The sequence below is a fragment of the Ambystoma mexicanum genome, chromosome 10 (assembly GCF_040938575.1).
Source record: "Ambystoma mexicanum isolate Mex_15411 chromosome 10, UKY_AmexF1_1, whole genome shotgun sequence".
In the NCBI taxonomy this organism is placed as follows: Eukaryota; Metazoa; Chordata; class Amphibia; order Caudata; family Ambystomatidae; genus Ambystoma; species Ambystoma mexicanum.
In genome coordinates this window covers 1,505,698,508-1,505,986,865 of record NC_090932.1, presented here as the reverse complement: position 1 = coordinate 1,505,986,865, position 288,358 = coordinate 1,505,698,508, and the positions used below count along the sequence as shown (strand labels likewise).

Sequence of the window (288,358 nt, the reverse complement as noted above, 5' to 3'; positions counted from 1 at the left end):
CCCAGACACAGTGGATGCAAGGATAACTAGGCTGCATCAGTGATTCTGAACATTGTCACAGACATGTGTCATGCATCCATGGCATTCACAAGTCACAGACACGCAGGTCAGACACACAGACATGGACACCATACATATACATGGCATCAGCATCCATCCCTGACCCCCACCCATGTCCAGGAACAGAGACTGGCATGCTCTCATGTGTCCATTCCGCATAGGGCTCCCCATGTTGCATTTAAACACATACACCAACCGTGTGCTTCACACATTACTGGTCTCACATGCATGACCATGATGTCCCTGCACACACACACGCGTACATGGCCTATGTCACACATACAGGCAAATATCAGACAACCAGCACACTGCAACATGCCCTTGGCCACTTACGGCTCGACTCCAGACGGGTCTGCCTCTCAAGGATCTGGGCATGGAGCGCTGGGCGTATGCGTTCCAGGACCCTCAGCTGGATGGTACTCATGCTGCCCCGGCCCCCGTCCACGAGGCGCTGGGCCTTTATGAGGGTCCTGGACCTCAAGTCCTCCCAGCGCTTCTTGACTTGCTTGATGTTGCGGGTGGCCACCCCCTCCGCGTTGATGGCAACCACAAAGTCGTCCCAGATCCTGTCCCGTCCTTCCTTGTCGGCGCGTGATGATCCGAAGAGGGCATCATAATGCCCCAGGACAAGCTCCACCAGGACACCAACTTCCTTCTGACTGAAGCTGGTGGCCCTCTGCCCCTCTGTCTGGGGGTCGCCAGTGGTCTCGGATGGTGTTTGCCCGACATGGCGACCCCCGAGGCAGGTGTGGGTGGGCAACTGGGTCCTGGGGCTGGGCTGTGGAGCGATGGTATCCCAGTCAGGAGTCTTCTGTTCCAGCAGGGGTGGACACAGCAACTGGACCCCTGCAGATGGCTGATGTGCAGGCACCAAATGGCAGGGCATGGTGGCAGCAGGCAGGCAGGCAGCAGCAGATGGCTCGTGGGAGGCTGCTCGGGGCTCTGGGGGGCAGTAATTCGGCCTTTTGGGCAGGAGCGTGGTCTTCCGTGTGCTTACGCGTGGCCAGCTTGATATGGAGTGATTTGGCACGTGAAAATTCGCGATTCCATTGGACCAAAGGCCCTTAGCGCGTAAGCACGTCTGTGACGTATCGCGCACGGGCGTTGCCCTGGCAGGGCTTGAAGATCCCACGTGGATTTCCATTGCTCTGTACGTGCTTTTCGTGGGGTGCGGTGCGTGTGTTTTGCAGGCGTTGGGGTTCACACGCTATTACTTCACAGCGGGTGGGTGTTGGCTACGCATTCTTCTACACCCAAGGCAGACGATGAGTGGTACCCTGCTCCCCCAGGCCCGATCGCATGTGAAACCACCCGCGAGCCCATGAAATACACGTACCCCGCTCCCCCAGGCCCGATCGCGTGTGAAACCACCCGCGAGCCCATGAAATACACGTACCCCGCTCCCCCAGGCCCGATCGCGTGTGAAAACACCTGCGCACCCCTGAAATACACGTAGCCCCCTCCCCCAGGCCCGATCGCGTGTAATACCACCCACGAGCCCCTGAAATACATGTACCAGCTCCCCCAGGCCCAATCGCATGTAATACCACCCGCGAGCCCCTGAAATACACATACCCGCTCCCCCAGGCCAATCGCGTGTAAAACTTCCTGCGCACCCCTGAAATACACGTACCCAGGCCAATCCTGTGTAAAACTTCTCGCGCACCTCTGAAATACACGTACCCAGGCCAATCGCGTGTAAAACTTCTCACGCACCCCTGAAATACACGTACCCAGGCCAATCGCATGTAAAACTTCTTGCGCACCCCTGAAATACACGTACCCAGGCCAATCGCATGTAAAACTTCTCACGCACCCCTGAAATACACGTACCCAGGCCCGATCGCGTGTAAAACTTCCCGCGCACCCACGAAATACAGGCACACGCTATTATTCACACAGCGGGTGTCCGTGTTTGTCGCATACCCCTTTGCACGTCATTTGTCCTAGAGGGCCAGAGGATGGGACTTTCATCAGAGCTGTGTATACGTGCTTTTTGTTAGCGCACATTTTGGCGCACATTTTTTTCATGCGCAGGGACGCTACCGCCTGCTTTCGTGTGGCGGACGTTTATGGGCATGTGCACGTCTTTGCCCGTGTGCTGGTTTGCCCTATTCGATTCCATGAATACGTGTTGTAGGCAAGCGTGTGGGCGTTCCGCGCACTTGCCTCCTGTACTTCCCCCGTGACGCCCATATTTTCACGAGTTGTTCCCCATTCCGCGTGTCACGCCCCGTGTTCCGCCTACTTTTGTTATGTGCGCCGCGCTATGTGCGATTTCGCTGTGGCCGTGGCGCACACCACTAGATGACCTGTGCGCCGGCGTGCGCCGCACACTTTTTCAGCGAACATCCAATATTTTTCTCGCGCACGGACTTCCATGAATCGATGTGCGCTAGTTTCCCTGCGATTTTCGCACTTGCACTGCGATTTTCGCTCTTTCACTGCGAATCGCACGTTTTCGCACGCTTGCGCCAACATTTTCGGCGCACATTAATTCCATGAATCGGCCTGTTAGTAACCTTTGGTTGATTCTGCTCTTGTGCATAGTGGAAGTATACTTATATAAAGTGCTCCTTTTGAGGTAGATATGTATAGGTGGCACTTGCCGCAATCTATTTTACTACTAAGCATAGCAAGCCGCACGATTTCTTTAGCTTTCTTGCGGTTCCAAGCATATGTTCATGTGTAAACTGGCTGCATATCTTCATCACGCTTATGGCATAAGCTTCTTACATTTGACATCACTAATTTCACTTTAAACTCAGGATGTCACTTATCCATGTTGTTTCATCTCTTTACGTCATTCGCAGGTCATCATATCTTCTATATGTGAGTCAGTCCGGGTTCTTGTGACGTCACCATTCGTCTTCCTTTAGTACTTTCTTGGCTTCTTCAGGCATTGGGCCTCAGTACGACCCAGGCGGAGGACCATGGTGCTATTAGCACCATGGTCCATGCCGGTGTCCGCCATGGCGGAATGGGGAATTAACACCCCATTCCGAGGTTGGCGGGGCGGTAATTCCTCATGCCGCCATGGCCCTTCCCCATTCCCATTTTTGCCTCATAGGGCTCAATGGGAATGGGGAAGGCGCTAAGTACGGTGCCGCAAATTGCGGCAAAGTACTTAGCACCAGGGTCCCTTTGCGGGTCCCTACTTTAACGGCTGGTAAAACCAGCCGTTAAGGTAGGGTCCCGCAAAGGGACCTCGTAATTAGGCGCTAATAGGTTAGCGGCGCCGCAGCCTTTTACGGCGCCGTTAACCCATTAGCGCCTGGGTCGTAATGAGGCCCATTGTGTTTTGGCAATCGTCAGTTTGTCTCACTTGTCGATATGGTTTTTTCAATGGATACCTTACTGTCCAGGTTTTCTTATGTACAGGTATTTCAATAGGTGCTGTCAGTCTGATAGGTACTGGGCAGAGCCCCACTGCGGCTCTCTGCTGGTTTATTTGCTCATCATACGTAACATATTTTGGCGTGAAAGTTCCTAGTACTTCAAAATGAACAATTTGAGTGCAGGTCGTGCTTGGGACCTCCTCTACACTCCCCCCTCTAGGCGAGTCATCGACCACTTTCACTTCTTCTTTTGTATCCATCTTTCCTACATCCTCTGTATTCATTTTCACTTCATCTTCTGGGTCCACTTTTACTTCATCTTCTGGGTCCACACATGAAGGTCTGAAGAAATGTCTCTTTGGGGTCCATATTTTTGTGACTCCCTTCAATCTTCCTGCTGTTCTCACGTGTAGGTCTTTGTTCCATGTCATTAGTTGACATTGTCCATTTGTACTGCAATAGATTCATCTTCCCACATAGTTTCTGTGTTTCCTTGGATACAGAAACTTGGTTTCTTCTGGCACATGAATGCTAGCCTTCACAAACATCAATCATGATCTTCATCCCTATGGCCATTTTCGCAGTTTTCTGGCACTGAGAGATTATTATCTTGATAACACTGAATCCGAGTAGTATCATCACTAGCAGGGCTCCTAGGAATTTGAATGCATCTGCCATCCATTGTGGAACCCATGAGAATAATGCTCCAAACCAACTGTCATCGTCCACTTTGTCAGTTTCATCAATCATTTGATTCTGTAGTTTTGTCAGCATACCTATGGCCTCTGTCAATGTTCCGTTTCCTTCGTCGTGAGAAGGTGTAAATGTGCAACATGATTCTCCAATTTCTGCACAAACACCTCCATCCATAGCTATGATCATGTCAAGGACATATCTGTTCTGGAGAGTTATTAGTCGGATTGCCCTTAACTCTTCTTTGATCGCGTTGAATCCTTTTATGGTCGTGTTGATGGTTTGCAGTAATTGCCATCTAGTTATCTGCACTTGTGGCATAACAATTGTTGTGAACACTGATGAGGTCAGGCTGAACAGTCTGTGTTCATATGGGATTGCATGAAAAGCTTCTTCTGATTTAGCTGAAAAGTAATTCTCTCTCCTTATTCTATTTGTCAGTTCTACAGATCTCCTCTTCCCCAGGTGAGCATCTGCTTTTGGGAAGCTGTCAATGTTCAAGTCACTTTTTGGAATCACCAATGCTGGAACATGGACATTCACTATTGTGCATATTCCTCCCCAGTTTCTCGGCAGTCTGATATACGCTTTGGATCCACACGCTCAATAATGATCCATGATCACTGCTGTACCATGTACCATTCCTGGAGCATCAAAAACTCATCCACAGCTTTGATTTTCTCTGATTTTTCTTGTGCCATTATTCCTGAAGCAGAATTTTGGGCTTTCCAATGGCACTATCTGTAAGGGTGCACCCCTGTCTTCGACCCATGTCAGCAGTTTAGCAGGTTTTGGTCATAATGGCTTGCATCCATTTCGCACTATGTTGATGGTGGGCTCGAAGTGACCGAAGACCATCCATGCTCTGCAGATCACTACTCCTTTCTTCCATCCGTCTGGTGAAAACACTGTTCCCCCAAATTTACATTTGGCCTCTGTCCTTCCATTTTCTGGCTTCTTCTGGGGTTTTTCCTTGGACATTTAGTTTTTGATTTGCCTCTCTTCTGATCTCTGCTCCTTTAACTCCAGGCTTCTTGTATCTGATCACAAGGTGCTTTGTCTTTCCATTGTTCCTTGTCTTTATGTCCTGGACATAATCTTCTTCATTTGGATCAGTTGCTTCAGTTGCCCATTTAAGTGAGGCATCACTTCTGTCAGGAATGGCACTCTGTCAAGAGTGGCACAGGGTACCCAGGTAGGGTTTGGGTGGCTGTGCTGAAGTAAGGTAGCAGATAAGCACACACAGCAGGAAGTTCAAGAAGAAAGAAGAGTAGGAAACTGTAGCTGTGAGCCAAAAGGGGCAAAAGATACAAAGGTACAAACAAATAGGATTCCCTCTTGGAGTGTATGCTGAAATGGGAAAGAGTGTTCCACGAGCCTTAGGAAACTCCAGCCTTCTGCACAGATTGCTATAACAGAGGCCCAGGCTGTATGCTCATGGCTGGGAACAACAGCAGTGGGTGTCTGTAACACTGAAAACGCAACAAGGGAAGGGGCAGAGGTTGCCTGCCAGAAACCAACGGGTAAGCTCTGTACAAAGGGATTACATAAGACACATGAGAAGACAAGAACAGAAATATCCAGCGAAAAGGAAGTCAATGAGCAATCTAGCAGAAGGAAATGAAGGAAAGGCAGTTAGACTGAAATAGATAACCTAAGGTGGAGTACAGCGGACTCAAGGAAGAGAACAAGGAGCAGCAGTCAGGAAAACAGAAGGCTGCAAAGTAGGAAGCAGATCTGCAGTCAAGAGTGGCACTAGGTGCAGGCAAACTGCAGAGGACTGTAGTAGGCTGTAAGGCAGGGAGTCCAGAAGAACAGGACAGAGAGAGATTAGTAGTAGGCGACAGAGAGAGAGCCCAAAAGAATAGGGCCGCGAGGTAGGGAGCCCAGAGGAGCAGTGCTGTAGGCGGCTAAGTGTAAAACAGGCTGTAAGGCAGAGAGGATTGTAGCAAGCCGCAAGGCAGGGAGCCCAGAGGACAAGGGTTGTAGGCAGCGGAGGGAGACAGGCTGCAAGGAAGGAGCCCAGAGGACACGGGCTGAAGGCAGCGGAGGGAGCAGGCTGCAAGGAAGGAGCCCAGAGGACAAGGGCTGTAGGCATCGAAGAGGTGCAGGCTGCAGGGCAGGGAGCCCAGAGGACAAGGACTGTAGGCAGCCGGAGTGAGGCAGGCTGCAGGGCAGGGAGCCCAGAAGACAAGGACTGTAGGCAGCCGGAGTGAGGCACCTGCAGGGCAGGGACCCCAGAGGACAAGGACTGTAGGCAGCCGGAGTGAGGCAGGCTGCAGGGCAGGGAGCCCAGAGGACAAGGACTGTAGGCAGCAGGAGTGAGGCAGGCTACAGGGCAGGGAGCCCAGAGGACAAGGACTGTAGGCAGCCGGAGTGAGGCAGGTTGCAAGGCAAGGAGACCAGAAGAGCAGGGCAGCAAGAAGTGAGCCCAGAGGAGCAGGGCCGCTGACTGTAGAGGGCTGCAGAGGACTGTAGTAGGCTGCAAGGCAGGAAGCCCAGAGTACAAGGGCTGTTGGTAGAAGGCAGCGGAGCGTGATCGGCTGCAAGGCAGGGAGCCCGGAAAAGGGCACTGGGTCAAAACAGGATAATGCAGCAACAGGAACAGCATAAAAAGTAGAGGGTCAAGGCAAACAGGAGCGGGGAGATCTCAAGATGCAAGACACTGTGCTCCCGCAGGCAGCTGCTTATATACAGCCGTGCCCTGTTCTGAGGGAGGCTAATTGACAACACCTGGAGCAGCACACCTGAAGACAATCTGCCTCCTCCCTCTCTGGTCCTGAGCAGGTGGAAGCAGCACTGGCCGCTAGGGCTTCTGGGGATTGTGGTCCCAATAACGATGAATGAGAATAGCCAGGAATTGAGGACTGTTGCCAGGTGCATTATGGTAAATGTAGTTAATTGAATAAAATAAGAAAGGACCAAAGTTGATCAAATGGAAATAAAAGACCAAGGCGTGCAAAGGAGTTGTTCAAGGAGTATTAGGAGGATAAATGAGTACCAAGTAGTCCATGATGGTTGCCAATGCGTGCGCCAGCGGCGCGGGCATGGCAGTATGCCCCTCTCCATGCCCCTCTCCAGGCCCCCTGAAGTCTGACCAACAAGAAGAGCACGTCCAAGGCCTGTCACACCGCGAGAGTCTTATACCAAAAAGGCACATCATGAAGCACCAAAAACTGTTTAATGATACAAGGTGAGAGTCTTGAAGGGAGGAGACATTACCAATGTTTCGAACATTTGAGGTAGAATTCAGAAAAGACAACCTCTTAGGGACCAAAAACCCAACAGTGCGTTCATGAACTGAGGAACTGTGGAGATGTGCTGCAGGCTCCATGGAATATATTGCTTTGAAAGAAGTGGTCTTCCTTAGGACTGGCAACGATACAGTGCTGAAAGGTGGAACCAGAGATTCAGCTGAATTGGTTGCTCTAGGACGGTCATCCAAATAGTCAGAAGCAGCAATGGCAACATGAAGATTTGCAACAGAGACTTCAGGAGTAACAAATGTTGCAGGAACTCCATGAGTTGCAGGAAGATCAGGAATGGCAGTAGGAAGTTCAGATGGTGTAACAGCTGGAAGTATAGGTGTCACAGGAGCACCAGCGGACAGGGACGCAACTGAGACTGATGGCGTCGTGACTGGTAGTTTAGGTGCTACAGAGGCACCAACAGGATCTACCAGAGCTGTAGCCGTAATAGGAGAACCTTTAACTGGCTTTGCAACAGGTACTGTCCTTGCAGGCAGAGCGGAAGGGGGTGCTTCTACTGCAGTAGGAGTGATTTGAGATGCAGCATCAGTAGCAGATTCAGGAGTACTAGCAGGGGGAGCAGCAGAGATTGGGCTTGCAGATCTTGTAACAAGTAGCAAGGTGGATGTAGGACCAGGAAAGGGTAAGCCTTCCGAAGGCTGGCCTGCAAAGTCTTGTGTGCCCAAGTTGATACATGGATCTGGGGTACTGACAGTAGGCAAAGTTGGATTCCAGACAGGTACTGGGTATGTTTCAGGATCTGACTCATGGTCAGGAGTGCCAATGTTCATAGAAGCAGAGTACATCTCAGATCTGGTCACTTCAGTAGAGGCTGTAAGTGGGAGTAAAGGACTGACATCAAGGGCAAGAATGGAACAATCCTTTGACTCAGCGGAATGTCCAGTCAGATGATTACACTTGATCTTTGGTGTAATGGCCGTGTGAGCGATCTGGCCCACTGGAGGAGTCCATTCTTCACTATCTGAATGACAGCCTGTGTTACTATGGCTAGTAAGTGAATGAGCGGTGTCAAGCTTTAACTGGTATGTATATGCCAAGTTCAGGTCTTCCAACTGCTCTGTATAAGTCTGTATCCTCTCCTGTGTTACCAGTACAGGCCTTAATCTGTTACACTCTAAAGACAGAATGTCGGGTGTTGGACAAAGTGTCAGATGGTCTGGTAAATTGTGTCCCTTTGCTAGATTCTTATAATGCAGATAGACAAATTCATCATAGAGGTCTTGGGTTTGTCTTTTAAGGCGCAAGAGCTGTTCTTAAAACTGGTATGTTCCATTAGCCAGTTCTACAACTTCGGAATCTGGTGTAGCAGAAAAGCCAGGCGTTACAATCTGAAGACTGACCTTAGAGTTATCGTGGTTAGTAGTTACAGGGGAAGCATTAAGACAAACGATGGTCAGTATTGGTCCTTTGTACCCAGGACCAGCTGCTCTAACTTCAGGATACTGAATGTCTTGTCCTGTTAAATGAGTGGTATCGGTAGTCTGGGGAGGTTGTGTAGCTTGCCAAGCTGATCTTGAGGATGTCACTTTGGCAATAACGTACTCTGGTTGAGAGTTTGCCACAATGAGTGCAACATCTTTGGTTGAAGCAGTGTCAAAAGTAATGCCAGAACGCGCATGAGTGTTATTCACTGGTTGGGCTAACAAAATCTGCAAGAATTTGTTATCTTGCTGTAGTTCTTCTACAGATAGAGACTGCGGATCATAGTTGCAAATGTCATAGTAGTTATACATAGAAGGGTCAGAGAGCCTGTGAGTGTAGTACTGTGCTTGTAAACCTTTGTTTACTAGGGCGAGTCTGTCTTTTAAACTAGGGTTTTTGTTTGCTGTCCTTAGGAAAACTTTAGATTTTTGTAGAGGTTTCTTGAACCGAAAAGAAAGCATCTTTGGTCTGTGTGTGCCCTTCCTGCCTATGGAACAAGAATCTTTTTGGTCTTGCATTCTGTCAGGAATGGCACTCTGTCAAGAGTGGCACAGGGTACCCAGGTAGGGTTTGGGTGGCTGTGCTGAAATAAGGTAGCAGATAAGCACACACAGCAGGAAGTTCAAGAAGAAAGAAGAGTAGGAAACTGTAGCTGTGAGCCAAAAGGGGCAAAAGATACAAAGGTACAAACAAACTGGATTCCCTCTTGGGGTGTATGCTGAAATGGGAAAGAGTGTTCCACGAACCTTAGGAAACTCCATCCTTCTGCACAGATTGCTATAACAGAGGCCCACGCTGTATGCTCATGGCTGGGAACAACAGCATTGGGTGTCTGTAACACTGAAAACGCGACAAGGGAAGGGGCAGAGGTTGCCTGCCGGAAACCAACAGGCAAGATCTGTACAAAGGGATTACATAAGACACATGAGAAGACAAGAACAGAAATATCCAGCGAAAAGGAAGTCAATGAGCAATCTAGCAGAAGGAAATGAAGGAAAGGCAGTTAGACTGAAATAGATAACCTAAGGTGGAGTACAGAGGACTCAAGGAAGAGAACAAGGAGCAGCAGTCAGGAAAACAGAAGGCTGCAAAGTAGGAAGCAGGTCTGCAGTCAAGAGTGGCACTAGGTGCAGGCAAACTGTAGTGGACTGCAGAGGACTGTAGTAGGCTGTAAGGCAGGGAGTCCAGAAGAACAGGACAGAGAGAGATTAGTAGTAGGCGACAGACAGAGAGCCCAAAAGAATAGGGCCGCGAGGTAGGGAGCCCAGAAGAGCAGGGCTGTAGGCAGCTAAGTGTAAAACAGGCTGTAAGGCAGAGGAGTGTAGCAAGCCACAAGGCAGGGAGCCCAGAGGACAAGGGTTGTAGGCAGCGGAGGGAGACAGGCTGCAAGGAAGGAGCCCAGAGGACACAGGCTGAAGGCAGCGGAAGGAGCAGGCTGCAAGGAAGGAGCCTAGAGGACAAGGGCTGTAGGCAGAGAAGAGGTGCAGGCTGCAGGGCAGGGAGCCCAGAGGACAAGGACTGTAGGCAGCCAGAGTGAGGCAGGCTGCATGGCAGGGAGCCCAGAAGACAAGGACTGTAGGCAGCCGGAGTGAGGCAGGCTGCAGGTCAGGGAGCCCAGAGGACAAGGACTGTAGGCAGCAGGAGTGAGGTAGGTTGCAGGGCAGGGAGCCCAGAGGACAAGGACTGTAGGCAGCCGGAGTGAGGCAGGCTGCAAGGCAAGGAGACCAGAAGAGCAGGGCAGCAAGAAGTGAGCCCAGAGGAGCAGGGCTGCTGACTGTAGAGGGCTGCAGAGGACTGTAGTAGGCTGCAAGGCAGGAAGCCCAGAGTACGAGGGCTGTTGGTAGAAGGCAGCGGAGCGTGATCGGCTGCAAGGCAGGGAGCCCGGAAAGGGCACTGGGTCAAAACAGGATAATGCAGCAACAGGAACAGCATACAAAGTAGAGGGTCAAGGCAAACAGGAGCGGGGAGATCTCAAGATGCAAGACACTGTGCTCCTGCAGGCAGCTGCTTATATACAGCCCTGCCCTGTTCTGAGGCAGGCTAATTGACAGCACCTCGAGCAGCACACCTGAAGACAATCTGCCTCCTCCCTCTCTGGTCCTGAGCAGGTGGAAGCAGCACTGGCCGCTAGAGCTTCTGGGGATTGTGGTCCCAATAACGATGAATGAGGATAGCCAGGAATTGAGGACTGTTGCCAGGTGCATTATGGTAAATGTAGTTAATTGAATAAAATAAGAAAGAACCAAAGTTGAGCAAATGGAAATAAAAGACCAAGGCATGCAAAGGAGTTGTTCAAGGAGTATTAGGAGGATAAATGAGTACCAAGTAGTCCATGATGGTTGCCAATGCGTGCGCCAGCGGCGCGGGCATGACAACTTCCCATGAACTGGCCTCTGGTCTTGCACATTGCTACGTGTGATAGACAGTGCGCTGTCTGCACATCAGTTTCTACAGCTACAAAGATCCTTGACTTCCCCATGCTGTAAGGTAGGAGTGCACAAACAAAGCATTCCTCCTCTGAATTTCGTCTTCCAACTTCTTTCATATGCTGGTACCATATGTTATTTCCCAAGTGTGCTATGCTGTCCAAGTAGTCGATTAGTTCATTATCATCTCCTTTTATGCTTCTCTTGATTCTCAAGGTTTTAATGTAGTTTGTTATCATCACATATTTAATAGCATCCATGTAGCTTCTTCTCATTAGAGGATTCTCAGGTACCTCAATCCATGGTGCGGGCCTCTTCATCTGCACCAATTGAGGAGGCAAAAGTCTGCCAATTCTTTCTTTTTCCTCTTGCCTTTTCCTGACTCTGGCTATGGACGGCCATATTGATTCTGCTATCATCTGTGCTTGTGAGATTTTGGCTTGGCTTGCACTTGCCCTTTTTAGTGCTGTATCAGGGGTGCTTATCAATGCTGTCTCAGTTGGCTTCTTCTCCAACTCCTTCTGCTTCTTTAACAGTTCAGCTTTCTCCATTTGTCTTTTCACTTTACTTGTAGGAGAGCTTCTCATTGTTGGTTGTCCAACCTTATCCCCTTCGTTGGCCTGTGGTTCTGCAATTATTGACACAAGACCTGATGTGTGTGCATTCTTCGTTTGCATGCGTGTGGTTGTCAGTCAACTTCTTTCATTCTTACTCTGCCAGCCCTGTCTCCTACTTTTCAACTTGTCTGTCACTGCATGTGTGTCATTGCTAATCACATCCATTTCAAGTTCACTCACTCCTTTGTTAGACCTTTTAGGAACTGGGATCACTATAAAGGGTCTGGGTGCTTTTGTGGGTGTCATGCGTACATCATTAGTCGGGTGCACTGGAATCGTAACACTTTGTACACCTATGAAAAATGCAGTTCAAATCAGCAGTGACAATAAAACAACAATGAATACAATGCATAAATACATTATGCCCCTGTAGGTTAGGCGGCAGCACTTAGTTCTGGAACAATAAGTACATCTCTCCTCTTGAGGGATGACGATGCTGCTGTTTTGATTTCCCATCTCTATCGTCTAAGGAAAAAGACTAACGTTAATATATTTTATGCAACAATATCTCTGGATTCTGATGTCTCTGCTTGTCGGTTGCAGGTACTGAAACAATTGTCCTCCTTTGTCTAGGCACTGGATTGTCTTATTGTCTCTGGATACAGTTCTCTTTTCTATATTCGAAAAATGTCAATTAAGGCAATAAGTTCAGCAAGTCCTTTTTTACTGTATGTGTTCAAAATACACAAGCTCCCAGTCTATTCCGCTTATCTGTTTTACTCCAGAAGACATGTTGTGTCTTTGATAGTATAAACAAGAGTGAAGTCTCTGGTAACACTTTCTCGATCTGTCCCTCGGCGAAAAGTCATCATTCTGATGATGATTAGAAAGTTCAACCGGCATCACAATACCATGCAAGAGCATGCTCATCTGTGTAGAGTTTGCTGGCTCTCTGATGAAAGTGAGGACGTCAACACTGGCAGGGCCTCCCCACAAGTTCTGCAAAGTCCTCAATTAGGTGAAAGAAAACATTACCCGCCAATCTGCTGTCTTCTGGTGACAGGGACATTTGTCTTGCCATTTCTGAATTCTGGAACTGCTTGGTACTCACTGTGAGCAGTTTCTGTGATCTCGATGGGTGTGAAGAACAACCTGAATTATGATTCCGTTCAGGATTACACTCAAGCCTTCTGTGTTTGCAGGATCTCGAAGAAATGTCAAGACGTCAGTGCGTCTCCCCACAAGATCTGGGCAGTCTTCAATTAAACGAAAGAATAGCACGCTGACAAGCCTATTAGCTTCTTCTTCTGTTTGGGACATTTGTTTTTTCCTCTCTGTATTCCGGAAGCAGGAGGAACTGCTCGACGATCACAGTGAGCAGCCTCCTTATTGTGTTTTCGTTTTCAGGGTCTTGAAGAAATTCAGTGATGCTAGTGAGCCTTCGCACTAGTGACGGGTATGACCTTAACATTAGGTCCAAATAGTTCAGAACGTCTTTAGTGATGTTGCTGCTGTGTGACACCATATGTTAGTCCTTCCTCTTTGCCTCTCTCTTCCTAAATATCTTTCTTCTCGAGCTCTTCGCTCATCCGCCTCCAACTCCCTCAGTGTCAGTCGCTTCTCCAAGCAACGAGTTGGTGGCAGATTACTCTCTTCGGCTGGGGCCTCTCTCTGGAACAGCCTTCCTGCCTCCCTGAAACTCGAGGAGAACCATCTCCGGTTCTGGAAGCACCTCAAAACCTTCCTCTTTGCCTCTGCTTTCTCTCCCCCTCTCCCCTGCTGATATCCTGACTGTAACTGCTCGGGTTACCTGGCCACCCTCTCTGATCTCTGGCCCAGGCCCCATCTATTGCCCACTTGCACTGCCTCCCTGGAAACCCCTTCACCTGGGGACCGCTGTTCTGTATCCCTACAGTCCCCCTACCAGCACTTTGATCTGCACTTCCTTGCACTTGCCACCGGCTGGCCGTTTATTTATTTTCTTATTTATTCCACTTTTCCCATTACTGCACTTTCCCCGCGCACTTTTCCTTTTCCCCCTTCCCATGTACTTGCGCAATCTGAATGACACTTGGCCTAGTAGGATCGTGTCTGTCCTCCCCTTGTTTCCCTCCCTTGCCTCGTTGCACCTTGAAACACTTGTGTATAAGCGCGTTATAAATGCCATATCATATCATATCATATCAATTAATGCTTCTGTTTGGAACGAGTCTGGATACTGTATTTTATTCCAGTTTGTGTCCTCGATCAAAATTTGGCATATCCTTTCTTATCAAGGCTTTAGTGTGCCTCAGTCCAAAGTTCAAAGTTAATAACCTATGTTGTGGCTTATATATGCAATTCTCCTCTTCACCCTGCAACGGGGATGCACAGAGTGTCCGTTTGTTATGTCCTTATCCCCTTTTTTTGCATAGAGGGAATGTCCAAAGTTAAGCCACAGCCTTGCACAAACATTCTTTGCCTTTGCTTTGCTAGTCATGAGTCCTTCTTCCTCCTCATGGATCTCGTCTGCACGTGCTGCAGTTCTTTCCCGTTGTTTGTAGTCTCTACGTGTTGGGGTGCGGGCAGGGGGCCTTCTCCGATGTATGGCTTGATGTCACCCAGGAAGATCCAAGCTCTTCTTCCTTCTAGCTTGACTGCAGAGGGAGTGGCGTCTTCCACTGTGAAGGGTCCGTTGAACCTTGGCTCGTCCCCCTTCTTTCTCGTGTGATTCTTTACCAGGACCGTGTCTCCAGGGAAGATTGATGGTACACATAAACTCTGAATTGAGTTTGCAGTAGTATCTCCTTCTGTGTTCTGTGCTGCCCGCACCCTTTTTGTCGTCGCTGCAGCTGTCCTGAAATTACAGTAAAACACGATGTCATGCAATTCAAGTAATTTTGCATTTCACACCCTAAGATTTCTATTGTTGGCTGGGCATCACATCTAGCTCTATCTCGGGTTGTCAGAGGAGTGTGCATCCTTCTGCCTGTTGCTATTTCGTGCGGCGTAAGATGATGGTCAGAACCAGGCTGGTTTCTGAGTGCATACAGTGCCAATGGAAGGCAGTGTAGCCATCCCTTCTTTAGGGTAAGCTTCAACTTGGCTGTCCTTTCCTTTAACAAGTCGTTGAGCTTCTCAGATACCCCAATACCTTGCGGGTGATACACCGACGAGAACTTGTGCTTTATACCAAGCAGCAAGCTGATCTGCTTAAATACTGCATTAACAAAGTGAGGCCCATTATCTGCCCTCATGACCTCACATACTCCCCACCTGGGAAATACCTCTCTCATCTGAAATTTGGCTGCACAGGTAGAGTCTGGGTGTGTACATGGACCTGCTTCTATCCATCTAGAGAATGGACACACCACAACAATTAGATACCTGTACCCGTTACATACTTGAATCATGTCGACATGCAAGTGCTGAAAAGGTCCATTGGGCCTTGGGATGACTCCTCTAATTACTCTTAGTGTATTCCCAGCCGTGAACTGTTGGCAGATTATACAGTTCACCATAAAAAATGCAACGTGCTCCGCTAAGTTTGGTATAAACCAGTCTTCAGCGATCGTTGCTGCTAGATTCTCTTTTGACATGTGCGCTGGATAATGCAATTATTCCAATGTTAATTTTAACAGGGCTATAGGCAGTACTGGTTTACCAGTGCTGTCTTGTCACCACAAGCTTTCAGAGGAATTTAAAGAACACCTTTGCTGCTTCCAGAGGTTCTTTTCCTCCTGTGGTACTTCTCCTTAGAGTTCCATTAACTGGGTTTGCCCCATGTTACTATAACCCTCAGGTTCACTTCGTGCAAGAATAATTTTTTCATTTACATCAGTTATTTCCACATTCATTGTGGTTTTGCCCTTGGATGCCATATGCTTGGCCTCTGAGTCTGCAGCTTGATTTCCTCGTGAGATAAAATCTGTCCCCTTTATGTGGACCGCGCATTTCACGACCGATATGCGCACTTGGAGCTGTAGTGCCTTAATGAGCCTATCCAATAAGGCTGCGTGCAGCACTGGCGTGCCATCCACTCGGATGTAGCCCCTCCTTTTCCAGCGCGCTAGGCCTCTGTGCACTGTCGATGTCACAAAGGCGAAGTCGCTGTACACAGTTACTTCCTGGTCTGTGTGATGCTCGATAGCGAGTATTACCGCCAATATTTCTGCAGCCTGTGCTGAATAGTGATATGGTAATCGTGCACTTATAAGTACTCGAAATTCTCCATTTGCTGTGTGCGTTACCACAGCAGTGCCTGTGTATCTTTGCCCATCATGTTGATCGATTCTTGAGGAACCGTCAACGAAGACAATTTCTCCTTCTGCCAATGCATTTTCTTTTACTCTGGGAATTTCACCATAGAATTCTTCATAGTACGCACCGTCATGGATCGGCTCTCCTTCAGTGACTGGCTCTGCTATGAACATAGCTGGGTTCACTATTTTGCATCAAATTATCTTAATCAATGGATTTGATATGATCACTTCATAAGCAGAAGCTCTCTGGGATGTCAGTGTGCCTTTTGGTTTCTCTAGAATGGCAAATAATGCATGCTCGACGAACAACATCATGGAGAATCCCATAACAATGGTTGTAGCTTTCTCTATGGCGAACACTGCAGCAGCTAAACTTTGTTCGCAAGGGAAGTGGCCTCTCATCACTGGGTCCAAATTCCCACTGTAGTATGCCAGGGGCTTGTACCCCAATGTGGTTCTCTGTGTGAGTACTGCTGTCATAACGCTGCCATTAGTGTGTGAAAACAAGTAGAATTCCTCTGCATAATTGGGAATCCCTAAAACTGGTGCTGTGCAAATGGCTCTCTTGAGTTCAGTAAACTCTTCTTCCATGGTCTCACGTCACCTGTGCCTTCTTTACGGCCTGTAACAAAGGCTTCGTATATGAGCTGTAGTCAAAGACCCATGCCCTGACATAATTTCAAAGACCTAGAAAATTCTGCATCTGATATTGTCTGTGCCCAACTTGTGTAACTCGTCTCATCTTCCTTGTTCCTATTTAGTGTCAACCTATCAAGGGACAGCTCTCTATTTCTACTACTTCGAGAGGCATCCTCAGTATCGTAAAGCTGAGTGCTCTCAATATGCTCGTCCTTTCCTTTCCCTTGGGGTACTTGTTGTAGCCCCATTTCCTCATATATTCTATTGATCGTCTCTCCAATGCTTCTGGTGTCGAAGTCATCCTCGATATTTGCTCTAGACGTGCCTGGTACTGAATCGTTCTCAGGAAAGAATTCTTCTATGTCTTCCCAATCTACTACTGGATCGGGTTTTTTAACCTCTCTTTCCAGGATCGCGCGTTCTCTGTCTTCGCTTACGTTCTATGTCGTCATCGAATTCTCTGCGCTTCCCCGCTTCCTCTCTGACCCTATCTTCTTCCCGTTTCTTTGCATCTCTATGTTCATTTGCCCATCGTATTTCCTCATCCCTTCATCTTTTTATTCTCTTCTCCTTTATCTTTTGTTCTTCTTCTTCTATTCTCCGCTGCTCCTGCCTATTCTGATCGTTAGCTGCTCTCTGCTTATGATTGTGTTTCCTTTCTTGCTCCTCGCAATACAGCTGTTCTCCTATCTGTCTATCTTTTTTCCTTATCCTTTCGTCTCTCAATCCTTTTTCCTTTTCCTTCTCTTTTCTTTGTAAATTGTCTGACTCTCCCTTTTGTTTCACGTCTTCAATGCCTTTACCATTGAGTTTCAACAGAATCTGACCTCCCATCCATGTGTTCTGTGTCAATGCTATCTCATCAGTTCTATACTCATCTCCTTTCCATCTTTTGCCCTCTCTCTCGGTATCTAGAGATGTACTTGCTTGTGCCTGGTCTCCTTTCACTTTCTCGCGCCTCTCCTTGTCCCTCAGGACTTCGGAGGTGATATCTCTATCTCTGTCTTTGTCTGGGTTTTCATCATTATTTTGCGTAGATGACTCATATGCCGGGTTGCTATATCCCGTGGCTGCTTTAAGTTTCCTTAGCGTGTATAATCCTTCATCTTTACTGACTTCGATTTTTGTTTCAGATGGGGCGGGTGGTGCAGGAGGCATCTCACCCACCTCAGTTCATACATTAAGAATCCTATCTAAGGGCGGCTCCTCCTCCTTATCCTCTTGGTACATCTTCCAAAGGTCTAAACTAGCTAGGCGTTTGTCTAACTTTTTGCCAGTGTACTTGGCGTGCAAATATGTCATCATGTGTTGCAGGACGGTTTTAGACAGCGATCCACCCTGGGGGCCAAGGCATAAACATTTTGTTGGCAGTTCCCTTGACCCATTCCGCACTGTACTTTTTCAGCTTAGGTGCATGTTTCGGCAAATGTTTGCACAAGTGTATTAACGCTGTAATAGCTTCCATACTTAAAATTATTTCTCTTCTCCTACGTTTTACGTTACTTAAACAAAATCAACACTATGAGCGAGCACCAATCATCGCAAGCTCCAATCCCATTTTTTCACAAAAATTATTTTGTTTCTTTTTCACCCAACAACCATCAATTCATATTATACAGTGTCTTAGTTAAACAATCGCATAATTTTCATGCAAATTCCTCTAAAAATGTCTGATTTTTTATGACGTCAGAAAAAAAAAGGGAAAGAAAAAACATAAGACAGATGAGACAGACTAGACAGACTTCAGCCGGCTACAGAAATCTCCTGTCCCCTATGATTTACCCCGACATGGAGTGTAAGCCCATTCCTTTCAAAAACGTCTTTAACCATTTTGGTCTCCTATATTGTCCTATTTTATTCAGGACCTTGAATGCAGGCTTCTTCTAACCGCTAATTAAAGCGTAGGTTTTTGAGCGTATCCTCTCTCTACTCAGGTATCCTCCTCTATGCTCTGGTATCCTCCTGGTATCCTCTACGTATTGCTCGGTCACCCTTGAGTCTTTATTTCCTTCCATATATATATATATATATAATATATATATATATATATATATATGTTTTATATATATATATATATATATATATATATATATATATATATATATATATATATATATATATATATATATATATATATATACACATTCTACTCTAACTTTATTTTTTGTCCCGCCTCCCACCGTTAACTTCCCTGACTTGTTCTAAGGCCTGCAACTTTTTGCCAAAGCGTTCAGTCTTTTTCACAAACTGTTCGCATGTTTTCCTCTCTGGATCCTCGGGATCACCGCCTTTGTCACCGCCTCTCCTGCTGTTTGCTCGATCGGCTGCTCGTAGAAGTGGGAAGGGGTTCATGGGTGAAACACAGGTTCCTTCAGACCTCAAACTGCAGGTTTTACAATTTAATCTAGCCACTATCTACGGGGAGCTTCTCGGTCTACTTACCCGGATGGCAAAAGACTTGTGATATATTCGAGGACCTAGAGTTACTTATGGCGATGGCCAATGGGTGTCTTATCTAATCGATAATCGATAAACCATCCTATCTCTGCTACCAAGTGTGCACTTGGACCCCAACCGGCCCATAAAGCTGGGGGTTGCTCAATAGCACTTTAAGATGAGTAGCAGCACCCGTGAGATGGATGGGGATGCAGATTAATACTCTTGCATCAAATCAATAATGACAACTCAATGGTTTGGCAAAGGGAGTCTGTTTAATGACAAGTACAAAAAACAGGGAGTTCATGAACATCAACTATTGCTTGATCTTCCTTCTCGCTTCAACAACTACAACGAACTTCATAAAACACATATCCTTTATACTAAAAACCCATCATCACTGACGTGTAATGCTTAAAATGTTGCACGCAATTCTATTGGTTATAAACAAAAACATGTCTGGCAGGATAGTGAACCAGACTTGATAAGACATTTGTGAAGTGGAGGAAGAACAGAGGAAAGGAACTTCCCTCCTGATATTTGGGAACTGTGTTTTCTTGCCAAGAATTGGACATTAAGAATTGAACATTTGAGTTGGAGTCCAGAACGAGAGAAGCCTCCTTCTGGATCAAGAAGACCCCAGTTTTGCTTAGTTAATGGTTCTGCTTGGGGGTTGCTATTTTTGACCAGTCAGATTTGACAGGGTATTTTTCTTTGATGAGAGTGGCAAGTGCGATAATATTAGCAGTAATAGCATCACCTTCCGCCAGTGTGTCAGGCCAATGTAGTTTGCCCATAATTTGTTTGTATAGAGTGTCTTTCAGCAGCACAGCTCGTAGGAGTTGTTTAAGGTATCCAATGGTGGGGTCATAACAGGCAATCACTGTGTTCAAATGTTCCATGAAAGCAGTGGGGTTGTCAGGCAACGTGGAGAATTGTTGTGCCATATGGTATAAGTCAGTGGAGCTCCAGGGAGTGTGGATTCTAATAGGTTCAGCCTCGGTATTGGCCTCAGGGTAGGTGCGCATCTGCATAGGGGTGGTGGCAGCAGTGGTGGATGATTAGTCATCCATAGTGTGCAGTGCCGGCTGTGTAGACATGGAGGCATGTGACAATTGGAGGTCTTGTCTAGTTAGTTTTTGCAATGCATTGTAGAGTGGCGAGCCAGGGTCTGCTGCCGTGAGCAATTTTTGTAAATAGTCAGTGGTCCACCTGTGCTCCAGGCTGTTATGGCCCCAGGCTGTTATGGCGGTTATGTTGGGTGGGAGCAATGGGGGGTGGAGGAAGCTAGAGGTTTAGCTTTGGTGCTGAACGTGAAAAGTGAAGTGGTGATTGGGGTGCATGGGGTAGCATGGGAGCCAGAGGAGGGATCTAAGGGGTGGATGTGGAAGGCTGGGGTGCCATGGCAGCTCACTGTGGCATGGGGGTGGTGGGTCCATTTGATGTTGAGTAGGTGGTGTGTGGGCAATCAGGAGAGGCGAGTGTAGTGCTAGTTTGTCTAAAAGGTGGCGCTGCAGGTGCTTCTGAAAGTGAGTTTTTAACGGTGTCTGCAGAAACACTTGGGTACAGCCTGTTTTGCAAGTGTTTACTGTTTGGCTGGCAACCTTGGAGGGATGCTTGTATTGTTCCAATTCCTTCTCTTGCTTAGCCTGAGAGATCCTAAGTGATCTAGTCTGACTGTCACACAATCTGTCTGTAGATTCTTTGTACCAGGCGAAATAGGCTGACCAATGACTATCAGACGCCTTAGACTTTCTTTGTTCCAAAGCCCTGCGCAAGACAACAAGACGATCCACATGCCCAGCAATAACATTCGGCACTTAACTCCTGAATGGCCGAGTTCCATCAGCATCAACTCTTTAGTTGAAACAAGAAGACAGATATAGACAGCAAGGCTTGTAGTAGATCACGCAATGAAGGTGGGCCAATCACGAAAATGTTGTTATGATTAAATGTTGTTGCTTTTCCAATCAAAGCCGCCCTGAGCATGTTAGTAAAGCATGTAGATATGCCTGTGCACTAATTTGTCTATAGCATGGAAAGGGTGCTGGTGAACAGTAGCACAACATCTTGACAATGCCTCAATAAATCAAGAAATAAAACACAAAGTCAATTCATCAACCAAAAATCACAATGACAAGTAACCCCAAGGAAATATGGAAATCCTGTAAACAAGGCTGGCCTGCAGGCAGCAATTTAAAGACGGCTGGAGTAGGCCAAGGATATGTGTGGTAATGGCGTACCACAGTGACCTTTTGATTGAGTGGCAAAGGCAAGCGACGCTGTGGAGAAAGTAAAAAATAACACTGCAGCAGAGGACAACCACAAGGCAACACAATCAGCTGCAACCATAAAAACAGCAGCTCTAGGAATGTATAACACTCTTACAATAACGGCACGCTTAGAAAGAAATCTTAATAGACAACAAGGGACAAATGCATCGTAACCTGCAACCAATCCCAGGGGCCATGCAACAACACACCTGGACCCGCAATCTGTACACCCACCCAGGTCACAAAACATGGTTATGTGGCGGCACACATTACCGACGGGTGCAGAGACTCTGAAACTCACTCAATCAGGAGTCATTAGCATGTCCCATTTGTTTGCAAACACCAGAAATAGACTGTGACGTCACACGGGGGCCGCAGGCCTGAATCACAACAAACGCAATGAGAATCAAAACCTTGTCTTCAACCAGTGTGAGTAGCAAAACAAACAGCAACAAAAACGGTTAAACCTAATATGACAAACAAAAAAACAAAAAATAGCAATCAAAACAGAACAGGCAAAAGTCCGATAAAAAAATTTACATCAGCAGCAGCAGAAGCCGTTTTAACAGAACACGACAAATAGACAGTAACAACACGTATAAAGAATGAACATCAGCAGCAGCAGAAGCTGTTTCAACAGAACACGACAAATAGACAGTAACAACACGTACAAGCTGTTTACAAGAATGGCCCTCTAAAATGTCCAGATCTTCATTGAGGGAAGAATGGGAGTCAGTGAACTACGATACCCAGATTAAAACTACTGAATAAAACTACAGAAGGACTGCAATCTGCAGTTCAGTGCTTACCTTTATCTTTGTTTTATTTTTGGCAAAAATATTGGTTTTGATGTGGGCTGTGGCAAGCACCCTGCCAGTGCTTCAGCATCTGCAGAGTGCTGCTGTGATAACATACCATTGGTGGGAAATCTGTTTTAACTTGTCTGCCAAGATCGCTGTACTCGCTATTTGTAACCTTATTGATCTCTCAGCAATGGCATCAGAAATAACTATGCCCAGGAAAAGTCAGAGGCACTAATTCACTCACGGGGACTCAATTTTAGCTCTAGACTGGAGCCAACAAAGCCGTACCTATGACAATAACCACTAGAAGCTGAAACAAACAGAGGAAAGCAAATATAATTTTATATATATATATATATATATATATATATATATATATATATATATATATATATATATATATATATATATATATATATATATATATATATATATATATCCAAGAAGGTCCCTGTACCAAAGTACAAAGAAAGTGGATGGCACTCCAGGAAGAAGTTTGGATTTAGCAGTCTTTTTTCAAAACACAGAGTCAGGAAGCCAGGGTGTTTCAGGCACAAAATGGCTTTAATTAGTGTAATGTCCAGAACAGAGAGAGCAACACGAAAAACAACGACGCGTTTCGCGGCAACAAACCGTTTGTTCACATATATATACACACACATTACATGGCCACGGTAGTAGCCATGTAGTTATGGTGAAGTTGCTGTTTCCATAGGAAGAGCACTTTTTGGGCGGCTTATAACTCTGCTCCCCGTGGACGAATCCTCACCAAACTTTGCAAAAATAGTATATGGCCCACTCTGAATTTTTTTTGTACAGTTTGGTGAGAAATCGTCCAGGGGGAGGGGAGTTATAGGGGGGGTCCCAACACGTCTTTTTTTCCCATAGACTGAATGGGGGAAAACCTTGCGCACGGCTACAGGTGAAACCGCTGGACGGATTTTGACGAAATCTGCGGCAGGTACAGGGGCTTGGTCCAGAAAGCGTCCTTTTGTAAATTCTGTCACCAGACATGCAGTATGTTCATTTATAATTAAGAAAAAGTAGGTCAGAAATAATGAGTAATATCTATGTTCGCTCCGCGGTCACACTTCCCTGTTCGGTCGACGAACAAGAAACCGATTGGCTAAGGGGCTACCGTCATGCGACGTCTCTGTCCATTGGCTGCTGCGAGACGTCTTCTGCGTCAGATGGTTTGAATGCGCCCGACATCTTGGATCCGCGGAAAGCGGAGTAATAAACAGCGTATACATGCTTTTTCAATTACCCTATTTTGCTGTGGCACAGAGCATTGGGAAAGGTTCACACAGTAAGAAATGGGTGATCTATGCATTTGTTCCTCGGCCGTCATGATGTAATTTCTATGCACACCTTGTACGTACAGTAAATGTGGGGGATAATAACAATAGCACTTCAGTCCATATAGCGAGCAGGACATTTGTAACACTTGACTGCATGTAGTGGTTAGGAAATTTGTAACTCTTGAAAGCACATGGGTATAGGTAGGCAACATTGAAATTGACAACACGGCGTGTCCGTATTATTTTTCGTAATGCCTATTATTACAATCATTAGTACGCCGCCATGGGTGGCACATGCCACGGTGGTAGTGGCCAGGGGCTACAGTCTTCACATATGCGTGATTAATGCACTTGTTCTGGGGGTCGGGCGTCATGATCTAAAGTATATGGACATCTTGTACGCACAGTACACTTACGTCTACTTAATGACGTATGTTCTATGGCCTCCTTGTACGCACAGAAAAGGAGGGGTGCAATAAGGGCAGTATTTGAGGCTGTGTATTGCAGGGGGGAGTTGTTACATTTGTACGGACACCTCTGATGGTAGGGAACATTGAAGTTGCCTACATGCTGGGAATACAGTACTGTTTCCAATGCCTTTTATTATATTCATTGCTACGCTGCCATGGTTGGCACATGCTACGGTGGTTGTGGCCAGGGCCTAGAGTCTCGGATGCATGGCCGTCGGCCGAAGGCCTTACTTCCAAGACTCTAGGCCCTGGCCACAACCACCGTAGCATGTGCCAAACATGCATACACCCCTTGTGTTGCATTTTCATTGGCAAGTTGTGGAGAGTGCGTGCAGTGTTGGGTGCATGGCCAAAGGCCATGCACCCAAAAACAAAGAGGTGGTTGTGCGAACATCCTGCTCTCTTGGGTGCATGGCAGAAGGCCATGCACCCAATAATACAGTTATACATACTTTACGACGTATGTTCTGTGGCCTCCTTGTACGCACAGAAAATGAGGAGTCCAATAGGGCCACTATTTTTATTTGAGGCCGTGTATTGCATGGGGGAGCTGTTACATTTGTACGGACACGTCTGGTGTTAGGGAACATTGAAGTTGCCTACATGCTGTGAATACAGTACTGTTTCCAATGCCTATTATTATATTCATTAGTACGCTGCCATGGTTGGCACATGCTACGGTGGTTGTGGCCAGGGCCTAGAGTCTTGGATGCATGGCCGTCGGCCGAAGGCCGAAGGCCCTACTTCCAAGACTCTAGGTCCTGGCCACAACCACCACCGCATGTGCCAACCATGCATACACCCCTTGTGTTGCATTTTCATTGGCAAGTTGTGGGGAGTGTGTGCAGTGTTGGGTCCATGGACGAAGGCCATGCCCCCAACAAAAAAGTGGTAAGTACTACACTTGGAAGACACTGCACACCAATCCCATGTAAAATCTACAGACATACACCTAGGAGGGAAACCTCTGGGCAGAGGTACAGCAGGATAACACACCTATAGAATAACTCCCACTGCCACACATCACCGAGGTGGTTGTGGGGAGACCCAGCAGTCTTGGGTGCATGGCTAAAGCCCATGCATGCAATACAGAAGTCATAAGCAGTGGAGTTACAAGTTAATATGGGTATGGTGGATTCTGGTCGTTCTTTTGATGCCCTCGTTTCTTCACTTCATGGCTGCAGACGATGGTCCAAAAAGTAACTTTATAGGCAGCTAATTTACAAGGACCATGTTTCACATATGCAGTGATGATTGTGGATAGAACCTGTACTCCTTGCAACTTGTTTGTAAGGCGTAGGTGGTAGGTTATTCACCATAGACGAAAGGCCAGCCTACAGGCACTGCAGCATATTACTACCACACATTAGGCATGTACATTAGACATTCTTGTGGATCTTCTTGTGAGTTCATAGTGAATCTCACCATTCCAGTACAGTCATCCAATTGTTGCCTTACTCCATAAACACTGTATGTGTTGTCAGGATTGGTTGTTGCATTTCTATGCAGTACTAACATTTGCAAACACAATTGGTCTGTGCTGTGCAGGTAAATATTGTTAACAATTGGTGGCAATCGAAATAAAATATTCATTGTTACATTTGCATAGCAACTTACCCCACTTTCATTTGTAAACTTGAATGGGCCAGCAAGTTCTGTACCTGAGTGCATTTTTCGGTTTTTCTGTTGTTTGTTTGCCGACGTGCCTGGTTTACATTCCCTAATAGGTTGTTCTATGTTTGTTGCAATTGATGACACTTTAGTTTCTTTTCTTTTTTTTTCCAGAATTTCCTGTTGCATTTCTGTTTCATTTACTTTTATTTTACCACTTTTCACTTCATCTGAAACAGGGTATTGTTTCAGATGAGGGGTGTACAGTGAACGCAATCTATTGTATTCTAGAATGCAAGGAATATCAGCTTTGACTTTACTTGAATCAAAGTTCATTAACAAAATACCATCAAGTGCACGTAAGCGTGATAATGCTACGTAGCTCATGCCTTCCTTAAACACTGTCTTTCCTATATCTATCAATGCTTTATCTAGGGTCAGATCTTGGGATTTATGAATGGTAACTGCATATGCAAGAGCTAGAGAAAATTGTTCTCTACATACATACATGTCTTTGAAGAGAAGGAATCGAGCCATTGAGCGCCCTATCCTTTTTACTTCTGAAACTTTATAAAAGCGAATATTTACAAACTGAATGCTGTTATCACGTGGGTATGATTGAAATCCAACAACTGTGCCCAGTGCTCCATTAACTAGCCCTTCCTCTACATCAAGGTTACGTTTAAGCATTACTCTACAATTTAATGATAATTTCAATACTTTTTCCAATCCAGCTGCGTTGGAGATTGAATGTTCTAAACTATTTAGTCTTGTTGTCGCTTGCTCACACATGGGTACTGTCAAACCATGTACGTCTAGTTCGTCTGTGGCGCTAATTTCTACTATTGCTTGCCTTTCTTTCTTTAGCATTGTTTCATTGAATTTGAAACAGCTTGCAAGAGTTGGCATTAAGGCCATACAATTGACATTTTTGTGCGCTCTTTGTTCCATAATACCAGTTGTGCATGCATTATCGCCATAAAGTGCATCTATATGCCGCTTTTTCAATACAGTTTGTGCTTCTTGCGATAATACACCAACTCTAATACTTTTTAAGATGTTGGCATAAGTGAGATCTGCAGATTGCCGCATGTTCTCAGTTAATTCTCTGTATTGGAAATGTTGCCAAAGGTTAACATTACCTATGCTACCAACAGTTTTCTGGCAGAGTTTGTGGCCTAAGGTTTTAAAAATCGGTTCACCTTTTACTGGTGTCAATTGTAGAAGATCTCTGAAAACGATAATGTGTTTCCCAGCAAAGAGTTCTTCCTTATTACTTTAAAGTCCTTCTTGCAATCTGAGATGAATCAAAGCCAACATTAGATTGGAGACCATGCTGACTTCATCTATTAGTAGCATTTTCATTTACTTCAATACTCTCCGTAATTCCATTGCAGCTTCTGCAGAAAGTTTGTAGCAGTCTAATTTATTTTGATGCTCTACTGGAAGCAGTAGTAATCGGTGTAAAGTCACACCACCTATGTTGTAGGCAGCTAAACCTGTGGGGGCTGTTACAACAGCTGACAGCTTGTTGTTTGTCATTTGCTGATCCAGCTTCACCACTGACATACAGCAGTATAGGTTTGTAATTTTGGCAGGCACATTCTTTATTTTCGTGCTGTACGCCATGCACAATTTGTTTTGTTACCTCTTCAAATATGGTGCGCTGATCGTTGTTAAGTTTTCCTTGTTACACAGTTAAGTCCTCTGCATCTTCTTGATACTGATACATGGTGTTTTCTACTTCTGCCATAGCAAATTCAGTCTCATTTGCTATCAGTGGTTGTCCTAATGGCTCTTGACTTCCTGTTACAGAAGGTTGACTACTGTCGGAAGAGTCTTTATCTAGTTGGGCCTGAATTTCTTCTTCTTGTTGCTGCTCATTGTGTAACATTGTTTTGTACTGCGTAAAGTTAACATCGGTGATAGTGTTTTGATTTGCTTTGAAAGCATCTTCATAGCACTCATAATTACCTAGTATGTCTTTCTCTTTTCTCCATGGTTTAAAAAAGTTGCAAAAGAGACATGTAATATAGTTCTTTCTGTTGAGGAGTTTTTAATGACACCTTCACATGATTAATTAAGCTTAGTTTGTTAAGTTTCACTAAGCTCCCTTCACAATCGGTCACTCTATATCTACGTTTACTTTCATCGGGTTTTATATTATTTTTGTATGCTATATCATACAGACACATGCTTTCCAGAGTGGTACTCCTGTTCGGATAGTATGTGTCCAGTAAATTGTTTTTCAGAATGTCTTGGCTGTTGGGATCATTTCTGGCAAATTTTCTATGTCCTCATATGATTTTAGCACTCTTTTTCTAGATTTTGCAAGACCAAGACTGAGCCATACTATGTTGTCTGATTTTCCGTACAAAGCAGTGCCGGTTAAACGATCTGCTGCTTCATAGGCCCCACATTCTCTATGAGAGAGCATTTTTATGCCTAGGCTGTACAATTTCTGTGATAATGTTTTGTCTGATGCTAGGTCATCCCAGAGGTCTTGAAGCTCTGTTTTTTCTGCTTTTGTTAAGTAGGCTGTAACATATCGTGCAACAGCAGATGAATTGTCTGCAATGTACTGCATATCTATGTTTGCATTCCATAATAGGGCAATGATTGCGTTATAATCATTGATATATTTGGATTCTTCCCTTCGTTTTATGTAATATGTGTTTTTAGGTGATTTAACTTTAACACTATGTCGAACTGAAGACATGAAGTTGTTTACTTCACCTGTTTCTGTAACTGGTCTGGGGAAACCAAAGCAGCATTTGGTGTAATATTTATCTTTGTTTTTGTATTTATGGCGACAATATTTGCCACATTTGTGTCTTTGAAATTGTAAAATCTGCCCATGCAGTTCACTATGACTCTGTTGTGAAGGGATTTCACATGTGACATATTTTTGAATAAACTGCAAAACAGTGCTATCACTGTCATGCCTACATTTTGGAGCACCTTTGATCCATAACAGCATGTGAATATGTAGCACTCCTCTCGCTTGATATTCTTTTCTCCAAAAGAAGTGTTGCACTTCTCCAAGGGGAGGAACACTTTTATTGCAAATAAAGTGTAGCATTGCAATGAAACAATGATGGAAATATCGTCAGACATTAACTGGATCCAGAGAGCAAAGCTCTCCAGGTGTTAATATATCTATGTTGTTTTTGTTACTGTTTGCTATATGTAGAAATTCATGCAAATCTTACAATGCGTATTCTGCACAACTTAGCATAACAAACCAAGTTGGTGGTCCAAGGTTTCTGATCATGCAACGTACGTCTCCGTGCCGTCTAAACCAGTATTCCTTTGTACCACGCATGTTTGCAAACAAATTTGTTATACTTGATTGTAAAACCTCATCTTTTCCTTTTACTTTTTGTATTAACTGCATAGCTGAAATATTTTGAAAGTGCGTTCTATATTTAAGAATGTGTGCAACTTCATAACATAGTGTTGCTAATTCACTTTCGTAGACTAGGTGGAATATGTATTCCACATTTTGTCTAAATCTGGGATCTTGGGAATACATTCTTAATGAGCGGTATTCTTATGCCCCAATCTGAGTGGGTCTAATATCGTACCTCCCACCTTTGCCAGTAGGAAATAGCAGTGGAAAAGCATGTGCTTCTATACTTTTTTCCCAAATACTCATTGGTGACCCTTTGGTTTGTCACATTTGGTATGTTTCTAGTGCATCATCTATACTTTCATTTGAATGCAATGGATGAATTGTGTAATGGTCTAAGAGAGTGGATACTGTAGCTGGATCCAGAAGTTTGAATTGTGCAGTTTCTGATGGCGTTTGAATTATTTCTGTTGTTTGTCTTAAGCTTTCATCAATATTTATTTCCTTGTAGTACTCATTGTTGTCTTTCAGATTTTGCAATGCTTGTGTAACTTTGTGTAAGTCTACTAATTGTTGCCACATTAGTTTGTCCTTTGTTGGTACTCCATTTACCAAGACTATTAAAGAATGCTCTATTGAACGTTCCACTCCTAGAGTGTGCACATTTTCCATTAGATCTAATGGCAAGTACACAACTTTGCCACGAATGCCTTTCACCAATTCAGAGGGAGGTTAATTTGCTAAGGCGAATAATTGCTTGAAATGGGTGAACTGTTTGAATTATTATGCTCTCATACAAATTGAGCTGTTGCAGGATTTTTGGTAATGGAAAAAATTCCAAATTATTTGTAATTGCACGTGAAGGAGTGTGGTTGTTGTCTAATTTTGCAGAACAGTAAGTGCAACATATCACACGTTCAGTTACTTCATATTTGCTTTCAGCTAAAAGGTACAAAGCTAATTCAAACCATTTAGAGTCTTCATTGTTTTCTATTTGGTATGCTATGTCCACATTTTTTGTGTTCCTTTTGTAAAATGTTCTGCGGCAACATACACACACATGGTTTGCTACTTCAGCCAAAGACCTTTTACATTTTAGTATTTCTTTTCTGTATGTGTGTAATAGAAGGTTGCTATGTGCAGAATTGTCGCTACTATGCTCTAAAACTTTTACATTTTCTACGTGGCTCTCACTTCCAAAATACTTTTTCTGAATACGGTCCATTTCTTCTTGTAAGTATTTGGGTATACCATGCAGAAGAGTGGTATTTAAGTTGCCTAATTCTGAAGCTGGACTTTTTGCAGAATATATTTTATACACTAAAATTTCTTACTTTAGAATGATGTACTGATATTCTTTTGATATCATGGAAGGTACTTTTGCAAATAGGCCCAGAAATGCAGGCTAGTGAATGTCCTTTTAGACCTGTGTGTTTTCGCACTACACAAATATCCATATTTTGCAGCATTTTGATTTTACTTTTGTCTTTACCTTTTACATATTGATTGAGGAACACACGTAAAGATTTGAAAGCTTTATTTGGAATGGGATACATTGATGTGCACAGCCATTTGTATACTGGACGATGTGGTTCTGCTGAATCGAGAGGTAATTCTGAGTTTTCAGAAGTTAGTTCTGTAAGCAGTGTTTCTTATTCCATAATGGTAGTATTGATTTTCTCATACCCACGTCCACTGCTATGGATGGCAATTGTGTTTGTTTGATTTTGTTTGTATGCTTCGTCATTGAAATATGGCTCTGTGGTTGTTGTGTGACTCCATTCACCACCACAAACATGTAAAAAATTATTTTTGTTCACATTCCGTTTATTGCTAAGTTTCATTTGTAGTTTGATACTTACTTTTGTTAGCGCTTTCATCCTTTTTAACACTAATATGAACAACTTCCTTTTGAGAAGGATTGCACTGTCCACGAGTGCTTGCACAATTAACTTTCTATGGTACGTTTTAAGGGGTGAGGATGACTTTGGTCCTCTTCTTAGTAGATTCTAGCGAAACATGTTTGCTAAAATAATTTTTTTTACTATGGGTTCTTCTTACACTATCAGGATTATTAGGAACATTGTTAACTGTACTGGCAGCTGTTTCTTTGACATCATTTCTGTGTTTTGAGATACTTTTTGATGGAGGACGTACAGTTTCGGCAGTTGAGACTTCTTTTATTATGTTCCCCAATAGCATTAGGCAGTTTGTACCAAGAATCTCCCCTAACTCTACAACAGGTGGATGCTTACATTGGGTACCTTTATTTTTATTTGTTCTAATTCTGTGTTCCTTCCTACGGAGCTGCTTTTTGGTAGGCATTCTTTGGTGTCTGTTGAGAAAAAAAAATATTCTTTGGTCTGTTGTTCAATGTATGTGTGCTGTGTGCATGTGTGCACAAGTGTGATGGGGAAACTGGGGGCGTGGCTTGGCGGCCATGCGAGAGTGAGCGAGTCACCGAGAGCTCCCGGGTGATCCGCTACACGATCCTTATAAACAGCTGAAAACGGCAGGAGACCCTGAACAAAACGAAGGAACGGCAGCCGGAGGGTCCAGGGCACGCACGGGCGAAAGCCCAAAAAAAATCGGAGGTTGGAAAGACCAGAAACGAGGTGAAGCGGAGGCGCAGGGCCACCACACAAAATGGCGGCCGCGGCCCACTGAGGACCCGCCTGCGCTCCGAAGGGCAGTGGAAGCTGAGTATGCAGACGGCTGGGCGCGGGGGCACGGTCGGCTGCCCACCGGATACCCACACACCACCTGCGGAAGATCGAGAGAGGCGCCAAACCCAACCGCCCTCCCTAACAGGGACAGGGAACGAGGCGCACACCACCACGCCGCGTGAAGGTGAAGCACGCAACCGAGGATAGTGGCAGAGGAGAGCGGTGGGCCGAGACACAGGAAGAACACAGCGCCTGCGGCCGGAGCACCGACAGGGCACCCCTGAGCGCACAGAAGTCCTACCGGAGTGCGCCCACACAGCGGCAGCCCGGAGGGGGAAACCCTGACCCTGTTCCGGCCCTCGACAGCAGAAGGCAAGCGGGCTACCGGCCCGGGGCTGCGGCGGCGCTTCGGGCAGCAGCAACCAGCAGAGATGCAACCGGAGCCCACGGTAAGGACGAGACAGCGGAGGCAGGAAATCGTAACGGCCCTGGCGAGGCTGCAGCTGGACAGAGTGGCCACAAAGAGGCTTTAGCTGCTGCGCGCCGGGCCCAGGGAGGTGCTGGAGAGCGGCAGGGCCCACGCTTGGGATAACCCGCGGGGAAGGGAGAACACAGACTACAAAGTGGTGGCCGCCCAGGGGCACAATGCCCCCATCCAAGCACAGACACACAAGATCACAAACATCAGCATACCTGAGAAACAGAAAGGCAGCAGAGGGAGGCAAAAAAGCATGGAGACATTTGCCCGCAAGAGCAAGGACTCACAACCTGGGACGGCGGCGGCGGACACAGCCACATCATACGTTATGCAAGGGGAGCTCAAACAAGTGGAAGGCAGTATCCTAGAGGCCATAGAGGGGCTAAAGGCCTCAATAGAGGGCAAGCTGGATGCAGTGATCGTGGACGTGGGGCTCCTCAGGCAGGACACGAGGAACCTAGCAGAGAGTGTGACAAAGGTGGAACAACAGGTGCAGAGCAATACAGCAAACGTGACCACCTCTCAGTCACAAATGTCGGATTCACTGGAGCGGATTAAGACACTAGAACGCAGGGCCGAAGATGCGGAAGGCCGGGCCAGGCGCAACAATGTACGCATTGTAGGGCTGCCGGAGGGGGTGGAAGGCAGAGATCCCACAGACTACGTAGAGAACTTACTGCTCCAGGAAGTAGGTGCAGGGACCCTGTCCCAGGACTTTGTGGTGGAAAGGGCGCACAGAGCACTAACCAGGAAACCCCGCCCGGGCGCGCCACCAAGACCCATGATCGCGAAGATCTTGAACTTTAAAGACAGGGAGAAAATCCTGACATTCTCGAGTGAAGGCGGGGAGATAACACGCAACGGAGCCAGGATAACCATCTACCCTGACTATACGGCACGTGTGCAAAGACAGCTGGCCCAGTTCTGGCCGACCAAAGAGCACCTTTCGGCAGCGGGGGTGAAATTCATGTTATTTTACCCGTCCAAGCTCAAAATCCAGCACAACGGGAGGACACAGATCTTTGAGACCACGGCAGACGCCCAGGAGTGGATGGGCCAGCAGGGGATCCCTGTCACGACCCTTGCCCAAAACCCCCTCTAGCGAACCCATTGGCCAGGTGGAGTCAGGACTCGGGCCTCTAGAGCCTGGCATCCTCTTCAAAAGCCCTCATGGGGCCAGTCCTGACGCCTATGGCGCCAGGCTCATACACCATGAAAAACAATGTGCTTGGGAACTACTTTATTGTATTGTCAGCCAACATGGAGGCATCCACATAGCTTGGTTCCAAAGAGCCAAGCTATGCGGTCTAGTGTTTTGGGTGTGGTAGCCTAGGGACTACTTTACCTGGACAATTTTGTTGGGGCTATTTAAACCACACACGAGCAAGACAACACGCTTCGCGTTACTTTGCAGCTTGCAACGTGACGGTCACCGTGTCCAGCTATTCCCTCGAACCTCGGAGAAGCAGAACCTGCAAGGAGACAAAAGGAACATCATTAGCAGCAGCATCTTACCTGCAGTCTTCATCTTTAAACACTCGCAGCTACTGAGAACAGCTTCCTCGAATCTGCACGCCTCCCGGACAGAACAACCTGAAATAGAGGCAACATTAAAGACAGCAGTAGAGACATTTACAAATTACGAACTGCTCAAAAGGCTTACCTGGCTGGTTGCCTCTCGGCTGGCACCACTCCGGACATTCCACTCGTGCTGAAGAACACTGCGACCTACAAGGAAGGAAAACACAGGTTAGCAAAGGCAAGACTTTGCAGCGCTGCGCATAGCGCTTACTTACCGCATCATAGCGCTCTTAATGCGCCATCATTTACCAGCGGGGCTCAACATAGCCAGTTCGCCGCGCTGAAGCTCCGCATACCTAAGGGAGAAAAAAGAGATATTTTAAACAAAGAAAGGCATGCAGGATACCAACAAAACTAAAGAACAGCAATAAGACCTACCTGAACAATATCAAACGGGCCAGCGTCAGTGAAGTAACTGGACCGCACTCGCCCATGAAAGACAACGCACCCCTGCAAAGAAGGCAGGACGGAGAGCAAGCCTAATTCTACCACAACGTGAGGAGAGGGCACCAGAGGGACTGAAATCATACGCGGGTGGAGGGAGGAAACTTATCCCAGTCGGTCAGTCTTGAACACAGTCCCCCTGTATTTTCAGGCAGAACCTTCCCCGCAGACCACATCAGGGCAAAGCTGAGAAGTATACCAGCGAGTAACCCGGCTGGGTGACATCCCTGTGGATACCAGGTGAGCATAACAGAATGCAAATCCTACCATAACAAATCCACCTGGGCGCCATGGAGACATCAGAAATTGACCAATCGGCCCAATTACCAGGAGAGCTTCGTGCTGAGGTTCATTCTGCCCGACAAGAGACTAATGCCCTCCGGAGAGACCTACTAGTGACCAAAGAACGCACTGAAGAGATTAGCAGGCAATACTTGCAACCACAGGCAGGACAGACGCCTCTACCTGGAAGCAATCCAATGATGCAAAACCCCGCTATACCACCCACTCCGGTACAGATCACGTTACCTGGAACAGTGCCCCTGGCACCACCAGAAAGGTTCGCAGGCGACCCACGGAAGTATGCAGCATTCATCAATCAGTGCCGCCTTCATTTTCTTTGTAGGCCTGGAGCATTTCAAAACGGCCAAGCTCGAGTAGCTTTTGTTTTATCATACCTGAGTGGTAGTGCAGCAGATTGGTCTGTGCCGTTGGTAACCCATGACGATCCTCTATTACATGACTTTGGGGGGTTCCAGAGAGAAATGGAAAAACATTTTGCTCGCCATACCCAGGAACAAGCAGTAGACAATGAACTCTTGTCCCTCCGACAGGGGAATCAGGACTTGTTAACGTACATTGCTTCCTTCAACAGACTTGTTGCCGAAGCTAAGTGGCCAGAAAACAAAAGAACCACGTTATTCCATCGAGGCTTACAAGGCGAATTAAAGGACGTCTTAGCCCAGGTGGTTGATCCACCCAGAGACTGTGCCGAATTCATAAATCTGGTTGTGCAGCTGGACCACCGGTTGCAGGACTGAAAGGCAGACCGGTCTAAGACGGACCCTCGGACCGTGTATGTGTCATGATGCCTACCCCCGGAGCACCAGACCAGGCCCAGCACCCCCAGGAGCAGGCATCATGCCCCCGGGTAAAAGCCCAGCGGCCCCTTATAGGGGCTCTTTGGACTCTGTCCTGGTGCCTTTGGCGCCAGGGTCATGTTGGACATCAGTCCTGGCGCCATAGGCGCCAGGCTCATAAAGGAAAGTGTTTGGTGCACTTACCTGATGCAGACCATGCTGCATACTCACCTGATGCAGACCATGCTGCATGAAGACCCAAGCCAAATGAGGCTTAGGAGGGACTATTTTACTGAAGGGACTATTTTGTTACTTGGGTGGGGCTGTGGAAGAATACTTACCTGGGACTTCTTCCAAAGCTATTTAAGCCACGCCCGGACAGCCACACGTGCTTCGCGTTGTTCTGCATCCCAGCAGCTGAACGCTCACCGTGTCTGCTCCTGCACCTGGACTCCAGCCACGCTCGCCTCAAACCTGGAACACCTGTAAGGAAGGAAGAGAAGAGAAAGGTGAAAACCAAGAACTTATTCAAACTTCTTACCTGCATCCGGAATCTTCACGCCAGCATTCTTGAAGAAAGACTTCCATTTAAAAGCATTGCGTTGCTCGCTGCAGCGCCGCGCTTCACTCACCTGTCCTCGAGACATCTCCCGCCTCCATCGCGGCTGTCAGCACCGGTCGCCACATCTCTGCACCTAGGGGAGAGAAGAAGAGACAAAAGGTGAGCAGAGGGAACACAGGAGGAAAGCCGAATTTTCAGCCATAATACTTACCAGCTTTTCTTGGTGAACCATTCCACATTTCGGGTCGGCGCCGCTTCGTTGGCAGGTACCGCACCCCGGCCCCTATGGGGAATGGACAAAAGACATTACTGGGGAATTATAAAGACATTTAGAGGGGTCGCCCTCATCACTAACTCACCTGATTTTACCATCAGCAATTTAACCCCTCAATGCATCGCCTTCGTTCTGCACCTGAAATAAAGGACAGATCACAGGTTAGGAAGACAACATAAAAAGAGGCTCACACTTGAACTTTTGAATCTTCGTACTTACGGCGTATCGCTCCGAAAAGTCAAGTGGATTTTGCCAGCGCCATTCTGAAAACCAGTGAAGTAACTGGACGAACGCGCGCCCCTGCACCAGAAGCAGGATGGAGAGTTCATCCTTCCAAACCATAAGGTGAGCTTAAACCGGGGGTTTTGGAGGAAGTCAGAGAAGAACGAAGGGGGAAAGAGGGTAGCAAGCACACTATTCTGCAGACAGTTAATCCCCTTTCTCATCTGCAGAAGGATATTCCTACGGGCCAGACAAGCAAGATTTGGGGGTCCTGTTCAATCGGTGGTCCGAGTTCTGCGCATCACGCTTGAAGAGGCTACAGCAACCCAGACTAGACCAGCACCTCCGTGGGAGCCAGGTGAGCGTAACAGTATGTTTGACCAAGGGAAAACACACCCCGTGTTCCATGAAAATGCTGTAGAACCCATGCAGATTGGAGGGATTCGGCCTCCATTAACAAAACAAGAGCGGGACAAAAGAAGACAACAACAGCTTTGTTTGTATTGTGGGAAACCAGGACATTTCCTGAAGGACTGTCCAGTAAAACCTCCAAGAAGAACAGTCGGGGCCACAGAGAAGGATGAAGCTAAGGAATCGGAAAACTACCAAGCTCGACAAACGTAGAGGTCAGTTTGTCGAGTGAGAAGAAAGAATTGCTGACCTTGCACTTTGCAATACCAGTGATCTTAATTAACCACCAACAGTCGTCAAGAATGCATGCCGTTGAAGCATACATCGATAGCGGAGCAGTTGGAAATTATATTGACAAGAACTGGCAGTAGAGATGGGGCTTCCTTTGTGTTCTAAGCCAACTATGGACAAGGTAACCACCGTGGATAGGACAGAAATCGCTTCCGGACCAGTAACCCAGTGCACAGCCAGGGTAACCTTGCTGTGCCAGGACGGACATCGGGAGTCTATTTCATTCGATCTCATCAAGGCACCTCAGTTCAGGCTAATACTAGGGATGCCATGGTTGGTTGCTCACAACCCTTTGATAGACTGGCGGGCACGAAAATTAACCTTCCCCGGTGACTGCTCCCCTGCCTGCTATTACCAAGAGGAGAAACCCGACGTCTGTATCCCCATGAATCCCGGAGCGACAGTATCAACCCTGGGAGCAACTAATACCTTGCCAAGTGAATACCATGATATCCAGGATGTTTTCCGAAAGGACCAAGCCAATACATTGCCGCCGCACAGGCCCTATGACTGTCAGATCGACCTTGTTCCTGGTGCACAAATCCCTTGCGGCAGGATCTACGCTCTCACAGAACCAGAAAACCTTCGTTTGAAATCCTATTTAGACCAGTACCTTGCAAACGGATTTATCTGTCCTTCGAAGTCCCCCGCAGCCAGTCCTTTGTTCTTCGTACCGAAAAAGGAAGGGGACTTGAGAACCTGTATTGACTACCGTACATTGAACCAGATCACCATGGAGAACCGCTACCCCTTGCCACTTATCCCTGAGATGCTAGACCAAGTTGAAGATGCCCAGATTTATACCAAATTGGACCTTCGAGGAGCGTACCACCTGGTCCGAGTCAGAAAAGGAGATGAATGGAAAACTGCCTTCTGTACTAACTATGGCTTGTTTGAATATCAAGTCATTCCCTTCGGGTTATGCAACGCTCCTGCGGCATTCCAATATTTCATGAATTATGTCTTAAGGGAGTTAATTGATGTGTGCGCCTTAGTGTACATAGACGACATCTTAGTATACTCAGCCTCAGAACAAGACCATGTCAGGCACGTTCGTTCAGTCCTCACCAAGCTCCGTCAACATCGCTTGTTTGCAAAGCTTGAAAAATGTTTTTTTCACATCACTGAAGTAGAATTTCTTGGTTTTATCCTTACTCCAGGAGGCATCAGAATGGACGTGCACAAGGTAGATGCCATTCTGAAATGGCTGTCACCGACGTCTCTGAAAGGGGTACAAAGCTTCTACCGCCGGTTCATCCCAGACTTCTCTCAGGTTGTGCACCCAATCACAGTACTATTACCAAAAAACAATAAAAAGTTTGCTTGAGCAGAAGAAGCAGAAAAAGTCTTTCAGGAACTTAAACAAAGGTTTACCTCCGCTCCTCTCCTGCAACATCCTCGTCCAGACCTCCCTTATGTCGTTGAAACTGATGCGTCCAGTCTCGCAATGGGGGCTGTCCTTTCACAGAGAGACCCGGAAACCGGCCAGCTACATCCTGTGGCCTTCTGGTTGAAAAAGTTCTCATCTCCAGAGATTAATTATGCCATCACGGACAAGGAACTCCTGGCTATCATATCCGCCCTATAAAGCCTGGAGGCACTACCTTCTGGGGGCCAGACACACCATTACAGTCATCACAGACCACCGAAACCTGCAATATCTCAAAACATCCAAGGCCCAGTCCTCGCGCCAATTACGGTGGGCCCTTTCCTTCGCCGAATATGATTATGTAATTACATTTCGACCAGGAGTCAGAAACGGAAAGGTGGATGCCTTATCTCGCATGGGCATAGATGAAATAGTATATACAACTCCAGACCCAGTACCTATTATACCTGAAGACAAACTCTTGGGTATCACGACAGCCTTAACACAAGCAGAACTACGAAAAGAAATCCAACGGACAATGAATCCTGATGCCTACCTCGCATGGCAAACTCAAGGAGAACAATATACCATCAAGGACCATCTAGGGATCGCCTATATGTACCCAAGAAGGAATTACAACAGCATATTATTTCAAACTATCATGATTCACTGATCAAAGGGCATCCTGGGATCGCCAAAGCCCTAGCTAAGGTGAAAGAGAACTTTTGGTGGCCTACCTGGCGTAAGGACATCATTCAGTATATTCAGTCCTGCGGTGCCTGCGCACAAAATAAATCACAGAAACAAAAACCATCTGGTCTCCTACAACCATTGGACATTCCTCCAGTTCCATGGCACACTCTTTCCCTTGACTTCATCACTGATCTACCTCCAAACCAAGGGTTCAACACCATCCTTGTAGTTGTGGACTTATTCTCGAAGATGGCCCATTTTATTCCTCTCAAAGGCCTCCCCGACGCAGCCACTTTAGCAAAAGTGTTCCTGGAGGGCATGGTTAAGCTACATGGCTTCCTTTCGGTTCTAGTCTCTGATCGAGGCAGCCAGTTTGTTTCAAACTTCTGGAAAAAATGTTGTGCAATGGTGCAGATCGACGTTCGGCTATCTACCAGTCACCATCCCCAAACGGACGGCCAAACCGAGAGAACCAATCAGACACTCGAGCAACATTTACGGTGCATGCTGCACCACGAACAAAGGAATTGGAAAGACCTACTATGGATAGCCGAATATGCATATAACAATTCTTTGCATTCAAGCACGGGACAAATGCCCTTCTATACCCTTTATGGCAGACATCCACGTACCTCTGAACTAGACCTTCCAGCCAGCTTGGAAATGCCAGCGACTCTACACACAACCATTACTCAGGCTTTCAAAAGGGCAAAGGAACACCTTATTCATGCCAAAGAAAAACAAAAGAGATTTGCCGACCAACACCAGAAAAAGGCCCCTGATTATCAAGTAGGAGACAAAGTTTGGTTAGCCGCTAAATTCGTACCCATCAAGGGAACCCGGGCCTTTCATCCCACATTCTTAGGACCCTATACCATTAAGGCAATTATCAACCCAGCAGTCGTGTAACTGGATTTACCACCTAATCTACACATCCACCCGGTATTCCATGTGTGCCTCCTGAAACCAATGCACCCCGTCACACGGATTAGGACACCACCTAAGCCCATACTTGTTGACAGAGAACCAGAATTCGAAGTCAAAGATATCTTGGACTCTAAATACTCTAGGACCAAGCTATATTATCTTGTCGATTGGAAAGGATTTGGACCACAAAATAGATCCTGGGAGCCCAGTGAGAATATCCACGCACTACGTCTAATCAGGAAATTCCATCGGAACTTCCCAACCAAACCTGGGCCAGACAGAACACCATGGGAGGGGCCTTAGGGGGGAGTGCTGTCACGACCCTCGCCCAAAACCCCCTCTGGCAAACCCATTGGCCAGGTGGAGTCAGGACTCGGGCCTCTAGAGCCTGTCATCCTCTTCAAAAGCCCTCATGGGGCCAGTCCTGGCGTCGATGGCGCCAGGCTCATACACCATGAAAAACAATGTGCTTGGGAACTACTTTATTGTATTGTCAGCCAACATGGAGGCATCCACATAGCTTGGTTCCAAAGAACCAAGCTATGCGGCCTAGTGTTTTGGGTGTGGTAGCCTAGGGACTACTTTGCCTGGACTATTTTGTTGGGGCTATTTAAACCACACACGAGCAAGACAACACGCTTCACGTTACTTTGCAGCTTGCAACGTGACGCTCACCGTGTCCGGCTATTCCTTCGAACCTCGGAGAAGCAGAACCTGCAAGGAGACAAAAGGAACATCATTAGCAGCAGCATTTTACCTGCAGTCTTCATCTTTAAACACTCGCAACTACTGAGAACAGCTTCCTCGAATCTGCACGCCTCCCGGACAGAACGACCTGAAAGAGGAAGATAGAGGCAACATTAAAGACAGCAGTAGAGACATTTACAAATTACAAACTGCTCAAAAGGCTTACCTGGCTGGTTGCCTCTCGGCTGACACCACTCCGGACATTCCACTCGTGCTGACGAACACCGTGACCTACAAGGAAGCAAAACACAGGTTAGCAAAGGAAAGACTTTGCAGCGCTGCGCATAGCGCTTACTTACCGCATCATAGCGCTCTTAATGCGCCATCATTTACCAGCGGGGCTCAACATAGCCAGTTTGCCGCGCTGAAGCTCCGCATACCTAAGGGAGAAAAAAGAGACATTTTAAACAAAGAAAGGCATGCAGGATAGCAACAAAACTAAAGAACAGCGATAAGACCTACCTGAACAATATCAAACGGGCCAGCGTCAGTGAAGTAACTGGACCGCACTCGCCCATGAAAGACAACGCGCCCCTGCAAAGAAGGCAGCACGGAGAGCACGCCTTATTCTATCACAAGGTGAGGAGAGGGCGCCAGAGGGACTGAAATCATACGGGGGTGGAGGGAGGAAACTTACCCCAGTCGGTCAGTCTTGAACACAGCCCCCCTGTATTTTCAGGCAGAACCTTCCCCGCAGACCACATCAGGGCAAAGCTGAGAAGCATACCAGCGAGTAACCCGGCTGGGTGGCGTCCCTGTGGATACCAGGTGAGCGTAACAATCCCACAACTAAGAGAGGGGGCCAAGAGGAGTCGTGAGGCACCCCGGCGAGGAAGGGAATGAGGGTGCGGACAAAACACTGAGAACCGAACACATAAATTAATGGATCAACCCGGTAGCTTGAGGACTCTGGCACTGGACCGCCGAGACCCACAGAGGGGACCCCAAGTAGCGACAAGTTAGCAGTGTCAGTTTTTAAGACACTACGCCGCGACGAGTGCGCCCGCGGATCGAGGGCGGCACCTGGAATGCGGCGGGGCCCGAACAGGGGGGGGAGGCTGGGCATTGCTTTAGTTGTAGTAGTGTGGTTAAATTTGCTAAAAGAAGGCACGAGAGGAGGCAAACATAATGAACGAGGAGGTCACAGGCACGGCAAAGACAACGCAAGGGCGCAAGTGAGGCTGCACTCAAATGCGGGAATCCGGCTCGGAACACCAAAGAGTGGAGGTGGAGAGAAGCGGACACGGGTGGCAGGGCGGTCCGCCAGGACAGGGGAAGTAAAGAGGGAAAGCGGACCCGCAAGCTACCAGGGGAATAATTGGGAGAAGATGATGGACGGACCTCCCAGGCCAGCAGGCCAGAAAGGGAAAACTAAACAGGCCGATGGGAACGAGCGGGCCACAGGAAACTGTAAAACACAGGAACCGAGATGAACTAAAAGTGGTGACTTGGAACGTCAGGGGGCTAAACGCCTACGTGAAGAGACTGAGGGTCTACGCATGGCTAAACAAAACGAAAGTCCACATCGCAATGCTGCAGGAGACCCACCTGACGGCGGAAAAGCAAGCAAAGATGGCCAAGAAATTGGGCGGCCAGACATACAGCTCCACATACTCTAACTACGCGAGAGGGGTAGCGACCTGGATTGCCCCGGGTATCCCATTCCAACTCATCAAACAGGAGAGAGACGCCAAAGGCAGGGTCCTCATCATACACGGAATGCTGGAGAACCGGGAAGTGTGTCTGGTGAACACCTATGCCTCAAACCACGATGCAACAGATTTCTTTAAACCACTCACACCCCGGCTGGCCCCGTACCAGAACGCCACGACCATCTGGGCCGGAGGTCTGAACTGCACACTGGATCCCAGGCTGGACCGGTCGGACGACAAACACAAAAGGGCCACACCACCAGCGCGGGTGTTGCAGAAGACACTGGACCAGCTCGAGCTAGAGGACATCTGGAGGAAGGTACATGGGGGTGAAAGGGGATACACGCACTATAGCGCCCCACACGGGACATTCACCCACATTGACTATTTATTCACGGGCAAAGAGACACTAGGTGAATTCACTGGGGCACACATTCACGCACAAACCCTATCTGACCATGCCCCACTGGAAGCAACATAGGCACATACATACAGGAAAGCCCCCATACCCACGTGGAGACTTAGGGCTTCAATACTTCAATAGACGACTACTTCGAGCACAACACGGGTAGTGTAGACAGTACGGGTATGACATGGGAGGCCTTTAAGGTGGTGATCAGGGGGGCGGCAATTGGGAAAACGGGAGGCCTTAGGAGAGAAACCCTGGCTGAACTGGATGAGATAGAAGGGAAGATAGAGAGGGCGGAAGCACAGGCAGGGCGAGAGGGGGGGGACAGGTGACCTCACCACTCTGAGACAACAGTGTATGGCGGCCTGGGAGAGATTAGGGCGGTTAGACTTTGGGAAGTACATACAAAGGCTGCACACAGAAGGGGATAAACCTGGTAGACTTCTCGCCTGGCTGACCAAACAGGAGACCAAGCGAGAACCGATAAACGCAATTCGAAATAGTCAGGGGGCGACTGAAAGGTCCCAGGAGGGTATAAAAACGATGTTCTCGCAATTCTATGAGGGACTATATACCAGAGTACAGGAAGCAGAAGAGGGAGACCTTGAGGACGCATTTGCCGAAATCAAACTCCCACGACTGTCAGAAGAGCAGGCCCAGATGTTGGACGCCCCACTTACTGTGGAGGAACTGACGGAGGTTATTGACCAGTTGCCGACAGGGAATTCCCCGGGGCCCGACGGGTTGCCAGGGGAATTCTATAAAAGATACAAAGATAGCTTGGCTCCGAGATTACTAGAGACACTGGAGGAGGCGTACGAGTGCGGACGACTCCCGAGCAGTATGTCAGAATCTGTAATAGTCCTGATACTTAAAGCGGGGAAGCCGCCCCTCGAGTGTGGGTCCTACAGGCCAATCTCTCTGATAAATCAGGATTCCAAGATACTGGCAGCGGCATTGGCCAGTCGGCTAAAAGGGGTGATACCCACACTGGTAAACATAGACCAGACGGGGTATGTACCAGTAAGCAAAACACGGCATGGAATCTCCGGAGACTCCATCACGTCATTGATAGGACGAACCAAGAGGAGGGAGAATACGCAGTGGCGTCATTAAATGCAATTAAAGCGGTCGATTCAGTGAACTGGGACTGGCTACTGGGGGCGCTCGCCCACTTCGGGATAGGCGGGGGGTTCCTACGTTGGATAAAGCTGCTGTATAACGGCCTGAGGGCCAGAGTTAAGATGGGGAGGCATGTCTCAGGGGAGTGGAGCATAGGGCGAGGTATGAACCAGGGAAGTCCGCTGTCCCCAATGCTATATATATTGGCGCTGGAACTGTTTGCGGCCTTCTTAAGGAGTACGGAGACACCGGCATAGTGATAGATGGGGAAACACACCAGATTTCAATATATGCAGATGACATGCTGCTTTACGTCCAGGACCCACGAACCCACTTACCAGACCTATTGGAGGCACTGGGAGCGTTTGGCAGGCTATCAGGAATCACCATCAACAAGGGGAAGCCCTCACTGTTCCCCCTGGCGCGCCTGAGGGCGACGACGTCAGACCAGCTGCCACATCTGGGCCTGACATGGACCCCAATCACCTTCAGATATTTAGGGGTGGACATATATCACGACACAGCAGAAACACACATGGCCAACACGCAGGCAGCCCTGGACAAAATAGAGAACGCCATGCAGTTCTGGAAAACACTACCGCTGGGGATGGTAGGCCGGGCGGCCCTAATGAAGATGATAGTTTTACCCCGACTCCTATATTATTTCACCAATATTCCCTATAACATCCCAGATCCTTTTTCAGACGATTACACTCCATAACACAGACCTTTCTATGGTGGGGGGGGAGAAACAGGGTAGCACTGAGCACACTACAAAGGGGTTACGAATGGGGAGGGATCACACTCCCGGACTTTGAGCATTACTACTTGGCCGCACAACTTCAATTCGTGGTCCGATAGCTGGGGGAAGACACCTTCATAGATGCAATACTGTTTCGACCATCGCTCCAGCGATACTGTTTGAAAGAACTACTGTGGATAAACGAGAACCAAGCAAATACCCTTCCCAGAATAGTCCAACTAGGCTGAGCACTGTGGAAGAGAGCATGGAAAGTGCAGAACATAAGAGACCCCTGTTCAAGGCACATTCCCCTGGCGGGACTGGTAGACACCTGTATAGTAAGCATGGCAACGTTTAGAACACAGTGGGAAGGCAAAGGAGTGGCCCAAGTAGGTGACCTGTGGCAAGAAGGACATTGGGTAGACTTTCAGACCCTGGCGGAGGAGCAGGACATACACAGTGGCCAATTCATACTGTATAATAGCATGGTCCAAGGAATAAGGAAGAGGTGGGAGACCCTGCCGGAAGAGGAAGACATAGATGGGCCGCTGGACGTCTGGTTCGATGTATCTGAAGGGGGACACTCCGTGTCCAGACTTTACGAACAATTGCTGGGCACCATCAATTCTAGGACACTGAACAGGATGGGAGGAGGAACTTAGCGACCCCTAAGGGACGAAGAATGGAACAGAGCCCTTCAGTACGCAAAGAAAGTTTCCAGAAGCGCAAGGTTCAGACAGCTGCAGTTCTACATAGTGCACAGGGTATATTTAACGCCTAAAAGAATGTCAAACATGAGGTACAGTCAAATACAGAGTTGTCCACGCTGCCAGGAAGAACAGGCAGATATGGTGCACATGTTTTGGACATGCCCGGGTGTGACAGCCTTCTGGAATACGATACAGGAAAGGGCCTTGAAGGCAGGAATCCATATGCAAGCTTGGTCGCCGGTGTCCTACATACTGGGCCTATTCCCGAGGGGCGACAAGCAAAGGATCCATATAGCTAAAATGATAGACCTGGTGTCAATTCTGGCGAAACGCCGCATCGCAATGACATGGAAAGCAAGCGCAGGACCATTGATAGAAGGCTGATGGGCGGACCTACAAAAATGGGCAATAGCAGAAACTACAGTCTGGACCAGAACCTCGCAGAGGGGAGAAAAGAACAGTGGGGCCAGGATACTAGCGTGGAATACCTTCGTACAAGACTTATTTGGGAGCAACGAGGAAAACAGCGCAACTGACTCGAGAGAGCCGGGAGGAGAGGAGACTTGACTTGCCCGCACCCGTGCGCAGCACGCAGACAGGAACAAGGACAACACGACGGAGGAGGAGGGTGCCTAGCCGTGTTCCGAGCGGATAACGTGCATTATGAACTTAAACCCGAAAGTGCCAGAGCAAATGTTGAGAGTTGTTGTTTATTTGTTTTGTGTTTGTTTGTTGTTAAATGAAAATAAAGAAAATTGTTTAAAAAAAAAAAAGTGTGATGGGGAAACTGTTTGGCACGGTGTGTAAACGCACAGTGACCTCTAACTATCATTTGGTAAGTCTACATTACTGTTTCAATAGTAGTACAATGTGCTTCAGATGAGAGTACACAGTGCCCTACTTGTGCCGAGAACCATTATTAATAACCAAAATGGCAAAAACTTGCTACCGCCACTTATTCTCACAATCTAGCCTTCTACGGATTTCCTATCTCATTTCAGTACCAACCACACAGCCATTTGTCAGCCATTCCACCTGTTAATCTTTGTCCTATAAATTGATATTTGTAGGCAGAATGGTTGATAAATGCCTGCTTCCTTTGCTGCCCAAAATAAACAAATAACCCACACAGCCTCTTTAAGGAGAAGTTACAATATGAAGGTTGTTCTGTACTTACGTTTTTGTGCAAAATGACAAGGTTTCTTCGGATTTGTCGTCTGCAGTGCAGATGTTGTTGGTTCTCAGGAGAGTAGTCTTCACTGTGAATTAAAAAAACAATATCAATTACTTTGTGTGTTAGCGGCCGTCATGATACTGCAGCCTTCACTTGTACTTATTTCGTCATACAAATCAACCTTCATGTTTCAACCCAATCCACGTGCACATTTCACTTCTCTCTGCGCACTCTTTCGATACTAATTTCAATATGGTACTTCAAAGTCCTTCAAAATAACTATCTTTTTTTAGGGGTTTGGAAATGCCTTGTTCTTTACAAAGTGTACTATGCATAGGAGATAGGTTTCTAACTGATAAGGCAACGTAGTAGATGGGCAAACATTTTGTAATTCTTAATGAAAAGCACTATGTCCAAAAATCGGGAGACCCTCCGAAGGACATGTCAGCACCACAATGAAGATTCCCCCTGCTAATAGCGCAGGGAGCTCTTGATTCTATTAAAGACAAGGAGGCGAGCATTAAGCTTTTATCTTCTTTATTCTCTACTCTCCAGCAGTTTCAACAAATATAACTTTGTAAACTTTCAATTTAAAATTTCTTTTCTTCAAATCCCATCAATCCTGTAGTCCCCTAGTCCTCTGTCCTTCCTCTTCTTTGACTGCTTGAACTGTCCTTTCTCTTTAACTGTGCACTCAACTGTTGAACTTGTGCTGAACTTCCTGCTTTGTACCGGCTCGATCTCTCACATACCAGCTTGCGAAGTTGTTCCAGGCGACCTGCTCTTATTAGGGCGTTCAGCTGTTCTTTTGCTCATCCCCTAAAGTCAATAAGAAACAAAATTGTGTATGTTAGGGCGGGAATACACACCCTATTCTGGAAGAAATAGCCATGTTAATTATCAACAGTACTTCACAACATGTATTTCATCCTTGCATTCATTGTGTATTCGGGATGGGAATTTAATGCTCGCCTCCTTGTCTTTAATAGAATCAAGAGCTCCCTGCGCTATTAACAGGGGGAATCTTCATTCTATGTCAAGACGGAGGCGAGCATTAAGCTTGTTCAAAGCTTCTTACTACTACTCCTGCCATTGCATTAATAGGTCGGCAGTAAAACGTTCTGAATGTCGTATCACTAGCCCAGTCTGCGGCTTTCATGATGTCTTGTAATGTTGCGCCTAGTCCTAGTGCTTTCGAGGCCATCGCTCCTCTGACTGAGTGTGCCCCGAATCTTGTCATGTCGACGCCTCCTAAACTCATAATGTTTCTGACCCACCGTGCTATGATGGCTGTTGCTAATCCTCTGTGAGGCTTTCTGCGTGCAATTAATAATTGAGTCGTCCCTGCTGGTCTTAGTTCGGCTGTTTTATTTTCGTATTCCTTTATACATGCCGCTACGCACCATTTCGGGTGCTCCTGCATGTACGGGTATGTGATGGTACTAGAATCAGTTTTAGTTCTCCTGGCTAAGCTGAACGTCACGCCTTCCGGCCCGTACGTTCTCCTATTCACTTCTAAGACTCTCATGTCTGCTACTCTCCTGCATGACACCAAGCATAGTAGCATGGCTAGTTTTTCGGACAGCTGTCCTAGCGACAGATACTTGTTGTCGGGCCAGTCCGCAAATAGTTTCAATACTATTGCTACGTCCCATAAAGATTCATATCTCGGCTGCGGTGGTTTCCTGAATCTTATTCCTCTTAGTAGCCGTATTACTGCTACGTTCTCTCCCACCGGTACTCCTTCCACGGGTAGGTGACCTGCTGATATCGCAGATCTGTATACCCCTATTGTTCTGTATGCTTTGCCGTCCTGGAGGAGTTCCGCTAGGAAATTCAAGGTCTCAACTAGAGGGGCAGAAACGGGATGAATATTTCTCCTTCTGCACCATGTCGACCACTTGTTCCAAGCTGCGTCGTAGCTCCTTCAAGTTGATGGAGCCCATGACCCTGCGATGAGACATGCAGCTTGTGACGAAATGCCCGGGAGATTCCAGCGTCTCCTGCTATCCTGCACGCCATCAATGGCAGTGTCCCCTTCACTCTCAGAGGGTGAGATGACCCAGCTGGGTCCGTGAGGAGGCGTTCTCCTTAGGGCAATATTCTCGGATAATCTACCAATAGTTCCATGACTGCTGGGAACCATACTTGGGATTTCCAGATCGGAGCCACCACTATCAGGTCTGCTGTCTCTCTGCGTACCTTTGCTAGTACTCGGTTCATCATTATGAATGGGGGAAAAGCGTAAAGTGTGTGCTCCCTCCAATCTTGTAGGAAAGCGTCCACTCCGGCTGCCGCTGGGTCCAATCTCCAACTGAAGAACCACTCTTTCTGAGCGTTCAGCCTGGACGCAAACAGACCTGTGCTTATTGGGCCCCAGATCTTGTCCAGTTTCAGAAAAATAATCCGGTCCAGCATCCAGTCGCTGGAGTCTGAGAGATGTCTGGAGTTCCAGTCCGCTACTACATTCAACGAACCTGGTAAGTATTCGGCTACCACCGAGATCCCTGATTCTAGGCAGGAATGCCAGAAATCCTTGACTATTTCCGCCAGCAATTTGGACTTTGTTCCTCCTAAATGGTTGATGTATTTTACTGCCGAAATGTTGTCCATTTTTAGCAGAATACAGGAGTTCACTTTCCCTTTCGTAAATGCCCTGATCGCAAAGGATCCGGCTAGTAACTCTAGGCAGTTTATGTGTAATTGGAGTTCCGATGCGCTCCATCTCCCTCCTGTCTGGAGATCCCCGCACCGGGCTGCCCATCCTGCTCTGCTGGCATCTGATTCTATTATCAGGTCTGGGCGGTCGCCGAAGATGGCTCTGCCATTCCAGGCCTCCATGTTCGCTAACCACCATTCCAACTCTGTCCTGGACTCTTGATCTAAGAGTACCAGCTGGTGGTAGTGTAGGCCTTGTTGAAGATGCCGTATCTTCAGCCTCTGAAGGTCTCAGTAGTGTAATGGCCCTGGGAAGATTGCGTGTATTGATGCCGCTAGTAAGCCTACTACTCTCGCTATGGTGCAGAGTGATATACTCGTTTTGCTGAGACATGCTCTTATTTCTCTCTTTATGTCTCTGATCTTTTTGTTTGGGAGTTCCAATGTTGCTGACCTGGTGTTTATAACAAACCCCAGGAATTCTATCCTCCTCGCCGGAGCCATCTCCGACTTCTCCCAGTTCACTAGGAAACCTAGCGAGGTTAAGAAGTGTACTATCCAGTCGGTCTGGTAGACTAGGGTCTCTCTGCTGTCAGCCATCAGTAGGATGTCGTCTAGATATATAATCATGCAAATTCCTTTCCCTCTGATCGCTGCGGCTACCGGCTTCATCACTTTCGTGAATGCCCACGGTGCCGAGGAGAGCCCGAATGGCATCGTTGCGAACTGCCATAATTGCCCGTCCCAGTCAAATGCTAGGAATGGACGGAAATCCCTCTGTACAGGAATCGTTAGAGAGGCGTCTTTCAAGTCTATCCTCGCCAGCCAGTCGTTCTGTCTGAGCGTATCTCTGAGCTGGTGGATTCCTTCCATTTTGAAGTGGTTGTAGGCCACCCAGCTGTTCATGTGTCTTAGATTTATCACTGGTCTCACTTTGTCTTTTCGGTGAACCAGGAACATGTTGCTCACAAATCTTGGCGGTGCTATGCATGGTTCGATCGCCCGTTTGTCTGCTAGGCTTCGCAATTCTGTGTCTAGCAGCTCTTTCTCGGTCAGCGTCGTGACTACGGGGCGTGGCGCTTGATCCTGAACGGGGGTTTCTGTGAATTCTATACACATGCCTTTCACTGTTTGAAGGACCCAAGCATCGCTGGAAAGCGAGCGCCAGTTTTCCCAGAATATAGCTGTCCTCCCCCCTACTGGCGGATATGTAAAATGTCTCACCTGTGGGGAAGTTTTGTCCTCTTCCCTGTCCTGTGCCTCGTCTTTCTCTAGGGAAGCGGCCTCTTGGGGGAAAAAGGTATCAGGCTGCCTGGATTCCCAGTATTGGTTTCTGTTGTTCTGAGGCCGTCTGGGTGCTTGGTATCGACCGGTCGAGCGACCTCTGTAGCGACCGGTCTCGCCAAAAACTCTCCCTGGGAAAATTCTCTTCATCAAAGCCTGTGTTAGGGCCCTACGAACCTCTCCATCTCCTTACCAAAAGTCTCTCCGACCAATAGGCCCTGCGCTGCCTCGCCGGCTTCGTATGACGACAGATCTCCTAGTTTCCGGTCGATTTTCAAAAGGAGGCCTCTCCCGCACTCTGATGAAATCGCGCAGTTTGCGTTTCCTAGTATACATATGGCCCGTTGGGCCCAGTTCGCTAGCACTCCTGGGTCTACCTCCTCGCCTGTATCTCTGGCTCGTTCGGCTAGGTCCATTATTTTAGTTAGCGGATCTGCTAGGTCGAGGAGTTTTTCTTGGCAGTTTCTCCAGGAGCTGTCTATGCCGTTCCTCGGGTCTCTGTTCGATTTGGAGATGAACAACAACATTTTAGGGTCCAATTCCGGGGCTTCCGCGACTTTGCCCGGCAGGTCTAGTCTTGGACATTCAGCCCTCAGTCTTTTTCTGACCTCTTTTTCTAGAGCTTTCCTCAATCTCTGCATCATGTATTTCGCCACTCTCGGCGATGGTACCCACTCCGAGGATCTCGAATTTCTGATTTCTTCCGGTTGGAACATGTCCGCCGTTTCGTCCTCTTCTAGGTGGTGGAGTTTTCGTTGTCTTTTCTTAGGCGGAGGTTGGCTCCCCTCATCCCCTTCATTATCTGCATCCGCTTGAGTGGATGTGGGGGATATCGGCGGTTCCTCGTCTGGGAAGCCTTCTGGGGGTTCCTCCTCTGTACAACCCATATTGTCTTCCCCTGGGTAGGGGGTCCGGAGGCTCGGCACCTGGGAATCTTTCATGAACGCTTCCTTTTGTCTGAGGAACGCGTCCGTAGCCTCTGGGGCTCCTGTACTCGCCCCTGTCGGTTGGCCCGGGGGGTCAGAAGAGGCTTTGCTCTTCCGGGCCCTGTTAAACCCCTTAGGGTCGTTAAACGTTGCCCTTATGGACGTGCTTTCTTCCTGCTTGGTGCGTTCTTCCTTCTGGCTCAGGAATAGTTCTATGGTATCTAGCCTTTCTTGTAAAGGCCGCACTCCTCTGTCAGTGAATCTCCCAGCACGTCTTTGAAGCTATAGGCTCAGAGATGTTTTTATGGGAGAGCAAAAGAGGCACTTGCCCAGGGCCCCCACCTTGGAGGGGGGCCCCACAAGGGTGACTGATCTGTAGATGTAAGATTCCATTGTTCACCAGTCTTAAATAGCACACGTCAGGATATTTTATGGGGTGCTGCTGAGGCTCTAAACCCATTCTGTTTTGTCCACTATATTCTGCCTTGATCAATTCATCATGTATTGCTTTCTGGGTTCACTGTGGTATACATAGTTTGTGTGTTCCTTATGGCACAACTCTGTAGCATTCTTTCCTTCCTGTGGGAAATATGTTGATCATGTGCTATAGGCGACAGTGAAATGCATATTGATAAAATGAGTGCCACAATGGTTCAGAAGTTAGCTGAGTGTGTGAAACGTGAAGCACCCATTGCAGAGATGTGTTCATATGTAAAATTAGAATATCACATTCCAGCAACGCTGGCTGAGCCTTTCCTATGTCTGAATATGTACTTGGTTTTGCAGAACATCATCTGCTATTATCAGCAGTGTACCTGCACCAGATGGGGGTTGCTATAAAAAATGAACATATCATCCGTATGTATGGTGAAGGTCCAGAAATTGGTTTGTTCAGATGGGGTGTTGTAAAACCTAGGTAATCGCCTCCAACGATGGCATAAACTGTTAGCCCAAGAGGTGAATAAGTATCCAAATTCAAGACTATGGAACGAAAGCGTTCATGTCGGTATTCTGGATATGCCAGCAGATGATACAGTGATCCTGGTCAAATCATCTAATATAGCTTACATTACTGTGCTGTCTTCTGTGGCTTTTTCCTTCTTGCATGCTGCTGGTATCATTTAGCCCATTACTTGATCTTTCTTCTTATATAGGCCATTTGGGTGGAAGGGTTGGTAGACAGAAGAGAGCGGACCAGATGTTGCAGGCCTCAGACAAGCATATTTTAAAGTCTGCTTGTTTGACCCAAAAAACTGCTTGCGTTTTGGTAAAAGTCAAAGGTTTTTAAGCACGTTTATAAATGAAAATGTCACAAGCCAATTTCTTGAAGTATTTAAAGCTTTAAGCTACAAAAGACAAAGCCAGATTAAATGTGTTAAATCACATCGATTGGTATGCTGATACTTATATACTTTCCTAAATGATGAAGAGAATGAAGCTAGAACCATTCCCATTTTGCATAACACACTTATAATATTTTGTTTACAAATGGTCATGTTTAGGAAGTGATTTGTGTACTTCTGCATGTCCGTTTTTATACAATTAGATTGTTTTAGTTCATAGTAAGAACTGGAAAAGAAAGTGTTCAATTGCAGAGTTGGCACAAATCACAGCTTCACCCCTTCACCCCTTAACCAATGTGTGATCCTGGGCGTCTCATTTAATCTTGTATTGCCTAACCCCTCAATATTCCCAGTCCCTAAACTTTTCAAATTGTCAGTCCTTCAGAGTGATTTCCTTCTCATGGTATGATCTTCATAAAATACTTATTCATGGTTTCACTGTCTAGGGTTGCTTCGACTTTAACAGTGAGCATATTTATATCGCACACCTCAGGCATTTACTCCTTTGATATCTAATGGCAAATACTATTTGAAAACCATATCCCGCTTCTAATATCAGTCTGTCTAGATAAAGACACCTTCCTAGTAGCTTCTACTCCGCATCCACTATCCATGCTACGGTATGTGTAGCTTTCTCCTTCCTTCCAATTGGTCTCCTCTCTCCATGCATGAGCACTTTTGCATTCTGTGAGGCAGCCAATGTGAGTTATCTGTCTATTATGGGTTACATGTACCTTTTACATACAGTCCTGCATTAATACTACAGGCTGCATACCTTCCTGGATGTTATTGATAAAAATGATCCTGTACGTATTAGAACAGTAACCTCTTCGTAGACTACTAATGTTGGTCTTCAAATGCTACTTGTTTATCATTCTGATTAGAGCAAGAATGAAGAGGGTAAGGGGACTTAAAGGGTGTAAACATGCTCATTATGCTGCAAGACAGCATATCAACCTATAGGTTGTGAGCGCAACGGGTGTGGGGAGCGACCAGTATTCTTCATTCTTTAGTCCTTTGGTTTGGTAGACGGGGGCCCCAAAGATGTCCATGCCCAGGTCCCCAAAAGTGCCTAAGATGGCTCTGTATAGGCTAGGTCTTCTTGGTAGACTGCCTCCTGCTCCTCTTCGCTCCACTCGAAGTTCGACATTGTGCTGGCCGGTGCCTGAATCAATACCTGTCTAGGTGTAGTGGCGCGTCCACAGATTCACTTTGCTCGAGGCTGCACCTTCCTTATACAATATGTATGTTTGCAGGATATATCTTTCCGATTTGCCTGGTAATACTCTATAATCGTGCGTCTCCGCTTTCTAAAGCCACGCCCCAGCACAGGAGGTGTTCGCTATTGGCGCATTCGCTGCGCGTGGCTGCTTCTGCTCGGCTCGCGGGAAGTCTCCCGCCTGCGTAGAGCTCCGCCCTTCCAAGGGTTGGGGCTGCGAACTCGCGCTCTGCTAGGGGGTATGGCAGGCTCCTGAGGTGTCGTGCATTACGACACAGGGCCTCCGAATCCCTTTGAAACACTAAAACACTAACGCTCGCGCGCTCTACTGTACATGTTTATTCTATTATTGTCCACGGTGTACAATTCCATACACGTTAATGACATAAAACACGTTTTGTTAAGCGAATAGTACGGAGCTAAAATAAAGAGGTCTGTGGAGAGCAGGAAAAGAAGAGGAAGGACAGAGGAACAGGAAGGACTAGGTCACATGGCCAGAGACTAGGGGACTACAAGATTGATGGGATTTGAAGTTTGTTTGAAAAAATATATATATTTTTTTTAAATTGAAATTTTACAAAGTTATATTTGTTGAAACTGCTGGAGAGTAGAGAATAAAGAAGATGAAAGCTTAATGCTCGCCTCCGTCTTGACATAGAATCGGGAGCAATTACTATTCTCATACGATCACATTGCAAGTAGCATTACTGTTGGCAGTACAGAGGACAGAACTGGGACATTTTCAGATACAAAATTAAGGTCTTCCCTAAATTATACTTCTCAACTCACACGCTTTTGGCGGGTGTCACCCGCCTTCTAAAGGGCAAACTCACCCGCCAAGCCTCCTGCACGGCCATTCATTCAAATGGGTGTGTCACCCGCCAAAAACAAAATCGACTCATTTCACCCGCACTTCACACAAAAACGTTTGAGAGCTATGCCTAAATAGGCATGCTTGCAACGTATGTACAGGTTATGCAGAAGAAAATAAGCAGTCGTGCAATTTGTTAATGGCAAATCGGCAATCTTGCACTTCACAAGGGGGAGCGTTGTTACGTGCGTCCTATGGAAATTTACCAGCATTATTTTGTCTATTTTAAATTATAAGGCTTCCAAATGTACTCTGATTAGAATGAAGATACCTGTACTCTATACTGATGCATGTGGTCATGCATGGAGCTGTACGTAGACATTCGCAATCCTTGCACGGTAGTTTGTGAAGTAGGTGCTTTGCAATGGTATGCGCTTTCCATTAAGAATCATCGACAGTAATTTTGAAGTGCGCAATGTTGATGACGGAGTTACAATTGGCAAGGTTCAATGTGATTGGTGGCTGATTGTGCGCCCGCTTAGTTGTATCCAATGATGGACTTACTTTGGTAGTGCTGTAGAAAGGGTGGAAGGACTGGGTAAGAGTTACGTGCTGCATGTAGGCAACGCTTGTCCGCTGGTAGGGCGTGTCACATACGGTTTCTACAGCTAATCCTGAATGGAAACACGACTGTAGCCATCAATCAATCAGATGTTCACATTAGTCTTTTGTGCTGAAAAACGGTGCGCACACTGAAAATGGCAGAGGTGCAGAGGGTCAGGGTTTTGCTGCTCGGAGACATTTTTGTGCAAGGCTTACAACACTATGCCGAGAGTAGGCATGTGGCACACCATTTCGATGTGCGCGGAGTGGAGGTGGTCTGGAGCGCTGACACTGATGGCAATACTGCGACAATTCTGCAAGTTTGCAGAGATATGCGTACAATGACCACTCCTCATGTGGTAATTTTGTACTACGGTGCTTGCCACATGAGATACCTGACTTTGCGTACTTTGCTGGCTGATTTGGCACAGTTGGTTCAAGCAATCATGGCCATCTTCCCAACATCCAAAGTTATTTTTCTGCTTTACTCCCCAGGCGACAATGGACCAACACTTCTGTTTTCTGTCCAGATCAAAGCATCGGGAGGTGCATCATCAATCGCGGCATGCGTACATTCATGCTGCGAGTTGGTATGTTTTTTTGTAGCCACAATAACATTGCTCCCAGCAATGCGCATTACTTTGAAGGAGATGGCGTTGCACTATCCTCTTTGGGAAATGCAATGTTCTTTTGGAACATAAGGCTTGCTTTAGAGAACGTTCTGTAATGTTTGCAAGAGCAAAGCAAGGACAAAAACTACAAAAAAGGCATAAAATACCACATGTCTGTACGATATGTGGCCAAAAATAAAAAAGAAGGGCTCTTCTCAGAGCATACCTTAAAGGAGAAAAAGGGGACTAGTACTTTAATGTACCGTCGTCACGCTCTGCTCCTCTACATGTCCGTGAACATGGCGGTAGTTAACTGCCAGCACATATCACCACCGGGAATTGAAGGGTGGAGCCACATGTAAATGAGAATAAGTTGAGCTAGGTATTGGTCCACACAGTTCAGTAGGTGTATTCAGCCCAACGTACTTTGGTAAAACCGTTTTTTCCCTCACAGGAGAACACACAGGTTTGGGGATGGGTCACTAGGGAATGGAGAAGCAGGGCAGGTGCAGGTGGGTCAATGGTATCGAACTTTCGCTCTCACGATGTCCTCCACAAACTCCCGTAAACTTTGAAAATTGTCGTTCAAAACATCCATTTACGACTCTATCCTTTTTATTCTGTCTTCTACCTCTTCTGTTGCCCTTTCCTCTTCTTTTTCCTGGTCTGTTGAACAAAGAAAAACACCTCAAGTTAAATGCCTACAGAATACTGGTCACTATTCTCCATATGCAGACCAATATGTACCATTGTTGTCACTGTCTTCAGACATTTCCCCGTGCGGGAAATACTCCTCCAGCCACTCCAAAGTACTAGCCATTTCTGAGTCAAAACAACAGAAATAAATTATTATTTCTGCACCACATACCAAATAAAAGCATACCCACTTCAAAAATATGACCTGCACTCACTCTTTTGCTATAATCTCCCTTCGTCCAAATGCGTCCGTCCACTATCCTTCCAGGTTGCCGAGTTTCTGTGAAGTAATTACAGTGGTGCCATCCTTTCTTTTTTTTTGTACCATCCTCTTGATTCTGCATGGTTATTAAATGTGGCATTTCCATTTCCCACCTTCAGGTTTCCATATTTACTTATTAGTACTTACAATATCTTTATGCCCTTCTTCACTGTTTCCCACTTTTTGTGCAAGAGAATAGTACATTTTCAGATACCCCCCCCCCTGCCTTTTTGGGTCATGTTGATCCTGTCCGCCCCCGTCCGCAAACAGGCGCTCAGTCCGTCCCTTTCTAAAGTCAATAGGGAGGGGGTTCTGAATGTTCTATGTTAAATCTATGGCAATTACATGGCTTATACTACATATCTCTCAAAATCACATGATGACAGTGCATATTCTGCTGACCAACTTCATTGCCACAATTTCATGCTTGAGTTCCACCTTCCAAAAACCTAATCAATTCCCTACAATAAAAACCTTGTTACGGGGACATTACGGTTAAGTTGCCCTCCCAAAAACCAGTGAAATTGATTATATATATATATATATAATAATATATATGTCGGCCTTGCGGTTTTGGTCGAGGGTAGCCTACAGAAAACTCCTGCACATTTAGGCCCCAGAGACACAGGCACCATTCTGTGGTAGCCAAGGTTGGCTCTTTTCCAAGGGTCACCTAGGCATCAGCCTCACCTTGTAGCAATAAGGACCTGAGAGACCGGACTGATAGATAAAAAAAGCTTCTTGTATTAGATAGAAAATAAAAAGCAGACAGATAAAATTATCAGTGGAGAAGCAGGAAAATACAGAAGGACAAGTGGCGGGCAGTCGGCACTCGGAGCACAGATTATATAGCATATCATAAGCAAATCCCTAATATATTATAGCATTTTCACAGTGGGGGGTGTTACTTGGTATGACATTGCAGACATTTGGCAATAACTGTCATCATCTCACTTGTGACCCTCTGACAAAGTATTTTATGTAGATTGTTTTATAATATGGATATGCGGCATTCACAGAAACACTACTGGTATCTACCATATATGGTGCTGATGCTACACTTGTAGAGAGCAAATGGAAGAGAAGGTCTGACGTGCCCCTTTGCCTTGTTACGGGGTCTTGGTCTAATCGGCACCAAGCAGGGTTTGGGCCAGTCAGAGAAGCTGCATGCAGAGGGAGGCAGAGGAAGGCATCAGGCAAAAGAAAAAATTGAGGATCTGAGGCATAAATGTATAAGGGAGCAATATGTAGCTTACCATAGCATAGCATAACAATCCTGCCACATCAGTTCAAAATATGTAGGTTAGAGTTGTATGCATTGTAAGGGTGCAGAAGTAGGACTCAGACACAATGCTATTAGAACTTTGTATATTGACTTTTAATAATAATATGTGAGTTGGAAAATGTCTCTCTATCCCTCTCATTAAGAGGGGTTTTGTTACGCTCACCTGACTCCCACGGAGGCGCTGGCCTGGTTCGCGCTGCTGTGACCTCTTCTAAGGTGATGCGCAGGGTTCGGAAGACGGACTGGACTGGGCCCCCAAATCTGGCTTGTCTGGCTCGCAGAAGTATCCTTCTGTAGGCGAAAATAGGGGATTAACTGTCTGCGGAGTAATGCAATCGGCCTCCCACTTTCCCCTCTCACCCTCCTTGAAACCCTTCTGTGATTTCTCGTAGCGTCTCACCTTAGGGTCTGGAAGGACGAGCTCTCCATCCTGCTTCTGATGCAGGGGCGCGTTGGTATCCAGTTACTTCACTGGATTTTCGGATTGGTGAGAACCAAACTTGCTTGGCTTCCAGGTAAGTTTTTTGATAAGAGGTTCCCCTTGTGTCCATGCATTAATGTACTAATGCTAGAGTCTTTTTCCCCATAGAGGCCGGGGTACGGAATGCCGGGGAACAGGCACCGACCCAAGATGAGAGGTGAAATCCTTGTAGAAATCAGGTAAGTCTTTAATGAGCGTTTTTTGGTAATGTCTTTTCATTCGCTCATTAACGTTGATGTTTTTTTTTCCCCTTAGGGGCCGGGGTCCGGAAATGCCAGGATGCGGCGAGGACCCGAAATGAAGAGGGAATAAATCAACAGGTAAGTCTTAACATGGAGATTTAGCTTTCCTTATTCCCTTCTCTCTCTCACCTTTTGTTCTGGTGTTTTTCTCCCTAGGCGCTGGGGCGTGACCGCGAATCCGGATGATCGCTGCTGAACATGGAGGCGCCCTGTAAAGGTGAGTGTAATGCGGCGCTGCAGCGATCGACGCGATGAGCTTTTAAATTAGTCTTCCTTTTCAGGATTGTCAGTGAGATGTCTCCGGGATGCGGATTTAGCAGGTAAGGACTTTTCCTTCTTCTGTTCTCTTCTTCTCTTCCTTTGCAGGTGATCCAGGATGCTAGCAGGCGTGGCAGAAGTCAGGATGCAGGAGCAGACACGGTGAGCGTCCAGCTGCTAGATGCAGAACAACGCGAAGCACGTGTGGCTGTTCGGGTGGGGTTTAAATAGCCTTGGAAGAAGTTCCAGGTATGTATCCTTCCTCCAATCAGGTATGTATCCTTCCCCGACCACGCCCGGATGGTAAATTAGTCCCACAGGTAAAGTAGTTTCTTTCAGGCCTCAAGGAGGCCGGGATCCTGCAGCATGGTCTGCATCAGGTAAGTGCACCCAAGCATTCCCATAATGAGCCGGGCGCCTATGGCGCCAGGACTGATGTCTTTTATGAGCCTGGCACCATAGGCGCCAGTACACTGTCCAAAGGGCCCCTATATGGGGTTACTGGGTCCTTCCTTGGGGACTGGATGTCCACTTTCGGGGACGCCGGGCTTGAACCGGCTCCCCGGGAGCGGGGATCATGACAGCACTCCCCCCCAAGGCCCCTCCCAAGGTTGTTCCCTCCAGGGGTTTTGGTTTGTCTGGGAAGAGTCGGTGGAATTTCCTGACTAATCGAGGTGCATGCACATGGTCGCTGGGTTCCCACGACCTCTCCTGAGGTCCGTACCCCTTCCAATCAATTAGGTAGAACAGTTTTGACCTAAACATTTTTGATTCTAAAATGTTCTTCACTTCGAATTCGGGCTCCCCATCTATTAGAATAGGTTCTGGAGGTTTGAGTAGTCGGGTTCCGGGTACCACTGGTTTCAGAAGTGACACATGAAAAACAGGGTGAATTTGCATACCAGCTGGTAAATCAAGTTTAACAGCCACTGGGTTAATTATTGCCGTAATAGAATAAGGTCCCAGATATTTTGGGTTAAAAGTTCGAGGCCCTTTGAGTGGTAAATGTCTGGTAGCTAACCACACTTGATCCCCAATCTGATACGGAGGTGCTTCACTCCGATGTAGATCAGCATTCTCCTTGTATTATCTCTTGGCTTGTTGTAAATGCGTAGTTGCCTCTTTGAAGGCTTGGGTAATTGTAGAATGCAGATGTTCTACTGCAGGCATTCCGAGGTTCTGAGGTGAGTCAAGGTTTGAGGTTCGAGGGTGATGCCCAAACAAAGTATAAAAAGGACTGTGGCCAGTTCCAGAGTGTACCGAATTATTATATGCGTATTCGGCTATCCAAAGAATGTCTTTCCAATTGCTTTCAGATTGCTTTCACATACACCGTAAGTACTGTTCAAGGGTCTGATTTGTCCTCTCGGTCTGACCATCGGTCTGAGGGTGGTGACTGGTCAATAATCTTACGTCGATCTGCACCATTTGACAACATTTGCGCCAGAAGTGGGAAATGAATTGGCTTCCCCGGTCAGAGATTAGTATAGATGGGAATCCATGTAGCCGAACAATATTTTCGAGGAATTCTTTGGCTAGGACAGAAGCTGAAGGTAAACCTTTCAAAGGAATAAAGTGGGCCATTTTGGAAAAACAAATCCACAATTACCAGAATAGTATTGTACCCCGAACAAGGAGGCAGGTCCGTAATAAAATCCATTGATAGGGTGTGCCAGGGTGCTGGTGGTATGTCTAGAGGTTGAAGGAGACCGGCTGGTCTTTTCTTTTGACTTTTATTTTGGGCGCAAACACCACAGGACATCACAAAAGATTTAACATCTTTTCGCCAAGAGGGCCACCAAAATTGTTGTTTCACCTTTTCCTCTGTCTTGGCAATACCGGGGTGTCCCTCTATTAATGTATCATGATAACCGGAAATAACTAGTTCGTGTAATTCCTTATGTGGCAGGAATAAGCGTCCTTGGAAATACGGTAAACCATTATCTATGGTAAAGTCTGATCCCTTTTGTATCCATTCCTGTAAGGTTGTAGGGTCCAGGAGTTGTTTCACTCTGGCTTGAATGTCTTCAAGCGTCTGTAACGAAGTCATGCCTAGAATCCTCTGTTCGGGAATTATTGGTACTGGTTCTGAGTTTGTATCAGATTCTCCCATTCCAATTCGGGGATAAGGCGTCTGCTTTGCCATTCTTGCAGCCAGGTCGATAGGTAATCACGAAATCAAATTCAGCGAAAAACAAAGCCCATCGGAGCTGCCGTGATGACTGAGCCTTGGCGGTTTTCAAATTCTGTAAATTCCGGTGATCAGTGATCAGTGATCACTGTGATGGTATGTCGAGCGCCAAGCAGATAATGCTGCCAGGCTTTAAAAGCGGACTTAATGGCTAACAGTTCTTTGTTCGTGATTGCATAATTAACCTCGGGTGCCGAGAATTTTCTGGACCAAAATGCTACGGGATGCAGTTGGTTGGTTTCGGGATCTCTTTGGGACAGGACAGCTCCCATGGCTAGGCTGGATGCGTCAGTCTCGACGACATAAGGGAGATCTGGACGCGGGTGTTTCAATATAGGTGCGGAGGTAAACTTAGCTTTTAAATCCTGAAAGGCCTGCTCGGCTTCTTCAGACCATTCAAAACGTTTATTTTTCCTCAAGAGTGCAGTAATGGGTTATACCACGCGTGAAAATTCCGGGATAAACCTGCGATAGAAATTGGCAAAGCCGAGCATGCATTGAACCCCTTTTACAGAGCTAGGTGATGGCCATTTGAGGATGGCATCCACTTTTCTTGAGTCCATTCGGACTCCTTTGGGTGTCAGAATGAAACCTAGAAACTCGACTTCTGTGGTATGGAAAACACATTTCTCCAATTTAGCAAATAGTTTGTGTTGGCGCAGTTTTTCAAGTACTGCCCTGATGTGTTTTCTGTGATCAGATTCCGAAGAGGAGTACACCAGAATGTCATCGATATATACGACAACACAAACATCGATGAGTTCCCGAAGGACATCATTCATGAAGTATTGGAAGGCAGCCGGCGCGTTACACAATCCGAAAGGCATCACCTGGTACTCGAATAATCCGTATTTAGTACGGAAGGCAGTTTTCCATTCGTCGCCTTCTTTAACTCATACCAGATGATAAGCCCCCCGGAGATCTAACTTGGTGTATATGCAAGCGTCCTTCACCTGGTCAAGGAGTTCAGGGATCAGAGGCAGAGGATAACGGTTTTTAACCGTTATCTGGTTCAATGCGCGGTAATCGATACAAGTTCTAAGGTCGCCTTCTTTTTTGGGCAAGAAGAACAAAGTCGAGGATGCCGGGGACTTTGACGGGCGAATAAAACCATTAGCTAGGTATTGATCCAAATATTGTCTCAAATGCAGATTCTCAGGTTCGGTAAGGGCATAAATCTTGCTACAAGGGGGTTGTGCACTGGGCACCAGATCGATTTGGCAATCGTACGATCTGTGAGGAGGTAACGTGTTGGCCTGTTCCTTTTGGAAGACGTCCTGAAAGTCTTGGTATTCCGGAGGTAGTTGCATGGAGGCAGAGGTTACAGATGCTAGATTAATCTTCAGGTTTTCTGGGTAGCAGGTTTGTGTACAATCCGGGAAGGTTATTCTCTTAGCTCGCCAATCAATTTGAGGATTATGTGTCTCTAACCAAGGGATTCCAAGAATAACCTGAAACTGTGGAGCCTTGATTACATCAAACACAACACCCTCCCGATGGCCGTCGGGACCAATAAGAGTCATCTCAGTAGTGGAATGTGTTACCGGTCCAGAGGCAATTTCAGTTCCAACGACTGTGGTGATGACATCTTTGCTGGTTTTAGGACGGAGAGGGAGGTTAATCCTAGAGACCAATTCACGATCCACATAGTTTCCAATAGCCCCACTATCGATGTATGCCTTTATTGCATGCAACCGCTTAGGCTATTCTGGATCTACCAGAACCATTGGCACAATGAAATGCGAGGTCTGAGAGTTAGTTTTCAAGCTCGGCAAGCGGACCCCTACACTTGTCGGGCGGAGTCGTTTCCCGAACCAGAGTCTTCATGGTTTTTATCAGCGGCTCCTACCGCCTTTCGGGGCGGTTTTGCCGGGCAATCTCGTAGAAAGTGTCCAGAATTCCCACAATAAAGACATAATTTTAACTGCCGCCTCCCTCCTTTCACGTTCCTTTTGAGTTAAGGGTCCTTTAACCCCTCCAATTTGCATAGGCTTAGAGACATCAACTCCCTTGGGATTATCATGGGTCTTGACCAACACCCGGGTCTCAAACCTGGACCGATCTGCTTTTCTGTTTTGAAGTCTGTGATCCAATTGGACCACTAAGTCTATATACTCTGTGCATTCTTGGGGCGGATTTACAACTTGGGCCAAGACATCTTTAAGTTCTCCGCGAAGGCCTCGATAAAACAACGTGACTCTTTTATCCTCTGGCCATCCCGTTTCCACAATTAGTCTATTAAAGGTTGCAATATAGGATAGGAGGTCCTGATTGCCCTTTCGCATGGATAGAAGTTCGTCATCCAGAGCCTGCCCCTGAGAGTGTCGAGCAAATAACCTTTCCATGCTTGCTTGAAACCTTTGAAAATCACGGAGAATGGGGTCATCTTGAGTAACCAGTGGAACTGACCAATCGGCAGCGCAGCCGCTGAGATATGACAATACAAAGGCTACCTTGGTCTGATCATTAGGGAAGGCCCCAGGTCTGCATAGGAAGTGCAAACGACACTGATTCATGAATACGGCGAATCGTTTGGGGTCCCCAGCAAAGCGTTCGGGTGGGGCCAGCGGCATGTTTCCAGGTAGATTAATCTGCACAGGGTTACTGGAAACCACAGGAGCGGGTTCCCTCCGGAACCGGGTAGAGGAGTTTGCCCAGCTTGACCTTGCAAAAGCTGTCTGGCCAGGTCATCAGTTCTTTCCTTTGATATTATTAATTCCCTCCTGAGGGCATTAGTCTCTTGACGAGCGGCATGTACTTCGGCCCGTAATTCCCCCAGTAATTGGGCCAACTGATCAGTCTCAGAACTTTCCATAGCACCCGGGTGGGAATTTGTAGGAAGGCTTCGCGTTCTGTTACGCTCACCTGACTCCCACGGAGGCGCTGGCCTGGTTCGTGCTGCTGTGACCTCTTCTGAGGTGATGCGCAGGGTTCGAAAGACGGACTGGACCGGGCCCCCAAATCTGGCTTGTCTGGCTCGCAGAAGTATCCTTCTGTAGGCGAAAATAGGGGATTAACTGGCTGCGGGGTAATGCAATCGGCCTCCCACTTTCCCCTCTCACCCTCCTTGAAACCCTTCTGTGATTTCTCGTAGCGTCTCACCTTAGGGTCTGGAAGGACGAGCTCTCCATCCTGCTTCTGATGCAGGGGCGCGTTGGTATCCAGTTACTTCACTGGATTTTCGGATTGGTGAGAACCAAACTTTCTTGGCTTCCAGGTAAGTTTTTTGATAAGAGGTTCCCCTTGTGTCCATGCATTAATGTACTAATGCTAGTGTCTTTTTCCCCATAGAGGCCGGGGTACGGAATGCCGGGGAACAGGCACCGACCCGAGATGAGAGGTGAAATCCTTGTAGAAATCAGGTAAGTTTTTAATGAGCGTTTTTTGGTAATGTCTTTTCATTCGCTCATTAACGTTGATTTTTTTTTTTCCCCTTAGGGGCCGGGGTCCGGAAATGCCAGGATGCGGCGCGGACCCGAAATGAAGAGGGAATGAATCAACAGGTAAGTCTTAACATGGAGATTTAGCTTTCCTTATTCCCTTCTCTCTCTCACCTTTTGTTCTGGTGTTTTTCTCCCTAGGCGCTGGGGCGTGACTGCGAATCCGGATGATCGCTGCTGAACATGGAGGCGCCCTGTAAAGGTGAGTGGAATGCAGCGCTGCAGCGATCGACGCAATGAGCTTTTAAATTAAAGTCTTCCTTTTCAGGATTGTCGGCGAGATGTCTCCGGGATGCGGATTTAGCAGGTAAGGACTTTTCCTTCTTCTTTTCTCTTCTTCTCTTCTTTTGCAGGTGATCCAAGATGCTGGCAGGCGTGGCAGAAGTCAGGATGCAGGAGCAGACACGGTGAGCGTCCAGCTGCTAGATCCAGAACAACGCGAAGCACGTGTGGCTGTTCGGGTGGGGTTTAAATAGCCTTGGAAGAAGTTCCAGGTATGTATCCTTCCTCTAATCTGGTATGTATCCTTACCCGACCACGCCCGGATGGTAAATTAGTCCCACAGGTAAAGTAGTTCCTTTCAGGCCTCAAGGAGGCCGGGATCCCGCAGAATGGTCTGCATCAGGTAAGTGCACCCAAGCATTCCCATAATGAGCCTGGCGCCTATGGCGCCAGGACTGATGTCTTTTATGAGCCTGGCGCCATAGGCGCCAAGACACTGTCCAAAGGGCCCCTATATGGGGTTGCTGGGTCCTTCCTTGGGGACTGGATGTCCGCTTTCGGGGACGCCGGGCTTGAACCGGCTCCCCGGGAGCGGGCATCATGACAGGTTTCCTTACCTCAGAGGAAACTAATGACATTGTCAGAAAGTCTGTAACTAAAAAGTATGTTACTGTCATGTCCAAAAACGTTACTTATGTCCCTAACACTAACAGTCTAATATAAATATGCAGGGTTACTCTCCTCTCAAAGGAAAAAGTGTTCTTTGTGTTTTCAAACAACTGAAAGATTCCCAGCTTTGATGCCTGATAAAAAGATGTTACAAAAATAATGTTCCCAAAATGTAAAGTTTCAATCTTAGTGGTGTACTTCTTTCCACCAGCTTCTTCCTTATGTAAAGTCTCTGAATAATTGATGAGGAACTGTTGTCTGTTTTCACAGTTCATATTTCTTGCTAGCGTGGTATGCTCTGATCCTGAGTTGCAGTTTGCAATGTTAGGGCTCTGGTTCTTCCCCTAGATGTCTTTGATGATATGGGTCAGCAGAAACTGTTCATTGATTGTACAGTTCCCGTATCCTACCAGCTTGGCATGTTCTACTGCCAAGCTTAGGATTCCTATGGCTTTGATCTTGCTATTATCAATCTCTTATATTTTTGTGAGTCCCAGGCTTGCAATGCTTTGTGTGGTGTGATTGGTTTCCTTTTTAAACACGTGGTTATCTTTGGTGTTATCCCTCCAAGTCTCTGCCCCCCAAGCTCTAGACCTTGGTTTCACATGTGGGTGTGAGTCGCCAGACCCGCAATGTTGCATTGTTACTACTTGGTTCACTTCCCTATAAGTCTGCATTTCCTTCTCACTTACTTCTGGGTCCTAGACCTTTACAAATGTGTAATTTGGCTCTTGTTTATCTTAGGGCCCCAGACACTCTCATAACATAGATAATAGTCTCTATCATGTTCCAGACCCTCTTGCCTTTGAACTTAGGTGGTGGGTGCAAGTCCCACACTCACAATGCTGTGTTGCATCCACTTGGTTCACTCTCCTACTAAGTTTGCAACTTTCTCTCATTTATTTCACGGTCCCAGACCCTTGTGGTTTTGGGTGCGGGCTGCCGACTCGCACAGGTACGTTTTATTAGTTTGGTTCACTGTCCTGCCAAACATACTACTGTCTTTTATTTGGTGCCGAGCCCCAGAACCCTCTCACTTGTTTCAGGGTCCCAGACACTCGTGGTTTTGGGTGCACGTCCCAGACTCGCACGGGCGTGCTGTGTTGGTTTGGCTCACTCTCCTGTTAAACATCCAACTGTCTCTTATTTGATGTAGGGTCCCAGACCTTCCTTCTCTGGCTCTTTGGCTCCCCCCTGAGCTTCCCTGGACCTTTTACAACTCCTGGGCATCCCGCATACCTACTTGTCTCCTTTGTGGCGGTATCTGTGGTCTCCTGGCAGCTGTCTCCTTCCAGGAGGCTCCAGCAGTGTTCAAGCATCCATTGGGGTCTGCAGCCATGCCGCGCATTCGGTTTCTTCCACGCATTAGTCTCTCGTCCGGTTCAGCCTCCTGCTTGTACTCTTTGGGGGGCAGCTCTCCCTCTCTCATGTCTCTCAGCCGCTTTCGTTTGAGCTTGAGGAGCACCCTTGGAACTCCCGCGTTGGATTGATATGTTCCTTTAAGTCAATGGTGTGGGTATGGAAACTAGACCACTCATTTGGTTGTTCGCAAGTGATCTTTGTTCTCCTGGCGGGGGGCGTGGCTAAGCAGCCATGGAGTAGGACGTGTCCGAGAGCAGCTGCTCCTGTTGATCTGACGTCGATCTGAGGAAATGCGTGTAAAATAACTTAGATGTTCCAAAAATGCTGGTGCATATGTCGGAACATGAGTCCTACAAATGCTAAAGGAAACAAGCCCATTGAATGCAGCGTACAGCAGATATGGAACTGATCAGGCGGCTCTGGATATGCTAATGGTCCCAAAATGGCGGACAACAAAGCCCCGCCCATTATAATGATCGGACTTGATTGTGGACAATGAGCGGCCCCTCGTTGGGTGCCCACAGGCATTGGTGCGCTCCTCGAGGCTGCGCTTCATCAGCGGACGAATTGCCAGGCGGCGGAGCGGGACTGCAAGCCCGGTAACAGAGGATTAGGAAGCGAGGTGGTTGCATCCCGTGCGCTTCCACAGAAGACTGGCTGCACAGCGTGGATGCAGCCGTGTGCCCCGGAGCAGGAGGCCGCGGCATAAACTGTGGCGGAAGCAGCTGAAATGAAGAACCGGAGTGTGGAGACTGTGTGCGGCCCGCTGGGGCTAATAAGAGCCGCGTTTGTCTGGTATGGCTCGCGGCGCCGCCTGAAGCAGCAGCGCTCTGCATGAGGCCAGAGGACAGGGCCGCGAGCCGAGCTCTGGAGAGCGGGGAAGAAAGTAATTACCGAGGCATTTGTCTGACCCCGGCGGGATTCCGGAGCCCCGCGCGGTGCGGGCGAGGCCTGCGGGGGCTTCGGGGGGCGCCTCGAGCCGCTGCGCATGGTTTGAGGATGACCCGCGTTACATAAAGGAATGGCGCGGGTCCTGCCATACTTTAACAATTAATTATAACAAAGGCGCGGGAGCAACACGTAGCGGATACATTGTGGCACATAGTTGTCAATAGAGACTACATGGAAGAAGGACGGCGGATACACAAACGGAATGAACATATATTTGATGACGTGCACGCCCTGCTTCCTTGCTGCTGAGCTGGAGAACAGAGCATTGCGCTTCAGCAGAAGGGGCAGCTGATGTAAAGGGAGGCTGCTCACCATTAGCTTAAGCAGCCAGAACAGTGGAATCGAGCACTCAACAATAAACAGCTACCAGAGGACACCTTTATGTGCTGGTGGGCTGGCACTGATGGAGAAGGTCCCGTACTCTTAGGGGCAAAGGGGTGCGCAACACTGGGAGCTGGGGGCATGCTGGCAGATTATCCCGAAGATGCCACAAAGCCTGAAAGTATAAGACACCAAAGAGAAGCACGGCACATGGGGAGTATGTAAAATAGACTGCTGTAGATATATGCAACGGTGCACAGTGTGCACAGAGCCCAAAAGCCAGAGGATTAAGATAAAAGAAAAAGTGATCCCTACGATGCAATAGGTTAAGTTAATACGTGGGAGAGCACAACCCACTCTAGGAAATAGCCCGACAAACTCAAGCCTATACATTTTCCAGACAATTACCTAGGATCTGAAGTGCCGCACTGGGTTTGCATCAAAACAGCAGTGCATGGTCGATACGTTAGAGACCAAGCAACCCCAGACACATAACTGCGTCTACAAGAAGACAGGGCGAGGTGCCATAAGCAGGAATAAGAACAAACAATCCACAATGGAAGCCTTTGCTAAAACGCAGCTATCTCCTGCGACCACAGCGCCTAAGGGTGCGACAGCACCGGTGGAGAGCACCGTAGCGACGGAAAATCACCAGATTCTGGCGGCTATCACTGAACTGAAAGACTCATGGGGATTAGCGATGGCGCACTTCCCTGGAGGCCAAGATAGACGCAGTAGGCATCAACATCACCCTGCTGAGACAGGATGTTAGGGCGTTGGCAGAGAGGACATGCAGCCTGGTGAGTGCGGTGAAAACCAACACAGACACTAGTAGCAACAATGCAAAGGAGGTTCATATTCTGAAGCAACAGGTAGCTAACCTGGATAATCGTGCGGAGGAGGCGGAAGGGAGAGCAAGGAGGAACAACATCCGCATGGTCGGCCTTCCGGAGGGGGAGGAAGGCCAAGACCCTACAGAGTACATTGAGAATCTACTCTTACAGGAAATAGGGGCCGAAAAACTTTTGCAAGGATTTGCAGTGGAGCGGGTGCACAGAGCCCTTATGAGGAGGCCGAAGCCTGGGGCTCCCCCCAGGCGATAATCGCAAAAATACTTAACTATAAAGATCGTGAGAAGATATTGGAGTATTTTCGCAAGGGAGGAACAATTGAAAGGGCTTCATGTACTGTTACAGCGTATCCTGACTATAAAATGCTGGTCCAGAGGCAACGGTACAGTTATGTGGCAACCAAAAGGAGGCTACGCATGGCGGGTATGAAATACATGCTTCTGTAGCCTGCGAAATTGAAAGTGCAGCATAAGGGCAAGATGTACTTTTTTGACACCCCGGAAGAAGCAACGGCATGGCTGGACCTTCAGGGCTGTCCGGAACGAGATACGGAGCAGGCTCGAGAGGAACACGATAAGTGATGGGGACAATGCACGTATATTGAGGAGATGCAGGGTGAGTGTCCCAGCGGAGATAATGATAGTGTTTAAGATTAAGGGATGCGATTGAGTAAAGGTTACATTCTGCTGGGATACCTCCAACTGTGTCGAATTTAAGAGACTGGAATATAGTAGTGCGCATATATGCACGGATTGAATAGCAATGCGTGGTTGGACGGTTGCAAACAGGAGCGGCTGGGTCCCCCCCCCCTGAGTAATAATAGTTGTTAGTTGTTATAGCAGGTCAGCCACTAGGGCGACCTCACCCTGCGGAGCTTCGAGTACAGGCGCGAGCCTGAAAGAGCTATATGCGGTAGTGCCTGAGATCCAGGGATGGAGCTGGGCAACAGTTGAGGGGGGTGATGTTGGGGATGGGAGGGCAGATGGGAGGGGGGAGAATAGGGAGTTTGGGGAGTTGGGGAAGGGAAGGATGGCGGGAGGGAGAAAGGGAGGGTTGTGTGGGGTGTTTTTAGTTGGGGACAGTTTGAACTGGGGTATGAGCCTACACAGACAGAAAAGAAAGGAGGAACTGACCTGCACTGGCGGGAGGGGAACGGGAATTCTAACAAGCCATTGGGGACCTTAAAATTATTACATGGAATGTCAGGGGCCTTAATAGTTATTTAAAAAGGAACAAGGTGATGTTATACCTGCGCAGACAAGAAATAGATATCACACTGTTACAGGAGACTCACCTGACGCGGGATAAGTTGAGAACAGTGGGGAAAAAATGGAAAGGGGTAGTGGCGGGTTCGACATACTCTGCCTATGCCAGAGGAGTGCTTATCTGGGTGGCACCGCATGTCCCATTTCACAAGTTGCAGGAATCTGCGGAAGCAGACGGGAGAATGGTTATACTAAGGGGACTAGTGGAGAACAAGGAGGTATGCATTGTGAACACCTATGCCCCCAATCAAAATATGGTTACATATTTCAGAACCCTGAGTACTACTCTGAGCATGTGTATGGGGAGCGCGGTGATCTGGGGAGGTAATTTTAACTGTGTACTAAACCCTAAGACGGACAGATCAGATCGGAGGTTTGATAGACCTGCCCCAGCGGCAAAAGCGCTACAGGCGCTGCTAGACGACTTCGGTCTGGCGGATGTGTGGAGAATAAAACACCCCCATGAAAGGCAGTATTCGCATTACTCTGCCCCACAGCAGTTGCATACGAGGCTGGACTACGTCTTCGTCACGTCGGAGATAATGATGGAGATGGTGCAGGTGGAATATAAGGCGCGGGTCCTGTCGGACCACTCGCCTCTGGTAATAGGCTGGCAATACTGCCCCCCAAGAGCGAGGATTCCGACGTGGCGTCTCTGGGCAGAGGCACTTAAAGACCCCCTTTTCGGGGAAGACATAAGGGAGGAGATCATACAGTACTTTGAGGTAAATACGAGGAGCGTAGACTCAGCAAGCACGCTATGGAAAGCCTTTAAGGTGGTGTTGCGGGGCATAGCCATAGCGAAATCTAAAGGCCTACAAGGGGGAATCCTGGCTGATCTACAGGAGGCAGAAAGGGAACTGGAAAAGGCGCTGAAAGGAGGAGATGACACTGGAGTAGACATGGAGCTGATACTTAAATGGCAACCGACATGCGCAGAGCTATGGGATAGATTGTCTAACCTTAACTATAGGAAATATATAGAAAGACAGCATGCGGGAGGAGATAAAACAGGAAGGCTTCTGGCATGGTTGTACAAGAGCGAGATCCCCAGACCCACCATCAGAACAGTAACAAGAGAAGATGGCAGTGTAGCTGACACCCAAGAGGAAGTTAATCAGGAGTTTGCAAGTTACTACAGGGATCTATATGGGGATATGGGGAGAAGCAGTTGTGAAGAAATAAGAGAGACACTAGACGATATAGGTCTGCCCACAATAAGTGCCGAAGAAAGAGAAGAGTTAGATGCACCGATCACCAAAGAGGAGTTAGAAGAAGTGGTGAGGCAGCTACCTACTGGTAAGACCCCAGGGGCAGATGGGTTTCCAAGTGAGTTTTATAAGGTGTATAAGGCAGACGTGCTCCCCCCAATGTTACATATGCTAAATGAAGCGTTTAAGATAGGACGGCTGCCGGAATCACTTAGAGAAGCGATTATAATACCGCTTCCCAAACCTAATAAGCCTGAATACAACTGTGGCTCTTATAGACCGCTCTCAATGCTGAACCAGGATAGTAAGATATTGACAGCCGTCCTAGCAAGCAGACTGCGCAGAGTCATTGGTAAACTAATGCACCCGGACCAGACAGGCTATTTCCCAAATAGAAACATACCTCATAATCATAGGCGACTTCAGCGAGTTGTTGAATAGGGGTGCATAAATGATGGCGAAATGGCAATAGTGTCTTTGGACGCTGTGAAGGCCTTTGACTCAGTAAAGTGGCCATGGCTGCTGGCAGCCTTGGCGGGCTATGGTATGGGGCCTGGATACATAAGATGGGCAAAGATGCTATATCGTGAGCCGTTGGCCAGAGTCAAAACAGGAGCAGTGATTTCCGAGAGATGGCAACTAGGCAGAGGCACCAGACAAGGGTGCCCATGGTCCACTATGCTGTACATATTAGCTTTAGAGCCTTTGGTGATATACCTTAGACACCAGTATGATACCATAGGCATCGAAGTGGGTGGGGAGAGACATTTGATCTCCTTGTATGCAGATGATTTGCTGTTGTACCTGAAACACCCGGAGGAGAATCTCCAGTACGTCTTGGAAGTTATGGACAAGTATGCGGGGCTGTCTGGCATAGCGGTGAACCCTCAGAAATCTATCATTTTCCCGTAAGGAAGTTATAAGGGGATCCCCGCTGGGCGGTTGCCGGTGCTGCAAGCTCCTTGGGCTGTTGGTACTTTTCGGTACCTTGGGATAGATGTGTATCACACAGTGGAAGAAGAGCATATGCACAATACCGAGGTAGCCATAAGGAAAATCGAAAAGAGTATGAAGTTTTGGGCAAAGTTACCTCTAGCAATGATGGGGCGAAGTGCAATGCTTAAAATGGTGGTCTTGCCCAGGCTCCTGCATTATTTTGGAAACATCCCGTATTTTATACCCAAGAAGTTCTTCACCAGACTACACGGCATGTGCAGGGATTTTCTGTGGCAAGGTACCAGGAATAGGGTGGCACTATGGAAGCTGCAGAACCTTTATGAGAAAGGGGGAATAAAACTGCCGAACTATGAGGCCTATTATGTAGCGAGCCAACTGCAATACGTTGCCAAATGGCTCTCAGACGAAGCGACCCCTGAATCTAGGTTGTTTAGTACAGATAGTACTCCATTTTACTTAAAATAAATAATTTGGTTACCTGAGACAGAGATGAAAGCGCGTCCTAAGATGATGATGTTTGGGTGGAGGATCTGGCGTCGAGCATGCCGGATGATGGAAAACACAGCCCCATGCTCCCCACTGATACTGCTGGTTGCGTTGGCTAGGGGAGATGAACAGCTACGAAGGACAATTAGAAGCCACTGGAAATCGGTGGGGTTGGTAACTATGGGTGATGTCTGGCGGGAGGGGACTATTATGAACTTTGAAGAGTTAAGGGAGGAAGTGGGGTTACATGTGGGCCAATATATTGCATATTATAAAATGGTGCAGGAATTTAAAAAAAAACTTGGCCAGAAACAATACTGGAAGAAGAGCCTGATGGTACCCTAGACATGATATATGATATAACGGAAGGAGGGCACGAGATTTCTAGATTGTATGAAATGTTGATGTCCAGGGTTGGGAAAGAACTAACGCAACTGAGATCAGACTGGGAGGCGGAGGTGGGAGCCCCGATGGAGGATGGGATGTGGGAACGTGCCCTGGGGTACCACAAGAGGGTGTCAAGGAATGCCAGATTAAAACACATACAACTATATATCACGCACAGGGCATACATGACACCCCTGAGGATATCGAGGTTTCAAAATGCCAGTAGACAGGCATGCCCCAAATGCGACAAAGAAAAAGCTGATATGGTACATATGTCCTGCCCAGTGATTGAGCGCTTCTGGAGTGAAGTAGCGGGGAAACTAGCAGTAAAAGGGGTCACTATTGTCGTAGACTCAGCCTGGGCTTGCTTACTTGGAGGCTTCCCCAGATCGCAGAAACTTAAGCATGTCAATAAACTGAAAGATGTAGCATATGTGCTCGCAAAGAAGAGTATTGCCATGGGATGGAAGGCTTGTCATAGTCCACGAGTGGAGAGGTGGTGGAAAGAGTTGCAGAAGTGGGCGGAGGCAGAGACCATGGTATGGCAGGAAGCAAGTAATATAGGGGGGAGAGGAAGAGGTGGGAACCCTGATGGCATGGAAATCGCTAAAAGCGGAACTGTTTGGAACAATACAAAATCTGACGGAATCCACTGGAAACGAGACCCCACCACGCGGTGTGGATACAGAGTGAGTGGAACAATAGGCTCGTAGGGGAGGGTGGGACAAGGGGAGCAGTGACCAATACTGGAGAGGGACCAGCAAAAAGTACAATGTGTGTTGCCGAGGGGTGAGAGAGACACCAGGGTGTGAGGGGGCCACGAGAGGGTTGAGACACCTGCAGTTCCCTGTGCTTTGTGTCCACAGCCAGAGCTGTGGGACACAGAAGACTCCAGCTTGCCGCAGACCGCTGCAGAAAGGTTCAAAGGCAGCAAGCGCTGCTCACCAAGCTCCCAATACACACAAGGGGAGCGGAAGAAAGCCGGAGAAGAGAAAGAAGATGCCCGGAGGAGCAGCCACACACCAGTGAGTGAAAGAAAGGGAACACGCATGCCGGGGCACACCAGGAGCTTGAATTGGGCAGATGGATAGACGATCCAATGGAAACTTATAGCAATTGAGTTTAAATAATGAATAGAAGAATGCTGAATACGGAACAAGCTGCAAAGTACTTGAAAGTCTGGGCCTCATTACGAGAATGGAGGTAGCCATGGAGCTATTAGCTCCATGGCTGCCTCCGTTCCGGGCTCCATTAACGGGTTCCTGCAATGGGGACTTACCAGGTTACTCCGACATAGGAGGACCCGGTAAGTCCTCCTTGCAGGAACCCATCCCCATTCCCATTGAGCCCCGATAGGGCTCAATGGGAATGGGGAGGGAGGTAATAACGGGCAGATTACATCTGGCCCGTTATTGCCTCCCTCTTCCCCTCGCGAGACCCGGAAAGCACGCCTGGTTTTACCAGGCGTGCGATCCGGGTCCGGCGATGGGAAGCTCGTAATCGGCGGTCCCGTAATGAAGGGGGCCGGTCCCGTACAGGCCCCCTTCATTACGGGAGCGCCAGCCTTATAATGAGGCCTGAATACCGAACTAAAGAAAAGATATGAAAAGTATGTGAAAATACAGCGCAAGTGAAAAGAATGTGAAAGTAAGAACAAAGTGAAAGCCAGCAATGAGCACTTATGAACCAAGTGGAAAGCAAGTGATAAGCACTAATGGACAATGTGAAAGCAAGGTGGTGGAAAGAAATAAACACCACAGAGTGAGTTGTGTGAAATTAACATTGGGCATTGCCAAGAGGCTGCCAAGGAAAGCTTGAATTGAATGTGGACTAATAACACAGGTTCAGGGAGAAAACCTGTGTTGGCAAGGAAGTCCAAAGAGAACATATAAGTCTAACAAAGTGCCAAGGGTTATCGGTTGCGTGACCTTTCATGGGTGGACCGTGTGATTCGACAACTGCGCCTGTACCTAGATCGAGTAACCCCTACTTGCAAAGAATCAAGGAAAGTCAAGATACAGAATCTGTTTTTTGTAATAAGTGGTGACGTTATTGAAGAAAGGAACAATCTGTGTGAACTATAGAAAAGCCTGAATGGTTACAAAGTTGATCTGAAATTATTACTGAAAGCTGAGAGATTTGAACTGACTGTGGTTTTGAAGCTGGAAGCTCTGCCAGGCAAAAGCGAGGGAGAAACCAGACCAAGACTTTGTGAACTGTATTGAACTTGTGGATCGGACCCCCGAGGCCTTTTGAAATTGTTTAGAACTTGGGGAAGGGAACCCCGAGGCCTTTTTGGAACTGTTTGCAATTTGGGGAAAGGGGAAGTTGAAAAGCAAGCCAGGAGCTGGAAGAAGCTCTGAACTTTATGTTAGAACACTGTTACTTTTGTTACTAAGATCCCTACACATTGTATAGCTTTAGTTGTGAGGGCAAGTGTAGGTTTTGGACACGGACAGACTTTTGAGTTGAACTTAATAACACAGACTATCCTTAGTTTCTTTCGGTAGGGAAATCCCACCTTACCATAGGGCAAGGTAGGCCTTACTCCATCCTGACATTCAATAATAAACTCGTTTGTAGAAAGGTGAATCTGTTGTCTGTGTTGTACTTCATGGTGCCATCACACAGTGGCTAATCAGGTGTTTTGGCCAATAGCCCCCATGACCACTTACAATTGACTATGCTGTATAAGGCTGATGGTTGATGTAGTTCAAAACATCAGGGGAGGCAAAGGTAGCAGGCTACTGCAATAGGTGATGTGCAAACTCATTTGTTTGTGAAAAGTCTGTGTTGGCCCTGCCTATGCAGTAACTCTGAGGAAAGTTAATACTTTTGGGAACTTTGCAGTGCTGCTGCCTAGGCTGGCTGTTACTGTTACGAGTGCCTGTGCCTGTGATGGAACCCATGCTGTACCTGTTTGCTGTGTGTTAGTAGCTTGCAGTGTTTTTATCCATGATGAACCTGTCCAGTCTGTGTACCTATTAACAGGTGTGATGAAGGACAAGGACTGAAAGGAAAGCGAACTGTGCCTGAAGGAAAAGGACTGTAATGAAGCAGGCCTTTGATGAAGAACAAGCACTGTAATGAAGGGGGATGTGATGAAGGAAAAGGACTATAATGAAGGAGGACTATAATGAAGGACAAGGACTGTAATGAAGTAGGACTGTGACAAAAGTCAACAATGTGACAATGAAGGGGAAGGACTGTGGCAAAAGACTGTAATGATGTACTATCATCAATAAAGACTTTGTTGGAGAACTGTGATAAAGGAGAGGTAATGTGACGAAGAAGGACTGTGATGAAGGAGGACAGTGATGAAGGACTATTACAAAGCAGGAAGACTACAACCAAGGATTAGAAGAAAGAATGGCTATGATTTATTTCAAGTATAGGCTGGGAAGGGGCAGAAGCACCTGAGAGATTGCAGTAGCAGGAGCATTCAATTCACCCAATGCACCTTTCTTGTAAGGGCCATTCACAAACTGGATTGGATGAAAGCATTACAGGAAAGAAACAGAAATGTGAACACATTTGTTTCCGTGCACAAATCTAAAAAGCCCATACACATAGTAATATGTTGGCATAGCTGGGTTTGCCAGCTTTCAGCCAAAATTAAAAATTGGAACATATATAGCATAGGCAGAGCTAGGGCAAGTTGCACTCACAGACACAACTAGCACAGCATGGACAGTGCCAGTGTGATTTCATTTGCAAATAACAGGTGTAGCATGGTGCTAGCTTTATGCTCACTGCCAGCTCCCCTGCATACGGAGAGCTCTGCTTTCACATGACAATCTCCCCAATTAGAAGCTCTTACCAGTGACCATGTGCTGACTGGGAAGAGGGCAGGCAATCAAGGGGGCAAACTGCACAATTCCACATTGGGCCAGATGAGGAATATGGGGTGGTAAGCATAGCTGTTGTTGACCTGCAAGGATACACAGATAGGCACAGATAATAAGTACAAAGGGAATCCCAGGATGGGGCTGGTTAAGCTGTAATGCTATGTTCTTCAAAGGCTATTTTCATCCCTGCTTGAGCGAGTGGTCAAGACCACGAAAGCTTGTAAATAAATAACTTTGTTAGCCTAATTAAGGTATTGACTTGTTTTTTTTGTTTTCTTTTGGATCAACACCTCTTTCCCTCTCTCTTTTTATATATATATTTTTAAAGAAAACTTTAGTTCAGAGATTTATCTCAATAGAAATCCTTGAGATTTAGCGGTTGTGGGAACTGATGATCATTTTAACTTGACGTCTGACCCCTCACGTAGATGCCCCCCATGATGTCATTTTGAATGTCATTGTGCATCTCTTCTGCAACATCATGTGTGTGCTCATGGGCTTTGCAACAGGGGGCACAGACTAGATAGGTATAACTTCTGTGAGGGTTCAGAAATGCGAGATGGACACATAGGTATAGTTTTCTCACAAGTTGCCATTTTATTAAATTATAAGGGGTGAGACAAGCACCTATCGTTCCCTACCCTAATACGGATTTCCCTACCAAACAAACTAAGACTAAAGGGAAATGACCTGTCAAAAAGTATGTCCCTCACAATATTACATATGATAAAATTATACAGGAATTATCCACCTGTTTAAACTTCACAAAATAATATATGAATTCAAACACAAAGGCTATAAACATGAATCTTTGTGACCAGGCGTGTATCCCCTTCCCCTGGACCAATTCAGGATTTTCCTAACCAAAGTTCAATTTCAAGAATGTTATCTTCACTAGCCAAGTTCCACTGAATGTAGAATACAAAGTTCTTTCCATTCAATATTTCCTTCACCTAGCAAAGTGACTATCTAAGTTCGAAAGATTTGCTCACACTTCAAGACAATTGTTAAAGGATAGTTCCGGGACTTTTTTTTTATTGTCCCTACGGGTCGGCCATGTGTTTGTAAGCATAAATCGGTAGATCGTAGGAAACTTTCCTATGGACCTTACCCGACTTTTCGCCCATTATCGCACTCGAAATCAGCCTCCATTTTGTGATAATCCTATCATTCCGCCGCATCGACCTGGCTCACCTGCCTTTGCGGCACTAAATCAAATCCCCCGCCCCTGAGCCTGACATCAGCAGACGCGTACTGCCCATTTCAAGCACGTCTCGTGTCAACAATCGCTGCGCCTCAGCTATTGACGTGTTGCCATGGAAATGGCAGGACGCCTCTTTCCCCAATAAGTATAAACAGACCGTTTCACAACACACAGCAGCAGATTTTCGATTCCATTCCTCTCTCTGTGTTACTTTGAGTATTCTGTGACTCGTTTCAGTGCTCTGGTCAGCTACCTTCGCCGCTTGTAGCCCGTGTGAACACCTGTACCATCTCTGTAAATTATTTTACTATCTTTACCGCACAATGGCCACAATAATGCCGTATATGTACGAGCCCGAGTACACCGAGGAAGAACTACTGGAAAGTCAAGCACGCGAAAACGATGGGGATTCGGACGGCAGTTGGGAGGACCAGTCAACGGATGAAGAGCCTGGACCATGTCGCATGGACGGCGTCTCCACCTGGTGCACGTGCAATCGGTGCGAGCTAATGCCAACTGAGGAGGAGAACTGCTGCTGCCGTGAAAATTCCGGGTGCTTGGCCTACATTTCGGAAAGCGAGCAAAGTCTGCAGGAAGGCGAGCAAAGTCCGCAATGCATCACCGAGCTGCCAGAGTTCAGGGAAGCCTGCCTCTCACGGACCGTGTTGAGGATGATGATGGTGCTTATGCACGAACTTCGCGGCACTGTTCGTCCGCGTAATCCGAGTAACGAGTAAGTATACTCTGTTTGTGATGTCAGTGATGCCACCACTATTTCATGGTCGTCTCCCACATATAAAATTACATTTACATATCATTCGAACGCATGTAAATTTGTTCCATATAGTGCATTTTCTAGATATAATTTTTTTCTAAGAAAAATGACATGTGTTACCTGAATCGACATTGATAAGAAAGTTTGGTCAGTTTAATACAGTTTGCATCTTTTTTTTTCACAGGTGATACAGGCTGGTGGCCTATCGTTGCTTCACTTGGTGGCTTCACGGGAGGCTCGGACACCGCGTTCGGAGAGTAATACCTGCCTGTGCGGTACTTGCCATTAGACAACATTTCCCCAGTGACAGTGGACAATACCGCGGATTTTCCCTCGATGTGCTGCAACCTCAACTTTACAATGTGTAATGTTTATTATTTATGTTTAATTAAAATCTAAAATAAAGCCCAACATATATTTTAACAATGGTTGTTTTGATTTTTTAAATGAATCTAGTGTATATTCTCCTGGGAGGGTGAGGTATTTATAAACTCACCCCCCTGCATTCCATGTAGTAGATCCTGCAGCCATCCTCTTACATTCAGTTAGATGGCCTCTCCTTGGTGAGGCCCTGCGGCAAACGGGTCTTGTCTGCACGACCACCGCCCCGATCCACCCCCCGCCCTATCAAAGGCAGTTCGCACCGGGGTACTTGTGCTGGCAAGTGGAGCTGTCAGGGAGCGATAAAGGCCAAGAGGTGCCAAAGACCATGTACACTTCAAAGTGGTCTATAGAGCATGGGTTGTTGTTCCCATGTCTACCTCCAGACCCCGTGTCTCCTGCCAAGCATCCCCCCTCACGCTGGACGGCCCCCTGCAATCCACATAAGTGTGTCTCCATTCACGAGTCTTCCTGTGTCTTGTCTGCACGACCACCGCCCCGATCCACCCCCCCCGCCCTATCAAAGGCAGTTCGCACCGGGGTACTTGTGCTGGCAAGTGGAGCTGTCAGGGAGCGATAAAGGCCAAGAGGTGCCAAAGACCATGTACACTTCAAAGTGGTCTATAGAGCATGGGTTGTTGTTCCCATGTCTACCTCCAGACCCCGTGTCTCCTGCCAAGCATCCCCCCTCACGCTGGACGGCCCCCTGCAATCCACATAAGTGTGTCTCCATTCACGAGTCTTCCTGTGTCTTGTCTGCACGACCACCGCCCCGATCCACCCCCCCGCCCTATCAAAGGCAGTTCGCACCGGGGTACTTGTGCTGGCAAGTGGAGCTGTCAGGGAGCGATAAAGGCCAAGAGGTGCCAAAGACCATGTACACTTCAAAGTGGTCTATAGAGCATGGGTTGTTGTTCCCATGTCTACCTCCAGACCCCGTGTCTCCTGCCAAGCATCCCCCCTCACGCTGGACGGCCCCCTGCAGACCGCATAATGCCACGACATATACACGTCATTCATTCACAAACACACCCCTGTTTCGAATTCTTTATAACCCACTTCATATTTCTAATGAGAACTTCTTTGCGCTTTGCTAGTCAACCCGTGAAGGTGCTGGTTATCTGCTCTTCGTCTCTGTGAACTTCCGTGACCACTTTGAGCAAACTCGTCAGTTTGCAACCTGTGAACTGCTCCCTGTTCTACGACAAGAAACTACTCTGATCCCTGCATCTAACTGTTTGTTCGTCAAGGTAAGTCCATGTACCATAATCATTTTGCGTCCAATTTTTTAATTTATATCTATTTGCTAGTAGTCATCAAATTGCATCCATGTTTTCTTTTCGTTCACGACAGTACATGCAAGGAACTAGTCACATGTTCTGAGTTTAGTCAAATTACTTTTTCTATTTTTTGAAAGTTATTGAAATACTTATCCGCATGTGAATAACATGTATAGTTCCAAGAACCAAAACGGACCTTGCATTGAACCTTTTATGTGTCATTTAATGTTTTAACACATTGGTATTCATAGAGAATTGTTGATCTTTACTTTTCAGAACTTTCCATAATGCCTGCCTGTTCCATTGGCGGTTGCCCTTCGAAGACCCATAACAAATCTGAAGGTACTATAATGCATGTTTTCCCCAAGACAATAGATCAGATAAGAGAATGGGTCCGATATTGCGGATATCCAGCCTCTGAGATAGAAAGTAGAGTCCTAGAAGTCTTTGCGGACAAGAGGGGTGATCGATACCGCATCTGCAGCAGGCACTTTAGCCCAGACATGTACTCCACATCATTGCTAATAAGGACGAAAACACCGCGAGCGAGGCGAAAATTGCTCTCAACCGCTATTCCCACTCTATTCGTCCACATCCCTCCACTGGTGAGTCAAGTTTACGTATTTATCTCTCGGCATTGCGGTAGTGTGTAGCATTAGCTAACAATAATTTCCCCATTTATGTATCCACTCAATATGAAGGCTGAAGATTCTCCATCCGTGTCGTTATTGCAGTCATCAGCCACTTCAAGCGCCTATCGGGTAATCTTACTTAGCTATTCTGACACTGACTTGTTTTAGGCATGTAAATCAATAGTTTTAATTGATCGTGTAATTATTTTACCTAATGGTACACCACAGTACTCGTCCTCTAGTCTTTGTTTTCAGTTATAATTATTGTTATCCAAAATAATGCAAGTACTGTCTTTCAGGGAGATGCTGAGGAGTCCAACGCATTGACGACAACCGTAGATGTCACTCAGATGCTCGAGGTACGTTTCAGGACAGTTCCATCGATGGAGATCATCAGATCTTGCATTCTTGTAGCGTGATTGTTACACACAATGTTTCTTTCGTTTTTAGCCATTGATATGTCCTTCTGTCGTCGCCCTCGTATGTGTCTTCTTTTTTCAATATTGTGTTCATTACTAATGAAAGTCCTATGTTTCAGGGAGTCGATGGAGCATTAGTCCAAGAAGAAGGGGGAGCGTGCAGTTACGGGTCGGCGCAACAGCTTGCAGAAGTGTGCACCGCAGTTACAGCGTCCCTTGATGTTCTTATGCATTTCGAGGTATGGATACTGACAGATCGATCAAGCGAGATCAAATGACGTGATTACATCCGCTATACTTCCTTCTTTATTAACGCAAGTACTATGTTTCAGGGAGCTGACGGAGCTTCTTCAACAAGAACATCACCCCTAGTAGTTGATGCAGATCTCTGGGTGGTGACACTTCCAACGATGGAGCAAATCGAATCATATTTAGATATCCATTATTTATTTTAGACAACTGATCAAAGATTGTGCAGGTCTATTTAGATGAGCTGTTGACGCCTGCACAAAGTTTATGTTCTTTTTAACAAAATAGAAAACCATACTAATGCAATTACTGTGTTTCAGGGAGTTGCTGAAGCGTCATCTTCAATAATATCATCAATGGAAGTCTATGCGGAGCCCGAGGTATGGATCTTGACAGTTCAATCTAACTAGATCAACAATGCGTGAACTATTGTCGTTTGAATGTTCTACACAATGCGTTCATTCGTGTTTTGCTATTGAGATGTACGTATGGGTATTGGTCCCCAAGTACATTTTGTGTTTTCAATATTATTATACATACTAATGAAAGTTCTATGTTTCAGCGAGTCGATGGAGCCTCAGTGAGTGATGGATGTGCTTATCATGAAAGTATAGTCGTTGCAGCGCGAGAGGAAGTGGAGACATGCACACACGAGTCGGAGCAACAGCGTCCAGATGTTGAAGTTCGAGGAAAGAAAGTTTCAAAGAAAAGAAAGCAAAAGAAGGTTAGTGTCCTGTTCACTATATTATGTTGTCTTTCACTGTCAATAGTTCAATACTGTAAGTTGTGTTTAAACTGAACATCCCTTTTCTAATCTGTCCTCTAGTTGCGAGTGGGTGTAAGAACTAGATCTACACAGACAGTGAAGCGAACGAGAGATGTTGCTTGTCAAACCTTTTGGCAGGGACTTGAGACTGGAGATGCATCGTGCCAATGGGAAGAATATGAAGTGATTGACAACGGAGCTATACCACCACCAGCCATTGATAGTGAATGTCCTCCTGGTAGTTTGGATGCAGTCGTAGATCAATTCACAGAATCCACACCCGCAAAAAATAAGAGCACGCGAAAGTTGAAGACATTGTTTTTTTCTCCCATCTCCGGACAAGGAACAGATGTTGCAATGGAAGAGAATGAAGTGGACGACAATGAAACACCATCAATATCACTCAGCATAGCGGAAGACGATATCAGAGATTGTACCTTTCATGCGAGTGACATGTCCTCAACGTTACAGGCCGAACCAGCTGGGATGCAGAGTGACAGTATAAGGAAAGAGGCCAAATTCATTGTATTCGATAGCTGTTTGATGGATATTATTATGATGATGAAATGTGGGCATTGGGTTGGTGGGGAAGTATGTGGGGAGCCATTGATTAATGTGACTCGTGCAATTCGAGGCACTAACCTTAAAATACATGCCACCTGTACACAATATCATCCGTTCGCATGGTCTGCACAACCCATGCTGGGGCAACTGCCAGCAGGCAATCTACTTTGTGCAGCGGCCGCACTTTTTAGTGGTTCAAGTTTTAAAAAGTTACAGTATTTCTTTCAGTTTGTGGGAATCCATTTCATTGCGAAAAGTCAGTTCTACAAATACCAAACCGATTATCTATTTCCAGCCATCAGCGAAGCTTGGAGAATGGAAAAAATGTCAATGGAAAGTACATTCGCGGGCAAACGCTTCAGGCTAGCCGGTGATGGACAATGCGACAGTCCAGGATTTTCAGCCAAGTACTGCACCTACCACTTTCAGGACATGGAAAGTAAGAAAATTGTGAGTTCGGTGGTCGTGCAGGTGTCACAAAGTACATCCTCAGTGGCCATGGAGAAAGTTGGCTTTGTAGCATCATTGCAAGAACTACAATCGCGGGGAATGGTGATCGACCTGATAGCCACAGACAGACACGTTTCAATTGCCAAGACAATGAGAGAACAGTACAAAAATATAAATCACCAATTTGACGTATGGCATCTTGCAAAAACAATCAATAAAAAATTGTCGGCTGCAGGAAAAAAAAAAGATATGCAAGGTATTTCACAGTGGTCCAAGTCAATCAGCAACTATCTTTGGTGGAGCTCAAAAACATGTGAAGGGTCGTTGGAAATTCTACTGGAAAAATGGCGGTCAGTAATGTTGCACTGTAGCAACATACATCAATGGTCGACAAATGAGCATTTCCACAAATGTGAACATGGCCATTTGTCCACAGAGGAGGCACGGAAGAAGAAGTGGTTGATTCCTTCATCACCCACCCACAAGGCCATTGAAAAGATTGTATTTGATAAAACTATAACAAGAGATTTGAGGGGACTCACGGAATTCTGCCACACAGGAGATTTGGAGGTGTTCCACAATATGTGCCTAAAGTACAGGCCCAAAAGATTGCATTTTGGCATGGAAGGCATGATAAATCGGACTCTTCTAGCGGTCTTGGCACATAAACATAATGTTGGCCGTCAACAAAGTAGGACGACCGGAACTTTAGGGACGCTTCGCTACAATAAGGCCTTCACTAAAAGAAGTAAACAATGGGTGATCAAACCAGTGTTTGAGGATATGCAATATGAGTTTATTGAGAGACTTATCGTAGATGTCCTCGATAGGCACATACATGGAGTGGTGAACGAACCTATGCAGGGGACAACTGCATTGCCACCCAACATTGCCTCTGTTCCATGTCCACCTAAAGCAGAGCTCATTGAGAAATACACATCACGGTTTAAATGATTGTAATTCGATTGTCTGTTCTCTCGAGTCTCCTCATGTTGCAGGCCCATTGCAATTAAACCAAACAGTAATATAAATCATTTTTACAAAAATTATAGAATGTTTCCGTATTACAAACACATGGCCGACCCATAGGGACAATAAAAAAAAAGGCACGCAGACAAGATGCCCTTACACTAACTGGAGCTAACTAGAAATGTGTGCTCGCTCAAAGTGAAGGTCAGCTGCTTTGATGTTTTGCTCGGGTGGCGGAAAGGCCCACGACCCAATATAAGGTTCTATTGTGATTTGACCTTGACAGGCCGGGACCATCCTGAAAGACTAAGAAAAGATAATGAATAAAATTTCAGAAACGAAACGATGAGCCACGTTCATTAGAAGAAGTAACGTCGGCAAAGAAGGAGTGGTGTTTCGGGTCTGCCCTACACAGAGACACAATGGAAAATGCAAATATAATGTAAGTAACTTTTGATGAGTTTATACCGCAATTTCATTACTATACAGTGGCTTTAAAGACGGGTTCAGTTGTACTTGTTCGTTCTATGTGGCATAGTGTTTTCTACCGCGCACTATCTGGAGGAGAACCATCTTCTTTTACTGAAGCACCTCAAAACCTTCCTCTTTGCTTCTGCTTTCTCTCTCCCTCTCCCCTGCTACAACTGGTCCACTGTCTGCGACCTCGGTCCTGGGCCCTTCCACTCTCCACCTGCACTGCCTCCCTGTCAACCCCTGCACTGGGGGACTGTCTCAGTATCCTACAGCCCCCCCTTCCCAGCACTTGTTCTGCACTTACCTTGCACTTGCCACCAGCTGGCCCTATTTATTTATTATTTTATGCTACTTACCTTGTACTCCACTCCCCCCCCTCCATGCCTCGCCACGCCTTTAAACACTTGTGTACACCCAGTAGCGCTGTCCTCGCTATGAAATGAATAATTTTAATAAGGATCTGATGGTGAGACTAATTTCATTTTTTATGTTTTTAGGTACATCATTCACTACTGTCTGTGTCACGAGTACCAGACACCGGCGGACGGCTTCTACAGCCGCCAGTTGCTTCTCCGCGTGAACAACGTTACCACCCTGACCATTTTATGGGACGATCGCCAAGTACAAGTATGCCCTTACGCGGTACTAACGGTTAGATGCAACATACCTACCGTTGTGGTGGCCTAGTGCCTCGTTGTTGGAACAGCCATGCGATTATCAGTGCGACAGAAGAGCTTATTTTTATCGTAAACCAACACCCTGTGTACTGCACACGAACATCGCTTCCCTCAAGACGAACTAATTTGGATCGAGAGCAAAGAAAAATGCAAATCGCTGAATATTCTCTAAACATTTGATGTCCAATAAACGTACTTTGCCAAATGTACAATCTTGCCGTTTGCTTTTAAACCACGGTTTCACATTCCGAATTGTGGTGCTGTATTGTGAGATGCTCTAAGACCCTGTGTACAGCAAAGGACCATCGCGTTCCTCAATACGAACTTTTTGGAACATGAGCAAATAAAAATGCAAATCGCTGAATATTCTCTAAACATTTGATGTCAAATAAATGTACTTTACCACATTTACAATCTTGCGGTTTGATTTCAAAGTACAGTTTCATATTCCGAATTGTGGTGCGCTGTATTGTGAGCTGATCTGTGTTGATTTCCGGGGTCTGTGTGGAGTCGCGTAGAAGACGCCTGGGCGCGTTTGCCTACGCAGCTCAGTCACGTCACGGATAGAGGCGGGGAATATGAATGTTTTGATAAAGTCTGTTTCAGGGGCGGGGGATTTGATTTAGTGCCGCAAAGGCAGGTGAGCCAGGTCGATGCGGCGGAATGATAGGATTATCACAAAATGGAGGCTGATTTCGAGTGCGATAATGGGCGAAAAGTCGGGTAAGGTCCATAGGAAAGTTTCCTACGATCTACCGATTTATGCTTACAAACACATGGCCGACCCGTAGGGACAATAAAAAAAAAGTCCCGGAACTATCCTTTAAAGTTTCCACAACCTCCTGTTTGGCAAACCAAAAGACTTTCTCTTCACTCAGCATTTCAGAAGTCAAATGTAAGTGTTGTTTTCTCTAAAAACCCATCACTTGTTACCACATCATATTTCTCCTTTATAAGTAACCCCTCAGTCAGGATGGTTCATTCAAAAGACACACTTTAGTCAGGATGGTTATGCAACAGTACATCAAAACAAGGTAGTGGAATTGCTACTTCTCTTCCACAACAAATTTCTACCACATTCATAGTGCTTCAAGTTATCTTCTTCTTGGTACACTCGCCTGCCAGGACTAATTACAATTTGTGTGCAGTGTGTTTTTGGCTACATTTGGAATTTGGCAGGTTTGCTGTCAGTACGAGCCGACATTCGAGGAAGTATTTCTACAGTTGTTACTCTGCAACCACCAGGGGGAAGGCTCTTAACCCCTAGCACACGCGGAGCACCTAGTGTGCGCAATGTGTTTTTGGTGTTTGTGGTTGCGGGGGTGCAGCTACCATGCCTACGCCCGCTGTTGTTGCTTGTAGCACTAAGGTTGGGTGTCTCCCTTGCAGAAGTGAAACGGACACAGACTGCCGCTGCTGCAAAGTAGGGCTGCAGGTGTCTGTGACTACACGCAATTTGTTTCTTTCTTCAAACATGTGTTATTCTGCCTACGGGAAGTCCTTTCCTTCCTGCAAGACTGGTATTGGAGTTGCCCCACCTTTTCAACTATTTCCTGACAACGCAGCCTTGTGAAGAATCATTTTTTAGTGCCCGAGGCAGTTAACTTGTTTTGTGAAGGCGGAGGAGAGCCGCTGTGGCACGTGGCAAGCGGTACCCAGTGAGGAGGGAGGCAGCCATGCCTGGAAAGGCCCCATACAAACAGCGTGTTTACAACTTGCTTAACTCTAAAAACAAGCAAAAAAATAAACCTTGCTGGAATAAAAGAACAGTCTTGACGAGTACACCAACATCTGTTGATAGTCAGCAAAGCAATGCTGACGATTTGAGAAGAAGGGACCAGGTTGAGAGGGGGTTAAATACCCCACAGCCCATTAAGGGCCCGATTACTAAGTAGTTCCCTTCAAAAAGTGCCAAAACCACCAGAACTGTGACAGACCTACATAAAGATACCGCTAGACCTAATAGATCAGCAGGAGCAGATAGATTCCACTTTCGGAGAAATAGACAACAACTCTCTACCTTGGTTATGTTACCAGATGTGCTCTGATGGGGTGATTGGGGGTTCAGGTGAAACAGTACCAGCGAAGAGTTTGATTTCTACTGGTGATGGGGATTGGTTTGCCATTTTATCCCCCCAACACTCCTCCCACGGCCCTAACCCCAAGGGTTTTGCTCAAAGTGCCTTGGTTCCACTCTAGGATTGTCAGCTCTTCTTTCATAGTGCTGACAGAAGAAGCGGGGCAAATCTAGGGTGAAAGGCTGTCTACTACCCCATACTGTTCACATCTCCTAACCTGAAATTTTTGGAAAAGGTGGATGAGGAAGGGGATGCAGACTTAGACCCCCTGGATGTGAGGGACGTCGGAAACATGAGTGCGGACGCAATGCCGCAGATAACTCAGCTAGAAGCGGGAGTGTCATGGGACGTCTTAAACTTTGCAGTGAAAATACTGCTCAAACTGTGTGGAAGTACACACAATGAAGTTCTTAAACAAGCAGAGCAGATGCTGCTGCTACAGGCAGCGTTGGCTAAATGCATGGGGGTGATCCTGAGGTTGGAGGAGGCTAGTGTGGCTGGTTTCACCAAAGGAGACGGAAGGAGGCTCTGTCCAACGATGACCCGATATCAATCCCTTCACAAAGTCTGGACCACATTGAAGTACCCTTGGAGACCTCTGTCCAATCCCCCGAGAATGTTCTCACACATAAGCAGCTTCGCTGCCTGAACAAGAAAAAGAAAAAGAGAAATATGAAAGAGGGCACTAACAAGGCCTTGATCCCAAGTGAGACCTCTGTGGCAGATTTACAATAACCCTCGACACTAACTCCAGGGAATGGGCTGCGAAACTTGACCAAGCGTCGATATAAATGTGCAGCACGGCGCCTGAAGCGCACCTCTATGGGCGATGGCACTCTGTCTAGTTGGTTTATCAAAGAACAGGCAGAAGTGGAACTGCTTTCGCAATCAGTGGTCTCTCGAGTGCATCAAGACAGTACGTGCGACAACGAGCTACTTCAGTCTACAACTCTTCTCCGTGGCAGGAGGGAAAATGCACTATCAGGGAGGTGGAGGGTGTCGCAGCAGGGAGTGCATGAGCACGAGTTGGCTCTACCAAGAACTCCCACAGACTTGACGGTCCCATTGGATTTACGCAAAGTGTCTATTGTGAGAAACAGGAGTGCTCAGAAGCGACACCATATCAATAGAAGTGAGCTTCTAACAATATGTTGTAAAATCCCTGCCTTGCGAATACTTAGCTCTACAAATTTTGACTTTGTGGAGCCCTTAAAGGGGGGTTACTTGGGGACTCTCTTATCCACTGTTGCCTACCAGTAACTGACTCGCTGTTGCGTGCACAGGTCGACTCCCTGGTAGTTCTGGGCTATGTTCTGTATAGGCTGACAACCCAGGGTAGTGACGTGCCAGGTTGCTGCTGTAATAAGGACTCTAAAGCCCCTCCGAGGGATAGCACAGCAAATGTAAAGGATTCACTGGGGCCAATGTTTGATAATGCCCAGGGGTGGCGATGGTTGAAAGCCCCATGTTTGCAGGAACCGAAGATCGAATCCCAATGATCTCTGGCCATGGTTGTGTGGAACACCAGAGGCCATTCCCACTTTTTGAAAGCGTGACCCTCCTTACAGGTCTTGAAACAACATGAGGTGTTCATGCTTCAGGAAACCTGGCTGGTGGATCAATTCCTACTAGACAGTTTTCAGATACATCAAATTAAGGCCCCACAGGGTTTGATGATTGGGGTAAATAATGCCCTATCCTTCAGACAGATTACCCCAGTGGAGGAAGGTGGTAATGTGCTGATGGTTGAGGTGACGGTGGGAGGGCAGCCAGAGTTAAGGAAGGTACTTTTGGTTAACGTTTATGGCCCACGAGGAGGGCTGCTCACTGAGTCAATTTGTGTGTACATTGCTGAGATGTTAACTGAATGGGTGACAGGTAACGTGAACAAAGGTTTAATTCTGGGAGGGGATCTGAACGCTAGGCTTAGTGAGCATCCCATAGAGGGGAATGGCGAGGAGGGAACATCGGTCAATTGTATGGAATTAAAAACAGTGAATGCAAAAGGTAAAAAATGCCTGAAGTTCCTATGCGATTGGGACTTGGTGGTCCTCAATGGTGTATCCAAGTGAGGCATACCTGGACAACCAACTTGGCAGATGGGCAGTAGTCGTGCCACCTTGTGCTACGTTGCTTGTAACAACATGTTGGTCGAGAGAGTGCTGTCAATGTCTGTGTCCCCTCAAGTGGCTAGTGCCACCCTAATAGGGGAAAGGGGGTTTGAGTATAAGCGCTCAATAACAAAAGGGCCAGCGATCCTGGGGGTCTTGTTACCAGGACATCGTCTCAAATGATCAAACAGGAATGTGAGTAAGGCCTGCAAAATGTTAAGAAAGGAGTTCAGTGATCCCAGGCTAAACCTGTATGCATGGTCATCTAATAACATCGAAGTGCGGCTTACATTTCTATCTAACTGCACACGTAAAAGTAAATGCAAGACCCTGACTGTAACAGGGAAGGAACATAAACATGGTTATGACCCTGAGATCAAGAGGGCAAAAAGAGTGTTAAGGAGAAAATTACGTGCTGTCCGATTCTCTAATGTAACCCCTAGTATGGTAATAAATGCAAGATCTCGCCTGAAGACCCAGTTTTACAATTGTGTAAGAGGAAGAACCAGGGAAGGGAAGCGGGGGAACTGGGACCATTCGATTCAGACCCTGTTGACCTGTAAAGCAGGGTCCATGTGGAAGGTTTTGTCGAGTGCCAGGAAACCGACAGGCTCACAGATCCTGAACCCCATTGCGGAGGGGGTTTGAATTACCCATGTCGAGAGCAAAATGTTTACTGCCATAGATTCCCAAACCTTTGATTGAACATACTGAGCTCAGTTGGCCCATCAACTTCACCCGATATAATATTAGTAGCCATCTGCGTGCTCTAAAGAATTCTAGTGCGCCAGAGCCGAATGGCCTTGCTTCAGAAGAGTGATCCCACTTTATGGTCGAATGTTTTACAAACATTGTTCATAAAGGTATGCCAGGATAAAAGCATCCCCAGGCTGGGGATCGATTGGTACCCGACAATTACAGGCTACTGTCGCTACTCGACGTAACTGGTAAGGCGTTTGCAACTTATGTTTTGGAACATTTTCAAACCTGGGTTAATGAAGCCAATATTCTCGACCATGCCAGACTGGGTTTAGACCTGGATCCGGTACGGTCCATACTCTTCGAGTGTTGGACACGCGTATTACCCAAGCTAGATTTTCGGCTGGCCCCTCCTGGTATATTGCATTTGTCGATTTTCGATCGGCATTCGATCAGGTGGACTGCTGTAGTCTGTGGGGAAAGCTGCGGCAGTTGGAGTGCCCCAGCTGGCTCCTGGATGTCATCTGGGCTCTACATGAGGACAACACTGCCCGGATCAGATTGTGTGATCAGGGGATCCTGTCCGATGCAATACGCATTAATAAGGGAGGGAGGAAAGGGTGTATGCTGGCCCCACTACTTTTTAATATCTACGTGGCAAATTTATTGGGGAGGTTATTGGCAAGATCAGGCTGTCCCCCGAAGGATCCTGGAGGAACTGGCCACCTATGCTGAAGAATTTAAACTGTCAATTATCCTTGGTAACACCAAGGGGACATTAGTATCCTCCAAGAAAATCTGCAGGGTGAAGTTGTCAACCTCAATGGGGACCATTGAGTATGTTGATGGTTATATGTATCTGGGGCTAGAGATTTCTGGGACCCAGGGTATACTGACATCATAGCTGCTAAGGTTAGTAGGGTCATGCAAATAACTGGTGTTTGCAGGAAATTCATTAAGGATCACTCAGGCCTCACACTATCAGGGGTCCTAACGCTTTATAACACGGGCTTGACGTCTTAGCGATGAAAGACCTGAAATGGTTGAACGAGGTGGAGGCTAGATTTTGGAGATCTATATTAGACTTACCCAGATCAACTTCTGTTGAATATATCCGTTTAGAACTGGGACTTATATCTCTTAGAGCCCAGATGTTAATACGAAGAGGGTGTCTGATGTTGAAATCTAGAACCTCCCCCTCCTGTCCTGTTTTGAGCATTTTGGGAGCGAGTTACTAGCTCAAACGGGGTGATGGTAACAATTCCCCCCATGTCCTATTAGTCCACAAGCTCTGTGAGGAGGTGGGATGGCTCCCTGATTATGATCGCTGCACCTATTTTGAAACTTTAAAAGGTGCCCTTATGTGCAGGGTCAGAAACATGATTCGGTATGTAATTATAACCACCTCAGTACCCTGAAAAGTTACTTGAGTGTTGCGCCAGTGGTACATCGGTACATGAAGCCTGAGTGTTACCTTGAACTCTGTCCCAGGTCTGTGATTCTACTTGTGGCTCTCTATGAATCAATTGCCGGTGTTGTCTATCTGTGGTGCACGGAAAAAGATTCCTGGCAAGGCCAGATATTGTAGGATTTGTCAAATTGTTACCAATTATGAGACAGCAAAACATGTCCTGCTGGAATGCCCAAGACTTGGCTCTCTGTATATGGTTGTATTGAGACACCTTGTACATAATTTAGATGCCATTAAAAGTGACGGGTTTTGGGTGTTCTGTGTAAACACAACATCAATGTCAGCATTGTTGGCCCTCTACAGGGTCTGGAAGATTATAAAGCAATTGTTGGTCTAGTCCGCCTGGTGTAAGAAGTTAAATCAGAATAATTCTGGTCAGTGGCTTGCTCTGGTAAAAGCAAATAGTGGGGCTTCTATGCGGGTTATTGGGCAATTTCTGAATAATGATTTGGTTCTTCTTTTCCTTCTTTTAATGTGATGTTTTATTATTTTAAGTTGTACACATATTTTTTTTAATGTTGGAAAATGTATTATTTGAGATATTTGGGACAATTGGCCTCATTACGAGTCCGGCGGTAACCGAGCCGGAAAAACGGGCAGGTTACCGCTGGACTTGTATTACCATTCAGCTTCTGTGATTCCCGGAATTACCGGGGCATACGACCCCGGTGACCCGGGAATTCCGGAGGCGGAATTGTGTAAATCCCCATTCCCATGGAGTCCCATAGGACTCCATGGGGATGGGGACAATGGAAACACTGGTTCCGTCTATGACGGAGCCGGTGTTTCCATTTCCACCTGCAGGCGGGTGGTGTTTAACCCGCCAGGTGAGACCTGGCGGCAGTGACACCTCCCGCCTGCAGGACTCGGAATCATCCGGTCCGGAAAGAACGGTGGTGGCGGTTTTACCACCACTGTTCTTTCCGGACCGGCTGACTCATAAGGAGGCTAAATGGCCCTCATTACGAGTCCGGCGGTATCCGTGCTGGTAAAACCGGCAGGCTGTCGCAGGACCTGTGTGGATTTATCGGCTCTGGATTTGCCGGAATTACCGGAGCATTACAGCCCCGGTGATGCTGTAATTCCGGAGCCGGCATTCTGTAAATCCCCATTCCCGTGGAGTCCAATAGGACTCCACGGGAATGGGGAAGTGGAAACACTGGCACCATGTGGTAATGGTGCCGGTGTTTCCGCTTCAGTCTGCGGCCGGTGGCTTTATGCCCACTAGGTCAGACCTGGCGGGTGTAACACCACACGGCCACAGAACTTGTAGTTAGCCGGTCCGGAAAACGGTGCCGGTACGGTTTTACCAGCACCGTTATATCCAGACCGGCTAGCTTGTAATGAGGGCCAATATGTGTGATTTGGGTTAGGTTTTAGTAATTGTAAATATTGTAAAAGTTCTGTTTTCTTGAACTATTATACAATCAAATAAATAACATTCATTTATTTGTCCCTTCAAGGTTTACTCATCTGTCAGGATAAAACTCCCACTATTACAATTTGTACTCTCTGGTAAGGCTTGTTCCAAACTTTCCACACTTGAATCCTTAATGGGGAGAGTTGAACCAACAACTGGTTCTCGGGTTAGTCTTTTGACTTTTAACACAATTGGCTCACATCGACTTCCACAAGGATATTGCACAAAAGGACACTATTTCTCATATTGGTCTGTTTGCCTTAGGCAATGCGGGTTACAGTTCTCTCCCCTTGATCCCTTTTACAAGGAGGGATTTGGTCCTGCAGTCTTGATTTGTATCTACACAATATGTTGGCTGCTAGCATTGTGGTTTACAACGTTCTCCCTTGGGGTATCTTGTTCTGGGAGTGTCATATTTAACCCTGCTGAATTTAAAGGGTTTTGTTGCGATGAATCAGCTCACCTTATCTGTCTTAACTAATGTTTTTTCAGTGAATTTCAAGTGTTTTGTTATGCTATATTTTCTTCCGGGCCCCCAAGCCATTCCCTTTGGCCATGTCCTCGGTCCATCTTTCAATAATGACTTAAAAAATGTTAAGGCCACTGGCCTATAAACTCACCCCAACTCTCTCTTATCTAATGTTTTTCACTGAAATTCAAAGCTTTTGTTATAGTACAGTTTCCTCTACTCCCACTATCTATGTTGCCCAAATGATTTAAAAAGAGGGAAGGCTGAGGCCCCTAACCTGCTTGGGACCTCAGGATGCACTGCCCTTCGGCCATTTCCAGTAGGCCATTAGCTATAGCCAATGTTCTCAGGGTACATTGCCCACAACTGTGTCCGTGGTATTCCACTGGCAACAGCTGCCCATTGTACATGTGGCACAGATTCTTCACAAAGACCTGTTTCCACCTGCCTAGTAAATGTAGGTTTGAGCCGCTGTACCAGTGATTTGTTCCCCCCTCTTCCTATTCCCGTGGTAATGATTGCATAATATGCCAATTCACACGATAATGTATAGTATGCATGTTGCTATGGTAACAGTAAAACACTCTAAAATTAAAAAGTCTTCCCCATCCTTACTGGCACTAACCATGTGCCCCCCTCCTCTTTTCTTGATCCTGCCACTCACCTCCATTGCGTTTTGCCTTCCTGGCCATCTCCAATCAACCCTTCACTCTTCGGTTCGTGTGACACCCTTTTTTTCTGAGTGCGTCTTGCAACATTACCCCGGAAATCTCGCTAGATTCCCCAGGATTCCCCAGATAAATCAAAAATGTTAGACCCCAAACAGGCTCCCTAGCCCATCCCAAACTCTCCCACTTCACATGTTGTCCTCTTTCCCTCTCCCCACCTCTAGCCTGATGTCAAAACACTCCATTTTCTCCTCCAAATAGCATTTTGAGCACTTTTCATTTTCGGCTTCCCCTGGTTTTACCACGGAACCGCTTGCATCGAGCCCCAAGAAAATTCCACCTTTTCATTTCTGAAAAGTCTCTCAGCTGCAAAGCACCACTGGAGATACATTAAAATGTTTTGGAGAATTAGGGGGCACTCCATTCTCCTTTGAATATTTTTTAAACTACTAGGTACACATTTACCCCAAACCAGCAAAAGAAATAACTGCGATGCTTTGTGCCCAATTTGTTTAATAATTGGGGAAAATCTGTCCAGTGTTTTTCATGCTACGGTTTTAAATCGATGCACTTTTTCACTGTGGGAAAATGAATGGGACTAGGCTGAAAACACTTTTTTCTTTTAAATCTTTTGACACATTTCCCCAAAAATACCCATTTTGGGAGAGGCTGAGCCAAAATATATATTTTTTAAATGTCAACCATATCCGTCAAGTGAGCCAAAACGTATTAGCAAAAGAATTTTTCGAAAAGCTTATGTACGCAAGCTTCAGCCGCCCCAATATATATGTGTATCGAGAGAGTTATCTTGTCCAATGCAGGGGGCAGCAGGGTGATGTGATTTTGGTTTCAACAGGGGTCAAAACTCTGTTTGTCAAGTTGCATGTGCAAGGCTACTTTGGACTTTAGATTTTACATCTTTTTCACCTGCTATCCCCTCCAACAACCCCCACTCCTATTTTTCTTAGAGAGCCACACACAGTGAGGCCAAAACACATGACACAAGGGGTGCCTTACATTACAATCGAATACATTAAGGAACGTTGGTGCACTCAGTGCCGCTTTACATGTATTATTTATTCAATTGGATTTCAAAGAGCTTGTCTGCCTTGCAGATTGCGACATGGTAGAACGTTTGGGCCTCATGTTGATAAGTCACCCTGATCTTCTTATCCACATGTCAGCTTAATTTGGTGGGGAAAAGGGCAACCCACAGAATGTTTCTTCTATTGGCGGAGCTAAATCCCCCGAATAAAGGGGTGCTTCTTGCCCTCCGCATTTGTGGAGGAGAAAATTGAATAAAGCATACACTGTTATGTACTATAAAGGCACTATGCACCAGTATATTCTGTTCACCTCATGCCATTTTTGCACCACTGTCTTTAGGCCGCACAAAGCAAGATGGTACACTGCACTGCGCATGTCACATTTAGAGAAACGCTTCGCACACCTTGGAAGAATCCTCGCCTTTCAGTATTCACACCTCTGATGTATATCCCTTTTGGCATAGCTATGCGTGTTTTCTGCTCTCGCCTTCTCCCAAAAGGTGGCTTCGGCAGGCGGATATCATTATATTACTAGAACTCACACCTGCCTGAAACATTAGGGAGTATAATCACCTTGAAGAACTGTCTTACACTGTGCTGCATTTACTTATAACACTGACAAGCGCTGAAGAGTGAAGATGGCATGAAAAGACTGTACAATAAAGATTTGTCCGTCCAGCAATTAAAGTTGTAAGGTACGACCTTGCCAGGCTGAGACCATCCCCCTTCCATTGACACTCAGGCATTCCTGTGGGTTTAAGAGATCTGTTCTGCGGAGTGAAGGGGGTTCACTCGCTCCAAAATCTCGCGTTTGCAGTTGGTCATTTGTTTGCTTACTGCTTAACTATTAAAGTGTTCATCAATCCACCAGAACCATGAGTGGTCTTTATTTTCCACCACATTCTGGTGCTTGAGTCGTCAAATCCTGCTGGTTTGCGGCCAGATCTGGGCCCGTCAGGCACATTTCCCAGTGATCCCCCTTGGGCCCAAGGAAGAACGATTTTGTCGGAAGCAGAGCTGGCCGGAGCATTTGGAGACTCGAGGGGGGCAGACGCAGAAGAAAGAGCATATCAGAAAAACCTGGATTGATGAACAGAGGTAACTGCATCAATGTGTTCTGATGTCTTGTGTCATGTTGTCTGAAACTGGTCATAATATCTGTATTTAGAGTTAAAGTATAGAATCTGTCTGGAGTTATAGGAGCTGAAATAAAGCTGGTTACCTGAAGTAAAGCAAAGCGGTTGGCCACCGCAGTTTAAAAAGCAGCGCATCCACGCTGCCTACTGACTTAAGGAGACATGAGACCGCAAGGTAGTGCAGGACCGAATAGGGAAGAATGTGTTCTGTATGTGTGTGAAGCAAAAGGCGTGGATGAGAACCCTGTGATTGTCCTGTCTCGACCCAGACCATGTCACTTGAAACCCTCAATGTAAAACGCAGGTTGCGACCCTGCTTTACATTTCACACTCTCATATATCCTAGTATGAGAGTTGTAACAGGCTGTATTTCTACCGATTATGTGTCTTGTCTTTAACTTACCTACCCATGTCTTTGAAGAACTAAACACTGCTTTGCATTATGAGTTGCATAAAGGGAGAAATAAACTGTAAAACAGCAGTTATCTGAATCTGACCAACACCTGCAAGCGTCTCTGAAATTTCTGTAACAGGAGAGGAACGGGGCCCAGGTGACACCTGAGATGGCAGAGCAGTTAAGTTCATGAATCTTACCGACACCGCCAGCCACAGAACTCAATGGCGTCCCGGTGCAGATGGGGTTAGAAACAGACCTGGATCCGGAATAAGCCACACCATTAGAGTCCAGCCCACTTCATGCATACTCAATACTTCCCAAAAGCAGGCAAGTACCTGGAAAAATGGCACGAGTAGACACTGACCGAGTCAGCTAGATATTTTCCTCAGGAAGGCACATTTGATCTAGACAGAATAACAAACGTGCAAACAGCATTAGAGAAAATGGCTCCCGTGTGCACCAACACCAGCTACTTGATTGGTATACTGAAGCCCCAAACAAATAACCCAATCTAAGACCCGGGCACTAAAAGACTCTCTAATAAAGCTCCAGATGCAAGTCAAGTCCATGATGAATGAATGCACAAACCTGCAGGTCCCGACCCACAAAACTGGGTACAAACGATTATATCCTGTCCTCCAAGGGGAGTCACTGCCAAAAAAAAGCCCCAAAAGAAAGCCCCGAAGACATTCTGGACACTCACAACTCAGCTATTTTGAACAACCTGCCACATTAGTGAGCCGATAGCCCTGATTCCTCACACCGCCTACCTACCACCAATCCACAGCCAGACAACCAATGGAGGGCACATTCATTCCAGAAATGAGTGCTCAGGCTTCTCCCTGTCCTCAGGCATGTTCAAAGGCTTCCCAGAGTCTACCGCCAACTCCAGCACCTGTGTATTTCCACTCAGACAGCTCCCTGGAGGAGGTGACGCCATATTCAGGGTACATGCCCCTTGGAGCCACACAGACTTATTTAAAATGGTCCAGATATTCCTCAAGGTACGAGAAGTTCTTGTCAAATTCCAGGACGAACTCCAAGTAATAATAGTCTGATACCACCCCACTTGTGTAGACTCACATCAGCTACTGTAGGCATTGTTACCCCAGACAAATTTGCTCTGCTAAAAGCACATGCAACTTGCCCGACCGAATAACCCACTTCACCTAGAGATTAAAAGACCTTTACTGATAGAATGGTGCAAATCATTCTTGCTATTTGTCCCTGCAAACAACTTGTGCAAACAAGTCAAGGGAGAACACCCTGCAGAGTATCTTGAATGACTAAAACAATGTTTTTAGCAAATTTCAGGGATTATTGCACCTCAGGCGGTAGAGGCACAGTTTGTTATGAGGTTGTAACCCAAGGTATCCGAAGGAATTAAGGCTGTAATGATTAGATGGGAACTAAAATGGTTGGTTGAGGTTTTCTTTTCCACACAACATTTTCACGAGAAGAATAAAAGGCAGAAAGAAACTATGGAAGCCAAGTTTATGGTGCTACAAATACAGAGTTGGCAACCCTCTCAAGGAAGAGGCGGTTTCTGGGGATGGGGGCAGGGCGGGGACAGGGAAGGGGAGTTCTCCAGTCTTTTCAGGCAGGACAAGATGCTGAAGGGTATTATCCAAGCACGAATATCAACTTGTACAATTATTGCAAACAGACGGGGCACTGGAAAGCTCACTGCCCGAATCACCCTCAGCACGGCTGGCGGGGCAGACAGACGATCGCCCCCACAGTCATTACTTATGACCAAAGTATAAGATTGCCAAGGGGCCCACAAGTTTGTTGCACCACTTATATCAATTGACCCCACTGTCCCCTATGCTGAATGTAATTTCGGAGGCCAAATGTTTTCATGTTTAGCTGATACAGAGGCATCACGTTCCACCGTAAGAGTCTGCAAGTTTTCCCAGACCCCATTCAGAAGAAATAGTTTCTGCCTTGGGCACAGGCGGTATGCCAATGCCTCACCCCCACCCTGTGTCCACCCCTATGATGGGCACGTTAGGCCCTATTTCCAAACAGCGCGCATTTTTACTAAGCCCCGGTTCTTCTGTGAAATTGTTTGGGTTAGACTTGTTGTCTAAACTGAGTTGCACCATTCATTGTTCCCAAAATGGTGTGTATTTAGATATGCTATGAATCCTGTGGAGTCATCACTGATTCCCAGCGAAAGATCTCCTCCCATGTGGCCAGGGGAATGCAGCCGCTACCTGACCCTGGGTTCGTATTATGAGGGAGGGTCACATGGGAGGAGAAGGCTGTCGGAGAGAGGTGGTGACCCCATTAGGAGAGACACAGTATTCTTCCCTACCCAGAAATGAAGACCTCATAATTCCTGAATTCTTAATACCTTGTTGTAACTTTACAAATCCCTCTTCTTGTAAGATTTAAAAACCCCTTCCTGTAAAACAAGCTGAGAATACTACCATTCATACTTCACATACACATAATACTCACTTAACATCTCCCATTTCTGATGTTTTTGGTTCAAACAAAGATCCAAAACAATATAACTTTAAAAGGTTTAAAACTCCTATGAACTCCAACTCCCATGAAGCCTCAAGTACTGAGACGAATATGAGTAATAAGGAGTTAATGTGGATTGAAGGAAACAACAAGCTAAACGTGCAGACTAGTTGTCACAATGAAATCAGCTGCGTGGGACATTTAAACATGGTGAACACCTTCAATTCAGGAGAGGAGAAGAGCAAAGCAGAGCGGGCAAAGCAGGAATCAGAACCGAAAGCAGAAGCAGATGCAGGGAGACAGACCCTGCTGAGACAGACAGACTCTTCCAAGCAACTGCTTGCGAGCATACTTTACCGGAGAGGCGTGCGTTAAAGCTTCGCTGCAGCAAGGTCCCACGATTTGGAAACGCCACCAAACACCGGTGAGTCTGCCCATAGGTGTTGGGGACCCTGGTGTGTGCCGACAGGCATATTAACAATTGAAAGCGTATTCGGAATACCGACCAAGTAAATTAGAAAGACATCATTTACACAAATCCTCACATAAGAGAAGTCAATATGGGGAAAGTTGGAGTAAATATTGTTACCAGCAGATGAACATTAATGAAGAAGTTGAAAGGCAAAATCTGCACAAATCTCCATATATGAGGTATCAATCTGGGGAAATTGGGACAAGCATTGCCACAAGCAAATGAATACTAGTGAAGAAGTTAACAGACAGGACTTGAACAAGTATCCATATATGATGTGTAAATATGGGGGAAGTTGGAACAAGTAGTACCTGAAGCCAATGAAGTATAAACAGTGAAGGAGTACAACTATGTTTGACTGAAAGAGAACATTGTAGGAAGTCCTGGTGAAAGCAGCACATCCATTTAAAAAATTGAAAGAGAACATTGTAAGACATCCGGGTGAAAGAAGCGCTTCAGGCAGTGAGCCTTTGGGAGAAAGATACCTGGCAAGGGAATATAGCTGGGGTTCTGCAAAACCTAGAAGGATTCCTGGGGCAGGGGAGTATACCAGGAAACCATGCTTAAGAAAATGTTGTGTGAAAGTGGCATTTCTACTACTCTTGAGGAATCATTGTTCGAAAAGACACTTTGCCATCCTTAAGAACGTGTTATGTGGAATGGACATTTCTTCTACTCTAAAGAATCATTATTTGAAAAGGACTACTTTCGCTACTCTACCTGAAATAGTCCAGGGGAAGGGAACCACCTCCTGGATTCAAGGATTGTTTGTTGAATTTTAACATTTGATTTTTACACCCTTTTTGCTAAACCAAAACAGAAACACTTACCTTACACCTTTGATTGTTCATTTCTAGTGTGAGGGTCAGATACCTTTTGGACATAAGGACAGTGTGCATAATTTTGACGACGAGACACAGGCTGATCTTTAGTTTTAGTTTCGTAGACAGGGAAACTCTCTTTAGGATAGGGACAGATAGGTCTTTATCCAACCTTATTATTTTAATAAAGATGTCTGATGTTGAAAAGATTACAACTTTGTGTCTGACTCTCATTAATGACACCTCACAGATATCCCCGCACATCGAGAGCACAAGGTATTAGCTTTGTTACAGGAAGTAGCCCACTCAACACTTAAAGATCGGACCAATACCCCCTGTCTGCAGTCTCTCTTCCATGGTCCCAGGAAGCCAAAGGTGCCTTTGTCACCATTAAGCAGGTGGTTGTAACAGCGCCGGCTTTAGGTCTGCCGGATTACAGCAAGCCCTTTGTCTTATTTTGCGATGAGCGCAGTGGGTTTTCTCAAGGTGTGTTGACCCAGCTGCTCATTGATAAGTATCGACCCGTATGCTACCACAGCATAGCCCTGGACCCAGTGGTGGCAGGGATCCCAGCGCGTCTGCGGGATGTCGCTGCACTGTTGATTGAGAAAAACTGCTCCTTGGACCAAGGGCTTCCCGCCACTATTTCTGTCCCTCATGCTGTATTGTCATTCATGCTAAACGGGAAACCCTCCCATGTATGATATGATATGGCATTTATAACGCACCTATACACAAGTGTTTCAAGGCGCAACAAGGCAAGGGTGGGGAACAAAGGGAGGACATACAACGATCCTACTAGGCCAGGTGTCATTCAGATCGCTCAAGTGCGTGGGAAGGGGGCAGGGACAATGCAGTACATGGGAACAGAAAATAACAATAAGTAAAGTAACGGCCAGCAAGTGGCAAGTGCAAGGGTAAGTGCATGGGTAAGTGCAGAAATCAGGTGTTAAAGGGCTGGAAGGCGGACTGTAGGGATACAGAACAGTCCACAAGTGCGGGGGTTGCCAGGTGGGCAGTGCAGGTGTATGACGCTGGCAGGGGATGGACCTGGGCCCGAGATCAGAGAGTGTCCAGGTAGCCAGTGCAGTTCCGGTTACAGCCAGGAGGTCAGCAGAGGAGAGGAGGAGAAAAAGCAGAAGCAAAGAGAAAGGTTTGAGGTGCTTCCGGAAATGGAGATGGTTCTCCTCAAGTTTAAGGGAGGCAGGGAGGCTGTTCCAGTGGGAGGCACCAGCTGAAGAAAGAGATTTACCACCAACTTGTTGTTTGGAGAAGTGACTGACGCTGAGGTAGTTGGAGACGGATGAGCGAAGAGCTTGAGAAGGAAGATTTTTAGGTTTTAGGGAGAAAGAGTTGAAGGTATTTAGGCCCCAGGCCCCAGAAAGCCTTGTGGACGATGCAGAGGGTTTTGAACTTAATCCTTGCAGCCACTGGGAGCCAGTGCAGAGATTTCAGTCCTGGAGAGATACGATCCCTAGGCTTAAGGCCAAGGACAAGTCTTGCAGTCCTGTTCTGGATATGTTGCAGAGGGTGGAGAGTAGAAACAGGCAGATTTAGAAAGAGGCTGTTTCAATAGTCCAGCCTAGAGAGAACCAGAGCTCTGGAGACGGTGGACCTCATTACGAGTATGGAGGTAGCCATGCCGCTTTTAGCGGCATGGCTACCCCCATACCGGGTACCGGGTCCGGGTTTCAGGAATAGGGAATTACCGGGCCATTCCAACCTTGGAGGGCCCGGTAATTCCCTTTCCCGGGAACCGGACCCGGTACATCCCGATTCCAATTTCAGCCCCTATAGGGCTCACATGGGAATGGGGAGGATGCTAACAATGGGCCCTTTAATGTTAGCATCCTGGTCTGCTAGTGGGTCCCGCTAAGGACGCCTGGTTTTACAAGACGTCCTTAGCGGGACCTGCGAGCAGACCTCGTAATGAGGCGGTAGAGGGATAACGGCGCCGGCAGCTCTACCTGCGCCATTAGCCCTCTACCGCCTGGGTCGTAATGAGGCCCAGTGAGCTTCTGGGGGAAGGAGAGGAAAGGAAGAATATCTCTGGCGAGGTACAGCTGGTAGTGTGCCTTCTTAGAGACGTCAGAGATGTGAGGAGAGAAGGAGAGTGTGGAATCGAAGATGACCCCTAGGTTTTTAGCCTTGCAGGTGGGAGCAGGAAGAGGGCCAAGAGAGGCCGGCCAGAGAGCTACAGGAAAGGAGGGAGCGGGTGTGCCGAGGAGAATCTCAATCTTACTGCCATTAAGGCAGAGGTCATTGGCGGCACACCACTCCTGGATAGCAGACAGACAGTCAGAGATTAGGGAAGGAGAGGAGGAGGCCGAGGGTAGCCTGAAAATGAGCTGGGTGTCATCTGCATAGCACTGAAAGTTGGGGCCGAGAGCGGCAATGCGGTGGGCCAGAAGTGCCAGGTATTGGCTGAACAGCCAGGGAGAGAGGTTAGACCCCTGGGAGACACCACAGGTAGAGAAAAAGATAGCGGAGAGGAAGGACCCAAGTTGGACCTGGGAGGGTCTAACGAGGTATGAGAAGCTGCTCATTTCTGTTGCCAATGTGACCATGTCACTGTCCTGTCCTTATCCCTGCCTCTTTGTTACCAAAGCCTGAAGACGAGAAACCACATGACTGCCAGGTGGTTGTAGAAACACGGCTGTCCCCTCGCACTGACCTGGTTCATGTGCCCCTGTTGAACCCAGAGCTCCTCCTCTTCATGGATGGTTCATGCATCTGTATACCATATACTGAAGAATTGGTTTCTGGGTTTGCCATATGCATGCCTCACTCAGTCCTAGAAGCCTACTGATTGCCCACAGCCAAGTCAACATAAGTAGTTGAGCTCGAGGCCCTCACGTGGACGTGCACCCTGTCTAAAGGTAGTTCACTAGCAATCTACACCGACTCCAGGTACACACACCGATGTGATGGTCCACGACTTCGGTGTCTTCTGGAAACAGCGTGGATTTTTGACATCCACTGGTACCCAATCCAGAATGGAAGATACATAGCAGCTCTATTAGACCCTTTGCCCTTCCCCGCTGTAGTAGTTATAGTGAAATGCTGAGGGCGCGACCCCTCACAGTCAGGAAATTATTGTTACACTCACCTGGCTCCCACAGAGGCGTCGATCGGAACTGGACAGCTGCGGTCTCCACCAATGTGACGCGTAGGGCCGAGATGACGGACTGGACTGGCCCACCTAGCTTTGTTTGCTTGGCCCGTAGGAATATTCTTCTGCAAATGGAAAGAGGGAATTAACCACCCGTGGAGTTGAGCGTAAATCCCCCACCCCTGCTGTTCTCCCCACAGATCACCTTTGATGTCCCCTCTTATAGTCTCACCTGATGGTTTCAAAAGATGAGCTCTCCATCCTGCATTGAGCGCAGGGGCGCGTTGATAACCAGTTGCTTCACTGGCTCGAAGGAATTGGTGAGTTCCAGAACAATATTAACTCCGAGATTCCCGGCAAAACGCCATAAGTATAAAGTTCGTAAGAGTTCAAATGCCTGATTTTCACTCTTGTCCGATTCCTTGCAGGTTGCAGCTTGACCCTAATGAAGAGTTCCTCATGGCAACCGGTAGTATTCTGGTAAGGATTTGTATTTTCTAACACAGTTCGATAAAATAATGTCAATATGTAACCTGTTGCTTTCTCCCTTTTTCAGGCGCTGAGAGAAAGTTTGAAGTCTCGGGGAATAATACCTCCGGCGGTAAAATCAGGTAAGTCTATTGTGGTGAGGAGGGTTCCCCTTGTTAGTCCCTTTGTTTCACCTTGCTGTCCTTTTGTTTCCCCTTAGGGGCCGGGGTTCGGCGAAAATGCAGTGGAAGCTGCGCCGACCCGTGAAGAGGAATAGTACCCCCGGTGGTAAAATCAGGTAAGTTTATGGGGGGTAACTAATATTCCTCTGTGTATTCTCTTGGCTCACCTTGCTGTTCTTGTCTTCTCCTTAGGTGCCGGAGTGCAGCAGGAACATGCAGGAGGATGCGGTGGAATGTGAAGATGCTGCGAAGGCTGGTGAGTTCAGCGCGGCGCTGCAGCAGGCGAGGCGACGCGTATAAAATAACTTCTTTCTTCCAGCTCGAAGGCGCGATGGATCGGGAATTCAGGTAAGGATCAAAGGTATTGCTCTTGTTCTAACCTTTTCTCCTTCTTTCTAGGAGCTCCAAACTCGAGGCGGGCGTGGCAGAAGGCTGGATTCAGACTTGCAGGCACGGTGAGCGTTACGCTGCTGGATGCAGAATAACGCGAAGCGTGTGCTGCTCTTCGGGCATGGTTTAAATAGCTTCCAAAGTAGTCCCAGGTAAGTATTCCTCCCCAGCCCCGCCCGAGTAAAAAAATAGTCCCTAAATTAAGTAGTCCCTTCCAAGCCTCTTTTGGCTTGGAGCTCTTGCAGCATGGTCTGCATCAGGTAGGTTTGCAGCATGGTCTGCATCAGGTACGTTTTAATCTATGAGACTGACTCTCCATATGAGCCTGGTGCCATAGGACTGCCCTAGTAGGGGTTGTTGGGTTTGCTTAGGATAACTTAATGCCTGCTTCCGGGGTTGCTGGACTTGGTCTGGGTCCCCGGGGGTAGGCATCATGACAATTATTTAGCGGATGGTGCAGCTCACTCAGCGTCCCTCAGAGGGCCCTTGGCTCCTAATGAATGTCTTGTTTGTGTTGCAGTTCCACAGTCACCCATCCCACCTCTTGCCAGTCTGGTGATCCTCCAAGATCAAGCTCCGGAGGCTGAGAAGGTGACCTAGATCCAGCGTAAGTATAGCATATGAGGAGACTCCTTGTGGTGATTCCCGAAGGTTGCCTGGTGGCACCCAAGGTACTGCTCCCTTACTTGGTCTACAAAGCCCATGGCGTGGCCCATTCAGGTAAAAAATGCCATGATCACGTTACTCCAGAGAAACTGTATAGTACCTGGGTTGGCTTACGTGGTCCAGCACTATTGCGAACACTGTGTAACATGTCTATGATATAATGTCGGGAAAGCAGTGTCCACAAAACTATCTGCACGCCCTGTACCGGAAGGTCCGTTCTTGCACATGCAGATAGATTTCAAACAGCGCCCCGCCTGATTAACGTACCTGTATTGTTTGGTAGTAGCCATTGGGGTTCATTACAAGGTTGCCAGTATGAAATCTGATTTTCCGGCATGCCGGTGCCACCCTGTCCGGCAACCCGTGATGCCGGAAACTCTGGCTGATTCCGTGTTGGGGTGCACGCACATTCCGGAATTCCAGAAACTGCGGCACTGGCATGCCTGAAATACCTACAAATACCCCCTAAAATGCCAACACTGACATCCTCGGTGGCGGTGACTCTGATTCCAGCAACACGGTTCCGGGGCCACCAGTAACAACAGTGCTGCAATTACCGTCACCGGAAATACAGTGCAATCCTGAAAGTACAGGCGACATACCACAATCCTGAGCACAGAAACACAACCATGAACATGACATCAAGAGTCTGTGCAACCCGGAGGCGAGAGCCACGCTTCAGCGAGGCAGAGCTGAACATGTTGTCGGACACTATAGTCCAGCATGCTGATGAGCTTTTCTCAAATGACCAGCAAAGGCAGGCCCAGCTGCGGAAGAAGACCATCTGGGAGGAGGTTGCCCAAAAAGTCACAGCAGTTGGAACAACCCCCCGCACTGTGCGAGACTGCCACAAGAAGTGGGACAACCTACGCTTAAGGGTGCATAACCTCCTCTCAGCCCAGCGCAGATAGGGCATGGCCACAGGTGGCAGCAGCGCATCCCCAATCCAGTTGCTGCCTTGGGAGAGGACGTGCAGCAGTGTGCTGCACCTCGAGGCAATAGAAGGGGTTGGTTCTGCGGAGGCCGGAGCCAGGACATCTGAGGAGGCTGCTGAGTACAGGTAACCCCAATGTTACATCAACCTCCCTGTCCACTCTGCACCCACTACAGTAGCAAAATATGACAAGTGCGTCGTGCACCACCCCAATACAGCCCTGCATGCACCGCCCGACCCCCGAGACCTGCAACCTGGGTGCACACACCAACATACACCCTCCCCCAAAACCTCACTCATACCACTAATACACCTAGAACATAGCTGAGGCACCCTGTACTGCCAACAGAACATGCTTCTGCTGCCACTCAGACACACATCCACCTGCCACAGCAAAATGTGCGCGTGCCCGCCGTGCTACCCCAGGCATTAAGTCACGTCTGTGCTAAGCCCTTTCACCATCCACAAAGGACCAGCGTTACACACCAATGAAACATGTAAGTGCTACAGTCAGCAGGCACATGGCGCCCTCATCTGTTATGTTCTACGGGGAGTGCCCTGCAGCCTGGGGGCAACCCCCGCTCACACTCGTACGCTCGTGCTGGCGGGCGCGCAAGAACACACGCCGGAGACGTGTTGCTGTTCCGGTGCTCCGGCGCGAACTGCCCGGCACCGCCTTTATTAACCAAACACGCATGCGCGAACCCCGTGAGGTCGCGCATGCGCTCAACGGTGTACTCCGTACACAACATCATCCATGGAACACCCCTCTGCAGCACAACATTACACAGCATGTAGGCCACACCCCCAACACCCTACCCAGCAATTGTCAGTACACCACCCTACCATGTACGTACATCACACATCCACCCGCACAGTATGCATGACACAAGCCTGTGTGCAACATGCTATGTCCCTGACACAGCACCGTCACAATAAAGATAAAGCATTAATCTCTGCCTCATCAATCCACGCTCATCCCTGACGACCTGCCTTTCTGACTCCCTCAGGCACACCATCTGGCAATGAGCCTTCCAAGCACCTCAAGGGGCACCAGCTGTCGACTGCGTCGAACACAATGGACCACCACCTCCACCCAGGACCCCACATCCTCAACAGGCACAACTGCAACTGCGACCCCAGCTGCACTTGTTGAGCCACCTTCGGTCCCACCTGTGTAACCAATCCAGCCACCTAAGACCCCACTGGTGCAACTAATCCAGCCACCTCAGGCCCCACAGGTGCAACCAATCCAGCCACCCCAGGCCCCACTGGTGCAACCAATCCAGCCACCTCAGGCCCCAGTGGTGCAACCAATCCAGCCACATCACAGGCCCCACTGGTGCAACCAATCCAGCCACCTCAGGCCCCACCAGTGCAACCAATCCAGCCACCTCAGGCCCCACAAGCTGCACCCACCCTGGCAGCCCCAGTTGCAGCAGTGCCACCACCACCACCACCACCGCAGCCACAAGCCAGTGCACATGTGTGCATTGTAGAGGACACAGCTGACGACGTTGCAGTGGACACAGGGGATACCACCGACCACAGCATTGACGCGCCCCTGCTATTCAGCTCCATGGGCCCAATTAGCCCACATCGCCCACCCTTCCCCAGTGTGAGGGAAATCGATGGCTGACTCAGCCGCATGAAACAACGCCAGGATGCCTTGACAGCCCTGGTGCAGCAGCACCTCCAGGAGGCGCAGCTCATGCGTGAGAGCGTCAAAGCCAGTGGACGCCGTAATGCCGGTGCACTTGGCCATTGTACACGTGATATCGTGCAGATGTCCAGGAGGGTATGGGAGGGGAACAGTGTCATGCCATCTATAGCCAAGACAATGGCCATGTTCCTCCAGGCCTTCCTGGACCGAGGGCCCACGGCACTCCCCCAAGCACCATCCATAGTTACAACGCCTGCTTGTTTGGTGCAGGGAAGTCCAAGGCGTCTGGCCCGCTCAGCACACAGCTGCATGTCTGTCCCAAAAGGGGACAAAATAGGACATGGACACATATGTGCCCTGTCTGTGACTTGTGTAAGTCATCATTGCTGAATATGACAGGAGTTGTGTAGAGACAGTTGGGGAGGGCGAATGGGGAGGGATAATTGGGGGGAGTGGGGATCGATAGTTAGGGAGAGGGTGTGGGGACGGATAGGTGGGGAAGGGCAGTGGGAAGGGATAGTATTGTGGGTATTTCATTACACATTCTCCTCCCACATTTTGTCCCGCCTCTTCTAATGCTCCTCTCTCCGCTTAGGACTCCCTGTCTCTCACCTAACTCCCCTAAAATCCATCTACCACTCCTCTATCCGTACTCTATGCCTCCTCGGCCCTCGAGACTCTATTCCTTCATCTCTCACTCAACTTGGCTGGATTCCCTTCCTCTCACAACTGAAATTTCAATTCCTCTGTCTTGTCTACAAATCTCTCCATGACCTAGCGCCCTCCTATCTTTCCTCCCTCCTCTCATTTTACTCCCCCTCCCGCTCTCTCCACTCAGCAAACCTCTACCTCCTCACTGTACCCGCAGCCCCATGTGCCTCCTCACGCGTCCGCTCCTTCCAACTCTTGGCCCCCCTACACTGAAACTCCCTCCCGCTCTCCATCCGCTCCACCCCTACCTACTCATCCTTCCGCCACTCCCTGAAAGCTCATCTTCTACACTCCCCCTGACTTCCCTTCCCTACCCCTCCTCTCCTTCCCTTGCCCCCCTCCTTTCCCCATCCTCTCTCCTTCCCCTCTGACCTTAAATTAGTAAAACATACTACTTAAAGGCAATGAGGACACCAGATCACTCTCCCTTCCCTTCCCCTCCCCCGTCCATCCCCCCTACCTCAAATCCTACACAGTAACTCTCTCCTCCTACCCCCTCCTCTACCCTATCCCCACTCTCCCTCCCCCCTTGTAAATAGTTCTACTTATTGTTCTAATAACCTGTTCATGCTTGTATATATGCTTCCCCTTCCCGTCTCCCCTCCATCCCCCACCTCAAATCCTACACCGGTCAAGTGGCACAGCGAGTAGAGCGCTCGCTTTGACACCCGTGCAGAGCCTGTTAACGCAGGTTCGAATCCCGGCGGGGCCAAACTCAGCCTTTCATCCTTCCGAGGTCGATAAATGAGCACCACACACCGTGGGTAATAATAAGCAGCGCTCGGATACCTGAGGGTTTGTAGCGCTATATAAAAGCCTAATTATTATTATTATTATTATTATTATTATTATTATTATTATTATTACACCGTTACTCCCTTCTCCTACCCCCTCCTCTACCCCATCCACCCCCCCCCTTGTAAATAGTTCTACTTATTGTTGTTCTAATTACCTGTTCATGCTTGTATATAGGTTTCTCTCACTTTTGTACCTGTTGTTATATTGTAAAGCGCTTTGGCTTAAAGCGCTATATAAATTCAATAAACATAAACATAAACATTTGCAAATATTTTCATAGCACAAATTACTGTGGTGTTGCATAGAAATCATGACTGGACATTGCTTTTTCTGTGTAAGTGAGTGATTTATTTACTGTGCAGTGCCCAGTGCCCTAGCTGACCTGTGCCACGCGTGTGTGTCAAGTGATCAGAAGTAGTGGTGAATAAGTTCCTCTCGTGCAGCATGGCCATCCATGCCATCACGGTGATGTGCAATTGGCTGCTCATCATCCCTCACATCCTCTTCTGCCTCTGGTGGGTGCATGTCCATGTCAGGAGACAGTGAGATGTTGCGCCTGATACACATGTTGTGCAACATATCACAGGCAAGGACTCTTTGTATTTATGTATTTAGATTTGTAGAGCGCACTGCAGCCCTTAGGCATCGAGGCGTTAAGATGAGCTTAGGAAGGCTTGATTCTGGGTTACATGAATGCCACCCATGGAAGATTCTTAGACATGGTAAAGGTTTATACAACATACGATTGACAAAGGTTGCATAGTTACCGGTGCTGCAGTAGTCAAAACAGGTTAAAACAACATATTCAGAAAAAGGGCCTGATCACGACTTGGGCGGTAACGCCGGTGCTATTAGCGCCGGCGCTATCTGCCCTACCGCCGAACTCCCCGGCTCTAATAGCGCCAGATCACGAGTTCGGCGGTAATGTTAATCCCCATTGAGCCCATTCGGGAATGCCCCATTCCCCATTGGGGAAATTTCGCACTAATACCGCCGGCGGATTTCCCACCGGCGGTATGAGTGCAAATTTTCAGCGGATTTCCCCCCAGCTAAATCCTGATTCGGCAGACCCTTAAATATGGCGGTAATAGCGCTACCGCCGGATTTAAGGGTTACCGCCAAAGTCGTGATGAGGCCCAAAGAGCCTCGTTTTGATCACCTTACGGAAGGCTGCATGAGAGTAAATGCTCCTGATGTATGGCGGTAGGGCATTACAGTTGTACGCAGCCTGAGTAGGGAAGCTACTTCCATCGGCACGCGTTTTGTGAGTTTTTGGGACGGTGATCAGGTTTGTGTAGGGCGTTCTGGCTGGCCTGGAGGAGAGAGGTTTGGTGATCCTCTGAGCCAGGTAAAGGGGGGCAAGATGATGGAGGCACTTGTGGGTAAGGGCCAAGGTATTGAAGATGATTCTCTGCTTAACTGGAAGCCAGTGGACCTGCCTCCTGAGTCCTGAGATGTGGTCTCTGCGTGAGAGACCCATGGCGGCCCTAAGGGCATTATTTTGAGCAATCTGTAGTTGGCTATGTTTTTTCCTGATGTTCCAACAAGAAGGGCATTGCAATAGTCCAGTCTCGAAACAATTATTGCCCTAGCAATAGTGAGACAGTTTTGCTGTGATAGGCAAGGCCTGACTGAATTGATGAGTTTGGAATGGTAGGCCGAGGAAGATGCAATGGCGTTGACCTGCCTGTCCATAGTTAGGTTTGGTTCAAGGTAAATGCCCAGGGTCTTGATCACCTGAGACACATTAATGGGAATATTGTCGAAAGAGAAGCAGTTGTACTGCTTGTCCAGCTTGCCCAAGGTGGACAGGGATCCAATCAGCAGAAGTTCAGTTTTCTCAGTATTGAGGCATAACCAGTTATCTGCCATCCAGGATTGGATTGTAGAGTAGATTGAGTTGAGGGTGTTCGAGTCTGACGCGTAGTCTCCTGATACAGGGATGAGTAGCTGTGTGTCATCAGCATAGTTTGTGTATGAGATGCCCAGGGGGTCAAGGATTTTAAAGAGAGGTCTGGTGAAAAGGTTGTAAAGGGTGGGGGCAATGTAGGAACCCTGGGGTACACCGCATTTGAGGATGCTAGGTGTGGCACAAGAGGATTCTGAAAAAAACTTCATTGCTCTTCCCTGTAGGAAGGAGGTTATCTAGTTGCAGGCCCTAGGCGGGAAGTTGGCTGTGGTGGTGAGATGGTGACACAGGGTCCTGTGATCCACCAGGTCAAAGGCCGCTGATAGGTCGAGTAGGAGCAAGAGCGTAGGCTGGCCAGCATCTCTGAGCTCATCCATCTGGTTTTTGTTATGACCCTTGCCCCTGGCCCTCACTGGTAAGTCAGCCTTCCAGTTAGGGCCAGGTCAAAGGCCTTAAAACCTCATCCAAGACTCTCTTGGAGTCAGTCCTGGCACCTTTGGCGCCAGGCTCATAACCATCATGAAGACCAACATTAGAATGGGACTATTTATTTGGGACTATTTAACTTGGGGGGGTTCAGCCAACATGGAGGCACACACATAGCTCAGTTACAAGGAACTGAGCTATGCGGTCTAGTTTTTTGGGTGTGGCAGGCCTGAGACTATTTTACCTGGACTACTTTACCTGAGACTATTTAAACCGCACCCAAACAGCGGAAAATGCTTTGCGTTATTCTGCTGTGGGCAGCGTAACGCTCACCGTGTCCAGTTCTTTGATGCCATCTTACCTGAAACCAAGGACCTGCAGAGAGAGAAAGAACATTACGAAACTTACCTGGAACAGTATCCTGTCTTCAATCCATCACCAACTTCATTTCCACTCACCTGAAGGTACGAACTCCATCATCCGGCACCACATGCATCCTGGAATACCATAACCTTGAAAGAGGAGAAAGAAAGACAGCATTAGTAAGCGTTTACGCACATTTCCTCCCGAATGAAGAAAGCCACACAATTCTTACCTGGGTAGTCATCTCCTGGTCAGTATCATTGCTGGAACATTACAGCGCTCGGCGAGGAACATTGCAACCTGCAAGGAGAGAAAAGACACAGGTTAGCAATATAAAAGGCGAAACAGCGCAGCGCATCGCGCATTACTCAGCAGACAGCATCGCGCACACCGCGCTTTCGCCTACCGGCCCATGCTCATCTTCAAACTGCATGACAACACCAAAATACCTTTCCATACCTAAAAGGAAAGAAGCAAGACATTATCATTCGAACTAAGAGGAACATAAGAACTGCAAATAAAGACTGTAAAGCAGCAAACCTATGGAGTCGCAACAGGCCTGGATTCCCACAGGGGGGCTTGCACCAGTGAAGTAACTTGGTCGCTGCTCACTCCCCACATCTACACGCCCCTGCCACGAGGAGCAGGACAGAGAATCCACCTTTTACAATATTAAGGTGAGGAGAGGGCCCAAGGGGGAGGAAGGAGTTGAGGCCAAGGGAGGTGGGAAAACATAAAGACAATCTGGTATTGAATCCAGCTCTCCTATATTGCAGACCCATCTTTAACCAGAGGCCTTATCAAGGGGCCGGGAGAGGGTTCGAGAGTGCAAATCATCCAACCAGGGCTGCGTGGCGTCCCTGTGTATACCAGGTGAGCGTAACAGTTCTTCAGGTCAAGGAGGGTCGTTTCAGTGCCATAACGTGGTCGAAACCCTGACTGCCAAAGACCGAGGAGGTGGTTGTCCTCTAGATGTTTTTGCACTTGCAGAAAGGGTGCCTTGTCAAGTATTTTAAGTAAGAAGGGGAGAGTGGTGATAGGCCTGTAGTTCCCCGGGACCAATCTGTCTAGGGATGGTTTTTTAAGGAGCGGACGAAACCACGCTTCTTTGACATGGTCCGACTGGAAGGAGGCATTAATGAAGGGCGTGATGAGGGGGGCAAGGGATGGAGCACAGTCCTTGATGACTTGTGCTGGGCAGGCATCACCTTTGCAGTTGGACGGTTTAATCGAGTTGAGGAGTGTGATGACTTCAGGAACAGTCACGTCCTTGAATTCAAACATCGGAGAGTGAGTGGGAGCGGTGGGAGAGAGTGAATTACTGTGGCTTTTAGCTATAAGGTTGGAGAGAGCTCGCTGGTGAGCAAGGATTTTAGAATGCAGGGTGTCAAGTTTATTCAGCATGGCTGACTGAATGTTGTTATACCACGCAGAAGTGAAGTAGGCGGAGGGGCAGTGTTCTCTAACTCTCTGAAAATGGTGAATATTTCTTTGGTTCCTGACTTGGCGTTGGATATTCTGGTATTGAAGGATGAAGCTTTAGCTTTGATGATGGCCATTTTGTAGTCTTTTGAAAGAGCCTTGAAGGCTTCTAGAGTGCTCTTTTTAGGGTTGCTTTTCCAGTTGGATAGTGCAACCCTTTTTTTGGAGCGTAACTCAAGGAGCTCTTGGGTGAACCAAGCGTTGGCGTGCTTGACTTTTTTTGCTTTTTTGAGGGTGAGTGGGGCCACAATGTCAATGGCCTTGGTGATGGGGGTTTTAAATATATTAGCTAGTATCACAGGATCGTTGGAGAATGGGGGCAGTAGTGCGGGCACCGAGAGATGTTGAGTGAGATTTGCCTTTGGGAGTTGCCTAGAGCTTCTAGATAGTGCAGCTGGGAGAGGGGTGTTGGGTCTTTCTCACCATCACAGGGCTTCACATAAGTGTGCCACCGATCTACTCAGGCAGCGGACCCTCGCCTTTAACAGGCCAAATGTCTGTTCAATTCTACAATGAGTGCGGATATGGGCACAGTTGTATCCCTGCTCGTGCTGGTTGTGTCGTTGTCTCACGGGGGTCATCAGCCATGGCATCAGGGGATAACCAGCATCACCTGCACGGGAGCAACAGAAAGTGTAGAATGTCATACTCCTGCCATATCATGTTGGTACAGTCTGTGTAGTGTTCACTAAACAATAATTGCACATGCAAATTCGCTGGTTACGTAGCATTTGTCCTAGTTTGGGTATTAGTAATACGCATTGTGAATATGCGTGGGGTTGTGTGGTGTGCTGTGGCTTTGACACGGCCCATTCACAGCCACCATGACCTTTGACCCTTTCACTACAACATGCACAAATGAGACTGATGTGTGTGTTATTATTGTGGTAAAATGCAATAATGCTATTATGGCCAAGTGTCTGAATCATAGATATGTGTGGCTAATCATTTCAACTTCAGATCACATGCATATGTGTATGTGCACTTCAAACAAGCAGGGGACCTGGCTAATTGCTGTGCGGGACACTAGTGGTATGTAGGTGGGTTGTCCGGATGCATAAGTATTATCAATGTGTGCATCAGGTGGTGTGGGTATTGGTGACTGTGTTTGTGCTTGATTTCGTCACTTTGGTGTGATGCATTCTGGTACATGCAGTGCTTTTGATATTGCTGTACCGATTTGATGTTGTTATGCATGCACATGATCAATTTGTTCAATTGAGACACGCCTGTCAAGGCCTTGCACTCAGGCATGCTATTACTGTGTTGCACATTGCATTCCCCCTCTACACTTGCACGTTCAGTACACTCACAAGGCATAGTAGGTTTGTCTCCCCTTCCCTTTATTATCATTACTTGTTGTAATATTATTGCAATTATTTATCCTTGCTATAATGTATTTTGTCTATCTTCCCCTTCCCCCATCCTGTCTGCCCTGTGGATGCTTTGAAACAGTTTTGCTATGGTATGAGTGCCTAATAAGTGACCAATAACTAAATGAATACATTAATTGCACACATCCACTGCCGATAGGTGTTGTACATACCCCTAATTCAACAGTGCACATGCCCTGGTAGTTACACTCACCCAGCAGCCAGGTACGCTATGGTGTTTTCTGCCCCCCCCCCCCCCGATTTCAACAGTGCACATGCCCTGGTAGTTACACTCACCCAGCAGCCAGGTGCGCTATGGTGTTTTCTGTCGCCCAACCCCCAATTCAACAGTGCACATGCCCTGGTAGTTACACTCACCCAGCAGCCAGGTACATTGTCCACTGTGACGTGCCATGTACCCTGGCAGCGTGGAGTTGCGCAGCACTATGGAGTCGTGGGTTGAACCGGGAAATCTGGCTCAGCAGCGGTTGATGAGGTGGCGGGCATCACACACCATCTGAACATTCAGTGAGTGGTAGAGTTTTCTGTTGCGGTACACTGCCTCAACAGCATTCCTGGCATCAACTCCACATGTGTGCAGTCCAATGTACCTATCACATTGGGCATGCCTGCAAGGGCATGGAAGGCGATTTTAGTGGTATTGACCTGGTCAGCTGTCCTGGGTATGCTGATGTGATCTTCAATGATGACCTGAAAGAGGACATTTGAGAAACAGGGTTGCGGTAGCCCATGCAGTTCCCCCACAGTGTGTTGGGATGTGCCCGTGGCTAGGAAGTGTAGCACAGACACTACCTTGAGGAATGGGGGATGGCTGTATGGATCTGTATCAGGCTGACCAGGTCGTCATGGATCAGGTCCACTATGGAAGTGATGGTGTCCTGGTCTAGCCGGTACGGGGTGTGGATCTGGCTTTGGCTCAGGTTGAAGGGTGTGACCCTCATGCGTGGTGTTGGTAGCTGCCTGCGGGCTGCAACCTGTTGGCCATTGTTGTTTTGCTGGGCTATGATGGCCATCCTTCTCCTCAAGCGCCTCTGCTGCATCCTCTGCCTCCCTGCCTCCTCAAGTAGTAAGACTGCATGCAGGGCCTCCAGCTGCAGTACTGCTACTGCTAGCATGGTAGTGTTGGAAGGGGTGTGGGAGTGGTCCTTTTGTGCTTTAGCAGTGCCCATTGGGGCCACCTGGGCTGATTTTGGACACCTGTGGCATGTTTCTACACACCTGACTCTACTTAACGCCTGGTCCACGATGCCAGTGTTTCCGGCGCGTTGTTCACAGTGCTACCGGAATGTCCATGCTGGAGTTTGCGTGAGCTTGGAGCTCGAAATGTGCACTTACTAACGCCATGCCTGTGTCTCAGGCACGGCGGACGCATCTCTCTGCAGATTTCGAGCACAGTGTTGCTGGATACAGTGGGTCACTTGCAGTGATGGCGTTAGCGGCATCGCAACTCAGAGTATGCCGGACCAGAAAAAGGTGCCGGTATGGATTGACCAGCACTGCTCTTTCCAGACCGGAATACTTGTAATGAGGCCCATTGTGTTTTCAGGGTGGGTGGAAGCCTACCCGTGTAGAAAGGCACATGCCATCACTGTAGCCAAGAAACTGCTACCTGAATTTATACCTTGGACTGCCACTTCGCATAAACAATAACCAAGGTACACACTTCACCGGTCAGGTTATTATGGGAAGTATGCAAAGCTCTGAGAATAGCACAGCAGTTTCATTGTGCGTACCACCCACGTTCGAGCGTGCATGTAGAACACTGCAACAGCAACCTTAAGTTAAGATTATCCAAGTTATGCCGAAAAACTGGGCTAAAACGGCCCCCATACACTCCCTCTTGTATTGTTAGTCATGAGAAACAACCCACAATGCAAACATAAATGTTAGGTCATGAGATCCACACATGTCGCGCCATGAGAATGGGAACTGCTCCACCTGCAGTTCCCCAAGCTCAGAACCTAACGCTATAGGATGACACATTGATTCAGTACTGTCACACATTGATTAAAACTGTTCAATCTCTTCATGCACAGGTCCGTGAGGCCCTGCCCAAAACAGCCACAGGACTATGCCACCCACTGTAGCCAAGACAAAAGGTTCTGGTGATTATTCATCAATGAAATTTGTCGCTCCAGCCAAGGAGGTGCGGCCCCCACCAAGACTTGCTCACCATGAATTTGGCTGTGAAGTGTGACGGATGTCGGCCTGGATCCATGAATCCCATTGCCGGAAGGTTCCCATGCCATCCAGCGACATCCCCACCGAGACCACCGATCTTCCTCTGACATGCTCTAGCATTACCGAGACCACCGACACCACCATCTATAACGCCTCCAGCCTGGTACAGTGCCAGACCCGTCAGTGTTTCTGGACCACAACGACCTATAACAAAGGACGAGATCCCGACCCTCCATCAGACAATACGTTCACATGCTAAGGCAGAACCCGCAACTGCTGAGTCTTTTCACCACTGTGAGGGCAATGCAGGAACTGCTGCTAAAGCTCCTTCTGCAGATAATCACCACCCTGGAGATAGCTACCCCTGATACAAGGTCTGCTGCTGGCTCTGTGAGGTTGGCATCATAGAAGGAGACACAGACAACAGATTCAAATCTGAACAATCTTTTATTAAAGAAAATGTCAGGATAGATTAAGGCCTAATTTGCCCTATACCAAGGTGGAATTTCCCTGCCTAAAGAAATGAAGGAACATCAATGTCAGTAAGTTCAACATGAAATCTGTCTTCGTACAAATCCTATACTTGCCCTCACAGCTAACACCAAATAATGTGTAGGGACATCGACTATAACTCAAAATAGTGTTCCAAACATAAAGTTCTGAGCTACTTCAAGCTGTGACTTATTCGTCAGCTTTCTCTCCCAAATCTCAATAAGTGCACCACAAAGGTTAATTTCTCTTCCTGTTAGCATCAGATGAAATACAGTTTATAAAGGTTAAGGTACCCTGCCCCAAGTTCAACGCAGTTCCAGGGTAATTCTTTTCCAGTTTCAGACCACACGGTCCACCCATTACAGGTCATGCAACCAGGAACTTAGCATTCGCTTTACCATCAACCTTTGGCTCACAATCAGTGACTCACTGGTCTTGGTGCAGTTTTAGTCCACACAGTGCACACATTACAGGTCACGCAACCAGGAGCTTCCAGGATTCAAGATGTGATTCACCAAACCGTTTCTTAAAGCACAGCTTCACAACTTTGTTACCTTGGTTTCTTAAAGCCTTCAGTTTAATTTCCTTGTTAAATTCCAATTAATTGTTCATCAATGGTGTTCAACTTATATCATTCTATTCAAAGAAATAGTTAATCTGGTTATCAGGTTTTTGCTTCTGATAAGGGTGGCTGTTGCTCCATTCATTGAATCTGATATTCAACTTTAGTTTCTTTCACTACTTTAATTCAATGTGTTATTCGATTGAAGCAAATAATTTCATTTTGTTTAGTATGCTATGCTACTTTCACTTGTTTCATTCAGTTCTGTGATTCAATATCAATAATGTTGTTCGTTTCATATAAGTAACATTGTCCGTTTCATTCAATGAGTGAAGTTACTTTCATTAGTTTAATTTAGTTTGGTATTCAATATAAGGAACATATTTTGCTTTGTTCTAGATATTACATTATTAGCAGTTATTTCATTCATCTTGCGATTCGGCATAAGTAACGTGGTTCGTTTCAATCATTTGACCGGTATTGTATTTTCGGTCTTCTTAGAGCGCCCTGGGTATTGCGAGTGTCCCAGACACTTACCCTGTCTTGGCAGCTCCTTCTTTCTGCTTTTGGTTTCCAGGGGACAGCCAAATAGCAATCACCAGCTGTTCTGCAGCTCTTCGGCTTTGCCTTCCTGCAGCGCCTACTGGTCTCCTGCCCAGCTGGGGAACCTCTGATCCGCATGCACCTTCTGATGGGATGGTGTATTGGCTTCTCTGCTTCTCTTCCCGCATAGCTTCCACTCTGGTCCTCTTGCTTTGACTTCTGTCTCCAATCTGTTGATTGTTTGCAGTTTCCCTTTTTATACACCAGAGCTTTACTAATAGGCTGCAGGTGTAAGTTAAAAACTTGTCTTGCCTGACTTGCCCGACCATAATCAAACCAATTAAGGGGACATGCCTGACCTTCAGGCCGCTTCTTGGTCCCTGTATTTGAATGGGAGGTAATCTTTCTGGTTCCTAGTTGTCACTTCCTTGTCCCAGTAATGTCATGCATCTTAAAGGTGGAGAGAAGTGGAGCACATTTATAATGACCCAAAAAGGTTGGCGGAAGATCCGGTTGGCTGTCCTGAGGATAAGTGGGATACCATGGTCCTCACTCCATGTGTGGCAGTCTGGAAATAAGGGTGCCGGTTGCACGGTACCGGCACCCTTTCCGGACCGCCACACTCCAACTCTGCCTCCGTGGGCCGTTGCGACAGGCAGGTCTGGGCTTCTGGGTGCAACGGCCATGGTAGCCAGAGTTGTCACGGAAGCAATGGTACCGGAGCTTCTGTGTCCCCATTCCCCTGGAGTCCTATTGGGGAATAGGGACTTACACTTTTCGCCACCTGATATCCCGGGTTGCCAGGACTTGTAATGTCCCAGTGGCACCGGCATATCAGCTGGCAGAAACAGAGTTACGTGTTTGGTGGTAACCCTACAGTAGCACCAGCTGGTTACCACTGAACTCGTAATGAGGCCCTGTCTCTACTTTTTACCCTTCCTCTTCTTTTGTTTATCATGTCTAATGTAATACTGGTTCCTACCCTTCTCAGAGATCATGGGACTGGATGAACAATATCCCATAGCCTTCTCTGGCATAGGGATTCCTTTTGGAAAGGAAGATATGGAATACTGTGTCTCACCTATGGGCATCCCACTTCCAATACCTGAGGACCCTGTATCCAGGTGATCTTCCCTCGCTTGTCCACCTCGAGGGGCAGGATCCAAAAGCGATGGCCTTTCCCTGGCCACCTGCTTATAGGATTCAAAGGGAGTAGAAGTGAGAATGCCCTCAGGTTACTCCCAGCTCACCACCTGTGGAGTCTGACACCCTTGAATCGAACAACGCAACCAGCCAAAGATATGGTGTGCGTTCCTGAGGAAGAATATCAGATGTACCAAAGTTTTGAGCAAAGTGATGACTGGTCAAGTTACTCACCACTGGATCTAACTTACCGGCCACGAAGAACCTGCCGACTGAGGCTGTTCCTGAACTAAGAGTAGATGAGTAGCTGCTATGTCCCAAGCATCTATGAGTTGTTGCCCATGCTGCTATCACTTGCTGGTTTTCATCTTGTAACCATGACCCTCCTATTTGTCTGGCTCTGGTACCTGCGGATGTTGTAGTGCGTTTACCAATAGAAGGATCCTGGAGCTTTGGAATACGTGAGGGTTAGATCTTCTGAACTTTGCAACACTTTGAAATGGGGGCCTTCGCTTCACTCACGGCAACTAGCTCACTAATCCTGCTACCCTGATTGAAGGGACTGGCTGTGGCCACATTTCCCCTCCTGCACCCTGACTCTCACCAGGCCTGACCAACTGAACTGAACAGGATCCCTCACCTCGAACTGTTCACTCAAAAGAGCCCGAAGGACCTCAGAGTCAGCAGAGCCCACGAAAGGCCTCACCGAGGCCACCATGTCCGGATATCTATCTGTTATTGTAGTGACTGTAAGACTAATAATGATCTCTGATGTGAATGGATCTGACTCTTTCTGCACATCCGACCATGGCAATGAGGGCTCCACTGCTCACCCCTGGATCCACAGTGCAAACACCTATTTGCACCTCTTGTTGCAGTATGCCTGCATTTTCAATCTCACTGACTGCTGGGGGTGTGCCCACCTACCTCATAATATGTCTGCCCAGTTTCCCATTGCCCCCATTCCTTTCCAGTGGGGAGACCTCTGTCTGGACCTCAAGCTAACTACCAAGTCATTGGACCCCAAACCCTGCCGGGATGCCCAGTCACACATGGGGTTCAAGGGACCGCCAAATGTCCACAACCCTCACCAGGCACAGACCAAACCTGCTGCACTTCATCTGTCACCTACGACCACTGGGCTCTTGTGCTCTACCAATCAAGGTTCCTTGTATAAGGGGACAAGCAAATGTCAGTATTATATGTCCGCTCACGCTAGTGTAGAAATCAACAATGTTACGTTAGCGTTTGATCCCAGGTTCACATTCACTCAATCCGGTAAGCAACATTTTACGGAACTTACTTAATTTGCAGGGACAAGGCGTATGCATGGTTAAACATCAACTGGGGAGAGAGCTGTTACCTGGGATACATCTTGCCTGCAGTGCGCCATGCCACCCACTCTTCCCGCTCCACTCTGCACAAACAGAAACTCAGATTCTGAGTCCTTTGTTGCAGGATTGGGGTACCTGATACCAGACTTTGGGGTCAAAATAAATCAAAACCAATTGACACATCTGTCCCTGTTGTTGAAAGAAATTGCCAATGCCACCACTGTATCCCTGTCGTTGCTGTCCCAGGAACAGATGTCCATCCGCACGATGGAACCCTATGGCCCTGGAGATCATATTAGCCTCTCAAGGGGGGCACCTGTGCAGTCACAAAATGCGAGTGCTGTACTTTTATACCAGTTTATGCTACCAATAACACAGAAATCATCATGCACGTTCACAGTACCGTTACACAGCGGAGATAGGTCTGCCTGGCCCTTTGTGTCATGGATTGTGGGATTGCCAGCAATGTCTTCTCATGGCTGTGGTCATAATCCTAGGGTTGTCCTGTCAGTCCATGGTATGTAAATGCTTCTGCCAGTGCGCACTCAGCTCCTGTTCAGATGTTTCACAGACTGCACAAGTAATGTACTGCCAGGTTCCTGAAAATACACTTTCTTATGACATCCCTGGATGTGAAGTATACACTATTGCAAATGTGTGTAATGAGACTGGAGTAAAGGTCTCAAAAGAGGGGACTGTGGAGGAGAAAAATGGATATACCATAAACGTATGTACCCCCCTGCTATAAAGGCACTATGCGCCAGTATATTCTGTTCTCCTCACGCCATTTTTGCATCACTGTCTTTACGCCGCACAAATCAAGAGGGTACACGGCACTGCGCATGTCACCTTTAGAGAAGCGCTTCACACACCTTGTAAGAATCCTCGCCTTTCAGTATTCACACTTCTGATGTATATCCCTTTTGACATAGCTAAGTGTGTTTTCTACTGTCGCCTTCTCCCAAAAGGTGATATCATTATATTACTAGAACGCTCACCTGCCTGAAACATTAGGGAGTGTAATCACCTTGAAGAAATGCCTTACACTGTGCTGCATTTACTGATAACACTAACAAGCACTGCTGAGTGCAGCTGGCATCAAAAGACTGTGCAATGAAAGTTTGTCTCGGTCAGCAATTAAAATGCGCCCATGCCATGCCGAGACCACCCCCCTTCCATTGACACTCATGCATCCCTGTGATTATGAGAGATCTGGTCTCAGGAGGGAGGGGGGTTCACTTTTGTGCTGAATTCCCGTAATATCGTTGGTCATTTGTTTGCTTACTGCTTAACTAATAAAGCGTTCATCAACCCACTGGAACCATGACTGGTCTTTATTTTCCTCTATACGTTGGTGTACTCATACTCTATACATATGCCATTATAAATGCAGAACTCTGGAATGGGTGGGTTGCCCATGAGTGGCATTGGACTACATGGCTTAGGTGTAGTAGTAGCAGGTCATATTTCAAAGCAGATCTCACTGACGCCATCAGGCAAGGCCACTCTTCTACAAGGAGCCAGACCCTTATTGGACATACTGGAAACTCTAGGTGCATGGAATTATTATACAAAATACAGAGAACCATCCCATGCTTTTTTGAGGGCAAGCAAGCGCACATGATCAAGGTGCGTTAACTTGGGCGATAAGGTCATAGTGAAGCTCTGCGACAGGAGCTTTCACTGCTACTCATATTATAGCAGTAGCAACCAGCACAGCCTTGAGAAAGACCTAGGGAAGGTTGAAACATGTTGCTTTAAGGGCAATTGGGACACACGATGAACATTCATTGGTATTAAAAAACCCACATTTAGGATTAAAACTCATGAACCCTAAAAGCCTTCTTTATTTCTGAAGATTATAGGACACAAAGGATTGCCATTCTTGACTACTCACGAACCAATGACAACTATGCTATAACCTACCGATTATGCGCATGTGAAATGGGGCAATTACTAGATCCCAATCTTCGTTCTGTGGGCTGCGGGGCAGTTCGCTTGCACCCAACATAGCGACATATCATTGACTATTCCTATAACCAAGCGCGCCAAAACGGCGCTCAACCTCACATTCTCCAACATATTTCAATGCACAATTAAAATGATGGTGTGTGCAGCAATTGGATACTCCAAACTATGTCCATGTGAGGAGCGATTTGCACATCTCCCGCTTCTTTCTTTGCATACTAGTTCTTGTAGTTCTGCTTTTCCATTATAAATGTGATTCTGCAAGTGGCAGAATGCAAGAACCTGAGGCAGGGTTGGATGTTCTATTCACAGGGAAATTGTCAGAACTTCAGACTTATCAATGAATAGCCACCTGCTTTTATAATTATTTGCAATTGGTGTGAAACGTGTTGGTATGTATTATTGGCCTCTATTTGACTAACAACTGCCTAGCCCTCCTCTTTTCATGGTGGTACGCTCAGCAAGGCCACCAAAGTGGCAGAAGAGTGCTATATAAAAACACTTTACACACATTTACCCCCAACATGCGCATATTATCAGCCATCTTGGTTTTATGAAATGCTCTGGATAAACATGCACTGGCACACAGGAATGAGCAAGCACTGGCCAGTGTGGTTCAGCATTGCTTGGTAAGTTAGCATGGATTGCTACATAATGCTTGCAGCTAGAAATTCACCAAGACGCAAAGTAAGACAACTTGCAAGTAGCGCGTAAGCCCGAAATAAAGTCGATTTATTCATGCAGCAGTTTTTTTCTTAGAAAGTTATATTCATCAGGTTGTACATGTTAATGAAATGTTGAGCAGATGTGCTGCCAGCACAGCACACTTTGACCCATTCTGAGATGGTGTAGAAAAGTCTATACAGCTCTGTGTTGCTGAAGTTGCGTGAGACCCTTACGCCGACCCAATCTCCCTACTGATCCTACCTGTGAGTTGTCAGCATTGCTTACCTATGCTGCGCCTGCTAAAGTTCCAGGAGGGATCTTCCGTGACTCTGACCTGCCTGGGGTGAGGGACCAGAACCCATCATTTTATCAAGACATCTTCCTGCTTGGATTATGTGGTGCTTTTCACGTTTGAGGCAGACCATATGGCGTGCAGCCCAAAAACATCTGTGAATGGTGCGACGAATCCCAGTCTGTCATCGCAGCTGCTGAAGGGGGAGCCCCTTTCCATGAGGACAGGGTGGTGAGGCCGCTACACGATAGTCCCCCTGGGGTTGGTACTCAGCGGGTGGATCTCACGGGAGGGGAAGCCCCCTTTAGGACCAGTGATGACCATATCGGGACAACGGAGTATCCCTATAACATCACACCTCGCCATCACCTGCTCCTCTGCCTCCCTACCCTCCTATGCAATGCATTTCTCTAGTAAAATAGAAGCAAAGAGTACTGAGACGAGGAAGACCATACCTCACTCAGTACTGGGATGAGGAGGAGGCACAGAGCAGTAAAGAGTACCCATCAGAACCACTTTGTCCATTCTAGTGGTTCTCGACAGACGATTGTAAGGAGCCAAGTTAAAAGCAAAGAAGGACTTGACGAAGTGTCAAGCCTGCTCTGAAGGAACCACAAGACGGAGTACGCTCAGGGAAGAAGGAAAGCAGACCGGGGAGCCGAGCAAGGAAAAGGTCACTGTAAAGCAGATCCGGTGTGCACTGCAGGAACAGTGCGGTGAGCAGCAAGGAAAACGCTCCTGGCATCTGAAGGTCTGCGGCTGTGGAGGAACGGTCTTATGCCAACAAGAAAGAAGCGGCCCAGCTGAGACGCTGACCTCCGGAGACAAGAAAAGGAAGCAGGGAAGACCCATCGCTGGCAGCAGGTGCACGAGATGTCCAGAGAACATCGCAGACTGCACAAAAAGGTACACTGATGAGTGGGGAGGTGCCAGGGGCCATGTAAAGTGGCAGAGAGAATCCAAAGGGGCAAATAAACCCATAGAGTCTGGGACCCTATCAAACGTCAAAAGACACTCTAAAAGCCTAATCAGGTGAATAAAACTTGCCAGAATCCAACAGTGCGAGCATGGGACCTGCAACCATTTCAAGAGAATAATAACTGGCAGAACAGTGAACTAAGTTCTGAAGAATACTGGGGGAAACCCATGTGCGTTTCTGGGACCCGCACACATAAAAAGAGAAATGTGACACTGCTAGACAGTACATGCAGTACTTGTCAGGCAAGTAAAACAAGTCTGTAGGTGGCACCAGGGTCAGGGGCCCACCACAGTTTAGGAGTGCATCCAGGCTGTTCTTCTTCATCACAGTGCCTTGTGGGAGGAAACCAGGTCTGCCAGCCAGGTTCAGCGACTCACCACAGCTTGGGAGTGCATCCAGGATGTTTTTCTACGTCGCAGTGTGTGGCGGGAGAAACCCAGTTCTGCCAACCAGGGTCAGGGACCCACCACAGCTTGGGACTGCATCCAGGATGTTCTTATTCATCGCAGTACCTAGTGGGAGGAATCCAGGTCTGTCAACCAGGGTCAAGGACCCACCCCAGTTTGGAAGCACATCCAACCTCCTTTGTTTTTGCAACTGTGCCTGGTGAAAAGGAACCAGGGCTGCCAATCAGGGTCGGGGACCCAGTGACAGAAGAAGCCTGTGAAGGGCCAACCAGGGGATGGAATTTTCCAGTACAAATTGTTGAACTTTACAGGAAAGCTGAACAAGGCTGGGTAAGGCAGATATTCAACAATACTTCAAGGTCTGTAGATTCCAGAACGGTCTTTTGTGCAGTGAGAAGGATGTCACTCATTTTGGGCTATGTGATGAATACTATGGATCCCTCACTAAAACCCTGCCTAAAATCTCTACCCAGGTGGCCGGGGAAAGGCAGGCGCTTCCTGATCCTGACCTTGGAGGGTGGTGTTCTGCGGTAGAATCACCCGAGAGGAGAAAAGGCTTGGGGAAGTGAGATGATTCCATGGGATGAGCAACAGTATTTATCCTCCTCTAGACAGGGTGACGATATGATGCCAAGGTATGTAATGGCTTGTTGTAAAAACCAGCTTGCTGTGCCACAGAATTCACATGTAACCAGGGATAAAACCAATCACGAAACCCTAGACCTTAAAGGAAATATAAGACCTCTTGAAATCCCAGAGACTTGTAGAACTCAAGACCTCTGTTACACCCAAAGGTACAATTAAAGGGAATTCATAGAGAATAGCAATCTAAAAGAGTTGCCTTTCCCTTTTCAATCAGGTTCAACAACAAATCTTCGTGCTATTCATATAAAACATGTTATCAAGAACAAATTGAAGTGTAAAAGTGAAAACCAGATAACAAAACCTAACTCTATTGTTAAGGACTTCTAGTCCCATAATCCTGTAAGTACTAGGACGAGGAGGATTACTGAGGAGGCGCAGTACTATAGGATTGGTCACCTCTTTATTGTAAATGACCCACACCTGAGGGAGACAGAGAGGCTTAAAAATCCCCCTCAGGTGCAGGCCAGGGAGAGCACTAGTAGGAGTGTCAGCAGAAGCAGCGTGGAGCATGCAGACCGTGCAAACTGTGAGAAGAGAGAGAAGATGCTGTGACCATTGCTTAGCAGAAAGCAACTGTCAGTTCTGAGAGGGTCTGTGCCTCTCAAATCCAGAATTGCAGAGGTTGCACAGCAGAAGGCGTTTGAGTGGGGAGCTTGCACTCTGGCGATCGAGTCTGCAGAGGCTGCGCAGCGGGCAGCGAAGAAAAGGTATGTTTTCCCTTCCCAGGGGCCAGCACTAGTGGCTGCCGTGCACCTGAGAGCCTCCAGATTTCTGGTGGCTGGCGTGCACCAAACAACCTCTGGAGCAGTGAAGGCTCCATTTCCCGATGGAGTATGCAACGGCAAACTCGAAGAAGAGGTTTACCACAATGTTAGTAGCCAAACAAAGAAAAATCCTGCAATCGGCGAGAGGAAGAGGAGAGTTCACAGCCTTTGTGTGACCAACAGAGTGCTTCTTCCACACCCGCATATGCGAGGAAAGTGTTCAGCGAGTGAGAGACGCTTGTGTGTGATTGAAGGAGACTGGAAGAGCATTTTTGAAACTCACGCTATCCGAGCTAAGCGAAAGCTGCACTCGCTCGCGAGTGAGAAAGCCTTACAAAGTACTTTTGAATACCAAAGTTTTTAAAAGCAACAAAACCACATCAGACAGAAGCCAACAGAGTATGATTTTATAAATATGAGTTTTTGGAAAGCCAATTACTATAACAGGGCAATGTGGCAAAAAGGGAACAAGCATTGCCCAAGCCAAAAGAGCTTGAATCAGGCAATTACCAAATGACCAATATTGCCAATTGCTAAAGAAAAGGGCTATTGAAAGATATATAGACAATGGCAAATGTAGCTCATATGTTTTTCAACCTGTGATGAAAGTTGGTGTGAACTCACTTTATACAAGTCAAAGAAACAGAAGTACAAACCCTTTTCATATCAGTCATTGGTAACTTGTGTAATGAGAAAACAAGTGTGTCACTATGGCTGCCCTTCTGAGAGAGAGAAAGGTCCAGAGGGAGAGGAGCATTATTGGGAGAAAACTGACACAAAGCACTAAAATAAGTCTTGTATTCCCATGAAGAGTTGTCAGATGTTTACGAAGCTGAAAATTGGTGAACAACTTCAAGTTGTGGTAAAACATTCATCAGATGATATTGAACCCCAAAGCAATAGTGGTTGTGAATTGCTGTTCGGGCAGGGGAGTAAACCTGAACTGCAAACTGTTGAAGGGGGCCTGGCATAGGAGCACACCAGGTGGAAGTTAAATAAGTGCTTAAAAGGGAGTGGTTGACCAATACAATCTACGTTGAATGTAAAGCAAATCATCTTTACTGTGATACAATCTATGTTGGTTGTATTTGTATTTGTATTGATTACATTTTTATATAGCGCTTTATGCCAAAGCGTTTTACAAAAGGACAACAAGAAATACAACAAGCATTACATAACATTTGAATCAAGAACCAGAAAACAGTATAAGGAACAATTTACATAAGTGATGTGGTTAAGCATGAGTGGAGAAGGACCACAGTAAGAGAAGCAAGAGACTGAAATTAAACTAAAGGTATACCAACGTGAACAGGAACTGCTAATTCCAGTTGAAGCTGTTAAAGGTGTACCAAGTGGAGATCTGTTGACAAGTTATAAACTACTAAAGAGGTTATGGGAAGTCACCCTGACAAAGATCATTATTGTGACGATCCATTGAAGGATTGTTCAAGGAATGAAAGCAATATTTTCTGAGCGGAAGTTCTCTGTTGACAAAGTGATGTTAAACCAAGTGGCTTTGGATCATTTGTTGACAAAGTGGAACTTTACCAAACTGACTTTGGAACTTTATATAGAGAAATTGAAGTGGAAACGGACTGTGGTTGAACATTATTGTAAATCAGGATTTCCTTGTTTTCTTTTCCCAAACTGTGAAACAAAGACCACGTTGAAACCTAGGGAAGGGGAATTTGCCCAAATTACAAAACAAGACTGTGGTCATATTTCAAATTAAATCATTATTGTTTGTTGAGAATTGCTTTACATGTCCTTGTTTATTATCTGTATGTACAAGTGTGAGGGACAGATATCCTTTATGAGAGTGTTTACTTTAGTTTCTTTTAGGCAAGGAAACCCTTTTCAGCGTAGGTATAGAGGGGTGTTCATTCAACCTAATTTGCATTTAAAATGGCATTTGTTGAGAAACTTTACAAAGTTGTCCGCCTCACATTTCTGACCCCTCACAGATAGATGGACTCTCTTTTCATTTAGTTTGAACTTAGAGTGTGAGGGACAGAGTTAGGATTCTGACATTGAACATTTGGACTTTTGCTTGGGACATTCTGACACTAGTTATTTCAGTTAAGGCAGGGAAACCCCTCTTAGAGTTAGGGTGAGATAGGGTTTTCTTTTCCTTTCTGCACTTAAATAAACGTTTTTAATAATCCCCATGACCTCTTCGTGTCAGAATCTTACTTCTCCACCCTTACAATGGGCAGTAGCCCTGCTTCCACAGCATGTGAACACTGTGGTTTGCAGCAGGGCACTCTCTAATTACAGGCAGGCATTATGCAGCCATTTTAGCTGAGGTTGGTTTACATCTCATTACCTCCCCATCCCTCTTCCTCGTTCCAGTACTTATGTGTGACGTGTCCCACCTCCCCAGGAAAACTTTCTTTATTTCTAAACTCCACAGGTCGCCCCCCTCACTGTGGAAATCACGCATCGCCCACCGGACTGGCCTCTGTTTTTCAATTTTTCTGCCCTGGGCAGGAACTCACCTTCAGTGCGATCTGATCCTCCTCTTACCGTGCTTGATGAGGCACCATTACAGCACCGAAGGTGGGCCATACTGCCAAGCTCATCAGGGTCCTCATTGGGTGGGCACTTCAGCATCCCTGCCAAGCTTTGGATCCTGAAAGTACTGTGACATTTTGCGATGGGTGCAGAGGCCCTGCTGAGCTCTGGCCTCAGTGTCCAGTGTATGCCGAGGCCTCATAAGGGACATGACCGCACGGCACCTGGTTGCTTGGAGGGCTCCGCTTTGGCATGGGCTGCAGTAAGAAGTGGTGGCAGGGGAGGGGTTGGCCCGCTTACCGCTCTGGCTATCTTCTAGTGGGTGTAGCCATGGTAAAAGTCTGATACTGAGGACGTCTCCATGATGCTCTCTCGCCTATTGCGCATTTTTGCTATTTCTGGGTCCCGGCGGTGGGGGAGTAGGTAGTTGTGATGTGTGGCAGCGTGCAGAAAAAGGGACGCACATGGTGCACTCCTTCTCCTCTTCTTCATCCCAGTCCTCGCCTGAGAGGCCTTCTAAGCTGAGGGCTGAATGTTCTAAGAAGCAGTTGTTACAAGGGTTTCAGGAGGTTATTCAGGAAGAGAAGTCCAGGAGCTGCAGTCGAGTGGCCGAGGTTTGCCCTCCTCCATCCAGTCCTTCTTCTTCCTCCTCTCAGACTGACTCTTCCAGCTCCCCTGCGTCCAGGAATGGGGAGATGCAGGGGAAGTATTTGGATAAGAAGGCGGTGGCGTCTGTGCTTATCCAAGTGGCACATTATATGGGCTGTGCCTGCCCGATTCTGTTCCTAAATCTGTGGATGGGGCTCCCAGGGTTCTTCCTCCATAGTTTAAGAAAGCCCTGAAGGCTGGCCTCCCATTTCTGACTGAAATTAAGGAGGAGTTCTTGGCCACTTGTAAGGAGCATGACCGGATTGTCGTTCCACATTTCCTGGCCAAACTGTACCCTCTTCAGGGTGAAGAGAAGCTCCTGTCCTGCCTCGGACAGTGCAGGTTGATGACATTCTCCCAAGCCTGGTGGATCGCTCTTCCATGGCCCATTGGAGAAGGCCATTAAGGATGGAACCATTAGGAAGGCGGAGGGGTCCACACAGAAGGCCTCTTCAGGGGCTCACTTGTTGTGCTCTACTACGTGTTCCTTCTATACTGCTGAGACAGCGCTTGATGGCCTGCAGACTTTCTCGAAGGCCTTACAGGACTGGCCTGACCATAAACCCCACATCCTGATGGTTCATTTGTAGCTAAAATCATTGTCAGACTTAGCTTATGATGGGTTCAAATATTTCAAAAAAGGTAGCTGGTGCTCCTCTCCAGAAAGAACATGGCATGATAACCTGTTCTGGGGTGAGAGTTTGCAGCACACGCTTTTTGCTCACTGTGCCTTTCACAGATGGGAAATATCCATTTGCATATCAGTCTTTGTCACGACCACATGGGCAGTCCAGCACCGAAATGCTATGGCAATTCCTCTCTGAACAAGAGTACCAAAAGCAACCCCATACACATGTTTCAGCCTTGTTGGGCCTCATCAGTGAGGTGAAGCTTTGCCTCTCTGAGCACAGTGAGCAGGGAGTCCACGTCTGGTTGCCCCCAGGTAACTCAGGGGGACCAACCCCAAGTTCCTCACAAATATTTCAAAAAAGGTAGCTGGCGCTCCTCTCCAGAAAGAACATGGCATGATAACCTGTTCTGGGGTGAGAGTTTGCAGCACACGCTTTTTGCTCACTGTGCCTTTCAGAGATGGGAAATATCCATTTGCATATCAGTCTTTGTCCCGCCCACATGGGCAGTCCAGCACCGAAATGCTATGGCAATACCTCTCTGAACAAGAGTACCAAAAGCAACCCCATACACGTGTTTCAGCCTTGTTGGGCCTCATCAGTGAGATAAAGCTTTGCCTCTCTGAGCACAGTGAGCAGGGAGTTCACGTCTGGTTGCCCCCAGATAACTCAGGGTGACCAACCCCAAGTTATGATGGGTTCAAGTCTGCGACCATGACATTGGGTTCTGTTGTTGCTGGTCGGCATTTACATCTTCGAGAGTGGCAGACGAACTTGCACCAGAAGTCGGTCTCCATGAAGATTCCTTTCGAATGGGGCATACTCTCTTTGAAGACTCGTTGGAAGATACGGTGCACAAGGTATTTTGGGGAGATAAGCATGCAGGAAAGTTACGTAAGAAGCCTAATAGAAAGCCTTCCTCACAACGCCCTGATAGGTTTAAACCTTGGGCTCCTCGCTATGCTGCTCGTAGGCCTGGCCGGTAGAGGGCCTGCTGGGCTCCTAAGGGTGGGCGCCCATCCCTTGGCCACAAGCAATCAAAGTCTTGATGCCAGGCTGGTAAGGGGCATCTTCGGGGGTTCTGAAAGGTTTGCACTTGGTTGTCCATGGATCCTTCAGAGAACCAGACTCTGCAGGTGGGCTGCCGCCTGGAGTTCAGCGACCCCTCCAGCACCCTCAGGATTTGTCAGGACACCCCTGCCCCAGAGTTTGGAGAAGTGGTCGGCCTTGGGGCTGGCGGTTTTGGATCTCCTCAGGAAAAGGGTGGTGACGCCAGGCTCTCATCACGAGAGGGGCCAGGGTTTGTATACGATCGTCTTCTTGGTCCCCAAACCAGAGGCAACATTTTGCTTGATCATTGACCTGAAGAAGCTGAATTGTCACATTGTAACCCGCAGCGTCAAGATGGAATGCTTGCAACGGGTTATCCCCTTGGTCCAAAGGAGGGACTGCTTGCTGTCTCTCGAACTCCAGGACGCCTATTTCCACATTCACATCTGAGGACCTCATCAGTGCTTCATACACTTCTCGTGGGGGATTGCATTACCAGTTCTGTGCTTTGACTTTCAGGTTGAAGTCTGTGCCCAGGATTTTTATGAAGGTCTTGAGGCCTGTCTTGGACATCCTGCATTGGTAAAGGTTCAGGTCTTCCCGTACCTGGACTGGCTGCTGACAGCGCCACCCCCCCCCGACATTCACGTCTACCTGCATCGGACATGTCAGGTTCTCCATAACTTGGGGTTTTTGATCAACTGGCACAAGTCCCATCTGTCGCCATCTCTTGATCTTCATTTATTGGTTCCTGGTTGTGTACAGGGAGGTGTTAGCGGTCTGTTGCCGGAGGACAGGGCTGCCAACTTGGAAAGGACTCTTGGGACTCTGTTGGGCAGGTCGGAGGTACCAGCAAGGGCATTTCTCATGTCCTTGGGTCACATGGCATCCTGCGTCTTCCTGATGCCTTGGGCCCGTCTTCATCTGCATCCTCTCTTGCATCATCTTCACGTGTACTGGAGGGGGTTCGAGCAGGACTTTGACCACTATCTTCTGGTGCTCCCCTCCCTGTTGAAGGCTCTGAGATGGTGGTAGAGGCTGGGGGGGATGCTGCTGAAAGGCTTTCCATGTACTAGCCCTGGCCGATGACTCTTACAACCAACTCCAGCCAGCAGGGCTGGGGGGCCGTTCCGAGGGGGCCTGTTGTGCCAAGGGGAATGGAGGAGTTGGGAGGCCTCTCACTTGTCCAATTGGCAGGGGGATGGTGTCTGTCTTTCAGGCCCTCAGGGCTTTTGTGGCCTTCTCGGAAAGGGTGGGCTCTGGTGGTGCAGACAGAAAATACCACAACTGTGTCCTATATCAACAGATAGGGGGGTTGTGGGTCCGGATCACTGGGGGCCCTGGAAACGTCCCTGGGGTTCTGGGTGGCGCAACATCTCCTGTTGATCAAGGCGGCTCACTTCAGCTGTCTGCACAACAGGGTGGTGGGCAGGCTCCGAAGGGTGTTCCCCTCCAGGGACTGGGTGTTGTGGAAGGATGTCTTCAGAGTTCTCTGCATGAAATAGGGAGTCCTGTTTTTGGATCTGTTCGCTTCCTCCCCCAGGTGGCTCAGGCAGCCCAGCCCAGTTCTGCGCCCAATTACCTTGTTTGGGGGGTTTGGAGGGTGGATGCTTTGTCCTTTCTGTGGTCGCAGGGTCTCCTTTATGCGTTCCCCACACTGCCCTGATCCCCTGGTCTTGGTCAAGATCAGGAACTCAAATGTGGTGGTATTATGGTCGCTCACATCTGGCCGCATAGGAGCTGGTTTCCCTTGTTGCTGAATTTCTCAGAAGGGCCAGGTCTTTCCCTGCCATGGGTTCCGGACCGAGTGCTTCCAACTTAGGGGATGGGGTTTGCTTGGGGGCTTGGAAGTTTAAAAGGGCAGGCTGCGGACCAAGGTGCTTTCTATAGGTGTGGAGGACTCTATCCACGGGCACAGGTGGCTGTCCACGGTGAAGTGGTACTCTAGGCACTGGGATGTATTTTTGGGCTGGTGCGCTAAGCATGGTTTCAGTAGGGCTGCATGCTCTCTTGCAGAGGGGCTGCAGTTCTTGCAGGACCACTTTGACCTGGCTCTGGCCGTGCCCTCCTTGCAGGCCCAATGGGCTGTTATCAGGGACTATCAGGGCTTTTCTGGTTGGGGCAGCCTATGATGACACTCTGGTTTCTAGGCTCTTAAAGGGGTTTTCCTTGCATCGGCTTGTGGTGTCAGGCTTGCCTCCCTAGTATCTTCCCCTGGTACTCAAGGCCCTTCAGATGTCTCCCTTTGAGTCACTGGAAAATGTTCTCACCATCAAGACTACCTTTCTTGTGGCTATCACATCGGCTAGGCGGTTTGGTGAACTGTGTGCTCTTTTGTGCAGGCTGCCTTTTTTGGTAGTTCAGGAAAAGGCTCTCTTTCTCGGGTGTGATTTCCTCTTTTTTGCCGAAAGTCTCCTCAAATTTTCACCGGTCTCCGGAAGTGGTACTTGCTGCCTTTTATCCTAATCCGGGCCCCTCTGATGAATGGGGGTGGAGTCGTTTGAATGTCCGTAGGGCGGTGTTGGTTTACTTAGCTTGTTCCGGGCCTCTTCAGAAAGTGGACATTCTCTTCATCACTTTTGGGGGCCCTAGGCCTGGACTGAAGGCCTCGGGTCTGACCATAAGGCGGTGGGCCCGTACGGCTATTCTTCTGGCATATTTATTTATTTATTGGGTATCTATAAATAACAGTCCTACTAGGTCTTGTGTCATTTGGATCATGCAAGTGCAGTAACAGGAACTGCTGGGGGGGTGGGGCAGGGAGTGGGGGAAGTGTCGATCGGGACAGAAGGGATAATGATAGGGTGGGAGGAAAGTGAGGGGCAGAGTGGAGGCATAAAGGGCAACGAGAGGGAGGAGGAGAGGAAGAAAGAGGGCCCCTGGGGCTAGGCAAGTGCTAAGGGGAGGTCAGGTGGCAAAGTGCCAGGGGAGACGGGAGTGCAGGGTAGGAGGACCAAATGCTAAGTGCGAGGACCAGGCTTGCTAGCGATGCATACCCCATCAGGCTAGTCAAGGGAAGGGTGTCCAGAATGGCAAGTGCAGGATAGGATAGGGGGGATCAGGGAGACCGGGTGCTGGGGTTGACTGGGCGAGGAGGACCTGGCACCCTGTAGGACTCAGAAGGGACCAGGCAGCAGTCAATGCAACAGAGGGGGGCATTAGCAGGGGAGGGCGAGAGGGAAGGAAGAAGAGAAAAGGGGGGTCTTGAGAAGCTTCCGGAACTTAAGAAGATCTGACTCAAACCTGAGAGTGGTAGGGAGGGCATTCCAGAGGGAGGCTCCTGTCGAAGAAAGAGATTTACCCCCACTCTCTGCTTGGAAAAGCATCTGGTCTGCATCTTGTTGGAGCTGGAAGACCGAAGGGCTCTAGCAGAGAGGTATTTAGGGAAGGAAAATTAGATGTAGTGGGGTCCCACGGCCCAGAAAGCCTTGTGGATGATGCAGAGGGTCTTGAACTTGATACTCGGAAGCCACCAGGAGCCAGTGGAGAGATTTTAGGGCTGGAGAGATGAAGTCCCTGGCCTTGAGGCCAAGGATTAGTCTTGCAGTCCTATTCTGGATTAGTGGAAGGGGCGAAGGGAGGTTAGAGGCAGATTGAGGAATAGGCTGTTGCAGTAGTACAGCATTAGAGAGGACTAGAGCTCTGGAGACATTGGGCCACATTCCGAGTTTGCAGGTCTGGAAATAAAGATGCAGGTTGCAACTTACCAGCACCCTTTCTGTACCAGTAAACTACAACCCTGCCTGCCTGGGCAGGTCTGACCTGCCAGGCGCAACGGCCCCGGAAAGCAGAGTTGTCAAGGAAGCAACAGTGCCAGTGCTTCCGAGTCCCCATTGCTATGGGAATGGGGACTAACAGTTTCTGGTGCCTGACATCCCGGTCCGCCGGGACTTGTAATGTCTACTGAGGCCAGTCGAGTGGGTGCTGCGTGATATTCCCCATCGAGGGGCGGGACCTACAGAGTTTAGAAATAAAAAAGGATTTCTGGGAGGTTGGACACCATACATGTAAGTACTGTAATGAGGAAGACTCAGTGCAGCCCCATTCAGCTAAGTAGGAAGGGAGACGAGGGACTACAGTATTGTAATGAGGAAGAGTAGGACTAGAAGTAATGAAGATTACGGGTAAGTAATCCCTGCATACATCCCTGTCCATTTCCTCATTCCAGTTCTTACGTGTGAGGTTTACCAGAGGTAGCAAGCTGAATGGGAAAAAACCAGACACACCAGCAACAAATGAGATGCAAAAGGCCACTACCATTTTATTCAGAACAACACAACCAGTGACTCAGAAGGCCTGAACCCAAGAACACTGGAACCAAAATCTGTATGAAGATATCAGGAGTGTCCCCCTGGCAAATCTCCTCAAGGGAGACCCCTTGCGCCTCCGCTCAAGAGGTAGCCATGGCTTTAGTGGACCTGCCCTTTACCCCTGCGGGACAGGGAACCTAAACAAACTCCCTCTCCTGGCCTCTACCTCCAAGCTCTCCTCCTGAAACACTTCAATATTCACCCGGACTCTCCTGATGTGGCCACTGGACTCTTCCGCAGCCTCTGTGACTCTCTTTCCCTCACCATTCTTCCCTCAGGTCCGACTCACTCAGCCCTACACACCTTAGATACGCCTCTTTCTGCACTGCAAGTCTCTTTTTACGTCATTCGACCGATGAAGCAAGTGTCAGTTGCTGCTTTTGCCGCCACCTTCATTCCCCCTCCCACTCCTGCTACTGACTTTCAAACTGGCAGAGCCTTTGCTAATCTTCACCTCTCCATCTCCAACACCCTGGACATCCTTGCCCCTGTCATGAGGATCCGCATGAAGCCTGCATCCAAGCGCTACACCTGGTATGCATGCGACCTAGCCTCTCTGAAACGCAAATGCAGATTTGCTTAACAGAAGTGGCTGGCTTCAAGCACATCCGCTGATCGACTGGCCTGCCGCCTGCTCCAAAGGCAATGCAGACTCTCATTTCTCTCGAAGAAGAGGGCCCATATCCAAGCCCGGATCCTGGGGCCACCAAAAACACGGCTGAACTGTTCAAAATCTGCAAGGAACTCACCAATCCTACTGCAATCTCCACTTCTCTGCCATCCCAGGCCCTCTGCACTGCACTGGCCTCGCACTTCACAACCAAAACTAAGGACATCCTGTCCGCACTCTCCTCTTCTCTCCTTCCTGCTCCCTCCTCCATCACCCACTCTCAGGCCCCCCTTGGCGTCCCTCCTACTTTCCTCCTTCTCGCCCACAGCAACAGATGTGTTCTCTAAACAAGCCCTCTCTATAAAAGTCTCCTCCAAACAAGTGCTCCCCTGCTCCTCCAGAACTATCATGGACAACATTGCCTCCCTTGCCCCAGCCTTGGTTGATTTCTGCAATCACTCCTTTGCAGGGGGGGGCTGGGAACCAAAAGAGACCCTGGAAATAGTTTTCAAAATGGCCCCATATTACACATTTTCAGCAAGCTCAACCCTTTTCCTATGGGAAACGTTTGGAAATACCACACAAAAGAGGTCCAGAGTTCCCTATAGGCCTGTCCACCAATACTCCTTTGCCATTGGCTCCTTCCCACTACCCCTCAAGGACTCCCTTGTGCACCTCTCCTTCAAAAGCCTTCTGCTGACCCTTGCTGCCTGGCTAACTACCGCCCTATCACCATTAACCCCTTCCTGGGCAAACTCTTGGAGACATTGGTCATCTCCCAACTGATCCACTGCACTGAATCTGTTGGTTGTCTCCACGACTACCAGCCTGGCTTCAAAGCAGCCAGAGGCACGGAAACTGCTCTCCTGAACACCCGTGAAGACCTGCTCTCAAATCGTAATTCCAACTCTTCTTCCTTTCTCATCCTTCTCAACATTTTTCCACTGCCGTTGATACACGCAATCACGCCACCCTTATAAATCGGCTGCGTAATACCCCTGGAATCACGTACCTGCCACTGACTGGTTGATCTCCTTCCTATCTGACCGACCTTCCCAGGTTCAACTTGGCCCTTTCCTCTCATCCACCCCACTCTCCACCTGCAGCGTCCCTCAGAGCTCTATCCTCTCGCCGTGGATCTTCAACATCTATCTTGCCCCCTGCCCACTTGATCTCCACCTTCTTTCCTCACTTCCAGTGGTACGCGATCCACATGCAGCTCTCTCCTCCATTGCCTACTCTTCTTCTTCTCTCATTCCTGACTGACTGCTACTCAGGCAAGGTGGGCTTACAATCTATGCCTTAATGCCAGTAAGACTGATATCTTTCTCATTGGGACTCCTCCTTTCCCCCTTTCTCACTGGCCTCCCTCCAAGAGTCCCCTCCCCTTACCCTCTAGTGAGGCTAAAAAAATTGGCGTCATCTTTGACTCCTCCAAATAGGCCCACTTTCAGCTGTACCTCCTCAGAGGCATTCTTCCTTTCCTCCCCTTCCCCCAGAAACTCAATGGGCCTCATTAAGAGGATGGCGACAACCCGTCATTGCTACCAGCGGGTTTCCGCCAGCCCCATAACCCTGAATCCGGCGCTGACTAGGGAAGACTAAGAGTAATGAAGATTACCTACCGGTTAGTAAATTCCACATTAGTAATTCATGACAGCAGATGGAAAAACCTGTTGTTTGCCACCCCATGCTGATCAGTGCCCTTGGGAGCGACATAGCTTGGTTAGTACTTGTATCAGCCCTGGACACAACACACTACTGCACTTAATGTGACACAACTTGAGAACTCTGAAATGTTACAACATACAATCTCTCATACATAGGGTGGCCAGATGACTCCATCGCATGGACACCACTTTCCCAATCATGGGCTTTCACTTAACAAACTGGTGCATTCTGGCAGTTGTTGTGTTGATCATCTTCTATTTAACACTTTGGAACTCTAGCACCTGTCATCAATGATTTGTAACAGGGAAGCCCACAGATTAGATAAATTGTTTCCGACCGACATGTATTCATCTGTTTACCCCACTGATGTCTCTCCAAAATATGATTTAGGTCAAAGATCCAAGCTCTATGATCACATTGTTGGTGTGAAAGTCATACTGTAATTTTAATAAGCCCTAGTTATAAATGCCCTTTAAATCCAACTATGCAGAAATGTGTTTTAAAACCTTTAGAAATAGGTAATTTATCCACGGAATCCCCTAGCGGTCATCTTATTATTGTACAGTGGTGGACGGATGTGAGGTGGGTGTTATTCTGTGGGGTATTCAAAGTTTTGTTGGTGGTGGCTAAACAGGTGTTGAGGGTCTAGAAGACACAGAAGAAGCTGATGGTGGAGGAATGGATTTTAGACGTTAGAGTTTTATCCAGATTTGAGAAAACGATGTACTGTAAACAAAACAAGGAAACCCTTTATGAAGGTATGTGGGGGAGCTTTGGTGACCTTTATGGATGATGCTAGTTGGGTTCTAGAGTGGAGTGCATTGGTCTTTTTTCAAGTTACATTAATTTATGGGGAGGGGGTCTGTGTTGTCTTTGTCGTCGTTTTGTGTGGTCTTGTTTGTTTGTTGTTGTTTGTTCGGTACATTTGGCTTTGTTTTAGGTTCATCTTAAGTTTTATATGGTGGGGTACAGAGTTATGGTTTAGAATTATGTGCTATTTTGTTTCCATTGTTATGTATTCGCAATTCAATGACCTAGGATGTTAATTCTGTTATTTTGTGTACCTTGTTGAAAATGAGAAATAAAGAGTTTAAAAGAAAATGGTTTATTTATGTTTGTATACAATTCAAAAGTGACCCCAGACAAGTGAGAAAGTGTGGAATATTTAAATCCAAAAAGCTAAATGTTTAATACTGACTGGTAGGGTGGGGAGCACTCGGACATCAATATAGCGGTCAATGGAGTAGTGAAACCCAAAGAAAATTAAATTGGGCTCTTGTATCCCACTTGATTCATTCATTGGACTGGGATCCAAACATGTGCTGCTCAGCGTTGTCTTGATGCCAAGACAAGCATGTTGCCCGCGAGCTATTCTCCCGATCGAAAAATGCTGTCATCATCAGACTCACTGAGGGGAAAAGTCAGTCATGGCTGTTCCAATCAGACACTAAAGACCCAACTACTTGAAAATTGACATCCCTACAGTGATGGGCGAAGGTGCTGCCTTTCTATTGGTGATCCTGTCTCTAATTAATCCCATGCATGGACAGTGCCTCTAATGGTCTGGGTATATGATGCGGGCATGGATGTTCGGTGCACAGGGGAAGTAATGTAATATAAGCAGTGCTATATAGAGCAACGCCGGCCCTTTTGGTGGCCTCTTGGCATATGGCCCTAGAAAAAAGGGGGCGCTAGTGGGAGGGGGGGAGAGGAAGGTGGACATTCTTATATGTTGATGGGTTCAGGTCAGAAATACAGATCTCCTGTGTGCTGGTTTGCTTCTAAGTGGTCCCTGGTCACGACCCTTGGGGTGTTTGCATATCCAGAGGGAAAATCCCAGGTGTCTACGAACTACTCGGATATGGATGTTTGATGCACAGGGGAATACCATTTTGACCAGAAATGATGCACACAGTCCACAACAATACAGATGATAGAGCTGGTCTGGATAGGGTGCCTTTGCAATAGCGGTGGATGGCTGCATGAGAGTAAACCAGCTGATGAAGCCAGACTAAGGAAAAGACACGCATAAGATGAGCAACAACAGCCTGGTTTTCCAGATGGGGTTGAGCGGGCACCGCTTTCTTAACGTTGGTTATTAGTGTGTCGTTTATTGTCGTTCTGTATGTTATTTGGTCCTGTCGTTAGACAATACCTCAATTGCACAGTGGAGTTATAGAAAAAAATGGAGGAAAAAGTGTGTCTGGGTATGGTAACCCAAACAGCTGGAAGGGCATTAACATTATCGTTGCATGTTCTGGTCTGCCCTTCTCAATTGCTTAACAGAGAATCCACAGAGCACTGCGATCCTGGCGCCCCGCGGATGCTCTGTTAAGCAATTGAGAAGGGCAGACCAGGGAACCCTTGAAAAACCCAGTGAGCAAGAAAGTAAGATTCACAGAAGGGCTCCAGACCAGAAAATACAATGATAATGTTAATGCACTAATGGTGTCCAAGAAAAGAAACAAAAGCCTGAAATGGTCCTTGAAGATAGATGGTCACTAGGACTGAAATGCATTGCACTTTGATTTTATAGGCCTTTTCTTTCTTTGGAATAAAACATCTACAAATGCATTGGAAGTTTTTTCGAACTACAGAATTATCTTGTTCTATATATTAAAAAAAGGAAAAACATATTAAAATAGACTCAAAGAATAACAATGAACTTCGAGTGAGAACTCACACAAGTCCTTCCAGCTGTTGGGTTACTATACCCAGACAAAAATGTTCCTCGATAACAGTCTAGTGTCATACAATTTGATCAATATACACATTTACATTTGGTACATATGTGAGTAAAGTTTTACAGGGGCGGGGTAGGCTGGGAAGATGGTGAGGGGTAGTAGTGAGTGGGTGGTAGACACACCTTCCCTAGCTAATAGGTGGAGCTGACGGCTGCTCTTAAACAATACCACTGAAGTGCTGACCTTAATGATGATGTATAGTCGATAGCACTGTACATCATATACCTATCGAAAGGGTTGTGCATGTCATGTCTAGTTAAAACGTGGAATGTTTGCATGTGCTCATTCCCTTGCTTGTGCATGCCATTGGCACCGTCTAAAACGACATGTTTCTGCCCATATCTATTGGAGGCATTCATCAGGGGACATAAAAACAGCCCACACAGTGCTCTGGTTCTAACAAAAACCCACTGTGTTTGTAATCTAAAACCAGGATGAAGAGTCACTACTGACGTTAGACCAGCTCAGGGGACTGGGCTATGAAATTGTCTTGGGCACCAATAAACATGTGGTCCCCGGATGCAAATGGATAATCATTCCTTTTGTGACAGACTGTTTGAGTAGAACCCAAGGGGGAGTTTTTGATAAAATATGATGCAAACTGTGCATTTTAAAGAATATTTTTTCAGCAACACTGGTCAAAACTATTAGCCACATAGTGAAGTAGCTCATCAAACTGGCCCACATTGGCCAAGAAAGTGCCCCACTTTGATTTTTAAAAAAAACTAGCCCACACCAGCCTTTTATGTTTTTGGTTCGGCCATGGGCCTGTTGCCCTATATGCTAGTCCGACCCTTGACCAGCTTGGTGACTGAGCGTGCAATGTACGCTATGTTCTACGTGGCTGTCTTCCTAAAGGGACAAAGAACAGGATGTGCACCAGGAAAAGTTGGACATTATGTGACACTGAACGAGAACACTTGGCTAAAAGGAACAAAGTGTAATCAGGGCTCAAGGAGACAGAGCACTTGAGATGGGCAGGTGGAATAGCACACCAGTGCTCACCTTCATTGCATCACAGGGTTTTCCTTGATTCTCTGACACGCGTGCAAGTTAGACTCCTTGACCCATGACTAAATGGCAAATTGGTTTTTGGTCACCACCACCCCTTCTTTGGTGAAAAGTCTGCTTAATATCACCTGCTTTAAGAAAAGTTAACGCCCGCCATATTTGCTGTAACCTCTCCTGCACCGTGTGCTGTGGGGCAGGTGTATCCAGGAAACTGAGGCACCGCTTTACAAGTCCTGGGCTCCCCCTTTACAAACCATTATCATCAGATGCTCAAGGCCATTTGCTTCTAGTGACGTTAATCAATAATATATGCCCCAGAATGCAATTGGTTTTCCAAATGAAAGTCCAGAACTGGAGATTAGTGTCTCCATGATATGGAGTCTGGTTACCCGAAACATGTCCTTAGCATGAATAATGTTATGGTCGGTCTGGTAACAGTATCCCTGTTGTGTGCTTAAACTGAGCCAAAACGCCCTGAACAGTATTGTCAAATGCACCAGGAATCGGTGGGAAACTGCATTTCACAATTGTGTGTAAACGTATGCACGAGCTTTTAAATGTTATGCGTTCCTTCATAAAAACAATCAAGGGCAATAAAACGCAGAAGGATTCCGCAGCCCGGGCACATTCTTAAACGTGGAATGATTTCAAAGAAATGAGGGGGGGGTGGTGACTGGGTCCTGGGAGGAGGGAGGGCTGCTGGAGGGTGGCGGGGGGAGGGGCGCAATGAGGCACACACACCACTCCATTGTGTAGCTCAGACTACTTCACCTTTACCACTGTCTATGCGTGTCTTAAAATGGCTACTGCTGTGAATTAGCAAAGGGCACAACATGCATAGCTCACGGTTGCTGCCACCTACAGTCACGCCCATTCCTTTTCATTTCAAAGATATGTTCATGGTTCTTAAGATCGTAAGGAGAGGAGGAACACCATTCCCAACAGATACCCTTGAAAAGGAAGCACGATTCAACCATGTATGCACGTCAAAAAGCACACACATATATGTGGAATATTGTATAGATGTGTTATATATTAAGATAGGATGTTAGGGTGTTCTTTCTTAACCCCTTTGACAGATACAATCACACACATATATGTGTATATATCCGGGCAATAGCCTGATTTTATGCAGGAATTCAAATATGAAACTACATAGAACTAAATCTAAACCACTTTTTTAAATCCTGTAGTCTCCGCGGTATCCATTCATCAAACCTATATACTTCCTTCCATAAAGAAAAAAAAATCGCAAAAAAACATTTTTTTAAACTTACTCGTCTCTCTGACTTTATTTCATGTCGTCGCTCTAAGCACAATCAGTGACCCACTTTGATGAATCCTAATTAAAAAAAAACTTGCTTAAAAAAAAGTTTGCACCTAAAAAAAATTCCCGCCCGCCTTCCGAGAAAATATACGAAACCCCCAAAATGCACTTTAAAAATAAAAGAAAGGGTACCCTTTAGTCATGTTGCATGTATGCTGGTTGTGATTTTTTTTGCCCACTCTGTAAAGTTTTGGGATCCGCCGCTGCCCTCTCCTGCCCCCCTAATGATGTATAGATGATATATTGCATTGTGGGTGTCAATATATGTGACGGCCATATTTGCCGGTGCTGCCGCTGTAAACAACAAAAAGTGTCTGAGGGAGAGAGACAGAGACGCTTCAGTGAATTTCAGGACGTTTTTATTCCGCTCATTTATAATGTCTTTGGGAATGAATTACAAGCCAAACTCGAACAGCCACATGCCTGTGATCCCCATGAACCCCGGTAAGTGTGCAGGAGAGGTTTTGGGGGCGTTTTGGGGGGCCTTTGGTGGCCCCCGGCTCGGGGTGTGAGAGGGATACCTGGGGAAAGCCCCGGTCTCTAGTTTCTGTCCAGTTCTGTGTGGGGTCAGATCCTGAGAGCTGATTCACATCCGCCATTGGCAGCCACGCGGGCGCGGGGGGGCCTGTCGGTCGGGGACTGCGGGGCGGGAGGGGACTGGGGGATCCCGGTCAGCAGTGGGGGCGGCCCCCCAGCCACCGGCAGGTCGTTGGAGTGTGTAACATGCATCAGGCGGAGCTCGTTTGATCAGCCCCGGCTCCCTCCATGATTGCCTCCCTAGGGCTGCCGATTGATTCTCAATTCAGGGATCTGTGTGACTTAGCGTGGGGACGGGCGCCCCCCGGCGGCCGTAGGTGGCACTGCAGCTCAGGCAGCGGTGTGCGTGCGTGTGTGCAAGATACACACAAAGGGAAAGAGGAAGCATGGAAACACTGTCTCGGTTTTCTCACCCCTTTTTCGCTTTTATTATACTATTTTTGTACTACTCTGATTTTAATCGTCGCCTGGATCTGGTCGGAGTTTCCCCCGCCTTCCATGCCGTCGACGCTGGCTGCTTGATGGGCTTTATATGTTCCACGCTTTGGAAATGTTTCATTGCCTTGCCACCCGGAAGGCCACGCTACAGGGACTGCCTTCACCCACACGTAGCCAGATGACTTTCTTTTTAAATTCTCGTTCACGAGGTGCACATTTGTAATCTGGATAGGATATCCTTATTTCGTTTTTTGTGCTGGATTTCATGTATTTGTGCAAGTGTGTCTGTTTTAAAATGTGAATAAAGGGGCTCGCGGCTTATGTCCTTATTTTTCTGAATTTGTGGCCATTCTTCCTGTTTTTGTGCCCCGACCATAATTTGTGTTTTTTATTGGGTCCGGTAGTCGCGTAATGTGCCCGGAGGAAAGACGATTCTTTCTCGCCCCCCTTTTTGCTGATTTTGGGGCGCTGGGAAGTGACGTGGTCCTTGCAGAGCGATTGTTTCCTCCATGGATCCCACTGACCTGTGCTGAAGGGTCAACATGTGTCAAGTTATTTCTTTTTTGTACAGAAATTAGGATGCTGCAAGACAAAATGTGTACTTTTTTTAAAATATGGCAAAATATCAAGTAGCATTTTAGGCTTTCAAGTTATCTCTGCCTCATGGTCCACTATAGAGCGCCGAGTACGCTGCAGCGCCTAATAAGTGAACTAGTGAGCATAGTGGCGCTTTGTAACGCTTGAACAAAGGTAGGTGCTGCTGGTAGGGCAATGGTTAGTTAGCACCCGCTCTGTTTCTATATCTCATCGCGTTCTGTGCAGCGCCGGGTACATTTTCAACGCCCGATCACTTGTAATGTTAATGCCATGTTGTGCCAGGGCAGGCACGTAGACGTGCTTTCTGTATTTTTGCTATATAGCCGTCGAGTGCATGTGCTTGCTTGATAATTAATACTTGTATCGACTAAAGGGATTTCAGGTCATCGGTGGCATACGTAGGGATAGCTCGGTGGGTTCACGTGGCTGCTGCAGGGACATGCGAGTAGCTTGAAGTCCGCAGGTTCGGAACACGGGAAACTGGGCATCCTGGTTGGTAAATCTGTCAGACACGGGTTGCGGCTATATCTGTCATTGGTAGTGCCGCGAAGCCTCAACGCCGAAAACGGGCGCTAAGTAATCTACGTTGTTATTACTATATGTTCCAGTCTGCTGTGCAGCACTCTCATTGGCTGAGTTTGAGTGAGTGGTATCATTGTATAAAGTGTCCACTTAGAAGAAAATGACCCCTGCGACTAGTTTGATTCTGTAATCAGCTGTCTTTACTACGCAGCATGGCACCTGGCCCTTGACATGTACTCTATACTCTTACGACCCACCCCCCACTATAGCCTGTAGCATAGAGCCGAGTGTACAAACAGCACTTGGAAACAATGTCAACCTGGTCTGAGTGGCCATCAGCGAGGAGTGTTTTTAGTGCCTAGTACACAAAGACACGTTAAAGAAGTTAAACTAGGCTGAAAAAATCAGCAGTTGTCTGTTATCTAAATGTTTGTCGCATTTAAGTGATTTCAAACTGTTATTTATGCTTAAATCTGAAAGGTAATGTGTTATTAGCAGATATTGTGCTGCTCCATGTAATAACACATCTTAACCACGTGTGCCTCCACCCACTTGATTTCAAAGCACAACAGCATCCCGACTCACAGCCCTTCAATTACTTTATTTTTTTTAATTTTTTTTAATATAGAAAACGTACAGATTAGTAATCACGTATCATTGTTTTGCAGGGAAAAGGAAACGACCACTGATGTAACTGGTCGTTTTTTTTTTGAGACCGTTTGGAGAAACTTGTGCTATATCAAAGTTGTAATGTTATCAATATATGAAAATAGGGAACGTGGGCCCATTTAAAAGCATAACGAGTTGGCTTTGCCCATGCTTGTTCATTCTTGTGAGTGGATGTACAGTGCGCATGCGTCTGGCCGAACAACGTCAAGACAGTTTGCCAAATGCATTGTAAAGTGATTTCCATAGAATCATATTACTGGACCAGGGACCTGAAAATCTACATTTTTTGTGTTGTCCATCCATCCATCTTTTTGAAAAGGTGGGCTGAGCACAGATCTACTGTACCAGCGGAGCAGGGTTGGTGCGCCGCACATGTTCACAGGCCTGGTGGCCAGGTGCTTGTGTGCAGCTTTCTGGATATTTGCACGTTTTAGTACAGTAAGCAGTGGAGTGGGCCACGTGGCAGCTGCTGCTGGGAGGATGTCCGTTAAATGTTGATATATTCCCACAATGGTTTGCAACCTTTGACTCTATGGAAGTTTTTATCTACGATTCCCATGATCCCTTACCAATCACTCTACTGGCTCGGGTTTATGGGAGATGTAGTCCAAAACACCCAGATAGGCAAAGGCTGCAGCCTCTGTGGTACTGTTGGGGAAAGCTTAATAATTTAATGCGAGTAAGTAGTGGGTTCTCAGCATGATCAAACCGGAGATTGTCAAGAACAAGCATTGACAATGCCAACAGTTTGGGCTTTTGCTTAGGCATGATGAAAGGCACTTTACAGGCATTGCGGTAGTGGCATTCTCTGGCTATTGATAGTAGCAGGTGCAAGATGGTGTGAGTTCCTGGGCATCAAATAGTGCCTGGCAAATGCCTAGTACATCTACACAGGACAAAACTGTTGGATTTGCCAATAATTGTTTTTAAGAGGACTTCACACCAGTAGCTGTTGAGAGCTCCAGTGTAATCATTAACTCTCAGAAGACTGCTTTGAAAAAAGACTGGCAGGCACTTAGAGTGCAAGGTGTGTGGCTTGAGTAAAGCAAGCTCAGGGTTTCCGTTAGAAGGTGTTTTGGGCGGGGAGGGGCCGGAACTCGGTGGGACTGTCCATAGGGATTAGCATAGCTATGGGTGGGCAAATAACGTAATGCTTTGTGCCCCCCATTCCTTTCTATTTCATTTCTCGGTATCTGCACTATAATGCGATAGTGTTGGATTACACTATCGCATTATAGTGCGATATAATGCCACCTCCTAGCCCAAACTCAAAATGCCTGGAACGCTGCGGTAACGAAAACGGGCCTATATCTGTTAACCGTGCATACTCCCGTCCAAAGGAGAACTCGTGTATGCCTTTTAAATTCCTCCACGCATTAGAGCTCATACAGTACTGTGTGCTTCTTGGATTTCTGGGAATTGTAGCTTTCTACATGTCCCAGAATTCTACGAGGAAAAAAGGACCTGATGACTTTGAAGCATGGCTTGCAGGAACTGGAGAGCTCTGCCTCTCATCACATGCTCGGACCTTAAGATTCCCATTTGAAATCTTTGTTTACATCGTAACATTGTGAGTTCAGACGAAACCCTAGTGATGCAGGCTTCCCACCCTACAAAGAACTTCATCCCCTCCCTCTGTGTTACTCTTAAACCCATTCATTTACTTTTGGGAAGCTGGATTGAGTTCTATTTAACAAGCACAGCTGAAAAGCACATGTTCTGGGGTGTCGATTTGTTTTAGGGAAGATGGAGGACATCATTTTTGTTTCTTCTTCTTCCATACCTAGCCACATGTACACACGGCCTCTTCAACTCCCAGCAAAGAGCAAAGGCTGGGCAATGGTCGATTAATCCTTATTTGTGTTTTCATGATGTGCCGGCATGTTATGTTGCCCCTTCACAGCGCTTTAAGGAATTGTAGCGAGACCCCCACACTTGGAGTCTGTCTGCATAGCTAGAGAAAGGCACGGCGTAATGTGTGGATGAAACGCTATTTTTTGGGGTTTGGGTTCCTCTGCAGCCAAAGGAAGGACTGGGTGTTGTCCCCCTGGGGGCATCCTGATCGCTATAGGGGTGAATGCCCTTTACTCCATGGGTTTGCACCTGTTTATTCCATCTGAATGGAGTGTGTGGCAAAGAGGGGCGGCCTCTCCTCTGGATATGTTATTTGGATTTCTGCAGCTCTGGCAGGTCTGGTGCAGAGTGGGTGCTGTTGGTTGGGTGGGGGGAGAGGAACGGGCACGATTGCAGTGCTTTGTGCTGAGGTCACGGGTCAGAACTACCCTAAGATCTACCTGCTTGGGGGGCTTTCACTTTGTGTCCAGAGGCCGGGCAGCCTGGTGCTTAGTGTGGGCCAGGGCCTGAGCATGCGCCCTGTAGTTGGAGGTGTAAGCTTGTGCGGGCCGAAGTCTGGCGACGGGGTTGGTTGTTTCGTTTATTCTACAAGCCCCGTGCGAGTGGCTTGTTTGCGTTTGGTGAGTACGTCAGCGAGAAACTGAGGGTTCGTTAAAAGGTGAGGAGTGTTTTTGAAATGAAGGACAAGGTCGTGAACCCAATGCCCTGCTCGTCCAGAGTCCGAGGAAGCCTTCCTGGGCGAGGGTGATATCTGAGATATGCTTTCAGGCAATTCAGGGTCTTTTATTCTTGGAAGGGTCGCCACCTCCTTTTTAGGCGCGCATGCGCCCATGATTAAGACAGGTTCGAACTCCTGGTGGCTCCCCCGAGTTCAGCCTTGTGATTGGTTACGAGTGGTAGGACCTTCCTCAGTGGCCTGAGATTGAAATTCAGTCTTGAAAGGAAGTTTGGGGTCAAAGCAAGGCCACCAGGTTCTTCAGTTCCGGGGTGGGTTGCACTCAGGACCCGAGATTCGTGAAATGGGATGGCGGTTTTCTTATGGTCAACTGTCAAGAGTGGTTTCTGAGATTTCCCTAACAGTGTCCTTCACCATAAAGAAGCGCATGTTGGGAGACACTGCTTGTGCTTTATCATGCAATAGCTCAGGGGTGGAAATGGAAAAACATTGGTGGGGGATCCGACAAGGGCCGGGGTGGGGGCGGTTCCCGAAGAGGCTGGGTTTAGGGGGGCGGAGAAATCATAGTTTTAAACGGCGCTATTTCTTTCATGCTGCTTCTTTTCCAAACTATATCAATTACACTTTAAACCACTGCATGGCACTGGTGATGAGTTACTTCACTATGCGGATAATAGTTTTGACCAGTGTTGCTGAGTAAATATTCTTTAAAATGCATAATTTGCATCCCCACCGCCATGGGTACTATTAAAACAGGGTGATTTCTGTTCTCCATAAGCAACGTTTTCTTCTACTTGAACCACACACACTAGGCACAGCTCCTGCAGCTCCCCTCTGAAGGCAGTTGGGTGGCTGCATAGTGTGTGATGGTTTCAATATTAATAGGGGTATTTATTTATTCATGCATGTTTGTCGGTTACCTGTATATTTATTTATTTCTGCAATGTGTCGGATACAGGTATCCGACAAAAATTGCATAAATCAATAATCCGGGTCTATGTATCCATCACACATTACATAAATAAACCGCGTCGTGGCTGAGGACTGTAACTTCCTCTGGTGACCCCTTGCACAGGGTCACCAGAGGAAGTTAGTTTGGTTGCGGGCATATCTTTTATTGTTTTCCCCCAGCACTGACTCTGGCCGGATCACGAGATCCGGCTGCACATCTGGTGCCGGATCTCGGATCCGGTGAGAGCCGGCCCAATCGCCAGCACTGCAATAGCTGCATTGTATGAAATAGCCACATTGTACTGACTGCTGTGCCTTTGTATCTTTCATTATAATGAAGTGTGTTTTTTAGGGTGTATCAGTCACTCATCGCATCCCTTCATCTGTGCCACCCAGGATAGTCCACAGCGCTCTCCAACCCCCACCTGCCAACGTTGGATCATTTATTTCACTCACCCCCCGCCCCCCTGCCCACCCTGTCCCCGACTGGGCATTTCGGGAAAGATATGTTAACAAATAAAGTTATTAAGAAAGTTAAAAAAAACGCTTTCTAGGAGTTTGGGATCAGCTCGTGGGTTGACCACCAGTTGCACAGATGAAAGCACCCTGCATGTTACACTGTTTTTTCCCTCAAAAGCAGCTGGCTGTTTGATCATGTACATTTTCAAAAGTGTTCACTCGCAAATATCATGCACCTTCACCTAAAAATGAAATACAGTTGGCACTATTAGATTTAGATACGCCAACCTAAACTTTACTGAAAAATATGGAGACACTGCAGTGTTCTCTAGTAGAAATACTGTCATTATTCATTTTGTAACAACTTATATTTTTAGGAATGGAATTGCAGGACTGTATTAAAAATGGAATTGCAGGGTTAAACAAATAAAAATAAGTTAGCTCAATAAAAGTATCACTCCGATTACTTCTGTTTTGCGATTATTTGAAAAAGAAATTACCTTTCTTAGGTAGCACTCCCATACTCACCATTGGTACTTCTATGAGTGGAGGGCTTGATTACTGCTGCTCTCTAACCTTTAGCCCCTTTCACCTTGCAGTGAACAGAGCAGAAAAGGTGGGGAGAGCCCGAAGGGCAAGAGAGGAACAGAGGATGATCTGTATTTTCATCGGGAAATTTAAATCCCCAGTTGTGCTATATAAGTGTCAATTTAATTGGCAAACCTAAAGAATTACATAGCACATATCCAAAGCGACACTGCTTATTTTATGCCTTGAATAAACCTGTTGGTGTGGAATCCACTGGTCCTAAGTTTAGAAGCCTCATTTCCTTTCCAAGATTCAGGCAAACTGGTTACTCCATAGCTTTCTTGGACTTACCTAGTGGTGCCGGTAGTCCCGCAATCAAGGTTGGCCATTAAGAAGTGAGAGAAGTCACGAATCCAGGGTAACACATTACTACTTTGAATATTTACATTTGTGCTTACTGGAGTTTTATAATGTGCTGCATGTCAAATAGCTTCAGTTGCAGTGATGGCGGGTTGGGGAATGTGGGCTGGAGGAGAGAAGAGCGATGGGCATCTGTCCGAAACGTAACCAAATCTTGCATCTCTGCAACCATTCGAGGACTTTAATTTTTCTTCTTTAATCCTTTTATAGGACTGTATTTGTGGCTATGTTTAGTAGCCAATGCATGGTTGATGGGTCCAGGTGGCCATGGCCGTCTGTTCCTTAGCTTAGTCTGTGGTCTGCAGGGGTAGTCCAGGCGAGCATTGGGATGCCTGGAAGAAGGAATTCAATATTTTTTATTTAAAACATTTTTTAAAAAAATGTAAGCATATAGTTTAACGGGAAACTTTTCCTTTTTCACAAACATCCTCTTCCATAATAATTCATAATGCTTAGGTGAATAAAACAATAGAAGGTAGAAAGACGGAGAAGAAAGAGGGTAAGAAAAGGACACACTCAAAGGAACTCCAAACAAGGAAATAAACCAACAGACAAACAAAATAGACAGTGAAAGAGACCGGAAGCAATTGTACAGAATCCCAGAGGGGGATTGCACAACGCCTTTGATTGCGCGATTCCAGTGCTGTCAACCGATCTGCTCTCTCCTGTCAGATCACAACTTGCCCTCTATTTGATCTCCGTCAGTCCAGCCGACTTGGCGGGCAACTTCCACCATAAAGGTGGACGTCATTTTACAGTTTTGTCCGCCAGCTGGGGTTAGTAAAGTCTAGACCAGGGCAAGGTCTTTGAACTTCTTCTCGAAAATCCATTCTAGAAAGCTCACCAGGTACTCATTACAGTTGGATTTACTCCACCATAGAGGGTCTCCCACCAGACCATGGCCTCGACGCCCAGAGTGTTCTTCAATTTTTCGTATAGGAACAATGTTCTCAACTCAAAACAAAACTAGATGATGTAGCGATTCCTTTTGCAACTTGCATAGTCAGCATTTTTTGTCTTTGACCCTCCTGCCATAGTGGTACAGCGTGGTCTTTGTATGTAATGCATTGAGGCAAAATCACAAGAACAAATCTCAAGCTTTTGGGTTTGGAGATTTCCTTAGATAGGCCGGATTAATATTGGGACAGCTCAAAAGGTTTTTTGAAAGAGTATGTACCTTGGGCCCTGATCTTCTGGCTTCAGTTTCCGACCAATCGGCCGCCCACAGGGCCCTTTTGACCAATCAGGGGATTCCCACATAAAGTTTCGACTGAGAAACCCAAAGAGGCTAATATTTCAAGACCTTTAGCTCGCCACTGGCTCAACACTTCGTCGTTCATGCCTGTGTGCTTCATTTTTATAATGTTATATTGGAGAATGCAATTCGTCGAGTTAAGTTTGGCAAAAACATTGGTTTCCAGACAATTCTGACATGCAAAGACCGTAAACCCAGTTCATGCCTTATGATTGCCATCTGGACCGCTTTAGGGAGTCTTGGGATTCGCTTCCAAAATTTTCTCCCAGGTTTCCCAAGGAAGCCCAAGATCGGCTTCTCCTGCGTACATCAACATTGGAACCACCTTCTAGTTATAAAAAATATCTGGCAGGAGAGAGAATGTACCATATTTTCTTCCAATAACAAGGTCTTGAGCTGTTAATTGCTTTGTTTCAGAAACTGTTTTGAGATCCAAGCCTTCTTACCAGGGCTGGCACTGATCATAATGCCCAGGTGTTTGATGGATACGGCAGTAGGGGGTAATCTGGTTGTTTCCAAACTTCCAGCATGTAATTCTCGCTCTCCTACCTCCTGGGTTTCGGGTCACCCAAATTTCTGTTTTATCACCATTCATTTTCTGGTTGTTTAACTCCACATACTCCTGTAATGCATCAATTCTTTTTGGGAGGCCAATAGGGGTTCTGTCCAGGAGGAGCAGATCATCGGTGTATAATAGTCATACTGCTGAGGATCCATTGATCTTTGGCGGGTACGATCTAGGAGCGTCCAGGAAATGTTTGATGTCATTGATGTAAAGGGTGTAAAGAATTGGGGCCATGAGAAAGCCCAGTTTCGAGGCCTTTGGCAGTTTGAATCTCCCTTGTTAAGCTCCCCTCTATGTCCAGCCTGATCTACAAAGATGTTTCGGAATAAAGGTCTTTAATGGCGGCTACCAGGCTCTTGGGGCATCCTCCCACTGTCATCTTCAACCAAAGGCGGTCTCTGTCTATGGAATCAAAGGCTGCCTCCATATCTATGCAAGCCACATAAAGGTTCTCGTTCACCTTCAGGATGTTTGTTTTTAAGCAAGTTGATGAGCAATAGATTAAGGCTGTGCAATCCATTCCTTAAGTCTTTTCAACAGTATTTCTGCAAAGAATTTTTCCAGGACGTCCAGGAGGGCGATGGGTCTATAGTTTTTGGGGCTCTGTGATCCCCATTTTTAAGAAAGGGGATAGACTATCACATTTTTCCATGACATGGGTGTTTTGCCAAGTTGAGGAATTCTGTTCAACAAGGTCATACAGAGATCGGTCCATCATTCCAGTGATTCTTTCAGCATGACATTTGGTATGCCATCTGGACCTGGCGCTCGAGGCGATCTTGCTTTGGCGATGATACTCCTGATTTCGTCTCTATCAAAGTTAAGGTTCCACGGCTCATGGTGACCACTCAGACCCTCAGTCAAGTTGTTTGTCTTGTGACCAAATTAGGTTTTCAAAGTGGTCAACCCATCCGGATTCATGGATTGGGTGTTTAGTTGTGGGTCGCCACCATTTTCTCTGCCATTAATTAATGACCATATATTGAATTCTTAGTTGTTAAAGCATACATCTTGCGTTCATCATCATTCTGATAGAGAATGGCTTTGTAGGAAGTGACACAATTTCGGTATCGTTGTTTGATCTTCTTCAATTCCCAATGTCTTCCTAGTGCTGGTAGAGTTTTTGCAAGTCTAAGATCCCACTACAGCTGGTGCTCCTTTGTTGCAAAGAGGTTGTTAAAGGCGTGTTTTTTCTTAAAAATTGACATACCTCCTTGCGCGAAAACTTCTCTGAAGACTGCCAGGCAGGGTTCGTATTCAACTCCCCATCCGAGTTCTGTTGCCAGGTTTTCAAAGACTTTGATGGACTTGGGAGTTGATTTGAAGCCTATTTCTGCCAGGTTCCAAAGAAACTCTGTTTCCAGCAATTCCAATTGAGATTCTTTCCGTCTCTCTTACATAGTCTTAAGCACTTTGGGATCATTGGATTATGATCACTTTGTTTGGTGTGAAGAACCTTCATGGACTTCTCCCATGGGAAAATACTGCCAGTCACAAAGAAATAATCAAGAGTCGCACTGAAAACGGCTGAACGCCACGTTTTACAGCCCTCTAGATCTCCCTTCAATTGATCGTTACCATGTGTAAGTCCCTGATTTGACATTCATCTAGGCTTTGCTGGCATCTTGATGCTTTTCCCGTTTAAGTGGTATTCCCAGGGAATTGAGAGGCATTCAATATTTGGGTCCCCACAGAGACCTATCAACAGATCTATTAATAGGGATCTTAGATCATCGATCCATTTAATTACTGTTGATGTAAAGGCATTTTGCATCTTTGGCGTTAGGGTTCCAATACAGGTTAAACAAAGATCAAGGAACCTTCTGTAGGGTTGGAACTTTCCACTAGCTTTAGGATTACAATTTGGATTAGGGTGTATATATCTCACAACCTTTCCCATTGAGGAGTTGTTCACCAGTATTAATAGCCCTGAGCTCAGTCTCCCTTTCAGGGCCTTGGTTGCTTGATTCAAGAATCTTGTGAAACCGTACATCAGTGGAGTTTCCCTTAGCCAAGACTCCTGAAAGGATAGAATATCTAATTTGGTCAGTCCGGGGTCCAGGGATCTAAACAAGTGAGCAAACCCCTTGGAGTTCCAGGATCCGATTTGATAGGAATCCTGGTTCAGGCCCTTCTCACTTTGGTGAGCTCTCGATTGCCCAAAGCCATCCCCAAGAATCTTCTTTGGGCAGCTTGTGATTAGGTTCTCTCTCCCGATGGAGCTTACATGAGGTCTCGTGTTGGGTTTTCCTTTTATGGTGATCCTGAAAGCCTTTGGGCCAAGGAGAACAGGAGGAAGGTCTCTGTTTGAAGACGACAGAACGTCCAATCCTATTGAGTGGAGTCCTTTTCAATTTCCGTGTCTTTCTTTAACGTCTTTCGGGCCAGAATCTAGAGCTAAGGTGTTCAGAGAATCAAATTGTTAAGTGGAAGCCAAAGGCCCTAAAATCGCCGTTCGCATTCAGCATGTAAATAGTGAGAGCAGATGAAGCCATGTGCAAAAGCATCCTGTCGTTCTCTTTTTTTACTTGGAAAATCCACAATTTTTATGTCTTTTGATTCAATAGACCTAAGTTTGGTTATGTTATGTAGAAGGCTCATAATGTTGGATCTATTTAATATGAGACCATCATCTGCCTTCAGAACTCTTTCCAGGAAGTTCTTATGCGAGGCTGTAATGTCTACTCAGGAATTCTAGGAGTAATGACCCCGCTCCGAGTAGCTGAGCCCCTTGCTGCCCGTTCTGGACAAAATACCTGTTTTCCTACTTCTGCAGTGAGCGATCCCTTCTTGAGTGTGCAATCATTTTCTCTAGTACCCCTGAATACCTCTTTACAGAGACCCTCTTCACTTCTAGGGTGTCAAATGGTTTGTTTGTTAGTTGAGGGACAGCGGCTAGGGCATCTAGAGTCTCTTCTCTCCTTGACAAATCTGACCGGGAGTTAAGCTCCTGATCTTCTGATTCGTAATCTTCAGGAGTAGATCTTCCTCCGCTTCTGAGTTTAGGGTTTCCACCTCTGATGGTCTGTCGTAATTTGGCTTTTCATGTAGGTGGTCCTTTTCCCTAGACTACTTATTCGGGTCATCGACATGTTGTTCAGGTATTGATGTAGCACTAGAGGGAATGATTGCGATAGTTCTGAGGTTTCTAATAAAGTTTCTTGCACCACCTCCACTACTCGCTTTTTGAATATCGTGATGTTTTTTTAGTTTCTTTATTGAAGCCATGCCTTTTTTCTCTCTGTAGTTTTCAATGAAGGTTTCGAGACCTTGTGGGAATCCTTATCGAGAACAGATCAGAGTTTGGTTGTGTAATCGGTGGCACTTCAACTGGAAAACAGGTATCGACTGCAATCCTGTACTCTGAATTGTAGTTCCCAGTTACCTGGGAGTTAGTTGAGAGCAAAGGGGCTTCAATTTTTATTTGAGTGGTTGCCAGGCCTCCACGCAGCCCTAGTTCACTGCATGATGGCACTTGTGGATTTTCTCTTTGCACTGTCGGTAGCCGAGAAACGACCTCTAAGTCCACTGGCCTAACCACCGGGGCCGAGGGTATTTGTGGCAGGATCATTGTTGAGTCTGATCTTGGGGTGGGTTCCTTTCTACTGCCTAGATGGTCTTGATTTTGACTCTTCATTAAATTAATGGTGTCTCGGAAGCAAGCCAGGAAAGATTTGTTGTACTCTCTTGCATCCTCAATTAGATATATAAGCGTTTTGAAGATCTGTCATGATTCCTGCCCCTCATGTCCCCAGCCCTCCAAGATGTCAGGCTGGAGCCAGGCCACGATCACCTACATGGCCCTCAAGGGCCTCTGCATCCCTCCAAAGACCCACTTGGAGTCAGACTTGGTGCTTGTGGCACCAGACTCACTCACTCCCATAGGATAACATTGGGGATTGGACTTGTAGTGCATTGATGGGGACAAGATAGATGCCCCCACGTATTTCAGTTCCCAGAACTGCATGTGCAGTCTAGTCTTTTGGGTGTGGTTCAGCCCAGAGACACCTGGGGTACACAGAGACTATTTAAGCCACGCCCAGGCTGAGAAACATGCTTTGCGTTTTCTGCACCTGCAGCGTGACACTCGCCGTGTTTGGATCGCTCTCCAGTAGGCCTGCATCTTCTGCGCTCAGCTCCTACAAGAACACTGTTAAGAACAGCCTTACCTTGCGGCGCTTCTGCCCATCATTCATCGCTCCTTCTGTTCTGTGGGCATCTTCGGCAGTGTCATTCCCATCCAGGCACGCCGCTTCCTAAGGAAAAGGGAAAAGAACAGAAAAAAGGCATTAGTAAGCATTCAGCAAATCTTCGCTTATTTTTAAAGACTGTACAAGCCTCAAACGCTTACCTGAATCCCAGCTGCTCTGGGGGAACTCTGTCTCCGGAACTTCTCATCCATCTGCAAGAGAGAAAAGACACTCCAGGTTAGCGTGGAAACATCTAGAGGCGCTGCATACCGTGCTTACTCACCGCATTTCTTCTTCATAACCGGCATCCACGCCGAAAACATTGCGGCACCTAAAAGACACAGAAAAAGAACTCAGTTCAATACAAATATGAAACGGTCACATCGCACATCGCGCTCTCACTGGCCTTCAGCGCTACTCATCTTAGAAGCACGTCACCATCCCCGGACGCCGGCCATCATCTAAGGAAGGAAAGGAACGAAGTTAGAGAACTGTTCAAAAGACTCATTATACTTACCTGTCGGACTCTTGCCCGTGAAGTGACTAGGCACCAACGAGCCTGCATCAATCAACGTGCCCCTGCGCTGAAAGCAGGATGGAGAGCACACTTTCCAAGAAAACAATGTGAGCTGTGGATCAAAGGGAAGGGTTGGACCCCGGGGAAGAAGGGGTTCAAGCACACAAGAGTTAAACTCCACCAATCCTGTGTTTCATGCCCAGTCTCCAGTCGAGTCGAGCGGTCAGAACTGGCTGAGTGACGTCCCCGTGGATACCAGGTGAGGGTTACAAGATCAATCACATCCTCGGATTCTTTCCTTTGATCGCTTTTATGTGTTTCTATGAAGATAAGCTTCGATTGCATCAGTGCCAAAAAGGGTGACTGGTCCTTGTAATTCTCATTAAGGTTTTCATAAAGGTTTAAGAAAGGCGATGGGGGGGGGGGGTCGAAACAATTGAGCCAATTGAGGCCTGGAGTTGGACGCATAACATCTCCCATTTTTGATGATCATCTTTTTGTTGGGAGACCATGGGACGCTGACCTCCTGGCCTCGTGGACAAGTTTGATGATCCTCTTTCATCACGCTCCATCTCTACGGACTCCCAACCTCATCGGAGCTCGAGAGGGACTGGGAAAACTCGTTTGTAGAACCAGAATGATGATCTTCTTTTGTCTTACTAGGGGCCTTCTCAGGCTGAAAAAAAGTGACCCTTTAGTTGACCTGTTTGGCTGTCAGCTCACCAAGTTTTAACTTCTTTTGAGGAGCCCTTGCTTCCATGATCAGGTCATCTCCAATGCTTATTTTCTCGCCTCTAGCCGTGTTGTTCGAGGACAGTTGAAGAGTGAGATCTGCAATATCTTTCGCTGGGCGTGCAGCCAGGAAGGAGTTATCTCTTCCTAGATGTTCTCCTTCGATCCGCTCTGGGACCGTAGTTACATTTAATGTTACTTTGGGGAAAGTCCTCTGGGCTCTCTGCCCCAACCCCCTGTCTTCGTGCGCTGTGTCCCTCCTATGAGGTGTACTGGGGGACTTCAATGACGCACCGGGGACTAAGGACTGGGTTAGGTGTGGGAGAGGGGTGGAAATCCTCCCACTCTACGGGTGGTTGGAGACCCCCATTAACCAAGATTTTGGAAGATGTTACAGGTAACCCCTTTTGTTGTGTCACACTCAAGTCCGCTCCCTCCAGCAGGTCCACGTTAGATACTTCCTCTAATGCAGGGGCAACATCTTTTTTATTCAGCGGTACCATCTGCACCCCCGGTTTCAAATGCCACTTGATAGTTTAACTTCCCGACAAGGATTTGCTCTTTGATTTATGTAATTGGCCACCCCCTTTTCTTTCCCTCTTCAATGCTGGCATGGGCGTCCGTTTGTATGTGTTCGGCATTGCCTGAGCTGCCGCCTGCTCCACCTGCAACATCTAACTCCTCTCGGGAGGTCACACCCTTCCCGGCTGCCTCAGCCACCCTGCACTGAGGTCGCACGGGAACACCTCCTGCATACTGGGGCTCGAGCTGGCAACAGGGGTACTCCTGTGGGGCAGGACTCCCAAAGGCGAGGAACAAACCACTGCTGCCGGATTAGACCAGGTATGCTCCATGTCCATTGCATTAGCCCTGGAGTAAATCGTAGGGGGAGGCGAGCTAACCCCCCCTCCGGGGAACCAGGTTCCTGCATCTCAATCGGAGACCCAGGGGCTATGTTGACGAGGATGGCGGGGTGCTAATTCCATCCGTCAGTCATTGGGAGCAAGATGAGAGGGGGAGAGGAAACTGATGACATCATTGAGGCTGCCCCGACTACCTCCCACCCCTTGTTTACTTGAAGCCTGGCTTGGCTGCGGGTCCTCGGGAGGGTTCCTTGTTCGAGGGCAGCATGTCGCTCCATATCTGGCCACCAGCTGAAGGAGCCTCTGGGCTTCTTTACCCCACACAGGAGTTGGATTTGGGGACCGACACTGAGTGTAGGGGGGGTCCTTCCGCCTTCCCACCTAAACACTTGTCTACACTACGCCACAGCTCTGCCGTCACCAGTGCTTTTATGGCTCCGCCTCCTCTGGTAACTGCAACAGTAAACCTACTGTGGGCTATCGTAGCAAAGCAAAGGGGGTCTTTCTGCCCAAAACACTCATCCACACTCCGCCAAATTCGTTTTTAGTGTCTTTCTGAACTTCAAGTGGCCCTGGACATCTAAAATCAGTGTGTCATTGCATAGCTTTGGGAAAAGATTTGCGTGTATTAAATGCTAGGTAAGTAAGTTGACATACCCATTTATCTATTGAAGGTTGCAAGGGGCCTGTGTAATAGAACATTCTGATTAGTTGAGATGTTAGCGACCACATACTGATATAGACATTTATTTCAAAACTCCCTAAAAGACCACTTTCACTCCTTCTCTAGATGTCTGTGCGCAGATGTGCTCAGAGAATTAGAAAAAAGCTTCTCCGATGAACTATTGGGGTATCAATAAGGACCAGACCACTTTGTCTCTGCTCCCTTATCTCGGTTAAGTATGTGTCTCTTCAGGCAGCTGGGGCAGGGCTTGGCTGCTGGGCTCCGCGCATGAGGATGGATTGTAGTTCTGATGTAGGACTTTGTACTGACTGGTCCCTCCTCTTGGTGGTCTGTGCTCTGTTTGTCATGCCCCAACCCTGCCCCTGGGGTGGACAACCTGGACCTATCGGTTCTTTGCTGTTTGAGAAGGGTGGCATTGTAGGTTGAATGCCTGGTTGACTGCTGAAGCCATTGTCCTAATTCAGGTCCTTCTCTCTCTGGCTGAATATATTCCTGCACCAGCACAAGGGGAAGATGGATGCAAAGACACTGCTGGGTCTGTGAAACCACTGTTTCTTCCTTCCAGAGTCCTCAATTAAGTGGAATGGAAAATACAATGCTTTGATGGACAGCATGGTTTCCCTTCTCCCATGTGGTCTACGCTTCCCAGGACTCTCTCTGTAGTCTGTTCAAGTGCCACAAGAACCGTATACCCCCAACTTCCTTGAGGACGACCAGAGGTACCCCCCCCCCTTGCCCTCAGCACCCTAGTGCCCATCAGTCTATAGCTTAAGGTGGTAACCAACCCTCTTGGTCATCCTACTAGAGTGTGGTGAGTTCCATATCCCCCCCACCTGTAGGGCCAGCAAGCATTTGAGATGGCCCAGCTGCTACCCATTGGTATGTACGCGATTATTTTGAATACAAACATTACAAAGACGAGCCTCTCGCATTCTAAATGTTCGTATTCGAAATAAGCAGCCCGCTACTACATGGACTTTATACACCCCCCCACTCACTTACCTTCACTTCCGTGGATGGTAACAGGCGCTGCAGGGTCATTTATTATTATTTTCATTTCTCCAACACTTTATTTTGGATGCAGGGGCCACCCCTGATTCCATTCTAGTGAACAAGGGTGCAGGGGACACCTCTGCACCTCCTGCTTCCCTTGTACGCTATAATGAAAACTGAATGGTTGAAATGTTCTGCATTTTCTGCTGTATGTAATTTTGGTACTGCCGAAATCCGATCATTTCAACTGTTCGATTTTTTTTTTTTTTAAAAATGTGTTTATATACAGTATCTTAATGTGATACCACCCATTGTGTGTCTCTGAGGGTGGAGGAGGTAGGTTCCCATTGGCCTGCAACTGCCACCCCAGAGAAGTTTCTTGGTGGAGGAAGGAGCTGTGGTACTGCATAGTTTAAGATGACTTGCACTCTGCAACAACAAGACCAGGAACATACCTATCCACGGAAATGATGGCAAAGAACAAAATCTGTGAACGCAAAGATGCTGTGGGGTCCGGGAGCTTGAGTGGCAGAGATAACCTGAAGGGAGACAAAGGGGAAGCGGCATAAGTGGGTTGTGCTGCAATCGCCATGTGTAACGCCAGCCTTTCCCCAGAGAGAATAAATGGCGTGGCACTGCCTAACTTGGAGAAGGAGATTCCAAAATGGCGTCTGATTCCGTGAACCTCGGCCAATGTAAAAGCCCTGCTAATAATTTGATAACCATGAACGTTAAGACTCAATTGGAGAACAACCAATCAAAAGAGTAAGTACAAACTGAATGGGTCATACCTGTGTGGGACCAGGCTGGAAGGGAAGCACTGGCTTCAGGAGGATAAAAAGATGCTGAGAAACCAGAAGGAGAGCAGATCCCGGAGAAGGAAGCATCATGCACCTGGCAGATGTGGGAGAAAACTGTGAGCGAGGAGATTGAAAGGAGCAAGGCCTGAAAGAAGGCTCTCAACCTTTTTGGGGAAGCATACCCCTACAATCAGTCGCTGCCTGGTGACCATGGGAGGACAAGTCGACCAGGCTGCGGACAAGGCACTCTCGCACCTTGATGGACTTGGAAGCCTCAAATCTGAAAGGTCATCAACCTGCAGCTCAAATGCAGGGGCGAGAGGGATGCTGCCTGAAGAGCACCCAGAGTGCGGGCGGGAGAAAAATACCCATTCCATGGGGACATGGCACTTTCTACTCTAATCCTGAGGCTACCAGTGGGACCATTAATTCTGAGGCCAAGTTCCATGAAGGTACATTTGTGAATTCTTAAAGCTCAGGTCCAGAAGGGACCGCCTGTGAAGCTCCAACTCCAGAGTCCAAAAGAAACCACTCCTTAGATCCTGAAGCTAAGGTTCAAGAGGGACCATTTATGAAACCTAAACGCTAAGGCCCAGGAGGGACCACCCACATGGTTCAGAGTGTGCCTGTTCCAAGAAGGACTATCGGAAGAATCTGAAACCCCAGGTCCATAGGGAGGCCTTTTTTTTAATCGAGCAAGTAAGCTCTGGGAAGCGCCACTGTAAGATAACCAGGCACCGATCAACGTTTGGTGAGAGACTGACATTTTGTTATTGATCAATAAAGTGAAGCATTTCCAAAGTATTACTAGGAATAGCATCTCTAAGTCGTGGAAACCATACCTGTAAATCCAGAGAAAGATCTGATCCAAGAAATTACCGACTCCTAGCAATGCTGGCCATTTCTAATTTTGCCAGCACATTGCTAAGATGTTTGATGAATTGGGCACAAAGAGGACTTACTTAGAGTGACACAAACAGGATTTTGCAGGGATTGCACTACCATTCACAATATTCTAATGATTAGATCATTGATAGGAAGAGTAAAGGGGGGGTTGATACCAGGTTTATACATGTTGACTACAGAGGCGTGCTTGATTGCATCAGTAGGAGGAAGCTCTGGAACAAACCCATAAAATAGAACACCCTTATGAATATACAGTTTTATTTGGCTACAATGGTAAGGGTTAGATTGAATCTCAGTGGCAACTTCCAATATGGCACTGAAACAAGGATGTGTCCTAGCGCCGCTGTTATTCAAACTCCACACCATTGATGTCTCTTGAGGCAGTATCCACCCTCCCTCCAAAATGGGCAGGGGACCATCTCTCCATGTTAGCTTATGCTGATAATATCATAATACTGGATCGTACTCTGGTTGGGCTTCAACGGCCTTTGACAGCATTATGGAAGTACTCCATGAAGAATGATTTAGCCACGAATCTAAAGAAAACTAAAATCATGTGGTTTTGCAAGGAACGAAACGCATATTGGAATCGTGGTCAATTGCATTTAATCGCATAGAAGTCGTCCAGGAAAGTAAGTGTAAGTGTGGGTGTGTGTGTCAGTGTCAGACCATTATGAATATATAGAGACATGAGCCGTGTGTAAAACAGGATCAATTAAGAGCTATGTTTTTTACGAATACAATTAGTACAGCATTGATGGACGAAGACTGATCAAGTTCTGTTCACAGTATATTGTATCTGCTCGAATGCAGTGAAAATGGTACTCATGAAAGACTAAATTGGAAGGGAAAATCTTGAGATGATTGTCTGGGATACCAAACTCCACCCCACTTTGTGCCCTTGGATGAGGATCGTTATTTGCCACCATATTCAAATTCAGAAATTTCTTTTGAAGGTATGCACATGGAATGGCATCAATATGCGCAGATTAACTTGAGAGTAAAATGGAAAAGCAAGGTAGTAGTGCCCCGAGTGAATTGGGAGTAAATGTACTTCCTTCATTAAAACAGCTGACTTGACTATAGATTGGGGATAAGGATTTTGCTATATTAAGAAAGGAACTAATCACCAAAGCCATGATTTGGGATTTTGGAAATAACTTTGAGCAACTGAATAATTACGTCTACAAACGTGAATTTATCATATATACATATATGATGAATTTGGTAGAGCCACATCTGAGTACGGTTCGTAGCCCGTGGATTAGAAAAATGAATACCTGCGTCTCAGGCTTAACCAGCTTCCCTGTCTAGAAGTATTGAGCCCTCGCTTAAAAATGACTACAGAGGAAACACATTACTGAATGTGTAAGAACAAAAAAGCTATTGAAACATGTTGCCATTTAATCACATAATGTCCAGAGCTTGGCGAGCACGTAATATGTATTTAGAGCGCTTTGTACATTGTAGGCATTCTTATGAATGTTGGATGTGATGCTTCGTCGAAGGCAACATTAATTGATGATTGCAATAGTGCAATTCTGGAGAAGAATAAGGAGAGTGAACACTAACTAACTAATATTTCATTAACAGAATGAGAAATTCTTAAACAATTGTAGATGTTAATCATGTTGGGAAATGTCATACATAACGTAAAAAATGCATTTAGTAGTGGATTCATATTGACAAGACGGTCATGACAAATGGCTATGACATTAAATATGTAATTATACTGTTATTTTTAAATATTAGTGTGAAAAGCTCTACATTATAACTACCACATTCTAAATAAATTAACCAACATTTGTTAGTTAACGCGGCACCAGGAAGAAAACAGATACGGAAAGAAAAGGTCTGGCAGGGGCCTTGAAGCAACCTTAAACCACCCTATAAGGCCAGGAGAGGGCTGAACCTTGCCTTGCAGAGACTCTTATGTCACAGCTGCAGGTTGCCAGACATTTGGTCGAAAAAAATTGGTCGACCAGACAAATGGTCGAACCAATTTGGTCGAAAACGAAATGGTCGAATTTTTTTTTTTTTTTTCACTTTTATTTTTTTTTTTTGGGGGGGTCCCCCCCCAACCCCCTTTTTTTTCTAAAAAAACCCTTTTTTTTTTAAAACGAAAACCCGAAAAATAAATATATAATAAAAAAAAAAAATTCGACCATTTGGTTTTCGACCAAATTGCGTCGACCAAATGTCATTCGACCAGTTTTTCCTCGACCAAATGACTGGACACCCAGCTGCAAGAGGACGGATGAAGCCATCAACCATTAAAGAATCCCGAGAGGTGATTCTTGGACCACGAGGCTGGGTGAGGTCTAGAGGGGCCTCTGCGAAAGCAGAAAGACCAAGAAGTGCTGACCAGCCTCTGATTACCCGTGGCAGGCGCCTCCTCAAAGCAAGTGGCACTGGTCATATCAGAATTGGGCAGGTCTTACGGAGGCTAGGTTGTGAACTTTCTCCAGGGCCAATGCTTGGAACATTTGTTTTGTAGCGTAGGGTAGCTGGAAGTCTAAGAACCCTTTATGGTTCGGTTTGAACATTTACTTTAGCCACTCTTCTGGAGAGACTTTTTTGTTTAGGAGTAGGGGATTTCAGGGAGAGACAAAGACTGGCATTAGAATAGTGATACCGATCGTCCTGCATACAAAAAACACCCGAGATGTACTGCGCCTGAAGTTGACCCTGCTTTTGTGTTTACCAATCCTGCACAATGTTAATCTTGGAGTACCCACTAATAGTACATGCATGCCCTTACAACCAATAGGCACTTGTCCAAACCATACCCAAAAAAAGACCCTTCAGCACGCAAAGCTTGTTTGTGTTCTACGTATCATTGTTGCTCAACCTACCACAAAGGACCCTCGGAGCAGACAATGCACCCCATCACAGCATGTAACCAACAGTAGGTCCGGTGTGAGCCATTTAGCTGCTAGCGGATCTCAACTAGGGGATTACATCAAGCTGATGGGGAAATGGGAAGGCCGCCCTGGCTAAGAATCTGAGAAGTCTCATCAAAAGAATTTTCTGTAAAGGAAAGAACTCTGGTCCGTGACCCGGCATGCCTGAGTGTCCTTACACAACCATCTGTGTATGCACTCTGCACATTACAAGATGCCAAATACAATTTAATGGCAAAGGTAGGTTCTACTTTGCTGAGCTCACGGAGGAATGGGAAAAGAAACGCTAGTCCGATCATGCCCAGACCAAGAACCTGTAACGAGGAACCGACGTGAACGACTGTAATGGGGGGAAAAAAAAAAAGACCATGCCTGCATTGAGATTGTATAGCTACAAGCAAAGCCAGACCATGGGTGTATGAACCATCGATGAAATGCATTTTTCTCTTGGGCTTTCCTTTGTGTAGACTGAAGATTGTACATGTGATGAATGACAAAAGTTACCAGAGTGGAGACTACAATTGTCCTTCAGCTTGTGAGATTTTGGGGGGGTCTGACCACCTATTATTGCAGGGGCCAATTTGCCGTTTGAGCCTGTGAAAATGATCAAAAGGCAACAGAGCTCCGGACTAGCTCCCATCTTCGTCTTTCAACGTTTGTTTAAGTATTACTTGAACTATTTTGCCTATTAAAATCACTGGGATCTATTTGCAGACTTGAAGATCCCTTGCATCATTGGTAGCCCAGGAACGTACAAAGATTCTTGCTAGATTTATTGTTGATTTTGTTACCAACTCATTGCAATCTGGCGAGGTCCTACTGGCCCTCAAATAATCCGTAATCTCTCCCTTTTATTGCCACAATGATAATCCTAGGCGCAGTGTTGGCGCTTCATCTGGTAAGCCGGTCTTTGCAGTATGCAAACACTAGCTGCCAAACTGTGTAAATTCAAAGTGTGAAGTTCAGTGCTGGTCTCTTGTTCTTCAGCCACAGTTCTGGTGGTGACAGCAAAGGGCAGCAGGAAAGTAGGGTTACTCGAAGGCCCACGAGAAGGTGCTGAACCAGAAAAAAGGTGAACTGTTGTACAGACCCTCCATTTTATAGCAATTTTGCGACCCCGCAAAATGCCGCAAAAAAACATATATATTTTTTTTAAGTAATCCGCAATAATTACTGTTTTAAAAAAAAAATACTCAGGGTGCCAGGTTCTCAACTTTTTTTTTTTTACGGAAGAAATGAAATGCGCCAACACATCTCATCACTTGAGCCCCAAAAAAGAGCAGCCCAATCCACAAGGGACACATGAATGGGCCAGGTTATATGCGCGCCCATTCAGATGGCCCTTTTCACATCATTGATCAAATAAAGTGACGTTTCTGCCAATTTCGCATCCCGCATTTCCAAGCAAGATGCACTTTTAAATGTACAGAAATTGTAGGCAACCCTACGCGCACCGGATGTGGGGGTGCCACTGCAGGACAGGGTCTTTCCTGACCCTGTCATGCATATCTTTTAAGGTATGAACCGCTGCTGTGTCGCTTGCATTTCTGTTCCTCAAAGAGGATAAAAATGCATTTTTAGGGTCGCATTTTACAGTGGAAGGCCCATGAAGGGCCTGTCCCTGTGAAAGGCGCTGGGAGCTTGCAGAACACTGTCGGGAGAGCGATTCTATTCAAGGTACTACCCATTTTGATGACAAAAAATCGATCGAATGGTACAATTTGACCTATTTTGTCCAGTACTATTCGATCCATTTTTATAAATACCGAACATGTGTTGCGGGGGTGTCACCCGCTCCCCAAGTTCAGTATTTTTGGGTTCAGGGGTTGCAGGGGTGTCCCCCACTTCCTCAAAATTGGAGGCGGGGACAGAAGAAAAAAAAAGAAAATAACGAAAAAGGAACCCTGCCGAGTCGGATCCGACCCGCGTTAGAGGGACGGATGTGACAGCGCAGGGTTGAAGGGAAGCGGCAGCGACCAAGCAGTTAAGTAGGGGAGGGGGTGGTGGTGAAAGGTACATTTTGGGTTGTTTGTCTGAAGTGCAAATAAATTTGTGGCGAAATTGACTACGGTCAATTCCGCCGCAAATAATGACACGTCGGTCAAACAACCCAGAACACCACTCAAGGCAGCTGGCCCGCACACAATTTGCGCTACAGCTCAAGCCTGTGGAAATGCGCCGGTCACCTTTTGAGAATAAGGTGACCTGTTCATTTCCAAAAATGGGTTGTCTAAAAATAGCATATCCTCGGCTCTTTTTAAATGCTCCATTTTTTTGAGGGTCTGGGTCAAAATCTACATTTTAAAAAAAATGGTTACACTATGAGAGGGAAAGGAGAGAGCGAGAGAGAGAGAGAGAGTGATGGGTGAGATGTGAAGTGATAGACATGAAAACAGAGGGAGAGCAGTGGGTCAGAGGATGAAGCGCTGTACAAGAGAGCAGAGGAAGCAGTGATGTGGTGGCCCAGAAATCTGAGAGCGGGCAGAGGTACAGAAAGTAGAGGGAGCGTGTGGTCAGTGAGCCAGAAAGAACAGAGGAAGCAGTTGGCCAGAAAGAGGCAGTGAGCTGCAGATTGGGGAAAAAGGATGAGGGAAGAGTGCGATAGAATGGGAGAAAGGATGCAAGATGCAGAAGCAGCACAAAAGAATGAAGGACTGTATATTGCGGGAGGAATTGTAGAGTGTAAGGTGTGAGTTGGGAGTATGATTTGGAGTATTTGTATGACAGAGTGAGAGGTTCAGGAATGCAAGTTGTGATGGGGGAGTTGGTGAGATGTGTGATGTGTGTTGGTGAGAGAGGTGTGTGGGTGTTTGGGGGATTGCCATTTCATGCCGCAAAATCCTGGAAGGTCTGGTTGTAGAAAGACTATGATGAAGATGTGTTGGTCTCAGTTGCTAATGGTCAAGTACAGGACAGATGCAGGCAGTGGTCATAGGGGACTCCCTGGAGGATCCGCGAAACTTGTAAATGTGTCTAGTTCTGTAATCGTAGACACTGGGCTCTGTCTGTTACAGGTTGTCCCACCTCTTTGTGGCAGATCTTTTCAGATTTTTCCTATGATCACTGTATTGGAGACTTTGAACCTAGCTATGCCTGACAGGTTAGCAGAAGGGAGCAGCAATCTGCCAGTTCACTGCGGTCTTCTGAAAACTCCTGTATCCACAGACACCGGCAGAGCCGCACCATCAGACCGGTCTTAGCAATTTGTCATGCACATCCTCTGCACGATAGTGTTTGGTGTTCTTTTCATTCTTTGAGACTCATCCCAAGGTTATTACAAACTTGTACAGCTGGCTTGCGCTTAGCCCAAAGTTATAATGAAAGTATACACATGTCACAATGAACCTTTGCGAATTTTTTGGGCATCAGTTCAATCTTGATTTATTGACCATCTGTCATAAGACTTAATTCAGTCGAAGACGTAATGTCTTTTTCAAGGTCTGATCACTGTATAAGGTGCTAACGTCCCGGTGTTTGTGGTTTGTTGCAACCATGTTGGGTTGCTCAGATAGTGTTCAATAACTTAATCTGTTGTGTTCACAGTTCCTCTATGCATGCCCTGTTGGCCAGTAGATATAAAAATATCAAAGGTAAATGTCTAATAGGCAGGTGTCCTATTTGGAGTCACCTGGACAGGTAGCCCTCGTTGTCCCAACTTTAGGTAAAGTAATGGAGTGGCTTCCCAGGTTAAATCTGAATATTGGGAGCTGAATGCAAACCAGGTCCATTGTGTGGGTGCATCAGTCAAATTTTCCCAGGCAAGTATCTGGATGTGGATTCTCCTCAAGATTCCCATACCGCCTTCAGGTATTTCTCCTCTCATTTTTCCAAGGCAGCCAGTGTTCGTTATCAAATGACTTCATCCCAGTGGCTAGGCAGCTTTTGGTGCCGGGGGTGGGGGTTGCAGGGGTCGATAAAAGGGCACCAGTGGGAGCCTGGGGTGTGCACTGGACACAAGGGAGGAGCCCCCACCCACCCACAGCACTGCTTTATCCGTCCCCTTCAAAGGAGACCAGATTTAGTTGTGTGTGGAATTCTTACTGGATGCCTAATACACGGCCACCATCTCTATGGCATCCCCAAAAGGAATGCCTTCCACCAACCAAATGAGCCACAGCAGAATGTGTGAGCAGAACTCCAAAGGGGCCGGGTGTCTTTGGGACACGCCCACCATGCGAACCCACGGGTGAGGCCTGGTATGTAGAGATACAATCTAGGACTTTTGCCCTCGTATCGTTAAACTCATTTTACCATTTAGCTTGACTCATGGTAGGATCCACAAAGGGGCTCAGGGTCACTTGGGCAGCAGTCCTCTGCTGTGATTGACCCTCCATCTGAAATAACTATTACAAAGAGTTCATCTACAATGGTTTTTCACACAGCGGAAAAACTGCCTTCTGCTGACAAAACCTGTTCAGACATGGGTTTTTTTTTTTTTTGGACACGTGCACGCAGCAACACACGAGTCCGGTCTGATCCCTGAATGTGGTGTGCAAGGAACTTGGGGCCAGCCAGGCTTAACAAAGTGGTTGAAACAAGGATTTGATGAGCAGGAGGTAAATGTAGCTCCTAGGTATCGGGCATCACCCTGTAAGCAGGCGCTAACCCTGGGGAACCCGGAGATGGGTACACAGTGAGTGGTACATTCAACTCCCTCACTATAAACATTCTCAAACCCACAAAGTTGATGTCTGGTAGATATGTTTGAATGGCACCAGCTGGCATGGAGTGTCAAATGTAGCCCCTGGTAGCTATTTGTAGGAAGTTGAGCAGGCTCTTCTAGCAATTTCGAGCTCTGTATCGCATGTGCACTGCACAATAGCAGGTCACTCTTTAGTAAATGAACAATGCGCTGCCACCTGGCCGATCCACTTACCCATCTAACGCTTTTTTCTGTAAATCCCTGAATGCCCCAACGATATACACCATATTGACTAAGATTAGTTGCTCATTAAACAAAGGTTATTGCAAATTAGTGGACGAATCCCAAATGCCTGAGCCTTGAGAGAACAGTGCTCGCACTTTTTTGTGTGTGGTGTGTGTGCCTGCTTCGTGTGAAGTACTTTACTTTTATTGCTTCGGTACTTTGCTTTCATTGCTGTCCTTTCAGTCATGGCATGGCGTTTATTGGGGAATCTGAGGCGCCATTTGTAATGGGATAGCCCGATTCTATTGACAAAGCATCAGTAGAGGGTAGGTTGCAGACCTTTGTATTGTTTACAACGCCTAGCAACAATTCAGTTTACCGCTGTGCGCGATATAAAAGTACAGTACTAATAGGATTTTGAAGCACCAGGTCCACATGCATACATTCAATTGTTCGACTTGCTGTCTTGCGTGCTCTATTTGTGAACAATTCGGCAATAGCGGAAGCCCTCTTGAACATGTTCTAGTGTTCACCCTCTAAATTAGTGTTTCTCGTTGTCCTTTTTTTGCCGCAGATTGCAGGCCCTCTTGCTCTGAATCGCGCCGTGTCTATGACTGGAAACGTTCATAATCCCGTGTAAAGAATGACATCCTCGTCAGGCGTGGACGTTCTGCCTCTTGGCCATCCTCCAAGACGCAGAGTCCCTTAATTCCAGTTACCATAGCAACCTAGGCCCTAATTCTTAGTCTGCCATGAACTGCGGGATTGTGGGGTTGGCACTTGGTAGGTTAGCAGGACGAGGGAGACGGAGAGGACAGGAAGGAGGGGGGCGGGGAGACCACCTGGCGGCTTGTGTTGGAAACAAGGGACAGGCTCCTAAGTATGGCGGGAAAAGAGGAAGGCGCGAGGGGGAGGGGGAAAATCTTGATTTAACACTGCAGGGCTTTAGCAGTTTGGACCGTGGCCCAAAGCAAAATATATAATTATCTTGGGAGGGCACTTTATGTAAACCTACGCAGCGCCATTTTACATGTTGTGACCGAGTGTATATTTGTATCTGCATTGATTAGTGTTTCAAACGGAAGCGTTGCCCAAATGGAACAGCAGAGCAATCGCTTTTCCAGGCGCTTTACATATTGTGAATAGTAAGGTAGTGGAATTTAAATGAAATATCAACCTCTTAGTGAAGACTGGCTCGAAACGTGAAGAGGGGGGGATGTCCTGTGCTACATATTTACAGCCACTAACCTCGCCCCCTCTCTCTTTCATATCCGCCTGGATAACATGCAAATGGTAGTGATGCACGCTGTAAATCCCAGTATCATAACATTAACAATAGCATAGCTCTCAACCATTTGTGTTGCAAAGGCGGGTGAAATCACCCGATTTTGTTTTTGGCGGGTGAGACGCCCATTGAAATGAATGGGCGTGCAGGAGGCTTGGCGGGTGAGTCAGCCCTTTACAAGGCGGGTGACACCCGCCAAAAGCGGGTGAGTTGAGAGCTATGCAATAGTGTTACTATTTTGGTTATGTACATTGGTCTACAGTCATGGACAGGGAACAGGCTTACAGAGTAGGGATGGTGATGACTGGGACATCATTTCACCAAAATGCCAGGGGTCGCGGAAGAGACTTCACACCACCTTTAACATTTGTTGACACCACAAAAAGTGATGTCATTGACCCCACTACAAGTGACATCACAGGAAGTGATGGCACACGACCTTCAGATGCGTCTGTTTCCCCTGATTCAGGCACTCTTATTTCAGCCAGATATAAGAACCAAAGCAGAGAGGGAGGTGCGATTTGTCCACGATCACACATTTGGGGAATGTAATTTTTCTGATTCGATGTGAGGCCTATATGTAAAACAGACCTAATGCAGTACTTGTAACAGGGTAACCAAAATCTCAAACGCTGGCTACAGCTAGTGTATGAAACATCTATAGATCCATGGACACAGAAGTACTTGTTATCTGTGGCTTGATGTGTTAAACAAGCCCAAAAAAAGCACTGACATTAAGAGGCGTGCACTGTATGTTTACTCGGGAGCAAAATGCTGCACGAGCAAGGCCTGAAAATTAAATAATTGACCAGGATTTATTATCAACAACATTCCCTGGTTATAAATGTATCTATGAGTCCGCTACCACTACGATCGAAGAAACCTATTGTACGAGTGTAAGCTAAGGCCATCTGTCTCAGTGTGCATTTATCTTTTTGACAACCTGAACTCCAAAGGTCTGTCACTCGCTCCTTTTACCATCGCTGCAGTTGTCGGACTTTTTCCTCTCTTCAGAAATTTTGCCTTTCTGAAATCTAAATGCCCACCACCGGGAAGAGGTTGCAGGCTGTGGGATGTTTTTATCCATGCATCCGAGCCCTACCTCAAAAACTGTACAGTACTGACATGGAAAACATCATGATGGCCAGAGCTTCCCAGAAAATGTACAGGGAAATGCATGAAGAATAGGCTGCCACTCTTTTTGCCGAAGTTATGGGCACAGAAGGGCACTGCCTAAAACCACCATTGGACTACCCACACAGTAGTCTGAAACCATTGGGAATGGCAATGCTGATTGCCAAAAGCAACCTAGAATTGTGGGGAATTAATTTTCTTAAATCCCAAAATGGGTGCATTACCAGTACTCACCACTATCAGAAAGCCGGCGTTTTAAAACAACACCAGACTTTTTTTTTTTGTGTAAAACTGAATAAATGAACCCAAAGCATGCCAAAGAAAGACTTACTGAGAGGTGGATACAATCTAAAGTTATATTCTGAAGTGACTTGAAGGTTTATAACAAGACTGGCTGAGCTGTGGATTTCAGCAGTTTAAGTAAATTTGGACTGAAAGACACTAAAAATCTAAATGTTTAAAAGAAATGAGTGACCTACTTTTGAGTGTCACATAGGTTGCAATTGTTTAAATGTCATAGTTTTAAACTTAGAATCAGCATTCTAGCTGCATATGTAAAATGGTTAGTTTTATTTGAATGCAGAAAACTGGGTAACTAAAAGTGACATTAGCTGGTGGCTGGCTTAAGGAACTGAATTCTGTCTACCAGCTACCCCCGACAGGAGTTGAGACTTGCACAACAGCTGTGTTCCCAGGCCTACCTGCCTTTTGCTGCTCCCACCAAAAGGGATATGACACTTCTCTGATTGAATTACCTGGGCTCTGCAGGAAATTGAACAAAGCCCTGTCCTGACTCAGGCAAATGTTTTATTATGGGGGCCGTAAAAGTGGCTTCCTCCTGGAAGGAAAGGGGAGGAGCACTGCCTGTGAGAGCAAGCTGGCTTGGCAGAACTGGTAAAACCAGAAATTCAACCTTGTGCTGGGGGGAAACCACACCCCTGTAGCCAGAATATGGTTTTAGAAAAAGATGAATAACTCATAGTACGGACTTGTGAAAATTATTTAAATGATACCATAATTCTTGTGATTTTTCTGCCCACATTTTAAGAGGTTTTTAGAACTGGTGGTATGATCTGGGGGCAAGCTAGCAGTTAAGAGGGTATTACTTAAAATGTATGCATGTTAAAAATCTGACACTTCATCAAGTAATGTCCATACTCCTTGCGCACATGTGTGTAAATTTGGGGTAATGTCCGATATTACGAAATCAGTTAAAAAGTGCAAATGTTGCCATTTCTGAATGCAAGCTCCCAGGAAGAGCAGATTTGGACAGGGTATACCTCCTGTGATATGTGATGGGTGCATGTAATTTTAAACAAATGTGTACCTGTGCAAATATGTCTTTTGGGTCAAAATATAGATTGTGTGTAATTTGACAGGGGTGGGTTCTCTGTACCATAAACAGACCTCATCATGATGACACTTCATTTCATTCCCCCAATCAAGGGGAAGAGGATGAAGTGGCCAATGACAAGTGGAGAGGGGTAGAGCCTAGTGATGCTGCACACACACCCATTTTCAAAACACATAAAAGCAGACAGTCAGGACAGATAGGGACATTCAATTCCATTTGCTGCAACGCGCTCTGCCGGACCACACAACATCCAGAAGATACTAGATTCAATACTTAGACTTTAAAACTCCAAAGAACTTGATTCAGAACTCAAAGCAAGGGCCTAAACCCACAAACTGAGAACTCTTCTCAGTGGGCCTCAGCATCCAGCAAACCTAACAGCGTGCAGATCAGCGCTGGGTCCAGAGAAAGCTGTGCAGAAAGATCCAGAAGCAGTGCTGTACCCAGAGAAAGCAGAGCAGTATCCAAAACCAGAGGCAGAGCAGAGCCGACCCAGACCGCTGTTCGCAGAACCAGAGAGCTGACCCAGACGCTGTGCGCATAAACCGTCCGTGGCGAGTGAAAAAAACCTGACCAGATCCGTGGCGAGGCCCATCTATTTCTAAATATATTGTGAGTACCTAGCAGAACTGTGCAGAACCCAATCTCTTAGTTAAAATAATCTAATGCAAGCTATTTTAACTTGAGTAGAACTGTCACCTGTCATTTTGCAAAACTGTCACCTGTCATTTGCAAAGCTGTCACTTTGAACTTTAAAATTTCAAATCTGAAAAACGACCTTTACCATATCGCTCATATCTCCGTGACCGTTTGTCTTAGAGACTTGCAGTAACTTTCTTCTGAAAGCTGGGAATCTTGGCTTTTCAACGAACCTAGAACCGCATTCCTACCCCCTATAATTTTGCCGCAATCGCGAAAAACGCACTCGCGAATTTTACCGCGATTTGCAAATTTCTCCACGTGTGAAAACAGCAGTTTTCTTGCTTTCATTTGCCAAAAATTCGTTTAACCTGCTATTTACTCCTAGATCCTTGCTAAAGTGAGCCTGAACTCATCCCAAGTATATTTCACTCACCCTGAACCTCTAGAGGGAATTAAAAGCATTTTAGCATATTTTTCACTTCATTGCCAGCACATATAAAAGCATTTTGGGCCTGTGTTTCAAACTTCTGTAGTCTAAGCTTGCTGGGGTGAACTGAATTACATTTGATTGCCTTTCTGAGAACTGTGTGCTTTCCTTCCATTTCCTTGCATTGCATAAAGGGGGGAGGGGATTGCCAGAGAAAAGTGATTACATTGTTTTGTTGAAATCATATTGAGTATTTTCTGTATTGCATTTCATTCAACATTACATCCATCTGAACTTATATAAAGCATTCTCTACCACCTTATTCTTCTGTTCCTATTCACAAGTGTGCTAGTGCCAGACTATCCATTATTGATTACTGCTCAGATTCAGTGTGATATTCAATTATTAATTTATTATAAAGCGTGATATATATATATATTGTTTAAATTATCAAATAAACCTTTAAACTTGCAAAACAGAACTACTTCTTGGCTCAGTGGGGTCAGGGGGATTCCAAGAGAGGGGTGTTATATAGGGGTAGTCATCCAGAACGCATGAACTGGAAATAAAGATATATCAATAAGGGTTTCCATTCAGTATCCCAGACTAGGCATTGACTTAGCTGTAGTGTTGAATTGAATCCTCTTACAAGGCCTAGAGGCAAACATGAAGTCATCCCTGGATTTTCCTATTAATCTCCTCTAAACACCCCCACAATGCCCGCATGGTAGCTCCTAACAATTATGTCGGCTTCATTTTTGTTTAAATCTTACCAACCGTATGTGACATGTAGTTTCCAGCTTAAACGTATAACATTAATAATCTGGATGTTTAGATTGCGCAGCCTCACTGTTTCACGTTTCAAAACTGCCTCCATCAGCATGTCCACAATTCACAGCATAAACAGATTCGCAAAAACGGATAAGCTGAGGAGCAGGAATTAACATAATGCGTACTCTGTGTACAATAAAAAGGTTTCCCCTTTTATTCAAAAGCAGCCACTGAAGAGTAGGCTTTTTAAACTAAACAAAAAGGATATCCTTATCCATACTGGGATGTTGGAGGTGAGACATAGCAAGATGATTTTATTTTTTAAAGGATGTAATCGTGCTCTGGCTTTAATAAGGAGAGGGTAGTCCATGTCTTGTTAATTACCATAATGGAATAGACTAGAGCCACAGTGTTCATTGGCCACACTGGGCAGAAGCAGGAGAATATGGCCATAATTGGGTAATCTGTGGGTCTCCCCTGCTCCTGGGCTTTGGTGGTGGCTGTGGAGGATGCCCTGGCCAGACTAACCCTGGAGGGCGAGAGCAGCGCTGACTCGAGCTGCCCAGCAGACACTGACTTGTAAGGAATACCGTGGCCGTTCTGGACCTTGGCCTGCGACATCATCACGAAGTAAGACACATATAACAGACAAAGTTCAAACAAAAGATAATTATTAACTTGAATGTCATGATGGTTGAAGGCCTAACTTGCCCTATGATAAGGTGGGATTTCCCTACCTGAACGAGACTAAGGAAAGTCTTGAGCCAAATAATTCAATTTAAAAGTCTGTCTGTGTCTAAAGCCTATCCTTGCCCTCACAACTTCAGCTAAACAATGTGTAGGGATATCAAAGTAAAAGAAAATGGTATTCAACTCAAAGTTCCGAGCCCCGTCCAGCTCACAGCTTTCTTTCAGCTCCCCCATACCCAAGCACAAGAAAGTTCCATGAAAAGTCTCACGATTATTTTCCAGTTCAAGATGTCACAGTTTAAAATCACTCATTGGTGTTCCCTTCCCCAAGTGTCAAGTAACACAGTTCAAACAGAAGGGGTCTTGAGACTCTGTTCTCAAGACAAGTGTGGGTCATCTGCAGTGGTTTCGTTGGGCTGTTTGTGTCCTTATTTTTACCATTCAGGACGCATGGACCACCCATGACAGGTCGTGCAACCAGGAGCCCGGGACTCCTCAGCCCTCTCAGCTTCCTTGACCCTTGCTCCTATTCAGCAAGTCACCTTCACTTAGTTCCTTTTGTTGGTCTCTTGGATTTATGTGCAGTCTTGCACTCAGTTGGCTTCTCTTTGTAAGCCTTATGGCTCTGCCAACACGTGTCGGACACATCTTGCCAATTCGTGGCCTTGCCAGATCACTCATCAAATTTCACTGTGTTGCTCCCTTTAGCCATTGATGTACTTAACTTCAGAGTTTAAGTTAAATTGTGTTGCAACATACATTTAATATTGTTTACTTTCAGTTCAGTGTCCCATGGGCACTTATTTTGCTGTAAGATCTCATTCAATTTGGTATTCAATATGCATATCTAAGCTTCAAGTTAAGTTTCGATTTAGTTTGGTATTCAATATACATGTATTGGCTTCTATGCATGCACCGTTATTCACTTCCAGTCCCACAGAGCACCTCAGTACTTACATGCCCTCCCGGCATTCAGCAGCCTTTTATGCATCTTCTCAGTGGCTGCAGCAACTTCCTCTTGACTTCTGAAGTCTGGAAAACCCACCAGCGTGAGTCCTGAGTGTGCTTCTCTCTGCCCGCTGGCTCCAGGGCTGCTTCCTGAACACGGGCATCGTCCTCTCTGCAACAGGCTTTTCATCAGCAGCTCCTGCTGCTCTCACTTGGAGACAGAGGCTCCCAGACCTGGGGAAAACACAGCCCACTCTTTTCGGGTCCCGCAAGTCCTTTGGGTTTATTGCTTGCGTTCTGGCTCTGTGTCTGGTCCCACCGCGGCTGCCTCCTCATAAGAGGTCTCCTGCTCCTCGACCAATCGCTTTCGTCCCTGCTGGGCTGGTCTCCTTTTATACACCTGCAGCACCTTGACAGGCTGCAGGTGTGGATGACCAATTAACCCTGCCTGATCACAATCAAAGTGACATGGCTGACACTCGCAGCTCTCAGCAGGCATCTTCCTCGTCCCAGTACCAGAGTGGTGAAAGAGTGTTGTCCTCATTGCTCTCAGTTGCCTCTTCCTCGTTGCAGTACTGTCAATTGTTATATGTGGGAAAATGAGGGGAGCTGACTTATAATAGACCATAAGGGTTGAGGGAGGGTTTGGTTGGTTGTCAATAGAAAAAGGGGGATACCATGCCTCACCTATCCCACCCGTAATCCTTTTCCTCCTCCTTCTGGTTTTTCTGGACTGTTGATATCTCCTGTCCTTTTCTTGGTCAATGGGACATCGGGAACAATATCCCATAGCTGCCTCTGGAACAGGAGTCTATTCCTGATAGGAAAATGTGTAATACTGTGTCTCGCCTGAGAGGATCTCATTCCCAATCCTCAGGGACTCTCCACCCAGGTGATCCTCCCTCACTTCTCCGTCCGAGGGTCAGGATCCAAAATCAATGGCCTTTTCATGGCCACCTGTGCAGAGGATCCAAGTGGGGAGTAGATGTGAGAACACTCTCAGGTTTCTCACAGTTCATAGACTTCTCGTTGGACATGGTGACCGAGAAGGATTTCTTCAGGCCATTCTCCTCCTTGCTCACGGTGCTGGTTAGCAGTTTCTCCATCTGTTGCGAGTCAAGCGGCTGGGCATTAGTACACTCGCTCAGTTGCTTGTCAAAGTGGGCATCAGTGTTGCTAGCCATTCTGGGTTTTGATGGAGGGGCCTGGCTGGGTGTTCTAATAAATAAATAAAAGTTTTTTAAACTTTGTTTATTCAATGGTCATGTAACCAACAACACAATACAATGATATATACATATAGTGTGCAACATTGCGACAGTTATCAACATTTTAAAGCTTTCTACATGCATAACATATTGGGTTCAAACACTTTTGCTATCGGAAGCCATTTCACACAGATACATTCTGAACGGGGCCCAGAGGTCCTTTGGGCGGCATGTAGGTACAGAGAGGACAAGTTGCTCTTCAGCCTCATTTACATAGGTTAACTCACAAAGCCAGTCATCCATTTTGGGTGCATGTTTAGACTTCCAACACTTTAATATGCATTTCTTAGCCACAGCACAAGTAACATTAAACAACCTTCTGGTGGTTTCAGAGGATTTACCAACATCACCAAACAGGTACTAAAGCGAAGCCAGAGAGAATGGAATGTGAACTATATCCTCTGTCCTCGGCAACACTGCCCCAGAATGATGCAATTAGTGGGCACAACCAGTACATATGGAAAGCATCAGCCTGTGGGCTACCACACTTTAAACATTCACCATTACAGTATGCCATGAATTTGGCCATTCTAGCCGGGGTGTAGTGTAGTTGGTTCAGGATTTCTTACACATTAGTGTGAATCCGGTTCCTTTGGGAATGGCCATCTCTTGCGGAATGCAGTTCTCATTCGGTGGTATTGCAACAGTTTCGTTTGTCCGCCCCCAATATTTTTTACTAAATCTTGTTGAGTAACTTATTCTCCCTCAGGATACATGTCACCTATTTTCATTTGTTTAACAGGATCCCAGGTCTTTTGTAGGGTCTTGTCGGAGGTGGGTAATATTCACAGAAAGCACCATAGTGGTGCCTCGGTCATAGGGTGTCTCTATATTAAGTTTACAAAAATGTTTGACCATGCGCTGACGGTGGTACTAACTGGGTCGAATGCGCAGGAATCTCTATGCCGTGCAATAAATATAACTGTACTTGAGTCGGTTGGGGACGCGGCATAGCTCTCCAATGGTATGTGTAGCCATATCCTCTGGATTACACCAATGTCTTACAAATTGGGCTTGTGATGCCAAGTAGTAGAACTCAAAATTGGGTGCTGCTAAACTGCCACTTGTATATGGTTCAGTTAGTTTATGCCAGTTCATCCTCGCCACCCCAGGTCCCCAGAGAAATGTAGTAGCTAGTGATTTTAAACCTGGTGGAGAAGGACCTTCCTGGCCACAAAGGGATATTGCAAAAGAAATAGAACATCTTTGGGAGGACCACCATTTTTAAAATTGCCACCCTCCCATATAGTGAGATTGGGAGCTTTGTCGATAACTGTTGCATGTAAGTTTCATAATTGTCTAGATACAATGATTGTCGGTCACCTGATACCATAATACACAGGTACCGGAAGCGAATGGGAGCCCATTTAAATCCACCAATGTTGGGGTGGCGGTGTGGTGATCGGTGTGATGGGAAACAATTCTGATTTGGAATAATTTATTCTATAGCCGGAATATCGAGAGAATGTGTGAGCATACAATATTATTTCTGGAGACCCGCTTATTCTAATCCCCCTACGTCCATGTTCCTGTCTAACCAAGGTGGCCATGGGTTTAATGGTAAGGGCTAAGAGTATGGGGGAGAAGGGGCAGCCCTGTCTGGTGCCTCTTCCAATGAGGAATAATGCAGATGGCGTTTGGTTGGTTAGGACACTTGCTCCTGGATTGTTATGTAGGAGTTGTACACAACTAGGGAAGTAGAGGCCAATCCCAAATCAGTGCAGCACCTTGAACAAATCTCCACAACACAGAATCAAATGCCTTTTCAGCGTCTAGGGCGGCCACTACAGCTTTCGCATCAGGACTCACCTGAGCCATCGCCCCAAATAAGTGGCAGAGATTCCAAGCAGTCGACCGTGTGGGAAGGAAACGCGATTGATACGGATGTTCTAACAGGGGCATATTAGGGAGAAGCCTTGTTGCCATGATTTTCACAAGCATTTTTGCATCTGTATTGATCATTGACGGAGGCCTATATAAGGCAATATCATGTGGATGTCGGTGTGGTTTGAGTAACCGTTATAAAGAGTGAGCCCTGTTGCATGGCCTCTTCCCATACCCCCAACAGGATGTGAGCCAATTCCTGGTGGAATTCCTTCTATAGCTCAATTCCCCAGACCATCGGATCAGGCCGCCTTCCCAGATGCCAGCGACTTAATAGCACTAACAATCTCATCCTGTGTTATGGGATGGTCATGAGTGAGTTTAGTTTTGGGCAAGATACGGGGAGTCCCAAATTCCTCTAAATATCTAGGAAGTTGCTCTTCCGTGACCTTCTCTGTTGGAATACAGCGGGCAATAAAAATGTGTGAATGCGTCATTTATATCCTTATCCCAGGTCATGATTGTACCGTCTGCAACTTGAATCCCAGCAATAGTGTTGCGATAGTTCTCTGCTTTTAATAGGTTGGCAAGTGATCTACTAACCTTATCCCCCTCTCCATATCTACGAGCACTCATTGGGGTGGCCATATACAATATCTCCCTGTCCGCTAATTTATGGAATTCACCTAATAGTTCCTGAATGCGTGCTAGGGTCTCATCCTTGTGTGTTGTGCTATAATTATTTTTGTGTTCCCTGAACTGGGATTCGATTTGAACTAGTTCTCTTCTAATTTTTAAGTGATCCAGTGGATTTGGAGATGATAGCCCTGATCCTAACTTTGCAAGTCTCCCAGAGCACCATATGGGTACGGATGGATCCAACATTACTGACAAATTCTGCAATTTCAGTATGTAAGGCCTCAGTCACACATGGGTCCCTAAGGATTGCAGAAGGCATCCTCCATCATTGTGCACGTGGAGGCATATCATATAGTTCAATAGTAATGGCGACCAGGGAGTGATCGGACAGTGTGCGTGGCAGTATATCGCAGCTCTGAACCATATTGGCAATAGAGGTGGTTAATAACCAATAATCTATGCCGGACTCCGAGTCATGGACTGTGGAATAATATGTGAACTCCTTACCATGTGGGTGAAGTTTTCTCCACATATCAATGAGGGGCAGTTGCAACAGAATTTGATATAATGTGTTGGCTGCCTTTGTAAGCATCTGTTGGGCAGTAGAGGACCTATCCAATTGCGAGCTAAGGATGGTGTTAAAATCGCCTCCCCAGATTACCCAGGTCTCATCTAGTGGAATAAGCATGTCCACAATTGCCTGGTAAAATTCCGGGTCATCCAGAAGTATTTATTAACACGATTAAGTGCCTGGTAATCTCACCCCACACAACGATGTATCGTTCTAGAGGGTCAACCTTGCTTCTCGTGAACCTGAAGCCCAATGAGGGATGGATAAGAGTGAGGACACCCCTAGCTTGTGTAGAATATTCTGTGTAATTACATAGTGGGCCCCACGTGTTGGTAAAGGTGGTGTTTACTTTCTGCAGAACATGTGTCTACTGTAACATCAGGATCTATGGACCATGTCTTGAAACATATATGCATTGACTTTCCATGCCTTGCCCGGGTTGTTAAGGCCCCGGACATTCCAGGTCAACAGCTTTATCTGCAGTCCTTTTACCTATGGGACCTGTAGCTTCCATTTATAAAGACCTCATCCACCCAGTACATTGTGTGCACACTTACTTTTCTTGCATTTCTTTGCAACATGACCATTATTTTCAAAACGTTAAACATCCCGAACAACCCTGTCCTTGTCCCCCTCCCTAGCCACACCAGACACCTACCAACAGCCTGTTGGAGGGAGCTGTCCTCGCCACAACTCCCGATTTAACAATCCATGCAAATCCTCCTCCGATTCGTGTTACAATTTAAACTGTGTGATAATCGGACCTATCCCACCACCCACATCATCAACCCCAGCTAGATGATGAACCCCCATAACACTTGGAACCTTCCTGAGGTGTGTATGCTACAGCAACTATGTCAGCCACAACTGCTCGCCACTGACCGGGAAATTCTAAATTTACTTATATCGGTGCTACCCAATTGCTCCATCTCACATTGCAAAGCATAAAGGATATGACAGTATACAAAGGTCAGTCTGCAGGATCTCTCCCATCCTCATCAGGTCTTGGGCTTCTAGTCTGGTCTATATCCCGGCTCCGGGGCGGAACCGGGATTGAAGATTCAACATAGTTCATAGCTTCAGTGGAGTTTTCAAAAAAGTGTGCCCTGCCACCATGCTGAATCCGTAATTTAACTGGGAAGATCAAAGCAGAAGGAATCTGATGCTGTCTCTTCAACGGATCGTATGATGACCTCTGGGCCTGCACCCCCGCAGCAAAGTCCGGATATATGTGAATATTACTTCGCTCATACCTCAACGTTCCCATCTCTCTGGACAGTCTAAGGATCAAGTCTCTGTCTCTGTAATTCAACAGCTTTGCTATGATGGTGCGAGGAGGGGCCCCCGGTTTGGGTGCCAGGGTGTGATGGGCCCGCTCCACTAGGAACTGCTTGGAAAATGAAGCTGTTGCAAACAGGGATTTCAGGTGTGCCTCCACCAATATCTCCCTTTGGCCCTTGCAGGTGGATTCCTGGGATTCCAACGATTTGTACATTGTTTCTTCTGGACCTCGATTCCAAATCTTCGCATTTGCCTCTTATCTTGAGCAGCTTCTCCTTTTAGTGTGTTATGTCGCGATCATGCTGGTCTACCTTGTCCTCAGTCACACTTATTCTAGCTTCGGTTTCTGATATCCGAGCACTCTCCTTCTCTAGTTTTGCCTTAAGTGACCCAATCGTTGCTACTATGTCATCAAGTTTGACATTTATCAATAAAAAGCCTGTTTGAACAGTAGCCAATAGGTGGTCTTCTCTAGGATTCCCACTTGACGAGGGTGGGGCATTGCCACCAGAGAGCGCCGCCATTTTTGCCACTGGGGTCTTGAAGTTAGTCAATGATTCCATAGGGCCTTTCTTCTTGCCACCTGCACCTTTTGTCACTGTTGACAGGTTGTACAAAGGATGCCTCCCTGTTATCAGTTAAGTTTGCTAAGCAATTTCTCAAAGGATCTGACTTGTGTATAGCTTAGCAGCCGGCTGGCCTGGTCCCTCTCCCTTAAGTATCAGTGTGGGCGAGCACCCTTGCGCAGCTCGCTGATGATATGGTGTGCCAGCCATTGTGTGTGTGTATTTGTGTGTATATATATATATATATATATATATATATATATATAGTGGAATCTGCTTAGATCACATGCTGTGCATAGGCCGACATCTAGTGGAAGCTGCGGAGTAGTACAGTTTGTTTTTCGAAACTCGAAAATGGGCGTCGACCTAGGGCGTGCCAGTAATACTATCCCTAGTGTGACGTCCACTGTACCCATGATCCCTCACGCGTGTAGGACCCTCGGATTGTTTTTTTCCGCCATACTTGTCAGAAGCATAGTTGCGGAGTTCCCTGGCTTTCAGCCATTTGTCATTAATTATTAAAAAATTCCCCGTTCCTCTTATCCCATGTTGAGACTCCGAAGATCGACACCGGTACTGAAGAACAAACAGCCGTCGAGAATGCATGACAGGCTTTGGGCCTTGGAAGGCCTCTGGCCTCGGCCGGGCCTCAGAAGGCCTCTGGCCCCGGCCCTGCAAGTAGGGAGAGTGGGGGGTGGACATATTCACACTCATTTATTTCCTACATACACTCGTCCGCTGCCATATAATAACATATGGAGAGTACTCCATTTAAATTCTGCCCCAAGTACAACCGTAAGTTCCCTTGGGTAGATAAGCATAACACCTGTAACCTCTGTTTGCCTAGGGACCACCCCGAAGCCAATTGCAGAGCGTGTAAGCTTTTTAAAGCTAAAACACTGGACCGCTCCACCAAACGTTGGGCCCATTATGCCAGGCAACTCGAGGCCATGGACGCTGTGGGTTCCTTCAGTGATGGCAGCAACGCCGCCGTTTCGGACGGCGAGGGCACTGGAGTGTCGTTAGACACCCAAGCGTGAGCCCCCGACCTCGGCGGCATGAGCGCTACCCATACACCTACATCTAAACACACTAACCCCTCCCGAGACTCGACACGCGTGTCGAGCGATCGGCAGAAAAAGGCACAAAGAGAGCGGTCCGCAGAATCGGTGTCCTCTGGGCGTTCCAGGTCTCGATCGCCTCATGACACACAGCAACCATCTAAGATTGCTAAAGGTGCCATGCTTCCTAAAGTCACAGAGGTATGGTCGTCGGAAGACGAAACCGACCTCTACCCCCAAGCAGCACGTTCAAAGTCGGCTCCGGCAGTTTGTTCTACGTCTGCCTCCAAGTCTTGACGTCCCCCCTCTAAATCTCTAGACCCTACGGAACCCACCTCCGAATCTCGACGCCAGGCGTTGAAAGATTCAGGGAAGACCAGGGAGTCAGGGAAACATTCCTCCACACATGGTAAAGGGGACAAACAGAAAAAACCATCTGAACACCAGGTTCAGAAGGACAAACGTAGATCTTCTGAAAAGACCAAGACCCCTGACCCTGTCACTAGGCCTAGGGTTGTCCCTCCCACTCCAGAGGATATGGGAATGGAAGATTAACCTCAACAGGAGGTGGTTATTCCCAGTTCCAAGGAATGGAGCTCTGAAGACATCGACAGAGTGATGAGGAGAATGTCTTTTTTGGCTAACTTTTACAAGAAGAATCCTGATCACTTTTTGAGCTATCGGAATACCCCTACTAGCTCTAGTCCTTATGGATCCAAAGACCTTCAGCCTCCTAGTAAGAGACCTCATACTGAGACTCCAGTTCAGGGCCTGATTTCAGACCCACTCACTATTCAACCTTACCATCAGTATGCTGAAGATCCAGACATACAAATACTGGACAACCAAGCAGGGGGCGAATATTATAGGGACGACGAGGACCAGGATGAAGAGGAGGAAGACGAGGCAGAGGCCTATAGTCTCGACTCCCCTATTCCCAAGGACCCACCGGTGAATGACTCGCCTGTGGATAATCGGCCATTACTAAATGAGGTCTTCGCTAAAGCTGCAGAGCACTTTCAGATAGACACTCAAGGGGCTCAAGAAGAGAGGGACTTTGCAGAGGAAATTATGGGGGATAGGAAATCCATTGCCCAAGCCATACCAATTCTGAAATCCATTCAATGTAGAATTGATCCCTCCCGCCTCACCCCTAACCTTACCCGGGCAGTCAACCCAAGAATAGAGAAATTATTCACGGCTGCCCTCTCCCACCCACTTTATATAAGGGGTCAGCTTAAACCCAATCCATTAGTGGTCACAACCACCAGAAAAAGGACGTGTACACCTCTAGCATCCTCGGAAGCTCCTCAAGACAAGGAGACCAAAAGCATATATGGGCTAGGAAGGAAAGTGGCTTCCACCTCCGCTTAACAGGCAAGAATTGCTAATACCACCACTCTGCTGGCAAGTTACAATTGTCACCAATGGGAGCAGGTAGCTGCCTTCATTGCCTCCGCACCTGAACCTCTAAAGGATTGCGTCAGAAGGAAGATCGGTGTCCGGATGCATTCTCAAGGCGACTTTTGACGCAGCAGACAATGCAGGCCGGCTCATCGCAGAGAGCACAGTCATCAAGAGACACGCTCGGCTAAGGCAGTCGGGGTTCAAACCCATGACACAAGCCACTCTGATCGACATGTCGGTGGAACCAAATGTCTTGTTTGGGAAAGCGGTGGAAGAGGCACTCAAAACAACAAAAGACGAATATGAGACCCTTAAGTCCCTTGGACAACCAACCAATAAACCCATGAACCAACGAGGGAATAATAATTGTTGTTGCTCCCGCGGCTAAAATTCCCAGAGAGGGTCCAATTCCTCCCAAGGGCAAGGTACATCGTAGGGAAACGACCAACAGGCTACCCAGAATTCTGCCAGAGGTCAGAAAAGGGGCAGTGGTAGAGGCAGCCCAGGTAGAGGCGGTACGCCTCCCATAAACAGTGATGCTCCGCTCAGGGTCCCTTCCCATGCATCCCCAGTAGGGAGGCGCATTTCCAGCTTCACCCACGCATAGGAAAGGATCACATCGGACAGATGGGTGCTGTCCGCGGGATACTGCATCGAACTGTTGGAGCGCTCCCGCGACCATCCTCCAAGACAGAAAATGCACTCCTTGGAGCACCAAAGAATACTCCTCGAGGAGATTGTCATTCTTCTTGCAAAAGACGCAATAGAACTCGTCCCGGGCAACCAGGTAAACAAGGGTATTTATTCAACTTACTTCCTTGTGCCAAAAAAAGATCTAACAATGCGCCCATTATTAGACTTACGCCCTGCAAACAAGTATGTCAAGCCTCAAACATTTCGAATGACTACCCTCCAAGAAGTAATCCCCCCCCCTACTAAAAAAGGGAGATTACATGGCTACATTGGACATGAAAGATGCCTATTTTCATATTTCCATGTTCCCAGCGCACAGAAGATTCCTGCGCTTCAAGGTGGACAGTCATCACTACCAGTTCAATGTTCTGCCCTTTGGTATAGCCTTGGCTCCAAGGGTATTCCCCCAAGGTACTGGCAGTGGTGGCGGCGCACCTGCGCAGAGGGGCAATCCCAGTGTACCATTACCTGGACGACTGGCTCATCACGGGGGAGACCACAGTAATTTGCAGATCCAACATCTAAAGAACGATCAACCTCCTCTTCGAATTGGGCTTCTCAATCAACGAGAAAAAAATCAAGCCTGGTGCCAAGCACCTCCAAACAGTTCCTAGGAGCTGTCCTAAACACTCAAGAGGGGTTGGCCTTTCCATCAGAGGAAAGAATTTGGAATCTATTACTGCAAATTCTTCAATATCAGTCCGGTTGTCAGATAAGGGTTCGCAAAGCGATGCGTTTGCTAGGCATGATGCCGTCATGTATTTACCTGGTTCCCCACATGCGCATGCAACCCATGCAGGAATGGTTGGCGAAACAGTGGTCTCAGGCAAGTGGGAAACTGTGGTCTCAGGCAAGTGGTCAGTGGGACGATCTAGTGCTCGTTTCGCCAACACTAGTACAGAGGCTTTGCTGATGGTCAAGCGAGAAGCTTTCAAAGGGGAAACCCTTTTACGTTCCAGAGATGCAGGCTGTAGTCCCTACAGACGCGTCCCTGTCAGGATGGGGAGAACACCTCCTTCACCACACAGCTCAGTGTCTCTGGTCTCACACAGTGGCCAAGAATCACATCAACCTGCCAGAACCTCTGGCAGTTTTCAGAGCGCTTCGAGCATTCGAACCCCACCTATCCAACAACTTCCATCATCCCTCTAGTATTCCGCCCTGATCCCATATCTGAACCATGCCAGCCTGGCTAGTACTCATCATGTTACCCTTCTGCATACTGCCCGATTGCACACCATGCAGCAGAAACAGCTATATCCCATTTAGCAATGGACTCGCCAAGCTTGGCTGTCTAAGACACCACCCCATTCCTTGCCCCACACCCTTCCTGCCCTCCCAGCCTCCTTTCCCCCACATTGCTCCCACAGACCAAAGCACCAAAATTAGCATTACTCTAAGTAACCCTCCACCCAACTTCGTCACAGACAACCACTCTGACAATATCCTGAACACACGCAATTTGCTCGAACTTCGCCCTACAGCCCACCCTAACCTTATGATTCGCAAAAACAGACTAGGCTGGAGACTTCCTACCTTACTTAACAAAATGACCAACAATCGTACACCTAAAGCCACAAACAAAAATATCATTGCTAACCCTACGCCACTTAAAGGAGCCTTACTCAATGTCAGATCCCTTGTGGCCCACCCTACGGAAATCGCCAACATCATCCATTCAGCAAAATTGGATTTTGCTCGCCATCACAGAAACTGGCTTCATGCCGCAGCAGGTCCCTCCCTAACACTTGCTCTTCCAGACAACTACTCCATCCTCAGGGCAGACAGACCTAATGCCCGTGGAGGAGGTGTAGCACTTATATTCAAATCCTCATTGGATATTAGATCCGTGACGCCCTTCCTCTAAACTCCTGTGAACATCTATCCATTAAAATTCAAACTAACCCGAAAAATACCATCACCCTAGAATTAATATACAGACCTCCTGGTCCCATAGGTTCCTTCGAGGAAGATATAACGTCCCTCATAGCTGAAAAATCCACACCCTCATCACAGAACATTATTCTAGGTGACTTTAACTTGGGATACAACGATCCTCACGACACTCCAGCTTCCGCCCTTGCCAATGCACTTGGCGAACAGAACTACTTTCAACTCAACACCCTACCCACACATCAGAAAGGCAGAACCTTAGACTGGCTTGCCGCCCATAACTGCAACATTATCTGTAAGGACCCCCAACCACTCATATGGACCGACCGACCATTTCCTACTCTCATTTGACATCCGTACTAATAATCCACACCATATACCGTGCCCACCTGCACCAGCATGCCCGACGAGAAATAAGCGGAACATCACCGCTGAAGCCCTCATTCCACTGATTCTACCCATGCTAAATATGATCCCCCAACTCAGCAGACCTCAACCTACTAGTAGACACCTACAATAACGCCATGACCAAAGCTATCAACCTTGTCGCCCCTCTAAAACTACATAAAGGTAAACCTAAAGCACATCTCAACTCCTGGTACACTCCTGAACTTAAAATACTTGGAAATAAAAAATCCAAAATGGAAGCACTTTGGAAAATGAACCCAACAGAGGAACATAAAATCAATCTCACAAATGCATCCTCCCTTTATAAAAGAGAAATAATTCGCACAAAAAAGGAAGCCTATAACACAAGAATAAGTAATGCTAGTTCCAGTACCAAAGAACTATTCACCATCCTGAAGGAGTTAGAAAACCCTAATCCACCCACAGACACGTCTGTGAAGGACCAACTCTGGTGCACCAGCATCCAAGATGCCCTTGCAATCACTGGCCTACAAACTAAAATTGATAACAAAAGACTACAACTCTCTAATAGCAACCCCACCCCTAGCCCCCCTATCCCCAGCCCACCTACCACCCCTAACGCCAACCATGGCTTCACCTTTAAAAAAAGTCGCTGCTCTAGAAGTGCAAAAAATCATAACCTCCCTCAAACCATCTAACTGCAAAGGGGACAGTTGCCCTGCACAGATTATAAAAGACGCAGCAAGAGATCTCGCCCCCTTTATTTCCAAGCTCATAAACTTGTCTTTCTCCACCAACTCGGTACCCAATAACTTGAAACAGTCATGGGTCCTCCCGCTATTACAAAAACAGACCTTGGACCCAGCCATCCCTACTAATTACAGGCGTATCACAGCCGTCCCCTTCCTGTTAAAAATTCTTGACAGAGTCGCTTACTTGCAAATTCAGCATTACCTAGAGTCTAACCAATTACTCTGTTTGCGTCAGTCTGGCTTCCGGCCTCAGCATGGAACAGAAACGCCCCTTGTTGATCTTAAGAGCCAGATTGACGAAATCAAAGATGAGGGCAAGGCGGCTATCCTACTCCTTTTAGATCTCTCAGCCGCCTTCGACCTGGTTGACCATGAGATTCTCTGTAATCACCTCTCCACTGCCCCCCACTTCTCCCCCTCTGCTGTCGCGTGGGTACAGTCCTTCCTGGCCAATAGAACCATGAGAGTCTTCTCTCCGGTGGCAGCAGCAGACCCTATCCCCATTACTTGCGGTGTCCTGCAAGGTTCATGTGTTTCACCGACCTTATACAATATTTTCACAAATCCCCTCTTTGATAAACTGGACCGTCTGGGTGTCACCTACACAAACTACGCGGATGACACCCAGATACTCCTCACTGTCTCGGGCAACTACAAAACTGATGTAACCAAGATCAATGAAATCTTCTGTCATTCAGGCATGGATGGCCACACATGGCCTCTGCCTGAATGACGAGAAGACTGAACTGCTCATTGTTGGTTCACCTAACAATTTACAAAAACTAAGTCCCAACTACTTCAACATCATAATCGACGGTAACACTATCCCAATTGCCAAAAATGTAAAAACACTTGGCTTTTACCTTGATGCTAATGCCAACCTTGCCAAACAAGTCAATTCGACCGCCTCAGCCACGGCCTATACAGGAAAACTAATTAGAGCTTGTAGACCATTTCTTTCCTCTAACCGTTGCCTCACACTAGCTAGAGCTCTTATACAATCTAAGTTAGACTACTGTAATAGCCTCTACCTAGGTGCCAATCAAGCGATAATTAGCAAACTTCAAGTCCTTCAAAATAATGCGCTACGGGCAGCATTAAACATTCCCAGGCGTGAGCATATCTCTGCCACTAGAACATCATGCAAATGGCTCACCATCCAACATAAAATCGATCTAAAACCCCTCTGCCTTACCTACAAAGCACTCAACCAGCTAGCCCCTCCCTTCCTTACTAACAAATTTACTCTGAGATCTTCCCCCTAGAACTACGAGATCCTCCAACACCCTATGTCTCAGGAAGATTTACCTCTAAAAGAGCCGGAGGTTCGAGCTTCACTGTCCTCGTCTCCCAACTCTGGAGCACCTTGCCTCTGAATATTAAGACGTCCAAATCCTTCCAAACGTTCAGGAAGCTGGCCATTGGGTGGCTTCTGACAAAAAGTCTACCTTCAAGTTAGACCTCCGCTATAAACTGTATATATTGCACATGGCTCATTTCTGTCATTTTGGTTGCTATTACTTCTACTGTCTGTATATTCTGTATATATATGTGTATATATATATATATATATATATATATATATATATATATATATATATATATATATATATATGTACATATATCATGTATACTTGTTGTTCTACTACTTCTACTGATTATTATCATGTACTGTGCCTTGTAACTTGTACTAAGCCCCCTTATACTCCCGGGTCCGGAGCACTATAGAAATACAATAAACAAACAAACAAACATGTCAGTGCAGATCCTAACGGACAGCACGACTGCAATGTTTTACATAAACAAACAGGGGGGCACTCGTTTGCCAAATCTGTCCAAGCTTGCCCAGAAAATTTGGATATGGGCACTCAGACGGAACATTTACATGTCATCTCAACATGTTCCAGGGGATCTCAATTCACTAGCAGACGCTTTGAGCAGTGACCCCCCCCCCTCCCAGAAGAACACGAATGCTGTCTACACGAAGAAGTCATAGGAGACCTCTTCTCACAGTGGGGTTTCCCCACTATAGACCTATTCGCCACAAGCGAAAACGGACAATGCCCAGGAGTCGCATCCAGGTTCCCCCAGCCAGGCTTCATGGGGAATGCTCTATGGATGAACTGGTCGGAGATGTTTTCCTATGCTTTTCCACCAACCCCTCTTATGAGGAAGGTGGTCAGCAAGAAGCACAGGGAATCGATGACGCTCATCCTAGTTGCTCCCATGTGGGCGAGACAACCGTGGTTCCTGCACCTGCGCAAACTGGCAGTGTGCGAACCCATCAGACTCCTGTGCTGGCACAACCTACTATACCAGCACGAAGGACAAACAGTGCATCCACAACCCAGCTTGATGAACTTGGCAGCATGGCTCCTGAAATCATAGAGTTTGGCCATCTCCATCTACCACAGAGATGCATGGGTATTCTGAAGGAATCAAGGAAACCAAACACAAGACACTGTTACTTTGATAAGTGGAAAAGATTGTTATTTGGTGCCAGAATAAACAAATCAACCCAGTTGATTGCACTCCTTCCAATATTGTTACCTACATGCTCCACCTACTGGATGCAGGATTGGTATTTAATTCACTCAAAGTACACCTAGCGGCACTGTCAGCATAACCACCTCCCAGAACAAAGTGACATGGTGGAAGGTGCCAGTGGTCAAAGCCTTCATGGAAGGGGTGAAGAGACTCCACCCTCCAATTTCCAACCCATCACTAGGGTGGGACCTTAATGTGGTGCTTGCTAAACTCATCCCCCCCCCTTTGAACCCACGCATAAAGCTAGTCTCAAAAATCTGACTTATAAAACTGCCTTCTTAGTAGCCATTACACCCATAAGAAGGGTCGGTGAAATTCAGGCTCTTTCAGTGCAGGATCCTTTTTTTACTCTTCATAAGTATAAACTGGTTCTACGAGCTCACCCTAGGTTCTCACCTAAGTTCATTTCAAAATTCCATGTTAACCAGTCCATTGAGCTACCAGCCTTCTTCCAAGAACCCAAAAGCTCTGCTGAGGTGAAACTACACACACTAGATGGGCGAAGAGCGGTCCTCTACTGCGTAGACAAAACCAGACCGCTAAGAAAGACAGATCAACTGTTTGTCTCAGTAGCTATAGGCAGAGAAGGAGATCGCGTCTCTAAAGGTGCCATCGCTAAATGGTTAGTCAAATGTATCCAGCTGTGTTACTCCCTTTCAGAAAAAAACTATGCCTTTTACCCGAAGGGCCCACTCTACAAGAGGCACTGGGGCCACTCTGGCTTTCATTGCAAATGTACCCCTTCACACCATTTGCAAAGCAGCTACATGGAGCTCTATTCACACCTTTACTCAGCACTACTGCATTGACACTCATTCTAAGAGAGAGACTCAAGTGAGACAAGCGGTTCTAAGACCTTTATTTGCTCATGGCCCTTCTCACCTCCCACCTCCTTCTTCTAACACCGCTCGCTAATCTATGCACAGCATGTGATATAAGCAGATTCCACATGCCTCAGAAGTGATACATTACTCATCGTAATTGTATTTCTGATGCTTGTATCTGCTTAGAGTCACATGCGCCCGCCCTTCCTCCCCTCTGAGAGAAGACGCATGGATGCTTGTAGTCTTATCTCTATATCTGCTTGGATACTCTGTACTCGCGCTACTCCTCATGCTAACTCATGTCAGTAAAAATAAAATTCTGAGGGTCCACACACGCGTGAGGGATCATGGGTACAGTGGACGTCACACTAGGGATAGTATTACTGGCACGCCCTAGGTCGACGCCCATTTTCGAGTTTCAAAAAACAAACTGTAATACTCTGCAGCTTCCACTAGATGTCGGCCTATGCACAGCATGTGAATCTAAGCAGATACAAGCCTCAGAAATATGATTATGGTGAGTAATGTATCCCATATATACTGTCTTTTCTTCCCTTCCCTCCCGGTACCCTTCGACCAGCTGTTTAACAAGTTCTCGGGGCAAAGAACAAGGGCGTCGGCTGTACGGTGATAACCTGCTCCTTATATCCAGCGTCTGTTGCACACGTTCTTTTTTGGTAGTCTCTATAAGACCCAGGATAAATTATGGCGTTCCCTGGGAGAAAAGTCAGTATTACAAGCACTGATTGTGCTAGGGAGTGCAATCCAGATGGGTTAAATGCGATATTAGGGACCGGAGGGCCAACAATGGACAGACCACAGAACACTGCGGGCGTTTAGGCTATGCAGTCCTTCTGTCTATGTTTATATGGGAGTGCGTGTTGTTACATGCTGAACATATGTATGTCGAACTATCGGAGTCTTGTTACCCTTTCAGCCCCCTTATAGCTCCGTGCTGCTTCTCTTCGCCAGTGTCTCTCTTGCTTTGTTTCGTGAAAATGTTAGGATGGACTGTTGCTTAACGCGCATTCAGTACTGAGCCTCGTGGACCCAAAGCCAAACGGCAATTTATCTGTCTCCCTTGCCCCTATGAGTATTGCTCACAGCGTCACCAGCCAGAAAGGCAGAGGTATTATCCACACAGGCTAGTTGGCTCTTCACCCAGTAGGAAATGGCTCGCAGCGTGTCATCTGCAGAGATGCTTCCAAAATCGGGGGAAACATTACCCTCTTTTTCAGTCCATGTGAAATTACAGTGCCGTCACCAAATGCCTGCATCTCCTTTACTACGTACCCTATGAGGCATATCCCTCATGCAAATAGGATTCAGCAGCAGGGACTCTGAGTCACTTGCAAGCCCATCTATGAGCCTCCTCCGCCCCTCCCTTGGTCCCATTCCGTGTTTATTTCAGTGACTATTGTCGGGAGGCTCAGGATATGGCCACGTGGGCACGTTCTATGCCTGCTCAGCGGTTGCCAACACACAGCAGGCCGGGTTTGGAGTCTCCTCTAATAACGGGGGAAGGGGAGAAGGGCCATCATTCAAGGGACAAGTGCCCAGTCGAGGTTAGAGGCTCGCCTTTACTTGTGTGACTCTGTGTGGCAGGTCAACTGGACCACCAGTTGTCTTCTCTAGGGACCCCTGGGCACAGCTCATACCTCCAGCGGTCACAGCTGCATCAGAACCCGTAGTCTTCTCGCTCCGTTCAAGCTTTCCGTGACCTCCTGTATTCACAGCAGGATCTCATGGAACTTTCAAAGGGGCTTCATGCTGGGTGATGATTTACTCTGAAAACAAAAGGGTAGCTGGGCTGTCCAGCCCTCCTCCTGTTTCGAGTACATAGACATCAGGCAGCCTGCATTGCAAGGTTACACCTGCTGCTTGCAGGTGTCAGTACAGTACTTCGGTTTAGAAAAAAGAAAAGGCAATGCCTTTTCTTTTTTTCTATTGTGAAGTGCTCACACCTGCAGGCAGCTTGTGTAACCGTGCAGCCGCTACACAGGCTGCCCGAGGAGCGCCTTCTGGAGACTGCCGGGGCTCAGCCCCGGCCCACTTAAAGCCCTGGCTAAATCACAAAACAAAACCCATGGTAGCCATTTTAGCTCTTCTAAGGGAGTACGTCGCTACCCACATGGTACAATGGCTACACTGCTACTACCTAGAGCTGCCACGAGCTTGTTGCACGAACGCACACCGTTATAGTACCTCTGCCTCGGTAGCTTTATGGGCTGCCAATGCAGCACATATAAGGTTCTTTGCAGTTGCCTTTAAAGGTAGTTCAGATCTAATTTGTGTCATCATTTCAAGGGACCCCTTTAAGAAATGTATTTTAACGTTTTATATTGACTGTTATTTTAAGCACTAGCATAATCATTGGCCCACTAACCTTGTGTACACAGGTCTACTCCGCCCCCCCCGTACCCAGATGGAGGGTGTCAGAAAAGGCCAAGAGCTGCACCAAGTGAGGGGGAAGGAATAGACTACAAGGATTGTCCAGAAAGCCAGCTGGGGACTACAGAGTAGCAGGGCAGAGGAGTGCACGACAGAGTAGCTGTTGAGGGGAGCTCCTTCTGGCCTGCAACAGGGAGAGTACCTTGTGGCCCCATATGGTGAGGCGTCGAGAGGAGACTGGATCTGCAAAGGCGGGATTGTCACGGCCGGCTGGTGGGACCAGGTGGTGAGCGTGCATGGTCCCCGGCCCAGAGAGAGAGAAGGTGGTCGTAGTGAGTGGCGGGCTCTACGTCAATCTAAAGTTGGAGACTCAACTGGTCGGAGACCCACCACATTGGAAAACGGGGATGACAAAGTGAAAAAGGCTCAGGAGCGGTGTGGGCTGATGCCTTGTAGAGAAGGGGAAGGTGGAATTGCATCGCTCCAAAAATTCCAGAGACAGGAGGAAGAAACAGTGGCCAGTGTACCCGCCGTTAAGCACACCATGGAGGGGGCCATGATCAAGGGGGACATTGCGGGTATAGTGGAGGAACTCCGGGCCCTCTGCAACGAAATTCAGATGTCCATCACAGAGCTGCGAGGGGATGGCGGAGGGCCTGAAGCATACGCAAATGAATGCAGATGAAATTGAATGCCTGGATGACAGATTTGGAGCTCAGAAAAGAGGTGGCCCTAAAGCGTGACGAACTAGAGAACAGGGAGCGTAGAAACAACCTTTTGATCATTGGACAGGCGGGAAGGGAGGATGAGACGCCCATCCATTTGGGGAAGAAGGTGCAGGACATTGTAAATCTTATTTACCAATCCGAGGGAGGCAAAATGGTGGAGATCGAGCGGGCCCAAAGAGGGGAGAGCATTTGGAGGTGACCTGCGCTCCATTGAAGTGACATTTCTCCACTACAGGGGAAATAACAGAGATGCCGATGAGAGCAAAACGGGCACGGGAAATTGAGTACATGGGCTCCAAAGCAAAGCTCTTTCAGGATCTATCTGGCTTCATGTTGGGGCGAAGAAGGGACTGTCGCCCATTAACACAATGGCTGACGGACAAAGGGATCCAATATCGGTGGGCCGACCCCTTCTCATTGTTCTTCGAAAGGGAAGGGGAAGAATATAGAGTGACCAGTGCCAAGGAAGCTGAGAAAGTCCTGCAGCACCTAATGGAAGGCTTAGCCGGAGGGGCGTCAGGCAGCTAGCCCACGCAGACCGCCTCAAGAGAGACTTTCCACTATGATGGACTTTCGAGATGTAAAAGGGGCAAAGGAGGCAGAAAGTTGCTGAAGCTGAGTGGACCCTCGCCAACCAAACAGTCATGACTTGTGCCCAAGGGGCATCTGGAGTCAAAATGGTGTCCCACCCTGCAGGGTTGGCAGGCAGGTGTGACCAGCCTGTGATCTCCAGCGGGTAGGAGTAGCCCTCTGGTGGCCCTCGCTTCAAAGAGGGCATCTCGAAAATGGGAATGGTGGTTTGCGACTCCAGTTTGGAGGTTTTTGTTAATGCATACTGTTGTGCGGGTGGAGGGGCGGCGGGATGACGGTAGGGGAAATACTTGAAGTGGATGGGAGGACAAGCGTTGGGGTACACAACGAGAGAGGAATAGGAAGGGGCACAATTGGGCACAGAGGGGAGAGAATATAATGCAATCGGTATGCTGAATGTGAAAGGGCGCAATTACCTCTCCAAAAGGTCTTTGCTGTTTGTAAATTTTTGAGGGTCGGCCTGGATGTGTTGTTTCTGCAGGAGACACAGTTGAAAGCCGGGGGGTGGGGGGGGAGAGGCCCCTGAGTGGTGGAGGGATAAGACCTGCATATTACTCGTCAGGTGTGCTGAAAAAAAAGGTGGAGTAGGGATACTGTGTCATGCGCTGCCGATCTTGGTCACTATGGTCTTCCTGGCACCTGTTTCCTCGTTTAATATGTAATACTGTGCCTTCCATCTTGGTCCCATTTGCAGCACATTCAACCTATTGTTTGTCTAGTTTTCTAGGCGGCCATCTTGGATGTCTCCTCACTTCCGGGTATCACAAACAACTATCAGTGCTGGAGACGGCCGCATCGCGTCTCAACACTAGGTATGTGATTGCCTAGTTCAGCTCGCTTTCCTTTCTAGTTTTCCCATTTGGCTTATGCCGTTTGCCTTTGCCGGGTTCCTTGTGTCACAGTACTTTCCCTCTTGCCACTGAAAATGCTGTGTTAACACAATTGGTCCTGACAAGAGATGTCTTGGTCCAGGAGTCGCCTTTTACAGGATCAATAATTGAGAAATATGATGGTTCACCAAAGACAATACTTTTCTAGATGCTTGCGTGGCTCAATTTACCTTTAAACCACACTTCTATGCCACTGATCGAGCCAAGGTTGGATTTTTCCTGCTCTTTAAACTGCTCTAGGGGTTATTCTGCCTGTTCTCTTCATTAAACTGGCAGACTTGCTTCAGGAGAAGCGTGCCCTGATCTCCGGCATACAAAGACCATCAGAATCCATCGGAGGATGCACTCCATCAACCTCGACGCACAGTAAATCTCAAGTGAGCAAAAACCCTGACATACTGTTACATAGGCGTCTCTGGCTGATGCAAACTGAGGAAGTGGCCCTGATTGGGAGGTAGGGGGGGCATTGCCTTTAGTTCCGGGAGTGTTGGAAGGGACTTGAGGGATGTTTGTGTCCGTATACACCCACAATCAAGATCCGAAGGCATTCAATGCAGAGGTCCTGGCCATGATAATGGGCAGGCAACTGCGTTTAATCGTAGCTGGTGGGGACTTCAACTGAAGGGAGAAGTGCAAGTGAGGGCAGAGCAAGTGGGAGGAGACCCGTTTAGGAGGGCCCTGGAAGACAGAGGTTTGACCGATGTTTGGAGGGTGTTGCATCCTGGCCAGATGGGATACACGTTTTACTCGGGGGCACGTGCAACCTTCACAAGAATATATTGCCTGTTGCTGGACAGGGAACTCTCAGTGCAAAGTTACGAGATGTTGGTCTGACCACGATATGGTGAGAATGGAGCTAGACTTAGCGGGGATGAATAAAGGGAACATTCGGTGGAGATGTAATGACTTCCTGTGGTGAGACCCGGTCTTTGCCAAACCACTAACTCAAGCAGTGAAAGAATATTTTCCGGGAAATTACACCGGGGAGGTGCCGACAAATAGGGTATGGGAAGTGGGTAAAACCACCTGGAGAGGGCTAATGATGAGTGAAGGAGCCATGCAGAAGCGTGAGCGCAGGTTGAGGAAAGACCGGCTCCGCTGGGAAATTGTATAAACGGATGGCAGGCTGCATGAGGCTGGGGACTACAGGGAGAATGAATTAGCAACATTACAAAATAAGAGGTTAGAGTGGAAAGAACTAGGCATGGCAGCTACCATCAGAAAACTGAAATTTCTGTTTTACGAAAAAGTGAGACCACGCTGATGCTTTGCTGGCAGCGAGGCTGAGGGCGCAAAGAGCTGAAGGTGCGGTATGGGGTGTTCAAGTGACAATGGGGCAGTAGATGGCCACCCCAGAGGGCATTGTTATGCGGAGTTGTATAGCAGTGAAGGGGACATGCGCTGGGAGGTGATCGAGCAATATCTGGGGCAGGTGGAGGTAGTGCAGCTACGCAAAGAGGAAATTGCATCCCTTGAGTCTCCCTTTACAGCGGAAGTGCTAGGTGCTATCAACAGGCTGACCAATGGTAGGGTGCCAGGGGAAGACACCTACACAGTGGGGTTTTTACAAAAGGTTTGCTGGGGTTCTGGTTCCCCACGTGGTGAAGTTGCTTAACCACATAGTGGAGCCAGGGGTTTCCCTGGCATCGTTCGGCAGGGCCTTGATCTCTGTGATTCCGAAGGACGGTAGAGACTCCGGTAGTTGTACGTTATATCGTCCACTGTCCCTCCTGAATCTAGATGAAAATGTATACACCAGAGCTTTAGCCACACTCCTGGAAGGGATATTACCCCATTTGATACACCTGGAATAGGTTGGTTTTGTAATGGGTAGTGTGAGGTGTCAGAAACGTTAGGCGGAAAACCTTTAGAAGGATTTCTCAATAAATGCCATTTTATTAAATCATAAGTTTCAATAAACTCCTCTCTATCCCTACCCTATCGAGGATTTCCCTGCCTAAAACAAACTAAAGGAAACGCTCTTAACAAAAGATATCTGTACCTCACACTCGTACATAAATACACAAGAAAATATATGGCCATTCACAATAATAATTGCATTTGTAATATTCAGTCTCTCTTTATAACCTGTGTGAACTCGGGTTTTAAGTTGGTTTCATTTCCTTATTTCTTTTTGTTGAACATTGGAAGTCCGGGCTTGTAACACAGTTCCAACACAGTTCTTTGCTCCTTCAATATGCCAAAAGAAAGTTCCAATAATCCAATGTCCAACAAAAGAAAGATTCCTCTTTTTTCCTTGAATCATATTTTCAGTCCATCAAATAGCATCAATGATATGCTTGGTCAGGATGATTTGCCACAACTTATAAGATTGAAAGAAACGCAGCTTCTTGATATCCGCTTTTCTTAGCTCTCCTTTCAACACCTTAAATCACACTTTATATCTTTGTCAGGATAACTTCACAGCACTTCCACTTCTACGTGCTTTACTCTCATACCAGGCCTACCTCTACAAGGATTCACCATGTGGGCCTAGTTGCCTGCCTGATAGATTTCCACAACCCACAATGCTTTTGAAGTTCTAGATCTACTGACAACCAAGTTCACAGTTTGCAGTTTTGTGACTTTCAACAACTTTTCAGAAAAGAGAACATTCACATTAGTGCTCTTTAACACTTCCATGCAAGCAAGGCACTCTTCTTCTGAACATTCACCTCCCAGAAGGGCAGCCTCTTTGCTACTCTTGTCTTTCTGCCACAACAGCTCCAAATACCCTTGAGGATGTAATTCTAACTTTCTTCCTTTTGGCTTTGGCAATGTGAGGTTTCATTCCAGCGTTAATTCTATGGAACAATCACAATCAACAAGCTTCACCTTTTGAAAATATTGCATCTGCCCCTACTCTTCCTGTAAGCCACAGTAGCTTGTATGCCTTGTTACTAGTCGCTTTTGGCAATGCTTGCACCACTCTTGGCTTTGGGCGATGCTTGCACCACTCTTGGCTTTGGGCGATGCTTGCACCACCCTTGTCTTTGGGCAATGCTTATTTGTTTCCTGGAACTTACAATCTTTAAAGTTCAGTCACTTAAAATTGATGCTACAATGCTGTCTGCTGCTTTACAAATGATTCTCCAGTTAGACTTCACGTTAGAATCACTTTGAGGTATATCACTTTCAGGTATATGCGATTTAGTATTTCTGCAGTTTTATATATAGTTCAATATTCAATAAGTGTTATTTAAGCAGTTTCACTCATACGCGAGTGCTACTTCTGTTACTCATTGTCCAACAATCAACTGTCAGGTTTACAGCAATTTTGCGAGTGATTCTTCTTTGCTACTGTTGCCTGCCTTTGTTATCTGCAAGGGATTGGAACCCTCGGTAAAACTCGCTGGCTTCTGTCTTTGATGTCTTCACGTGCTGCAGGATGTCCACTGCTTTGGCTTCTTCCGAACTGACACACTTCCTCGCTGTAGTTGCCTTTGTTCCTGCCAATTAAGTACAGAGCTCGGCTTGTTCCTGAGACACTCTAGTGTCTATTTAATGGCTAGGCTCCCACTGGCATTATTATTATTAATGAATTGCTGTTTGGTGATAAAGTTGCATGACTACTTTATCACCCAAAACACTGCCCATGCCAGCAGGAATACTTGGAATCCGTTTGAATATTTCCTTAATTAAAAAAATTAAGATGTTAAAGTTGCACAAAATATTGTCCGTTTTTGACAGTGCTCTCAATACAAAAATGCAATGGGCTTTGTGGAAATGAAATCTCACTTCGCACTTCACTACGACGGAGAACAGAGTACATTTTACCCTTCTCTGCCCCTGTGTTTCATTAAAGCTACAAATTGTATAATATCCACTTTTTCCCAGACCACTGAACTCCTGGGGAGTTACCGTAGACCATAATATAGGGCAATCTGGAGTTATATCGGGGCTTTCTATGTACATGCAAATGTTGCTTTCTATTTTTGGGAGATCAGTATTGACCGTCTCAATCTGCAAGCTCCCTTTAGCTGCTGTGTCCGACTTCCAATATAGACTACTCTTCTTCGCTCTAGTGGGATCATCTTTTTGCAGCCTCTATGGAAATTCCATCTCTTGGTTGGTGTTGGTCATCACTCCATATTCCTCCTCCAGCTAGCCATCTCCTTTGGTTAATATTATGAATCCTAATAATCCTTTCATATCTATGTGCAGTCTCTTTTATAATCAAACCCCTCCCCAATCTTGTTACTTAACAGGTGGGGGCTATTCACTTCTAGTCTTGTGATTTGAAAAAGATGGGAGTGAAACATCACTCCAAGTCTGTAGATAGAAATATGGTTTTGTCACCATAACTTTGGATGTGAATATGATAATTTAATAAAATCAAAGCCATTAGACTCATTATGTGGCCCTGCACCAACTCACGTCTATTCCATATATGTTTTGGGATTTCTTGATTTATTTGTTCATAATTGTTATTATTGTAGATAATGTACATTTTAGATTTGCTTGAAAAATAATTTCTTACCCACAAATCACGGTTTCAAGTTCCTAGCATTTTCAACTATAACATTATGGATTTATGATTGACGAAATACTTTTGTCCTTGACGAGAAGCTTTTCAGTTGCATGCATTTAAATAAAATCCTGTATGGAGCCAACAGAAGTCCCTGGTCCGTTACAAAAAAGCTCTTTTTCGTAATACTAATTAATACAAACATAAACCTCTGATTCTTTCACTTTGTGATTACAGCCTGAAAAATGGTTTAATCAAGATTAAGCAGGTGATTCTTACTGTGGACAAAAGATCAACTTTTTTTCTGAAGTCTTATGACGTAAATACCTGGGGTTGGGGCTACCTGCCGGTTTACATGTACATGGACTTAGAAATCCTGATATGATATGGCATTTGTAACGCGCCTATACACAAGTGTTTCAAGGCGCGATGAGGCAGGGAGGGGGGGGACAAGGGGAAGACAGACAACGATCCTACTAGGCCAGGTGTCATTCAGACCGCGCAAGAGCAGGGGTAGGGGGAAGGGAAAAAGTGCAAGGGGAAGGGGAAGGGGGAAGTGCAGTACAAAGTAAGTAGAATAAAAATAAATAAATAGGGCCAGCTGGTGGCAAGTGCAAGTTAAGTGCAGACAAGTGCTGGGAAGGGGGGGCTGTAGGGATACAGAGACAGTCCCGCAGTGCAGGGGTTGCCAGGGAGGCAGTGCAAGTGGAGAGTGGCTGGGCCCAGGACCGAGGCCGGTGAGAGTGGCCCAGTTGCAGATTCAGTGCAGTTTCAGTGAAGAATTTAGCAGGGGAGAGGGAGAGAGAAAGCAGAAGCAAAGAGGAAGGATTTGAGGTGCTTCCGGAACCGGAGATGGTTCTCCTCAATTTTCAGGGAGGCAGGAAGGCTGTTCCAGAGGGAGGCCCCTGCCGCGGAGAGAGATCTACCCCCAGCTTGTTGCTTCGAGAAGCGGCTGACCCTGAGGGAGCTGGAGACGGATGAGCGAAGGGCTCGGAAGGAAGATATTTAGGAAGGGAGAGTTGAAGGTATTTAGGCCCCAGGCCCCAGAAGGCCTTGTGGACAATGCAGAGGGTTTTGAACTTCATTCCTCGCAGCCACTGGGAGCCAGTGTAGAGATTTCAGTCCTGGAGAGATACGGTCCCTGGGCTTGAGGCCAAGGACAAGTCTCGCAGTTCTGTTCTGGATGAGTTGCAGAGGGCGGAGAGTGGAGGCAGGCAGATTAAGATAGAGGCTGTTACAGTAGTCCAGCTTTGAGAGAACCAGGGCTCGGGAGACAGTGAGCTTCTGGGGGAAGGAGAGGAAGGGAAGAATACCTCTGAGGAGGTGTAGCTGGTAGTGTGGATCCTGGGATTGTTAATTTATGTTTGAGTTTCAAAATAATTGTTCTGGGTTGCTAGTGATGATTTTCCAACTGCTTGGGCCTTAATAAATGTGGATGTAACCATGTTCCTTTTTCAAAAGGGATAGTTCTTGTGCTCCCAGCGCTGCCTCTCAATGAAGCAAATGGTTGATTGAAATGTATATGTACTTCAAGAGAGATATTCCATTAACACCTCCAGAATTACATTGAGGCAATCTCCATGTCTCGAATCTTTAGTTTTCTGAATATCTTTCTCACCCATTAGAACCCGGCACGGGGGCAGCAACCATCAGGTTGCTCGTCACGCAGGCTGAAACAGCTGATCTCGAAGCACATGTTCTGAGCTGCCTGATGGCTGCTTCCCCTGCCTGCCATATTCCCCCCCCCCACCACCGTCCCATCCCTTTTTCTTCAACTCCCCCTTATCCTCACTCACCTGATTATGGCGTTTGATCTGCCACCGCTGCTTCAGCTCCCGCTCCATTGTGGCTGCCATGGAAAGAGAAGAGGAGCCCCATCTTCCATCTTTGTGGCGGCCATCATGGTACAGTGTTTTGAATGAACGGACTCCACGCTGAGTCCCATTCATTAAATCAAAACACAACGCTTTCAGCACCTCGGGTTACCGGATACCCGGGGTACTAATCGGTGGCGGCTGGTGAATTTGTTTTAACTGGAGGGGGTAAATATATGTCCCGAGATATGCCACAGTGACCGAGCATAGCGAGGGAGCCACACCAAATATAGGGGGCATCGGGGGAGTTCTCCCCCGAGCATTCTTTTTTAAATAATGGGTTCAAATGGTGGATTTTAGAGCACACTTTTAAGAAAAATTGGGTAAAAAGTCAATCAGTTTGCAATTGGTTTTGTAGGGTAACTAATGAGAAAATCCAATAGATGTAAGTCACCAACAGTGCACAGGAGCATTTCTCCAACCCCTTTCCATGATGCCTTTTGCACAATATGTGCCAGTATAAAACATTTTCACACTGGCTGTGCCCATATATTTTCATGCTGACTGCACCATTATATAACCTAGTATTCCCATATAAGAACATATTCATATATGCTTTGCACATACTGCCAGTAATAATACTATAAGAAAACATGTCCATGTTTTGTTCTGCCAATATATGGCTTTACCATTAAAAATGCACGCAAAAGTATGAAAACATGTTCAAACTGGCTGTACTAAAATGCCAGTCGGGCTACATAATAACACTTAAAATGCTTGCTTTATCAAAGATGCCCAATACAAAATGTCATACCGCAATAAGCAATGGCTAGACTAGCTGCATTGAAATGCCAGTCTAGCTACATAATAACACCTATGCTTGTTTTTACCAAAGATGCCTAATACAAAGGTTCATGCCACAGTACGAATAATACCACTGATCCTGATTGCTTTATCAAAGCTGCCCAATATAAAATGTCATACCGTAATAAGAAATGGCTAGACTGGCTGCATTAAAATGCAAGTGTAGCTACAAAATAACACTTATCATGCTTGCTTTATCAACCATGCCCAGTACAAAATGCCTTGCCTTCTCCATGGTGCACCAGCGTCTTGCACCCAGATATAATCGCATTAATGATGAATGTGATTGTGTGATTGCAAGGTGCTGGGGGGCCAATGGGGCAGATGTGTGTCAGGAGCTGGGGTCCCAGGCTACAGCCATGGCATTTTGTTATTTGGCATAGATGCCTAGGAAAAACTGCCATGCCCACCCTCTGAGGCCCTAAGCGCCTCACAGGCAGGCATTAATTGTGTGTGCGTGAGGTGCTGGAGGGCCCAGTCATGGTATTCTTTACTGGGCATCTATCAGATGCCCATTAATGCATGTCATTCCTTCCCTCCCCTCCTTGCCCTCTAGCACCTCACATGCACAGAATCAATTGTGCGTACATGTGGGGCGCTGGGGGGCTTAGGGGTCAGGCTTGACATTGCATGTGAGGCACTAGGATCCCAGTGGACTCGACTGGCATTCTTTACTGGGCATTCCCATGCCTGCCCCCTGGGCCCCAGTGCCTCACATGCACACAATGAATGTGGTTGTGTGTATGCGAGGTGCTGGGGGCACTGGGGTTAGGCATGTTTTCTTTTTGTTGTTTTTTTTTTAACTGGACATCTATCATAGATGCCCAGTAATAAAATGACACGCCTGACACCTGGGTCCCGAGATCCTCCCACATGCACACAGTGTGGTTATGTGTGTAGGCCAGGCACTGGAGTCCAGGGGGCGCGGAGGGTATTTTGTACTGGACATTTACCATACAAATACCATGCCTGTCCACTGGGCCCCACAGCACCAAACACACAGACAATCAAAGTGATTGTGTGTATGCAAGGCACTGGGGGGGGGGGGGGGGCATGTATGGTATTTTTTTTACTGTCATAGCTGTCCATTAAACAAAATACCATCCCTGTACCATGGCCACAAAGCACCTCAGACGGAGAACTGATTTTGGACGGTGGGGAGGGGGTTTGTGCAACAAAGGCATATTTAAAATGCCTTTGTTGTACAAACCTACCCCCACTCGCCAAAATCAGCTTGGATCAGCACTAACAAACGCGCGCACACACATACCTACACAACATACACACAGCAAGAACTCACTGTCTCATTCACACGAGCACCCATTATGCACTCTCTCCTAACACAAGCTTACATGCATCATACACATTTAAATAATACATGAACATACAAATGCACACAGCAGGCACTCTGTTTCATTCACACAAACATCTATCATGCACACACTCGTAACCCAATCCTACACACATCCATACACTTAAATAAACATACAAACACATGCAAACAACATTTACATATCAGCAATCCCACTCTCGTTCACTTAATCATCATACATTCATTCACCTAACACAAGCATGCACGCATCCATACACATAATTTAAAAAAACATGAACATGAACGTACTTTCTGCTGCGGGTCTTTCCTCTCCAGCGCTCCAGCCCCTGCTAGCATGAACAGGAATCGGGAAGCTTCCTGCACATGCGTGCAGTGGCCTGAGCGTGGGTGACGAGATGCCCCACTCCAGCCTGCTCTGTCTGTATGTGCGAGGAGGTGCAGGAGCGCCCCCTTGCACATAAATACAGTTCTCCAGCCAGCATTTCCAATGAGAAATGCAAGACTGGGGAAGCAAAACACCCCCAGCCTTGCATGGCTCATTGAGCTTGCACGGCTAGGGAACTGTAAATGTCAAAGGAAACCGGTCTTTCCCTTTGACAGTTAAGAGTGCTCTCTTACCTGAAAAAAACAGCTGAGGAAGTGCTTGTATTTCACTGGGCTGGCTCGTCCATAATGGTTGAGAGGTGGCTACGACCCGATGCATCGACGCCCCTCGCCCTTTATGAACATGCCGCTCTTGTTAAAAGCATGAACACCCTCTCTGGTGCGCCGGATTGGGTATTATAGGCCCCGGGACCCTCGTTAAAAGCCCTCACTCTGGGGAGGGTGCTCATTCATGGCTTGGTTCATTTGAATGCAAAAAGGGGCTTTCTTTTTCTGTTGCAATTAAAGTTGACCACAAATCCCTCTCCTTTGGGCCTGCTTACATGAATGTTCCTATTGAGTGTAAAATCTCAAACAGTTTGTGAGGTATCTCCACACCTCTCTTTAGGTGTTGTTATACAGCGACACATGTTGTCTTTTGTATGGATCAGTTCGATTTTAGGGAGATCATCTTTGGCTACACTTTTCTCAACACACCCCATTCCCATGATCTTGCCTTATGGATTTCTCTAAAACACTATTTCCTTCGGTGTAAAATCAGCTGTGAGGCTGAGGCCTTTTTCGCAAAGGCCCCATTCAGGAATGACATTCCCATCTCATTTGGATCCTAGACAAATGTTACTATTTTAAAAATAAGAATTTAAAAAAATTAATCATTTTATAATATATTTTTGTAGCTGGAACCTTGCTCGTGCGCAACGAAGTGCTGCAAAGGTCTTGGAGCAAAACATTGGTAGCGAGAATTTAACAAGTTGCCAAGTACACATTAGTAACGGGAAACTATACGAATGTGTGTGCGTGCACAAGATGGCTGAAACCTAGGCTACATCAGGGTGTTTTTGTAAGTGGCAGTCCTTCAGTTCTTTTATTTCCTAAACTGAAAGAGACTTGGGGGAGGCTGAATTGCCACCACTTAAGATACATCTATGCCTAAAATGTTTTGAATCTTCCAGCTGACTCATTCTTTTTTAAGCCTGTGGCCGTCCTTGGCACAATATGAAAACCATAAACGAAACGGTTGGGTTTCAGATTAAAACCCACTGCAGAGAAAAAGGGCACGGGTCCAAAAAGGTATCAAAAAGTCTAGGGGGATATCAAAGTTAATCAAAAGGAGCCAACAATGGATTTCTGACCAAACTGGTGTGTTTTTCTCTTCTTTATTGCGAAATTAGGGGGAGCCCCTGCATGAGGGAGGTCTCAGTGCAGCTTCTGATATGCTAAGGGCATTATTTCACTATGTACTGTGGTTGGACAGATGCCTGCCTAGGGAACCCGGCGCATGCAACAGAATATTGACAATCGCACAATGACAGAAAGGGGCAGGCCCAATCTTGCAATACTTGGAAACCAGAAACACAGTGCCTTTTTCAGGATTGGGAGTCTGGAGTGGAGGGGTACAAGAGGTTCAGTTGGGATGATATTCCTTTGCACATTGTGTGGCAGTGATATGCTGCGATATTGACTCTGTATGTCGCCAGCATTCTTGCTCAAGAGCTTATTATTTTGCTGAAGATGGTACACAAGAAATACTGTATTGTAATAGTTGGTAACCAAGCTTTACTACTCTCTTGTTCCACCAGTGACTGGAAATCTTCACTCCCCATCCACGAGTATAGCGACCACTGCGCAGTATAGGCAGCTTATCAACGACTACGGACCGCCATCTTTAGGCTATACCCAGGTAATGTCAATTCGCTGATTGGTTTCCTGTGTTTTGGCTTTAGCAGGTAGAGCATTATGTTACTGTACTGTTGTTATATTTGTTTGTGGAAGATCGGGAGCCACAACCCTCACCACCACGTGTGGACAAAATTGCGGCCGGAGAAAAATGCCCCCAAAGATCTCACTGCATTGGCCCTGTGGGTTTGCGTCATAACGACCACACGTCCTCGTTGCCACTGTTACAGGTTGCCGGTGTGCCCCTCAGGCCCGTGAGCCCACTCCCCACCAGCGTACAGAGCACACGAGACACAATGCTCTGAGTCTGGGCTCCACGGTCGCACTAGTGGTCCATGGCACGCCCCGTTTATTTCATGCACACTTGTCGGAATTGTGTCAATCCGACGCATATGTGCCCTTAAAGGGGCAGGCACCATAGGTTCCATTTCGACTCTGATGAATAGCTCAAGAAAGAGTAACCTTGAGGGGAACCTGAAAATCTTATTTTCCGAGTCCTCTCCTTTTTTGCTGTTGTTGTACATGCAGTCAGTCCTGCTTTTATGACTACTCTTAGCAGCTGCTTTGCGGCGTTCTGTGTTTTCATTTTTTTGATATCCCATTAGAGACATCAGGTAGGATGTCCTATAGGACTCCATGGGAATGTGGACTTAAACATTTTCTGGGGCCCGACTTCCTGGGCCACCGGCATTTCCCTGTGGCAGCGGGAAGCAAGGTGACGGAAAGGGTGTTACGAGGTTGGCCTCGTAATGAGGCCCTATGTATTGTAAAAATAAATGGTTTATTTTAAATGCAAGCAGGCCCAGATAAATCTTGGGGGGAGTAAGTACTATCACATTATACATAACCACAATTATAAAAACGCAACAACTGAAGGTGCACAGACCAAAGTATATAACCTTATTTGGAACACCGAACTGTAGTTCTAGTGAAGTCAAAACCAATAGTTAATTTTGGATTGCTTGCAGTAATACAGGATAGTAGACCCTAACAGTTGTACCATGACGCTCAGCAAGCAATCACATAGTAAGTCAACTAGACGATATACTTTTCAGAATAGTGGAACACCTATTCCAGGAACAGTATAAACCTATAACTCTGATTCAGGATAAAAGTTATTCTCAAGGTAAGTAAACCCTTTTGGTGTAATATTCAATTACAGTTGCTTTTCAGTTCACAGACTAAGGAAAGCAATAACTCTAACTTATTTTAGGCTAACACCGTTATACTCAAGGTAAGTAAAACCTATATATACTTTTGTAAGGCGCTACCAGCAACCTAAAAGGTAAGTATGACCTAAGCAGGCTTATTCTGTACAGGCTAACGGCAAGTCAGGGGAAGCAAGATGCAATTGGGGATACTCCTACAAGTATCGTAACAGAAAAAAGTGAAACCAACAGTATTACTTTCGGAAGAGGGAAAGACAATTCACAGGTGAGTAAGTTGACCGTCTATCTACTTTCTGTTAGAATGGCAATACCGTTTCTAAGGAAAGAAGGACACCGCTTGTTTAGGGTAAGTATATCCTATATATATACTTTTCAGAATGGCAGAACATATCTAAGTAATAACTTTTTGTAACTATTCACTCAAGTACACTTTTCAATGTGTTCTACTTTTCAAGCAGACCCTTTATTATCCAGCCCTTTGCAATTCTAGTACATGCGTTCTCCCGGAGGCAGAAGAGAGACCCTAGTGGTTCAGGAGCCAGCTGTAGGCAGGGTGAAATAGGGCTCAGTCGCAGGCAAAGTTCAGAGGAAGACTGGGCAAACAAGTAAGTAGTTCACTTTGAAAGTTAGTTAGGGTCCATGGACTTCAGAGAAGACACCCTAGGAGGATTCCAGCAGTAGGCACAGTACCTCAACACAGAAGAAGATTTTGCAGCAGGAGGACTTCAGGATCTGCAGCCAAAAATCTGGTTGGTAAATTGCTTCATCAAGAAGACAGGACACTAGAAGGACCTTTGCGGCAAGGATCACAGGGAAGGCTGGATGCAGCTCTGTGTCTTTGGTGCCTTTTTCAGTAGCACAGAAGAAGACAGAATATCTTCGGTCGGATTCTCGTAGTTTGCAAGGTCCTGCACTTGGGTGAGGGGACTTTCCAGACTCTAGTCACATCTCTGGAGGTCCAACAGGATGCCCACAAAGTTTCCGCAAGATTTGGAATTCAGAAGACAAGACCGTGCACTGCACAATGGCTCAAGGTCCCAGGGTAATGAGGTATTGCCGCCCTGCAAGGTCACAGCACACCGTGGGATGGCTCAACTTAACTTGGGAAGACTTGTGGTGGAATATATTAAATAACCCGAATGATAGGCTGCTAATTTATTGAATTTGCTTTTACCTTTTTGTATGAAATTTCTCTGTGTTAAACGCGTCGTGACTTCTCTTTTCTTTTCTAGCTGCTTAATTATTGTGTGGTTTGATAATGCATATGTGTGTAAAGTTTGTTTTGTGTGAACTAATTCACACAATAAATAAATATAAATTTGCATGTTGATATCTTCCAACTCTTTTTATGCACCTGGCTTTCTGGGCAGCCTGAACTAGATTCCTTTAGGTAAGTTTTTCAAAGCAATGATACATCTTCCTGACCTGTGTCAGGAAGGCTCTTCCTGAAGGGCAGTTAAAACTGAGCAGTCGATAATGAGGTGCTTCAAGGTTTCACCACTTAATTTAGAGCAACAGCATCTACGCTCAGCCAAGGGCAACCCTGACCGACCACCTGCAACATCATTAATTAAAAGAAGATTTTATTGAATACGTAACCAAAAATTTCATAGATGATGTGAGGCATGCTTGGATATATATTTCTGTGGAACATAAAATGATTTAATATCCATCGAAAAGTGATCTAACACTTCGTACGAACAAAGATTATCCATGTTTTTCATTGGTTTCTTCAAATAATAGTTTCTTGACCTTGCATGGGTTGCAGTCTAAATCCTCCAAAGAAATAGATTTACCCACCACCATGGAATTCACCTAAGTATTGAGAACAAAACAATTACCCTGATTAAACAGCGTGTTAAATTGAATAAAGATGGTGGCTATTGGAGGAAAGTATTCTTCTCCAGTACACCTTCATATTAAGTGAAGTAAGACCCAAAATATGTTTTAATGGGGGGGGGGGAGTTGGGTGGTTCGGAAGGAGTACCTCCTGGAAGATTCAAAAATGGTTTCCATACAAAAGCCTCCTCCTAATCCAGGTTAGCCTCTCTAACTTCTGCCTCAACTTAATTTCCAAATGATCACCTGGTTATAAAGTTTGAGCGCAGGTACCATGACAAACGACCACATTTTCTATCAAGTATCCAAAGTTAAGCAGACGCTGCAAACAATCCTATTCTTAATTTGTCACATGGTGGCGACACTGACCACTATGATCTAATGATCACGCAAAGATATTTAAACTCAGTCACCAACTGTAGCCTCTTTCCGTCAATATACCATCCAAAGTTAGATCTCCCCAATAAGATATTTCTACGTTTAAAGGTAAAAACACTAATGTCCAGGCCGCGATCCCTAAAGAAATTCTTTGCCCGCAGAAGAGACTTCTGTAATCCAACTGCTTTGTAATCAAGTAAAACAAGATAGTCTGCATAGAGAAGATACTGAACTTTAATCTGGGCCAACCTCTGGGGATTAGCCCCAGGCCCATCCAGTGCTGCCCTAATTCCCAGAATGTAGAGGTTGAAAAGAAATGGGGCAAGAACACAACCCTGATGTAGACCACCAACCACAGTGATCCACCTTGAATATCCACACCTCTTATCCATCCTTACCTTGTTCTTCAAGTCTTTATGTCGAAATTCCAGCATTGAAACCAGGGGCTCCAGGCAACCCCACGATCAAAGCATCCCCCATAACTTACTGCGATCCACATAATCCAAAGCCTTGGAAATGTCAAGAAATGAAAGATTATGCATTTTGTTTGAAACGCCTGGTTATTTAGAGGCTGTAACACCAGACAATTGAGGGCTGTACTTTTGCCCTTGCGAAAGCCGGATTGATTACACTCCAGCTTATTAGCAGCAATAGCCCATCTCTCTAGTGCGTGGAATAATAATCCAGAAAATATTTTATACGAGGCATCCAAAAGGGTGATAGGGCGAAGGGAACTATCGCCCTATCACCCTTTTTGTATATTGTCTGGACATACAATCCGTCCGACAACATTGCAATACAGCTGAAGTTAAACCTCTGCTCATAAGAGAGGCGCTGATTTTAATGTTGGGTTGGATAAACCATCAGGACCTGGGGCATTAGAGCATTTAGCCCTCATGATCGCAGTTTGTAGTCCTGCTGAGTCAATGTCTAGTAAATCCCAAGCCTCTACACCAAAGGAAAGCCCTAGTTTAACAGTTGGACACACGTTTTTGCAACATACATAAACGTACAGGTTACTAAAGTAGTCCTTCCACTCCTAGCCTGAGATGGACCGATGATGTAACAAGAGTTGCACCCCCTCCCCTCGAATGAGTATTCAAAAATTGACCGTCTGTCAAGAGGACAAAGCCCTAATCATAGTTTCTGTATCGCTTTGTAAGAGCAAGGCACGATGGCCCAATTCCTGTAGGATAATTTGAGCCTAGTAATAACTAGTGCCACGTTTCTACCCGTTTTCAGGGTTTTCCTCTCTCCCCTCTCAGCTTCCTCTTCTTTTCCCAAACTTCCGCATTATATCTATGGGTACGTACCAAAGGACGGTTTTCCTTTGTAAGACTCGTAGCTGGTATCAATGCGAGTAGTGTGCTCTGCGAAAGGCGTGAAAATAAATGTGGGCACATATCTACAAACAGCCCCCCCCCGCAATATCCTGGACAATCCTAGCATTAAACCGATAGGCATATTTAGGTTTCCATATAACTGCGTGATTCCTAAGATTTATTCCCACAGCGTCTGAAAGCTGATCAGGTGAGTCAGTTATGCCGATACCGCCAAAGCCAGCCCTCGGATGCGAGTGATCACTGGCAGCATCAAACCCTACACTAACGTTTTTAACAAAGTGGGGAAAAGCAGGAAGACAGAAAAGCAAAGTCCAAGGTGGATTTATGCTGGCCACTCGACCAGGTGCATCTAGGCGGGTCATCATCCTGAAAATTCCTGTTTAGGATAACCAAGTCCAGACTGTCTAAACAGGCATGAAATAGCAACCCTCGAGCTCTAGCTGATTGAGAGAAACACCCATTAGACCCAGGATATACCACCTGGGGTCTAAACATTCAGAATTAAAATCACAGAAAATTCTAAAAAAAAAAACACATTCGGTAGCACGACATAGTAGTCAAATACATTAATAATGGCTGCTAAGAGAACTGTTAAAGTAGTTGTTACAGGATTAAAATAAACATTTAAAACGATCAACACTCAAAAAGCTTGCATAGATGGATCAAACTGTTATTTTACGTCCCAACATGTCCGACCATCCAACACATATGTTCTCTATATTTGAGCATGAAGAAATACGCCATGCAATAATTAAATCGCCATATGGTTGACCCTTCAATCCCTTCCTCGCAGGCTCATAGATAACCGTGAACCCGTCGACTAGGGGGATATCAAGCATGAGTGATTCTTGTATGCATATTAAATTCATCTCAGACCAAAATGTGTCATTCAAACAGCGATGGCTGAACCCACGTGTATTCCATGACACAAACCTCACTGGGCAAATTCAACAAGTGGACCGTTGCAATGGATTATGTTGGTGCACAGAATTTATAATGTGGGACCAGTCGTACGTCGCATGATGAATACTCCTATGTGGTAAAACATCATTGGTCTTGTTCACATAATCCAATTGTACATTTATCTTTAGAGGTCCGCATAGATTAGACTAGGAACCACCATCAACACCCTGAGTAAGGGGGTCTGAGATGTCTTGCATCCAATCTTGCGACAAAAAAATACCCCATATTGGAAAAGCATTCCCTCTCTGCCATGACCGAATTATAGACCAGTTTTGAATTTAAGCCTATTTTCACCATATCAACATAAGGAAAGAGCCAGAATATATTGTCAATTCTGGGTATAAAGCTCTTTAACCTTAAAAGCATGACTCAAACATACAGAACTCAACTGATCCCCCCCAAAGGCAGAGCCATACCAGCAGGCAAAGGCATTAGTCCAACCTCAAGGGCCTTGTCTCTCTCTCTCCGGTAATCTAAAAGTAGAACCACCCGGTGGACACCTAGGTAGTCTGACTGAGCCTGACAACAACCCCCCCTCCCCCCAAACCTAGATCCCTTCGCCAGAAACTTCCCTTTCTCTTCCATGCTTTTAAAACTCTGGGAGGCATACCAAATAATTGTGCTGGCTCCCCAACTGGATCAAAACATTAAACAGTAGGGTTGAGTTTCTTGGACAGGATGAAAAGCCACATGGGCACCCAGGGCCACTGGTCCACCATCTACTGTCACCTTCACATGAGTCAAAGAATCAAGCTTCCCCAGCGAGGCAGCCTGAAGGGCCTTCTCGTCCGATTCAATTGAATAGGTTGACGGAGAAGACATTTTCACAGAGAAGAAATGTTCAACACCACCTCGGCGACTTCAGCCTTCTTTGGTTTAAGATATGCTGTTATCTGTTTTTTTTATTAACTTCTTGTGGATCCGTGGAGGGCAGACTGTCAAAATGTGTTGGTCTCAATGACTGAAACTTGCCCTCTCGCGGACATCTCCCACCTGGGGGTGATCAAACCCAAATCTGATAATTGTGATCCTCTCCTTCCTCAGAAGCTATTTCAGTCCGGGCCTTCAAAGATCGTAATCATTTTAGGGAACCTCTGTTCTTAGACTTTCTTCCTCCTTCTCTGGCCAACCACCACTGGCACTTCTAAAGCGACCATGGTAGTCACTCCTGACGGCCCAGACACTTCATCTAGTATTACTTGACAGGGGACAGTATCAAGGTCTGATAAACCATTTGGGTTAGGGGTCTTGTGTAGGGAGAGCTGACAAGAATCCCCCTCTCCCACACCAAGGCCTCCAAATTCAGTTATTTTGATAGAATATGAAAGAGAATCAGCCTGGTCCGTTTGGGTAGCAGCAGACACTGAATTCACTGTCGGTACACCACCAAGCAATACATTTTTGCAAATTGCCCCGCGAGCACTCAATACCACAATAAAACCCTCAAAGTTCACTTTAGCAAGCAAGTCTTTTAGTGAGGATCGGACTTCTTAGTTCATACATGTTTATATTGTGCCCACAGTCCATAGTGTCCAGAATCCTAGACAAAACCGGAAAAGAAAAGGTGTCCACTATGGGCTCCTCATGCACCTGCAAGTTATGACCCTTAGCAAATTGCTCTTTAGAATTGCTTATTGGCCTTGCCTCCATGATTGAAGACTAACAGAATGCGGCGGCTGGCCCTGGCTGGTTAAAAAAGGTATGAGCATCCGGTAAGGGCGGTGATCCATGGCAAATCGTAGAGAACCTATCCGCCTTAAACATAGGTGACAGAGGTAGGTGAGAAGTTGTTCTATAAAGTTTAACCTTCTCCATTCCTCATGAGCAAAAAGGAGATTTGTGAGTGGATTGTGTAATGGAACTGCCCAAGGATAGGCCCACTCTTTTTGCAAATTCTGAGGATACTACAGGCGCCAAAATTGATACATCCGAATTAAGGTTCCAACCCATGCGATCCGTCATATCCTCAGGATCTGCGTGGGTTAACGAAATGGAGCAGTCTATAATGGTTGACCCGTCTGTAAGATTCCTAGATGGTAAGTGATTGTGCTGAGCCAATTTAGCAAGACCTCCTCCCATACATTCGTCTGGGATTTCTGACTTGCAGTCCATACACTTACCACTGTGTAATCCCGGCATAGTTGAAAGGCAGTGCAAATGTTCACAACGTCATGGTTTAGGAGCGGACCGTAAATAAAGCTCTATTTAAACCTTCACAGTAAACACTTCCCAATCCCTGTTTCAGTAACGGACTATTTGGCCAAACGCAAATCACAGATTGCAATTCCTCTCTGAGAACTCAAAGGCACCCTGGCCTGCAGTCACTCTCATATCAATACAATAGAACCACTGTTAAAGCTCAGCGGAGCACTTTCAATAAGTGCCGGTGTCTGTTATTGTGTGGGGTTCACAATTCAGAGTTGAATAGAAAAATTATTGTGCATACATACTCCCTCACCACTGGATTAACTCTGGTACACATAGGGGCGCTCGGTCTTAGTCAAGGACATGATCTGGATGTTAGAAGACCAGCCTTAAATGGTGTGCAGCAGTTCACTGTGTTCTCCTGTGTTATCAGAACTTTGACAAAATGAAGCTGCACGGCCGACCGCCAACACCAAACACTCTGACGCACTCCGCGTCACTCTACTTCCTGCAGGGGGTTTTAAGTTGTCAGTACAAACATAGAAAACAGACTCTGTTCAGTAGAAGCGTTCCGTATAGCAACCAATTGTGGAGAAACAAAGTATCCGTCTGCTCAGGTCCTTTCACCAAACACTCTGACGCACAAAATTCGATGGGCTACCGGAATACAATCCGAGCGCTCTACCCTCTCCATCCAGCTTCTCAAACACTGTCTTAGTTTCAACTAATGTTTTGCCCGATACTGTTGTGGATGCATGGGTATGAACAGCCCTGACCAGCTATTCTTACACCGGCTAGCTACCCTGGACTCTACGGGGCTTATAGCCGACACACTTACTACAAATGACCCCTGCCCCAAAGCCATTAGGGTTCTCGCTGATTCTCCTTGTCCTGTTTATCCTGTAGAGCGCATCTGTGCTACAGTTGATGATCCCCTTCTAACATTGCCTTCTTCAGGTGTTTGTCAACCTAATACCATAGATTTGCTCTGTCAAGTGCTCCCCTCCCTAAAATGGGCGCTATGAATACTCGGCCGCTAAACAAGCATGCTGTGGATATACACGACTCTGTTCTTGAATAAGACCTTGTTAGGCAAGATTGTATGCAGTACCCTTTGGGTGCACTACAACAACCCTGACCTCCTGGCAATAGGAACCCAACCTTTAGTATAAGTCTGTACTACACAGGTTGGTAGCATTTTGAGCAGCCAGGCTTTTCTCAAGAGGGGTGAATGTGAGCTGTAGGGGAGTTGCACAGAGATTCACATTGACAAGTACTCAAATAAACTCTTACACACAAGGTTTCTTGATTAAACAATAATTACTTTTTATTTATCAGTCAGAATAAGCCTTCTTCAGAAGGGCAATATAACAGTAACACTCAAATACACTTAAAAAATACACACTCTTGATATTTCTAAATCAGCAAGTACCCATTTGGGATGGCGCACAGACACTACCTACACCCTCGGGTGACTTCAATAGTTAGGGTACTGGGGACATTAAAATATCACTGCTGCATTTAGAATCAGATTTAGGAATATGTCAAAGGAAAAATGTTATTAGAACAAAACAAGATATCACACAAATATTCTGAAGCGGGTAAATGCATTTGGTAACCCCCAATGCAAAATTGTTAACCCCTTCCTGGAAGGAAGGCACAACACCTAAGCAGAGTCATTCAGGGAGCCAGGCCAGCCAGTGTTAAGTTAGCAAAAGTCAAGGTGAACTGAAGCACTTCTTGCCGGTAAGTAAAAGTCTTGCACAGTGTTTTAGAAGTCTTTGTAGATTAAGAAGAAATTAAAAGTAGGGCCACAAGCTGATTAGGCTTGTGAGGTAAAGAAGCTGTCATCAACTCTACAGGGGCAACCGAGACAAGTCTCCAACGAGGACAAGCAGGGTGGCACAACAAGAGGCAAGTTCTCTGTCTTTACAGTACCTTTAGGTTGAAGAAAGTGCAGCAGATGACTTCTGTTCCTGTGCTGCTCTGCACTTCCTGGGCTTCAGTCGTGGGGACAAAAGGGAGGACTTTTGGGGACTCCTGCAATGGGATGGTCACTGCTCGCAACAGGCAATCTTCAAACAAACGGCACTTCAGTGTTTCAGCTCCTCGCGTCTACCGCAAATGGCAACACTGCGTTTCCTGGCTGTCGAGAGGGGCTTTCCGTGCATCTGGGGGCCCGCACTCTGAAGGGGCTCAGGCTCGGTCAGTCCTGCTACTTGGGAGTCCGAAGGATCTTCCTGGAGCTCTTGGCCAGCTTAAAAGCAAAACGCACACAATCTGGTGTTCCTCTCCCGGGCTATTCGGCTCCAGCAGCAACTGCATCAGAATTTCAACCCGCTCTGAGAGGATGTCCAGATGGCTTACTTTGGAGTTGATTGGTCCCACCAACTAAGTCGTCCTTGCAGGGCCTTCTCTTTCGATACGAATTTGGAGTTTCAGCACAGTAGCAGGGCTTCACCAGGCAAACCAATGGTCCAGGAGTTGCAGCAGGCGTCCAGGAGTTGCAGCAGGCGTCCTTTCCAAGTTGTTCTTCGCTTCCTTCGTCCAGTGGTCGACTGTCTTCCAAGCCAAAAAGCCTTGCCTTTTATGCAGGTTTCTCCCATTCATTCCAGTCCAGCTGTCAGTCAGCCAGTAGGGTGGCTGTCCTTGCCAGACAGCCAGCCGGCTAATCACCTAAGAGTGCACTCTGGTTTCCTAGGAGACTAAGCACGGGGAGTTTCGGGCACCTCCCTCGCTTTCTGCCCCCGCCAGACACCCTAGAGCCAGAAGCGGGCTTCACCTGTGAATCCTGCAAAATGAACAAAGGGACCAAACCTAGTTTGGCGTGCAGAGTAAATCGAAGAAAGTCCTTTCCACAAAGAAATGGTGAAAAAAGAAGACCGGGCCATTTTGACAAGAATGGCACCCTTGGGTGCTTTACTGCAGCTGCGAATACAGCCTGCAGTAAATGCACACCACCGAGTTAAAAGTAAACCACTGCCACCAGCCATTCATTGAGGAAAGTGTAACATATAATTGTTACATGAGAAACTAGACAAAGGGGATACTAAGTAACCCCTCCAGCACCCTATTGTAAGATAGTATAGTGTGTGCTGGGTCTAAAAAGTTATAAATGTAAGTAAAGTCGATTTCACTTTACTGGTCTTGGAAACGGTAGTTTAGCCAAGAGAAGGGATTTAAACCTTTGGGAAATCTGAAAGACTTCCCTGTGCCACTGCACTGAAGGCGCTGTGTGGCACAATGTAAACTATGATGCCTATGGAGTTTGTCAGACTCCACAACCAAAAGAAACACAGAGTTCAAAATCACATTAAAATCCATGAGAGAGTGGGAAAAAGGGCCACACACTCTCCAGGTAAAAAAATAAAGTCCTCAAAATCCAGCAAAGTTGCAGGAAGCTATTGGCACATTTCTGAGAATTCTCCCTAACAGACCTGGACATTTTCTGCCTTACTCAGAGTTGGATAACTGAGACTAGCAGCCCAATGATTTCCATGGCAGTCCCAGAAGGATACTCAATTATCGTCAAAACCGGTCTCAACGCCATGGGGGATGGCAGTGATCGCCAGAAAACAATTGAAATGTTTTAAATCCTTTAGCCATTGTCAGAACTGTGAAATCCTACACTTAAAAATGACTCCCACCGCACACAACTGCGTTCACCATTTATCGTCCCCCAGTTGACAAGCCGGACTTTAACGAGAAAATCCTACTTTTCCTTGGAGGATTGAGCAGTCCAAACTGCTCTACCCTCCTTGTTGGTGACTTCAACCGGTGCCTCTATAACAACCACTATAAAGAAGCTTATGCCCTATTAGATGGTTTAAATAACCTTGACTACACTGTTGCTAACCGCAATCCAAACACCGCAAAAGCAATACTGTAGACTGGGTGGTGACCAGAAACCTAACAATCCAGATAATTAACACTGCTCCCTGTATCTGGTCGGACCACTACATAATTGATTTCTTTTTCACTCAACTCCACGATCCTCCCTCAAAGGCTATGAATACCCCAAGGAAGGTTTCCAGCCGCAACTACAACAAGGTGCAGACCTCTGATTTATAGGAGTGTATGGATAACATCATGTCCTCCACACAGAACATTGATTTCTCCAGCATGGGGTCTGGCATGGATTCACATGCTCATGAATATTCCCCGTCAGGCTGGGAATCCTCGGTAAAGAAAAAACCAGTATCAGTTTCGTTTCTGATCTGTCTTTCGTAGTATCAACCAATCACTGGTCTCTGCGTCATACTGACCACAGCCAATGACTGCCCTCTACCTAAGCACCGCCTCTGGCAGCCATCTTCAGATTTTTACCGCACGTTCATGTGTTGGGATCCTCGTGCTATTGCTCTCGAGCGTTAGTGCTATATTTTCACATTTTTTCTCAAAAAAACTTCGTTTTTTCGGTCAAAAGAGCCTCAAGCTCCACCGACTCTCCATCCGATCAACGGGGACCCGTGTCGGATTCGTCTGCGCCCCTCAAGGGTGAAGATTTCATCGAGCTACGCTTTTGGAGGACTCCAGAAGTTTCTCAGGCCCAGACATGGCCCAGGAGAAGGGAAGCTCGACGCCCGGAAAGCTGTTCAGGATCTGTCCTGGATGGCAGCTGCAGAACATCTTTAAGGAGGACGAACACTCCTTTTGTCTCTACTGCTTACATGAGGACAAGACGCACGTGGAGAAGGACTGTGCGTTTTGCGGCAATATGTCGGAGCGGACCATGAAGGACCGCCATCAACGTCTCGCCAACTGGCTGGAAGGGAAGAGCCCGTCAGGCGAGAAGAAGAGGAAGAAATCCGAGCGGTCTTCTAAGACCTTTGAGGACGCCCCGGCGACGGGGGTCCAACACAAGGCCAAGCACTGCGAGTCCGCTGGCACCGGGAGCGCCGAACGGTCGGGCTCTACAGGCGCCAGGCAGGGCGCACCCTCCCCGGCACCTTCAGCCACGAGCCAACGCTCTGGGTCGGGTAAGAGGAAGGGCGAGCACCCGGCGAAGCTCCGGAGAGGCCCCGGTCGAGCTCGAAGGCCCCATCGGAGGGGGAGCGAGGCAGTGTCCCCCCCCCTCAAGGATAAGGCGGTGAGCGCACCTAAGGTGGTGAAGGCCTTAATCCATCCGGCCAAGCCCTCTATCGATACTGTCGCGGCGGCCCTGGCTCAGCCTGTGGAGGCTACACCAGTGGTGGCGACCTCGGGGCTCAGAGTCTCCCTGCCACCTCGGAGGGAGTCCTCTTTTGTGCCCATCGATAGGACCCCAGTGAAACCCCTGGCGGGGAAGAAAAAGGGGGGGGCAGGGCATCGTCGTAGATTCGGCCTCAACCTCAGAGGAAGAGCTGATTGAGGTCTTAAGCCACGGCCTTGGCGTGGAAGAAGACCGGTCCGTCGGGATGGATCCCGACGCAGGTGACGACAACATCGTCGAGGGTGCCGACGGGGCTCCTGATCGCCCGTCGGATTCCCCTCTGCCAGTGCCGCAAGACAACTCGTCGGCCATTTTGTTGGCTATACAGTCCTTATGTTCTGAGATAAGGACGAGACTACCGTTGCCGACGGAGGAACCTCTCCCGTCGGGGGATCCTGAACCGGGACCTTCTGGTGCTCCCCCGCCCAAGAAAAGAAGGATTCACCCTCTACCTCCTTTTCAGCCGTCGCGCCCCGTCCAGCCCTCCTCCCCGTCCACCCGAGGGGATGATACGGGGACTGACACGGCAGCGACGGGTACGGACGACGAGGTATACGACGATGATCTACCGTCGTCACCTCCCACCAGGGTTTCTCCGCCCGACGAGATTGGATCGTTCCACTCCATGATCGCCAGGGCATCCGAGCTTTTCCAACTCTGCCCTGAGGAGAAGAAAAAGGAAGGATTCCTTTATCAACGGCGCGAGGCCAAGAGGAAGACGGTCCTCGCGGTGCCTCTACTGGACGACATTTGGGATGAGGGCCTCGCCCTCCTCAAGAACCCTTCCACGACGCCGGCTAGAAGAGACCGGTACGAGAAGAAGTACCGGGTCCCGGACGCGGCCCCCCTGTGCCTCCGGGCGCAGCCTACCCCGGACTCCGTCGTCTCCGTGGCGGCCAGGAAGAAAGCGGGGGGGGTGCGGCCTCCACATCGACTTCCCCACCGGACGGCGAGGGAAAGAAATTGGACGCTATGGGATGCAGGGTCATCTCGTCTGCAGCGACGACGATTAAAGCGGCCAACGCCTTGGCTATCGTGGCCCGCTACGACAGGGAGCTATGGTACAAACTGGCTCCCCTGCTGGACTTCCTACCGGACGACAAGAGGGCGGATGCCCTGGAGATCCTACAGGAAGGCGAGGTGGCGTCGAACCACGCCATCACTATTGCGACGGACATCGCCGACACTGGGTTTCGCCAGTTGGGCAACGGCGTGTGCCTTAGGCGGCGTGGATGGCTTAAGGCTACGGACTTCCGTCAATACGTACAGACCAGAGTCCTGGACATGCCGTTCGATGGGACCAACCTGTTTGGGAAAACAGTGGACGATTCCCTTCAGGCCATTAAAACGGACACTGAGACGGCCCGGGCCCTTGGGGTTCTGCAGCAACGACGGACGCCCTTTCGGAGCAGCGGAGGCAAGGGCGCCACCAAAGGTTCCGGCGGCGGTTTCTCCACCTACCGTCAAGCGGCCCGCTCGTCGTCTCAGGAGGCCTACAGAGGACGAGGCAAGTCTGGCGGACCCCGCCGTCGTCGCCAAGGAGGTCAAGGCGGCAAAGCCTCGTCGAAACAGGATTGAACCAGCCGTGGGGTCGGGCCCCCACCGAAGCACCCCGGTGGGAGGCCGGCTGGCGAGCTTCGTCAGCGTGTGGGAGTCCATCTCCACCGACCGTTGGGTGCTGGACGCCTTAGCCCGGGGCCACGCGCTCGAGTTTCAAAGAAGGTGCCCGCGCGTCCCCCCCGTGGCCAGGAAAGAGCTTCACGTCCTTCAGCTTCTCCTGGAGGTAAAGGCGATGCTCAGGAAGGGCGTCATCGAACTCGTCCCAAAGAGGCTTCGGGGCTCCGGAGTTTACTCGAGATACTTCCTCGTGAAGAAGAAGACGGGAGGATGGCGCCCCATCCTAGACCTGCGACGTTTGAACAAGTTCATCAAGGCGCAGAAGTTTCAGATGGTCACCCTCCAGCACGTCCTGGGGCAGCTGGAGGAAGGAGACTTCCTGTCGTCGTTGGATTTGGAGGATGCCTACTTCCACATTCCCATCCTAAAGGGGCACCGAAAATTCCTCAGGTTTGTGGTCCAAGGGCGTCACTACCAGTTCAAAGCCCTCCCCTTCGGACTACAGTCAGCACCCAGGGTATTCACCAAGTGCCTTGCACCGGTGGCGGCGCAGCTGCGCCGCGAGGGGATCCACGTCTACCCCTACCTGGACGACTGGCTCATCCGAGCCAAGACGAGGGAGCTCGCCGTGGCTCACACGGCAAGGACCGTCCAACTTCTCACGGACCTGGGATTCTCCGTGAACTAAGCCAAGTCCCACCTGGTACCCGCGCAAAACGCACTGTTTCTGGGAGCGAAGCTCGACACAGTGTCCCTTCTGGCCTCCCCGTCGGAGGAAAGGACCAGGTCCATCCTGGGCAAGGCACAGCGGATGTTGGTTTCCGACGCGGCCAAGGTGAGGTCCATCAAGTCCCTCCTCGGAATGATGTCTTCTTGCATCTACCTCATTCCCATGTGCAGGCTCCGGATGCGCCCGTTGCAGGAGTTCCTGGACGCGCGCTGGATCCAAACGACGGGCGGCTTCGAGGAGAGGATCACACTCGACGAGAGTTTCCGCCGAGCGGTCCGGTGGTGGGGCACCCGCGTGCATCTGACGGCGGGCATGGACTTCCAGACCACCAGGAGACAGTGACCGCGGATGCCTCCCTGGAAGGGTGGGGAGCGCACACCGAAAATCTGCACGCGAGAGGCCTCTGGCTCCCGACGGAGAAGTCCCTCCATATCAACGTCCTGGAGCTCCGTGCAGTGTTCTGGGCCCGCAGGTCCTTCCTTCCGTCCCTCAAGGGCAAGGTGGTGAGGATCTTCACCGACAACACCACCACCATGTTTTACATCAGGAAACAGGGCGGAACCAGGTCCCCAGCACTGTCCAAGGAGGCGCAGGACCTGTGGCATTGGGCAGTCGCCCAAAGGATGTTTCTGGTGCCGTTTCATCTGGCAGGGATAAAAAACACCATCGCCGACTCACTCAGCAGGGAGCTGCGCTCGTGCCACGAGTGGGAACTACGGCAGGATCTAGTGGATCGCCTCTTCCGACGGTGGGGCACACCCCAGATCGACCTGTTCGCGACGGCGACGAACTCCAAGTGCCGGAGGTTCGCCAGCAGGTTTCCCCAGGCGAGGAGCATGGGCGCGATGCTTTCTCGTTCCCCTGGGAGGGCCTGTTCCTCTACGCGTTCCCTCCCTTGCCACTGCTAATCCGGCTCGTCAACCAGCTCAGGAGGTCACGGTGCAGGATGATCCTCGTCGCACCTGCGTGGCCGAGGCAGATATGGTTCCCGGACCTTCTGGACTTGTCAGCGTCCCCGCCAATCAAGCTGCCGGTGGACGCGGATCTACTCTCCAGGGAAGGAGGCGCCATCCTCCACCACGACCCGAAATCGCTGAACTTGCAGGCCTGGCTCCTGCAGCGCTAGAGTTTGGAGGATACGACATACCGGCCGACTGCAGAGAGGTTCTTGCAAAGGCCAGGGCGTCCTCGACTCTTAAGTGCTACGGACACAAATGGAAGAGGTTCTCTGTCTGGTGCCACGCACAGAAGATTAACCCTCTACGGATTACGGCTCCCCAGGTACTGCCGTACCTGCTGACGCTGGCCAAAGCTGGACTGGCACACGCGTCCATCAAGATTCATCTTGCTGCGATCTCCCGATACACCAGAACCACGGGCCAGTCGTCCCTGTGGACTCATCGTCTGGTTAAAGAGTTCATGAAGGGACTGTTCAGATCGTTCCCGCCGGTGAAGGCGCCGGCCCCGGCGTGGGAGCTCAACGTAGTGCTGACCAAGCTCATGGGACCTCCGTTCGAGCCTCTGCACTCTGCCCTGTTGAAGTTTCTGTCGTGGAAAACGGCGTTTCTTGTGGCCATCACCTCCGCACGACGGGTGGGAGAGATCCAGGCCCTTTCCTGCAAGGCCCCGTACTTGACTTTTCACGACACGAGGGAAGTGCTCAGGACGCACCCCTCCTTCATGCCCAAGGTACCGTCGGACTTCCATCTCAACGAACCCTTGGTGTTGCCTGTGTTCTTCCCGTCGCCTTCGTCGCCGGCTGAGAGGACGTTGCACTCGCTGGATGTGGCTAGAGCGCTGAAGTTCTACGTGGACCGCACGAAGTGTTTTCGGAAGACGTCACAACTATTTGTGAACTTTGGACCTGTCAATCAGGGGAAGGCTCTCTCGAAGGCTTCCATTTCCAGATGGCTCTCCGGCTGTATCATGTACTGTCATCGGTTGGCAAACCGACCGCTGCCTGGCCGTCCGAGAGCCCATTCCACCAGAGCGATCGCAGCTACCACGGCGTTCCTTTCTGGTGTGCCCCTGCTGGACATATGCAGGGCTGCTACGTGGAGGTCGACGCACACCTTCACGCAATTCTATTGCGTCGACCGGGATTCCAGGGTCGGCCAAGCAGTGCTGCGCAACCTGTTCGCCTGAGGTGAGCCTGGTGAGGAGGTAAGATGCTTAATGTTGAGTTTGATGTAATGCTTAATGTTGAGCCTTTGCCACCTCCCGTGGTTGTGCATGTGTGTACTGCTATGTATTCTTTATTCATGAGCATGTGAATCCATGCCGGACCCCATGCTGGAGAAGGAACAAGTTACTTACCTGTAACTGTTGTTCTCCAGCATGGGTCTGGCATGGATTCACATGCGAACCCTCCCGCCTACCCCTCTGCGACTCTTCACTTGGTCATACTGCCACTTCACGTGCTTCCAAATCTGAAGATGGCTGCCAGAGGCGGTGCTTAGGTAGAGGGCAGTCATTGGCTGTGGTCAGTATGACGCAGAGACCAGTGATTGGTTGTTACTACGAAAGACAGATCAGAAACGAAACTGATACTGGTTTTTTCTTTACCAAGGATTCCCAGCCTGACGACGGGGAATATTCATGAGCATGTGAATCCATGCCAGACCCATGCTGGAGAACAACAGTTACAGGTAAGTAACTTGTTCCTTCCCAGAAACATTACGTTTTCAACTCCATACTTAGTTGCTTGATGAATAGACTTGTCCCTAATAGTTTTTGTCCTCCTAGGCGCAACACAAACCACCACAAATGATTTTCCTCAGACCTTAATCTATTGAAAAAAGTACAAGGAAAGCTGAGTCTACATGGCTCAAGTAACCGGCTGAAATAAACAAGAACAAATAGAAAAACCTGGAAAAGGTTTACCAATCTTTAATCTCTGAAGCCAAAACAAATTCTTTCAACCGGCAGATCCCCAAGGTAAATAACCCAAAAAAAACTATTTTGAAATTCTTTAATCCTAAAGCTTTATTATCTGAATTTATCACATATAATCTAGATTTGTGTGTTTAAAGGCACAACAAGCCTTTGAAACAAAGGTATCGGAAGCAGGAAGGACTTGGCCGAGGAACTCCTCGACATACCTTCAATGTCTGAACCTGTTACCGACGAGCATCCCAGAGTTGCATTTTCCGCAGTCACTACTCTGAGATGGTTAAAACCTTAGCCAACATATAGCCAACTGCAATTTTCTGCTAAAAAAATGTGGACACGACTTCAAGCATTTATCAAACACTGGGATTTTACATCCTAAGCAATCAGGCTTCAGACACTTTCACAGTACTGAAACAGCCCTTATCGACCTATAGTCCCATATGCTTGATTTTACAGACAAAGGAAAAGCAGGCCTTCTGATCCTAGTGAACGTGACGGGTGCTTTTCGATCTCTTGGACCATGAACGTTTCCTCTCCACCTTGTGAAACGTTGTTTGATGCTGTGAATATTCTATCAGTTGGATTCAGTCATTTCTATCCCGAGTCTCTAGAGTATGTTCAGGTGATGCCACCTCTTCCCCACTATCCATTACTTGTGGCGTTACTTAGGGGCCTGTATGTCTCCACTTCTTTTCAATCTTTACGCCAGGCCCCACTGTAATGTCCTGGAAAATAATGAGATCTTTACAAACTATGCCGACGACACCCAGCTAGTTCTGGAACTTTCTGGGCACTACGAGCAAGACTTTATATGCCTCTGACGCACCCATGCTCAGATTGAGTCTTGGATGAACCATCACTGGATGTGCCCAAATGGTAACAAGACCGAGCTTTTGATTTTTGCACTCTCCCCCGTAAAAGGTGAGCCACAATCTGAATACCAGTCCTTTGCTGTAGCATTCCAGTCGCGGAAAAAAGACCTTTAGGGTCCTGTCTGGACTCCTCTCGTAGTGCAGATGCTGGTGTCAGTCAGACCTCAGATACTGGTCGTGCCACCTTCACTTACTTAGGAACATTTGCCCATTACTTTCAGAGACCAACTGCCCCTCTCTTGCTCATATCATTTTTATTCTTTTGCACCTAGATTACTGTAACACATTGCTACTAGTAACAGAAAATTGGGCAAAACGGCAAATTACCCAGAACGATACCATGCAAATTCTTAAAGGAAAATCCAGGAAAGACCACATCTCTAGTACTGAACATCCCTTCACTGGCTGCTAATTCTCACACATATACTATTCAAAGCGACCATGCTCGTCCACAGATGCCTCTATGGACACGCCCCTGTATACCTTTAAAAATATGGTGGCTCTCCACCTTTCTTAAGAGCCCTTCGCTCCTCAAATTAGGCATTGGTGACTCATCTTCAAGCGAGTACATGGTTTTGTCAAATCCTTCCCAGTTACTTCAGCTCAACTCTGGAACTCATTCCCTCCGACCTTGAGACACAAAACAAATTCTGGCATTGTCTGTCGAAAACTGAAAACGTACCTATTTGAGTAATGCTCATCTTCACCTTGGTAATGTAAAATTACCTGTCCTGGCTTTTTGTTTATCGTATCCTGTTCATGTTTCCCCCACCCAGTGCACTGATGCCTGCAGGCTTTCAGCGCTAATACATTTGTTCGGGGTTTCAGGTTATCCATGATGAATATGTACAATAAATGTGCATAGGCTCAATGTTAATGGCGATGACCTGCATATGTTTATGATCATTCTGAAACCCCTACTGGGTTATACTATTTTGTAGATCGCCCAAGCCCAGATCTAAATTTGTTCAAGGCCATACCAAATTTTGAAATAAATGTATGTATGCTAAAATTGTTCACATTTCAGTGGTACTAAAATTACATACAACCAAAAATGTCAAACAATTGTACCAAACGTTCCCATTATAGCGAACAATGGGAGCAGGGGTTGTAGGAGTGTCACCCGCACCCTTGTTTGCTAAATGTGATCGGGGTTGTGGGCTTCCTCCCCTCCCCCCACCGAAGGTCAAACATTCCCTGTTGGTTAGGCCAAGACCATTCCACCACGACGTTAACCTCATCTTTTGATTAAGTCGTTTAAGTGAGTCCTCGCCCTCTACCCTTTTTATTTATATGTATTCGAGTTGAGCACTAGAGTAGCATTGTCGGCTCAAGAATCGCTAATCTGCATCCCGTAGTGCGAGAGGAAATAAACATAACCAAGTTGATGTGTAGTACGTGGACTAAGCAATCCAAAGTGGGTTGGGAGGGGGGCACTTAAAGAAATCTATCTTTACAAGGTTCTGTCTGGGCCCCTAATGGCACATAACTTGCTGATGAATCTCTGTGTCTGTGAGGACAATTAAAGGGAGCTTCATTTGTCGGACATAACAAAATGGAAGCCAAGTAAGTCGGAAATAGCAGCTCTGTAATTATGGTTTAGGTACATACCCTAGAAGAACTGTTTTATTTTTTTATTCTAATAACTGTGGTACTGTTAAACCAAACTGCCCCCTTCCCAGAAAATATCCATTGAGGGTGGTCACAAAAGTTCCATCTACAGCAAAAACTGTTTAGATTGAGAGTTTGCTTTCTGAGCCAACCGATTCTTTGCTTGGTTTGGTGAAAATCCATCTGGGTGGGTCAATATTTGCAAGGAAATATTCCAATTTTAATTTATACCCACATTAAAATCTATGTTTTGGATTGGGATTGGCTGATGTCAAACTCTCCAACATCTTGGATGAAACCGAGGCCTGCAGTCCATGTGCTGTGAATACTTTGAAAAAGGGATGCAGTAGCCCGCAAGACAGGTCTTTACCTTGGGAGGGCAAGGACATACCATAGGTGGTTGGAATATGCCTTTTCCCCCCAGAAGAAAATGTATAAATGGTGGCTGCATTTCCTGTACTGTCGCTTCCTGCTTTACTTAATGTGTTGGAAAGGGGTCTACAGCCCCCATCTAGGGCACCCTAAAGGAGAGCAACTGCATGCCCAATTGGGATGGAATATGCTCTTTCGATCCGCTGCCTTGATTCTGCTGATACAAGAGGCAAGAGTATGCAAAATGTTAATTGACATTGGCCAATCAAAATAGGCAATTTTTGCTTACTTTTAGCAACTAGACCCCATGGATGAAACTGCAAGAAACCTGTTTTTTGAAGTTCTGCCAAGAGCAGAAACGTTATAGGGGGCAGTTCCAAAAAGAAAACCTTTTAGTCACGGAGGGAATATTACTGATGGATAGTCTGACATGAAACTTCGGGGAGAAGTTAATCAGTATAGTCACTGTGCAGGGGCATTATGGAGGCAAAATATGAACAAAACAAAGCTGTATGCGTTATTTTTGTTTTAATACGCATTCTGCAAAGGAGTGCGGCACCAGCAAATAATAAAGTATAAGCGAATAATAAAGTATAGAGAAAAAAAAGGAACCCGAGAGGGAAGTCCCTACTCAGGGGTAGGAGATTTACTTCTCAGGGAGACTGGCGAGTGGAGGTTCAGTTCGGAGTGAAGGTATTTAAGAGGCAAAGGTAAGTAGGTAGCTGGGGGTCGCAGGTAGGGGCAAAGTGGCACGGTGCAATCTATGTGCTCGTAGCGCTGTGCCGTTTTTTTTGTTCAGTTTTTTCATATTTGAAATAACAGGACGCACAGTGATCACTTGGATCCTGCAGGGGCAATGGAAAATGGTTCTAATGGTTAACCTAAACACTGCTGAACTTAGACAGTTTTGGTAAACAACCCCTTGCCACCATATTGCAGTGCTGAAGTCATCACATGGAGACAATGCAAAAGACATGCTCTCAAACCTCGATTCTAACCTTCATTCTGTCCTCATTCTCCTCGATCTTTCTTCTTCTTTCGATATGGTCAACCGCCATCCTGCTCAACCGGCTCCGTGATAACCTGGGTATCACTGATCAGGCGGCTGGCCTGGCTGACCTCCTTTCTCATCGACTGAGCCTCCCAGGTCCAAATGGGGTTTTCCCCATGGGTCTATGTTTCTCCCTGGTTTTCAAACAATACCTGGCACCTCTGGCCCACCACATAGCTGCCCTCTGTTCCAACCTTCAGTGTTATGCAGATGACACTCGGCTCTCCTTCAGCCTCCCCTCAACCGCCTCTACTCCTTCTCTCATTCCTGACTGTCGTTCTGCAATTCAGGAGTGGTGTGCCACCAATGATCTCTGCCTTAATGCCAGTAAGACTGAGATCCTCCTCATCGGAACACAAGCTCACTCCTTTCCTCTCACTCTCTGGCCGCCCACCATGGGCCCTCTTCCTGCTCCTACCTGTGAGGCTGAGAACCTCGGTGTCATCATTGACTCCACACTCTCCTTCTATCCTCACAAGTCAAACTACCAGCTGCATCTCCTCAGAGGTATTCTTCCCTTCCTCACTTTCCCCAGAAGCTCACTGTCTCCAGAGCTCTGGTCCTTTCTACGCTGGACTACTGCAACAGCCTCTTTCTAAATCTTCTTAATCTACTCTCCGTCCTCTCATCCAGAACAGGACTGCGAGACTTGTCTTTGTCCTCAAGCCCAGAGATCGTATCTCTTCAGCTCTGAAAGCTCGCCCAGTGGCGGCAAGGATCAAGTTCAAGACCCTCTGCATTGTCCATAAGGCTTTCTGGGGCCTGGGACCGCACTACCTCCAACTCTCTTTTCCTAAATATCTGCCTTCTCAAGCTCTCCGCTACTCCACCTCCAACTCTGAGTGTCAGTTGCTTTTGCCAGCAAAGAGTTCGGGGTAGATCTCTTTCTTCGGCAGGGGCCTCCATCTGGAACAGCCTCTGTGTCTTTCTGAAACTTGAGCAGAACCACCTCCGGTTCCGGAAGCAACTCAAAACCTTTCTCTTCTCTTTATTTCTGCCTTCTCTCTTCCTCTCCCTTGCTGATCACCTGCTTGATCCACGCACTGGTCACCTGGTCACCCTCTGAACTTGGGCCTAGGTCCCTATCTGTCCAGCTGCAATCCTGCACTGCCTCTTGGCTCCCCTGCACTTGAGGTCTGTATCTGCAGCCCTACAGTCCCCTCTCCTGCACTTATTTCCCACTCATTGGCTGCTCTTGTTTTCCTCTGTCCTGCACTTCTCCATCCACCCCCCACCCTCAGCACTTATCCACTCCCCACTTCCCTGCTCTTGCGCGATCTGAATGATACAAGGCCTAGTAAGATTGTTGTTTGTTTCCCCCTCCTTGACTTTGCGTGCCTCGAAACACGTGTATAGGCGCTTTATAAATGTCATATCATATATATCATGCATGCGCTCAGTTTCATAGGACATGAAGAAAAAAACAGATTAAGGAAAAACAGTAGAACTCTGCACTAGTATTCACTGGTTACATGTCTTTATAATGAATCCCATATATCGACACCATATGATAATGAATATTCTATAACAAAAACATGTTTACTGAAATGCATTTGAAATCATGTCTGATTACGAACTAAATCAATATATATATCGATAGTGAACAAGGAGCTCTGACAAAAGGACCCTAATAAGGAAGTGTGTTTGAAAACAAAATCATCGGTTCAAATAAAGTTCATTACGAGAAAAACACTGAGGTGAAGTGAATGATGAGAGTAACGGGAGAAAAACAAAACAAAAGGAAAAGCACCATTTTAACTACTGAGGTAAGATTTAGAACGTCCAAGTAAGGTAAAACATTAGTGATGCGTACATATAAAAGTGCCAATAGAAAAAAAGGGCTCTTATTTGATATTTATCAAAAGGGCCTTTAAAAAGGGCTCTTATTTGATATTTTGGTTAATAAAACAAGGTTTTTCATTCATTGTACAGTTCGACATGAGTGAAACACTACAATATATTGAATAAAAAAAGGGAAAAATCTATTGATTATGAAAGTCTTTATTATGAACAAAGAAAAGGAGGAAAAAAACATAAAATATATTGGAAATGTGCCGATTACTGCGTACACAATTGCAGAGGAAGAGCAGTGACACAGGGAGACAAGTTACTTGGTGAGGGAACCCACAACCACATGCCAGACAGCACAAAAGTGGAAATGAATATTTTTTTTATCGGAAATGAAAGCATATGTGGATTCCCAGTGGGTCTATAATCAAAAAATTGTATGCAACGATTTACCATTCCACGTGGCAGGACAAATGCCCAATGTAAAATTACTTTAAAGACAGTTGTGTAAACGCAGACAAAAGAAAGCACATTTTCCACCAGCACCACAAAGGTTTCATGATGTGAAAATTCCTCGAATTGTTGGTAACTTCGAAAAATAAACTTTTTATTATTTTACAACGAAAAGATGGAACACAGATTACTAATTTTCGTAACCATTAAAAACGTTGAATATTTGAAATCTGCAACGCAATGGCAAGTAGATACAACTTTCAAAGGTCTGCCCAAAACCATTCTTGGAATAATATAAGACACTTTGCTTCCATTAATATTCACATTAATTCCTTCTCAATCAGAAGAATATTACAAGCAAATATATGCGTTTGTACAAGAATAAATGTCCCCAAATGAGCCTGAAATTATAATTTTAGATTATGAAATTCAACAAATCAAGGCTATAACAGAAATATTTCCGAAGACTAAAATACAAGGATGTTTTGTCATTTTACTCAATCAATATGGCGTAAAATACAGGCAAACAGACTGCTAAATAGATACATGCAGATTTAGAGTTTCAATTCCACATAACATTTCTGTTTGCTTCAGCATTTGTACCTGAGAACCATGTGGAAGAATATTCTGAACTATTAACCCAAACTGACTTTTATAAGGCAAATGAACAATTTTTCGAACCTATATTAGACTATTTTGATTCAACATGGATTGGACAACTAACAAGAAGTTGGACAAGAAGAAGACCACGTTTCAACAAAAATCTGTGGAACTGTTACACAGCAGTCATAAATGAAAGTGCTAAAACTAACAACAAACTAGAAGGATGGCATAATTGCATCAGACAGTCATTCAAAACGTGCAATCTGACTTTATGGACCTTTTGTCAACATCTTAAAAAAGAACAATCATATCAAGAACTACAGATTGCACCGTTGTTTCCCTTGATATACATTGACAAAATAAACAATTATAGGAACAACCAACTATGTCTAAAGCATATCTGAACAGCATTGCGTTTAACATCAACTATTGAAGGAAGTAAAATTCACTTGCCACTGCAAACACCAAAATTCCGAACACAAAATATCTAAGAGTAAAACTAACTGCAAGTAAATCAAAAAGGGAAAGAGCCAAAGGTGACCAACTAACAAAAAAATAAGCAAATCCAAAGTCATTCCAAACCCGAAAAAATACCAACTTCAAAAATCCAATTGCGGAAAAAAAAATCCAATAATCTATAGTCCGGGAACGTGGGAAAAAAAGAGCAAAAATATGAAGAAAAAAAACAAAGCAGCAAATCCAGAGTCCAAGAAATACCCAATAAGCAAAAAAAGTAATTCTATGAAAAAAAAAACCTATGTTCAAATGAATAAAAAAAAAACACGAAAAATCACAAAATGAAAAAGTAACTCCGGAGAAGCACTCCATCCACTGCAACACAGAAAATCCAAAAGGGCCGTGAAGGTTCTGGTGTATCTTAATGTGAAAAATGTACTATAGAGCAACACCTTCTGGTCAATTGAAATGTTACATGTTACTAAAAGTTAATGTATTTATTTAAAATGTTATAAATATTGATTAAAAAAACACTATTTATAATATCCAAATGTAATTTATTTAAAATCTGTCATAAATTATCTAAAAATTAAATAATTCATTATAAAACCAATTCATCATATGTATTATTCGTTATTACAAATTAATTGTAAAATGATTCGACATAAAATAAGTCTTTATAAAGACAGTATACTGTATTCACTTTTTGTTGAACTTTAAAGGGCCAACAAAAGCAAAGACCACATCAACTATAAATTTCAAGCCTCAATTTTCCATGACAATAAGAGCGATCAAATGTTTTATGAACAGTGGTTAGCCGTGGTCAGGTTATGGTTGATTTAGGAATCATATGTGCATTTGGGGCATTTTGTTCTGTTGCGCTGCAAGCACCTTTAACAATTTTATTTCACTGAAATACATATACTAAACATATACTAAACACTCCTTATGCTGCACAAAAGCAAAACCCTAAAAGTAATAATCCACCTCACTTGGACCTCATATATATATGGCATTTTCATAATATAACAGAAAGGCGCAAGACATTTTCACGAATTGTGCAAGTAACTGGCCCAAAGATCCTCCCCACACGCACCCACCCCCCCAAAAAACGTAGTCCCCATAGAAACATTTTGCTGGGGAGCCGCTATGAAAGCTCCGAAAGTCTGGAGCTCAAAGAGCGAGAGCGTTGACTACATGAATGGCTGATTAACTACCATCGTCCCCTGGGCCGTGGGCCCTGTCCACTCCTTGTTCCCCCCTGAGGATTAATGCACATCCCAACCCCATGTCTGCTGTACCCCGTACCAGTTTGCTTGGAAAGAGCCCAAGTCATTGTTCATCATTGCCGTCAATTTATCCACCAGGAACATGTTTTTTACCTTTTTTAACCAGTCCTCCTTCGAAGGGGTCTCCGGGCTCTTCCATTTCTGGGCCAGTGCAACCCTTTCCGCCCTCAACATTGTTTCCCACATTCTAGGGTATCGGGGTATGTCCGTGTCCTCCGGAGGGAGGCCCAGCAGCATTGTCAGGGGGTTCTGGGGGAGAAGCTCTTCAGAAACTTCAGCGATCCAGCCCCTCACCTTCTCCCAGTATGCCTGAGCTTTCGGGCAGTGCCATCACATGTGCCCTCTCGTACCGACCTGGTCACATCCCCTTGGGCATGCGGGGGACACTCCCGTGTACATTTTAGCCAACTTCACTGGGTCTCTATGCCACCCCTGTAGGATCTTGAAGTTGTGTTCCATGTCCGCCGTGAATAAGTTCCCATGGAAGGCTATTTTAAATATTCTCGACCAGGTGTCCTCCGAGATCTCATCCCCCGCTAAGTCATTCCAGAAAGTGCGGAACCCCCTTCTCTCCCCCAAGTTAACCATGTTCAGTAGCCTATACATCCCTGATACCGCGCCCTTCCTGAAGGTTGCCGAGTCCAGGAGTTTCTCGAAGGGGGTCAGCTGTCTTTTCAGGTTCTGGCCCCAGGCCTGGTCACATAGGATTCCCTTCAGGCGGATGTATTCAAATATGGAGAGGGACCACTGACCGAGGGCGTCTCTCAGTTCCTCATATGGTCGGAATTCCCCCTCCCTAAACATTTGCCCCGCCCACTCCATTCCCAAGTCGGACCACGACTGGGCGTTGCGGAACCCCCTGCTTCCCAGTTTGAGGGGGTGACCCCAGAGCGATGACATCGGTGACGGCCACGATGTTAGGTGTGCCGTCTGGAGGCTTTCCCTCCAGATTGTCCAGAGGACTCCCAAGGTTGGGTGAGATTTGAGTCTGTTCGGGATGAACTTGCTAGGGGCCCACAGGAGGTCTCGAATCTTTAGTGGGTGAGCGTCCATGTCCTCCAGATATGACCAGTAAGTGCCCATCCCCTCTTTCATGTGTTCTAGGAGGACGCGCAGCTGGGCGGCCCGGAAATAAAGTAGAAAGTCTGGCAACCCGAACCCTCCCTCCTCCCTCCTCCCTCGGTAAGGTCAAGACCCTATTTGCGGTCCTCTGGGTCTTGCCCTGCCATATGAACTCCCGCATTCTGGAGGACCCTGAAGGTCCGGTCTGGGACTACAGTTGGGAGGGCGGTGAAAAGATATAATAGTCGCGGGAGAATGTTCATCTTCACAGCCGTCATGCGGCCGAACCAGGACAGGATCATTGACCTCCACCTCCTTAAATCTGCAGTAACTCCTGACACAACGGGGTCGTAGTTGGCAGGGGCAAGATTGGATAAGTCCCGGGTGAGGAGGACTCCCAGGTATCGAATGGAGGCCTTCCCCACTGTTATTCCTTCCAGGCTGGCAAGAGGGTCCAAGCCCGGGTCCCGGGTTCTCATGGGGAGCAGGACTGATTTTGACGCATTGATCTTGAGACCAGAGAAGCGCCCAAAGGCAGTCATCAGGGAGAGGAGCGGGGGAGCGAGGATCTCGGGTCTACCAAATAAGCCAGGATATCATCTGCGAATAGGGAGAGCTTAAATTCCACCTCCCCCCCTCTTAATCCCCTTAATCTCTCAGTGAGCTCTGACTGCTATGGCCAGGGGTTCCATGGAGAGGACATAGATTAAAGGGGACAGTGGGCATCCCTGCCTTGTCCCCCGCGAAAGGGGGAAGGGCTCCGACAACCCGCCATTCACTTGGACTCTGGCCTTAGGGGCCCTGTATAAAGCCGCCACCCAATCCCTGATGTGTGGTCCAAAGCCCATTTCCTGGAGGGTAAGTTCCATGAATCTCCACTCCACCCTGTCGAACGCCTTTTCCGAATTTAGGGACAGGACGCTCGCGTCCAAATCCGACCCCTGGGCATAGTGCAACAGATCTATAGTCTTCCGGATGTTGTCTGAGCCCTGTCTCCCCCTAATGAACCCCACCTGGTCGCCGTGGACCAGCTTCGGCAAGACCCCCTCCAACCGCCCCCCAAGCAACTTGGCCAGAATCTTTACATCGACATTCAATAGGGAGATGGGTCGGTAGGAGGAGCATTCCCTGGGGTCCCTGCCGTCCTTGGGGAGCACCACAATAATTGCCTCCATCATGGAGTCTGGGAGGGACCCCCCCTCCAGCACCGCGTTGAACACTTTTACCAAGTGGGGGGAAAGGGTCGAGCGGAACCTTTTGTAGAAGTAAACAGAGTAACCGTCCTCGCCCGGGGAAGTGCCCGCCTTCATCCCTCTAATCGCGCGCTCCACCGCGTCCTCGGTCACAGGGCCTTCCAACCCCTCCGCCATCTCCCTGGTCAGGGCCGGGATCTGGATTGAATTCAGGAACCCCTCCATCTCCGCCTCCTCCCCATTATATTCAGATGAATATAGTTGCCGATGATATCGGCGGAAGGCCTCGTCAATGTGGGGTGTGTCATAGCCTACTTTTCCCGCCTCGTTCTTTACCGCTTTCACTATTCGGCTTCTCTGCACCTCCCTCAGTTTCCAAGCCAGAATCCTATCCGCCCTGTCCCCTTTTTCGTAGTACTTCTGTTTGACCAGTTGAAGACTCCTCTCTGTCTTGTGGAGGAGGAGATCCTTCAATTGGAGTCTATAGTCGTCCAGTGCGGTCACCTGATCGCGGTCTAGGGGGAACCGTGGGAAGACCCCCAGGTTGGAGTGGGGCAATTTTCTCCCTGAGATACCTTTCCTGGGCCTCCCTTTCCCTTTTTTTCTGGGCTCCCATTTTGATCAAGATTCCCATAAGGTCGCCTTCAAGGCGTCCCAGAGGGTATGTGAACCCACCTCCCCGTTGTCATTGAGTTCAAAGAATTCCGTGATGGCCTCGAGGACCTCCTGGGCTAGGGCTTCGTCCTTTAACAGGGAGTTGTTGCACTTCCATCTCCCTCTGCGTTCGCATAGACCTCCCCTTGCTATAATGACTCGGACCAAATCGTGGTCAGACCAGGGGACGGGGTCGACCCTGTGGCCTGAGGTAAATGGGTGTAGGGTCTCGTCCACCAGGATGTAGTCTATCCTGGAGAACGACATGTGGATGGCTGAGTAATATGTAAAAGAGGGGGAGTCTGTTCTGGGGAGGGGGATCGTGTCCAGCAGACCCAGTTCTAGGTTGACTTTTTGGAAAGTGCGCGCCATGATCTCGTCCGCTGCCCTAGAGGACTGCGGACCTGCACGTTTCCTGTCCAGGGCGGGGTCCAGAACCATGTTGAAGTCCCCCCCACAACCACCGTGCCATGGATGAAGTACTTAGGTTTGTCCCCCACCTCCTCCCAGAATTGGGCTTGGCCTTCGTTTGGGCCATAAATGGCGGCTAGGGTCAGTGGGGCCCCCTGCAGGGACCCCCGCACCAGCAGGTAGCGGCCCCCTGGGTCTTTCAGCGTGGCTTCATTCTCGAAGCCCACATGCTTCGCTACTAGGATGGCAACCCCTCTCTTTTTGCACTTGTGGGATTCACTATAAACATCGCCAATTCCCCCTCCCTGCAGTTTGGGCTCTTTCCCCCGTGGCCAGTGAGTCTCTTACACGAAGAGAAAATCCAGGTGTGCCCTTCTAAATTCCCTACAGACCAGGGACCTCTTAGAGGGGGTATTTAAGCCACGAACATTAAGTGAGCCCACACCCAGGGCGGGCAGCCTGTCAGCCATGGTCTCTATGTTGCTCTCTCTCGGTCAACGTCTTCCCAGGGCTCTTTCCCGCATGCTTCGTTATTTCTGTTGTGTAGTGACCCCCTGCCCCCTCCCCCCGGGTGGGCCTAAAACAAAACCCCAACTGCCCCCCCTCCCCTAACCGTCACTGAACTTCCCCAACTCCCGTGTTCCCCCCACCCCCCGCCCCGGCGTCCAGCCAAGTAGTTCTGCCATCGCTGGCTTTTGGCCAAACCACCAGCCTGCCCGCCTCGGCCAGGCAATCTGCATAAGAAGCTCATCTCCTTGCGCCCCCTAAGATCCCCCGCGTCTGTGACCCCTCTGCGGACCCCACCTACTTGCAGGTCGTAGGGACGTTGATAGTAGTGAATCCTCTGAGTCTGCGTCCCTCCGACTAGGGCACACCAGGGTGCCCCCGTGCTCAGTCCTCGGAGTCGTTACGTTCTCCGTCCTTTGATGAGGAGGGGGTGTTCATTTTCCTGAATTTCCTCGCGCCGGTGCGCTTTCTCCTCTCGCCGGACGGTCCAGGGCCACCGGGTCTCCCATGCTCCGGCCCCGACAGGCCCCTCCGGGGGTTCGTGTCCACTGTATACTCTTGTATGGCTCCCCTTATGTCCTCTTCCGTGATCAGGGTCGATCTTTGGCCCATGTATTCAAAAGTCAGGGAGAAAGGGTAGCCCCATCTGTAGCGCACTCCCTTTTCCTTAAGCACCTGTGTAAGAGGGCGGCACATCCTACGCCTAGCCAGCGTGTAGGCGGAGAGGTCTTGGTATATGGAGACCTGGGCGTTGTTATAGGTGATTTCCCTAGCCTTTCTGGCCTCCTCCAACACCTTCGTCTTCTCCGAGTAATAGTGGAACCGGACCAGAATCGACCGGGGGGCCCCGGCCCAGCCCCCGCCCTGTGCACCCTGTCGAATGTTAGCTCTGTTGTCATTTCCTCCGCGAACAAGAGGGTGATGATGTCTCGTACTGCTCGGGTGACGTCCCTCTCCGTTTCCCCTTCCATTTCGGGCACCCCAAAGATTCTGAGGTTGTTCCTCCTTTCCCTGTTTTCGAAATCATCCATCTGCCGGTCCCTTTCCTCGTCCCTCTTCTCCAGGTCCTCCAGCCTCATGCTATATTGTACGTCTTGGACTGCTGTAGAGGATTGGTTGGATTCGACCTGTATCAGTATGTCCTCGATCTTATCCACCCTTTGGTCCATTTTTTCAAATTTCTGGGCAATGTCGAAACGCATGTCCCCAATTTCCTGTAAGATCGAGGCGAAGCCCCTTTCCATTGCCGCCGAGGAGGGGGTAGCATCCCCAGGTTGGGCCATGGTCCCTTTGCGGTTTAAGCCTTTGTCACCTCTTACAACCTCCTGGAAGCGGTATCTCTGTAAGGCTTCCCTCCAGCTCATGTGGTTCTTTCCTGTGTCCTGTCGTCCGGATCCCCGCGGCCCCGGCGGGGGGTCCCCTGCTGGCCAGTCCTTCCTTGCTTGGGTTGTGCACTCCTCAGATGTCCCGAATGGGGTGTCACAGTCCGGGGGGGCGGGCACACGCCCCACCTGTTCCCAGGCAGGGGCCTCTCACCCTTTTCAAGCGCCTCGTGGCAATCTGGGGCCTCCTCTGGTCTCCTTGAGGAGGGGAGGTGGTGATTTAAGGGGGCCTGACCTTCCAGGCCAAAGGGGCCCTTCCCGCGGAGCCAGGGGGGGGAGGGACGCCGTGGCTCACGCCGCAGGTCTTGGGGGGGGGGGGGGGAGGGGGCTGGGCGGGCACACGCCCCACCAGCGGCTGGCGGGGGCCTCGGACCCGGGTCACCCCCGCTTCAGGCCGTGCTGTCTGTGTCCCAAAAAAAAAGGGGGGGTCCGGAGCCCCCGGCCCGTAGTCCACACTATTGGCCCTCTTGCTCCTGGGGCTCCTCCCCGCCCGAGCCGCTCCCCCGTGGGGGGGCGAGTCCCAGGCCCACCGGGGCTCCGCCAACTCTGCTGCACTGGGCTCTGGCGGGCCGCGAACGCCCGCGATGATGTCTCCCGGGGGGGACCGCCCCGCTCCTTCCTCTCACTCCCGGGGGGGGGAGGACGCCGAGTCCCCGGGGGCGCCGCTCCAGGCCCCCAGATGCCGCCTCCTCGCCGCGCGGGTGATCCCGGCGCGGTATGCTCTGGTTCGGGCCGCGGGGGGAGGGGCGGAGAGAGCCTTCCCACGTCCCGCGGCCGTGTCCCTGAAGTCCCGGGGGGGGGCAGTCGTAGGGGGAGTGAGGGCTAGTCGGGCGGGGATGCCGTGTGCGCCCGGGGAGAGACCGCCTCACTCGCGGCACCGAGGCCGTTCTGGTCCTGCTGCGTCACCCGCACAGGCGCCGCGGGTTGCAAACTCCGGCTCCCCGGGGAGCTCAAGCTCCGCTCTTTCGCTCGTTGGGGGCCCGGAGGGGCGCCGAGTCGATCTCTCGGGTTCAACTAGCGGAGGGGTCTCGGGGGGGGGGGGGGGGGTGTTGCTCAATCCCCTCGGATTCCCGGGCTTCGGCAGGAGCTGTGCACTCGGGCAGCCATTGCCTGTGCGTCCCCTGGTGGCCTCGACCTCATATATTTTAATGCTTTCATAAACTCTAGCCACAGATCTACCATGATCCTAATGAATAATCTTTTATAACGCACTTCATACTGGAGTCTCTAAGGGAGACTTTAAGGGAGTCTCTAAGGGATTCAAACCTGTGTTGCGCCGCATTGTCTTGCTTCCAAGACAAACGCGTTGCCCTGAGCTATCCTGCCAGTCCTAAAGCACTTGCAGCATCTGCATGCTGAAAATAAGTTTGCATCAATAGTTTGCGGGGGTAATGGCCCAAAATGTTGTTCTCAGAATTCAGACTCCTGAAATTCCGACTTTTCTTTTTTTGTTGGTATGGGGTGTGGGATATAATAGTGTGGAGAGAGCGGGGAGTTTCCCCCCGCACATGTATGTGGTGTAAAGGGGTTTAAAAAAAAAAAGCCAGCTTTATCAGCCGTCGGAATTCTGGGGGTCATAGTCACTGCTTGCGGGCATGTATGAGTACTGCAGTGTTCTAATTGTAGGAGTGGCAACAAAACGGATTTTCTGACTACATAAAGGTCAAAATAATTAGTATTAGCTAGTTGTACCAAGAAGAGAACCCAACAAACATGTCAGCTGAAAACCTTGCTTTGAGGCCCAGCCGATGCAAGGTTTGCCTTTGAGCTCCTACCAAGTTATTTACTGCATCACCTCTTTGCAAATCATTCGGCTCTTTGGCTACTTCATTGGGTCTCTAAAAGAAATATTGAAAAAAAAAATCAGTGGGAGATCCACTATGCTATTATTACACCATGCCAAAATGGCGTTCACAAGTTTATCCTTATTCTCTCATAAGGGGAGTAAGGGCTTTATTTTTATCTTTCTTTGTCGCATAATAGCCCCAAGTTTCACAGTGGTCTCTATTAGAGAAAAACACAAATATTTCTCTGTTTATTCTTACAAATCTAACAGGTTCTGGCTTACACCTCAATTTCTTAAATTCAAGGAATTTTTTCCCAAACCTCCACCACAATGCAGAGCAATTTCAGTTGAGATTGTTACCTTTCTGTGCTTCTTTGCTTTAGGGAACTATTTCAGTGGCATTTGAATATTCATGGTACATCTGGTTTTCGACAGGCCCCATCCATATTCTGCATTACCTGAATTATACAAATGAGTGCATGTGCATTTTAGTGAGTGGATTTTCACTTCATTTTGCCTCAATTCTTTTATTTACTACAGAATGTGATACTATCTAAAGCCTAGTTTAAACTAACTTGTCGGCTCATCGCAGATTGATCCACTGTGTTTGTCACCTCATTTTATACCTCTTCTCATTTATTGCATAGTTAAACAACCCCAATCTGTCCGCGTGCTGCGATCTCACGGGTAGTCATTAAAAATCGGAACAAAACGGTCACTGATGTCATATCCCCCCTGGCAGAGGCAAATGTCTTGCTGCTGCTCAGTTATAGATAAGCACAGCACTTTTCTGATTGCTACGCGCTGTGATGTGCGCAATTATTCCACATATTGTGGTTGAAACCAAAGCACCCCTGCTTGCCTTGCCACTATATAGATATGGCGCTTCGCACATTAGCAAAATACCAAGGTTCATTTCTATTTTTCCTTGCTTCCCTGAGCACGGTGCACCACCGGGTTAGTTATACCTGTTGCATACGCCTATATCGTTCGTGTTTCAATATATCTGTAATCTCTGGATTTCCACTTAATAGTATGGACAATGTACCCAACGCATACCTAGGGGATCGTTTCTTCATTCAACCAATTTACTTATTTTACACAGACACTCGGGCGCTTCTCTCTGGCAGATTGTCTCCTCTGATTTAATGTTTGTCAGTGGTCCCTTGCGACTGTATTAAACGGCCTCAGTTTTGTGCTTTCTGCTGCATGTCAATGCCGGGCGCCATCTTGGAAGAGGTTCCAGAATGGTGCTCTGAATTTAACTCCACGTGTATTTTTGTGGATTTTATTATCTTTTCTTTGCGAATGATGGTCATTTTTCTGCATACAGTGACAGTGTTTTTTTTTTTACTCTTATGCCAAACCACCTTCAATGTAAGAACCCACTCTTGTGAGTCTGAAGGCTTCTTTTCCTTATCTCTTGTACCCACTGGTACTTGTTAAGGATGTATTTACATACAGCATGCTCTGGCTCTAATCGCAGGAGAAGACCCGTTACGTTGATAATGGGTGTGGGGGACAAGCCTTGTCTGGTTGGTGTCACAGATATTGTTTCTATTACGGCACATCCACTACCCACAGGAGATGTTTATTGGTGTTTTTCCAGTTGTATTTCTAGGTATTATAAATCCCTGTTGGAACACAGACCATGTGACAAAAAATTGAAGGGATAGACCTGTTACTCAACACCATTGTCAAATGTTCCAACTTATCTTGCACATGGCTTGTTGGATTCTGAAGGCAGTTACCCTACCAGCTATTGGGGAACAAGCAATTTTGTCTAATACTCCATTCAGGTAAAAAAAGAAAATCGAATCCTGATAGAACATGGATTGGGGTAAAAAAGAAGGAACAATCAATTGATTAATGTTAAATGGAGATAAGTGTTTGCATAAGCATTCTGTGTCCAGGTTGAAGATTCCATGTCATGCATGACACACGCTCAATTCTTGCCAAGTTGATAGCTTATAGGAAAAAATACTTTATTGGAAAAAATCTTGAAGATTAGCATAATGCAATAATTGACAGAGATTGCAGACAAAGTCACTGTCATTCAGCTAAATGGTGCTGGCAGATATGATATGGAATTTATAACGCGCCTATACAGAAGTGTTTCAAGGTGCAATTTTCTTTTATTTGTTTTATTTTTATTATTTTTATTTTTTTTGATAGCCTCTCTATGCAACCGACAATCTCAAATGTCACTGATGATAAATTCTGTGGTGGGCACATTGCTCAGATTCTTCAAATCCACTGCTAAACAGTAGCCTAGGCTGTCTAATATGGAAGTGATTGTGTCCAAACAAAAACAGAAAGGGAAGGCCAAGTTAGGTGAAGAATTGATAAATGTTCCTAAAAAGCCATAGACTGATATTTTAGAAGACCTCATGGGGACACCTGGCAAGCTTGAGTACGGTTCAGGACGCGTAAAGTGAACAATTACCTGAAAACAATTTGGTGCTGAAGGCTAAAGAGAGGTGGTCAAAGAAAAGGCAATCGTTGAACACAGAGGGAGCAGAACAGTCATGGCTTCATGAAAGGTCAGGCATCAGGGGTAAGACACATGGAAGGCGGAATAGAGTTTCAGAAAATAGAACCCTAAACTGGGGGATCATGGTCACTCCTAGTATTCAAAATGGTTGGTAAGGGACCACCCTCAGAGTGAGATGTGCAGAATGTAGTGGACAAGGTGTTGGGGTTCAATTTGCACATTTGAGAAATTGAGCTTTTTTCGTTGAGTGCCCTGCGAACCATGTAGAGGGCCTTATCGGATGCACATTCTTTGATGGGCAACCAGTGGAGGGCACAAAGAACAAGGAAGATGTGAGACAAGGCAGTTGTGTCGGATGAGTCTGGCTGCCAAATTCTGCACCAAATGTGGGCATTGGAAAAGATATGCCAGTAGGCAGACATACAAGGCATGTCATCAAGTGGGAATGAAGGAGCAGTGGTCAGAAGGGGAAAATAGCTTTTCAGGCCCCTCCCCCTGACAGTACCAATCTGTGTAGTGGAGAGAGACCAGCCCTTGCTGTTTTGTTAAGCCCAGATGATTTTGCTGCAAGGCTCTATTTGTAGGGGCAGGGTGCATAACAGATTGCCAACAGGAGAAGTACCAGAGGTGCTCCCCATCAACCAGTTCTAACACTTTGGTTTTATCTATCTGTGTTGGGTTTCAGCAATTGGTTCTTCATCGGTTCTCTTTTCGTCTCTATGCAACCGCTGGAGCGGGTAGTACTCCCATGGTACCCCGGTCTAAGCTGAGCAGGATCTAGGGGTTAAATGGTATACGAAGGAAAGCAACAACCGTAGTAGCAAATAAAGTCCCCATAGTGGGGATAATGACAGAGTCCAGTTGGTGAGTCACTGCTACTTTTATGGAACAAGAGGTAAACCCAACTTGGCTCTACTTAGCTGAAAGAGCAGTTGGGGTATCTGTCATTTGATGGTAGGAAAGTATTGAAGCCGAATGGACAGGAGGGCAGAAGTGGCAAGGCTTGGCTGATTGATTTGTTTGATGTGCCGTGGGAGCATAAACATGCTTGCCACCTTCCAATTCATAGGAGTAAAATTTTTAGGTGGCCTCTGACGAATTTAAAGATGGAGTATGTCTGTACAAGGAGAAGAAATCCAAAGCAATACATTGTGAAGTGTAGCATACCTTGTTGGGCGGTGTGGATTTAAGCCTGTATCTCTGTGACCACTGTACTGTAGAAACTTATTACTGCAGCATCACACAGGGAGCAGAGATGGTTTGTAATTCTTTACCTTACACAATCCTGTTTTAATCCCCACTTACTAAAGCAGGGATAGCAAAATACATGAGTGGCGGTGGGATCAAGAGGAGAGAGCAGAATCGCAATTTCCTAAGTAGTGGATGCAATTCTGACTGCAGGTAACAACATAGATGCAGCCCCTTTGACCCTTGATCTGCCGGTGGAAGGCCCCCCCCCTTATTGATACACGATCAACCACAACTACTCAGAGAGGAACAGCAAAAGGGGGATGTCTTGCACCATGCTGGGCAACCATTGTGGTAGAGCATGCACGGTACAGATGTAGAGGTACTGATCATGACTTGAACATAATGCTGGTGAAATATTTTTGCGCGCTCACTGGATTATCGTTTGATTGGTGCGGTAGCTGAAATAAGACACCGCAAGATTGTGTAAAAATGGGAACGCTAAAGTACAGTCATGTCTTCACTATTATTTCAATTGCTGTATTCTACATGGGGGAAAAAATTATTTATGGAGGAGATCTGGGGCTGGATGTCGCCACTTTTTGTCTCTGCTAACGGCCCACTAAGATGAGGTCCATTGAGACTTCACATTTGTGTTACGATATGTTCTATGTGATGTTGCTGTCGAGAATGTAGAACACTCATTTGGAATCTCATGACTTGTACCCCAGGTTCCAGGCACAGCAGTTGGAGTTGTGAAGCTGAAAGAGCGCTGTGCTGGGGATCGTTACCTGTAACTTTATAAAACATGTATATAATTTGGGTCACAAAATTGTACGTCTTGCCACCTTACCCAAACCCTTACATTCAAATATACACTTGACAGTTTTATGATCAGTCCTTCTAACAAATTCTGTGGCCAATACAACATTTCAGAACTTCTCAACAGCCCAATGGCAAGCCAATGCCTCCTTTTCCAGGACGGCAATAATTCCTTTCAGAGCCCCTCCCAGCTCTTGAGGCATGAGCAATGATCTCCTCATCAGCATTGTTCCTAATCTGCGATAAAACAGCTCCTATGCCATTATCACTGGCATCAACAGTGATCACACTCCTTCTGTGTGTGTCAAAACATTTCAAAGTGTGTGCCAATTCTGTTGCTTCTTTAATCTCACAAAATTCTTTCACTCCAGGTGAATTCTTCTCCTTTCTTAAGCAACTTTCTCATTTCAGACACTTTATCCGCAGAATGTTTTACACATTTTTTGTAAAACTATTTCATACCTAGAAATGAGCGTAATTCAATTTTAGACTCTAGCCTTTCGACCCTTCTAATCTCATCCACCATTTCACCTTTTGGCTTTATACCAGCCCCTGGCACTTTGTGTCCCAAATACTCAACTTTGTTTCTCCTTAAAACACATTTCTCTTCCCTCAGTGTCACGCCTCTCTGTTCCAATAATCTTCAACAATTGCTCCAGGATCATATCCTGTTCAACCTCAGTCTCTCCGCATACTAACACATCATCCTGGAAGCAGAATACACCTTTCATCCCTCTAAACAATGTATCCATCACCTTTTGGAAAACAGAAGATGCCGACACCAGTCCAAATGGCATCCTCCGAAATTGGAATATTCCCTCATGCGTTATAAACGCAGACAATTTCTGACACTCCTGTTCCAGTTCCAACTGGTGATATGCCGAAGCCATATCCAATTTATAAAAAAACTCTTCCATGCCCTATCACGGCGAACATTTCATTCATGTTGGGCAAGGGATGCCTATCCAACACTACACATTTATTTACTTCACACAATCTCAATTCTCCGGATGGCTTCTTTACAACTACCAAAGGTGAAATCCATTGACCGCCACCTACCCTCTCAATTATACCCATGCAAAGTAATTTATCAAGTTCTTTCTTCACACCGTCCCTCAATACTAATGGAACATCACGTAACTTTGCTGCCACATAAATTCTTCCCCTTTTCAAAATAATTTGATGTCTGATTCTCTTAATATTGCCCACGCCCTTCTTGAATACCTTTCTACATTTTTCACACACCGAGATACATGCATGTAGCACTTGTTCACGTGTGTTTGGGTCTAGTCTTATCCGTAATCTTTTTTTTTTTATCATGCCATCCTAACAAGGTTGCTCCCTTCCTCGTTACGTAGGCCTTGCCTTGGGCGCTTCTTCCTTTAAATTCTAATTGGGTATTTAAATATCCTAATAACGCAATCTTATCGAGATTGTAACCACCAGGACTTGCATCTGGCTCCAATATATTGCGCACATCACCAGCAGCTACATGTTCTAGCACATCTTTAGACATGAGCAATATCTTTGCTCCGGAACCGGCCATCATTGATATTTCTTTGCCATTCACACGCATCGGGGCATATGGGTTCTCACTCTCCCTCATCCACACCCTGAATAACATTGACTGTAATATTTTCTTTGTGACAGTCTCCTTCTCCCTCAGACGATCCTTGATCATCCTCCTCTTCAGTCACGTATAACATGTATATAACGCTTCTCTGGTTGAACCGAACATTTTTGTAACTGTTAGCGAAATGCCCCTTTCTCTCGCACCACCAGCATATCGATTTGCACCCGGGGCACGTCGCTCATCCGGCAACATGTGTGTTACTGGCACAATGAAAGCACAAGTGCTCTTCCATTTTCTGGCCCTTCACTCTGGCACCTTTATTGTCACCATTTGCTTTGGCTGCTATGTTCTCCTTCACCCTTTGTTTGCCATCCGAAAACTTCAGGACCTCTACCTTTTGTCTCTTTTTTTTCTCAGTCAATTTCACCACACAAGCCATAGAATGTTCCACGTGCTTCGCAACGTGGAAAAAAGAGAGAGTAGTGTATGGTGATTGGGTCAGAATAAGGAAAGTTGTGAAGGGAAAGGGAGATTTGTTGTACTCTGACCCCATGCAGGTGGAGGCTGTGTTGAAAGGGGCCGTAAGGGAGAGAGGGGGTCAGTGTGGAAAAAGAACAGGATTGCGGTGGAAAAGAGGGGATGTGTTCATTGAAGGGAAGGAGATGTGTTATGATATGTTCTAGGTGATGTTGCTGTCTAGAATTTAGAACACTCATGTGGAATGTATCTCATGAGTTGTACCCCAAGTTCCAGGCACAGCAGTCGGCGTTATGGAGCTGAAAGGAGAGAACTATTTGGTGGTCATTGCCTGTAACTTAATAAAACGTTTATTAAGCTTATCTCTGCAGTGTCCTTCTTCACATCAGTTTGGTAACATTGTTGTGTGCTGGACATGTTTTGGAACGATGAGCAATGACGTTTTGGCAAAACCCTTTCGGTTCCCCAGATGAATGAATGACATTGGATGCTTTTAAAATCTAAAGCAAGCTTATCTTTAAAATAGATAACAGTTTGGGCTGTAGCCGATCTGAAACATGGATCTCTCCATTTCATGTGTTCTGTTAACGTCAAATAATTTGTGCCACTCCACAGGGAACCAGCAGCAATCAAGTACCTCAGAGCAAATATGCAGAACTTCTAGCAATAATCGAAGAATTGGGTAAAGAGATTAGGCCAACATATGCCGGAAGTAAGAGCGCCATGGAGAGGCTAAAAAGAGGTAAATCTAGATGCTTTAAGCAGACTTGCAACCACACGCTCAGTATGTATGCCTATCTTTGCAATGTGTGAAAGCGCTTGTTGTGGAATATTTTTGTTTTTGCATTTCTCCAATCAATTTCAGTGTGACTCCCAGCATGTCTGCAGATGGTGGGGGGAGGGGTCCTGGACTGAATTTTAGGAGTAAGGTATTCCATCTGAACAATTACACTCTCTACAACACGAGCAGGTTGGTGGAAGAGGGACCTCTTAACAATTCTTCGGTGCACTTCCGTACCTCCATATATTCTCAACACAAGGTAGCCATTTTACCACAGTTGTGTTCCAAAAGGGCCAAGCCTTTTGTTTTAAGCCCAGCCTTTGTAATTCTGTCATTGTTGGCTTTCTTCCTCCTGACCAACATTGGAAAGGGCATAGAAGGTCATGCATTTTCACAGGCTTCCTGCAAGAAGCCCAGGAAATGCCATGTGATCTGGTTGGCAATGGGTAGGGGATGCAGCCCCACCAATATATCCTCCCCCCCCACCACCCCACCATTCCAACCAGAGTGATGTCAAAGTTGCAGGGCAGTTGCCAAGAGAGCAGGTTGTCCAGGATAGGGCAGACACAGATGCAGGTTTATATGTTGGTGGGCTGTGGGCACAGGCCAGGATTTCTCATATAAGAGGATCTGGAGTCATTTGATAGTCGACCGCCAATACTACGTTTCTAATCAAGACATCACTAGAGGACTCTTGCTGTTCCACTGTTGGCCAAACCAATCCACACAGAGGTGAAGCACTGCTCTGCATTAACAGGGGAAAAGGTGTATTTGGTGACTCCTTCCATTAGTCTCCAGTCCCCATCTGCTGTCCTCATCCTCTGGAGCTAAGAAGAGTTGCTGAGCATGTATCTGGCTTTCATCCTCTGGAGTGGGGCCTCCTGCATTGCTCTGACCTAAAGTAGCTCTGCGGCTAGAACCTTTGCAAGCAATCATGTCATGTGGCTGCAATCATGTCACTTGGCTGGTGTGCTCTCTGTCGACAAATTAAGCCTTCCTGGAGCCTGAGCCCACCGGCTCTTCTTCTTCATGCCTGCTGACCCCGTGCAGGCTCACTTAACTACTCACCATGTCGAAAGGTATCCTGAGGGGCCTTCATTGTCACAGGAGCCATCGCACAGCCCTTCCTGTAGCTTTAGCTAGGTATTTATCCATTCCTGAAAGGTTATTGACGTAGACTGGAACCATTGATCTCCTGGCTACGCTGTCAAATTTGCCATCCAACCGAGAGACTAACACTGCAAACCCTGGACCTTCAACATTGGAACCAGCAGAATGGTTATTTGTCCCAACAGCCTTGACTTACCTGGGGCTGTTACCTTTCCTGATCAGAGTTTGAGGGGCTTGCATGCATACCTGTTTTTAAAGCCCCTCTCCCCCTGCTCCCCATTTATTTGCTATGGGTAAAAAGGACACGCCTTCTGGTACCAGGCCCCGATCTTTGCTGCTGGGACCTGAGTCTGGGTCTCGTCTGGGGTTCCACTGGATAGCTAGGATAGGTAGCTTCCCATCCCCTACCTGGGAAAACAAACCTCCATGTACTGCTGAGGTATTGAGCTCACTCCTGCATTGGACCCAATGTTCCCTATGGGAGAACTATGATTAACAGTAACACATATTCTTAAAGTAATATGAACTGGGATACTTGCCTTGAACATTGATCAACCTTTGTTCCTCGGATAGAGTCTGAGGCTTATGTAAGACTGCTTAACATCTTTCCCCCCACTCCAGGTAATCTGTTCAATTATTGCTTCACCTGTGTACATTCTAAAGTGTGGCGCATGTTCAAACTTGAACACTAAGCTGTGATTGTGTGTATGTATATATTGCTTTTAATTCTCTTTTAGTGTGTTTACTTGATGCATAGCTGTCGCTAAATAAATGGAAGTATTTTGGTACTTCTCCTTGTGGAAAATCTATTGCAGGTTCAGCTAATGGGCATGGTAATGGTTCATTTAACCAAACCCCTGATCTCTCAAGTCTGAGGCTATCTGCTCACTTGTGTTACCAAGAGAGTGTTACGTTCAGACCTTTGTGTCAAATGTTTGCGGGTCCTCTGTTAGCTTCCCAGAACCCAGCAGCAATATGGGTTGTGAAAAAAATCCTAACCAAACTTTATTTTGAGAAGTCCTCCAAAAGATCATTCAGATTGCTATTCAACTATTTCAGCATTCAAACAATGACATTGAGTAACCTTTGCATACTGCCATAAATATCGAATATTATTGCTATAAACCTGTAACATGTTTTAATCTGACAAGTGACAATAGAATAAGCCATTTGAGCCAAGTCACACATGTTATTCCACCACCCACTAGCCATCACTGAAAGAGACACCTGAGCAAAGCATTGTGGGTATGCACAGTAGAACAAATGCAAGCCTTTAGCTCCAGTAAATGGTATTTGTCGTACAGGGCAGTACTATTTTATACATGGCCTCTTTAACCCAAGACGCAGTTTTCAAGGAGGAAGACGGCTGTATACCAGTTTCACCCATATGAGGGATCATCAGTGCAGTGTCTGACGAGCAACATTTGTTACTGCATCAAATGAATGAACAAATCCTTTAATCCTAATTAGTTCCTTGAACTGAACAGAGTAAGCACGGCCCACGAAGTAGTGAAAGCAGACAGCAGCCTGTGGCATATACTGAGACCCATTTATGCTGCCTCACAGGCAGACCACTCTGAGACCGCGTTAGGAGGATTTTTCAACCTGACACAGCACTTGGAGAAGCCAACCTGCAGCACCCAATCTCTTGATGGTAGCGAGACTGCACAGTCAGGCTGAACATAGACGGGAAGGTCTACTGTTGTAATGGTACAGTTAACACTCACAAAGATGATGCATGAAGGCACCACAGAAGTAGGTACACACATCTTCTCATGTATTACACTATTCTACTAAGGCACACATTATGCAATTAAAGTTAAGTATAATGCACATTTTGGCACCCCAATCTGGGGTTGCTCGCTTCTTTAGGTTTTCACGCAGATATCACATAATATACTGTAATTGTTGAAGTAGGTAAACATTGTAAAAGCACCAATCACTGCATTGAGTGGCCATTTGCAGGGATGAAGTTGCCAACCCCAGAACAGATGACTGAGCAAGGAAGCAAACGCCCTGCCCCACACAGGCCTTGTAACAATAGACACTCCAAATCAGGTTCAATGAATTTCTATGCCTGCAATACACAAACAGAAGATGCAAGTGTTGCGGAATGGCACTGCAGCCGATACAATTGATGGAAAACAGTCACAAACAAAGGTTCAGCACTGATAGCTGCATGGCATGTGCTTTCTATCACTCAAACTCCCTATATTTTCTTTATATAGCACCACACACCCAGAGGCCTCGTAGCGCTGACAAGACAGACAACAGAAAACATGTGCTCTAGACTAAGACCAAACCTTTTTATCCAAGAAGGTCTTCATACTTTTCTTAAAAAGGGATAAAGATGGTATCGTCCTCCAAGATCGAGGCAGTGCGTTCCACAACATAGAAGCCCATCCATCAAAACGGGTGCCGCTATGCTTTTTTTAGATGAAAACATGGACACGCCAGAAGTGCATCCTTCCTTATTGGAACACGACGCTCCTCTTATGGGTGCTTGTTTGATGCGAGAGCTAAGATACAGAGGGGCATCACCAGATAAACACTTGTAAAGAGAATTGACTTCATGCTCAGCAGGTAGCCAATGGAGCTTCCACCGAGCTTCTGACACATGCAATCGCCTCTCGAGCCCACAAACTGCTTGGACTGCTCAATTCTGAATAGTTTGCAATTTCTTCATATTGTACTGTGAGACGCCAACCAGAAGACTATTGCAATACTCCAGATTTGTGTTAATAGTGGCAGATGCCACTACTGCCCTATTCTGAATATATATATGGACGTATCTGCCACAACAGTCTGCTCATTTATGCGCATGATGAGCTCAGATGTGCCACATGCTTATTTGATGTTATTTGAGAATCTAAATAGACTGGCAACATTTTAACATGCTGGGCCACAGGAATCGCATTGCCCGCAATCAGAAATTGGCTGTGTTTTTTAGCCTTGCACTCGTTCCAATAATCAACAACTCAGTTTTCCTATTGCTTAAGGCTAAGGAATTGGTTGCCATCCATGACTGGATCGCCAGGAACACTTGGTTGATCTTTTCCACATCCTTTTGAATACACCCCAGAAAGTGCAAGGAGAATCTGGGTGACATCTGCATAATTGGCGAACTGTACACCCAGGCTGTCCAAAAGGTCACATACAGACCTAATATAAATATTAATTAATAAAGGGGGCGAATCGGGATCCTTGTGGCACACCACAGGTCAGAAGCACGGGAGAGGATTGGTAATAATTTTTAATGACTTTCGCTTGTCTAGGCCCAAGAAAAGATCTAATCCACTTTGCAGCGTTATCTGAGCATTTCCCTATCAACCGATCGTGATCAACTAAATCAAAAGCAGCCGATAGGCTGAGCAACATGTTGGGTAAGATTTTCACATCAATAATAAATCTGCCTGACCTGTGTCAACCCCAGAACCTTTTTGCTTTACTGGTGGATTATTCTTCCCTATACCTCAGTGAGTGGAAACCTCTTGCTACACTCACAGATCCTTTTACTCTTTTTATGGGTGTAATTTTTAAGACTTGGTGTGTCTTATAATTGCATCCTCTTCGCCAACTTTTGGCATAAACTGTCTATTGTTGCTGGGTTGCCCTTTGGGCTCCCACTTTTAATTCTCTCTGGCGAACCTTGTGAGAACTACAGTTCCCAAGAATAGAAAGGATATTTAATCCTCTCTAAACTTTATTTAGGTAAGACCGGAACACCCCAACTTATGTGGAGTGCTGGGGAGATTCTGTTAAAGGGACAAGCTTACCTTTTAATGGCTGGTGGCAGTGAATGTTTTTACTAATTCGGTGGAACTTTAACGCAGGCTGTTTCCACCCAAAGGCACCCATGTGTGCTCACTTGACCAAAATGGCCCCTGTCTTCTTTTACTTGCCATTTTGCCATTCCTTGTCCTTTCTTTGATCTTCCCCTGCCCTCCAGGGTGAAAAAGCCCTTTGTGTGATTCTATCTTCAGCGGGAGACCTCGGTCAAGCCTGCCCAGGCTCCAGAGTGCCTATGGAGGCAGGAAGCGAGAGAGGAGTCCAAAATCTGCAGTCCTTTGTCTTCCAGTCTGACTGCGAGAATCTAGTTGAAATTGGGAGGCTGTCTTTCCTGAGTTTGAATGTTTCAAGTCTGTTTGATTGGCTGGGTTCCTGCATAAAAGTCTGATCCTGGAAGCTGAAGAGGTAGTTGACCAATGGACTGGAATCCGAAGAGGGAGATGAAGAAAACGTGGCTGAGACGATTTCCAGCTACCAGAGAGCCTGCTGTGTAATCGGAGCCTGCTGTTACCCTTCATTCCAAGCAACCTGGGCACACAGAAAACAGCGACCAGAGCCTGGTGAGATCCACTAGACTCAAGAAGACCTGCATTTTGACCCATCCCATGTCGTGCTGCGACCTTGCGGGGCTGCAATACCCCAATACCCATGGACCTCGAGCCATTGCGCAGTGCACAATGTTCTGAATTCGGAATAGAGTACAAACTTTGGTGGCATCCTGCTGGACCTCCAGAGGCATGAATAGAGTCCGAAAAGTCCCCTCACCACAGTGCTGGACCTTACAAGTGACGGGAATCCGACCATCCATATTCAGTCTTCTTGTGGCTCCTGAAAAGGGCGCCAGAACCACAGAGCCTGGTGCAGCCATGAAGAAACTCTTGCCCAGAGCCTTCCCCATTGTTCCCTCCTGCAGAAGCCCTTCCAGTGTCCTGTCTTCAGTCTTCATTACAAGGAATTCAGCTACCAGGTTTTTGGCTGCAGATCCTGAAGTCTTATTGCTGCAACTCTTCTTCCGTGCTAAGGTACTGTGTTGGCTGGGGTATTTACTTACCTTAAGCCTTTGTGATTTCTATAAAGCTTGTACTTGTGATTGGGAGTCCTTGCACCCAGCTCACCCAGGCCCATTGCTGGAATCCTCCTAGGGTGTCTTCTCAGAAGTCCCTGGACCTTTACTAAGAGAACTACCTGCTTGTTGAACAGTCTTCCACAGGAACACTGACTTTTGCCTGTAGCAGAACCCTAACTTGCCCTGCCTACAGCTGGCATCTAGACCACTAGGGTTCCTCTTCTGCCCCGGAGTGAACTCATGCAATAGAATAGGGAAGGGCTGGATAAGTAAAGGATTCTGTCTTGAAAAGTATAACAAATGTTTAGTACTTACTTGTGAAAGATTTAGTTGGCAACTGTAACTCTGAGAGTGAACAATTACAAATATTCTTACTCACCTTGAATGTGTGTTGTGCCATTCTGAAAAGTGTACATACAGGGTTATTTTACTCACCTGTGAATTGGTTGTGCCTCTTCGCCAAAGGTAATGCTGTTGGTTTCATTTTACTATTCATGTTGGGGATATAAATGTATGAGTGCCCCCAATTGGGTCTTGCTTCCCCTGACTTGCTGTTAGCCTGTCTAGAATAAGTCTACCTTGGGTTATACTTGCCTTTAAGTTGCTGGTAGCTCATTTAACAAGTATATGGGTTTTACTTACCTTGCGTTAGCTCTGTGCTATCCTAAAATAAGTTAAGGATGTATTACCTACCTCTGTCTGTGTTCCACTGATCTGAAAAGCAACTGTACTAGCATGTTACTACATTAGGTTTTACCTGCCTAGAATAGCTGTGTGCCATTCTTAAAAAGTGTCCTTTGGGTGTAGCTGACTTTGGTATGCCTGGTGCAATCCTAAATTAGTGTAGAGTTCTTACCTTTCTTAGACAGTGTTCCCCTGAGCTGAAGAGCAACTGTAATTGTATATTACACCAAAAGGCTTTAGTCACCTAGTAAAACTGTGTTATCCTAAAAGTAGTTCTAGGTATATACTGTTCCTTGAATCTGTGTTTCACTATTCAGAAAAGGATCCTGGTAACAGGATTGGTTGATTATGTGATTGATTTCTTTGCCGAGTGTCGCTGCATAACTGGCAGGGTCTACTACCCTTGACTTACTGTAAAGTAACCAGAAAGCTTTGGTAAGCCCTTCGTGACACGTAGCAGACTCGGGCATGAGAAATACAAAAACCAAGAAAAGTTAGTACTGCTACTGGCCAGGTATATTCCCACTTGTTGTCAATGAATGAAACAACTATATCCTAGTAATGGGAATCCTGGTATTGTTGGTACTGATAGGAAAAACCTCTAAGTTTATGCCACATGAGAATGTCCAGAAAGGAGAAAGGGGTTAAACAAGACGAATCACATACAACCATGATTGTGAATAAACGTGGTTTGTATTGACGTTAAAAACATTCAGACATGAACAAGAAAACATTTATAGACAATTTGCATGTGAAAAACTCAAATAGTCTGAACATAAATCAATAAAGAGATCAAAAATCACAATTTTGCTTCAGTACATAAATCAGTTCGAAGTCCTTGATCATGTAACATGGCATAAATCACTGGTGAAATCATAGGGACTATGGTACAGTGCAAGGGTGGGTGTAGGATACTACCCATCCCCCGTATTCAATAAAGCATCTCATCTTTCAGATGCCTGAAGCATCTCATATTACAGGTGCCTTACTGTAAAGTAATCAAAAAGTAACTCATGATGTTTACTCCCCATGAATAGGTGTGGCCTATACTAAATGTGTAATCCCTAAAATTACTGTTCGGTATTCTGAAGGGTTATGCTTTGGTCTGTGTATCTTCAAGCATTGTGATGTGTTTTTATAAATGTGTTTGACTCTATGACCATTACTTACCCCAAGACTTAACTTGGCCTACTTGTATTTATTTGTTTTTTTATAATACTTCTGGTTGTCAGTGTTTCTATTGAATCCTTGATATAATACAGGTTCAGTGAGTCTAGCTGCTCTGTCTACGCTACCATATACTCGGGTGGTACAGTCTTATACTAAGAGTGGGGTCTTGTACTGTCTCAGTTGAATGATTTTACTAAGCCCTTAGTTGGACTTCAGAAAAACTGTCCTAACACAACAAAAGCAGTACAATCTGACCCTTTTTACAATATTCGACTAAGTCTAGTAAAGCCGTTTCTGTATCATGTTTTGAGTGACAACCTGACTGACCTGACCCCAAAATGTTGTGTTGCTCAATAAACTCATTGTCAAAGATCTTCAGCAAAAATGGCACATTAGTTATGGGGCAGAAATTTGCAGCTACAGTTGGATCCAAATCCTCTTAAAAGAGGAGAGATCCAAGCTACCAACAGACCATTTGGGACCTGAGCTTCAGAAAAGTACATATAAATTAATGTTGTTACTCTCAATTATAGATGGTGTAAGGGGCCCGTAGCTCAGCTCACAACTCACGGACAACAGTAAATGGAAAGAAGTTTCCAATGCGGATCGGCGAGAACGGAGAGGCCCCTGGTTAATACCGCACAGGGAACTGGTGTGCGCAGGAACGCTTTTGGTCCGAGAAGGGGTCGGCAGTCAGGACTGCACTGGGAAAAGCACCAGAAGCAATAAGTGGAGGAGCTGGTTGTGAGGCTGCCCAGCGACCTGGGCGGAACGGATGCATGTGAACTTGCCCGCAATGCTGACAAGGTTGTATGTGTGTCGGCTTCTCATAAACCAACGACCTATACCCCTGCAGCCCAAACCAAAGGTCAAAACAGACTCCAGCCGTATTACATACCTTGGGTGAATGCCGAGTGGTGCCGCCTCCGATCCGACAGATGCCTTCACATAGCAGCCCATGGACTCCATGTTGGATACTGAAGCCGGCTCTGAAACCCATGCTGACCACCAAAACGACAGTGGCAGGCGGAAGGAAAGGGGCGGGACAGAGGGTATGAGCTATGGGATTGCTCCGCCTCAGGAAAACGTTGTTGATTGCCACTGCCTATCATACCTCCTGTCCATCAATCTTAACATTGTGTTGTGTGGACTCCCTACTTTACAGGAGGATGAACGCTGTGCAGAAGGACTGGAATACTATTAGGGCCTATTAGGCTGAGGATTAGAAAGAAGATACTTAGAAAAGCCATACTCCAGAGTTCTAACCAGGAAAACCTAGAAGGGACACTTAACTCTTGATTTGCTGAAGCAAGTAGATTTCTTTGATGTAACCACTATTATTCTCATTAAACCAATATTTTTTTGAAGCATTTTGTGTCCACCTGTTAACTGCCCATAGATAGATTTGGCTTCCCTTCCCAACACAAGCAATACGAGTAAGCCTTACTTCAAGAATAAAAATGAGCCCTGGCCAGAGCCTCGGGAGCAAAGGAAGCTCCTTTCCCAAGTGGCACGGGTGACTGCGGACCAGGATTATCTGTTTGCTGGGTCGCAAGAAGCCACTGAAACAGAACACCTGCTAGCAGAGAGGGGGATCGGATGCGCACGCCTTAGCTGGTGAGTTCGCCAGCTGATGGTGACCACGGAATGCTCCGACCTCTCGCGTGTTCAAGGCAGGCGTTCACCAAGAAGCAAACATTCACGTATGATTGGAAGTGATATCAGAAAGCAGCGAAAGCTGTTATGTTTGAAACCAAATGACTAACATTAAACCTGCGAGTTTGTTGAGAACCCAGCAACCCTTTGCATCTGTCAGTTGAGGCTTTCGCCGTCACTTTCTTTCCACCCCCTACTTCTCCACTGGCTGACTTAAATTCAGACACAGCTCATTCCATTCTCCACTATTCTATCTCTGATACTCTGGATGTTCTTGACCCTGTCATGAGGATCCGCTTGAAGCCCAAAGCCTAGTGCAACTCCTGGTATGACTCTGACCAAGTCACCATTAAACGCAAGTGCAGGGTGGCTGAGAGGAAATGTCTAGCTTCGTGTGCATCCTCTGACAAACTGGCCTGCTGCTTGCTCCAAAGGCAATACCGGTTCTCTGTGTGCACTAATAAGAAAGCCCACATCCAAGCCCGCGTCTCTGCGGCACCTAACAACTCGGCCAAACTCTTTAAAATCTGAAAGGAGCTGGCCAATCCTGCTGCAGTCTCTACCTCTCCTGTCACCTCCCAGTCCCTCTGCACAGCCCTGGCTTCTCATTTCATCTCTAAAACCCAGGACATCCTGTCCACCCTCTCATCCTCTCCTTCTCCTCCCTCTACTCTCCTCTACCTCTGGTCCCCCTGTGGCCACCTCTCCTCCCTCGTTCTCTTCCTTTCCTCTGTTCTCCCCTGAAAAGGTTTCTAGAAAAGTCTGAGATATGAAAGTCTTGTCAAAACAGGTTTGACCCTGTTCTTCCAAAAGCATTAAAGGACCACATTGACCCACGCTCCTGCCCTGGCTGACTTCTGCAACCACCCCTTCACCAGTGGAGCCTTCCCTTCCCCCCCTGAAGCACTCTCTTGTGCACCCTCTTCTCAAGCAACCCTCAGCTGAGCACTCATGCCCGGCTAACTATCGCCCGATCTCCATCACTCCTTTCCTGGGAAAATTCCTGGAAAAGCTGGCCATCTCCCAGATTAATCTTCACACTGAATCTGTTGGTATGTCCATGACCATCAGCCTGTCTTCAGAGCAGACAGAAGCACGGAAACTGCTCTCTTGAACATCTGTGAAGACCTGCTCTCTAACCTTGATTCTAATCTCCCCCTCTGTCCTCATTTTACTCAATCTCTCTTCCGCCTTTGATACGGTCAACCATGTCATCCTGCTCAATTGTCTGTGATAACCTGGGTATCACCGATCGGGCCCTGGCCTGGCTGACCTCGTTTCTATCTGATCGACCTTCCAAGGTTCAACTCTCTCTCTGGTGTTCCCTAGGGGTCTAACCTCTCTCCCCGGCCTTCAACCAATACCTGGCACTGCTCGCTCACTGCATTGCCGCTCACTGCTCCAACTTTCAGTGCTGTGCGGATGACACTGAGCTCGTTTTCAGGCTCCCCTCTGCCACCTCTTCTCCTATCTCTGACTGTCTGTCTGCTATCCATGAGTGGTGTGCCGCCAACGATCTCTGCCTTAACGCCAGTAAGACACAGATTCTCCTCATCTGCACACCTGCACCCTCCTTTGCTGTCACTCTCTGGCCGGCCTCCCTTGGCCTTCTTCCCGCTTCCACCTGTGAGGCTAAGAACTTTGGGGTCAACTTCGACTCCACATTCTCCTTTTCTCCTCACATCTCTGACATCTCTAAGAAGTCAAACTACCAACTGCACCTCCTCAGAGGTATTCTTCCTTTCCTCTCCTTCCCCCAGAAGCTCACTGTCTCTAGAGCTCTGGTTCTCTCTAGGCTGGAATACTGCAACGACTTCTTTCTAAATCTGCCTGGTTCTTCTCTCCGCCCTCTGCAACTCATCCAGAACAGGACTGCAAGACTTTTCCTTGGCCTCAAGCCCAGGGATCGTACCTCCCCAGCACTGAAATCTCTGCATTGGCTCCCAGTGGCTACAAGGATTAAGTTCAAGTCCCTCTGCATTGTCCGCAAGGCCTTCTGGGGCCTGGCTCCTCAATACCTCAAACTCTCGCTTTGTAAATACCTTCCTACTCGATCTCTTTGCTCCTCCAACTCCCTCAGGGTCAGTTGCTTTTCCAAGCAACAAGTTGGTGGTAGATCTCTTTCTTAGGCTGGGACCGCCCTCTGGAACAGCCTCCCTGCCTCTCTGAAACTTGAGGCGAACAATCTCTGGTTCCCGGAAGCACCTCAAGACCTTCCTCTTTGCTTCTGCCTTCTCTCTTCCTCTCCCCTGCTGATTTCCTGCCTGATACTGCACTGGTCACCTGGCTACCCTCTGATTTCGGGCCCAGGTCCCTTCCCACCCAGTTGAACACCTGCACTGCCTCCCGGGCAACCCTTGCACTTGGGTCTGTATCTGTACCCCTACAGTCCCCTACCCGCACTTTTGGATACCTGCTGTCTGCACTTCCCCTTCCACCTGCTGTCCTCACTTCTTGTTATTTTTTTGATCTCATGTACAGCACTGCCCCTTCCCCTTGGCACTTTTTCCCATCCCCCGTCCCCTGCACTTGCGCGATCTCAATGTCACTTGGCCTAGTAAGATCGTTGTCTTTTGTCCTCCCTCTGTTCCCCCCTTCCTTGCCTTGTTGCGCCTTGAAACACTTGTGTATAGGCGCGTTAGAAATGCCATATCATATCATTGGGGCAATATTATTAAACACTAGTACATACCAGACCAATATCAAGGTAATTTGAATCCAACAGATATTGCCAAAGGCAGAAGGGGACTAAAACGGTCCAACAGTTGTGAAGCTTGATGCCCATATTTTGAGAAGCGTACAACAAAAGCTGGTATGAACCCACATTGCCAAAGCCAAGAAAGAAGCAGAATAAGATCAAATAATTGTCAGTATTTGGTTACTTATGCAGTGAGGAAACAAGTGGCGAGAAGGCTGCTCTACTGGAAAAGCTTAAAACGCACCAATGTGAATCTAGTTTTCCCTGAAGAGTTGCTAAAAGTTTGATGTTGCAAAACAATGAACAGTGTGAAGCTGTTGTAAAGCTGCTATAAGTTGATTCTAACCACAGAAGGACTTGCCGTTTGTGAATCGCTGTTTGGGCAGTGGAACATACCCAAATGGCAAACCTTTTGAAGTAGTAGGACTGGCATGGGAGTAAAACAAGTAGAAGTTGATGAAGTGTTATAAAGTGGTGCTGACAAAGACAATTTATGTTGCTTGTGTTACTGAAGAAAGAACTGTATAAAACTGCTTTAGAGGAGTTGTATTTCTTCAGAAATACTCAGTTATGGCAAGCATCCTGACAAAGACAATTTATGTTGAGGAAGAAAGAACTGTATAATTCTGAATCTTATTCTTGCTCAAGGAAGAGAAATTGCTTTCTATTTTCTTTGTTGAAATACTGGAGTGTTGGAACTTTCTGTTGTCAAATTGGATTCACAAAGAACTGCATTGGAACTTTGTTACAAACCAGCATTTCCTTGTTCTTTTGGAACTATGGAGCAGAATTCTGCTTGTATCTGGGGACAGGGAGTTCACCCCGATTCTAAGGGGAGACTTATGTTAAGAGTTCAATTATATTTGTGTTGCCTTTGAAATTCCATCTATATTACTTCATTTAGTTATTGTGAGGGAAATATAACTTTTGTTAGTGTTTCCTTTAGTTTATTTTAGGCAGGGAAATCCTCATCAGGGTAGGAATAGTGAGGCGTTTATCCAACCTTTTTAATTTATTAAAATGCCATCTTTTGAAAAACCATGACTAAGTTGCCCGCCTCACATTTCTGGCCCCTCACAGCAGACACTTGTGGATGTTTGATTCATGGTTCAAGCTTAGGCAGCAGGGGATCTGTGGGTATTGGCTCCCAATGTTTCCTGGTTCTGGTTTTTTTCTCTGCTTCATAGTTTCTGCAGAGGTTTGAGGCTTGCGACAAGGCTGTTCCCATTGAGGGATGACACCAAGCGATGTCCTTGATCTCGCCTACATATAGCAAAGCCTAGTACCGTAGTCACTGGTCAGACCTTTGGCATTAAGAGGTGTCTTGGAAAGTTCTACGTTGTTGTATAAACTATCATTTGGTGGTCTTCAATTTCTGCCACCGTCATCCCCTTTAAAATTGCAGACTATAAAATGAGTCTGTGAAACCTGGGCATACCGTCTTGAACGGTTGAAGATTCCTTTATGGCTGTGTCAAGTCTGATCTTCCATGTCCAGTGATTCTTCTCTATATTCAAGTACCTGAAGCAGACCCTTCACATTCATGGGCCATTGGGGATGGGTTGGATCCATCACAAGGATGCATTAATAAAAACATTTTGGCAGCAACCCAATCAGCGATGTTCCCTGCATTCAAACTTTGCAGGCTTCTTCCCGTCAAACGCCCCAGATGTGGATTCTTCCTTGAATCCAGGCACCATGTTCAACTGGACGGACCAAGACGCCTCCGCTGCAGCATTTTTAATTGTGCACTTTATTTGATCTCTAATACATACACTTTTTAAAAAAACTTTTACAAGAACTCTATGTGCAGGTTGGTAGTTGGTAGTACAACACACTCTAATTTAAAGTGATTTATTTGTTCAGTCAGGATGGTTGTAAATGCATCTGGGGCTTTAGTGTCTGGCCACACAAGGAAACAGTCTCCCTGCGTCTAGTGGCCTAATCACACTCCTCTGCCTGGGTTAGTGTTCAAGTGTTAGGGAGAGTTATCATTGTAATGCTTCATCCCCTCTCCTAGTGAGACCCCCCAGCACTTTTTGCTGGACTTCTGGACCTTTTCCTTTTATCCTGAATGAGGGGAACATTTTTCCCATCATTCTTTCCATCTGCTCTGAACTTTGGAACTTTGTTCTCTGCTTTCCTCCATATCTCTTTTAAAGGCATCTGTGTTTAACTTTTGCAGAACACAGCACCTTATGTGCAGTGTTGCTGGGAGTCTTTCAAACGCCAAATCCATCCAGAACTTTAGTGAGCTCCAAACTCCAGAGGCACAATCTGACTCATTTCAGTCCCCTCATCAGAGTTCAGGACTTGAGAAGCGAAGAGGATTTACTGGGTGAATACCGTCCTTTGCTGGTGCTGAGAAAAACACGCCAAAACCGCAGACCGACCAAGGAGGCCGAAGAAATCTGTGCCTAGGGTCCTCTCTCGAGACTGCTGCTGAGACATCCCATTCAGAGTCCTTCCTTTCGTCAACAGACTGAGGAATCAGCAGACCGGGTCCTTCGCTGCTGCACAGAGTCTAATCCAGCTACAAGCATTTCTTACAACCTAAGGTACTGTGGGGTGAAAGGTATAGCTTACCTTGGACCGAAGAGTCACTCCAGTGTGACTGGAGTGCTTGGAGAGGTGTCCATGGTGTCCACTCTTCCTCTGACCCACGCTTGTCAGCTTGTGTCCTTTTTAGAAAGTCCTTTTGCAGGGTCCTCCCATCTTGTGTTATATTCAACAAGTATCTTCTCCTAGAGACTGAAAGTATCCTGTGGAACTTTTGCTATTCTGCTACTTTGTAAGACTTTACCTCCACTCCTACACTGACTTTTTCGTATAGTTGGAGATTGGACCTTTAGAGTTAGAATCTGTGAAAAGTGTCTCTAGATCATTAAGCTCTGCTGCTGTGTATATAGCCAACTTTTTTTTATTTATTTATTGGACATTTATAAGGCACTTATTCAACAAGACAGTGTTTCAAAGCACCACAAGGCAAAAGGGAAGGGGACAAGGGAGAAAAATTAACAATGAATAAATGGAAACAAACAACGGTCCTACTAGGCCTTGTGACATTTGGAGCATGCAAGTGCAGTGAAAAGAAAAAGGAAACAAGGGGTGTGTGGGGGTGAGTGCTTTTAGGGTAACCTAGGGGAGGAAGTGACAGAGGAGCCCGTTGGGGAGCCAACAGGTAAGTGCATGGCCAGAGACATCCCGGGGGAAGAGAGAGGTCTACATCCCAACAGGTAAGTGTGGGCGGAGGCGAAAACCACTCGACGGGCAGGTGTGGGCCCAGTGGGCAGTGGAGGGGAGTGCTGGGGCGATTGGGCAGGAGAGAGAGACTGCTCCATCGGAGGGAGCCAGCTGAGGAGAGCGAGATCTGCCCCCAGCTTCTCTGCTAGGAGAAGCGTTTGATCAGCAAAGAGTTGGAGCCAGAAGATTGAAGGGATCTAGGAGTGCATTTAGTAAGGGAGTTGCGGGTAACGTGGTCCCAGGCCCCAGACAGACTTGTGGATGATGTAGAGGGTCTTGAATTTGATCCTTGCAACAACCGGGAGCCAGAGGTGCGATTTTAGAGCTGGAGAGATACAGTCCCAGGGCTTGAGGCCCAGGAGAAGTGTTGCAGCTCTATTCTGGATTTGTTGAAGAGGACGGAGCAAAGAAAGAGGCAGGTTGAGGAAGAGGCTGTTGTAATCTAGCCTGGAGAGGTCCAGAGCTCTAGAGACATTGAGTTTCTGGGGGAAGGTGAGGAAAAGAAGAATGTCTCCGAGGAGGGGGATGTTGAAAGGGGGCCTTTTTGGCAAGGTCCAAGATGTGAGGAGTAAAGGAGAGAGCCGTTATCTTATGTGGTTTGCTAAATAAATACAATTACTGTATATCTGGGAAGTAATACGGTAGAACTGTCATTAATATCAAACTCTAACGATTGTACCGCGAGCAACTACTATTGAATTATTGCCCTTTGAAAATGATTAAGAATTCCTATGTGTGTCGGTTAAGTGAATTAAGTATTGCTTGTGTAAATGTATATACATTTTAAGTGTAACCGTTTCTTTGGACTATTGTACTTACTGGGTTCAGTGAACTTAACTACAGCTCACATCTTCCTCCTATGATAGGCCTGGCTGCTCTGCCATTCTACCAAAATCCTTTGGGTAGTAGAGCAGAGTTGGGGACCTGTATGCCAAGGGATAGTTTTATGAAGCTTTACCTCAAGTGAACTTTGGGAAACATACTCCCCTAACACAAGCCCCTCCTCCTGCTTCATCTTCTCTTTAAGTTGGTGGTCGGGTGACTTTTCTTGCTTTGTCATTTCCCTGGGTTAGGGCACAGGCCTCCTCACCAGGTCCGTCCTTTCCATGAAGTAGGGCCTTTTCTGTGGCGAAAGCTTCAACCCTGTCTCTTTGCTGTGCTCATTCTTCTCTCAGGATAGGACATTTGTCTGTCTCTCTCTCACTCCACTCGTTTTGGGTCTGAGCTTCTGGCCTCTCCTCACATCTTAGTTTTATTTTGTATTGTTCCTAGATTTAGCTCTTCTTCATCCTCTGATGCCTTTCCCTTTGACCACTTCTTTCCTTAGCTGTTTTCCTGCAGCCGTCTTCTGCGTTGTGTCCGTCCGTTATGAGAGTTTTTTTATTCCCCCCCCCCTCCTTCGTGTTCTAACTACCGTTTTGCTCCATGCAGGAGGGTTCTTCCTTTCTTTTATTCACTAATCAACCACCATGGTGGCCGGGTGTGTCTTTGCTTTGTCCTTCTTTGTATCCATCCTTCTCTATAGTCCTTTACTTCAACCTTTCTCTTGCCTTTCCTTCGAGGTGGCTTGCTTTTTGTTCCTCTCTCCTGAAGCTTTTCCTCAGGTATTTTTCAGTATTCACCTCCTATACTTCCCTTTCTGGTTTCTTCTTATAACCTCCTTTCCTCCACCTCTCGCCCTCTTTTTCTTCTGTCCACATTTGGGCCTTGTTGCTACCCAATTGAACTGCTTCTTTATCTCTTCCTGTCTTGGTCTTTCCTTGTCAAAATGCCAGCCTATCTGCCGAGATTTCGCAGCGATTTCTGTCTTTTCCCTTCTCCGTTCTGATACTTCCCACTCTGGCCTTGAATCTACATATATTTCTTTTGTTCTTTCTTGCGTCAGTTACCTCACCACTTTACCAGACTTTTTCTATTTATTTCGTTCCTCTTTTCCTTCCTGTGCCATGCACTGCCTTCTCATCATTATGTTAAGCTTTCTCTCACTCTTTCTTTTCCTCGTTTTCCCACTGTCTTTTCGCCCCTGACCCTCTGTCCTTCTTTTCCTTACTTTCCTTGGCATTCCCTGTGTTGACCTCTGCTTACAAACAACTCTCCCTCATGCCTTCAGCTTCCTTTTTGGGTGACAGTTCCCCTTCCTTTCTGGCTCCTCTGCCCCCACCTGCCACCATAGTCTGTAGTATTTGCCACCCCCCCCCAACTGCTACTCTTTTCTCTGGCTTTACCTCTTCTCCACGGTTTTCTTCCTTCTATTATGCTCCCTTTTGCCCCTTCTTCTCCCATCTCGTGAATTCCCAAGAACATCTGTCAATATCTCCCAAGACCACCTTCTTCTACTGGCTCCCCCCTTTCAGTTGCCACTTAGGCCTAATTGGGCACATCTGTAGGGAGCCAATTCTCTTTGCTGCTGTTCCCTCTCCGGGCTCTCTTGCACCCGTTGGAACTGTGTTTGGGTTTTCTCCATGGCCCTGCACACCAGGAACTCTTTCCTGGGTAGCCATGTTGGAACCCGGCCATTCGGCCAAAGAAACTGCCAGATCCTTTGATGGGCCCATAATTCAAACCAAGACACTACACTGCCCCCACACCATGAGTTCTGACGGCTAGTATACCCAGGACCACCTATGATCATACTCTATGCTACACAGGAATACTGTCCTGCTGCTAGATTCTGCGGTCAGCTTTTACCTGATAGTCATGCTAGGCTCACCCTCTGGGTGTAGTGGAGCTGTTCTTGTTGACTTTTGGAAAAGGCTGCTACCAACTAGTGGAGTCCATGAAGCCAGTATTACAATATTACTTGCATATGAAAAACAGGGTACATGCTGAAGTACTTGAGATTGTGCAGAAGGAAAACATGGTATTCATGTATGTGTGCCCTAGCTCGGTGCTTAATTTGTGGGGGGACGGGGGCTTGCCAGGGCCTTTATTACTGAGCCCCAGCACTTATTTCTGAACCCAGCTTGCTTATGTTGTGGTGTTTTGGCAACTTTTATTTTAACAGGCAGTCATAGTAACCTAACAATCAACAACAGTGTGCACTGGCCGGGTCTCTGCATTCTGGGCTGGCTCATTGTTAGTCACAAACCTGATGACCCAGGTTGGCAGAGCAGGACTATATCAATTTTTAGGAACAACAAAGCGATGCAGGGTGACCATCCTGGGCACTGATGCTGGCCATATCCACACACTGCTCCACTCGGTCTGCATGACATTGCTGCATATTCTCTACTGTAATGCCCAGCAGGGTCGGTTGACAATTTAAAACAGTCACCAGGCACCAGCCCCAACACAGGAGCAAAGTGAGTGAAAAGACCCATATCGAAGAGAACAGCCGGTCATGTGTGCCAACCTAAGCAAGACGATCTTGCTGCAGTTCAACAGTTTAGTAATGATTTTCTCTACATTTGTCCAACAATTTACCATAGGAGGAGAGCATTTTTGCTATTTATTTCTGTGATTTGATGGTAAACATGCGCCACTTGACACTGATCGGATTAGAGCAACATGTTAACGATGATGTGTTTTTAAAGAAACATTTAAATATTTATTTTATTTCAAGACACAACCAATATGGTATGTTGATTTCACCCTTAATTAACCAGTGGTAGTCGGAACTTTAACACCAAATATGTTGACACCATGTGGAGGAGCTGGGTGACACTGTGGGGAGCTACCCCTGCCCCCATGCAAGAAAATATTTGTACCCTGGCACTTATATTTCTTGCAAATTAAGCACTGCAATAGCTTATGGGGGGGGGGGAGAGGGAATGTGAAAAACACAGATCCTATGTTCAAATGCCTTTCTATTTCAAACACCTAGACTGCTCACTATCGCAAACAAATTGGAATAGGAAAGGTATTTGCAAAGTTAGTAGCAAATGGACTGGAAAGGCAGCTACTATCAATGATCCAGTGATAGTCACATTCTCGGAAACGCAATAGAATGATCCGACGCCACCTCACCTTCTTGCAAGATCTCCAGGGCCTAGGCCCTATTGTCATCCGGTAGGAAGTCCAACAGGGGGGCGATCTTGTACCATAACTCCCTGTCCTAGCGGGTCACGATCGCGAGGGCGTTGGCCGCCTTAATCGTTGTTGCCGCCGACGAGATAACTCTTCGTCCCATCGCGTCCGGCTTCTTTCCTTCGCCGTCCGGAGGGGAAGTTGACGTTGAGGCCAATTGCCCCCCCCTGCTTTCTTCTTGGCGCCGCAGAGACGACCGAGTCAGGGGTCGGTAGTGCCCTAAGGCACAAAGGGGCCGCGTCGGGGACCCGGTGCTCAAGGCGACGGATTTCCGCCAGGATGTACAAGCCAAGGTTTTGGACATGCCGTTCAATGGGAACAATATGTTTGGGAAAACAGTGGATGAGTCCCTCAAAGCCATCAAGGCGGACACAGAGACAGCGAAGGCCCTAGGCGTTCTCCGGCAACGAAGGCCGTCCTTTCGGAGCACCGGAGGCAAGCAGAGTGCCTCCAAGGGATTCAGCGGTGGCTCCTCTACGTACCGCCAAGCGGCCCGCTCCTCGTCTCAGGAAGCCTATAGAGGACGAGGCAAGTCGGGTGGACCCCGCCGTTGTCCCCAGGCAGGCCAACGCGGCAAGGTATCCTCCAAGCAAGATTGAACCGACGCACCCCGGTGAGAAGTTTGTCAGCGTGTGGGAGTCCATCTCCACCGACCGTTGGGTGCTGGACGCCCTGGCCCAGGGGCACGTCCTTGAATTTCTAAAAAAGTGCCCCCGCATTCCACCCGTGGCCAGGAAAGAAAATCTCGTCCCTAAACTGCTTTTGGAGGTAAGGGCGATGCTCAAAAAAGGTGCCATCGAGCTCGTCCCGAAGAGGCTCCGGGGCACCGGAGTATATTTAAGGTACTTCCTCGTGAAAAAGAAGACAGGAGGATGGCGACCTGCGACGACTGAACAAGTACATCAAGGCACAGAAGTTCCGGATGGTCACCCTCCAGCACGTGCTGGGACAGCTGAAGGAGGGCTATTTCCTGTTGTCGTTGGATTTGGAGGATGCGTACTTCCACATCCCCATTCTCAAGGACACCGAAGGTTTCTCAGGTTCGTGGTCCAAGGACAGCACCACCAGTTCAAGGCCCTCCCGTTCGGATTGAAGTCGGCACCCAGGGTGTTCCCTAAGTGCCTCGCACCGGTGGCGTCGCGGCTGCGCCTGCAGGGGATACACGTCTACCCCTACCTGGACGACTGGCTCATCCGAGCAAGGACAAGGGAGCTCACCGTAGATAACACAGCGAAGACCGTCCAGCTGCTCACAGACCTGGGATTCTCCATCAACTTTCCCAAATCCCACCTGGTCCCGTCTCAAGTCGCACTGTTTCTGGGAGCCAAGCTCGACACAGTGGCAAGTCTGGCCTCGCCGTCAGAGGAAAGGACAAAGGCCATCCTGGGCAAGGTGCAGCATCTGCTAGCCACAGACGTGGCCAGGGTGAGGTCCATCAAGTCCCTCCTCGGGATGATGTCCTCCTGCATATATCTCGTGCGCCTGTGCAGGCTTCGGATGCGCCCTCTGCAAGAGTTCCTCGATGGCCGCTGGATCCAAGCGACGGGCAGCTTCGAGGACAGGATCCCGTTCAACGAGACCTTCCGACGAGCGATCCGGTGGTGGGGCACCCTCGCTCATCTGACGGCGTGCACAGACTTTCAGACCCCATCCCACCAGATAACGGTGATGACAGATGCCTCCCTGGAAAGGTGGGGAGCGCCCACCGGAGAACTTCACGCGAGAGGCCTTTGGCTCCCGGAGGAGAAACCGCTTCACATCAACATCCTGGAGCTCCGTGCAGTGTTCTGGGCCCTCAGGTCCTTTCTCCCGTCCCTCAAGGGCAAGGTTGTGAGAATCTTCACTGACAACACCACCACGATGTTCTACATCCGGAATCAGGGAGGAACCAGATCCTCAGCCCTCTCCAAGGAAGCCCAGGATCTGTGGCATTGAGGGATGTTTCTAGTGCACTTTCAACTGGCAGGGATAAAGAACACCATTACCGACTCACTCAGCAGGGAGCTGTGCTCGTGCCACGAGTGGGAACTACGGAGAACAAAAAGGGCTCCAACCACAGATGTAACTCTTAACACTATCCTAATGTCGGAGTGTCTGCATGATTCTATTGTGAATTATTTCAAAGTGGGGTTTCAAATAGTAAACCAAGTATCCTTTACATGCATAATCAGATCGCCATATATGGCAGAAAGAGGCACAAATCCCTCATTCTTGGTCATTATTTGAGTTAACCATTGTTCATGATGTTCTTCTTTATTTATTTTAACCAAAAAGTCATAAGCCATAACTGGCTGGTTCGTAAGTAGAAAAAACAGACAAAAATACAATATGGGGAACAATATTTTCACAGTGAATATTTTCGCTTTTCAATAGTCACATAGTGAGTGGGTTAGTATCGATTAGGTGCACAAAAGACATTTGTGTATAATAAGAAAACAAAAAAGATGTTTGCATTTATAACTAGGAATTGTTCAATATTGATACAGAACCAATAGAGGGAGCATACTGGCCAATTGTTTGGTCCCCCAGTTTCAACGAGGGTTGGCTAGAGCCCCTGTTTAGGGCTGGGTGTCTAACCAGTCAGGTATAGAGGGTCGACTTGAATTCAGTCAAATCAGAGCCGAGTTAAATTGACCCAAAAATGCATATTGGCAGTACACAACGAAAACGGGGGAAACCGATAGTAGCGAAACACCCGATTTGTCTGTCTGCAAGTAACGCAAGGTGCATAAATCGCCCGCTAAACTTGGAGGTACTGAGAGGTCAAATCAGGGTATGAATTAAATTTCATATACAGAGGACCAAAACCATCGGTCTACGCCAGTGTGCGGGGCCCCCCATCTAGTTGGTAAGGACAATACAGCACATGGGGTGTTTGGCCTTTGGGCGTTTCGGCTGGAAATTAGAACGCCTTCGTCTGGGCCTCCGGTATGGAGATCTCTGTAGGGTGGGAACCGCTAATCTTCACTGTAAGGGGGGGGCGGAATCCTGTGATCACTGAATCAAGACATAAAGTTGCTGGCTAAGGACCCCGCGTGATGGAAACCACATCAGGAAAGTTTAATCCAGTAAGTGAAGGGACAGGTCATTACAAAGATTAAGAATCTTTGTAAGATGTCGTAATAAGAGGAGTAAAAGGGTGAAGAAGTGCAGTCGTGCTGAGGAGCTCAGGATACTGTTCTCTGGTAGCACGTTGTATAAACCCCAGGGGTAATGCTAGAGATAAATCAAGCCAGTGATTTGTGTTGCGTCTATACCGCGGGGCTCTCCTGCACCCGCGGGGAAGCTGTACAATTGGATCGTCAGGATCAAGTGCATCGATCTTCCGAGGATGGGGAAGACCGCAGATCGACCTGTTCGTGACGACGACAAACTCCAAGTGCTAGAGGTTCGCCAGCAGGTTTCCCAAGCCGAGGAGCATGGGCGATGCCTTCTCGTTCCCCTGGGACGGCCTGTTCCTATATGCGTTCCCTCCATTGCCGTTGCTGCTCCGACTCGTCAACCAGCTCAAGAGGTCCCGGTGCAGGATGATCCTCGTCGCACTGGTGTGGCCGAGGCAGATCTGGTTCCCGGACATTCTGGACTTGTCGGTGTCCCCACCAGTCAAGCTGCCGACGGATGCGGATCTCCTCTCCAGAGAAGGAGGTGCCATACTTCATCACAACCCGGAGTCGTTGAACTTGCAGGCCTGGCTCCTGCAGCACTAGAGTTTGGAGGGTACGATATCCCGGCTGACTGCAGAGAGGTCCTTGCAAAGGCCAGGACGTCCTCAACTCAAGTGCTACGGACATAAGTGGAAGTGGTTCTCTGTCTGCAAAGAAGATTAACCCTCTACAGATTACGGCCCCTCAAGTGCTGCCGTACCTACTGTCGCTGGCCAAGGCTGGACTGGCTCACGCCTCCATCAAGATACATCTGGCTGCGATCTCCCGATACACCAGAATCACAGGACGGGCGCCCTTGTGGTCCCATTGCCTGGTGAAGGAATTTATGAAGGGACTGTTCCGATCGTTCCCGCCGGTGAAGGCCCCTGCCCCGGCGTGGGAGCTCAACGTGGTGCTGACCAGGCTCATGGGGGCGCCATTCGAGCCCCTGCATTTGGCACCATTGAAGTTCCTATCGTGGAAGCCTGTGTTTCTTGTGGCCATCACCTCCGCACGACGAGTGGGAGTGATCCAGGCCCTATCCTGCAAGCCTCCATACTTGACTTTTCACGACACGAGGGTGGTGCTGAGGACGCACCCCTCTTTATGCCAAAGGTGCCGTCGGACTTCCACCTCAACGAGCCCTTGGTGTTACCTGTTTTCTTCCCGTCGCCTTCGTCATCGGCCGAGAGGACTCTGCACTCGCTGGATGTGGCTAGAGCGCTGAAGTTCTGTGGACCGCACGAAGAGTTTTCGGAAGACATCACAGCTATTTGTGCGCTTTGGACCTGTGAACCAAGGGAAGGCTCGTTCGAAGGCTTCCATTTCCAGATGGCTCTCCGGCTGCATCATGCACTGTCATCAGTTGGCAAACCGACCGTTGCCTGGCCGTCCGAGAGCCCATTCGACCAGAGCTATCGCTGCTACCACGACGTTCTTGTCTGTTGTGCCCCTGCTGGACATCTGCAGGGCTACTACGTGGAGGTCAACGCACACCTTCACGAGATTCTACTGCGTCGACCGACCGGGATTCCAGGGAGGAGTCCAGGGTCTGCCAAGCGGTGCTGCGCAACCTGTTCACCTAAGGTGAGCCTGGTGAGGAGGTAAGAATTGCTTAATGTTGAGTTTTTGATGTAATGCTTAATGTTGAGCCTTTGCCACCTCCCGTTGGTGTGCATGTGTGTACTGCTATGTATTCTTGTATTCATGAGCATGTGAATCCATGCCAGACCCCATGCCGGAGAAGGAACAAGTTACTTACCTGTAACTGTTGTTCTCTAGCATGGGTCTGGCATGGATTCACATGCGAACCCTCCCTCCTACCCCTCTGCGGCTCTTCGCTTGGTCATACTGCCACTTTGCGTGCTACCAAATCTGAGGATGCCCGCCAGAGGCGGGGCTTAGGGAGAGGGCAGTCATTGGCTGGGGGCAGTATGACCCAGAGACCAGTGATTGGTTACTACTGAGAAAGACAGATCAGAAACGAAACTGATACTGATTTTTTTTCTTTACCGAGGATTCCCGGCCTGACGACGTGGAATATTCATGAGCATGTGAATCCATGCCAGACCCATGCTGGAGAACAACAGTTACAGGTAAATAACTTGTTCCTTTGGCATGACGAAAACAGAAGAGTGCCTGATATACCCAGGTGTTGGTAGAACATACAAGCACATGTTGTGGCAATGATTGGATCAATGCGTACACTTCCAAAATTGAGCTTCTGCTCTGGGGCCTGTTGAGCATGTCTCCATAACATTTTGGTGGCCAGCCACATTAGCCAAGTGTGCTAACTGGGAGCCCTTTTTAAATGCTGAACTGGCTTGCTAGTCAACAGTTAAGTCGATCTTTTCGAGATTGAAGCTCCTGCAATGGTTCCCCTTTGTTTTGTTGTTGTCCGACCTGCACAGTGATCCTCTCAATTGGTGTCTATGCTCATCCCACCACTACGTGGTTGTAAAATTTGCGAAGAGCTTAGAACTATGCTGCCCATCCTTGGCCGAGATTTTGCCAATTACTCAGGGCATTAAAATAATACATTAGTTGCTGAATAATTCATATTCAATTAAAATTCATGAAGAAGACCTTTTCGGATTTTAATTTTTAATACTTTTTTAAAAAAAAAATATAAAGTTTGCTTGCGTTCTTTGGATGAGGGCACTTTATGTAAATAAGTGGGCTAGTAGCAAAATGCAATAGTTTGAAAAAGGGGAGGCGAATTGGCAAATGTTTAAATTGTGATTCAAACATTTTAAATTTTGTTACCCTTCAGGCATTATCCATGCTCGAGGACTGGTTCGGGAATGCCTAGCGGAAACCGAAAGGAACGCAAGATCATAGCCTGCGAGCGACCACGGCGGATCTCCATCAAGTTTTACATCTCCACATGAAGAAGACGAGTGATTTATTACTTTGTGATTCCAAAACATTCGCGTAAATGTTCCAACTTTTTTGTTTTGACCGGCATTAAGTACTGTACAGTGATTCAAGAATCTTAACTACAATTTTGCAGTGAAACTGCGTTAATACTACCATGGCAAGTTACTCGACTTTTTCAAAGGAAGCCAGAAACTGCATGAAGATAAATGCTTAATTTTTTATTTACGTGCCTGTACATTTTTGTTTTTTCTTTGCTTAAACCGACAGCCGACTTACTGGGCCTTGCACATTTACATAAGCTATCTGTTTTTGTTTGGTAATACAAGCAAAAAAAAGACATTTTACCCAATTTCCTTACTAGTTTAAAGTTCGCTATACATCCCAGTGGAATCGGATTGTTTCGCTGGGATTTGGTGAATATTTATAGCGCATGGCTCACAAGGGGTGAGTAACTAAGTCGCAACGGAAACTGTAGAGTTTGCTAGTATCTTTGCAACAGAATTCTGAAACCTGCAAAAACTACTTACTGAAATTGATATTTGCATCTTTGTATCTATTTATTACTTTATGTAATAAAGCTTATTTTCACTAATGATTTGTGAATCGCTTTATGTAGTAGATGGTAAATGGGTGCATTTATTTGTCGTTCCTTGTTATGGGCGGAGACCTGGCTTCATGGAGCTGTGCAGAGCTTAAAGGTGAGAATCCATTGGGTATCGGTCAATTACTGAGCCACAGAAAATTTCGAAAACGAAAATGCTGAATTTCGAAATGCACATTTTCCCACAATTATAGGTCGGGGGTATAGAGTAATAAGCAATATAAGAGTGGTATGGGAGGGGTTGCGGGAGGTCTCTCTTTGCATATAATTGCAAACAAATTCTGTATTTTCGTTTCCGATTTTATTTGTTTTTATTTATTTTTTTGGTATTTATTTTTTTCCCGAAGTGATCCCATAGATCCCATCCATTGTTGAATGAGCATCTCAGACTGTAGTGACTGTGTGGATCTGGATGATGACTGGCATCTGCTTAAGGATCCATGAACATGTAAATAGGAGATCATCGGACTGAAAACCAAATGGAATGGAACCCAGTATTTTTACCAGTCGGTGGGCACTATGGGCAAGAACAACCCTAACCATTCTGAAATGTGACACTCGAATGTTTGTGAAAATACAACGCAATAGTGTTTTGTGTTTGTAGTATATTCTATTTATGCTCCTTTTATTTATCTTTGATCACTTGTAGATCTGTTTTTCACCCCGCCCCATAGCGCTTTGTAAACAAAAATGCAGACAAAAAGTGCTTTACTTCAATGTAGCCACAAATCCTTTGTCATACAGGGAATGGGCTGGAAGTTCCTGCTACTCCGTGCACACAAAGTGGACAACATTATGAATAAGAAGGAAACGCTGAGAGGACCACAATCGTCCAGGGGCCCATCCGAGTGTATGGAGCAGAATAGCATACCCTCTGGGTTCCAGCATAGCAGCTCTCTGAAAAGTGCAAATGATGTAATTTATTTCAAATTGGGAACAAAGGTTAATAGATGTCAAATATTGGGCTGCTTGTGCTTGTGTTGCATCCCCTCCATACAGCCAGGCTGGTAAAGTCTTGTTATGGGAGTAGCTAATGCAATGCATAGCCTGAGCATTAATGGTATCCAGTGATAATGTCGCAGGGGACATGGCTGCCAGGTGGCGACAATTCTCTAATAAATGCACCCTGTAGACAACTAAACACTACCCCAAATATTCTAGGATTGGAGGTAATATGTAATTCTACCCCTCCTAGAATATTTGGGGAAAGCATGTTTGGTGTCCGGAAAAAGTCACCTACCTAGCAACTTTTTCACAGCGACATTATCACATGGAACCAGCATTAATGGGGTTCGGCTTTATTACAAGGAGAAGGGAAGCATGTGTGGTTGAGCTATACATTCTAGAATGCTGGCGTGCAAAAGAGAGACTTATGTCTCATTGTCTTAAGGATTTTGATTCGAATTTACCAAAGGAAGTTGGCCGTGTTGTGGTGGCGCAATCTTGTAATGGTGCAAGACGACCTGACGCATTTATTAATGCATTTTGTATATTTTGCTGGACTTCACATCGCGATCTAGTCACTAATGTTGTCGTCGATGTCTTTTCTCTATGTTGGGACAATGTATCGCAATGAATGAATTCTATATGTGATGTGCGGCGGCCATTGCTGAATAGTTTGATTTTAGTTTGAAGCAAAAGCAATAAGTGAGTCTTATTATGATTCAATTGACTCATGCACTATTTCAGATTCTCCGTGCACTCGCTGTAAGTAATTAGATAGCATAGCAATGATTTCAAAACACCCACTTCATCAAATTGTGAAAATAATGAATAGCAGAAATCTATTTACAAATTCTTTCGACTGATGGCCATACATGCACATGTGTATTGTGTATAATTATCTTGAATGATGGATGGCCATGCATCTCCTGATCACAAAACCATCTCTGTGCTGAATTGATTGATTGAGGTATTTATAACGCGCTCCGGGTGGTTGTGGCTGCATCTAGGCGGAGTCGAAGCGTGGAATATCCACATCGGTAGTAAGGCTGTAAGGCAACATCACCAGCATAAATATGGATGTATCGCAGTATTGCAATCATGATCTCAATCTAACATTTACACACATGGTCCGCTCTCAAATGAAAGGCCTACGAGTGACTGTTCCGTCTTAAAGATTAGACGTTGTTACACCCTACCATCTATGTTCTGCTTGTTCTCCCAGACTCATTGTGGTGACTATGGTGGAACTTGTGTAATTTCTTTGCATGGAAGCATTCTGGCATTTAGTGCCGTAACTACACCGGCTTCCTTCACTTTCCAGTATAATTAATAAGGAGATTTTTCTATTGTCACTTGGTGAGCATCGTGAAATTATCTTAAAGGTACAGAGACTGGCCACCAGGGGGCGCACGGATGAAGGACACCTCCGTGTGAGCTCCGGACCCACAGGCCCTAAAAGTGATTTGAGCCCTCACTTTTGACCCCCCGGTCCACAACAACGGCTGTCCAGGCAATGCGACCCGGCCCCCCATCCACTGAGCGAAATCCCGGAGAAAAACGCTCACGGCAACACAGGGAAAAGACAGTCGATCTGCGCCTCCCCCCATCAGCCACAAACGCAGCATTCCAGGCGCAGGCCGCAGCCGCCTGACACCCGAGACACCCAGCTCCTCCCACCACCCTCCTGCGGAGGCTCCACCTAGCAGCTGCTGCAGTACTCCCTGCCCCTGTGGGACAGCCGAACACCCGGGGAATGTTCCTGCACTCTCGGCGTGTCCGCCTGTGCAGCCCCGGCCTCAGGCGGTCCGCCACACGGAGACAACCTGTGGAGCGGGTAGGTGTGTCCCCCCCCCCCCCTCTTGGAACACGCATATTTGCCCCGCGAGACCAGAGGCCCATCTCCCCCCACCCCCCCCCCCACTGGGATCCAAAGTCAGGTGGTGGTGTGCTGGTCGCGGGGGAGGAGCGGCCCCCCATCCCACCAGAGGACCGTAGCGGACTCACGGAGGTAGCAGCATGCAAGCCTGCACAGGCCCATCGCTGACCACACCACCACACCACCCGCCAAGCCACACTTGAAAGTACGGGCCCTGGGGAAAGCGCATGCAAGGACTGGACCCTGCCCTAGAAGGCCCTGAGAGCCCAAATGTAAACTGCGCTGGGGGCATAGGGGGGGAGATTCCAACACACGGCAGTAGCCGTAGGCCCTCTCGCAGCTCCTGCACCTGGCACAGCACCAACGCAGGCCATAATCGATACCGTATATAACCCCAGGGGCCCTCGGTTCGCCCCCAATCATAGGCACCCTACAACACGCCTAGGGCTGCTCGCCCCATAAGGGAGCAGTGCCCAACTCGGTGACGCTGTTACGCAAGGCACAACTTCCCCCAGGCGCCCCGCCGCAAGAGAACCAGCAACCGCCTGACTCCCCATGGAGGGCAGCAACACGCGTTTTTCCCTTGGAGCGCCCTATACCAAGTCTAGACCCTGTCCCCCCAACCACAGTACCAAAACGGGCAGTCCTGAACCTACTGCAAGCACCTGAGCAACGTTCTACGGTCTCTCTGCTGAGTTTATCACCATGGCCACAGCACATAAGGCAAGGAGCTTGTACCTGCACCAAAGGCAACGCAGAGGGTTGAGCCCCCACCTTTGGGGCGTGTGCCCTCCTTTGTACAACCGCTGGCCTCTCGCCCTGTCAAGACCCAGACAGGCGGCCCGGCGACGAAGGGAAACGGAACAGCCAACTGTGTCCTCACCTGAACTTTAACTCGAGCCAAGGCCCCCTGTTAAGGGTCCTGCCCCACGCAACCCCATCAGTGCCTACACACGGGCCCGCACCAACACTGGAGAACCCCTGGCATCGTATCAGGCCCACGGACAGAAGCCAACTGGAACGGAGGGTAGGGCCCCTGAATTCAGGGCGTGTGCCTACTCCCACTCGTGGACCCCTGATCCGCAGGACGCCCTGCACAACATCCCACTACATACTTCTAGAACTGTACAACGCAGCAGTGCAGAGGGTGGAGCCCCCACTCCTGGGCCGTATGCCTCTTCGCACGCCAGAACCAGATGAACACTAAGAGCAAATTGGCCAAATACGCATATACCCCCTTACCTCCGGAACCAAAGCCAAGACCCATAATGTTGCCTCGGAGACGGGAGCGGCAGCCACCAAGGGGGACATTGCTGCCCTCTTGAGTGAAATCTGAAACAGGGAGCCAACCTCGGCGGCAAAATTGACAAAATGACCCAGAGAGTAGACCACATCGAGGAGAGGCTGGAGGGCGTTGAGAACAATCGAGCCTCGATAGACACTCTGGAAGCCCAACTAGACCTCAGGATGTGCAACATAGAGAAGAGGGAAGATGAAATCCGTCTTAAAAACTGAGAGGATACACACAGCCGGCGGCCCATCAGAACACGGATACTCGTGAAAGCCAGAGCCGGGGGCTCCCTCTTTTTTGGGAGGGGCTCAGATCACCATCTATCAGGATCTGTCCTCGCTCACCTTGGCCCTGAGATGCCTTTGTAGCCCCCTAACGAAATGGCTTAAAGACCAAGGCACGAGATATAGGTGGGGATATCCTGTCTCCCTTACGTTCGAACATGGAAGCAGAAAGATCCTGCTCCGCTCCTCTCCGAAGAAAAAATTTGAGAATGCATTGCAGACCTCCTTGGGATAGGCCCGAGAGGTGGAGCACAAGAGAGCCCTGTGCAGGACACGCCAGACAGTAACAAATGACACTGCTCGCTCAAGTCCTGTATCCCTGTGAAGTCTACTTCGAAATTATTTTATGAGGACGTATCTACATTCTGGAACCCGGCACACCCTCGCTGCTGGACCAGATTCAGGGCGTGTCCGCTGCCCGGGCTGCAGGGACAAGTAGCTGGTAGACAATGAACCTGGCAACCGCATGTATCACCACATATGCTATTTTACAGTTAAAGTTGTTGTTGTTTACCATAATGTTGTTAATCACAATGTTTGAATGAAAGGGGGGCGGGGGCTCAAAACGTTATAACGATAATAGTTGTAGTCCGGGTCATGCGGTTATGACCCCCATCAGTGGTCTGACAGTAGACCGGCTGTATACATCCAGTCCAACTCGGACGCCATCGATCCATGATGCAGACCCTCATCGAAAGAGCAAAGAACGAAGAGACGAGACTGAGGGCAAATGGTATTATGTTTAATACTTTGGAAGGGGGAGGAAGGCAAAATATTTTACAGCCTCAGTTTGTTGGAGGCACTTATCAGGTTGCTTCCACTGCGGCAACTTCTTGCGACGGGCGACAGAACATGATGAGCAAATCCAAAGGGCACACCAATGATCTACGGACATGACAATCCAAGTGACGGGCATGGCACACTTAAAATTGGCACGCTGAACCTCAAGGGGCTAAATTCTCCCACCAAAAGATCGCTAGTATACAGAGAGTTCAAGAGGGCAAAACTGGACATACTTTTTTTTTATACAAGAAACCCGGTACACCAAAGGAGACAAGAGGAAAGTTCTATACACCAAAGCAGGCTCCGAATACTGGGGCTCAGGCCCTCCCAAGAAAGCTGGAGTTGGCAACTTAGTCAACAAAGCGATCCGGTTCGAACACTTAAAAACCTGGGCTGATGTAAGTGGAAGGACGCTGGTTCTGGTTGGCAAAATACAAGGCACCATCATCACACTTGCATCCATATATGCACCTAACACTGGACAGTCCAGGTTCCTACAACAAACAGTCCCCAAAGTTATGACTGAAGCGGAAGGAGAGGTGATCCTGGGAGGCGACCTGAACTCGTGGATGGACCCAGATCTGGATAGACAGGCAGGCAACCCACTTGCAGCCCCACCATCTGGCCCCAGTCGCTCACAAGTCAAGGACATGATGGACGCCTACAATCTCACGGACGCATGGGGACGATGAACCCGAATCAAACAGGCTTCACCTTCTACTCTACACCGCACGCAACGTTCACCAGAATTGACTACATATATCTCACCCCTGAAGTCACCGAGGCAATGGTTGAATCCAGCATATCTCCCGTAACATGGTCGGACCACGACAAGGTCATAGTCACCATCGACCGGATGGCTCTCCCCCAGAAGAGCTCTCTCTCTTTAATGACCCGATCGTTCGGGATCAACTTGAGCAGGACATCACCCAATACTTTGAACAAAATAATACAGGCGAAACTTCTGTAAACACAGTGTGGGAGGCAGGTAAAGCCACCTGGAGAGGACTGCTCATCAAAGAGGGAGCCACTAAGAAAAGAGAAGCCAACTCATAGAAAACAGGCTCTGAAAAGAAATCTCCCAACTCGACCTCATCGGCCAATCCTCAGGCCCTGACAGGCTACAAAAAATTGAGCAAGCCAACAGCAAGAGGGTGGAATTGCGGCAACTAGAAACTGGCATCATCGTGCACAAACTCCAATGTCTTAAGCAAAAACAATATGAACATGGAGACAAGGTACAGAGACTGGCCACCAGTGGGCGCATGGAATCGCTTTCCATTCCCTCTTGGATAATACACCTTTCAATTGCAGGTACAAGAAGATCGGAATCGGGTGTAGTTGAAGAGCTTCCTCTAGTTCTGTAACTGAGATGAATTTGCCGTTTCTCCACAACTGGCCGACTCTTTCAAGACCAGCATCGAACCAAGCTTCGATATCTAGCATGTTCGAGGATTTCCTCTCTGATCTCAGGGGACCAGAGGTGGCTCAGAGGAGAGGGCCATGTTGCAACTCCGGACATTCCCTTCCCTCCATATGTTCCACAGCGTCCCAAGTAATCAATAACCAGTTAATTACAGGCTATTAGCAATGCTGACGCTCCTGGAAAGTTACTAGCATCAATAGTACGTGAAGAGTTCTATAAATGGGCACATGAACAAAATCTATTTTGTTTATTGCACACAATTTCTGATGAATTGCCCGACAACTGGCAACATTTTTGTACTGAAGTGGCTAGTTGCAAGAGCTAAAAACAGTATTGCTGCACCACTGTATGTAATTGTGTTGCTTTTAGCATGGCCTTTGATATAGTAGACAAACAGTCTGGGTCAAAATAATTAAGTGGGGAATTCCCTTATGCTAGCTAAAACGGAGCTACCTGTTTTGCACAAACACCCCAGTGCAACTACGTTTGGATAGTTTTGGTAACCTCACAGAACCGGTAGCAACTAATGTTGACCTAAAGGAGGGGTGTGTTCTGGCACCTCTGCTGTTTAATCTATGTATCTCTGATATGCCAGATTATCTGGCACATAGTATTTTCCTCCTACAATTGCCAACCATCATGTGCAAGGGATAGGATATGCGGATGATGTTGCATCATTTGACCATACTGCCATTGCAATGAGGTGAGTAATCCATGTTCTCATGGAATACTCTAAGGAAAATGCCCTTAGTTGCACCTCAATTGAATATGACATTTTGAAGCGCAGAATCCTACACTTATTTGGGGGTGCTTGAAATTAAGTCGAGCTAGATTACTTCAAAAATCTGGTAAAATTGCTGAATTCACAAATAAATATGGATGCTGTAGTTATAAAGGTTTTCTAAAAATCTATCAACAAAGTTGGATACCAGCATCGATATATGGGATAGAGGCACATCCCTTAAACAAATTTGAAGGTTAGTTCTGGAGAAAAGTACCAGGATTGTCTTGCGGTAGAAGTACACTCCATAAAATTGGCACTACATCAATCAGTATAATGGCCAAAATCAGATCTGTATTATTGTATCTAAAGACGCTATTATAAACTGATTTCCCAATATATAATCTATTAATACATATAATAAACAGTTATTAATGTCCTAATATGCAACTATTATTGTCAGGATTAGAATCCAAAATAATTCTATTTAAAAAAAGTGATTTTAAAAAACCCTGTCTTCTATGAAATGTTAAAAAAAAGACAGAGGTGGATCAATGATGATATTAATGTAGTTGAGGTAGAAAAACTGAACAACACTTACAAGTACATTGCCAACACATATTGCCGCAATCAACCGCAGCAATATTTAGTCAAATTTCCATCACAAAAGTAGCGTAGAATTTGCATGCTATCAAGATTTAATGTACTTCCATGTCTAGCCATAATTGGTCCGTGTCTAAACATCCCCAGAGAGTTTCGCAATTGTCGAATGACTGAGCATTGGAAACCTCGATAAGGATTTATTGACTTTGTACGATAAATTGGTGGACCTATGTCATAGCTATTTCTAATCACTTTACTACTTTGAATACCATTGAATCAACCAACCTTTGGCTGCGATGTTTAGCTAGTAATCACATTTATTTTATGATTGCACTTACAAAATTGTGGCAAGAAGTTGAAGTACATATCAAACATGAAAATATAAAAATGAATGTAGGTAGGTGTCCTTAATAGCTTCTTTATTAACGGGCATGTGGAGACCAAAGTCGAGCCACCACTCGCCCCATCAACCATCTCCGAATCCATCTCCTGAGCCTGCCATGTTCCATCGATGGAAGGCTCGAGAGATGGAACACAACACTTTAAACATTTCAAAATTAAAAAATATAAGGTCCTTAAACTTGAAAACAAACTTAATGTCTGAGCACATCAAAACAAGAGGCAACAAGTCAAACATAAGTGCGGATAAGATTAAAATGTCCTGCAAGACGGATATGATGGTTAATAGTGGTGACCTTTCTCACATGACCAGATCATTCACGCACAAAATCCTAAAGCCATTTGGGTTCTCATCTCAATCTCTTAGACGGTAACTCCACATCACCAGATTCGGTGTCCCTTGACAATCCCACTGCAACCATTTTCACATTTAGCCAATTTGCACATAGACCACACCTCCCCTCCTTCCACTATCACCATACCGTTCCTCACAGCTGAGATTCTCTTAGGACCAATACATTTATGGGTGAATCTTGGTTTCTGTATCATAACCCATTCTCCAACTTTCCATTCTTGTTTCTTCACCCACCTTTTCCTATCAAACATTTCTTTGCCATTTCTTTGACTCTGCTTTATGGATCCATATGTCTTTCCTGTCCACCACCACCAAACTTGCCAATCCTAACCACCCTGGTCAACATTTGGTACCTGGCTCTCTCCCCTTTAGTGACACAAACAGCGATATCCTTGTCACCGAATGAGGTGTGGTGAGATAACTCCACATCATGTGGTCTAAAACCTACTTCCATGGCAAACCTGACTTTAATGCTAACTGGATACCACCTTTAATAAATCTGTTAGTTCTTTCTACCATTCCATTTGCCCATGGATGATATTAAGCTGTGTGTGTATACTTCATGGCAGAACTATTGAGATACCTCTTCATAAATTCCTAACAGAATTGAACACCATTGTCGGTCACAATTTCTGTGGGATAGCCTTCCCTCAAGAAAATCTTCTTCAAAAATGCCACTAGTTCCCTTGCTGTCACCTCCCTGACAGCACTCCACCACACCCATTTAGTATGGAAATCCACTAAAATGAACACAAATTTCAACACCTCACCTAACCCCAAAACGGGGCCCATTATGTCAATCGCCACCTTCTTGCAAGGCTGATCAGGTACAGGGTTGGGAATGAGTGGAGTTTTCCATACAACCTTCTTCGTGTCACTTAAACAACATGGGGTGCAATTCCTGACATGGTTTTCTGCTAACCCGTCCATTCTTGGCCACCAAAAACAAAGTCTTAGCATTCTCTTGGTCCCAATTTCCCCCAAATGCCCCTGATGAGCTATGTCCACTAACTGAGCTCTAAGCTTATCCAGAGGTATAATATGCAACCCTCTTCTGAGCCTCCCATCAATAACACTCAATTCATTCTTAACTTCCCACCAAACCTCAAACCTCTTCTCTAAAGTCTTTGTTGAGCCAACCTGACACTATCCACTCTCTAATGATTTTCATGTCTTCATCAAGGTTCTCACAACTGTCCCACTCCATTTGTTCTACACATCCTATTTCGACTTCTGCAACAATAATCTCCTCCTTCCACTCACCGCTCACTTCCTCATCCAATGCTACTGGCATCCTTGACAGGTAATCTGCATCTACATTGCGTTTCCCTGGCAAATCGTAACCTTGCAATTCAAAGTATTTTCTGCGAATTCTTGGTGGGCCTGCAGCCCAGTTTCCAAATTCAAACATTTGAGCTAACGGCTTGTGATATGATCAGACAATTAAAATGTCACTATTTAAGGTGCCTTCACAATGTTTTCTTTTATTCTTTGAATTGCCTCATCACATTCCTTTGACCACCCAAACTTGACACCTTTCTTGAGTAAAGACCTTAGGGGCGTGGATATGACTTCAAAGTTCTTTACAAATTTGTGGTAGGATTCAGCTGAACCCAAAAATGATCTCAATTGGTCTTTGTCAATAGGATTGGGAGCTTTAGCAATGGCTTCCACCAGACTCAGTTTTTTTCTGATGCCACTTCCCGACACACTGTGTTCCAAATATTCAACACTTTTATGGCTATTTTGCACTTCCTTCTTTGCACTGTCAAACCTGCAGCCTTCAGTTTACTCAAAACCAATCTCAACAGTTCGTGTCTCTCTGGTGATCCTGCAAGAATTAATATGTCGTCTTGAAACCCAATTATATTTGGTACCCCTTCCAACACCTTTTCCATCACTCTTTGGAACACTGCTGCCGCCGAAGCCCATCCAAATGGCATTCGTCAGTATTTGAATGTCCTTCCATTGTTACAAAAGCCGTAAAATGTCGACATTCACTTGCGAGGGGCACCTGATGATACGCTGAGGACAAATATAGTACTGAAAAACTGGAGTTGCTCAACATTGATAATGCTTCCAAAATGATAGTTAATGGGTGTCGATCCACCCAAATGCTCTTATTTAAGTCTCTTAAGTCCACACAGAGTCTGTCACTTACATTTGGCTTTGCTACAATCACAACTGGAGATAATGTCATGATGCCTACCCCCGGGCATCCGGATCAAGCCCATCAGCCCCGGGAGCAGGCATCCAGATATGTAATAAAACCTCAGCAGCCCCAGCTGGGGGCTGTCTGGGTTCAGTCCTGGCGCCTCATAATAGAAATCAGTCCTGGCGCCATAGGCGCCAGGCTCATAGACTTTACTTACCTCATGCAGACCATGCTGCAAATGAATCCAACCCAACGTGAGGCCTGGATGGGACTATTTTACTACAGGGACTATTTTTTACTCGGGTGTGGTTCTAGGGACTTCTTACCTGGAACTACTTTGGAGACCATTTAAACCACGCCCGAACAGCAGCACATGCTTCGCGTTATTCTGCATCCAGCAGCGTAATGCTCACCGTGCCTGCAGTCAGCATACAGTCTTCAGCCACGCCCGTCTCGAATCCAGAGCTCCTAGCAATAGAAGAAAGAAGGAAAGGTTAGAAAACGGATATTATTTCAATCCTTACCTGAATTCCGGATCCATCACGTCTTCGAACTTGAAAAGGACATTATTCTACACGCGTCGCATCGCCAGCTGCAGCGCTGCGCCATACTCGCCAGTCCTCACAGCATTTTTCAATCCGGCGCAGCCTCCATCATTTTCTCCGCCGAATTCCACCATCTAGGGGACAAAAGAAACAAGGTGAGCCAAGAGAGCCAACAAATACAACCTCTCCACCATAGACTTACCTGATTAA

The 288,358-nt window shown here is 47.0% G+C and overlaps 1 protein-coding gene across 2 annotated transcripts; it reads left to right on the top strand.

The window, feature by feature from the left end:
* The first annotated feature begins 144,655 nt into the window (after positions 1-144,655).
* CDK2AP1 (cyclin dependent kinase 2 associated protein 1) lies at positions 144,656-276,756 on the top strand. 2 transcript variants are annotated; one of them, XM_069619666.1, is made up of 4 exons: positions 144,656-144,819; positions 209,511-209,611; positions 250,534-250,660; positions 276,058-276,756. In XM_069619666.1, exons 1-4 carry the CDS (start codon positions 144,753-144,755, stop codon positions 276,123-276,125), a joined length of 363 nt encoding a protein of 120 aa, XP_069475767.1. In that variant the 5' UTR covers positions 144,656-144,752; the 3' UTR covers positions 276,126-276,756. The 2 variants fall into 2 exon arrangements, with proteins under 2 accessions (XP_069475767.1, XP_069475766.1); XM_069619665.1 differs by lacking the exon at positions 144,656-144,819 and adding an exon at positions 145,337-145,559.
* The last annotated feature ends 11,602 nt before the right edge of the window (positions 276,757-288,358 follow it).

Excerpts from the sequence above, each read along its gene's own strand:
- CDK2AP1 (XM_069619665.1), top strand. The coding sequence starts at position 145,445 with ATGTTCCACGCTTTGGAAATGTTTCATTGCCTTGCCACCCGGAAGGCC. Across the intron at positions 209,612-250,533 it reads CATCTTTAGGCTATACCCAG|GGAACCAGCAGCAATCAAGT; the intron begins GTAATGTCAATT and ends GCCACTCCACAG. Across the intron at positions 250,661-276,057 it reads CATGGAGAGGCTAAAAAGAG|GCATTATCCATGCTCGAGGA; the intron begins GTAAATCTAGAT and ends GTTACCCTTCAG.